The 288,358-nt window shown below is 41.1% G+C and overlaps 3 protein-coding genes, 1 long non-coding RNA gene and 3 pseudogenes across 11 annotated transcripts; 5 read left to right on the top strand and 2 right to left on the bottom strand.

Annotated features, from left to right (window-relative positions):
• Positions 1 to 2,103: 2,103 nt before the first annotated feature.
• Positions 2,104 to 67,779, bottom strand: MTMR12 (myotubularin related protein 12). 2 transcript variants are annotated; one of them, XM_042952551.1, is made up of 17 exons: positions 67,247 to 67,779; positions 42,685 to 42,745; positions 39,945 to 40,087; positions 38,548 to 38,620; positions 37,447 to 37,577; positions 36,091 to 36,184; positions 32,551 to 32,680; positions 26,167 to 26,242; positions 18,117 to 18,226; positions 17,262 to 17,386; positions 15,557 to 15,635; positions 14,054 to 14,124; positions 11,425 to 11,597; positions 8,953 to 9,117; positions 7,878 to 8,039; positions 6,885 to 6,983; positions 2,104 to 5,007 (listed from the first exon to the last, which is right to left on the bottom strand). In XM_042952551.1, exons 1-17 carry the CDS (start codon positions 67,325 to 67,327, stop codon positions 4,438 to 4,440), a joined length of 2,343 nt encoding a protein of 780 aa, XP_042808485.1. In that variant the 5' UTR covers positions 67,328 to 67,779; the 3' UTR covers positions 2,104 to 4,437. The 2 variants fall into 2 exon arrangements, with proteins under 2 accessions (XP_042808485.1, XP_042808492.1); XM_042952558.1 differs by lacking the exon at positions 6,885 to 6,983.
• LOC122202295 lies at positions 16,271 to 16,353 on the top strand (annotated as a pseudogene).
• Positions 67,780 to 88,991: 21,212 nt separating the features above from the next.
• On the bottom strand, positions 88,992 to 172,254 carry ZFR (zinc finger RNA binding protein). Of its 3 annotated transcripts, XM_042952525.1 has the most exons (21): positions 172,104 to 172,253; positions 171,706 to 171,805; positions 153,614 to 153,637; positions 151,866 to 152,148; positions 150,101 to 150,245; positions 147,917 to 148,135; positions 140,237 to 140,484; positions 137,297 to 137,488; positions 136,491 to 136,782; positions 134,446 to 134,639; positions 132,926 to 133,045; positions 131,728 to 131,873; positions 126,669 to 126,831; positions 125,141 to 125,346; positions 124,258 to 124,408; positions 122,103 to 122,244; positions 116,713 to 116,810; positions 115,755 to 115,850; positions 95,705 to 95,816; positions 95,500 to 95,597; positions 88,992 to 90,503 (listed from the first exon to the last, which is right to left on the bottom strand). In XM_042952525.1, exons 1-21 carry the CDS (start codon positions 172,138 to 172,140, stop codon positions 90,324 to 90,326), a joined length of 3,246 nt encoding a protein of 1,081 aa, XP_042808459.1. In that variant the 5' UTR covers positions 172,141 to 172,253; the 3' UTR covers positions 88,992 to 90,323. The 3 variants fall into 3 exon arrangements, with proteins under 3 accessions (XP_042808459.1, XP_042808466.1, XP_042808473.1); XM_042952532.1 differs by lacking the exon at positions 153,614 to 153,637; XM_042952539.1 differs by lacking the exons at positions 88,992 to 90,503; positions 95,500 to 95,597; positions 95,705 to 95,816; positions 116,713 to 116,810 and having other exon boundaries at positions 115,770 to 115,850; positions 172,104 to 172,254.
• Positions 101,286 to 101,837, top strand: LOC122227420 (annotated as a pseudogene).
• LOC122227802 lies at positions 110,134 to 110,919 on the top strand (annotated as a pseudogene).
• On the top strand, positions 170,914 to 201,131 carry LOC122227810. Of its 2 annotated transcripts, XR_006206223.1 has the most exons (6): positions 170,914 to 171,058; positions 171,139 to 171,263; positions 181,274 to 181,362; positions 198,192 to 198,318; positions 198,479 to 198,591; positions 201,005 to 201,131. It is a non-coding gene; the product is annotated as an uncharacterized LOC122227810 (long non-coding RNA). The 2 variants fall into 2 exon arrangements; XR_006206226.1 differs by lacking the exon at positions 181,274 to 181,362.
• Positions 201,132 to 263,383: 62,252 nt separating this feature from the next.
• SUB1 (SUB1 regulator of transcription) lies at positions 263,384 to 275,717 on the top strand. 4 transcript variants are annotated; one of them, XM_042952485.1, is made up of 5 exons: positions 263,384 to 263,489; positions 265,942 to 266,014; positions 268,353 to 268,475; positions 273,345 to 273,453; positions 275,385 to 275,717. In XM_042952485.1, exons 2-5 carry the CDS (start codon positions 265,943 to 265,945, stop codon positions 275,462 to 275,464), a joined length of 384 nt encoding a protein of 127 aa, XP_042808419.1. In that variant the 5' UTR covers positions 263,384 to 263,489; position 265,942; the 3' UTR covers positions 275,465 to 275,717. The 4 variants fall into 4 exon arrangements, with proteins under 4 accessions (XP_042808419.1, XP_042808429.1, XP_042808438.1 ...); XM_042952495.1 differs by lacking the exon at positions 263,384 to 263,489 and adding an exon at positions 263,556 to 263,691; XM_042952504.1 differs by lacking the exon at positions 263,384 to 263,489 and adding an exon at positions 263,980 to 263,998.
• The last annotated feature ends 12,641 nt before the right edge of the window (positions 275,718 to 288,358 follow it).

The following is a 288,358-nucleotide window of genomic DNA, read 5'->3' as shown; positions in this document are numbered from 1 at the left end:
TGCAAGGCCAGGTCCTGGGGGCAGTCTGAGGGATAAAATGTACTCCGTCTGCATTCCTTTCTGACCCAAGAATGGCACATGCTGTACCCTTTCGGGGCTGGGGGAGAAAGAAGCACCACATTCGCCTGGCCCCAAACCTCAGGGAAATGGTAATTTGCAAAGCCCTCCATGCTGGATTTGGGAGGGGGTGGGGGGGGGGGGGAAGCAAGACACACAGCCTTTTATAAAAGTAATACTCAAATCTAAATTTAAAAAAAGTTCATTGCTTTACAAAAACTGGACTAGCTAGCAAAACCGGAAAGTTTTTCTTAACAGAAGGCCAAAAAAGCTTACTGTGTGTATTTCCATATGATTATACACTTCATATCCCTTAATTGCTAGAGGCAGACGATGTAATAGGATTCAAAAGAAAAAAAAAGAACCTGGGCCTGAACCACAAAATAGGCTGACATGTCTGTGTTTTTAAAGACACAAAAGCATCACTCCAACAAATTGTTTTCCTCTTCAATCTATAAATGATATTTAAAATATTATCCATGGCTGGTTATCAACATACACATCCCTCCTCACATTGGAATCCATAGCACAAACAGGTCTTCCCTCACCCACCTCCATCCTAATATTCTTTAAAAAAAATTTTTTTTAATGTCTATTTATTTTTGAGAGACAGAGAAAGACAGAGCACGAACTGGGGAGGGGCAGAGAGAGGGACACACAGAGTCCAAAGCAGGCTCCAGGCTCTGAGCTGTCAGCACAGAACCCGATGTGGGGCTCGAACCCACAAGCCGTGAGATCATGACCTGAGCTGAAGTCGGGTGCCTACCCAGGCGCCCCTCCATCCTATTCTTAAGGGCAGTATGTTGTGTTGGGGAGGCTGTGGGAAAGGCCTATGCGGAAGGCCATGGTCACTACAGACCAACCCTGCAATGGGCTGTTGAGGGGGAGGTTCCTGTCCCAGCCCCAATCTGTCCTGTCGCAAGGCCAGCTTCATAAATGCTCTGGAGCCCCAGTGGGGCCTAAGCAAAGCACGCACAGCTGAGGAAACTTGACCTCTGTTGAGCAACTTTGCAACCATAGGAAGGGTTTTGAAAACAGGCTCCCTCTGCCCCCAGGTCCCCGCCTGGCACAGGAGCCAGGAGTCTGTTCTCAACAGAAGCCCCACCCAATGCTGTTTCATGTTAGATGGGATATGCCCCACTCTTTACCTGTTCCTCCCAAACCCCCCAATGCCCTCACCTGGAAATCAAGGAACAAGCAAAATCAGGAGAGAGATTGCCAAGTCCACCAAAAGTTCAAGAGCTGTTAAAGAAATGTGGGAAACAGGACTAGAATCCACTCACCTATAGGGTCATAACTACTACTTGGGAATTTAATTGTTACAGAAGAACCATGAAAAGAATGTGGCAGCAATGGGGGCTTATTAAGTTCCAGGGATGTCTCAGAGCTGGCTTGGTAACAAAGAGACAGGCCTGGCTGAACATAATAGCAGAGGAGGGGGACATCTTCTCTGGTCCCCAAAAGGGAGAGGGATACAGGCAGGAAAGGTCAAGGAAATGGAACTCTCCCAACAAAGACAAGTGATAGGTCTCAATCTAGTAAGTGTTAAACTGAACAAATTAGAAAAAATCCTACCATCACACACTATCTCATTTCTCCTCTCTGGAAGGCAAAACAAAGCTTCTTCTTATTCATGGTTAAACTGAATGAACTCAGACCTCTTTCAGCAATAAAACAGACGTCTCATATATCCCCGCAAAAGCAAAGCGGCAGCAATATTTAATTTCACATGTTTGCAAAAACCCTTTTCCTTTATTTGCCATGCAGGGCTCTTGCCTTATTTTATTTTTTCTTCATATCAATCATCACCACCTGAAATTTTACTTTTTTTGTTTTAGTAAACTCTATACCCAACGTGGGGCTCAAACTCACGGCTCCAAGATCAAGAGTCACATGCTCTACTGACTGAACCAGCCATGTGCTCCTAAAATTTTAAATATTTATTTGGTCATTGTTTCCCACCACTACCAACCAATCAACCAACTCAACCCAACACACACTGAAAGTAATTGTTCCATGTTATATCAACCACATCGAACGCAGCACTGCTTGTAAATTGTGCTTTAATTTCTGCAATCAGGTATGATGCAGTGAGATACAAGTATAAACTTTCATACATCCAGAAAATAAAAAGCACATTTATACAGATATAGCCCAACAGCTTATTCCCTTAAAAAAAAAAAAAAAAGTTTTTAATGTAATTAAAGCTAATTTATCTTCAGTGTAAAAACTTGGAGGTATAAACAAACTCAGGATATTATATACAGTAAATTAATGTACATTTCCAAACTTGCACAGTGCAGCATTTTAAACAAAGTAAATGGTCTCATTTCAGTTTTTACTGTTAAGCATAATCCATATCTCAATCTTGAATAAAAATGTCACAATATATAAACGCACTAAGAATTCTGTACACAAATACAAGTTTATAGAAATCTGATTTCAAATATAAATACATAAATTGTCATGACCTCACGTTACAACAGCTTATTTTTCTATTGTAATTTTTTAAAAAATCATAGAAAAATACTTCAATGCACATTCAACTGCTATGACAAGGGCCATGACCTTGTGCCTTTAAACCATACTTTGTGAAGTGTAAAGCATCACACCGGGCATTTTTGGAATGAAAATTACTAAGATTCTAAGATTGAAGAGGCTACTGTATAAATATTCATGTTATAATATGGTAACAAAAATAGCTCCATAGTGTATCTGGGAGGCAACGGGGCAGAGAAGTGGAGGTTAGTGCTAGTTTAAGAAGGCCCACAGAACGTATGTTAAGGTAGCTCATAGACTAGTGTATTTGCAAAATCCCTACTGCAAGCCTAACACTGAACTCACTAGTGAGACTTAAGGCAACCAAGACCGGACATGTGTTTGGACCCCAATGCACGAATCCTGCCCTCTCCTCAACCTCTGTCATTTTAACAGACCAACATGGCTCATGTGCCAACATGAAGAGGGGAGAAGAGCAAAGCAATTTCTTGTACAAACAGAAAGACAATATTCAGTGCAAACTGAGAAACTTCTTTATCAACAGTTTCAAAATTTCTTATTGCCCTTAAAGAACTGAAGTTTTTCTAAACATGTAACATTCAAATTGGGATCTATCCTGGATAGCAAATGTATATCAAAGGCAAACATTCTATTTGAAACATTCTAACATTAGTTCCCCCCTCCCCCACCTTCCTTTTGTGGGATTTAACAGGGTTCTACTGAGAATGAAAAAACTGGTCCTTACAAAGTGTACTTTCCTGCATTACAAAATATATACCATTTAGACAGCAGATTCAAGAAGGTCACCAGGCATAGTCAAGTTTCTTCTATGGCTTTTTAAATCATTGAGGTACTATATGATAACCATCGCTTCTCATATTTATGCTCAGTTGCTTCCCTATGAAAGCCACGTTCAAAAATGATCCTGCTCATGTCTGGGAGGGCTGCTGCGGAGGTCACAAGCGTTCCCAAGCCTCAGCACACTGTCAGAAAAAGGCAAAGCCATTACTTTCAAACACTGAGAGGCTCCAGAAGCATGGAAGCTCCTTCAGGCAAACCAAAGGGATTCCCCCAGTTTAACCAACAGATTCAGCAGCAAGATTCTGGACTACATGCCCCGTGGCGGGGAGCATGGAGGGACGGCAGTGAGGGGTGCCCAGTGGGCAGAGAGAGACCCGGAGCTGTCAGCACACAAAAGGGCGGTGTGGCTGCTTGGCTAGCCCACCAACCCCACACAAAGTGACACAGTCTATGCTGGACGGGGGATGGTTGGAAATGTCAGGATGGGTGCTATGGGTGGAATTTCCCCAGCTTTTCTCAGGCAAGAGGACAGAGAAAGGAAAAATACTATGGCTTAAAGGAATGCCATAATCCTAATACCTCTAAGTGAGTCTTTCGATTTGCCATATACACATCACATAAAGCTGCACTTTCTCCAAGCTAAGATGGGTAGACTGGATAAATTCCCAATGACTGGATAAATTATCTTGGCACAAAAAAGATTTGAAGAAAGCATTGAGTCCAAGAGTGTCTGACCAAAGCCCTTTCTAGTAGTAAACCAGCCACTGCAGGTTCTATATAATACTTATGCACAATGGCCACAGTTCTTTTACAGGTCAAGTAGTAACTCCTTCCAATTAATAATACCAGAGATATGATTTTAACTGCATAGTCTTCAGGAGCAAGAAAAAAACCCACGAGAACCAGCTCTTTTCCTGAAGGTCCCGGCTTCCTCCTACACAGCCCTGGACTAATGCCTGAGGCCTCCCACTCCCCCCACCTCCACAGCAGTAAAGCATGAGCCGCTAATCTGGAGATCAAACATGGTAGACGCCTGCCTCAACCTTCAACGTTCCTCTTTCACATCACTGAGCGGATGAGTCACACATCCCCTAGGTCCACAAACTCGTCTTCTCGTTTGGCCAGATCTTCTTCATCACCCAGAGCTTTCCAGCCGCTGGTGGGCAAGACCGGCTTAGAGGGATGTCGCTGCAGCAGAGCGAAAGGAAACAGGGCCGACAGGCGGGCAGAGCCCCTCAGCAACAAGGGGGCCTCTGCCAGGAGCGCTCCCTGGCCATGGGGTCTCGCGTCGATTTTCTCTTGTAAGCGCTCTACTTCCTCCATCATTTCCAAGAGTTTGCTCACGGTGGCCGCTCTGCCACCGCCCAGGATTTGGGCTTCTGGAATCCAACGCAAGTAGCGCTGAGCCCACACTTTGATTTCGGGCCCCTCAATGTGCGGCAACAACAGACCGTGGTAGTCAGTGGGTTTGCTGTGCCAGCTGTCATAGAACTCTCGCAAGTTGTCATGTAGCTCATCGGAAGAGTTAATTAATTTGCTAATTCTCTTGCCCAGAAGGTTTTTAATTAAATGATCGGTTTCTTCCCTGAAAAATCCTCTTTTGGGAGATGATTTAGATTGGGTGAGTGGCAAAGAAAGTTGTCGTTGATGCTTTGAGAGAAAACACACAAAAAAACCTCTGGTTAGCCTGAGAGCAGTTATGATCATGAGAAATCAGAACTGCCATGAGACTGGAAAGCCATTAAAAAGCAGTAACACAGTGGGGGGGGGGGGGGGTTCTTATTTGTTCCATGATGCAAATGTTGGATGCACATCGTGTTCATAAACAAATGGGTGAAAGCAGGCACGCAGGGCGCTGTGACAGAGAGGGAAGCTGTCTACCCCCCTTCCCCTGGCACAGGAGCACTAAGGCACTTTTGAAGAACAAGCTTAAGTCGAGACAGCCTGCGGATCCAGGGCAGTCTGGATGTCAGGCCTATTCAGTTTTTGAAGAGTGCAAAGTGCTTCTTCTTTGATAATGAAATTCTGAACACCTGAGAGGAAGCAGCAGCCAACTACCTGAAGATCCTATCACTCAAATGAACTGCATTTGTAGGTTATCAGGCAGCCAGTGGGAGTTTAAGCCTATGTCATAAAGATTCTTTTGGACAGAGAGACAGGTGGGAGCAAAAGGAATTTGAGAAGTGGCTAAACTGGCCAGATGTTCTTGCCTGACGCGCTGCACCGAGTAAAAAATGTGAGAGCATGTACATTACTTCCCTCCTGAGTAATTCTACCTGCAGCCAAAGCAAGGTGATCGACACCGAGAAGTGCCAGGGAGGGGCCGTGAAGGTGGGGAAAGATGTCAAGAGGTTACAAAGAACCCCAGAGCCCCACAGAGAGGTCAGCAATGTGGGGAGATGCTGTTTCTCCCCAGCTCTTTTGCTCCTGAGGTGTGAGTCTGAAATAAGAACAGACAAGTTTTCTGGGCAGGCTAGCCCTATGACTCTCTAACATACTCCTGCCAGTGGTTCTTCTTTGTGAAAAAGAGCATTCTTTATTATGGAATACAGAATAATAATAAACATATGAGAAAAAAGCAAAACCATCCACAATGCCACAACTCAGAGCTGACCAGGATTTCTGACCTTCCAGCGGGGGGTGGGAGAGTGGCCTGGCCTCTCCTCCCCAAGGATCAAGGCCAGTCCGTCCACACAGGGGACTGCTGACTGCAGGCGGAAGCTAACAGCCACTGAGTGTTTACTGCCTGCCAGGTTTTGTGCTCAGTGCTTTACGTGCATGGACTTAGCCGATCTCCACAGTCACCGTTATTGTCCTGTTTCACAAATGAGGAGACTAAAGCACAGAGGTTAAGCAATCCACAAAGACCCCGGCTAGAAAGTGCTAAAGGTGGTCTTACAAAAATCAGTCTGGCTCCAGAGACTGCGCTCTAACAGAGCTCCACTGGTCTCGAGAGCCCTTTCTCTCAACCTCTAAGTGAACAGAGGGCTCAAGAAGGGCATGCTGGGAGGGAAGCCTGGTCAAGGCTGAGGCTGAGAGTGCACACGGGAGCAGGCCCTGCAGCCTCATGTAGGCTGTTCACAAGCAGTGCTTCATGGTGGTCCGCCACAGCCTCTTAGTTTCTACAGAACTTCTCCAAGGCCGTCTGCCCACTCAACAAGGGGCCCTAAGCCCTACGTGTGGTGTCCTAACCCAAAAGCTTCAAAGTTCCTTGTGGCCCCAACCCCAGCTCTGCTTTAGCTTTGGCTCAAACCTCCTGCACCAGTCAGCTCCTAGAGCCTAGGCCATCTGCTCCTAACTACAAGGAAAAGGGATGTATGTACAAGGAAAACTGGATGTAAGTACAGAAGTGAAATCCAGTCTTGAAAAGGGGAACGTCACTTTCCTCCCATGCACAATAAGGGATCAGGCCCTGGCCGTCTCTGAGGTCCCCTGCCCCTCTGGCCCGGGGCAGTTCTGGGATCCTGAACAGGTGACAAGTGTGCATGCAGCCACCAGGGGGCACAGCACACCAAGGAAAAACTGACCTCTGGCCAAGCTGTTCCGGAGCTCAGGGCAGTTCTGGTCCAGCTGGCAGGAAAGAGACTAAACCAGGAGGAGAAACGTCCACCCCGGCCCTGAGGCCCCTTGAAAGAGTAAAGCAACAGTTCTAAGTTGTTCAGCAGCTGGCATCTTCTGCAAGTGCGGGCTTTGGCTCACCTGGCCCCCAAGCCTCTTAGAATGGAGCACCTCCCACACAGACTGGCCAGGCTCCCTGGAGGGCAGGTGGGATCAGAAGTAGGGCAGTGGAGAAGGCAGAGACACACAATGACTTGGGATTCACCACTACCACTTTCCCCTTCGTTGGGTCTGGTGGGGGGAAATTCCAGGCCAGGAGAAAGAGCTAGGAAATGCCACAGAAATCATTTGTCATCTAGGGAACTTTGGGATTTTATTAACTACAATCAAGAACATATATCTGAAGGGATATCCATATTATTTGACACTTGTGATTCACAGCACGGGTCAGCAAATGACAGCCCACGGCCAAATCTGGCCTGCTGCCTATTTTTATAAATCCTGGAACACAGCCGTGCCTATTTGCTTATGTGCTGTCTGTCTGTGGCTACTTCTGCACATCAATACAGTGAGGAGACTGGACAGCCCTTAACAGAAAAAGCTGTAGCTACACCTCATCAGGAAAGGTCTTGCTATTGAAGACATGAACCAGTACAGACTGAGCAAATCCCACAATCAATGCACCTTTTACTCTGCTAACCACACTCAGGTAGAGGGTTCACACAATCCCATGCAGTACAACTGTCTTGGCAGTAACATCCCCGGTGACATTCAGCAAATGGTCATGTCTCATCGGGGCAAAGGCTGATTTGCTGAAAGCAAATGATTCTCATGGGCCCTGACAGTTGGCCTGCCACAAATCTTGACTCTTCAGACTGTTTACAGAATCCATATGTCACTTTTTCCTGCCATACCCGGGGATCCTGGGCAGATGAAAGGGGTTAGACACGTGGACATCTTACTTTGAAACGCATTCCTTTCCGCTGGCCTTTGTCCAGTTTTGGCTTTTCCACATAAAGAGGGTTTTTGAGCAACATCTGGGCTTTGGGTTCAAACTGTACAGACCAATCCCACACGGTGAGCAGATTCAAAGGCTTGCTTTGTGTATCCTGGCTTTCCCTGCCCTGCCAAAACAAGCACAGGTCATGACGGCTTCCAGGGAGGGCTGAGGAGAGCAAACACACAATGCCGAGGGGCACCGGAAAGGGCGCTCCTGCCCCGAGACCAAACACTCACGGCTTCCTCGTTTTTAAAGGCTGCGGCCTTCAGTGGTCGTTCATTTAAGACTTTGGGTGGGAAGGGAGAGGGAAAAAGGTCACCTTATTTTCCAGCAGGCCACATGTCAGCCGCTGACGGGCACTTTGACACCAACTCTGTCACTATTTGTCACATTTTATATTTAGGAAACTGAGGCTCAGAAAACTGAAGTGAACTGCCTGAGGCTCACGAAGCTGGTGAGTGACCGGCTGGGATCTGAAACCGGGGCCGGGGGACTGGAAGCCCAGGCTCCGTGCCTCCGCTTCACCGAGTAATTGGCTAACGCTGCTCCTGGAGGCCCAGCTCAAGCAAACCCGGGGCCGAGAGGAAGCCGGTCAGAGGCCCTAAGCTTGGTTAGAGAGCAAAACCCCCAGGAGCAAGGCCCTAGGAGAGACTTAAAAGAGTGTAAGATGGAAAGTAAAAGCTTCCCTGCTTTGCCTTGCCTCCATTCTCTCCAGAGTAACTCCAGGCACCAGGCAAACGGAAGAGAATGCTGACCAGCTTTATCAAGGACAGCTTTTAATTCTGCTTAATTCCTCAGCTCCAACACTTGCTCCCAACGTGGACTTGGGCCAGTTCCCCATCCTCTCAGTGCCTTGGCTCCTCAGGAATAAGAATATACCCCCCACAGGATGCTGTGACAATTACCAATACCCAGAAAGCGCTCAAAACAGGGCCCAGTATATAGTGTTCTATAAATATTTTTATCATCAAAACTATTGCAATAAACTCATGAATCAGGGCTTCTTTAAGACACAGGTTCCTAAGAGGGACTCTTACCACGTTATCTTTCTGATGAGGCGAATTGAAGAAGAAGGTGCTAAAAATAGGTATGTACAGGCTATCTGACAACACAGTCAGGTAAGTCTCCGTGAAATCAAATGCTGGGGGGTGCTGGTGCACCAGCTGCCAGACACAATCTAAGAAAAGCAGGAACACAGGAACCTATGTGAAAACAAGACACGCATTACTGAGCAGGCACTACAAGGCCAAGGCCAGCTGTCCTGAGTTCAGGGGCAGCCATCTCAATGGCCATGGAAACCACTTCTGAGCACTGTATTCCCTGGGAAACACAGCCGACTCCATCCCACTCCACGCAATGAATATGCTCAATTAAAGTCACATGCCTAACCTTTTGGGATGAGCACTGGGTGTTATATGGAAACCAATCTGACAATAAATTTCATATATTGAAATAAATAAATAAATAAATAAAGTCACATGCCTGTAGACTCATTTCAGTATTTGGCAGTACCGATCTGTACGAAAGACATTTTAGGGCGAAATATGTAAAACCTCATTACTGACCAAACACTGACACACGAGCGTTTGCAACTGATTTTGATGACAGGGAACACTCTGAACCCCAATTAAGTGAAATTGTTATCACCTCCTGAAAGAATTCCATTCTTCACATTAGTAAATCATATTACCAAAAAACTATACTCCATCATGTTGAATTTTGTCAATATTCCCTTCTTCACCCCCACAAGGAGGATGCAGAAGAGAAAGAGGATGGGAAAGACAGCAGAAGCAGCAAAGGTGAGTTTCTAACCTTTTTTTCCACAAGCGTACAGATTTTTTTTTTAACAGATAGCCTCCTTTACTAGCTTCCTGGAGGCAAGCCCTTTATTGGTAGAGATGGTTTTCTAGGGTGCTTCGTCATTCACGAAGTGTTTATCCTTCTGAGTCATCAGCGAAGGTGTCAGGTGGGTAAGACAAGCCATGTCACAGTCTCTCCCTTATGGAGGCTGTCGAGGCCTCACGGAGCTCAGAAGAGAGACAGAAGTTGAGAGGCGCCCGGATGGCTCAGTCAGTTAAGCGTCTGACTCTTGATTTTGACTCAGGCCACGATCTCACGGTTTGTGAAATCAAGCCCCCCATCAGGCTCTGCACTGACAGCATGGAGCCTGTTTGGGATTCGCTCTCTCTGCCCCTTCCCTGCTTGCTCACTCACTCACTCTCTCAAAAATAAATAGATAAGTAAATAATTCTTTTAAAATGGCCACATTTAGAAGGAAAAAAAAACCCAACAACATCAATATGTCATTGTGGAGATGCGAAGAAATGCTGATATAGCAACTTTATTTCATACTTCATTTTCTGCTCAGTATATCATTAAACAGAGTGGAAAGTATCTGAACCCTACTATATAGTTATGAAAATGGGCTCAGAAAGTTTGGATGACTTCTCCAAAGGATGATTGAAAGCAGATCAGACTGTATCTGCTCTTGGACTCATTCTCCCTCCCCAGACATGGTCCTTGACAGTCCTATCTTCTCAAGATATCCAAAACATACTCTTCCCCACATAGTATCTGCTCTCTGCCCATCATGTTATTTGAGTCCCATCAACCTTGCAAAGTTCCTCAGAAAGGCAAAGTCCATTCCAAGGCTGAAAATGGTGATTTCCATTCAGCTTGATGGGACACAGATGAGCAGAGACCAGGCCTGAAAGAAACCTCACAGCCTAGCAAGAGAAGCCGCAGTCTTCCAGAAATGTGCCAAGACCCTGAGGGCAGGAGCCATGGCTCTCTATTCCCACGGCATGCTGCACCATGCTGCTTCCCATCACAGACAGACACGTTCATTACCTGAAGTAAGAACAACCACAAGCCATGCTCCTAGAACACGGAGCTTTGTAGGTGACTTCATTAAAGAAAGTTCACCTGTCTTCATTTTCTCTTCAGCAATCATTAACAATGCGGCCAAAGAAGAATGCATAGCTGCAGCTGAGACTAGACCACGACGTGGGGGCCAGCTAAACTACAACGCAATTCACACAGCCAGATGCAGAAGAGGTCATGTGCACAGCAGGCTATGTCACCGGTAAGGTCCTGGTGAGGGATGGTGTTAACATAACCTCATGCTTTATTTGAAAAGGCTTATGTACAAGGGAAAATTTACTTTGTGTTATTATGTGGAATATTCATTTTTTTGCAAGCACTAACTTAGCAGAAATTGTAGGAGTCTCTCTGAATTTTTAAGTTTTATAAATCAGTATTATTCCCATCATGAAATACATATTCCCATCATGAAATACACAATTTAGAAGAAAAGGCACTGAGCCACTTACTAATACCCTTTTCCTCTGGGAAGGATTTCAGTACTGTTTAAAGCATTTGGAGTCATCCAACAGTGAACTGAACATGGCCTTCCTAACAAGCCCAACAGCATGCACTTCACAAGCACCAACCCGACACCTGAAGACAGGTTATTAGAGACTGGGCGCTTCTCCGACGAGGACACTCACCTCCTCTTTGTCACTCTGACGTAGATGGTTGCAGCGATCCAGGAAAGAGTGCCCGCCCATGATCCACTCCTTTTGGACAAGGCTCTGGAAACCAATCCTGGTTCTACAGTGGGGGTCCATCATCACTTGCACCAGAGAGGAAACGAGGCAGCAGAGGTCGGAAGCATTCTCCTCTAGGAGGGGCCCAGCGGCAGTGCAAAGAGGCAGGAGAGTATGGAGTATTAAAAAGCCACAAAGAGTGCTCACCCTTGCACAGTTTTGGTGGGGTTCCCAAAACCAAAGTGTGCCTGCTAATGACAGTCAAGGTCTACTTCCCTGAAGGCGAGGGCCCATGGGGAAAACAGGTAGTGTTCAGATTGACAGACAAACTGCTTCCAGCCAGTCCCGTACAGGTTCCGGCATATGCTGGCACTAAGCACGGATCTGCTGACTGACTGAATAAAACGCAGCACGTCAAATCCACTGTCAGCGTACCGGCATCCCGGCGTGCCGCATAATGAGGGCAGAGCCATACACGTGGTGGCGACCCGCTAGCCTTCACAGACCAAGTTCAAAACTCTTCCAATTGCCGTGTCAAAGTCTCCATCACTGGACTCACTGTTCCAGGGCTCAGCTGCTCCTCAGACTCCCCTCAGAGCTCCTCTCCTCCACTCCCTCTGCTTGGACTCCCTTATTCCCATCTCCATAGCTCTTTCCTTCTCTGAGAGCACAGAGGTGCCCGCTTCTCCTCGCCTAGCCTGGCAGAGAAACTCCCCTCGGTCTATGTCCACGTGCCCACCACCCCCAGAGTGCACCGGACAAAACCTGTGTGATGAAAACACCATTCATACGTGTGTTCGGCATTCGTGACTCCCGGCAAATAAAAGCATACATTTCTGTCCATGCATTTGCCTTAGAGTTTTCAGATCCTAAAAGTTAGGGTCTGCATCCCCGTGGTTTCCTCTTTGCAGAAAGAAGTGCAACTCAAGCTGCTATTTAAAAATGTCCAGGAGGATGGCGGTGCTAGTATCGGTGAAACTAGAGAAACTTACAAATTCTAAGGAGGGGGATGTGTCTACCGTTAAAACTCTTTCATTTTGACCCTGGAACCATGAGGCACTAAGGTCTAGGCTTACGCTTGTGGTTCTTTTTCTCCTCCAGGGAGACAAGTCTAAACTATGGGAACACGTGGATTCAAAAGAAACAGAGTTTTGTGTTTGGAGTGTTATCAGCTTATTTCAAGTTTCTTTCTTTTTCTTTTTTTTTTAATTTTCTTAACGTTTTATTTGTTTTTGAGAAAGAGACAGAGTGTGAGTGGGGGAGGGGCAGAGAGAGGGGGAGACACAGAATCTGAAGCAGACTCCAGGCTCTGAGCTGTCAGCACAGAGCCCAATGCGGGGCTCAAACTCGTGAACCGTGAGATCATGACCTGAGCTGAAGTCGGACATTTAACTGACTGAGCCACCCAGGCGCCCTGAAATAAGTTTCATAATTTTAAGGGAATCATCCTTCTTGCATCTGACGGGTGTTAACAGTAAACCTGTGAGTAACAGGAAGAAGGACCAGAAAATGAGATTTCAGAGGAGACAACTCAGTCATTCTTCTGGACCGAGTGACTTCTCACATCTCAGCCAAAGATTCAGATGTTGTTTTATGCAACTGTGACTACTGCAGCCTGGCCTGAGGACTTCTGCCTCTCAGATTCTGATCTTTATTCGTCCTCCTCTATACCACTTAGTTCCTCAGTATTCTGTTCTGCCATTGGTGATTAGGTCTTTTTCAATAACATGCTCAGGCCAACTCTCATTAGGCTGTAAACTTCTAGAAGGCAGAAGTATAGAGCTCTGCACATGGTAGGTGCTCAGTCAATATCGTAAAATCCAAGTCAGCGAGCCAGCATCAGGTGGTACAGAAGCCCCAGGCAGACACATGTGCAGCCCGCCCACAGAGGCTAAATTTCAGCAGTCATGGAACACGTCAGAGCCATGGTAAAAGCTTGAGGGCATGAAAGCATGAGATGATCTACTGAACCGAAGTGCAGGGCTATGAGAAGTTGAAAATATTCTAAATAGCAAACATCGTATTTTAGCTCAGGTCTAACCAACTCTAGCAATCTTTAAATAAAAGCGGTTTGCACCTGTTTTTACACATTCTGAATGCTTATGTCCTGTCCACATGTTTAGCAAGTTAAGCCCACTGAAGCAAAGGAAATCGTGACCCACAAACTTTCTATAGCGACTGCACAAGGTTGTCTGTCAAACACAAAGATATAAAAAGAACAATTAAACCATTCATGGATTTCTTTATATAAAAAGGATTATCAAAAGATTTTAACTGTAACCAAGTGGAGTTAATATAAAACAAAACCCAAAGCAGTAGGAAATGTGAACTTTGGTGAAGATACCAAACAATTCCTTCTTGGGCTGCAAGTAAGTCTGCCAAGTTCTAAATGAAGGGTTTATTTTTAAACTGTAACACTGAAATCAAATGCAAAGAATTCTAAGGTCAGGGTAGAAAAGAATGGGAAGGATTTCTACACTTAGCTCGCTCCTTTTGTAAGATAATTCCAATTACATAAAGCTATATATGCAGAAATTGAGTCTCGAGTGAAGGGAAACAAAAACCACTCTTTGTGCTTTAAATGTATTACCTAAAAGAAGAACGTTCACGTTTTGTGCTTCTAGACATTCTGTGATCTCTATTGCTTTTTTCAGGCAACGTCTACATTGGAAAGAGACAAGAAAAAGGGGCATTAGTTTCTGAGGTTGGCATCAAAACCATGAGAAATTTAGACAGAGGAAACTGAAGATTGAGACAGTCTCATTTGTTTTTTCACTTGAAATCCTCCAGAAAAGAAGTTACCATTTACCCTATTCACATACTGCAAGACACTCATCTGCCAATTAGAGACTGAAAATTTTCAGAAGGGAATCCCAAAATTGATGTCAAAACCTTCCTAGGTGATTTCTAAACTACAGTCTCCTATTAAGAACTCATGCCTGAGTCTGGCCGGAGAGTCCTAGTAAGACCCACAAATGCCCACGTTGGAAACTGTGCTACACGCCCACATGGTCTAATTCAAGGTCACCTGTCTAATGTGTCAGTGTGGCTGAAACAGTCCAACAAGGTCCAGAAATCCCTTCTGTCTCTCTCTGTACACACTATTCCTGATCTTCAGCATTGACTTTCCTTTGCTTGTAACTAAGGGCTTCACATATGCTGTTCCCTGCCTGCAGGGGCGCCCTTCCTGGACGGTGCTTCATTTGGTGAGGGATGTTCAACCTTCTCTGCCCCCCCCCACATGAAGAAGGGTGCTTTTCCTGGTGACGTTGATCACTGTCGGCAACTACACATTCCAACTATGGGCCATGCAGCAGGCTCTCTGGAATGGATGCGTTAACAAGTGTTTGGGGGGCTGAGGCTCCTTGCCACAAACCTTGCTGGCAGAACCGAGAGATGCGGTGCCAGTTGGAGGGAGGAGTTCTTCTCCTTCCTCACAAGTGTCCTAGGGGTGGGACTCTTCTCACACCCTGATCATTGCTCTTCTGTGCCTCCCTTTGCCCTCTCCTCTCTTTAACAGCAACAGAGAGGAGCTATTCAAACTATGAAGTAGGCAAGGGAATATAGGAATTCTGTCTCTGGGAATCTCAACCTAATTCCCAAACCCAAAATGCCTAATTGAAATTAATCATGAAATTATGAAAAACCGACATTACTCATTCTAAAATAAGTAATATACACAGGAGAAACGTAATTCAAAAAGGTATTCAGTAAAAAGTCAGCATCACCCCCCTTCTTCCTGTTCCCTTCTTGGAGGCCAGCACTGCTGCCTCAGTTACTCAGTTAGACTTATGGGTTGCCACCCCCCTGTTCTGCAGTCTTTCCATGCCTAGTCTATATATAGTCTAGAGAGATCTCTTTGTGAGCAAGTAGCATGTCGATAAATTCAGATCAAATGTGCACAGAAATAATAAACAAATGTAAAATCCAGCTGAGCTGTCAATAGAATATGTGATCTAAGAACATCTAACTGTGATGTTTAACACATTTAAATGTTTAACATTTAAAACAGTTCCATTGTTTGTCAATTTGTTTTACTACTTTGAATTAGAGAACTATAAAATTCATGAGCAAAATGATGGCTTTAAAATACCTGATTATGTCAAGCCAGCTGCTACTTTCCAACAGAGAAAACCATTTTATATCTGTGTCCCAAAATTCCGTACTATTATCTGAAAAAAGAAAAAAGAGCAAGGAAGTCAGGTCACTGTTCTCTTACATGTCTGCCACCAAAAATCTGTGCTACTCAAGTGTGCTGTTCAGACAGTCTTGGACTTGAACTGCAGCATCCAAGCACAGATCTCCATTCTTAAGAAAGGACACTTCCAGACTTCAGCTGAAATGGTGTTTGAACTGTAAGCCTCTGGAAGGGGGTGGCAGTCAAAAATGGATTTTTTAGATTTTTACTGTTCAAATAAAAAGTGCTCCACAATATTTATGTAAAGCCATGGTTGACCTTGTGATTCAACAAGGAGAGTAACATGTTTTAGGCAGAAACAGTCGACACCCAGGCTACAGTATTCTAGCACTGGAAGATAACGGCATACCTCCTGATGCCAGGGAGCCCAAAGGGGGAGACTTGGCTTCTGCTGGAATCCTAAATACACAAGCACATTTTCCTTGCATACTCCTACACCACACACCCCGCCCCCACACCTTTGGTACAGAGAGACCTGCGCTGCATGGACATCTAATACAGGTCCAAGCTGCAAACTCAAATCAACGACAAGGCAGATACTTCTCTGCAAGTCCTGGGTGATGAGACGGAAAGTGGTAGAATCACAGTCCTGCACCAACTAGTGCAGTGAAGACTATACTTTCAAGGATCATTTCTATAGTTTATTACTAGAGAAGTTTCTCTGAATGTGCAGAGTACCCAAAATTTAAGATCTGCAGAAACAAAAAAACCCCAAAAAACTAGGGCAGTGTATCACTCTCCACCAGGTCCCTGCTTTTTATAAATCTAGTTAGAGGTGGACACTGCTGTTTACCTGGGCATCATATTCATCTTTATCTCAAATGCCTCCATAATCAGTGTATATAATGGAAACTCAATAAATGTCAGCTGAATGAATGAATGAATCCTAAGTCATTAGAATTTGCTAGGCTAGAAAGTCCAAGTTAGGAAAAACTGTGACAAATCTCAGATGGTAATACAGATTCACTGAAGAATGAGAATTAATAAACAACTGGGCTGGTTAAGTAGGATTCAGGTCCTAAGCTGTTCATAGTGGGCAGCCCAGGCAGAGAAGTGGGGGGTGGCCGGGATGGGCATATTTCATTTCCTACTTTGTACATTTCTGCTTAATCAGAAGAAAAAAAGATATTTTCACTTGGGGTGGGGGGGCGGGTGGGAGGCGGTCCATTCAATAAGCCACTAAGGAAAACAAAACCAATCATCCACTTTATCAATCACCGTGAGCGAGCCAGCGAATAGAGGTGTTGCATGGCTCCACAACTTTTAAAGAGAGAAGCCCCTGTGTACACCACTGGGCGACACTGTGCTGAGGAAGGAGAGAAGAGGAGCAATGGAGGGGTGGGCCTGTGTTCCCTGTTGTCAGAAGGGGCAGCGGGGTAAAAGCCTGGAAGAAAATGGAGGGGGAGGGGGGCGCGTGCGGTGAACGTGGCAATGACAGCGGCTCCTCAGCTACCAGCCCCTCTGCTCTATGACATCAACCCTCATGGTCATGAGCCTCGGGTACATACAGAGACCAGGGAGAAGGTACCAGCTGTCACCTGATCCACACGGCATGTCTTTCCCTATTTGACAGAGAGCTTTTGTTCTGCATTTTTCTCACCTATCAGAAACAGCTGTTTGAATTTAGAGTAGGCAGTCTGGATGTCCTGCAGGGACAGGAAGTTGCTTGACAGGTCTTCAGTTTTAACAATTTCATAGGGTGGCCTGTGGATGGTCTTATAGATTCTAGGTATCAAAAAGTAACAGGAGATTAAAAGAGCAGAAGTGAATTAGAAACAGCTTATTTTTCCCGAGCACTTAGACGTGGCAAGATCTGTGTGTGTAGGTATCCTCCCATTTGATCCTTGCCAATAAACTAGCTACCACAGGACCGCTGCTCCCAGTCATCGGAGGTGGAAATGGAAGCACGTGGAACATGTATCAAAGGACAGTGACATAGGCCATGACCTGGATTTGACCACTGTCAATACCATAGCCATCATGCCCTCCCCCCTAAATACCTCAGTGTGCATCTTTAAAAACAATACAGTTGACATTCTTTTTTTTTTTTTTTTAAGTTTTATTTATTTAAGTTATCTCCACACCCAACATCGGGCTTGAACTCTACCCCGCGATCAAAAGTTGCAAGCTCCTCTGAGCTAGCCAGGTGCCCCTGCAGTTGACATTCTTAACGATTATGTTATACCGACTCCTTTCAAAATTATGTATTTTTAAGTTTTTTGTTCTTTAGTAATCTCTACACCCAATGTGGGGCTCGAACTCATGAGCCCAAGATCAAGAGTTGCATCCTCTACTGACTGAGCCAGCCAGGCGCCCCTCCTTTCAAAGGGATTAAAAATGATCCCTCTCTATGGTATTCCTGAGCACTAAGCTATCAGCAGGTAAACAGGAATGAAGCTTCTTTGGAAAACAAGAACTCGAGCTAACCAGTCACGAAATGTAGAACAGTACTGACCCATCCAAGAAGCTCTTTTGCATTTGTGAAAGGCCATCATCCTGTTCTTTTTTGGGCAGTGCTGACATTTTCAAAAGGGCACATCCATTGTGGCAGGACCAACACCATAACTGCAAAGGGGAAGAAAGGTTTTTCAGTCATAATCCAGATACACAATCCAGCGGGAGAAAGGTAAGCTGAGCATTTAAATTTACTCAGGGAAATGTATAACTTGGGTAGGAAATGGCTGAATATTTTCAACTTTGTTAAGCCAAAGACTAGTTACTTACAATGAAAAACAATGATTTAGTCTTAAAACAAAAACAAAAAAGACCCCCAGGTCTAGACAGTTACACTCAGACCTACTTATGGTCTGACCGGGCTTGAGTGCCGGGAGCCTAGATGACTGCATCACCATCACTAGGCTAGTCACCGTGGTGAACCTGCTCTGCCAGGGACTTTATGTCAACTAACTCATGTGATTCTCAGTCACACTCTCAGACTGCAGTGATTTCCTTCTTTCCCCTCTTAAACACTGAGGTTTTCTTTTCTTTTCTTTTTAATGTTTATTTTTGAAAGACAGGGAGACAGAGAATCTGAAGCAGGCTCCACACTGTGTATGCAGTGCCCGATGTGGGGCTTGAACCCACGAACCATGAGATCATGATCTGAGCCAAAATCAAGCGTTGGACGCTTAACCAACTGAGCCACCCAGGTGCCCCGACAGGGGTGATTTCTAATTCCATTAACAGCAAGGAACTGAGGCTTGGAGAGACCAAATAACTTGCTCAAGTTGCATTGAAAGCTGCAGCAGTGTGTCTAAATGCTGTGCTCTACCTGGATGGCAAGAAGGAGGCAGCTCCTGTCAGTAGAGAAAGTTCACACCAGACAGAACGGGAAGCTGGCTACTCAACAAAGGATACCAGACCGGTACATGCAAGGCGCTGCATTAGGTGAAGAGGATGTGAAGAGGGCGAGGATAGTGTGTCTACTCCAAGGAGCTTATACTCTCAAAAGGGAAATGCATTCACAAACATAATAAAAGGTAGAACGTGGTAAATAAGAGAAGAGAATTACAAGGAACCACAAAGGGAAGGCAAAAGAGGAAGAAATCACACGAATGACTGTAAGTGACAGGTTCAGGTGTTCAGGCACTTTTCTGGCTACAGTGGGAGAGTTTGTTTGCTGTTTTGCAGGAACAAAAGGAAATGAGAACTGATCTCGGGGCAAAGTAATCTGCCAGTGGAGCCTGGAACGGAGGACAGGGCAAGCCTGGTTAGGGCAGGTGAGCACTGTGTGGACTCTGTGCCCCATCAAGGCCTGGTTAAGGGCTGAGAATGGCTAGAGCACAGCCACTGCTCTGCTGACCAAGTCATCAGCCTTAGCTCAAAGATAAAACCTAGGGGAAGATGCTTTTTATAATTCTGCCATCCAGCACTGATACCTTTTTGCTATTCATCTGCAATGAATGGTATAAGCCATCCACTGGACAGGCTAGAAGTCTGGGCTGTGAGGTTCAAGATGAGCACACGATCCAGGCGATAACTCTGCACCACACTTAGAAAGCCAGGAGGAACTGGCTTGGGGTTACAGGGGAAGATGATGGAATGGGTGTTGGATGTATTAGGTGTCCAGTGCCAACAGGATACCCATGTGCAGCTATCCAGGAGGCACATTAGATGAGGGTTATGAGTTTAGGAGGGGAAGGCAGGATTGGGGCTCCGGACATGGGAGGTAGCAGCCAGCTGATAACGAGCTCACCCAGGGAGTGAGGGCAGAGGAACATAGGACCGCTCTAGGAAATGCCAAAAAGCAATGCCTCCCCTTTCAGGGCCAGGCCGTACTTTGACTCTTTAAGGTTCCTAATAAGGTGGACGTGTTAGGACACTAAGACAAATCAAAGGGCCCTCTGCTGTCTTCTCCCAATGTCATACTAAGCAACGTACAGAAACCACCACACAGTTTCTAGCTCTCAGCCAAAGGTGGCAGTAATTTGAATGCCCAGGCAATCATGCCCCTAGTTGCTGCAGCTCACTTGGATTAAAGGAGAGACACTCTTAGCCACGACTAGGTGACAGGTTCTAAGAAATTAAGGGTCCGTAATCCTTTTTATCTCTTCTCTTGGGATAGAAAGGGTTAACTCTTGGTGACATTCAACCATAATTCATGTTCTCTTTGGGGCACAACCATACCTGTCTCATCTCTTCTGGGGTAATTCCCTAACTATTCTCTACTTGAAAAAATAAATAGGAATGCCCGAGTGGATCAGTCAGTTAAGTGTCTGACTTTGCCTCAGGTCATGATCTCACAGTTCTTGAGTTCGAGCCCTGTGTTGGGCTCTGTGCTGACAGCTCAGAGCCTGGAGCCTGTTTCAGATTCTGTGTCTCCCTCTCTCTCTGCCCCTCACCTGTTCATAATCTGTCTGTCTGTCTCTCTCTCAAAAATAAACAAATATTTTTAAAAAAAATTTTTAGGAGCGCCTGGGTGGCTCAGTCAGTTGGGCAGCAGACTTTGGTTCAGGTCATGATCTCACAGCTCGTGAGTTCGAGCCCCGCGTCAGGCTCTGTGCTGACATCTCAGAGCCTGGAGCTGCTTTGGATTCTGTGTCCCCTCTCTCTCTGCCTCTCTCCAGCTCACGCTCTGTCTCTCTCTCTCTCAAAATAAACATTAAAAAAATTATTTTTAATTTTTTTAATACTCTGAAAATAGATAATAAAATAAAAGCAAAAGCACTAGGTATTGCTTTTAAAAATAAACAGGAAACAAGCAAAATTTTTAATTTTTTTAAGTTTATATATTTTGAGAAAGAGAGAGAGCAGGGGAGGGGCAGAGAAAGAGACAGAATCCCAAGCAGGCTCCTGACTGTCAATGCAGAGCCTGACATAGGGCTGGAACCCTTGAACTATGAGATCATGACCTGAGCCGAAATCAAGGGTTGGATGCTTATCCAGCTGAGCCACCCATACACCCAGAAACAAGCAAAATTCTTAGTCAAAGACATACTTCTCATAAGAATTTAACAAAAGTATGTCTTCTCCTATTGTAATATGTATGATTTCTGTCTGGGTTCTTAGTATAAAAGTCTTGACAACAGACAAGAATCACTCCTTGTTAATCCTGTTTACTTTTATTATTTAAAAAAATATTATTTTTATTTTTAGAGAGGGAGAGAGTGAGGGGACAGAGGGGGAGGGAGGGAAGGGGAGAAAGAGAGTGCGCGCAAGAGTGTGCAGGAGAGCAAGAGAGCGAGAGAATCCTAAGAAGGTTCCACACTCAGTGTGTGGAACCCAATGTAGGGCTCAATTCCACGACCTTAGGATCATGACCTGAGCCAAAATCAACAATCGGACACTCAACCGACTAAGCCACCCAAGTGCCCCTATTCTATTTAACTTTGAAGAAGGAGAGGGGGAGATTATTCATTATTTGGTACATCTTAAGGTATCTCTCTTAGTAGAGCCAAAGACAGAGCTTTAGGGGATCATCTACAACTGGACACCAGTGTAAGAAAGAAGAAACTATTAAGGAAGTCAGAGGACCAAGAAGGCACAGTGTGTCCAAAGCAAGACAGGAATTTAGAAGCAAAAAAAGAGAACATAATTAGGGTCACATCTGCAGCGATGGGGACGAGAGGTGGCGATACACAAGGCATAGTGACTTCGGGAAGGTCCTTCAGCAGAGTAGGGGGTAAAAGTCACCACGCAAGAAGAAACAAGTAGAGAGACAAGTAGGGGCAGTTAGTACACAGTCTTTTATTTTTTAACGTTCATTTATTTATTCTGAGAGAGAGAGATGGAGATAGTGTGAGTGGGGAGGGGCAGATAAGAAAGAGAATCCCAAGAAGGCTCCTCGTTGCTAGCGCAGAGTCCAACATGGGGCTCAATCCCACGGAACTGTGAGATCATGATCTGAGCCAATCAAGAGTCAGATGCTTAACCAACTGAGAAACCTAGGTCAGTAGAGTCTTGAAATATGTTTGTCGGAAGGAGAACAAGACAACAACTTAGCTCTTCAGGAGGGGCTTCTTCAGGTTAGGGAAAGCTTGAACATGCCTTCAGGTAGAGCAGAACCATGGAAAGATCCACGTGGAAGGCGGAAGACTGATGGAAGCAGGCTCCAGACAAAACAAGGGCAGATGAGATCAAGAGCCAGGCAGATGTTTAGTTAGATTCAGGATAAGGAAACAGGAACACAGAAAAAAACAACAGGAGGTGAAGGAGGAAGCTGAGGGAGGAGGTCTTGTCGCTGATTGTCCAAGATCCCACAGAAGTGGGGGAAATGTTGTCTCTCAGTACAAAAGTTAAGACTGGAATTACAGGGGGGGTTGCCTGGGTGGCTAAGTCGTTTGAACAGTCCAACTCTTGATAGTGGCTCGGGTCATGGGTCTCATGGTCAGGGGATTGAGACCCACGTCAGGCTCTGTACCGAGTGTGGAGCCTGCTTGGGACTCTCTCTCTCTGCCCCTCTTGGACTTGGGCTTTCTCTCTCTCAAAATAAATAAACTTAAAAAAAAAGAAGAAGAATGGAATTACAGGGGCACCTGGCAGGCTCAGTTGGAAGAGCATGTGACTCTGTGACTCTGGATCTCAGGGTCATGAGCTTGAGTCCCACACTGGGAGTAGAGATTACTAAAGTAAATAAAACTTTAAAAAAAAAAAAAAAAAAAAAAGAATGGAATTTACAAACTTAAAAAGAATGCAAAGATGGTTTACACCAGCCCCAGGGAAGAATGATACAGGATCCAAAAGGAGTTAAATAACAGACTGCTGAGCCAGAACAAAGGCCCAACAGAGGCAAGGTAACATGGCTTTCGCACATCCCATTAAGGAACACTCTGCTGTTTGGTTTGAATCATCTTTAGCAATGTTCACTAGCCTCGCGGCCAGAAAATATAAATACTCAGGGGCTGGAGAACAGCAGAGGGTAGAGGACGCCAAAGTCGCTATTAGAGCAAGGATGTGACTGAATTTACAAACGATGTAGGTCTTCACTGAAAATAAGTGAAGGCAAGAAAAAAACAGATTAGCTGAAAAGTCAGGGTAAAAAAGCATGGAGATACGCAAATGTTCTGGAACTAGAAAGCAGTAATGGTTGTACAACATTGTGAATACATAAATGCCATTAATGGCAAATTTTACGTTATGTGTACCAAGAGCTCTGTGTTCCCTGGGTAAATGTGGAAATTCCATTACGTACAAAATGTTTCTGCTGTCCGTTCATGCAAACTCCACTAACAACTTCCAGGACATATCATTAAGGCAGATCTGAAAAAGTGAGAACACTTTCCTACTGTTTCTATCAAAGTTATGTTGCTGGCTCCCCACTCAGGTCTTAGCAGAACACTTCCTACTCCTCAGCCTGAAGGCCTGGCTAGAACACAGTATCAAAATTTCATACAATGCCAGGTGGAAAAGCAGCCTGTTTGCACAGGTGCGGACAATTCGTATTTGTTTCTTCCCACAGAGCTCACCTTCTTTCCCTAGATCCATCTCTGAAAGGCTGAGAAATGAAGACATTCATTTTCATCCTTCTACAACAGCAATTCTTAAAATGTTGAGATGGAGGCATGGTGGGGGGTGGGGGGGTGGGGGCAGGGTCCCAAGACCCTTTCAGGTGTTCTGAGAATAAATATTAAGAGGTAACTGTGTCCTTTTCACAGTGTTGACATTCGCACCTATGGCAAAGCCCTGGTGGGCAAAAGTGCTGGTGTCTTAGCACCAACCAAGGCACCACCACCAGATGCCATTGGTCACCACTGTATTCTTTGCTGCCACACACTCACAGGAAAAAAAATTCTCCTTCACTTGAGAATGTCCTTAATGAAGGACTAAAAATTATTAAAGTTATTAATCTTGACCATTATGGACAATTTAATAGTAATACGCTTTCTATTCCGTGCGATGGAGTGTGAAGTAAGCACTGAGATGGTGTTGGTCACAAGAAAGAGCACGTGTGTGCCTGAGCTGAGAGGCGAACTAGCTGCTCTTTCCATGGAATTGAAAGAATGAGTGAGGAAAAAAACCAAAAAACCAAAACCCATACAGAATGAGTGCGAGTCAAACAACGGGTGTTTAGACTTTGGAATCTGGCAGATGCATCCTCAAAAAAAAAATGAAGTGACCCTGCCACTTCAAGGAAAACAACTGACAGATTGTTGCAAATAAAAAATGAACTTTCAAGCAAAAATCACATTGTGTAAAACTAACCTCTGACTCCAGCTGGACAGCTTCCCAAAATATACAGACTTCTGACAAGACAAAGACAATGCTAATGAATGTGATTTCTTAAAATTTTAGAGAGAGAGAGAGCATGAGATCGAGCACAAGTGGGGGAGAGGGACAGAGGGAAAATCCCAAGGATTCTCCTTCTCTCCCCCTCTCTCTGCCCCTCCCCTGTGTGCGCTCTCTCTCAAAATAAATAAACTTAAAAAAAAAAAAAGTTGGACATTCAACTGACTGAGCTCCCAGGCACTTCTGATTTTTATATTATATAAGGAAATAAGTTAATATTTGGATGATCTGTATAGCCCAGTGAACCAACATTTTCCAAATGACCACTATATAACGTCATAAAATCATTCATGTTTTAAGATCTATGACAAGTACAAGACAGACCCATGGGTTTTAATTTAGCAGAGAATGAAAAATTCATTATATTTTCAGATTCCTTATTGCAATTAACCTTTATGAAACTACCAATCATTTTTTTTTTTTTTTTTGGTGTACCATCAAAGAACAATATTCTCAGTTATCTGAAAAGGTTAATAAATATTCCTCCCTTCCCCAAATACGGATCTGTGTGAGGCTGGATTTTCATGTACTTCAACCAAACGCTACCATACTAGAACACACTGAATGAAAGGGGCAGATAGAAGAATCCGGTGGTCTTCTATTTTTAAGAATGTAAAACATTGTTATCCTATGTTTTTGTTTTGAACAATAGTTATTTTTCACAAAAATATGTCACTTACATTAAAATGTAGTAAGTTTATTGCTAAAATAAGCAGTAAGTTTTTAGTTTTTCATATGGCAAATATGAAACAATATAATCCACATAAACAAAAACTCCTTGAAATCCTCAATAATGTTTTAGAGTGTTGAGCGCTAAGACCAGAAAGTGTGAAAACCACAGCTCTCAATCAAAGGTTGCAAACTGGTGGGACATGAGCCAACTCTAGCCCAAAGACCAGAGTTTTTTAAACATCTAAATCAGTTGCATACATTTAGAAACTGGGAAAACTCACAACTCACATAAAAATCCCTATCTCTGGCTTCTCCTGAGAAATCAGATATCTGGCAAGACAAGGCCCATATTCCCACACAGCACAAATTGGCTGGCACAGAGAAGCAGACTCCCCTTAACTCAGGCGGATGGTATCTGGTTCACTGCAAGGGCCAAGCTCATTACCTACCTGCCTGCATGGGCTTCTGAGCACGTGACCTCTGATTAAACATCTCAACTCCCATACAGGAATGACCTTTTTGGTGAACGAGCCATGTGCACAGCACAGCATTTATTTATAATTCTCATTCCTTACTAAATTCCCTGAAGGCTTGGCAACTCCCACCACCAATTAGAAACTGGAGTAACTGCCAAAGTATTGCTTTCTTTGATCAGTGACACATTAAATATGGCTCCCATCCCAGTCTATTCTGTGAAAAGTAAGTTAGTTCTCCATGTGGCCTCTGGGAGAAAACATGGCCACGCCCACTCAAAAATTAATAGTGGGGCCCAAAAGAATCTTAAACCTTATTCCCTTAGGGTGGTCAGCTAGCTCAGCCTCAAAATGATTTCAGGTGTTAAATCAGGCTGGCTCTCAACACTAGACAGATACATAATCCTCTTAAATCTCTAAGATGTTTCTGCTAAAAACTCTACTGCATCTGTGAAAGCTTTAGAGCTCTGTCCTAGGGAGCCTCAAGTCTGAGAGAAAAACTTTTTTAGTGACTCCCTGAGATATTTATGGATCAGTTTTGAACGGAGGACCAAAGCCAACGGCTTTAAATAGAATAATTTGTCAGAATGGGTTGATGAGCAACCCACGGCTATTAGGGTTTCTAGATGTACTTACTGGTATGCCGTGACCCTGAAAGCGTGACAAATCCTCTTCGGGAAGAGGGGTGGGGACAACAAAGTATGCTGGCAATCTAGAAGAAAGAGATGTCACCAGTTTTAGTACTAGAGTAATTCACTAAATATGAAAGCTCAACTTTAATGAACTGAGGAAGCAAAAGCAGAGTGGCAGGACATGAACCTTATTTTCCTGTTAAGAAGAGCAAATGCACATGAATTATCTCTGGCCAAGTCAGTTGGGACTCTGGGTTCAAATCCTAGCTCTGCCTCGGATTCTGTGTGACCCTAAGTAAGCTACCCCACCTCTCTGGGTCTGTTTCCTCATCCATGAAATGAGGGGACTGGAATCTGTGATATCTAAAAATATATGAATTCCAAAATTGGCAGTGATCTTTCTCATCATATAGTGGCAATTGAGCATCCATGTTGTTTCAGTCAGACTAATATGAAAACCAGTAATTAAGATGACTGCTGCCTAGGGGCACCTGGGTGGCTTGGTCAGTCAAGCATCTGACTCTCGGTTTCAGCTCAGATCATGATCTCATGGTCTGTGGGTTCAACCTGTGTTGGGCTCCGCACCGACAGCATGGAACCTGACTGGGGTTCTCTCTCTCTCTCCCTTTCTCTCTGCCCCTCCCCGTTTGTGGTCTCTCTCTGAAAATAAATGAACTTAAAAAAAAAAAAGATGACTGCTGCCGAGACATTTTATCAAGCACTCTGACAACAACAAACAAATAAGTGTTTACTGTATGCCAGACTCTAATTAGGTAACACAAATTATTCATTTAATCCTCCTGACAACTCTTATGAGGTATGTACTACTATTATTCCATTTCACAGATAAAGAAATTGAGACAGCGCCACCAAGGTCCTTCACAGGTTATACAACTAGTAAGCATTAGGAGAGCTACGCCCTGAACCCAACCAGTATGACTTCAGTTTCTGCATGAGAAATTTTAGGTTCTAAAAATAACCTGTTAAGTGGTAGGATGTGGGAAAGTTAGGTTTCAGAGTTGCAAAGATCAGAGCTATACAGGGACACCACCTCTTCCTCTAGTTAACAGATGCAGGTTTCTATTAATAAGAAACCTGTGTAAGTTGCATCACTGTGAGCTACAAACACCTTTCAGTCAAAGAGCTTAACAAAGAAGTTTAACTGTGGTGTAACTATAATGGAAAATAATCAGATGCCACTTGTATGCACACTGCACATTTTATAGGGACTTTCTAAGTTGAAGAGATCAGAATTTTAATGTGATCAAGTCATTAAATCTAATCAATCCATTGGGGGGCACTATTTTAAACACCAACCGAATCTAGATTATAAGAAACAATCAAATAGCCTGGTTTCTTCAAATAAATTGCAAGAAAACAAATAATGGGGGCACCTGGGTAGCTCCCCATTGGGTGTCTGACTTCGGCTCAGGTCATAATCTCACGGCTCATGAGTTCAAGTCCCTTGTTGGGCTCTGTGCTGACAGCTCAGAGCCTGGAGCCTGCTTCGGATTCTGTCTCCCTCTCTCTCTCCCTGTCCCTCCCACGCTCACACTCTCTCTCTCCTTCAAAAATAAACAAACACTGAAAAGCAAGAAAACAAATAATGGTGGGAGAATCTATAGATTAAGACACTTAAGACACCTATCAATCAACAGCAAGAGATCAATCTCATTGAGTCTTGATTAATGATAAAACATAAAAAGATGAAAAATTGTTTTAAAAGTTTATAAAACAATGGGGACATTCTGAATACTGACTGGCTATTGAATGGTATTGATGGTTTTAATGTTAAATTTGAAAGGGGTGACAACGGTTTTATGATTATATTTATAAAAAGAATCCTTAATTATTAGAGATGTATACCAAAATATTCATGAATGAAATGTGGTAAGGTCTGGGATTTATTCCAAAATGACTCAAGGGGAAAATAAATAAATAAATAGATAGATAGATAAATAAATAAATGATTCAGGGGAAACAGAGAAAATAGGATTAGGCACGAGTTAAAAATTGCTGGGGCACCTGCATGGCTCAGTTGGTTAGGCGTCCAACTCTTGATTTCAGCTCAGGTCATGATCTCACAGGTGGGTTCAAGCCCCACACTGGGCTCTGTGCTGGCAGGTGCGCCCTCCCTGACTCACACTCTGTCTCTCTCAAAATAAAAAACTTAAAAAAAGAGAATTGTTGAAGGTGGGTGATGAATGAAAGGGAATTCATCATATTCTCTTTTCTTTTATACTGCTTGAAATTTTCCACTTAAAAAAATCTTAAAGGTGTTTAAAAAGAAAAAAGTGCCCATTATATTATAATATAAAATCAGGTTTAGAAACTACTGGTCAAGGAGAAGATACTTCAAACCATCAAAACTGTTAAGAATTATTTGGCTTTTGAAGTCTGCAGTGTCCAGAATATTTTATTAGATGTGTGCTTAAGGGGGTGGGTGGTAAGGTGTTCCTTGTTCAGGTGTTATCACTGAAGTAAAAGAAATACATACATACATAAATACCTCTTCACAAATCAACGAATCAGGCTGCCCATTAAAATCACATGGGAAAATTAAAAACCTCCTTATGTCCAGGCTCCACCCCAGAACTATGAAATATCAGAAACCTGAAGAAGAAAATCCAAAGCTGAAAAGCCCTCCTGGTATAGAAACAGGATGATGGTTATTGCTCTAGAAGACCCTACCGCTCCAGGTATGCAGCGGCATCACCTGGACAGCAGACTCTCAAGCCCAACCTCACACCTAGTGGATCAGAATCTGCACGTTAACGAGCTCCCAGGTGATTTAGCTGCGCAAACTGGGAGCAGCACTGCCCTGGATGGCAGCTTATACACAGACCACTGTTTCTCAGCCTGCAGAGGGGAGCCACCTGTGTGGTGGGTTCAGCCCCCAAGTCTCAGCTCCCTCCCCAGCTTAGGCCACAATATTTTTATTTTTTAGTTTATTTTTATTTATTTATTTTTATTTATTTATTTTTGAGAGAGAGAGAGAGAGAGCACACACGTGCACGTGAGCAGGGTGGGTGGGGCAGAGAGAGAATCCCAAGCAGTGGCACTGGCAGCACAGAGCCCAATTCAGGGCACAAATCCACAAACCGACTCAGGGCTCAAATCCATAAACCGCAAGATCACGACCTGAACCAAAATCAAGAGTCCAATGTTCAACGGACTGAGCCACCCAGGCACTCCTGGGCCACATAGTTTTAAAAAATTTGCATGTCTTCCCCTACAAGTGAGGCTATTTTACAATGTTGGTTAGCCAGTTAATTTTCTCTTATAAATAGTCTTTCACCAAAGGGGGAAAAATGTCAGATCCAGTGGCTACAGAAAGGAGGGCGCACAGAGATGGACAGCTGTGCACAAGCGAGGGGAGTTCAAGATGTTCTCTCCTGTCCCAGTGAACTACAAGGAAGTTCTAAGGAGTCTCTGCTGTGAGGCTCCCAATGTCCACAAACAGTTAATCTTCCCTCCTTGGAGAGCAGTCATTTTAGTCATTAGGACAAGTTTCAAGTAAACAGCCTTTCCCAATACAGGACGACTTTATTATTCAAGGAAATATTCAAAATAAATATTCAAGGAAAGTTGTCCAATCCACTCGGGCACAGCCTTACTTAGGGTGAGGAAACCCTCAGAGTGACAACATCGGGGCAGCAATATCTTCCTGAGGCAGCACTGGTTTATACGTTCCACTGTGTTACATGCACCCTGCAGGGTAACGGGCCTTCTGATACCTTGACAGGAGGCAGGATGAGAGAAAGGCTTTTCAGAAGGAAGACTGGTAAAGAGCCAGCTGTGACCTTGGGAGATGAAGCAGAAACTCAGTTTCTTATTCTTATCCAAACTGGTTGGAGTGCCCTCTCACTACTGAAGGAAGGACTTCCATTAATTTACTCATTCTATTTATTGAGTGCCTCTCAAAACCAGGCACTGTACTAGGGACTGAGGATACAGTGATGAACAAAAACAGTGCCCCTGAATCTCTCCAGAGCTGCCAGGTTGCAGAAGCAAACATTTCCAAACAGTGACACAGATAAAAATAAACTCACAATTGTAGGAAGTGTTGTGAAGAGAGGCATACAGTAAGTGCAATGAAAGCTCTCCCAGAGACCTGGCCTAGCCCTGGGAAGGCTCCCTATGAAAGTAACACCTGGGCTAATATCTGACACACAAGCTGGAAGGAACTACCCTCCTGCAGCTGAAAGACAAAGGAGCACCCCCAACAGGAGACCACTCAGGCAAGGTCTATGGCAGGGGGTCAGAGTGGCCAGGGGACTGGACAGAAGGCCGTCGGGCAGAAGTCAAACACGAAGCGTCTTGTAAATACAGGCAATGAACACTGGGGAGACCAGCAGGCTGCACCACCTTGGTCCGGGTGAGAAACAAAGCACAACTTGCCCCGTCTCTTCCCCTTGGGACAGAAAAGGGTAGAGGACAGTATGCGTGGCTGGGGCAGCCCAAGGTGGGGTGTGTTGGCACCAGGTGCTCTAAGCACTAAAATCTTGCTAAAGCTTCATTTTCCCTGCTAACCACTCATTAAAGGCTTTCTCCCCACCTGCCTTCCCTACCAAGTATATTTTTGGTGCGCTGAGAACTACACAAATCCTAATGAATTTAATCAGTCCGTGGCAGGATTTTTAAAAACATTTCTGAGAACGGGGATGCCTTCTATCAGTGTCAACATCACATTACACGCTACCACCTTCTGGGTGCAGGGGTTTCTAAGTTCTTTCTGAGGGAGAGCTAGCCTTCCCTTTCCAAGCTTTGTGACTAGGAAAGAGCGGAGGAGGAGGGTGGGAATGGGGAGGTGACACTTGCTCTGCAGGTCCCTCCCCACTGTCACTCCAGGTTGTGCTGTGTCAGGAGAGCTAACTTGATAGATATTTGAGATTGATCAAAATCAAAACTGATGTGAAGAGGCCCATCAGAACCATAAACACAAAATGCTCTACAAAAATACAAATCTTATGAAACTATTAGCAGCGTGCTGGGGAATATGTCCCAAAATGATAAGATTCAAGTTTCTAAAAGAGGATTATGCAGAGTCATCCTTTAAAAATGTAGGTCAGATCACATCACGCCTCTGCTCAAACTCCTCCTCACCGCATGATAAATTCTGAAAGCCTCCTACCGTAACCATCCAACCACCCCTCTGCGCCCTGACCTCACCCCTACTCCTCTGTCCCCTGATGACTGCTCCCCAGCCCCTGGGCTCCTTGCTGTTCCTCACAGAAGCCGGACTAGATTCCACCTCAGGGTCTTTGACTTTGCACTGTCCCCTGTGCCTGACCAACCTCCGCACCAACACCCCCCAGCACTCCCTAGTCCGTTGCTGATTTAATTTTCTCCACAGTACTTACTACCTTTTAATACACGCTATTCACTCATTTGTTCTCTCATAGTTTGCCTCCTGCCAGAATGAAAGTTCCAGGAGGGCAGGAATTCTTAGTGCTGTATCTCCAGTAGCTAGGTCACTACCTGGCATGACAGTAGCCACTCAAAGATTTTTACTGAATAAAGTGCCCAAGAAAAGTAAAGCAAATACACAATATAAATTCAAAAATGCCTCTAATCGTTTTACACTTGGACTACAGATAAAATGGAAAAAAAGACACACACAAAAAGACACAAATTCATTTCTGAATGTTTTAAGGGACACCTTAAGGTTTTCTTAAGCATGGTTTCAATGTGGGAAAATGTGGAAACCTCACATCCTGCTGATGGGAGTGTAAAATGGTACAGTCACCGTGGAAAACAGTCTGGCAGGTCCTCAAACAGTTAAACAGAGTTACTACATGAGCCAGCAATTCTACTTCTAGGCGTATATATAAATATATATACACAAAAGACCTGGAAACCTCTGTGCACATAAAACCTTGTATACAAATGTTCATAGCAGCATTATTCAAAACAGCCAAAAAGGGAACACAACCCAATGTCTATAAACTGATGAATGAATAAAATGTGGTACATCCATACCATGGAATCTTATTCAACAATAAAAATGAAATTCTGATACATGCAACAACATGGACGAGCCTTGACAACATCACGGTAAGTGAAAGAAGCCAAGCATAAAGACCACTTTATGATATGATTCCATTTACATGAAATCTCCAGAATAAGCAAACTATAAAGACAGAAAGTGGACCAGAGGTTACCTAGGGCTAGGGGTGTTGAGGGCACATGGGGGGCAACTACTAAGGGGCATGAGGTTTCTTTTAGGGCTGACGAAAATGTTCTAAAATGGACTGTGGTGATGGTTTCACGCTCTGTGAACAGATCTCAAAATACTGTGTACTTCAAATATGTGAACTGTATGGCATGTGAATTCAATCTCAATAAAGCTGTTTAAAAAAAAAAAGGCAGAGCACTGAATGCTTACCTTTCACAGACTTTATACCCTTCATTGACACTCACTGCTTTGTACTTGACACTGCCTTTGGTCCGCTCCAATTCCCAACACCAGTCCTTAAGTGTGTCAAACATCACCGTATGGTTCCTGGGATCGGTGGCTAACAAAACAAATTTGAAAAGACAAAATCTTGTCGTGAAGTACAAGTATTTTAATGATGTGAAAGTAGATCTCTAAGCCCCAATTTTGCCCACTAAGCCCATTTTTATCCAAGCACAGTAAATTCACTGCTTAATCCTAACCTGGTTCCTTTTTTTTGTCATTAACCCAAAATTATGACCAAGGGCCTGTCTCCTCATACTAGACGTGTTCCTGCTCCACTCCTTGCAAAAGTAATTTGTAGCTCCATTTTCAGTCATCTGACCATGAGATAATTTACATAACATAAAAGATCCTGTGAAGCACTAGAAGACAGGTTTGGCACAAATGCTAAAATAATAAAATATTTTTAGCCCTACCAACATGTGCATAAGATGGCAAACTCATTTGAATAGCATGTCAGATGCCTGAATGTAAATCTTCCCTCAGTTTGAAGATGACCGCCAGCAAGAGGATTTTCCAGTGTGACACCTGGTTACTAAAGGCCATCACCAGATCACACAGCCACAGTGAGGGTTGGGGCTTATAAAGGACAGCACCCTGGTGATGGAGAATTCTGCCCCTCACCCTGCCCTGCTACTCCCTGCTAGGAGGAAATGTCCAGGAGCGTTACTCTTGCAACCCGACAGATGTGTCCGTGGCCCTCTCCCAAGCCATAGACTGCAGGGTGGCACGCACCAAAACAGTCTCAGGTATTTATGCAAATCAGTTACTTCAAGCCCTTTGTTGCACATCAAAACATACACACACACACAAACAAAACCCAAGACTTTTGGGAAAAACAGTGTTTGATAAAACTCCCCCATGCTTTTTTTTTTTTTAAAGAGACAAAGAGAATGTGAACAGGGGAGGGGCAGAGAGAGAGGGAGACAGAATCCCAACCAGACTCCCCAAGGTCAGGGCGCAGAGGCCAACGCAGGGCTCTAACTCATGAACCGAACTGTGAGAACATGACTTGAGCCAAAATCCAGAGTCAGATGCTTAACCGGCTGAGCCACACAGGCTCCCCTCCCCCATGATCCTTTTAATCAAATCATATCATAGTACAAAAGATAATAGGAATAATGACAAAAACAGTGATTACACTTATATAGCCCTTAGTACGTGCCAGGTGCCGTTCTGAGAATATTATATCTTATTAACTCAATCTTCATAATCCTACAGCGTATGCAATATTAATCTTCCATTTTATAGATGTGGCACAGAAAGGTCAAGAAACTTGCCTAAGGTCACAGAGCTAAGCAATGACAGAACCAGAATTAAAACCCAGGCAGCTATAAGGGATTTCCATAAAGTAATAAATGCAAAAAAAAAAAAAAAAAAATTCCCCATGAACACAAATAATAATACTCCAATTCAAAAACAGATAATATTCTTAGCAACACCAGTAAGTCCTTCCCTAAAATGCTATGTCTTCAGTATTCAGGACCTTTCAGCCAAATCACATTCATGAATTATCAAGCCAGGAAATAACTAAAGATGTTCAGATTGCAAAGCACCCATCTCTACACACCCCTACTCAATGCAAAAGCTAATTGGTCAATTAGCATCTATCAGTTATAACATTTACTTCTCAAAAAATGGGGGTGGGAAGGAGGATAAGAAAAAGATGGAATTAAAATAGAATAAAAGATGCCACATATCCTCGGCCTTCTGGCACACACAAAAAAGGCACCACACGGTGAAGAAACTGCCAGAGTCGATCAAACGAAGGGCTTTGGAATACAGATCAACCTAGTGTTGGTGAGCCAAGAAACTGTCCTATGTAGAGTCTGGACCAAGAATCAGGATATAAGGAAAAAGCAGAATTCCTAAAAATAGAGTATGATTTTTCAAATACAAACTCAATAAGTGTTTATAAAAATTACAGTAACCAACAAGTAAGTCATATTTTGTGTATCTCATATTGCAACAAGCTATTATAAGCCAGTTACCCAGCACTTATATGTACAGCTCCAGTGAAAAGATCTGTCATTCACAAAGATGAACTTATGAAATTAAGGAACTAATTTTATGTTCAGTCTAACAGTAGAGCTGAGCATTATCTTAAGTTAGTGTGTAATCAAGTCTCTAAACATAATCCACCCCAAATAATATGCAGTTACACTTTCAATTAACCCTCTTTAACTTACTGCACCTTATATGCCACACATTTAACAATTTATAATCTTCACGACACTTCATCAGAGGCATGAATGCTGCTGTTTTGAAAATGAGAAAACAGATGCCCCAAGAGTTTAGTGTCATCCCCAGGATCACACAGCTACTGAGCAGCTGGGCAAGGATTTGAATTCAGGTGGGACAGACACCAAAATTCGCAGCTCTTCTACTAGGTCACCATAGTTCCCAAAAGGCAACCTGCTCTTTCAGATATCTACATCTCTGCACGTGCTAATCCCTCTGCCTAAAATACGCCTCCTCGCCCACCAGACACTCCCATACCTCCACTATCTGCTCAGGCACCCCCTGTGCCCTGTGTCCCTGGCAGGCCCTTCCACCAGAGGACACAGCTCTCCGCTGCCTCTGCTTGACTTGATGCTCAGAGGATGGGGATTTAGTTGTATTCACATCCATCCCCACAGTCCTGACCCACAGCAAGCGTTCAAAAAATGCCGACCAAATGAGCAGTTCAACTTTGTACTCCAGCATGCCACTTCTCTGACGAAAAGCATGTAACACCCAGAGTCACTTGACATCAATGTGACCTTACGGGTGATGGGCAGAGTGAGTGCACGGACCGAGGAGAGAGATGGAGGGAAGGTACAGACAGACATCTGAGGAAACACTGAACAGTGCTGGGCATTATTGATAGCTCAGATGACTGAAGTTTCTTAGTAAAGGACTGTTCCCTGAACTGAAGGGCAAACACTTGGGATTTTAAGTTCTGTAAGCACACTTGTTTTCTGATGTGCTCCCTTATGTACAACTATTCCATTTCCCCCAAAATATCTGCTACAGAGCACGTTCTGGTTGCTTAAAGCCTTTCTAGAATGCAAAACATTCTCTTGAGTGTTATGAAATGAGATCGAGTACATTAAAGTGAAAAAAAAAAGAACCCAGGAACAAACAGGATTATTTTAAACTTACCTGAATTTTGCTTCTCTATAGTCTCACATTCCCAGTTATAATACGTTGATTTTACCTTTCGTAAGAAATAATCAAGCCAATAATCCCTCACAAAAAGCAAATAAACCTAAAAGATAAATTACAGCAACAAAGATTGCAGGAAAAAAGAAAAAAGTTTTTTTCTTTTCTTTTCTTTTTTTTAATAAGAATCTTGAATGAATCACCGAAGCAAGAGGCAACCAGTTGCTAGGAGAGAGGAAAAAGCTCATGGATGGGTTTTCTCCTGCTAGTTTCTGTAGGAATTGAAAGGGTCTGCCTGCAAATTACAGCCCAGAAGACACTCACCTGCGTGGTTTTGTGCAGCAGCAGCATAGGAAAACAGAAACAATCGCTTCAGCAGTTTGGGAGCCTGGGTGTGATGGATTATGCCACTGACAATCTAGAAAAGAACCAAACAATGGGTACAGTCATGCTTTTGGCAGATAAACACTGAGTCTAGGTTTTTAGTCATGCTAATAGGCTCCTCTGGGCAGCACACAAACACAAACTCTTGTTGAGGTCTCTATGATCTTATCTTTTGGAATAATGCCAAATAAATGGAATGTTAACAATTTTGTCAGGTTTTCTAAGAGCTTTGAATTTCTAGGGATATTTTTAAAAACCGTCTAATTTCTCAAAATCAAGGTGCTACAGAAGCTTAAGTGCCATATTCAGATATTCTAAAAATCTGACACATCAGAGACAGAGGGCTATATCAAACAATAACCAAGACATTTAGCTATTCTGATCGACTTGTGGCCTTTACAACCTTCTTCTAGAAGATCAGAAAAAGAAATCAATCCATTGTGCTTTTTGTTTGAAGTTGCAAACTAAAGTATATTTGGATAGATGACTAAAATCATCATTCAAAATGAAGTTTCTGGCTTCTCTGGGACTTTTCCCTGTCTGCACCACTCATTTCCTGCTCAGAATAGATACCAGAGTCATGCTTATTGTTCTAACTGAACTCTCACACTCCCTAAAAGAAAACCAAGGATTTACTTGTAAGTGTGCACAACTCAACCGTAACCAGAAACAACAGGTGAGCTGCGTCCCCCTACCAGGTCTCCCCTGACGTATTTACCATTACAGTGGCAAGTTTGAGACCTTTGATACCTCAGTAAGACAAATCTTGGAAGTTACAGTGACCCCTGTAACCAGTTCATACAGTTATATATTTCAATTTGCTGCAGCAACCAGATTAAGTTTCTTAATGTCCAAAATCACAGGCCTCATTTGGTAACTCAGCTTTGCCCGTCCGACCCTATACCACTTCCTCCCTCCCGCATACTTCTACTACCTCCCAGGTACGAACTCATCCACTCCAGGAGCTGGGGGTCTCTGCTACTACTTTTTGGAAAGACTGTCAGGTGTGGGAGAAGAAGGTTGCCTCCTGACCCTGGTTTCCTACCTCCCACTCTTCAGTTTCCAGGAATCAAAACATTACGAACTGAAGAATTAAAGGTAAATGGGTGCCATCATAATAGACATGTTTTCCCCAATTCTCTCTCAATTCTAATCAAAGCATATGGGATTATAACCAATTTCACTTTGCAGACAGGCATGTTCCCCCCTCCACCATCATATAATATAAGCCAAAAATAAGAGTTAGTGGTAAAACCTGATGGGAAAGAAAACCTAAAAATACATGCAACTAGTTACCCTTTTGACTTCCTCTTCTTTTGTGTACCTCAGACAGAAGTGGAATACTCGGAGGTCTTTGCAGTGGATGATGAGTTTCTCGGGGTATTTCTTCAGTTGTCCAAAGAGAGTTTTTTTTTTCTCATCAAACACTACACATCAACGATGAAATCAGGAAGGGAAATCATGTTAGAAGGCAAAAAGTCAATGCTAAGGAAACAAGAAAGACTATTAGGACCTCTCAAAAGTAAGAGGAAAGGTACTGTCTTCTAAGTAATTGTGAGCAAGGGCCCGGCTCTGAGAATGTGCAAGGCTCTTCGTTCCTCTGCACGAGACCAAAATGAACTGGCCACTATCGGCAAAACTGACTCCAAAAGCTAACATTACACAAAATGAAAGGGAGTCACTAGGGACATGCTTTCAGGACACTCAACTCCTGGGTTTATGGCAGGGGCCCCTCCCTGTCCCGGAGTTCGGACCAGGCTGCACCTACTGGTGTTGGGATCTAAACAGCTACTGAATGATTTCTGAAAAAGCCCTGACTGAAAAAATAGAGAAGTGAAGCACAGAGAAGCTTGACCCTTAGCAGAAAAGACATGGAGTACAAATCTTTCTCAGATTAGACTTTACAGTAAAACCTACACAGCTAACATGGACAGCCACAAGTGTGATCTAGCATATAGTGGCCCTGTCTGGGCACCTGGGTGGCTCAGCCGGTCAAGCATCCAACTCCTGATTTTGGCTCAGGTAGTGATCTCACGATTGTGAGATGGAGCCCCATGTCAGGCTCCACCCTGGGGGTGGAACCTGCTTAGGATTCTCTCTCCCTCTCTCTCTGCCCCTCCCGGCTCATGCATGCATGTTCTCTCTCACTCTCAAAATAAACAAACACTTAATGGCACTGTGGAGTCTCAGAATAGGTTCCAAGTTCAAGTCCAAGCTCCCCCAGCTAAGTGACCCCAAACAAGCCACTATACATCTCAATTTTATCATCTATAGAACTGATTTAAACAAAATAAGTATGTAAAGAAATGTTAGTAAACTGTAAAGAACCATAAAAATATTGTCATTATCAGCTATACTTTCAAAGGCTGGCAACACCCCAGGGGAAAAGATACTTACCTCCATAAATCTGATCAACACAGTGGAGTGTTATGTCATTTTCTCCTATAACCTTATTCTTAAATTGGGTTTCCTAAAAGATTCAAAAGGAAACAACTGTGACTCTTTTCTGTGCCCTATTAAACATTTAAAGGCAGAACAAATCACTGATTTCCAACTGCACATTAAAAAAACCAGAGAGGGGATGGAAGAATGGGTGAGGGTGGTCCAAAGGTACTAACTTCCAGTTATGAGATAAATCGTGGGATGTAATGCACAGCATGATGATTATAGTTAATAATACTGTATTATATATTTGAAAGTTGCTAAGAGAGTAATTTTAAAAGTTCTCATCACAAGTAAAACAAATTGGTAACTATAGGAAATGACAGATGTTAACTAAACCTACTTTGGTGATCATTGTGCAATATATACGTATATTGATATACATCTATCAAATCATTCTGTTATACTCCTTAAACTAATGCAATGTTATTATTTATAGCTCAATAAAACTGAGGAAAAATAGAGTGTACACTCTAAAAAACAAACAGGGAGATGGAGGCACATTCCCCGAGTAAGAGATGACGAAGTGTGCAAGGAAAGCTGGTAAGCACCTTGTTTTCAAAGCCAGGCACAACATGCCATTCCTGGGCTGCTCCCAGGCTAACCGGCCGTGCCACACACAATCACTCTGGGAGGTTAGAGTCCTCACAAATGCAAACAGGTGAGTGACAGAGCTACGGGAAGCCAGGTTTAGGAAGCAAACGCTGGGAGATTCAAGTATCTGTGAATGCTGTCTTTATTTGCACAGGACGAGGAGCCAAGCCACTAGAGCAGACAGCAGCACAGAAGCCCACACTCTAAGACAGCCAGGGTGGGCTGGGACAGCTGGGTTTGCATCAACGTACAGCGCTCTCCGAGTGGCGTGGGCAGGCCTCTCCTTCACTCCACTGCCCATTCTCCAGGTCTTACAAGGGCACTGCTACTCAGGGCAAAGGAAACCCGAATTCAAGTGCTGCAAGCATCAGTTTCATAATCGAACTCAGTTCTTGAATTTGAGGGACAGCTTAGTACAGAGAAAACACGGGGAACTAGTATTAGGGGAGATTAGTGATTCCAATGAGTGATACATACTGTGCTGAAATACAGAAGAAAATAAGAAAAAGTTGATGGTGTCAACCTATGAAGTCAGATGCAAGCCAGCGTGACCTGGGGCACTTAGAATGGCCCTACAACTGAAAAGAGGTTCCAAAGGACAGACGGCATTCTGGTGTTGAGGACCTCTGTCATTGGTGTTTCATGTGTGTTGTGAGGGTGGCGAGCATGGTGGGGAATTGAGGAACTGGGAAAAAAGGACAATGGGGCCACAATTTTATTGCTCCCCACAAACTGAACCAAACGCAGCTCATACATACATCATTATCCAATGCAGAGTCATCATCGCCCAAGAAAGCAATCTTGAAGTCTGTGCAGACAAGTTTCCCATAGATCCCACGCTGACAGGAATCTTCCTGGACATACTTCAGCACCGTGCTGGCTTCACAAAGCAGCTGTTCACCTGATCAAAACCAAACAAGCCCTCCTCAGAGTCCTCAGGGAACATACAGTATGCAAACAGTAAAAGCCTCCCCAGCTCCATTCCCGGGAAAGACAAACACACACTACACCACAGCCCTTCAGAACTCTACGCTTTCCAGCACAGCGGGAGCGGCAAACCTTAGGTGTGGAGATGAAGCAGAGCAGGGACCACTCATAAGTGAACGCAAAATGGCTGATATACCTTCACACAGGGCATTTCTCTACCTTTTCACTGTGAACCAGGAAAGTGTCCAATAGGTGAAAATGATCTCAGCTACACTTGCAAGTGCAGACCTCAGTGTTCCTATTACTTGGGCCCAAGCAGGTAGGTGTGGTACAGAAATGAATGAAAATGAATGAATGAAAATGACCCTAAATGAATGAAATCAGAAAGGCTCTGGAACGTAGAGCTCAAGCCCACTTTGCGGTGAGAGTGGGCCATCTCTCACTCTGCAATCGCTGAAAGATGGCGGGTGCCTCCCTGGCCAAAGGGCTCGCAGGTGGCTTCCTCAGACACAGAGGTGCAGCTTGATCACATTCATTCTGGCTCCACAGAGAAGGATGGGAGGAAAAGGGAGGTCAGAGGTTTGTGAGAAAAAAATTGTTTCCTCTCTTTCTTAGTTGAGAGTATTTCCTCTCAGTGTGTTGCCTTTCCTGCTCTATCTGCATGCACCCCGCCTGCATGAGAAGCTGTATTTCCTGCAGATAGAGAGTTCTTCTCTTTACAGTCAGAAAGATTAGGATTTAGGGATAGGTAAGCATTCTCTGCTCCATGGAAGAGAAGTTCATGAGGGCTGGACATGTGGGTGAGAGCAGGAAAAGGAGAAGGATATGGAAGAAATAAAAAATCAAGTGCAAATATTTTAGAACAAAAAAAAAAAAAGGCATTTTCTTTCCCTTCAACAGACAACCATCTCAGACCCTCAGAATCTCCCTCTGGATATTCTCCTCAATGACTTTAAATTTACTTTTTGGCTCAAAATTCACTTGGTCTAACTTGCAACATGAAAATAAAGAAGGCTTTCAGACACTCAGACAATCAAGGGACACATATTATATTTTTCCACCTCCCAAGGGGTTAATTCCTAAGGAAATACAAAAAGATGGCTCAGTCACTAGGTCGGCCTCTACTGAGACCACAGAGCTTGAAGAAAACAATGAAGCTGGGGCCTCGTTATGGTTTAAAACAGTCCCAGAAAAAGCGCCTCAGCTGGTTCAAGGTGGAAAATATATGAGCAAAGCTTCCTGTGCTTTTTCAACTCCTAGTGTGAAACAGCTTTTAAGTGTGAGTGTGTCCCCGAGACCAGGCAGGCTGTGTCAGTCAGTGGCCGCGCACTGGAGACGAGACATGGGCACCAGAGCAGCTAACACAACACCCAGCGATGTGCTAGTCTGTCAGCAAGGCACATGCTGTGCCACAGCCACCAGCTTGTGTGTGCAGATAAAGTCTCGAATCATGGGAGGTGGGAGCTGGAAAAGATCATGGTCTGGTCTAAGAAATGGAGGCTGTGCATCTAGAAGAGACCTGAGGTACTCCAGGGGATGGGCGAATGCATGTAGCACTGAGCTAAAAATGAAAGTTAATATCAGAATCTATAACCCAAGAAAAGGAAGGAAAATGTGGTATATGGATTAAGGTTTAGGCCATTATTGTAAAAAAATAAACAAAAAAACATACAAACCTTTGAAATTTAGACACTTTTTTTTTTAAGTTTCAGGACCCCAATATATTTACCAAATAAGGTGGATCAGTCAGAAACTTGTGTGTAATCATATCCTCCCAATAAACTGGAATAAGGTAAACAGTACCAGAATGAGGCCTCTACTGTTTGGGGGGAAATATACCTAAAAACAAAAACTCACAAAAAAAAGGCTACTGGGATTAGAAAAAAGAAAATGGAAGAACTTAATGCACAATTCCCAGGACAGCCCCACATATGGAAGGGGACAGACCACCAAGTAGTTTCCGTTTCTGAATTCAGAAATGATTAAAGCTTGACTGAAAGTATAGAGTCACTCTCTTCCATCTCAAAAATATCCAACCAATCCAGACTCCTCAGTGATGACCTCAGAGCAAAACCCTGGCAGTCCCAAGGTTAGTAAACCACAGCCTGCCTGGCACTTATGCTCAGATGCAGAAGACCACAGGTGAGGCCACCCACCAACGCTGCTGCGGGGGGTCTGGGCAGCCGTGCTAGTCTAGGGCAGCTGCATGGGGAAGTGGGATGTAGGGCTCTGGAGAGGACCAGAATTTTCCTGACTGAAGACCAGAATCCTGGATGTGTCCAAGTACAGTGACGCAAAAAAGGCTTATTTGCTTGTGAAGGAGGTGAATTTGCCAGGTTGATTTTCATCAACTTGCGGGGAGGGGGAAACAAAAATTCTTGGCAGAGGTTATAATACTCAGACCTAATATGTAGTGATTGAACTAAAGACCTTGATATTTTTGTCCAACTCATTCCTGTTATATGCCTTCTGGATGAAAACAAAGGAGTTTATATATAGCAATACTAGGGATGACATAATTTATCACTGGCTTTGAGTGGCACATGAGGTCTGATGCTAAACGACCATTACCTGGCAACAAGTGAAGAGTGACTTCCTTCTCTGTTACTTCCTTCTCGTTTGTGTGAATTTCCTAAAAGAGAAGAGCAAAGGGTAATATTTTTCTTTAAGGGCTCAAAATGGGTAACATAAAGCCATGTTTTCGAATACACACTAAATGTCACATACCCTCAGGAGTTTTTTGACAAGCTAGTTACTTTTTAAAAATGTATTTTTAACAAAAAGACAGAAAATTCCAGCAAATTAGTCCAGTGCACTAACCTATTTGGGATTGACAACTATTAGTTGCCCCCAGTGGAGGGGCAGGGATGAGCACTCCCTACCTAAAGGAACAACTGTTACACAGAAAGTAAGGCAGCTCAAACACAGAGTCAGAGAGGGAATGGAAGACATTTCACAACATGGCTCCTCTCTTCCTCCAGTGAGAATCAAGGATCGAAAACAAAAGATGACTGTGTGTTCTTGAGAAATAATAGATATATGTAAAGGGTTTGAAGAACAGGAAAATATGAATGTATCAAGTCAGTACTCGACCCACCTACTCTGTAGCATACCAAGACCCAGTAAAGGCAGATGGGAACATTCTAAATTACCTAAAACCACGGCACCTAGGTGGCTCAGTCGGTTAAGCATCTGACTCTTGATTTCAGTTGTCATGATCCCGAAGTTTTGTGAGTTTGAGCCCCATTGTCAGGCTCTGCACTGACCCTGCAGAGCCTGCTTGGGTCTCTCTCTCTCTCTTTTTCTCTCCCTACCTGCCCCCCCACCCGCCCCCGTCTACACACACACACACACACCTCCCCGGCTCATGCTCTCTCTCAAAATGAATAAACTTAAAAAATAAATAGATTGATAATAACCTATAAATAATAAATTATTTTTTTAACTTTTTAATTTTTTTTAATGTTTATTTTTGAGACAGAGAGAGACAGAGCATGAGTGGGGGAGAGGCAGAGAGAGAGCGAGACACAGAATCAGAAGCAGGCTCCAGGCTCTGAACTGTCAGCACAGAGCCAGATGCGGAACTCAAACCTACGAAAGGTGAGATCATGACCCGAGCCGAAGTCGGATGCTCAACCGACTGAGCCACCCAGGTGCCCCTTTAAACTTTTCTTAAACATTTATTTTTGAGACAGACAGCACAAGCTGGGGATGGGCAGAGAGAGAGGGAGACACAGAATCTGAAGCAGACTCCAGGCTCTGAGCTGTCAGCACAGAGCCCAACACGGAGCTTCAATTCACAGATCACGAGATCATGACCTGAGCAGAAGTCGGATGCTCAACCGACTGAGCCACCCAGGCGCTCCAGTTATTTATTTATTAATAAATAATAAAATAAACAAATAACCTAAAACCACAAGGCACTGCCATGGGATATAATCACTTCTGATAAGGAATCAAAGCCAGGTTTTATGTCACTGTTTCTCAATGAAAATATCTTCAAATGCCTTCATGTTGGGTTCACTGTTTATTGGGTATTCAAACATAATTAGCAATCCTTAATGAGTTAATGGAACAAAGCAACAGTCATAAGTGGCTGTTAACATAACAAGAGAGGCCTGGTGAGTCTCCTAAAGCAATCTACCACACCATCTATTAAGTATTCTTGCCAAAATATCTAACTTCAATCAGCTTGACTTTCTATGTCAATCTACCAATTTATAAGAAACACTGGGACAGGAGAAACATGTTAAATGACACCATGGGGATGCAACAAGTCAAATCTTAACTGTGGAAAATTCTATAAGACACAACCAACTTTGTCAACAAAGAAAACTGGAATTTGTTTTGTTTTTTGGCATAAGGCTCTGGGTGGTAGGAGTTTTCTAAAATTGTTAATTCAGGTTGAAATAAGCATTACAAGAAACTTGGGAACAGCCGAGGCAGGAAGAAGCAAGACAGCCTATCTTAAGGCAGAAGAAGAAAGTCAGAGCTGTTTCAGAGAAAGAGCGGTTTCAGAAAATACACCACTCTGAGTGTGATGTATTTTAGAGATGCCCACAGTTTACATCCCAGAAGATGCTAATAAATCAAGTCCTTCTGAGGCAGTGCTTCTTAGATGTGGGGAGTGTTCCATCACCTGTGGATCTTGTTACCTCTTTAAGTGCTCAGGCCTCACCACGAGTGTAAAAAATCAGAGTGCAGGGGATGCAACTGGGCCTTTGGTTGTGCAAAAAGCTCCCCAGATGATTCTGATGCATTGCTCTATGTTGTGCAAGAGGGACTATATTGCATATGTAAATGCTACGAGTGTTTTGGTAATTTAGAAATTCTCATAGAGTTTTCATCGTCTGTTATTGGCACAGAACTAAATGAAAGCACTATTATTTTTGACAGGTCTATCATCTTTCTCTGAGGACAGAGCAAAACGATTCATTAAATTCAATCACCTGTTAGAAAACTAGTGATCATCTTGACTAGTGCCTGGAATTCAGTTCAAACACTGCAGCCAGCTTGGAGAGGGCTACCCTATTGTTTTGTCTCCAAAAGTAGCATCTTCCAATGATAAAGAATTTACACTACTTAAAACTACCTACATCAATTCCTGAAATGGTCGAATTCTTTCTTTACATTCCATAAACAAAACAATCAGGAGACACCTTTTAGGATTCTGTCCTGCCGAAAACTCACTTTCCCTAAACAACTGTTCTCTGCTCCCCCAACTTCCTGGGGTGAACCCACCTCCTCCCCATCAAATGCCTGGGGAAATGGAAGTGCTAATCATTTTATGTCAACTGCACACATTGACTATAACGATAATAACCAACATTTATTAAGCTTCTATTATGTGCCAGGTAAGTGCTCTTCATTAGTATCTCATTAATCCTCATACAGAGGTATGAGCACTAGTATTATCTCCATTTAAAGATGAAACTGTGGCTTAAAGAGGTTCAGGAAATTTCCTTTTATAGGAAGTAAGTCACTAAGCAAGGATACAGCCCAACCCCCAACAAGCTCCAGAGCCTACATTCTTCACTGCTGAGTACTGCTTCTAACAAACATGGTCTCCAGTTTCCTCCTACAAAAGGGAGAACAGCTGTAATATCCACTGCCTACAGTAGGAAACTAGTCTCCTATTACAAAACTGATTTGGACAAATTAGAAAAACTCCCTTAAGAGAACTGCACTTCACCGTACAGGACATACAGGACAAAAGCATGTGAAAGCTAAAGTCAGCTAACACTCCTGAGAATCTGCTGAGAAGCTGAAAAGCAGCCTGCTTGTTTTCATTCCATTAATTCTCAAAAAGTAAATTCTCTAGTTTTTTACCAAGTTCATATTTAAGGTGCCCATCTTCTCAAATGTGTGATCGACCCAGGGCACCTCAGGAAAGGCAAAAATGGGTCCTGCCAGAAGATCGCTGATCTTGAAAAGAACAGGGGTGTGTGGAGGGCGATCCCACAACCAAGCTCTCATCAGGCCGGAATGCTTATATATACCAAAATGCTTCACATCAACCCTTCACTGTTTGTGAGGGCCTGGAGTCAAAAACTGAAGTTGTTATTCTCAGCTTAATTTCATCCAGCCAGAAGGGCAAATTCCAAGAGCCAACATCCCTAAAGGTTCCAAAACACAATTTCTCTCAATCGCATTTGGCACCAAAATGCTAAAAAGACAAAACACAGACATTTTATTTCCTCAAAGTCGCTCCATGCTCTAAAACGGACATTTAATACACTTGTTTTCTCCGCTAAAACAGAAAATCTGAAGGGGAAAATGTATTTGCACCCACATATTAGGTGGGAATGAAATTTACCTTTTTTTACAGCAGAAAGCTGTATTATTAATACAGCATTGTACAAATAATTTTTGTTTTCCCTCTTGTTTCTCCAAACTTCTCTCAGTGCCTGCACTACAATAAGGATACAGATGTGGCCACAGTTCAAACCCTGCTCTGCTATCTATAGACGTGACCTTGGGCATAACATTTAACCTGAGTTTTGGTTTGTTCCAATGTAAATGGAAACAATACTACCTAATATGAGGCCTGAAGAAAAATGTGTACCAACACCTGGCACACATGTTCAGTAAATGAGAGCTGTAATTGTTGGACATAGCAGTATCTGTGCTTCTTGATTTCCTTTTCTTTCGTTCTCTCGTCCTTTCCTTTAAGGAATAAACAAAGAATTCAAATACATGAGAGGGGCAATTATTCAAGATTCTGTCACAGGTAAGAATAATTTCTACTTCTCTCTCAGTCCTTTTTCCTACATTAAACTACACTGAATCTACTCAGGAGGCCTCTCAATTCTTTTTTTTATGGATCAGAAACTCCTGCAATTAGCAGGAGTGTTGCAATTAGCAACACCCAAGTTGGTCCTAATTCTGTAAGACAAAGGATACAGGAATATGTGAAGCAAAGGAAAAAGAAATGGCATTTTTCTATTAATAGGATTTGTTTTCTAAAAGCCCACAATGACGGGGGCACCTGGATGGCTTGGCTGATTAAGTGTCTGACTTAGGCTCAGGTCATGATCTCTCGGTTTATGGGTTCGAGCCCCACTGGGCTCTGCTGACAGTGTAGAATCTGCTTGGGATTCTCTCTCTCTCTCTCTCTCTCTCTCTCTGCCTGTCCTCGACTCACACTTTCTCTCTCTCTCAAAAATAAATAAATAAAATAAAAAATAAAAGCCCATAATGACTTAGGTCTGGTCATTTTGTGTCTTATCTTCTACAACATGAAGTACTTTGAACCCATTGCAAGACAAAGAGAGAAAACTAATGGCTTCCTTAAAAGAATACCACATCCAAGGAATGGACCGCCCAGGCATACTGTACAAAAAGTAAAACTTTCTCGACTGTTGATTCTATTGAAAGTAGACTAAACTGCTGAACTTGAGAATAAAAACCTATAGAAACACTTGAGCAGTGGAATTTAAGGAGGCACACTGTAGACAAACATCACTAATATCTAATCCTTCTTTGGTTCATACTTCAAAATAATTATAAATATACATTATCCAATTCTTACAAATAATTCAGGAAAAAATAAGTACCACAATCACTACCATCAAATACCCATTCCCAAATCAAAACACACACACACCAGTCCTAAGAGGAGAAATAGCCTAGAGGACTCCAATAAATCAGGGTATACAAAGAGAATCAGAAAAAAACAAAACAAAACAAACAAAAACAAAAACAAAACCCTCCCAGGGTGCCTGGCTGGCAGAGTCCAAAAAGCATGTGACTTTTGATCTTGGGATTGTGGGTTCAAACCCCAGGTTCAGTGCACAAATTACTAAAAAAATAATCGTTTAAAAAAAAAAAAAACCTTCTTTCAAAAAATTGAATTTTTCTTTTAATTTGGGAACCTATCTCTTTGGGTGGTAGGGAGGCATCAGGAAAGACAGAATGGATTCTCATTGGCTACATCCTATAGTTCCTTCACTCCTGTATTTTACAATAGTTTTCTGAACTCCACAGAAAAAGACTGACAAATATGGAGATTCTATCTCAATGTTTTTGAGAAAGAGAAAAGAGTGATAACATCCGTTGCTTGTTGATTCTGGGAGAATGAACACAGTCGAATGGAAGAGAGGAGAAGCAGTTATCAACAAGGGTACAAGGAGCACCCATGTCTGTATATGGATCTTAAAGTGGGTTGGTTATAGGACAGGATGAAATTCCCACATGTACATCCTACTCCTGCTCATGCTGCACCCTGAGTGTGTATAAGGTGTTGTCTTCATGGGAGAATTTATTAGATGAGTGATTAAAGGCTGTCCAACTTGATCTTTAGAATTGGGTAAGTAACTACAATTTCTTCCCTCTCAACATTACAAATTACTACACATCATGACTCACGGGTCGCTTGTGGACTGTAGAAATCATAGGGGCACCTGGGTGGCTCAGTTGAGCGTCCAACTTCAGCTTAGGTCATAACCTTGCTGTTTGTGGGTTCAAGCCTCACGTCGGGCTCTGTGCTGACAGTTCAAAGCCTGGAGCCTGCTTTGGATTCTGTGTCTCCCTCTCTCTGCCCCTCCCCCAGTCATATTCTCTCTCTCTCTCTCTCTCACTCTCTCTCTCAAAAATAAATAATAAACATTAAAAAAGAGAGAGAAATCATAAATGTCCAATCTGTAAATGCCAAAGTGGATACTTCAAAGACCAGCCCTGAGAGGTGAATAATGACAAATATTTCTTGGGTTGTATGCATCAGGCATTGTTAAAGGGTTTTATACTTATTAACTCATGTAATCCTCATAGCAAGCCCTTGAAGTGGTGTTATTATAGCCACTATTATCTCCATTTTGTAGATGAAGACACCCAACTAGTACATGTGGAGGTGGAAGTCAAACCCAGTAGCTGGCTCAGTCTGTGTCCTTATAGGACATGCCGCCCTTACATGGAATGAAGGAAAACCAGGACAAAATAATCAGTGAATGTATCTGCCAGACCCACCTGAAACCAAGTTAAATCAAGATTCATACAGAGTTCCCAAGGAAAACCTGAGAGAGTGCTGTAGAGAGGCAGAAGGAAGCTGAAGGGAAAAAACAAACACCAAAAAACATGTGCCCCACAGGAGTAATGGCTGGCTGCAAGGGAAAGAACTCTGGGGCTTCTTCAACCCCAGCTGAGTTACCTCTTGTAACTTACTCCACTGGGTCTGCTTAAGGCCGAAGCCTCTATCACCCCAACAAACCCTCCAGGGTTCAATGGGAATCTTCTGATTCATGACACTCCAACCACAATTAATACTGCTGTATACTGCCTGGACAATTCTGTGCTTCCCTTCAAGAGCATGTAATCTAGAGGTCAACCTAAGAGTCCCCCTTTACACCTCCTTCTCCATCACCCTCAATATCCAATCTATCACCAAATTCCATCAATATTACCCGTTAAAAATGTTTCTAGAATTCATGTTCCTCTCTTATCTCCACCGGCATCACCTAATTCAAGCTACCACCTCCCATTTGGACCACACGCTTTGCAGCTGGTCTACCCACACCTGTCCACTTTCTGATCCATTCTCCACCCTAAAGCAGCAGTGTTCCTTTCAGCACACAGTCTGCTTTGCATTATTGGCAGGATGAAGACAATGACTTGATATGGGCCTGTGCAGCCTGGCCCCTACCTACCTGTCCAATCTGGTTTCCTCAGTCTGCACATTGGCCACACTGGCCTTTCAACCTCCCATACCTGCCATGCTCATTCTCATCCTGAGTTGTTTCCACAGGATGCTCCTTCTATAAAATGCTTCTCCTCTACTTCTCCGCCCTATGAAGTTTGTGTATCCATCAGATCTCATGACAAGGGCCATTTCTATTACCAGGTTCTCACAGCCCTATGTATCTCTCTCCCTCCTAGCCCTTGTCACAGTTGCAATTTCACATTTGTTCTATGTAATTATTTAAGTCTGTCTCCCCAACAATCTAAACTCTGAGGGTAAGTCCTTATCTGTTTTTATGCTCACCATATATCCCCAGAATCCAATACAGGCCCTGCACATGGTACGTGTTCAAAAGATTTTGTTAATTTCATGAGCAATGACTAAGTAGTGAGATGTTTTAAAGAGGTTTTAAAACCACTTGAGCAGGGACCAGAGAAACATATGGCTTAAGATATGATAACTAGGCTTGAGCCATTACTATAGATGGCATCACTAAATGCTCTAATCATATGGTAAAATGCTGGAGAAAAGAGTGTGTTCCACTGAACACAGTCATGCATGTGGTATTCATCCAGAAAGACCAGAAATTGTGAAGCCTGTCCAGTAAGAACTGTAGGAGCACGACAGCCGTGGATGGGGCTGGCGTCATCCCAGGATCCGACAGCCAATCCAACCAGCCTCTAGTGACAGCTGCCCGTGTGCTTACTTACATCGCCATCTGGTTTCAGAGAGGGGCCTGGACTCCATTTTAACTCTTTACTACTTCTATCCCACCATCCTTCAACTCTTGACACTCCCTGCCCAGCTGCCTAAGAGCAAACAGTGACAATTGTACTTCCAAAGCTATGAAACATGGGATAAAAGTCCTAGCTGACCCCAATTAAGTATCTTGGTTCAATGGGTAGGAAAAAAAGGTAGAAAAGTATGGTTCTTTAATAATTAACGAGAATTGGTTCTCCTAGTTACACTGACAGACTTTTCTTGAACTCCGCAAGACTCCTGAAAACCAACTCATTTGAAAATGATGTAAATTTTCAGGGCACCTGGGTGGCTCAGTAGATTGAGCGTCCGACTTCCTGCCCAGGTCATGATCTCACGGTTCACGAGCTGGAGTCCCACACTGGGCCCTCTGCTGACAGTGCAGGGCCTGCTTCAGATCCTCTGTCCCCCTCTCTCTCTTCCCTTCCCCTGCTCATGCTCTCTCCCTCAAAAATAAATAAACATTAAAAAAAGAAAATGATGCAAATTTTCAACAAACGTAGCAGTTACAAATGGACCAAATGATTTGTGTGGCACCTCTTGCGACTCCATCTGAGTGTGGACATTTTGTGCCATTACGGTGCAAAAGAATGGCAAAGACTGCTGTCAGCAGTCACAGCATGCCCACAGTTTCCAAACTAGGGTATCCCAGTGGCCTGAGTTCAGTCACAACAGTGGCTGAACATAAATGGGGAACAGTTCTACCACAGTGGTAGGATGGGAGTTGGGGTTTGTAGTCACTAATTCCTTATTTCAACATTTACCCCAATGTTTTGGCTACTGTTTGTTTTAAATTAAAAAGAGAACAAGGGCATGAATAACAAGTCTTCCTGTTTCTGCACGGTTTACCCCACAGATCAAAAGGAGCCGCGGGAGTACCACCCACCCCTAGGACCTGCCAGTGCCCCCACATCATCTAAAAAGCCCACCCCACGCTGAGCCAGAAGCGCTCCTCTCCTGGCAATCTGTGACAACTGCCACCCATTCTTCCGCAAGCTGATGGCCCAAAGGAGACACACCTACCGGAACCTGGATCATCCACGTGGCCTGGCACTAAAACGTTGTCAATGGCATCTCTTCTCAGAACTCTGTTTCTGAGAAGGAGTGGCCCAAAGCACAGGGCTCCAATGAGCCCGAGGAGCGAAACTAGTGAGTCAACACTCAAGCTGAATGTCTGGTTACTCAGAGCTGCGGGGTGACCCATCTCTAATACATACCAATTCATTTCAACAAACAGCTCCCGAACATCCAAAATACCTAATGCTGAGAATAAAAACATAAATAAGAATTGACTTCTGCTCTCACTAAATCCAGACAAATAAAAAGTCATAATTGGAACAGTGGGTGAACAATGCAATAAATACTGGAAGCCTACAAAAGATTACATATCAAGACTGCATCATCTCATGTAATCCTCACAACTCTGTTAACAGCCATTACTGTTCCCATTTTACTGATGAGGAAAACAAGGCCGACCTAGGTTGAGTGAAGTGAGACTTGAGCCTCAGTTTACCTGACCAGAATCATATTCTTCACTATAATATAACCTGCCTCTGCCTGCTGGCCACATCCTTCTCCAGGGCACCGTCTTATCCCTGCCTTTTCACACCCTCTTTCACCGATGAACTATCACTTCTCGCGCACCTGCTGTACTCCAGCACAGCAAACCCAGGAGAGAACAGAACACACTGCCTCTGCCTCCCCACCCAGAGCACACAGGAGTCGACCACAGTACACGCGTAACAAAGATGTGTGCGAAGTGCTGCTCTCGGGGACGGACAGGCCATGATGGGAACACAGCAGGAACACCAAACCGCACTCACACAGGGTCAGAGAAGATTGCTCCCCTCAGGAAGTGTCATTTATACTGAGACCTGAAAATAAGCAGAAATTAGTTCCAGGCCAAACCACCACTCTCTGTCTGCTCCTCTGCAAGGCTCCTTTCCAGGCGGGGTCCTCCTCCCTCTTCACAAGACCCGTGTTCCCTGCACAAGCTCTCCCACTCACGTCACTTCCAGCAATATAGCGGATGACCCCCAAAGGGCTCTTCACTCCAGATCTCTATTCAAAAGCTCCAGGCCTACATACCTGAACAGCCTCCTGCCCACCTGCACTGGAATGTTCCTAACATCCTCCAAATTCACATTTTAAAACCAGTTCATCACTCTGCTGCCCACCACCAAACCTGTTCATCCTCCTCTGGGCTCTGACTCAATGATCGGCCCCATCAACAGACACCCAAAAGTCATTCATTTCTCTCTTTTTTTTTTAATTTTTTAAAATGTTTATTTACTGGGGCACCTGGGTGGCTCAGCTGGCTAAGTGTCCTACTTGGGCTCAGGTCACAATCTCACTGTACGTGGGTTCAAGCCCCACATCAGGCTCTGTGCTGACAGCTCACAGCCTGGATTCTACTTCAGATTCTGTGTCTCCCTCTCTCTCTGCCCCTCCCCAGCTTGCACGCGTGTGCGCACTCTCTCAAAAATAAATAAACCATTAAAAAGTTATTTTTATTTATATTTTTACTTTTTAATTTATTTATTTATATATAAATATATTTAATATATTTATTTATTTTTATTTTTAATTTTTATTTATTCGGGGGAGGGGCATAAAGAGAGAGGGAGAGAGACAATCCCAAGCAGGCTCTACACTATCAGTGCAGACACAGAGCTCGATCTCACAAACCATGAGATCATGACCTGAGCCAAAATCAAGAGCTGGACACTTAACTGACTGAGCCACCCAGATGTCCCTCTTTTTTTAAAGTTTTCATTTAAATTCCGGTTAGTTAGCATATAGTGTAGTATCAGTTTCAGGTATACAATGTAGTGACTCAACACTTCCATACATTACCCAGTGTTCATCACAACAAATGCACTCCTTTTTCCTCACCACCTATTTAACCCATCCCCCCCACCTCCCTTGACCCAGCAGTCATTCTTTACTACTCCCTGCCCCTCATGACCTGTCTGCTCTGCTTTATTAATAGCTCCAGAATCCATCCACATCTGTCCATCCCTTTGCTGCTTTTACTTTCAGCCACCATCACCTCTCACTTTGCATGCTCCCGTGACCACAGCCACACTGTCACCATCTAGCTCCCAGTGAAGCCACTGGACCCATCAGTCAATTCAACCGTCCACACAATTCAAGACCTCCGCCAAGATCTCTCCGATCGCCCCTCCCTCCTGTATTGCAACAATCTCTTACCTTGTCAGCCTCCCCAACTGATGACACAAAATGGGGGAGGAGGCTGTACCTGTATGTATTTTCTAGCCTCAGATAGTAAATTGTCAAGAAAAGTCTACTAAAAGAATGCATAAACAGAAACATACAAAGAGACAAGGAATTCTTCTTCCTGGTAATATTCTTTAACTATCCTAAGCATAGTTCTTGACAGATTTTTTTAAATTACTACCTAAGTATGATCAGTACTGAAGTATATGATTAGTGCCAAGTCTTACCAACTTTTGTCACACTTCTTTCTGAAACACATTCTAGTCCCATCAATAGGACAGGGGCATATGCAAAGCCAGACTTTAAATATGAAGCTCTATCACTAAAGATACAGCCTAGAAGCTAAATGAATGTACCTACTGTCCAATTCTAGGGAGCTGGAACTCTAGGCAGGATTTGTTCCTGGAGCTGGTTCCCAGACTGCTAGTTCCCTGCTCCTGGCCAGAGGGCTTCACTCGCTTTAGAGCCAGCCTGCTAGCAGGCTCAGTCCCCTCTGAAAGCATGCCCAGGTAACAGCTCTGCTAACCACAGCTCCACTCTATACCCTTTATACACTCTCTGGCATACAAGCAACAATTACTCTGACAAGAAAACAGTATCTGAAGCCAGGAAAGCAGACATGCAGTAAGAGGTGAACTGACAATCTCTGTCTGGGCTCAAAGTAACAGACCACAGACTAAGCCGGTTCAGGTATCTGGTCTTTAAGGACTCTGCTATTTACTCACCATGCAGATCAGGTCTCAGCCTTTAATAAGTGTTCATTTCATAGGGTTGTTGGGAACTTTCAATAACATTTCAGACTAAGCATCTATTATCCACAAAAATATGTGTCTAACTTAAACACATAAATATATAATTTGCTGAAGGTTTCACTACGTCCACTTCCACATGTCCCATGTCATTATCTTGATAATGATCCTGTAAGGTATTCTCATCCCTGCTTTACAGATAAGGCCAATGAAGCTCCAAGAGGTTAAATCGTGTGCCTGGACTCATACAGCTAAACAGGTGATGAAGCCAGAACTTGTTCACAGGAGTTCCAACACCTGGCTTAGTACTTTTGATTTTTACTTTGTTTTTGTAAAAGTTGTACTAGGATACAAATTCAGGGGCGTCTGGCTGGCTCGGTTGGTAGATCATATGACTCTTGACCTTGGGGTTGTGAGTTGAAGCCCCACATTGGGCACAGAGTTTGCTTAAAAAAAAAAAAAAGGGCAAATGCATACACCATACAAATCACCTACTTAAAATGCATAATTCAGTGGTGTTTAGTATATTCAGTTATCCGACTATCACAACAATCAATTTTAGGATATTTTCATCACACCTAAAAGAAACATGGTACCCATTAGCATTCATCCCCCCTATTCTCCCTGACACCACCCTAACACCACTCTGAGCCCTAGGTAACTACGAATCTTAAACTTTTTTCCTATTACAAAATAATAGCATCAAGCGTCCTTTCAACTGTAACAAGTGTTCAGGACAGGGAAACAGGAGACAACCTGTAACAGTGCATTACCCTAACAGCTAAGCAATACTTACTCATGTGCCCATTCTAAATCCTTGCATTCACATTTAGACTGCTTTTTCCCCTTATCTCGATTTTTTTTCTTAAAGGAAGAAAAGTAACTGCTCACTAAGACCCAAATTAAGTCCCTCACTCTGGTTTGACAGCTCATCACTTATTGAATGACAGTAAAAGCATTACTCATTCATGCTTCTTGACAACAATCACTCTAACAGATGACTGTTGGGGTATAGAGACCAAGAACAGAGTCAGGAACCACACTAACGGTCTACCACAGTTCTCACCTCACCACCCCAATCACTCTCCCGGAGAAATAAAAAAGAGGCTCAGAACGATGCTCCCACCAGCTCCCCTGAGGCCCCCTCGTGGGATGGCCACAGTCCTCTCTGAAGCCACGCTGACCTCCAGGAGGCCACATTCTGTGGCACTGCAGGCCAAGGAGCTTACAGCTCTGTTGGAGAAAGATCTGCAGACACAAAGCAATTACACACAAGGAGTAGAGAATAAATGATCGACTGTAGCAACAAAGAACCCAGAGCTACAGACGGCCTGTACCATGGGCAAAAAGAAAGGGAGAATGCCAATTAGGAAAGACCGGCGAACACAGAGAGGCTGAAATGGCTCTGGCCTTCAGTGTTCCCTGGCCAGCAGCCTTTCCCACTACACTCCTTGCTCACTTTTCTCTATTTGGGTTTCCCCTATGACTTCATTTGAAATAGCAGTTCTCAATAGGGGTTGAAGGAAAAAATAATAATTAACAGAAAAAAAAAAATGTGGATACTTACAGCAGGTGCCCCCCCCCACATACACCCTTCCCTGACCCTAAAGCCCATTCAAATCTCTAAACCAGGACTTGGTACAGTGTATTTATTTTGAAAAAGCTCCCCCAAAGAACCATGCTGTTTAAAAAAAAAAAATAAGGGGGGGAGGGGCACCTGGGTGGCTCAGTCAGTTAAGTATCCAACTATTGGTTTCAGCTCAGGTCATGATCTAACGGTTTGTGAGTTCGAGCCCCACATCGGGCTCCATGCTGACAGTGTAAAGCTTGCTTCAGATTCTCTCCCCCTCTCTCTCTACTCCTCCCCTGCTCACACTCTCTCTCTCTCAAATAACTTAACAAAATTTTTGTTTTAATTTCCTTGGGCAAAATAGGTTCAAAAGCACTTGCCTAGGCCAACTCTATGAATCAGGAAATGACAGCCAAAGAGGTCAAGGGGGCTCCCTCAAAATCACACAGAAAAAAATGAACAGAGTCCTGGCCTCCCAAATGCAAACTAACACTCTCTCAACAAACCAGAAGAAGGCAGGAATCTGCAGTGAGTCTGGAAAGGGTGTTAAGATTTGGGAAAGCGGCAGGCACACAGGAGGACTCTTAAATGGGAAAATGACACACGCAGGCTGCACCCAGCAGGAACCTGGCTATGCTGTGCAGGGTGACTCGGGTAGAGGGAGAGACCAGGTAAGCATCTATGGTCTGTGGTTCCAAGCACAGCAAAGAGGGCGGAATGAATGGAAGTGAAGACAAACCAGCAAAGAGGGCACCCCCCAAGGGAACCCTGGAAACTGTGATGGCCAGGAGTATAACTGGCTGGCTGGGGAGAGAAGGGGCCACTGGCAGGCTAATTTAAAAGGAAGATAGCCACGCTGGATCAGACAGAAGGCCCAGGACATAAAACACTGCCCAAACCTCAGGTCCTCCTGCATGCCTTCAAGACAAGGAAAAACACTGTGACAGAAGGACAGAGAAGGAATCCATGAAAGAGCTTACTGAAAAAGAAAGCTATGCAGGAAGGGAAGCCCTCTGGATGGAGAGGAAAGGCGTCCTTTGTGGGCACCTGCAAAAGGGACAGCACCCCCCCACTCTGGTGACCAGCCTCTGAGAGTGCAAGGGAAGAACAATGCTAGAAGGGAACATAAGAAATGTCACCACTATCGGGACCTGCACTTGTGGCCCAAAGAATGAACACATGCACGCGTGCACACACGTGCACACACACACACACACCCCTGCAGCTTCTGGGGTGAAAGGTAATAGCTACTACAACAATTAACATTTAATAAGGCTTTGCTGCACATTGGGTACTGTGTTAACTTCGATGGACTGCCTCACTTAAGACTAACAACAATCTTATGAGCTAGACACAACTATTTTTATTCCCATTTCAGAGGTCAGGAAACCGAGGCTCAGAGAAGTTAAATACCCAGACCAAATCCACAAGGCAAGTAGCAGAGCTCTAATTCCAAAGCTGTGCTCTTAACCACATTACACTAAAAGTTAAAGAGGGTAGCACTGGAATGTATACAAGTGCTGGAGAAAGGTAGCAGGTGGCAGTTACAGGGCTGTCAGAATCTCAGAGTCGAAGCTAACTGACGTGACTAACAACAGCTGCAAACACACATGGCATTGCCTTCTGTGCACCAACCTCCTGCCCCACTCCCAGGACTGCTACACAAATACTAGGTCAGCTGAATAGCTGGCAAGGAGCTAAAAGCCTTGGAACAGGAGCTTTTCCGTGGTCTTGGACCAAGGGGAACCAGAAGCAAACGAGAAGGTGCCTACAGGCTCACAAAGGGCCAGACTGACTTCATGGTAAAGCAGTATTCGCAGAAAGCAGAATAACAAGCCTTCGTGTCCTAGCAGCACCCCTCGGATTCTACTTTTCAGGATTTAGCCCACTTCACCCCCCACCACGCCTTACATAAGGTATGAGACAGATGCTTCGACCACCTGGGCCCAACATGCCCATGAGCCTTTCGAGCTGTCCTTGTTGCCTGCCCACTACATCATCCCCCTCCTCCCCACACCAGCACCCACCCTCACACTGCCCTTTCCAAGTCCTACGCTGCCTTCACATGAGGCCGAAAGCTGCCGCAGCCTTCTGTGCTCCAAAAGCATTCTGTGCACGCCTCCTTCATGAACAGGCAGCACCTACTTCTGTGCATTAGAGCCATCTGTTGACTTGCTGTCTCTCTAACAGAATGTGAACCCCCTGAGAGCACAGACTGTTTTTATGCATTCCTAATTCTAACACAGTGCAAATGGGAGGTACACAATCAACAATTCTCCCAATTCAAGTGACTATCAATAATAACAGCATCTAGGGGTGCCTGGACGGCTCAGTCGGGTAAGCGTCTGACTTCAGCTCAGGTCATGATCTCACAGTTCGTGAGCTCAAGTCCCGTGTCAGGCTCTGTGCTGACAGCTCAGAGCCTGGAGCCTGCCTCAGATTCTGTGTCTCCCTCTCGCTCTGTCCCTTCCTTGCTCACACTCTGTCTCTCTCTCTCTCTCTCTCTCTCAAAAATAAGCAAAAAAAAAAATTTTTTTTTTAAATAATAGCATCTTAGCAGTCATGTCATGTACACGTGGTTATTTCTTATCACATTCAAAGTCAGCCTGCAGGGAAGATGGTCATTCAATGTTACAGTTGAGGAAAAAAATCTGAAAGGTGAAACCACACTGGGAAGTGGATCTCAAGGGATTAAAGCAAAACAGGAACTCGATTGTATGTCTAGAGAAAAGGTAGTAACACAGTGAGATTTTTTATCCAAAAATCTGGGCTCATTCCCTTCAAGGTATTCTTGGGAATTTTAAAACTCTCTTAGCAAGAAAAGCAACACACCCAGCAGCTCAGGACCACTGTCTCAAACAGGGGTTGGCAATCTGTCATAAGGGAAGGGTAGACAGGTGTCTGGCTGGCTCAGTTGGAACAGCATGTGACTCTTGGTCTCAGGGTCGTGAGTTTGAGCCCCATTTGGGGTGTGGAGATTACTTAAAAATAAAATCTTTAAAAAAATAAAATTAAATTAAAAAAAGGAAAGGCAGACTTCAAAATATTTCACCAAGGTGTCCAGGACTTCCATTCACAAGCCCTGCTTTTCTTGTGGCTGCAACCCTTCCCTTTCCCAAAAGCAAATGACTGAGGACTTAGATGCCACCTCTGAAGGGCTTCCCCCACTGAAGTCTATAGGGAATAATGAAGGACAGGGGCACAGGAGGTAAAAGTGATGATTATACTATTTTAGGAAAAGTATTTACCCATGAAAGCAAAACAGCACAGGCTTGCAATTGCCTTTTAAATAAACAGTTATTACTTCCAGGGGTAATCTGATTTTACTTACTCATATCTTAAGTAAACCATTGAACAGATGTGATACATGGACAAAATTTGGCCTATGATAGAGTCATTAGAAATGAAGGACAAAGGGGGCACCTGGCTGGCTCAGTCAATAGAGCATGCGACTCCTGATCTCAGGGTTGTGAGTTCAAGCCTCATGTTGGAGGCAGAGATTACTTAAAGGAAGAAAAAAAAAAAAAAAAAAAAAAGCAAAGAAAAGAAAAAAGAAAAAAAAAAAAAAAAAGAAATGAGGGAAGAGGGAAAAATACATCTCCAGCACAAAACTAGCAAAATGTCAAAGGCCAAATGTTAATAATGAAAAAAGTCAACGAGTAAGTGTTCTCATTAGGTTGGAATTTTAAATATAATTAAATCATTCTCAAATATATAAAGGAACAAAGAAAAGAGGAAAAGAAACTTTCAGAGATAGTGAAAAACACTCTAAGAAAGAGTTACCACACAGTGAATTTTCTGGGCATGATACCATGGCAACAACCACAACAACTAAATACTCCACTTTCATTAATACCTTAGCTGGGAAAGATTTCTGTATTCTAAGATTAATGATGAAGCACTTTCTGAAACCATCCAAATGGTCCTGACCAACAACTTAGTGACAGCAACAATAGCCCACATCTACTAAAGGTTAACCATGTGCCAAGTACTCTAAGGACTTGCATAATCACACTTAATATTCATAAATGTTCATATATACCTATCAGAGATTATTATGATTTCCATCGTCCAGGTAGAAATACAACCAAGGCTTAGAGGATGGCCTCACTCACAGCCAAAATAAGCGGTTGTTTGCCCTCCTTAGAGTTGTGACCCTGGAGGCATGCAGAGGGGACTGAGGACAGAAGTGGCCCTGTGGCCCTTCTAGCTCTTGAGCAGCTTCACTCTGCTCCATTTGTACTTCCCCTCTTCATCCTCCCAAAACAACAAAAGATTAGAGGTTGCAAGAATTATTCCAGCTCCGGGCGTCTGGAGGGCTCAGTTGGTTAAGCATCTGACTCTTGACCTTGGCTGGGGTCATGAACTCATGGCTCCTGAGCTCACTGCACTAACAGCATGGACCCTGCTTGGAATTCTTTCTCCCTCTCTGTCCCACCCCACTCGTGCTCTTTCAAAATAAACAAACAAACTTGGGGTGCCTCGGTGGCACAGTTGGTTAAGTGTCTGACTCAGCTCAGGTCATGATCTCAAGGTTCCCGAGTTTGAGCTCCATATAGGGCTCTCTGCTGTCAGCATGGAACCTACTTCTAATCCTCTGTCCTCCCCATCTCTGTCCTTCCCCCACATGTACTCAGAGTCTCTCTCTCTCTCTCTCTCAAAAATAAACATTAAAATAAATAAACTTTAAAAATTTTTTTTAAAAACTATTCCATACAAAATTTTTAAAAAGAATTATTCCAGCTCAATCCTACCTCCCAACCTCTCTCAAGCGGTTTATTTTAAATGATTCATTAAACTGCAAACCCACCGATCTTCTTGTTGTCTCCCCAAAACACATCAGAAGCCACAAGCATAACTCATGGAAAACTAAGGGTAGTTTCCTGCTGGTAAAACAACTCAAAGTGCACACTCTCCTGTCACAGATCAGCAGTACCATCTTCAAACATGACAACCACATGCAGGTTATACATTTTTACATATATTATGACTGGGAACAAAGCAAGAACATACTAACAACTGGAAATAACTGCTTTGGTTAAGATAGCATAATTAATGGTAATTTTACTTTTCTAACTTCGGAAGTCTGCAACTTTGTTACATTCTTCTTTCTTTTTTTTAATATTGTCTTTATAAAAATAGGTATACATCTTTTAAAGTGATTTAAAAAATCCAATTCTAAGAACACCGTCATGCAGGATGGTTTAATGTGAAATTATTCCAAGAATGTCAAACATCTTGTTGAAGATGCTCAGAGAAAAATCTAGAACTTTAAATTTCTAGTATGGGTTGCCCTCAGCCTAAGATTTCGATGGTAGCCATCACATTTGGTGATGGTAGCCAACATTTTGATGGTTTCACCATCACAGAGGAAAGCAGGGTGCAGGAGAGCATCGGGTTCTGAGACAGAGGCTGTCAGTGTGGCAGCTGTTCGATCAAGCTGCAGGAAGTGTTGCCGGACGTAGCCTCATGACATCTTCTGATGCTCCATCTGCAGAAGTTGAATGGTATTGGAAAGGATCCAGGGAGATGCCGCAGGAAGCACATGCAGGAGAGAAAAAGCGGAAGCTTTGGAGAGATCATCAGACTATAAAAGCCACAGCTAAGAAAGTGGTCATTTTAGGAAGAACTTTTGATGTCCTTTATATCACTGTCAATGACCTCTAAGCTCAAGTAGAAAATTCTGCAGTCATCAAAAAATTAGTTTGGAATGGAAAAAAGTTAAGAGTCTTTAAAAAAGAAAAGTGAATGGATCTAGATTTGCTTTTAAAGGTATATCTTTAAGTTTATTTCTTTTGAGAGAGAGAGAGTGTGTACATACACAAGCCGGGGAGGGGCAGAGAAAGAGGGAGAGAGGGAATGCCAAGCAAGCTCCATGCTGTCACCCCAGAGCCTGACTCTGGGATTCAATCCAAGGAACCGTGAGATCCTGACCTGAGCTGAAATCAAGAGTCAGACGCTTAAACAACTGAGCCACTCAGGCACCCCTAAAGGTATTTTTTATTGCTGGGACTGAGCAAGGAAGTCTGATTTAGGATAAGCCAATCTCTTCTAGCCACGGATCCACCCAACTCATCAAAGTCAGTAGTCCAGCACAGTAGTGTTCCACCAAAAATAATCTCAATCATTTCATCTGTTTTGTATCCCCAACCTCTAGAACAATGCCTCGTCAACCTCTAGAACAATGCCTCCTACTTGCAGGTGCTTTAAGTAAGTATCAGCTGAATGAATCTCCAAGGGGCCCTTGTATCCACTCACAGTCACCTAGTGGAGAAGCTAACAAAAGCCAAGAACAAAACTGCTACTAGAGAACACGAATGAGAAAGCATTTTAGCATGTGAATGCCGATCAGGACTACAGGCATGTTCACTAATAATACTCCCTGCATTCATAAATGTAAGTACGGAAGAACAGCCTTGGAGTCAGACTGCGTGAGTTTAAATCTTGGCACCACCCCTTGCCAGCTATGGCCGTGAGCAAGGTACTAATTTCACTGGTTCTCTCCACATCTAAACACACAAAACGGAGGGAATAGTATCCACTGCATAAGATAGTTGAAAGGATGAAATGAGAGAAGCACAGTTCCTGGGACACAGAAGTGCCTAAAAAATATTGGTAATTATTCATTTTATTATTCTGATATATACCCCCCCGCCCAGCCATTATCTCTTGGAAAAACACTAGATCATAGATAGGTTCACTTCTCTCCATGAAAAGATATGGCGGTAAGTGAAGATTAGGCAATCAAATGCATTCTTTTCCCTAAAGGGTTAAATGAGAAGATAAAATTGGCTCTTAAGTCTGGATTTTTTTTTTTTTTTTTGACCCTTCTTCAAGCTTTGTTTCTTTTCTTGCTTTTTCTTCCCATGTCTATGTATTCCCTAAGCTCCTGGGGGCCTGGCTTAGCCATGGGCACCACTGGCTCCAGGAGACAGTTCTCTCTGGTCTGAAATACTTCTGTGGTGTGGACAGGACATTTAACCTTGCGAGGCCACACTTCCACATTGTGTTACAGAAGAAGAGTACAGTGGTGGAGATTATCTTTAAATTCTCTCCCAAATCTAAAAATCCACAAATGGGGGGCACCTGGCTGGCTCAGTTGGTAGAGCATGCGACTCTTGATCTGAGGATTGTGAGTTACAAGTAAGTAACTGATAACTTATTAGCGTATTCAAGTCAAACACTGACTTAAATTCTACTAGAAAGTCCATTTAAATCATACTTGGAAAATCATACAAATATGGACACAAGCACCACAGACTCTAAAAGCTGGATTCTTCCTGGTCTTAGTTTCAGAGAACAACGCAGGAGCACCCTGAAGCTTTTATTCAACTCCCTTATCACAATGAACCAGGCTCTTGCTAAATCAGAACTTTCCCTTAGGACCATCTAATGGTCCTCTTTCTACAGCTTCTTCCTGGCACAGACAATAAGCATTTCTAATCGCTATAAATTACCAAACCAGTGCTTACAATTTCAAGGTAACTGACCAGAGAACTGGCAGTCCTGAACAATCAGAACTGATACTCAGCACCAGAGAAGGTGATGAAGTAGAAATCCATTAAAAATCACTCTGCCTTTTTTTTTTTTTTTTTTTTTTGGCTCTTTGTACTACCTAACATCTCCCCATCACAGTATTTCTGTTGTGGAAAACGGGTCTAATTTTTTTTTTTTTAAGTTTATTTATTTTTGAGAGAGAGGGGACAGAGTGCAAGCAGGGGAGGGGCAGAGAGAGAGGGAGACAGAGAATCCGATGCAGGCTCCAGCCTGTCAGCACAGAGCCCGATGTAGGGCTCGAACCCACAAACTGCAGATCATGACCTAAGCCAAAGTTGGACACTTAACCAACTGAGTCACCCAAGCATCCCTATTGGGTCTAATTGAAAATGACATTATAGGTTAACAACTGACGTGGAAAGACATTTACAATATAGATCTCTGGTGAAAAGGCAGATTACAAAATAGTATGATTAGCAATATTAATCCCACTTTGGAAAAGACATATGCAGACACCTACACACATATCTGACAGGGTACACTCCAAGTTGTTTATAACTTTCCTTTAAAAAATTCTTTGTCGGGGCGCCTGGGTGGCTCAGTCGGTTGGGCGTCTGACTCCGGCTCAGGTCATGATCTCGTGGTCCGTGAGTTCAAGCCCCGTGTGGGGCTCTGTGCTGACAGCTCAGAGCCTGGAGCCTGTTTCAGATTCTGTGTCTCCCTCTCTCTCTGACCTTCCCCCATTTATGCTCTGTCTCTCTCTGTCTCAAAAATGAATAAACATTAAAAAAAAATTTTTTTTTAAATAAATAAAAAATTCTTTGTCTATCTTTTATTATTTTTCTATAATGAACTACAGCTTCTCCTTTATTTACCAAGAAAAGCGGATCTGGCTCCCAAACCATAACCAAATGCCTCCTTGAAGGGGAGATCAGCACCCCGGGATCCCCTGTACAGAGGCACAATTTCCTTTGCACCGTCTGTCTGGGACTAAGCTGGGGCAGTGATGCTGAGATGTTTCTAGGTACCAGCCATCAGGTACCACCAAGAATGATCCAGTCCTCTCTCTCCTATTCACCTCAATTTCCAGAACCACTGGCTTCCCACTTACAAGCTTTACTGATTTATAACTCTCCGGGCAGAGTTTACAAAACATGACCAAAGGTCCTAAACTACAGTTCAAGATTTTAACATTCACGTTCACTGACTTAGAATCAATGACAGAAGAACCCAAGTTAACTCTGGCAGAGGGCCACGTTGAAACTAACTACTATCCTTCATTTTAGGCTGTTCAATGTCAATCTTAGCACAAAAAAAAAAACATATAAGCCATCATGTTTAAAAGCATCATCTTCAAATACTTTATCCAGTTAAGTACTTCTGTTTTTTGCACAAAGTGCTGACTCTTGACAGACTCTTTAGCATACTGAGAAAGTCACTCTTGAACCTTCCAAGATCTAATCAGCCAAGAACAAGTTCATTACCAGGCACAGGTATCATTACATCATAAGGTGTGAAGATTGTTCTGGCAGCTCAGTGACCTACCAGCAAAAAGATGCCTAAGAAACCTGCAAATTCCCAGCTAAAAAAAGCAAACTGCATACAAAGAAATGTGATAGGAAGACATACACCAAAGCAGTAAAGATGAGGGCAATATGAAGGAAAGCAGTAGAAAAAGAATGGCAGTCCAGAAAAGTGTTGTGAGGGACGACTCCTACTGAGTGAACCAACAGAAGGTTACCAGGTTCAGTACTTTCAGAGGTACATAAGCTATGCCTCAAAGCTGCTCACATGAATTTCCAATAATAGGATATCTAGCAAAAGCTATACACTTAAAAAACAAATTGGTTTCTCACTCCCTCATACCTTTATCTTTTAAAAACCATAAGCAATTTAGGTCAGAGCCCTTCCCTCTATTAAAAAAATTTTTTTAGAGACAGATTACAACAAAGAAACATAGTATCTACACAGCATTATTTTATGGCAAGAAAACAAAACTGCCAACTAGAAGGATCTGAAAAATGTGACCATTTGGGGGCTGAACCACTCCCCTTCCCTAATTATCCCTCAAAGGAAATATATCAGGCACTGTGGGCAAAGAGGGAAAACATGTCTAACTACAACATGTGCACTTGGTGGATGAAAAATCTGAACATTCTTGAACTCTGGCCACATTTCAGACTTTCCATGTGTAGTTCAATCTCACTGAAGAGGAAAGGTTAAAGATCAAATCAATCATAAAAGACACAAAGAGAAACTGACATTACTTACTCATGATAGGAGGGAAACCTATTGAAAATTCAAGATGACCCTGACTCCTTCATCAAGCATCAAAGAAGGAAGTGGTTTTTATTTTCAATTAGGATTAAAAATAAGACCCATTTCAAGAGTATTCTCCATTTGGAGGAAACACACACATTGTGAATTTGAAGACGCATATGCAAAGGCTTCAGGCCCCAGGTGGTTTTGTGGAAGCAGTCCTTGATCAAGAAAGACCTCTCATCCACAGCCCACCTGCCTGTGCTTTACAGGGGTAGGAAGACAGCTGAAGACCAGGGGTTTGATAGTGCTCGTGCACATGCTGATTAAAGTGCTGGGCAGAGGAGTAGGAAAAACCTTCAGAAATCCAAAATGAGAACACATCTCATTAGGCATTTGGATTGGGAACTCAAGAAGTCCTCAGCATGGGCAACAAGCTGTAACCTCTCTAACCTGGTTTCCTAGGACTCTTCCCCCTCACCTACTAGGCTTCCTCAGGGCTGACTTCCTTGATGAGCCTCCAACACTCCAGACCATTCCCTCTACTAGCACTACTCTTCCCTCAGACCCCAACATCGTTCAAGTCTGCTCAAATGCCACTGTGACATGGAGGAAAATGGTGCCTTTTCTTTTTCCCATGATACTTTTCACCTTCTAATATAACCATATAATTTACTTATATTTATTCTATTTGTTGTTTACTCTGATCTCCATCAAATACGCTCCAGGAGAGCGGAGATCTGTTTTGTTCAGAATAGTGTAGGAGGTCAAAAAATATTTTATGAATGAATGAACTTAAGAGTAAAACTCCAGGAGAAAAGCAAGTGGAGGTGAGATGAAAGGGGGAAGAAATGACAGAGGGGAATTCACAAGGGAAAGAACTGTGCTGCTTGCAGATGGGAGGCGGGAGGCAGTGCACGGTATCCCGCCGGCGGCATCAAACAGCCCTCTTACAAGCAGGCAGCTCTGAAGACTCAACTGAGAAATTCCAAGGGCAGACCCACCCAGACGGCGGGCTCGGGGTAGGTCCCCACGGGAGCCCGGAGCGTCCAGCCCTTCCCCTCCCGCGCGGTGCCCAGAACCCCAGCTCCTCGCCAAGGTAGGCAGGGGGGTCCCGGGCCGCAGCACCTTCCCGGCTCAGGCCCCTTCACCTGGTCGCCAGCGACCGGGCCCTGCGCTCCGGCACCTGCCGGCCCGCGCCGGAGGTCCCCACCTCAGCCCGCGACAGATCTCAGCGAGCCCCCGAGGGCCTCACCCCGCCCGGCTCTCCTCCCGCACCCGCACAGGAAGCGCCCGCGGCCCTCCCCCGCAGCGGGGAGGGGGCTCCCGGCGCCCCTAGCCCCGGCAGCTCCAGCCTGACGCCCCGCCCGCGCGGCGCCCCCTCACCTCTGGGCGCACGTACGACACGAAGGAGGGCTTGGGCGCCTTGGTGCCGCCGCCACCGCCGACTACCCCTTTCCCCAGCATACCGCCGCCCTAGGAAGCAGCGACGCGCGGGAGCAGAGGCGGCCGCTCGGGCTCCGGGAGCGGCGGCGGCCACCAGCACTGGCGGCTGGGGCTCCGCCCATCCCCAGGGCCGCTGCGGCCCCGGCGACGCCCGCATCCGGCTCCGCCGCTGACACCGCTCGCCCCGCCCACTCCGCGCGCGAGCACAGGGAGTCGGGAACCCGCAGCCGGAGACCACGCCCCCTCCGCTCGCGGCGGGCGGGTCTGTCGGGAGCAGATTCGCCTTCAGAGATAGGCTCCACTCCGGCAGAACCCGCCTCATGCGTTCTGTGATTGGCCAGAAGGCACTACCGGCCGGAGCCCCACGCCAAGCTACTTCTTGAATGAACCTGGAGAGATGTTTCCTCAGACCAATCCAGAGAGCGTTCTCTCCGGACTCCCCGGCGATTGGATAGCAAGAATGTCGCTGTCGTCCAATGATCCTACGGTCACTAAGTTGAGAGCAGTTGTTCTTTGCCTTCGTTCTCTTCTTGCTTACGGTCTTGGTGTAAAACTTCCAAAAGTGTGGTGTATCGAAATCCCCCGTATGAGTTCCAGATACACATCGATGACGTCCAGGCTTATTACTTTGAATGTAGACAAAGATGAGACAATTCAAGTGTTAACAGGCACTTAGGAATAGGTTTGAATGTTTCATCATAAAAGGCCTTGTCAACCTCATTTTTCCACTTGTTTTTGTTTGTGTCTCTTTTTTTAATATTCATTTATTTTTGAGAGAGAGAGAGAGTGTGAGTGGGAGAGAGGCACAGAGAGAGGGAGACAGAGGATCCCAAGCAGGCTCTGGGCTGACAGCAGAGAGCCCCATATGGGGGCTCAAACTCACAAACCATGAGATCATGGCCTGAGCCCAAGTCCACCGCTTAACCGACTGAGTCACCCAGGCGCCCCTGTTTCTTTTTGTTTCTAACAATACAAAAGCCCTTAAGAGACTTATTTTATCCACTCTCCCAAGTTATCGATAAAATCCTCATTTTTAGTGCAAATTGCAAAGGAAATCCATTTTCATTTCACATTTGGTGCTAAGCATTATGCTAGACACAAGTGAATAAAACAGGGCCCCGCTGTCAAGAAATTTAGTATGAAAAGCTAGTAAATATTGGCAGTTAATTTTTTCAGTGCCAGGCACTGTGACTAATGCTTTTTGCCCTCTTCATCTCCATAAGCATGCTTCCCAAAGCCACTCCAAATAAACCAAAAATCTAAGTGAAAGCGAATGTGCTTAGTTTTGCAAACATATTTTCAGGACAAGTCCTGCAGCCTCATTTCCAGCTAGACTGCCATTATTAAGCCTAACAACTATAGCGGCCCTGGGGCCACAGATGAATAGCATTATCCTGGTTTTCAGGTGAGAAACTAGATGCAAGTAATTTGCCCACATCTCACAACTAGTCACTGACAGAGCTAGGATTCGAAACCAGCTTTGTATGATTCCAAAGCCCGAATGTTTAACATTGTAATTACACAAATTAGGAAGGAGCATGATGAAAGCCGTCAATTCTATTTGGGAAGGCCACGTCAGGCTTCATAAAGATACTCTGTAGAGAGGTGTTGAGGAATGAAGTTATTTGTCCAGACTAAAACATCACTTAAACTTCACAACAATTTTTACTTTCAAAGTGAAATGACAGTCTGAGCAAATTTTTACTTTCTTGCTTTTCAGAGGAGTTTGGATTTCCACAGTCTTCCACTATAGCATATTTAGCTTGGGCACCTGTGGCCAGGGCTGGCTTCTTGGACATCCAACTAGTGCAGTCACATAAGGCTGGCCCTTAGAGGTAGGATCCACACCCAATGTGGGGTTCAAACTCACAACCCTGAGATCGAGAGTCACATGTTCCACTGACTGAGCCAGCCAGGTGCCCCATTAAGAACCCATGCTTTCCTACAATTATATCTGTACTTGTGCATGTGGGTGTCTGCACACGTGCCTTCTGGTGTGTATGACCATGTGTGTACATAAGTGTACAGCCACCTGCATCTATCTGTGTGAATATGGGGAATGTGTACCACATGTGTGCCCAGAGCTGTGTGCTACGGAGAATGCTGGAGACTAACTCCCCTTTCTCTTCAGTTCTCTGTTCCAATGATAACCATTCACTTTCAGCAGAGCCCAAGTTAAAACCAGCTCTAGATCCAACTGTTCTGCTCTGACCTGGACCTCAATCTTGGGGGCAGCATCTCCCATTGCTTCCAGATATCACGACTGAAGTGCCCAGAAGTTTCTGGGCCTACCACACAGCCCAATCTCCCTCCTCTCCATCATGTAGCCTGTCTCCTTCCTGATGGGCCCTCCCAAGCCCTCTATCCCACCTCACAGTGCTCCCTGAGAGCAGCCAAGGCAGCCATGAGAGCAAGGACCCATGTTCCCCATGTCAGGATGGCATCTCCATGACGGAGGGGCCTGAAGCCCTTGTGGGCGGACCTCCCCTGAGCCTGTCTGAAGGGCCAGCCCTTAGTGCATTCAGGCTGCCCCTGGGCAGGGATGCCACCCCTGCTTTTCTGCAGGATGTGCCCTGTCCCGTCACCCTGACATTAGACTCGCCCCTGTGTGCCCAGCAAAGGCCTTTCTGCAGAAAAAACGAAAATAAACAAACAAATGAAAAAACAAAACATGTTTTCTTTAAGGAGCAGTAAGGGAATAAAGATGGAGAATAAACTAACATCTGTTTCCATCTTGCTCTTAAGGTTCTCCAGCTATGAGCATATTTTTACTTAATCTTTAGGGTGTGGGTCAGATCTCCTTGGGAGAGTCTCTCTCAGCTGATTGAAAAATTCCTGTCATGCTGAGGTCAAATAATTCTCCATCTATTAATAAACACAGATGGAAGCCCTTAGACCTTGAAATAGTTTAATTTACACACAATAGTTTAAAGTCACTCTTTTCTCCTAATACTGCCCTAAGCTTTCTCGGAGAATTATAAATAGGAACAAATCTTAGCTCACATGAAAACAAGTGCCAGACCAAAGGCAGTGCTTCCCACAGACAAGTGAAACTGACAGCATGTTCCAAAATGGAGAGAAAACGGTTTCCTTTGGTAAATAGTTAAGCCTCGCCACATTTGCATTTCCTCCTCTTTGGAGTCACTTGAAGCAGCCTATTTGTGTGTGTTATTCATCTTTATCTGGTGCCAGGCATGTAGTAGGAACTCTACCAATATTTGCACCTGAGTGAGTGAAATATTATCAGATGAAAAGCATCCCGGGCAGCAATTGATTACTAAGTGGAGGAAGCAAGAGTTTGAACTTTGGCATCCAGATTAGAACCTCCACTTTTAAATCACTTAGATACTAGGCCAAATTTAAACTAGGGTTTGAATTTAAAATAAATAAATAATGTATGTATGTGTGTGTATATATATATATAATGTATATGTATATATATGATATGTTATATATGATGTACTACATGTAATGTGTTTTACATGCAATATATGGTATGCATATGACACGTAATATACATATGATTATATATGTAATATATGTTATATATGATATATTACATGTAATATACTATATTAACATATGTTACATATATCATATGTAATATATATATATATTCAAAGACTGAGATGCACATGTCATTTAATGGCCACTTGCCAAATTTCAACTTTAGCAAATGGTCTGGATCTGAAGACTTACCCTCTTCTTTCACGGGAAAAAGAAAATTCTTTAGCCTCTTGCTGTAGCCAGGGCTCTTTCAATCTTCTTCTGAGGATGGTGAGTAATGGACCTGGATTAAGAAGCATTTGGGGGCACCTGGGTGGCTCAGGCGGTTGGGCATCTGACTTTGAGTCAGGTCATGATCTCGTAGTCTGTGAGTTCGAGCCCCACATCGGGCTCTCCGCTGACAGCTCAGAGCCTGGAGTCTGCTTCGGATTCTGTCTCCATCTCTCTCTGTCCCTCCCCTGCTCTCACTGTGTCTCTCTCTCAAAAATAAAATAAAATCATAAAAAAAATTTTTTTAAAAGAAGGAAGCATTTGCAATTGTTCTCTGGGGGTACCTGGGTGGCTCTGTTGGTTAAGCATCCGACTTCGGCTCAGGTCATGATTTCATAGTTTGTGAGTTCGAGCCCCACATCAGACTCTGTGCTGACAGCTCAGAGCCTGGAGCCTGCTTTGGATTCTGTGTCTCCCTCTCTCTCTGCCCCTCCCCGGCTTGCACTCTGTCTGTCTGTCTCTCTCTCTCTCATAAATGAATAAACATTTAAAAAAAGAAGGTTTTTTTAATATTTGGATTGTTCTCAATCTTGTGGTACTACAATATGACAGCCTGCTGGGCAGACTCAGAATTGTAAACAAAGACTTTTCTGGTAATTTTTCCCCCTATAAAACATACAACTTAAGATGGTCACATGTTAGGGGTTCTTGATGAGCCTACTCTATGATCTATATTCTATCTTCTTCAAAACACAAGTTAATGGCCTGATTCGTTTTTCATTAAATAAAGATTTACTGATGGTTCACTGTGACTTGTCTCCCAGACTCTCCCAATAAGACTAGAAGTTCTCTAGAGATAGACTCCTTTATAACTAGCTAATAACCATGAATCGGATGCCACAATATTAAGTGAGCCCTCAGTGAAGATAGGAAACAGAGATTCTCGTCCATTACTGGTGGGGGCGGGGAGGATGGGGTAATTGATGGGGCAAGAGGGAGGGCAACTTTGCAATATCCATCAAAAACTGTATCAATAATTTCACTTCTGAAAGATCCTACAGATACACTCATACATGTGTGAAATGCCATGTATCCAAGCCTACTCACTGTAGCAACTTTAAAACAACAGAAGTTTGGAAAAGTCTAAATGTTCATCAGTAGGGATTGTTTGAATAAATTATGGTACAGCCATAGAGCGGGATACTATGCAACTGTAATAAAGAATGAGAAAATTTTTAGGTAGAGGCTGTGAAGTTTAGTGGTTAAAAAGCTAATATTCTGGAGTTAGGCTGCTTGGGTTCAAGTCCTGGCTCCAACAATTATTATGTGTGTGACTTTTAACTAGCCATTTACCTTCTTAGTCTCAATTTTCTCACCTATAAAATGAGAGTTACTGGGGGCACCTGGCTGGCTAATCAGAAGAGCATGCAATTCTTGATCTCTGGGTCAGAAGTTTGAGCCCCATGTTGGGTTTAGAGATGACTAAGTAAACAAACAAACTTTTAAAAATATTTAAAATGAGGGTTATGAGGATTCTAATAGCATCTACTTCATATGATTGTTGTGAGGATTAAATAAGTTAATGAATATAAAGTGTTTAGAATGTTGGTACATAAGGTGTGAGGGACACAGCACAGTCAGTGATTAAAGCGGGATGCACAACAGCAGGCAGAGTAGGCTACCATTTGTGTAAAACAGAGTGGAAATAAAGACTAGATCCTTATATTTTCATAGAACACCTTTGGATAGATACAAAGGGAAATATGACACTAGTTGCTTTTAGAGGGGGAACTAGGTGTTTGGAAGAAAGATAGAAAGAAAAGTTTCACTGTACTTTCTTTTATACCTCTGGATTTTAAACTATCAGAATTATTACCTAGCTCAACAACAAATTAATTTAAAATTACACACACACAGAAACAGTTATCTCCCATAGACTTTTTTTAATTGAGATGAAAGTCAGATAACATAAAATTAGCCATTTTATTTTGTTATGTTTATTTATTTATTTTGAGAGAGAGAGAGAGCAAGCACAAGCAGGGGAGGGGCAGGGAGAGAAACACAGAATCCTAAGCAGGCTCCAGGCTCTGACCTGAGCTGAAGTCGGACGCTTAACTGACTGAGCCACCCAGGCGCCCCAAAATTAGCTATTTTAAAGCGAACAATAGGGGCGCCTGGGTGGCTCAGTTGGTTGGGCGTCTGACTTCAGCTCAGGTCATAGTCGGAGTTCAAGCCCTGAGTTGGGCTCTGTGCTGACAGCTCAGAGCGTGGAGCCTGCTTCGGATTCTGTGTCTCCCTCTCTTTCTGCTCCTTCCCCTCTCGTGCATGCTCTGTCTCTCAAAAATGAATAAACGTTAAAAAAAATTATAAATAAATAAATAATAAATAAATAAATAAAGTGAACAATTAAAATACATACGTTGGATTTTAATTTAAAAGCAAGAGACTTGGGGCACTTGGGTAGCTCAGTCGGTTAAGCATCCGACTCTTGATTTCAGTTCAGGTCACGATCTCCCGGTTCATGAGATTGAGCCCCAAGTAGGGCTCTGCACTGACAGTGAGCCTGATTGGGATTCTCTCTGTCTCTCTCTCTGTCTTTCTCTCTGTCTGTCTGTCTCTCTCTATCTTTCTGCCTCTCCCCCAGGTGCACGCACATACCCTATCTCTCTCAAAATAAATAAATAAACTTACAAAAAATAAAAGCAAGAGCTTTTTATAAGGCATTGCCATTTTCTGTCTCCATGGTAGTTCCCAAATCGATCCATCCATCATGGTCTGACCTCAATGTTACCACCTCTTTGACATCTTCCTTGGAGACTGTCGGAACCAGGGTAGAGCTCTTCTGAATCCCTAAGCAACCAGGATCTGTATGCTGCATTGGTCCATGAACTTGAATATGTCTTGGAATCACTGCAAAAGGGCCTCACCTTTGTCTTCTTTCTTACAGCTATGCCTGGAGCTTCTCACGGTCATAGGAGACCCTCCTGTGCTTCTAGATAGTTCCTAAAGCACTATCCTTGGTGCTTTGAAGAGATTATCAGATTGATGGAAAGTCTTCAGAACCTGCTGGAGTCACTGACATTCCTGAACCCTGGAAGCCTCTGGGACAAGGAAACTGTGCCCTCTACAGGACTATCTAAAAAGTGGTGAATGGAAGGTACAGGTTTCCCCCACTATCCAAAAGTTTGTGTTACACTACTCCGCCTTTACGAAAGACCCACATTAGTACCTGTTTTTGCAAACGAAAATAAAAAAATAACCAAAGACAATTTTTTCTTTTACAGATGGTAATTGCTTCTTTGCTTATGCCATTTAGGCTTAGAATAGGTTTCATAGACAAAACAGATAACACATGGGACAGGAGGGGTTGGGGGGAAGAGGAGAGAAACAAACCACAAGAGACTCTTAAAGGTGGAGAACACAGTGAGGGTTGCTAGAGGGAGGTGTGTGGGGATGGGCTAGATGGGTGAAGGGTATTAAGGAGGACACTCATTATGATGAGCACTGGGTATCGTATGTAAGTGACAAATCACTGAATTTTACTCCTTTTTTTTTTTTTTTTTTCCAACGTTTTTTATTTATTTTTGGGACAGAGAGAGACAGAGCATGAACGGGGGAGGGGCAGAGAGAGAGGGAGACACAGAGTCGGAAACAGGCTCCAGGCTCCGAGCCATCAGCCCAGAGCCTGACGCGGGGCTCGAACTCACGGACCGCGAGATCGTGACCTGGCTGAAGTCGGACGCTTAACCGACTGCGCCACCCAGGCGCCCCATTTTACTCCTTTTTTTAATGTTTATTTATTTTGAGGGCAGGGGAGAGAATGAAAGAGAGAGAGAGAGAGAGAGAGAGAATTCCAAGCAGACTCCTCAATGTCAGCGCAGAGCTCTGGAATTTATAAACCATGAGATCATGACCTGAGCTGAAATCAAGGGTGTGACACTTAATTGACTAAGCCACCGAGGCTTCCCTGAATTCTACTCCTGAAACCAATGTTGCACTGTATGTTAACTAAGTAGAATTTAAATTTTAAAAATTATAATAAAAAAGAATAGGCTTCATAGGAATGCTTCACTTCCTGTATTTTCAGCACGGGCTGGGGAATCCCCTCAGCTCCGCAGGCGATCAAGAAAGATGATAAAGGAGGAGGAGGCTGGGCCCATTCCTTCTCTGTCCTCTGGGCACACAAGCGTCCTCTGGCGCCCTCTGTGCACACAGGCACAGGCAGAAAGAGGAGAAAGCCTGCTTGAGTCAGCGGCTAGGCCACCCCCTTCATTTTGAGGAATGGGGGGTGGGGGGGTGGGGATGTCTCAAGGCGGACAGAAGTAAAATGACTGGCCAGAGATCACGCTGATCAGGGCCACCCTGAGACTTATTTCTGTAACACAATCTTCTTTCCGAACGTGAGTTCTAGGCCAGAGAGAGGGGTCTAACGCAGGCAAGTAATTCTGGTTACTTCTGAGCTTTATCTTTGTCACTTCAAGTCTTCTAAGCCATTCGCAATCCATTTCCCAGCTCCCTTCTACTCTCTGGGTTGAATTAAAGGCTGTAAGGTACACAAATCCCCAGCCAGGCCTGGGGCGGGGCAGGGGCAGGGGCCAGGACAGGTTGTTGGCCTCCCTGCCTCTGTCCCATTGCTGGTGCTGCGTGTTCCTGGGCAGGGAAGCTGCTGGGTTCAGAGGGTGCAGACTCGGCCTGCGATCTCTCCGTCCTGCCCCTGTGCAGCTGGCTGACATGGCGTGTCCCCGTTTCCTCTGTGAGGCACTCAGTCCTCTTTCCTAATTACTTTCTATGTCTCACTTGAGGGCCACTGAATACTGTGGATCATTTCCAAAGCCCTTGGGAGACACAGAAGCGTCAAGGGGCTTTGCAAGGTCTCCAGCACCTGGAAAGGCCACCACAATTTCAACCACGCTCTGCCTGGAGGCAGGGGAGGAAAGACTGTCAGCAGGGCTACCACATACTCCAAGTCCCCTCTGGGGGTGCCAGGCTCAGGCTCACACCCCCACGCTCCCTCTTCCCCTCTCTCAGCTTTCCTAAGTGATGGGGTAACTGGGGAGCAGGGTTAGTGCACAGACACCACCTGCTTCTCACTCTGCTCTTTCTCTCCCAGGTTAGCTCTCTGCCCAGCTCAGAGCCCCAGGTAGGGGCGGGGGGCACGGGCATGGGGTGGGGGGTGGGGGGCAGGAGGAAGCAGCAGGCAGAAAAAAACTGCTATTTTGGTTGGCTTTCCATTTCAGATTTCTCTTGACTCGTCCCAGGATGATAGAAGTCAAGATCTGGCATCTGATTCAGAGATGATCTCCAGGAGAGGAATGAGAAAAGTTTGTTGATGTCTCAAATTATTATTATTTTAAAACATTTTTAATGTTTATTTATTTTTGAAAGAGAGAGACAGAGTGGTGGGGGGGGGGGAGGGGCAGAGAGAGAAGGAGATACAGAATGAAGCAGGCTCCAGACTCTGAGCTGTTAGCACAGAGCCTGATTCGGGGCTGGAACCCATGGAATGTGAGATCATGACCTAAGCTGACGTCGGACGCTTAACTGACCGAGTCACCCAGGTTCCCTGATATCTCAAATTATTAAAATTGACACAACTTCATGCTTCACATGTCATACAATCATGTGGAGAATGTGTATCACAAAATAAAAATAATGTATTATTCCTCCAAATTTTAATTGAAATCAAAACATTATGTTCATTTGTTAAATTCAATTTTTTTTTTTAAGAGAGAGAGAGAGCATGAGCAGGGGAAAAGGACAGATGGAGACAGAGAATATCAAGCGGGCTTGACATTCAGCATGGAGCCCGACACAGGGCTCGGCCCCACAATCCGGGGATCATGAACTGAGCCGAAATCAAGAGAGGGGCGCTCAACCGACTGAGCCACTAGGGCACCCCCAAGCACCACGTTTAGATCTTAGAAGTCCTGGTACTCCAGAGGTGGTTGGGAAAAATTGAGGGACCTGACACCCAGGGTGTTTATTCTCTAATTTGCAGGAAGACGGCACTGAAAGAATTTTCTCTTCCTTTCCAGTTTTGTTCAGGGCTGCACCTGGTTTGAAACTGGAAGAAGTGGGGGTGGGCACCTCTTCTCCACGGAGGAGGGCCACCGGTGTTTGCAGCCTAATCATCTTAGAGGGCAGAAGGAAGCTGTTGGTGTCACAGGGGCCAGGAGAACCTTTTCAAATACAAACGAGCTGCCCCTCCCTCCCTGCCGGGGTATGTGATCTTTGTTGAAAGTGCAGTCAAGCCTGTTTTGAGCTTGGCTGACCCATTCCTGCTCACTGAAAACCTGAAAGGCTCATTGTTCAGGTGGTTGTAAAAGAACATAGAGGTTGTGAAAGGCCTACTGTTTTATATCTGAAATAGTTATCTGTCCCAAAGTGAAAATGTAATCAAAATTGTTTTTTAAATATCCTTTTTTGTCCGAAGGCAAAAAAAAAAAAAAAAAAAAAAGAATGCAAGGGATAGAAATGACTGCAAAGAAACATCTCAATATTTTTTACAGTCATTTTTCTGCTTGAGCACTGTTAATGGGTGGCCATTTCCCCACTTCCCTATTTCCCTGCAGGACACTGGGGTCTATTCACCATTCATTCACCTGGTCTCTGGAACAGAGTCTCGGGGCAGCCAAGCAAAGCACCAGGCAAGACAATTTCAGCCTTTGCAAATATCTTACACAGGTTTAAGAAATCCAAAAAGAAATTCTGTGGCTCAGCTGAAACTGGGGGCCCAGAGAGGTGGTGGGGGGGAGGAAGGGGGAATCAGTGCGTTCTCCCACATCATGTGAGACAACATCAGCTGAAGAGAAAATACTAAGAGAAACTTAATCTGAAACCACACAAGATTAGAGAAATAAGCAATTCATTTTTTCCTTTTATTTCTTTACTTCTTTATTTCCTTTTTAAGTAACCTCTACACCCAGCTTGGGGTTCAGATGCACAACCCCAAGATCAAGAATCACAGGCTCCCCTGATTGAGCCAGCCAGGCACACCCCTTCCCCCGCTGAACCCTCGCACCGATCCAGATTCATTTTTATTTTTTCTTTTTTATTTTTTAAGTTTATTGATTTATTTCGAGAGAGACAGTGACAGCGTGAGTAGGGGAAGGGCAGAGAGAGAGAGGGAGGGAGGGAGGGAGAGAGAGAGAATCCCAAGCAGGCGCCACACCATCAGCGCACAGCCCCATGCGGGGCTCGAATTCACCAAACTGTAAGATCATGACCTGAGCCCCAGAGTCAGACGCTTAACCAACTGAGTCACCCAGGCGCCCCCGGATTCATTTTAGAAGGCTTCTCTACTCTACTTTTTTCCTGGGCTCCTTGTGTGCCAGGGCCACACCCTCCCCATCCCCAAAGGAAAGGCTCTGTAAGAAAAGGAGCACCCACATTGGCCTATAAGGCTGACCTCAGAGGGGACAGGATGTGTGTGCACCAAGGGCAGAGGCAAGAGCTGGGGATTTGCCCTGGCATCACACTGCTGGTTCCAGTACAGGCAGTGGTGGGAGATGGCACTGGAAGGACAGGCTGGAGCTGTAGTTTAGGGGGCCCTGTATGCTAGGCTAAGGATTTTGTAATTTATCCTTAGGTATGTGGAGCTAGTGAAGACTTTTTACACCATTTTTTTTTCTTTTTAAAGAATGATGTGGTAATTATTTAAGAATTATTAGGTGATCACTTATTATTATGTAATAAAATGTATTATATAAACATAGAAACAAGAAAATCTCATAATCAGGTAGAAATAAAAGTCCCAAACTGAACAAACCATAATCATACTACACAAGAGGTAACCACTGTAAAGATTTGGAGAAAGAACGGTCTTTATATACACTTATCTATTAAAATAAAAAGGGATAATACTTTGCACATGGCTTTGTGATCTGATTTTTTTCATTAAACATTATAAAGTAAATTTATTCGTGTATTATTATTATGCATAGTTCTTTTCTTTTCTTTTCTTTTCTTTTTAAGTTTATTTATTTTGAGAGAGAGAAAGGGAGCTCGAGAAGGGGAGGGCCAGAGGGAGGAGATAGAGAATCCCAAGCAGGCTCTGCACTGTCAGCACAGAGTCTGACACAGGGCTTGATCCCACAAACTATGAGACCACGACCTGAGTCAAAATCAAGACTTGGTTAACCGACTGAGCCATCCAGGTGCCCCTGCATAGTTATTTTCAACTTTTTTCCTGAACTAAGATTCCTGAGGGAGCTAACACCAAGTCATGAGTAACAGGTTGAACAAGCAGTGATTTTTGAGAGGCACTCCTCTTTAGAATCATTGGTCTATGATACCATTTAGATGGTTGAGCTGTATTTCAATAAAATACTCGCGGACATTTTCATTGTTTTTAATCTTACACATTTGCTAAGAATGTTTCAGTCAATATATTTGAACTCACAGTTTGTAAACTTACTAATTAGATTTAATTCTTTAAGATAAATTCTTTGAAGTTCAGCTGTTTATTTGCATTTAAAAAAAAAAAGAGACAATTTAGATGTCAACTGAATGAGTGACCCTTGCCTTTGCCTTTGCAATTTTTGGTATTACTAGCTCAGACATTAATATTTTCAATCTTTATAATCTTTGTAAATCTGGCTGACAAAAAGTCTATGACCTTTTAAAAATAATTTGCATGTATTTTCTCAGTAGTAAGGTTGAAATTTTGTTTTTATATGGTTTTCATTTTTTTTTTTTTGAGAATTGTCCACTCATGTATATTGTTCATTTACACTTTCAAACAGAAATTTATCTTATTATTTATTACCAAAGTATTCCATGTTGTCAAATCATTTGCATCTCTTAAAAAAGTCATTGAGGATCTTGTAACCCAGAGATAACCAGTGCTAACAGTTTTGAGTTAGAACTTTTTCTATGATGTGTATACATATGTAGATGCTTGTATGGCAATAGTGGACTCTTACACAGATACTTGTTTTACACGTATTATTTGTGAATATCTCGGTATGCCAGTGAGTACATAGCTACAACATTATATGCAATTGTTCACTACATGCATGTTCCATTTGTTTAATTCTTGACCATTTAGGTAACAAATCTTTATGCCTGTGTCCAATTCTTTTCTTAGTGGAATCAGATACAAATGATTTGAATATCTTTATTAATACCAACTGTTATATTATGGTGTAATGGCTTCCCCAGTTATTTGACTTTATTTTTATTATTTTTTTTAACATTTTTAAAGTTTTATTTATTTCTGAAAGAGAATGCACATAAGCTGAGGAGGGATAGAGAGAGAGGGAGACACAGAATCCAAAGCAGGCTCCAGGCTCTGAGCTGTCAGCACAGAGCCCGATGTGGGGCTCAAACCCACGAACCGTAAGATCATGGCATGAGCCAAAGTCAGACACTCAACTGACTGAGCCACCCAGGTGCCCCTTGACTTTAAATTTTATTCTGGGATATGGTAGTTTCATATTTTTAGTGGTAAAATTCGTATGTTAATTGATTTTCATTTATTGAGCCCACTTTACATTCCTAAGATAAACTCCACTTGGTTGTAGTATATTATTCTTCACATATATTGCTGGATATGATTTGATAAATCTCTCATTAAGGGTTCTTCAATCTAATTTCATCAGGTACATTGGTCTGAACTTTTTTTTTAAAGTAAGTTCTATACCCAATGTGGGGCTTGAACTCATAACCCTGAGATCCAGAGTCACGTGCTCTACCAACTGAGCCAGCCAGCCAGTCCTGAGCTTTCTTTGAACTGTGTTTATTTGGTTTTGATATCATGGTAATGTTGGCCTCATAAAATAAGTTGAGGTTGGGCACCAGAAAAAATCGTTGTGAAGTTATTCATAGATAACTTTATGGGGTCACTTACCCTAGCTTCTCCTTCTCCCCAATCTGCCCAGTATGTTCTCGTTACCCAGGACTCCCCCTTTCAATCCTCTGGCCAGGAAAAGTCCCAGCTGGGGCTTTAGTTACTGCTGCCTGTCGCACACTTCCATGGCTCTATTCAAGTTCATGGCTAAGCAGTGATTTTACCTCTGGAAGGGGGAAATGTGGTCAACTGTTAAGTTTGATGATACATCAGTTCTTGTCTTCTCCAATCTGCCTGCCATTAGTTGTTTCAGAGTCCTCAAACTGCTGCTTTATGTATTTTAGCCACATTTTATAATTGCATTCAGAGGGACAGACAGGGATGAGGGTGCTTACTTCATTTTACTGGGAACTGGCACTCATAAATTTGGTTTCCAGGGGCACCTGGGTGGCTCAATCAGTTGAGTATCCATCTTTGGCTCAGGTCATCATTTCACAGTTCATGAGGTTCGTCAGTTCAAGCCCTGAATTGAGCTCACTGTTATCAGTGCAGAGCCCACTTCAGATTCTCTGTCCACTGGTCTCTCTGCCCCTTCCCCACTTCCTTTCTCTCTCAAAAATAAACATTAAAAATATCTAAATGTGGTTTCAATTAATAATTTAGGTGCAGCTGCCTTTCCACTTTACTGTAGACTAAGCCCTCTCCTTTTCATCTCCTTTGTTGTACACTAAATTTCACAAAAAGAAAAAATTTAGAAACTCATACAATTTTTTTAAATTTTCATTCAGTTTTGAGAGACAGAGACAGAGTGTGAACGGGGGAGGGGCAGAGAGAAAGGGAGACACAGAATCTGAAGGAGGCTCCAAGCTGTCAGCTCAGAACCCGACACGGGGCTCGAACTCATGAACGGTGAGATCATGACCTGAGCTGAAGTTGGATGCTCAACCAACTGAGCCACCCAGGTGCCCCTAAAAACTCATACAATTAAGAATTTTGTCATCTAGAAAATCTTATTTTCCTTTGAGCCCATCTTTGCTCCTCATCAACTCCCACTGATTCTTCTCTTTCATTAAGTCCAACCAAAGAGCAGACAGGAAGACAGACAGGCTGCTCCAACATTACCATGAGATTTCCGGAAGATTTTGGTCTCTGCTTTGAAATAAAGGATTCCCTGAATATGCAGTTTGCATAAATTTTAGGCCTCCTTCCTGACATTTCTCTTGAAACAATCAATGAAGGAAGTGCATTGAGTGTTTCTTTATGACAGTCCTTAAGATTTTATTTATTTTTAAAAGTAATCTCTACAGCCAACATGGGGCTTGAACTCACAACCCTGAGATCAAGTTACATGTTCCACCGATTGAGCCAACCAGGCGCCCCTATGACTGTCCTTTATACTAAGTGTGAGGGACATCAAGTATCCTAGTGTTTAAGAAGAGAAACATGTGATCACAGAATTGAAGAATTTGGGAACTGAAAGTAATTTTTGAGATTATGCCTCAGTTTAAGAGATGTGTTTGCACACTAAATTTAGGAGAGTCCATAGGTAAAATGGCTGGGGTCTCTAATGTCATAAAATCAAATGCACACAAGGCCAGCCTGGCAGACAAAATAGGGAATGGTATAGGCTGTGATAAACTTTCCAGAGAAGACGGTCTTAAATTTATCCACCAGAGGGAACAGCCATTCATCTCAGCTTCAGTTAATTGTTACCACAGAGGAACACATGCCCTCTGTCATCAAATCTTCCATTTTTTCAAGAGAAGTCAAATTGGGATTTCCTGTGAAATTTTTCTTTTCTTTTTTTTTAAGTTTATTTATTTATTTTGGGAGAGAGAGAGAGAAAGAGCACCAGCAGGGGAGGGGCAGAGAGAGAATCACAAGCAGGCTCTGTACTGCCAGCACAGAGTCAGAGGTGGGGCTTGAACTCAAGAATTGTGTTCTTGAATTGTGTTCAATCATGACCTGAGCTGAAATCCAGGCAGATGCTTAACTGACTGAGCCACCCAAGTGCCCCTGTGAAATTGTTCTTTAACATTGGCTGTTTAAAAAAATTTTTGGGGGGCGCCTGGGTGGCTCAGGTCATGATCTCACAGTCTGTGAGTTCGAGCCCCACGTCAGGCTCTGTGCTGACAGCTCAGAGCCTGGAGCCCGTTTCGGATTGTGTCTCCCTCTCTCTCTGCCCCTCCCCTGTTCATGCTCTGTCTCTGTCTCAAAAATAAATAAATGTTAAAAAGCGTGCCCCTCAGGCACTCAAAGAGATCCGGAAATTTGCTATGCAGGAGATGGGAACCCCAGATGTGCACATTGACACCAGGCTCAACAAAGCTGTCTTGGCCAAAGGAATAAGGAATGTTCCGTACTGTATCCGTGTGTGGTTGTCCAGAAAAAGTAATGAGGATGAGGATTCACCAAACAAGCTCTATACGTTGGTTACCTATGTACCTGTCACCACTTTCAAAAATCTACAGACTGTTAATGTGGATGAGAATTGCTGATTGTCAAATAAAGGTATAAAACTGCAGAAAAAAAAATTAATGTTTATTTTATTTTAGAGACAGAGGCACAGAATAAGCAGGGGAAGGGTAGAGAGAGAGGGAGACACAGAATCCGAAGCAGGATCCAGGCTCTGAGCTGTCAGCACAGAACCTGATGCAGGGCTCAAACCCACAAACTGTGAGATCATGACCTGAGCTGAAGTCGGACACTCAACCTACTGAGCCACGCAGGCGCCCTTTGGCTGTTTTTAACAGTTTGGGCCAAATAAGACATAGCTATATCCTGGATATAGTACATAAGATATGACTTCTGGCTCAGGTAAAGGTTAAAATGCAGAGCAATGGAGATGGCATTCCCTTTTCCTATTATTAACAACTGACCTTTGAAAAAGAAGTAGTGTTGTGAATTCTTTAGAATCTGAAGAGTGGAAAAGGGCTGATGGGTAGGCCTTTGGAGTAGACCAAAATTTGGGATACTTAAAATCCATGTCTTAAGCATTAAAATTGTACAGAAAGAGGCTTAGCTGCAGGATACATCTATGGGAAGTACATGGCATAAAGGTTAAATGCTCAGGCTTTGAAGTCAAAGAACTCTCCAAATATGTAGCTTTCTGATGATCTGACCCAATTCAAGAAACTCTATCATTCAAGTGACCTTTTATTACAGAAACAGCAAGTTACTTAATCTCAAACCCTAGTTTACTCATGTGTAGTAAATACAATGTTGTGAGGATGAATACATACTGTTCAGTACATTGATGTAGAGTTGCTTGAAGGTATCTTGAGTAGCAGTGACATAATCAAACAGATGCTTTAGGAGGAATAATCTGGGGGTTGTAGGCTGAATAGACTGGAGTTTGGAAAAAGGCAGGATTTGGAAATAATTTTAACAAAGGGAGTATCTAAATCCTGAAAGGTTGATGAGATCATCAATAGCATGTACACATGCAGAAGATGTTGATGACAGAACCATGGAAAGTGCCACCTAGAAGCAGCAGCACAAAAGGAATGTTCAGAGAGGTAGGAGGAAATAAAACCAACCAACCAGGAATTTCAATGCCATGGAAAACAAGGGAAAATTTAACAAGGTACAGAGCAAAACCAGCCTCCACTTTGCCGAAATCTTATTCATGCCTGCATTTTGGCTGCCATGAAATAATTACCAACTTTGAGACAATGGCTATTTGAATTCTATTCAAATGATCTTTACTAGGCACATGGACTAACAGTATAAAGGCATACCTCATTTTATTGTGCTTTGCTTTATTTCTGCCCTTCACAGATATTGAGGCTTTTTTTATTTTTAAAGATTTTTTCTTTTTTTTTTTTAGGGGCGCTTGGATGGCTCGGTCGGTTAAGCGTCTGATTCTTGACTTCAGCTCAGGTCCTGATCTCACGGTTCATGAGCCAGAGCCCGCATTGGGCTCTGTGCTGACAGTGCAGAGCCTGCTTGGGATTCTCTCTCCCTCTCTCTCTGCCCCTCCCCCACTCATGTGCTCCCTCAAGCATGCTCTCTCTCAAAATAAATAAATTTGTAATTTTTTTAATGTTTATTTTTGACAGAGAGTGCGAGTACACACGAGCAGGGGAGGGGCAGGGAGAGAGGGGGACAGAGGATCCAAAGTGGGCTCTGCACCGACAGCATAGAGCCTGAGGCGAGGCTCAAAACATGAACCATGAGATCATGTCTTGAGCTGAGGTCCTACACTTAACTGAGAGCCAGACAGGTGCCCTGATACTGTGTGGTTTTTGTTTTTGTTTTTTTACAAATTGATGGTTTGTGGCAACTGTGCATCAAGCAAGTCTCTCAGTGCCATTTTTCTCACAGCACTTGCTCACATAGTGTCTCTGTATCATATTTGCTAATTCTCAAAATATTTCAAACTTTTTCATTATTATTATAATTGTTATGGTGATCTGTCATCAGTGATTATGACTCACTGAAAGCATGGATGATGGTTAGCATTTTTTGCTTTAAAAATTGTTTTCTTAAAATTTTAATTTTTTTATTTTTTAGAGTTAAGGTATGTACATTTTTTTTTTTTTTTTTTAAAGTTTATGTATTTATTTTGAGAGAGTACACACGCTCACCTCTCTCTCGACGCCAGGCTGGAACTCACAAACTGTGAGATGATGACCTCAGCCGAAATCAAGAGTCAGACGCTTAACTGACTCAACTGAGCCGCCCAAATGCCCCTGTACAATGTTTACTAAAGACACAATGGTATTGCACATTTAATAGATGAACATAACTTCTATCTATATATAGGGAAACCAAAAAATTCATTTGACTCACTTTATTGTGATATTTACTATGTTATGGTGGTGTGGAACTGAACCTCCAAGTATCTGAGGTATTCCTGGTAACAAACAGCATCTTAAACTTTGAAAAGATCTGGTTAGCTTATATACTTTCATACTTAATGCCAGAACCTTTAACCAAAATGTTAGGCAGGTGGTTATATTTGAACACAGGCACCAACTTCTTTCCACGGACATTCATCTATTTTATTGTTGCAGTTAACATTTTCAAAAACTATGCTTTCTATAGATATTCATATTTGAAGATACTTCTAATCCTTTCTCTCCCCCACATCTCTTGTTCCTCCTGTGCTGTGGTTCTAACTGTAGAGTTTAGTTTCAAATTTTCACTACCTTGGTCACTCCAAGTTATCACTCAACAACAAATGCTCAGACAGGCACCTGGCTGGCTCAGACAGTACAGCAAATGACTCTTGATCTCAAGGTTGTGAGTTCAAGCCCCACATTGGGCTAAAGCTCAGTTAACAACAACAACATCAACAAGAAGCAGCCCAGAACTGAACACCAAACTGAACATTGGTGTGAACCAATGCTAAGGATATGTTTCTCTCTCTTTGGATATCAGATAAAGGACACAGGGAGTTCCTTTCAGGTTAGAAGTTCCAATGCTATCTCACCAAAGTTAGCTGTTATTGGTAATGTAGGTTTAAACTTCCCTCCAAACCCCTACCTTAAGCATTAACATTTTTAAGATTTTTATTTTTTTTGAGAGAAGAGGGCAGAGGGAGAGAGAGAATCTCAAGCAAACTTCATGCTCAGTGTGGAGCCCAACACCGGGCTTGATCTCATGACTGTGAGATGAGATCATAACCTGAGCCAATATCAAGAGTCAAATACTTACCAGACTGAGCCATCCAGTCATATATATTGCCATATATAATGTGTGGCTGATAAAAAAAAAAAAAAATACTTAGAATACAAAATTTAAGATACAGTTTTGTAGGGATGCCTCAATGGCTTAGGCAGTAGAGCATGTGACTCTTGATCTCAGGGTTATGAGTTTAAGCCCCATGCTGGGCATAGAACTTATTTAAACAAATGTATACACATACACACACAAAATAGCTTTTGAACTCTAGAGTAAATGATGGTCACTGCTATAACGCACATTTATTCAAGAATGACCAATGTACCACTCAATCAGAACCACCTATACTTAAAGAAAAAAAATTCTAATTTGAATGATCTTACAGTGCTTGTTAAAAATGCAATTTCCCTACGTGTACTGATATGGAATAATCTCTAGGACTCAGATATTTAAAGGAAAGGAAGGCAGGTGCAGAATAAGCCCAGTATGCAGCCATTTGTAAAAAAGCAAAGAGGTGTACACGTTCATGCCACGTGCACAGACCATGTGTGGAAGGACATACAATGGATAACACTGACTGCCTCTGGGAAAGGGCAACACAAGAGGCAGACCTTTTAAGCCATATATTCCTTTACACCTTTAAAATTTTAAACGTGTATGTAAACCATCCATTCAAGTAAATACCTAAAAGAAAGCCATCTTAAAATGTACAGCCTTGGGGTGCCTGGGTGGCTCAGTTGGTTAAGTGTCAGGTTCTTGACTTCAGCTCAGGTCATGATCTCACAGTTCCTAGGTTTGAGCCCTACATTGGGTCTGCGCTGAGCAAGAAAACATGGAGCCTGCGTGGAATTCTCTCTCTGAAAGAGGAGAGGAGAGAGAGGGGGAGAGGGAGTGGGGGAGGGGGGAGGGGAGGGGAGGGGAGGGGAGGGGAGGGGAGGGGAGGGGAGGGGAGGGGAGGGGAGGGGAGGGGAGAGAAGAGAAGAGAAGGGAGAGGAGAGAGAAGAGCACATTCCTAATTAGGCTTATTCTGGCCTTCCTCAATCTTTTTAGAATATTCTCCAGACAACTCTCATGGAATAGTCAAATTTGAGACCAATGCTATGAACATTATCTTTCTAGGACACTATAAAATTTGCCCTTTATTGGGAAAAATCTTTATTCATGTTTTTGTTAACAAGCAGGAAAAAATTACTTAAAATATTCTTGACTTACCAGAGATCTGGGGGTGCCTGGGTGTCTCAGTCGGTTGAGCATCTGACTTTGGCTCAGGTCATGATCTCACCATTCAGGAGTTTGAGCCCTGCATCAGGCTCTGTGCTGACAGCTTGGAGCCTGGAGCTTGCTTCAGATTCTGTGTTTCCCTCTCTCCTGGTCCCTCCCCCAATCGCTCTCTTTCTCTCAAAAAATGAATAAACATTGAAAAAAACAATAAAAACAATAAAAACTAGAGATCTTTTGCTATGCTGTTCATGCAGTTCTGCATTTTCAATTCTAACTTATCCAAAGAAACAGAAGAAATAGTAGTGGTGAAGAAAAAGAAAATTCTAATTTGGAGTGTATCATTTAAATGGAGGTAGGTGAGAGGAATCAATTTGTTTTATTATGGTCATCATTAAATTACTGTAACAAAGTAACAGGGAAAGCCAGCCTGAGATGCAGAGAATAACTAATAATTAGTTACCAAAACAACTGATTCCAAAATGTATTATCAGGGTGATAACCAATGCCTCTTTTAACTAAAGTTTATAGTTTTCTTTAAAAAATTGTCAAAGCAGAAGATATTAACAAATCCAAGTTATTTCACACAAGATGGTTAATGTGGGTCTAGGCACAACTATGAAACCATTACATCATGCAAAAAATAAGTGGTACTGAAACATTTATTTTCATAAAAAATTTAAACAGCGCTAACTATAGCTCCTACTGAAACCTGACTCAATTTCAATCCTGTCACATAAGTGGATCTGTGATCTTTTGTTAGTTAGCCACTCTGGGCTTCAGTGTTCTCATCTGAAAAATAAGAAATACAGCACTGTCACTTATTCTTATCGTTATGATAGGTTAAAACGGTAAATGACCAAGCATGGTATGTTGTGTCATTAGTGCATGACCAAATGTCAGTTCTTGCCTTCTCTCTTAAGAGAACTGTGAAAAACAAAATTCCAAAATTTTACTGGGCAACTAATTATTCAAAAGAGTAAAAGAAGACCCAGAAATATTAAAAAAAAAAAAAAAAAAGGCTTGCCAATGTTACATAGTATATGTGACAAAATTGGTAAAAAAGCCCAAGTTTCTTGTTCTAGTTCTCTGGTAGTCGTCTCCTACAGTTTCCTGGTTCTCTAAGGGTCCAGGGAAAGATTCTGACCAAATTAAGAAGTTAAGCCAATAGACTACTGAATTATAAATTTTTCTGAAATTATGTGTTCAGGTAGCATAACAAGATGTAAGTACCTAAAAAACTTGAATATGGTTTTACTGAAGCATAAATCATTTCAAAGAAAAAGTAGTTTATGAGTCAATTCTAACATATAATACATTTAAGTCATTATATGAATTTAAGTTTTTATTTGTGTATTTCACTGTAGTGCTGTGACAACAAAATGACATCTGTGTACCAGAGCATACATACATCAACAGTAAGATGTAACTTCTCATTACACCACTGCTAGAATATTTAGCTTTTTGTAGGACACATAAGCATGTAAGATGGCCACACCAAATAATTTTCTGGTTTTTCTCCTTAGATAACCTTAATTTTTTATCAGTAATACTTTATCAACCTCACTGTTAAGAGAACTGTAAATTATGTGGGTGATGGGCAGGGGGAGGAATCATTCAACTGTGTTACACTGTAATAGTTTGCTAGAGTAATCTCACACACACCAATAAGGAACTGTCATCATAATTAAGGGCTAGTTACTGTTGTTAGTTGCACAATGATAAAGTTCTTTTGAAAATATTGGTTAGCCCACTTATATATGAAAAATGCCCTTTCCACTTATGCAGAAGAAAAAAATATTCAGAAAGTTATTTTTGGCCTTGCTATGTCAAAAAGTCAACTGTACAAAGATCTACGTGTCAAACCTAAAATTATAATTTTAAAAGTCTATTAAAAACAAAAATGTCATGCATTTTTATTATCAATTATGCAGAGGCTTTAAAACTGTTGCAAGACCATATAGTATATATTAGCTTTTATACTGCTAATGCACAACTAACAGCAAACTTGATTAGATTAACAGAAATCTGTCTTAATTACACCTTTATATATCACACTAGGGACAAATGCCACAAGATCTGCAGAAACATTCAGTTCTGAGCACTTAAATGGCAGGATAACTTTTTGTGTTGAAATCCGTCACATACAGAATAAAACAAAAAGAAAAAATTCTGCAGTTCCACGTTACAAAAAAACGTACTGCTGTAAAATATTAAGAAGGGCAAAGGATATCATCTGTAACACAAAGTAACATCTAGTGTCAAAGAGCAAACAAAACTAAATAAAAATATCAAAATACACATAGCAACTGAAGCACAAATACTGCATTAAATACAGTAAAGATTTAATAGACTAGTTAATAAAAGACACAAAAATAGGGGGAGCTAGGGCAACCAGTAAATAAAACCAAAATAATGGGGAAAAAATCTGAACCACTGTTTTTCCCCTAGTTGGAGCACAATTTTTTTTTTTTTGGGTGTCTTTCCATTCAATATAATACCTAACACTGTACATTAAGATATTAATGTCACAGAAAAACTTGGTTCTTCCATGAAATTCTTTAAATTCTTGATAAACTTTTCAAAGTAGACATTATTATGAATGAAAAACAACCAACAAATGGGCACCTGTTGTTTTTAACACTGCAGATTTACAGAAACTTTTTAAAAGTTATCATAATCTTTTTTGTCTTTTTTCCCCTCAGCTTCAAATCCATCGACTCCATCGCTATCCCTTCTTCGTTTCCTGTTGTTGTGGATGTTAAAACGTTGGCTCATCTGGGGTAATGGATCCATGCCTAGAACTTTGTGTATCTGGCGGAATGCAAGGAGTCTCAATGCAAACTGCAACAAAAAGAGCCAAAATTCAGAGTTAATTTTAAAGACAAAAATATTCATTCTTAACTAGGTTTAGGTCTCCATGTAACAATATAAAAAAGCATATTTGGTGAAATAACTTCAATAATATTAGTTTCACAACTGAAATACTGTGAAATACTGTTCTTGTTTTATATGTTCAGACTTTTCTGTATACATGCTATTTTGCTTTTTAAAACCTAAATTAAAAAATAAATCTTAAAAAAAATTCTGTATTATGTTCATTTGAAAAAATCTTGAGGGGCACCCTGGGTGGCTCAGTCAGGTGAGCACCTAACTTCAGCTTAGTTCATGACCTCAGGGTTTATGAGTTCAAACCCCATGTCAGGCTCTGGGCTGACACCTCGAGGCCTGGAACCTGCTTCAGATTCTGTGTCTCCCTCCCTCTCTGCCTCTCCCCTGATTGTACCCTGTCTCTCTCTCTCTCTCAAAAATAAACAAACATTAAAAAAATTTTTTAAAGCCTTGAAACAATATACAGCAAAACAAAGTGTCTCTTACTCATGCAGTAAATCCCTGTTTGGTTTATAGTCATGTATTTTCCCATTTTTTCTGTGGATGACCATGTGTATAGGCTGCACATATATACATATACACACTTCCTCAGGTTTACAAAAAGGCCATTTCTTTAACTTGTTACTTCACGAACTAAAAATAAAAATTTCACTACATGGTTATGTACACACAGGCATACATATGTTAGGCATCAATGTCACAAGATTTCACAAAACAATCTATTCCTCAAATTTCTAAATAAACTAATTCAAGAAGATGTAATCATCTGATTATATGGCAAATTTTACTATATGGTTATAACCTTCAATGTAACTGTTTAGACTACTTCTTTAAAATGTTTATTTATTTTTGAGGTTGGGGAGGGAGAGAAGGAGGGAGACAGAGGATCTGAAGATGGCTCTGTGCTGACAGCAGAGAGTTTGATGCAGGGCTCAAACTCACAAACTATGAGATCATGACCTGAACTGAAGTCAGACACTTAACTGACAGTAAGCCACCCAGGCGTCTTTAGACTATTTTTTTAATTTTACATTTAGTTATTTATTTTTGAGAGAGACGGAGACAGAGAGACAGAGACAGAGACAGAGACAGAGACAGAGGGAGAGGGAGAGGGAGAGGGAGAGGGAGAGGGAGAGAGAGAGAGAGAGAGAGAGAGAACGAACACACATGATCAGGGAAGGGGCAGAGAGAGAGGGAGACAGAGAATCTCAAGCAGATTCTGCACTGTCAGTGCAGAACCTGACGACTTTGGACCTTAAACTCACTACCGTGAGATCATGAGCTGAGCTGAAACCAAGAGTGGGAAGCTTAACTGACGGAGTCACCCAGGCACCCCAGACTATTTTTTTGAGATATAATTAACATATCCTAAGAATCACGTTTCTAAAATGTACAGTGTTTTTTAGTACACTTAACAAAGTTGTTCAACCATAACCACAAATTTCAGAACATTTTCACACACAACTTCCCCTCCCCGCCCCCCCCGCCCCCCCCGGCAAAACTATGACTCAATGGCAGTCATTCCTCAAACCCTTCACCCTTAGGTAGTGACAACCACTAATCCGCTTTTCTATGTCTACAAGATTTGAAGACTGTGGACATTTCATATAAATGGACTCCTACATTATATAGCTTTGTGTCTGACTTCTTTCACTTAATAAGGTTTTTAAGGTTAATCCATGTTATAGCATGTATCAGTACTTCATTCCTTTAAATGACTAAATAATATTCCACTGTACAGAATATATACTGTATTTGTTTATTCATTTACCAGTTGATGGGCATTTGGGATGTCTCCACTTTTTAGCAATTATGCATAATGCTGCTACGAACATTCCTGTACAAGTTTTTGTGTGGACATGTTTTCAGTTCTCTTGGGAATATACCTTGGAGTCTGTTTTCCAAATGGCTGCTATTGAGAATATTTTTAATACCTGTTGATTTTCTTCAGCTGAGATACAGTTGTTGGCTATAGTCATCTGTGTGAGAATTTACTATTCTAAAACTTTCCCCGATTATACAATTTCAGTTCCTTAGAACTTTGTGCCACATTATATTGGCTTTTGAAATCCTAAAAGTCCCCAAATCATCTGTGTTAATAAGGACTTGATAAGGTATTCTATTTAGTTTGTAATTCTGGATTTTCACCAGTAGTGGGTGCTTCTCTATCTCCTTTAAGCTATAAGGCAACTTTCTGAAGCCAGAACTAGGAATATTTACCATAACAGAATACAAATTCTCTGAGAGAGACTTATGAAAGATAAACAGAGTAATTTTTTTCTGTATTAACAGAAAATATCCAAAGATACCTGGTATACAATAATGAATATTAATACATTTCTACCATAGGGCGCCCAGGTGGCTCAGTCGATTAAGAGTCTGACTCTTGGTTTTGGCTCCAGTCATGGTTCTTGAGTTTGAGCCCTGCATCAGGCTCTGTGCTGTCAGTGTGGAGCCTGCTTGGGATTCTCTCTCTCCCTCAATCACTCTGTCCCTCCCCTGCTCACGTGCACAACTGTGCACGCTCTCTTTCAAAAAATAAACTTTAGGGGCGCCTGGGTGGCTCAGTCAGTTAAGTGTTGGACTCTTGGTTCTGCCTCAGGTCATGATCTCGCGGTTCGTGAGTTCGAGCCCTGTGTCGGGCTCTGTGCCGACATCTCAGAGCCTGGAGCCTGCTTCATATTCTGTGTCTCCTTCTCTCTCTGCCCCTCCCCTGCTCATGCTCTGTCTCTCTCTGTCTCAAAAATAAATAAAAATATTATATAAAAAAAAAAACTGTTAACTGATAATAGCTAACATTTATTATGATCCTTCCATATATCAGATACAGTTAATAGTTATACACATTAACTCATTTAATCCTCCCCCAAATCCTGCTTGAGACAGATACTGCTTTGGTCTTTGTTTTATAGATAAGATGGAAGAGCTTATATTCAAACCTAGACAGTCTTGACTCCAGAGACTACATTTTTAATTAACTACATTAGACAGCCTTTCCAGTGGCAGGGGAGGCTAAATTATAGGAATAACTACCAAAAACCACACAGCACACCACTTCTTAAATCCAGAGGACATAAAACAGTTCCTATACTGATCATGATATATAACCTAATATTCAGATTTAATAGGACACTGAAAATACAGAGGTATTTTTATATTTATATAATATACTTACTTAGACATATAAATTATAGTTAAAATAATGCAGTTAAGATTATATTAGTGAAATCTAGTTTAAATTATATCTCCTCCAAGGGCTTACTAAAGAAGCACAAAAAAATACTATACATCCCAAAGAAGACATCCTATTGACTGACACATGAAAAGATACTCAACATCACTCATCATCAGGGAAATACAAATCAAAACCACAATAAGATAGCACCTCACACCTGTCAGAATGGCTAAAATTAACAACACAAGAAACAACAGGTGTTGGTGAGGATGTGGAGAAAGGGGAACCCTCTTAACTGTTGGTGGGAATGCAAACTGGTGCAGCCACTCTGAAAAACTATAGAGGTTCCCCAAAACTTAAAAAAAATAGAACTACCTTACAACTCAGCAATTGTACTACTAAGTATTTACAGAAAGGATACAACAACCAAAAAACAATTCGAAGGGGTACAGGCACCCTGATGTTTACAGCATCATTATTAACCAAAAGCCAAACTATGGAGAAAGCCCAAATGTCCACTGACTGATGAATACCCACACATGCACATTATGTATATATAAACACTACACACACACACACACACACACACACACACACACACACACACACAGAGCAATTAAAGAGAATGAAATCTTTGGGGACCCTGGGTGGCTCAGTCAGTCAAGCATCCGACACTTGTTTCAGCTCAGGTCATCTCACGGTTGCTGAGTTCGAACCTCAACTGGATGTGTGGAGCCTGCTTCGGATCCTGGCGCGCGTGCACGCTCTCGCTCTCGCTCTCTCTCTCTCTGCCCCTCCCCTGCTCCTATGTGTGCGCTTTCTCTTTCTCTCTCTCTCTTAAACATTAAGGAAAAAGTTCTAAAGTATAAAAAAAAGAATGAAACCTTGCCATTTGCAACGTGGATGGAGCTAGAGTCAGTCAGAGAAAGATAAATACCATATGATTTCATTTATATGTGGAATTTAAGAAACGAAGAAGATGAACATATGGGAGGAAAAAAAAAAGAGAGGAAAACGAAACATAAAAAGACAAAGACAGACAACAAACTGAACGTTGATGGAGGAAGGTGGGTGGTAGATGGTGATGGGTATTAGGAAGGCACTTATGATGAGCACTGGGTGTCATATGTCAGTAATGAATCACTGAATTCTATTCCTGAAACCAACATTTTACTGTATAGTAACTAACTGGAATTTATCTGTGTGTGTTTATTTACTTATTTTTTAAATTTGAGAGAGAGAGAGAGAGAGAGCAAGCGAGCAGGGGACGGGGGCAGAGAGAGAGAGAGAGAGATACTCTTAAGCAGACTCTACACTCAGCATTAATACTGCCATGGGGCTCAATACCATGACTCTGGGATCATACCTGAGCTGAAATGAAGAGAAGAGCTGGGTACTAAAATGACTGAGCCACCCAGACGCCCCAACTAATTAGAATTTAAAAACTTGAAAAGAAAAAAAAATACTATACAATGATTTCTAAAGGACAATTACAAAAAAGATAAAACTTTGGGGCACCTGGGTGGCACAGTCAGTTAAACATCTGACTCTGGTTTCCGCTCAGGTCATGATCTTATGGTTAGTTCAAACCCCGCATAGGGCTCAGCACTAACAGTGCGAAGCCTGCTTGGGATTTTCCCTCTCTGTCCCTCCTTCTCTCTCAAAAATAAAAATAAAATGAACATTAAAACACACACACACACACACACACACCACAAAAAACCTTAAGGGCAGTGCCCCAACAAAACTTTGGGATTAGGAATACACTGGTACCTGTGCACTGGAAGTGATGTCTTCACGCTGTTGGTCAGTCATTGTTGCCAAGGTATCAAATGGATCCTTCTCACAAGGATCCAGAAGTCCAGGACTACCTACAATCACCATAGAGAAAAAAAGGCATTAGCATTATCCATTTGTAAAAGAAAGAGTTATTATTCAACTATCAAATGCACAAACATTAAAAATGAGCCAAAACTACCTTTAAGAATAATCCCTGAAGAAATGCACTCAAAAACTCTTCTCAGTGCATCTCCAGGGCTCTGAGGACTAGAAGCACTACTGATCGCCTTCTCGACTAGTAACTCCATAGCCTAAAAATAAAAAAATAAAAACTGTGTTTAATAACTTACAGACCAAAGGAATTACTCAGTTTCAAACATCAGAATGAAAAACTACTTATTAAGTTGCTGTTAAAAGTTTTAAATACTGAAAACGTTACATAGAACAAATCACAAAACCAGAAAATTAAATATAAAAACAATCAAAATGAAATAAAACAAGTAATGAAAACAAAACTCATGAGGCAATATATAATTTACACTTTATCTATTTATTTTTTTTATTTTTGAGACAGGGAGAGACAGAGCATGAACAAGGGAGGGTCAGAGAGAGGGAGACACTGAATCTGAAACAGGCTCCAGGCTCTGAGCTGTCAGCACAGAGCCCGACGCGGGGCTCAAACTCACGGACCGCAAGATCATGACCTGAGCCGAAGTCGGCCGCTTAACCGACTGAGCCACCCAGGCGCCCCTACACTTTAAAAAGATATTATAATTTATGCTTAATGAAGAAAAATGCAAAATAAATTAATAGAGTTTGGTTTGTTTTTAGTTTTAATTATTGCTGGTCTTTCCTATTAAAATGACAGTCCTTAAAATTCTTTAGATATTTAGGGCTCACATGTTTGTTCCTTAATACCTACAGTTAGAGTAGATCAATATCCCAAGTAAAGAAGACTTTTTTTCTTTAAAAACAATGTAGATTATCTAAATTTTCATTTAATGCACAACTGCACTTATATTATCCCTAAGGAAAATACAAATTATGCCTTCACTATAAATAAATTACATCTGAGAGACTCAAAATCTAAACCAATGAATAAAAGACAAAAGTAAAAGTATAGATTTAGAAAGAAACCAATTCAGAATATGTTTTGAATGGTCTATTAGAAAATTTGCTTTAATTTAGATTTTAAAACTTGAGATATAATACACATAAGATCCATTCTTTTAAAGAGTATAATTCAGTGGTTTTCAGTATACTTACAAAGTTGTTCAACCGTTATCACTATCTAATTCCAGAATACTGCATCACCTCCACCCAACCCCCCCAAAAAACCTCCATATCCACCAGCTATCATTATCCATTTTCCCTTTCCTCCAACCCCTGGCAACCAGTAAACCACTTTTTATTTCTACAGATTTGTCTTTCTGGACATTTCACGCAAATGGAACAAATATAAAATATGGCCTTTTGCATTTTGTGATAGTTTTTACTGAAATTTAAAAAGTATGACCACCAATACAATATTCAAAGAAACTAAACAGATTGAAACTACAATAAAATCCTTAAAATGATAACGAAGCTGGGGCACCTGGGTGGCTCAGTTGGTTGAACATCTGGCTCTTGATTTTGGCTCAGGGCATGATCTCAAGCTTCCTGAGATCAAGCCTGTGCTGGACTCTATGCTGACAGCATGAAGCCTGCTTGAGATTCTCTCTCTCCACCCCTCTCCCACTTGCTCTCTCTCAAAACAAATAAACATTAAAAAAATGATAATGAATGAATTACTGGGACCTCATCAAAATAAAAAGCTTCTGCACAGCGAAGGAGACAATCAGAAAAACTAAAAGGCAACTGACAGAATGGGAGAAGATATTTGCAAACGACATAGCAGATAAAGGGTTAGTATCCAAAATCTATAAAGAACTTATCAAACTCAACACCCAAAAAACAAATAATCCAGTGAAGAAATGGGCAAAAGACATGAATAGACACTTCTCCAAAGAAGACATCTGGATGGCCAACTGACACATGAAAAAATGCTCAACATCACTCAGCATCAGGGAAATACAAATCAAAACCACAATGAGATACCACCTCACACCTGTCAGAATGGCTAACATTAACAACTCAGGCAACAACTGATGTTGGCTAGGATGCAGATAAAGAGGATCTCTTTTGCATTGTTGGTGGCAATGCAAGCTGGTGCAGCCACTCTGGAAAACAGTATGGAGGTTCCTCAAAAAACTGAAAACAGAACTACCCTACAACCCAGCAATTGCACTACCAGGTATGTATCCAAGGGATACAGGTGTGCTGTTTCGAAGGGACACGTGCACCCCAATGTTTATAGCAGCACTATCAACAATAGCCAAAGTATGGAAAGAGCCCAACTGTCCATCGATGGATGAATGGATAAAGGAGATGTGGTATATATATATACAATGAAGTATTACTCGGCAATTAAAAAGAATAAAGTCTTGCCATTTGCAACTACGTGGATGGAACTAGAGGGTATTATGCTAAGCAAAATTTGTCAGTCAGAGAAGGACAAATATCATATGCCTTCACTCATATGAGGACTTTAAGATACAAAACATATGAACATAAGGGAAGGGAAGCAAAAATAATATAAAAACAGGGAGGGGGACAAAACAGAAGAGACTCTTAAATATGGAGAACATACAGAGGGTTGCTGGAGGGGTTCTGGGAGGGGGGATGGGCTAAATGGGCAAGGGGCACTAAGGAATCTACTCCTGAAATCATTGTTGCACTATATGCTAACTAATTTGGATGTAAATTAAAAAAAAAATTAATAAAAAAAAGAAAAAAAAAATCAAAACAAAACAAAAATGATAATGAAGCTGAAAATACCTTAGTCAGAATCTATTTTTGTGTACCTAAAATGCTTATGAAGTTATATAATCTGAGATTTACCCTATCAACCTATTCACCCTAAGGCCATTAGTCAGATTGTTTTTTTTTTATATAATGTTTTTATTTATTTTTGAGAGAGACAGAGTGCAAGGACGGGAAGGGCAGAGAGAGAGAGAGAGAGAGAGAGAGAGAGACACAGAATGTGAAGCAAGCTCCAGGGTCTGAGCTATCAGCACAGAGCCCAAGAACTCGTGAACAGTGAGATCAGGACCTGAGCAGAGTCGGATGCTTAACTGACTGAGCCACCCAGGCGCCGCATTAGTCAGATTTTTTAAAAAATTTAAAAAATGTTTTTATTTTATTTTTGAGAGACAGAGACACAGTGAGAGCAGGGGAGGGGCAGAGAGAGATGGAGACAGAATCTGAAGCAGGCTCCAGCCTCTGAGCTGTCAGTGCAGAGCCCGACGTGGGGCTTGAACTCAGACTGCAAGATCATGACCTGAGCTGAAGTCAGATGCCCAACCAACTGAGCCACCCAGGTGCCCCTGCATTAGTCAGATCTTTAAATAGCAATAACTAAAAAGTCTGGACATGTGGAGAAGTAGCCCCAAACAAATTAGGAATAAATTATAAGAGAGTTGGAAATTTAAAGAGACACTACACAATTAACAGGTACAAAAATAATAGCCGGCAGCATGAGACACTGATTAACAAAAATGAAAATAATGAATGTTCATATGATAAATGCAAATCACAATGAAAAAAATTAAGATGGTTCAGTTTACTCAGAAGAATGCAGGAAGATGTTCAAGACATTTTGTTTAAAGATTGTCCGTTAGAAATTTTTAGAATTTTAGGGGTGCCTGGGTGGCATGGCTCAGTCAGTTAAGAGTCTGACTTCAGCTCAGGCATGATCTCACGGTTTGGGAGTTCAAGCCCTACATCGGGCTCTGAGCTGAGAGCAAGGAGCCTGCTTGGGATTCTTTCTCTCCCTCTCTCTGTCCCTCCCCCACTTGCTCTCTATTCTCTCTCAAAATAAATAAAAATAAACCTAAAAAATTTTTGAGAATTCTAAGGAATCAGCTTCAGTTACTCAGACAACTCTATGAATGTGTAATAAATGGCTCTCCTTTTTTAGACAAATCAAGTACTATTTTAAGATGTTCAACAGACTGTGAAATCATTGAAGAGAAGATCAATGTCATTTATTTTGAACTCCTGTGCCTAGCTTAAGTAGCCAACATGTAGAAATTACTCAATAAATGTTTAGGAAACAAAATGCTTTTGAAAATAATGTGAGAACAGTCCTAGTCATAAGAGAAATTAAAGGTGGTAATTATCAAAATTCCTGATGCTGTGCTCAAAATACAACACTGAGTTACAAAATATGCAGCTTTCACAAATATAGGTGACCCTTGAATAACATGCGTTTGACCGGTGTGGGTTCACCAATACATGGATTTTGTAAAAATAAATATATTAGACGGGTACCAGGCTGGCTCAGGCAGTAAAGCATGCTCTTGATCTCACTCTTGATCTCAGGGTTGTGAGTTTGAGTCCTACATTAGGTGTGGAGATCACTTAAAAATAAAAATCTTTAATAAATAAGTAGGACAATATTTTGGACATTTGTTATAATTTGAAAAGACAGATGAGGGGTACCTCAGTGGCTTGGTCAGTTGAGCATCTGACTCTTGTTATCGGCTCGGGTCATGATCTCATGGTCATGGGATTGAGCCCTGTGTTGGGTTCCACGCTGGGTGGGGAGCCTGCCTGGGAATCTCTGTCCCTTCCCCGCTCACTCTCTCAAAATAAATAACATCAACATTAACGACAACAACAAGATGAATGTAGCCTTGATATATCAAAAGAATTTAAGAAAAGTTAGGCATTACTATAAGAACAAAGGATGTAATACATACAACATACAAAATGTGTTAATGGACTGTGTTATTTGTGAAGCTTCCTATGAAGAGCAGGCTATTAGTAGTTAAGTTTTTGGGCAGTCAAAAGTTGTACACGAATTTTTAACTGTGTGGGGATTGGTGCCCCTAACCCCTATGTTGTTCAAGGGTCAACTGTACCTCACACTTTTAATAAGTACTTTTAGAAAATGTTAAGAGAAAAAAAGTATTAAATAATCAGCTGTAGTCTTGGTATGTCAAGACACAGGGTGTGTTTCAAGTAATTCAAAGTTTTATCAAAATCTACTTATTAACCTTGAAAAGTGAGGATTTATGATTTATACTTGCAAATAAAGGTATAGACTAAATAAAAACCAAGAAGGAAATAAATTACTTGTGGAAAACCAAAGTCAATATATAAATACCTACAATAAAACTAGGTCAACGATCTGCCTTCTGAGATCATTTGCTATGAAGCAAGCAATTTAAAAATATTAATTTTCTACAGAACATGGTTATTTTCTAAGCAAATGTCTATAGTTGGGAAAGCAACAAAAATAGTATGCACGTGGTTTATAAACTCTGAAATGTATGCATTTGAAAGTAAAAAGTAAACATCAAAGATGAACAGAATCAAGAGAAATAATATTTAGATTATAAAGAATCTTGGTAGCTGAAGCTATGTAGAGAGAAAAGCTCTCCATATTAAATGATTTGAGATCTACAATTTTAATATTTGCTTTAAAAGCCACTTGTGGGGGGAGGGGCTCCTGGGCGGCTTAGTCAGTTAAGTGTCTGACTCTTGATTTCAAGTCAGGCCATGATCTCATGACTCATGAGTTCAAGCCCCGCATCAGGCTCTGTGCTGATAGTGCAAAGCCTACATGGGATTCCCTCTCTCTGCCTCTCCCCTGCTTGCTTGTTCTCTCCCTCTCTCAAAATAAATAAACAAACTTTTACACACATACACTCATGGGTTCCTTTCTGGCATTCAAGATGTTGAAGTGAGGATGTGGTGGGTCCTTCAGTGTGAAATTCTGGATTTCCCTAGGTCTTCTAGTAGGAGCCATGATCAACTGTGCTGACAACACAGGAACTAAAAAACTGTGTATCATCTCTGTGAAGGGGATCAAGCAATGACTGAACAGACTTTTTACTGCTGTTGTGGGTGACATGGTGATGGCCACAGTGAAGAAAGGCAAACCAGAGTTCAGAAAGAAGGTACAACCAGCAGTGGTAATTTGTCAATGAAGGTCATACCAGAGAAAAGATGGTGTGTTTTTCTATTTTGAAGATAGCAGAAGGGTCACAGTAAACAATAAAGGTGAAATGATAGGTTCTGCTATCACAGGAGGAGCTGCCAAAGAGAGTGCAGACTTGTGGCCCAGGATTTCATCCAATGCTGGCAGTACTGCATGTTTCTTTGGTGTATTGTTTAAAAAAAAAAAAATTATTTGCCCCCTAACCCAAACCACTTATGAAGCCTATTCTTCCTTCTCATCTCTAGTTGTACTAATTAGGCTTACAATGTGGCAAGCACCATGCTAAGCACTTTATTTTTTATGCTAAGTACTTTATTTTTATTTTTCTAAATGTTTATTTAAAAAGAATTTTTTTAAGTTTGTTTATTTTTGAGAGGGTGAGACAGAGCACAAGCGGGGGAGGGGCAGAGAGAGAAGGAGACACAGAATCTGAAGCAGGCTCCAGGCAAGTGTTCAGCACAGAGCCCCACATGGGGCTTGAACCCACAAACTGTGAGATCATGACCTGAGACGAAGTCGGTCACTTAACCAACTGAGCCACCATACGCCCATATTTATTTTTGTGAGAGCGAGCGAGAGAGAGAGAGAGAGATCGTGCATGCAAGTAGGGGAGGGGCAGAGGGAGAGGGAGACACAGAATGTGAAGCAGGCTCTAGGCTTTGAGCTGTTAGCACAGAGCCAGATGCGGAACTTGAACCTACCAAAGGTGAGATCATGACCTGAGCCGAAGTTGGATGCTTAACCGACTGAACCACACAGGTGTCCCACGTGCTAATAAGCACTTTAAATGCATAATTTAATTTAATCCTCATAACTAGATGCTACTATACCTGAATTTTAAAGACTGGGGGGAAAATCTTAAAGAGGTTAAATAACTTGTCCAAGGTTATGCAGCTAAACTGTAAAAATTAGGTTGAGATTTAAACCCAGGTCTGATTTAAAATGTTTTTGTTTTTAAAAACCACAACTATATTGCAATGTATATCCTTTATCAATGGGTGATCCAGACCAGTTAACTAGTTTCCTTGGATATTAGTTTCTTTCTTTTCTTTTCTTTTTAAAGATTTAATTAATTAAGCAGGCTTCATACCTAGTGTGGAGCCCAATATGGGGCTTGAACTCAGAACCCTGGGATCAAGACTTGAGATCAATAGTCAGATACCCAACCAACTGAGCCACCTAGACCTCCCTAAAAGATTTTACGTAGTCTCTACACCCAATGTGGGGTCCAAACTCACAACTCTAAGATCAAGAGTCGCACATTCCACTGACCGAGCCAGCCAGGTGTGCCACTGACTTAAAAAAACATCTTCTGAGACTGTGAGAACGCAGATACTTTCATTTGGTGGCAAAGTAAACGGGTAAACCCTTTTTTAGCATACAACTGACAAGCTCAAAGATTTACAATAGGGCTATTATATTTAATGTAAGCACAATCTAACACTAGGAAGTCTGGTTATATAACAGAAATAATAGTAGTTATAACTCTTTATTAAAACTAATGCTTATTGAGTGCTTATTATAAACTAAGCACTATTCTAAGCTCTTATGTACATTAACCAATGTAAATTCCCACAATCACCTTTTAGGGGCAGATAGGACTATTATTCCCATTTGACAGATGAAGACGTTAGTAATAATAAAATAGGATTTTATGAATATCATTTACAACAAGCAACTATATACACAAAATCCATTTCTATATTCTAGTTGACACAGGTTAATATTGATACATGCATGACAGATTTTCATTCCCACGTCCATTTGCAGGATATTGTATTTTTGTATTACATTTATGCAGTAACACCTCATTTCAGACTCAACAATTCTTGGTAAAAATTGTCATGTCTTGTGAGAATAATTTTTTTACAGCTTTTGGTGATTAGGGGGTACATGTGTAGATGGTTTAAGTAGATGGTTTTTGTTGGGGGGTAGCTAAGTGCTACATTATTATTTTTAAACTAAAGTGAATGAGACAATACCCTTCAAGTGTAACTTGCTGATTCTTTTACAAGCTAAGACAATGTTATTTCTTCGCCCTGAATGTCAGTGTCCTATCATTTAAAAACTCTTCACTGGTTCTAAAAGTTACAGGCAGGGGGCACCTGGCTGGCTCAGTCAGTAGAGGATGTGACTCTTGATTTTAGGATGGCGAGTTTGATCAAACCCCATGTCGGGTGTAGAGATTACTTAAAAAGAAAAAAGTGATAGGAACTCTCTTACTACAAGCCACCACCACTAAAACCTAAATTACTTATATTCTTGGGAAAAAACATAACAAAATATGTAGAAAGAAATAATCACATATTTCAACAGTTATTTGAGCACAAAGCAGAAGAATTACGGCAGTTCCCTCAGCCTCTTTGAGAACTGTCCTTTAACATTTGGCAGATCATTCTTTTAAAAAGTGAGGTAGGGGCACCTGGGTAGCTCAGTCGGTTAAGCATCAGACTTTGCCTTGGGTCATGATCTCATGGTTTGTGAGTTTGAGCCCCTCGTCAGGCTCTGTGCTGACAGCTCAGAGCCTGGAACCCGCTTCATATTCTGTGTCTCCCTCTCTCTGTCCCACCCCCGTTTGTGTGCTCTGTTTCTCAAAAATGAATAAACGTTTAAAAAAAAATGTTTTTTTTTTAAATAGAAGAAAGAAGTGAGGTAAAATTCAGGGCACCTGGGTGATTCCGTCAGTTAAGCGTCTAACTCTTGATCTTGGTTCCAGTCAATCTCATGGTTCATGAGTTTGAGCCTCGTGTTAGGCTCTGTGCCAACAGCACAGGGCCTGCTTGGGATTCTCTCTCTCCCTCTCTGCCCCTCACCCACTTGCTCTCAAAAATAAATACATACAAGTTTTTAAAAAGTAAGGTAAAAGTCACATAATATAAAATCAAGTACTTTAAAGTGAATAATTCACTATGTTGTGCAACTAACACCTCTAATTCAAAACATTGCCATAATTTCAGAGTAAAACTTCTTATCCATTAAGTAGTTTCTCCCATTTCCTCTTTCCCCCCATGTCTCTGGAAGCCCATCAATTTGCATTCTGTCTGTATGTATTTGTTTATTCTGGATATTTCACACAAATGTAATCACATAATGTGACCTTTTGTGTCTAAGGCTTCCTTCACTTAACACAGTATTTTGGAGGTTCATGTATGTTGTGACAGGTTATTCTTTTTGTAAAATATTCCTTAAGTTCATATATACTATTCAGAAATATAATATATAATAAACATTAAAAAAATAATCATATGCCCTTTGTAAATTATACCATAGTATACCATTATAGAGGTATACCATTCTAAAGGAGGTTCAGATACCACATAGCAACTCTGATGCCAGGCCAACCTGACAACAGCTCTGCCTTTTCTTTACTTCATCACCATGGGTTTAGGACAAAAGAACTACTCTGAAGGCAAAGTACCATTTCAGTACTCACTGTAGTGGTAAATGAAAGCCTAAAAGCAGGCACTGTTACTTAAAGATTTATTCAAATAATCTGAATGCTAAATAAAACTAAAGATAATAAAGTTCATAAAAAATTTCAAATTTCTTTTATGAAATCCAGAAAAGTTGCTCTTTGCTTAAGGTGACAGCACAAACCCAAACTTCACCATCTCTGGCCCAAAACATGATTAAGGAATATGTTACAACACATACCACCCAAGCAAAAATGTAACAGCTTCAACCAAAAACAGAGGAAAAGGTCAGTGAAAGAACTTTCCAAGAAATTGCAGGCCTTGGGCAACTCTCCATGTAGCTCCCAACTTGGTTCTCTAGACAGAAGATGGGGGTGGGGGTGGCAGTTGAGTGAGAAAAGTCCAAAAAATTTTAGCAATAAAATTCATATTGAAGCATTACAAGTCATATTGAAGGTAATTCCAGAAGAAATTTTCCTAAATGTAAAAACCCCTTTTCCTTCTACCTCCCCTTCCATCTTAACAGAGAAAGGAAAAGAGTAGAATTCACCATCCTGAAGACTCTTGCAGAAGGGAGGAAGGAAAGAACAAGAAGAATCCTAATTATCCACATCTAATTATCCCTAAATAGACATTTGGCTAACATGTAGATAAAAAACAAAAAAAAAAGATCTTTCAAAGGAGTAAGGGTAGGAAAAATGTATTACCAAGGATGGCTGTAAACTCTCAAGTGTCCCAAAGTGGCATCACATACCCTGTTGGTTCAGGGAAATGGAAGTAGTTTCTACAAGGAGAAGGTAAATAGGCTTGGAGCGGGGGGGGGGGGGGGTGGGGGGGGGGGGGGGGGCAGGGGTGGGGAAGAGAGCAGATTCTGCATAGGCGAAAAAGCTCTAGGTGTCCACCCTGGGTTTGAACACTAAAGCCTGAAATGTGTCAATGGAATCTACCTCACACAATAGCACAGCACATTCAACCAAGATATAGTAGAGGGCACAGCCTATGTCTGCAATAAGGCTGGATACAGCAAACCCGTATGTCTTTCCAATAAACAATCCTCAAAGCAGAACTCACAGGAGAAGAAAAAGAAAGGGATTTTAAAAGGCACAGATTCAAAGACAATTCTTGTTTGGATATCTCAGCACAAAAACAATTTTGTAATCGAACTGACAACCAAGGAGAAGAAAAAACAAAAACAAACTAGACATGACATCTCTATATTTGGGTGGAATGTACCATGAAAAACAGAGATGAAAAATCTATTCTCAGAACTGAGTGATGTTGATGTGTCAATACAGGTTCACTGCTTGTAACTAATGTACCCCTCTGGTGAGGAATATTGACAGGGAGGGAGTGAACATGTGAGAGCAGAAGATCCAAAAACTACTCTAAAAAATTAATGTCTATTAAAAAAAATTTTTTTTAAACCTGCTGTGGAAGTGCCTGGTTGGCTCAGTCAGTTCAGTGTCCGATCTCACACTATGTGGGTTTGAGTCCTGCATCAACTCTGTGCTGACAGTGTGGGGCCTGCTTGGGATTCTCTGTCTTCTTTTCTCTCTCTGCCCCTGCCTGCTCTTTCTCTCAAAAATAAATAAACTTAACAACAAAAAAACCTGTTCTGAAAGAATCTCTCTGCTAACATTCTGAGTTGTAAGAGAGAACCTGATCAGCAAAAAGCCAATAAAATTAAGAACTCAAAGTTGAGATGAAAAGCAAGATTAGAGCTAATAAAGCACACTGAAACATAAAATAACATTATTACAGAATAAATGAATTATAAATAGTAAAGAAAAATACAACATAACTGAAAACCAAGGTACTGCTGAAGAGACAATCATAGGGATACAAGAGGAAAGAGAACAAGACTTAAGATAATTACGAAGATAAAAGATATGCAAGACAAAGGCAATCCAACGTAAGGAAACCTGGTTTCCCTAAAATAGAAAATCCTATTAATCAGAGGGGAGCCTGGATGGCTCAGTTAGTTAAGTGTCTGACTCATCATTTCAGCTCAGGTCACAATCTCAGGGTTCGAGAGTTTGAGTCCTGGTCAGGCTCTGTGCTGACAGCAAGGAGCCTGCTTCTCTTCCTGGCCTGCTCCCTCTTAAAAGAAATAAACTTTAAAAAAAATTAAAAAAAAAAAAAAAATTAGACATAATGGAAGATTATTTCTCCCCTAACTGAAAGAAAAACCAAATCTCCAGGACAAAAGGACACAAAGATTAAAAAAAAAAAAAAAAATGCTGATATTAAACAATAGATTCCAAGACATAATTTGGTTAAGGTAATGATATGGAAGAATAAAGAAACAATTCTTTCAATAGCCTGTAAAAAAAAACGTCAGGGCAAAAAAATTAGGCTGAATTTAGATTTACCAATACACAATGCTGGAAAATAGTGGAGCAAAACTAAAAATGGAGAGAGGAAAAACTGTGACCTAACAATGAATTTCTCATTAAAGTAATGGCGATTGGCAGAGATTCTCAAATGTGAGAAATTTTTTAAAACTTACACACCTTTTGATAAAAACTATTTGATGATAAAATGCAGTCAATTAGGAAATGAAAAGGCAAAGCCCCAGTAAAAAGACCTAGTGGTTGGCACTGAACCATTAAAATATAGAACATTAAACAATCATACAGAATATGGCTACAGAAGGTAAATGTAGTTATTTTTACACTTTTAAAATTTAAAACGCGTAACTGTGTAAATTGACCTGTTTTCTAAATGGAATCAGTATATATTAAGATAAGTTAATCAAGAAACAGGTGTAAATACATTAAAGAAATAAATGGAATGAACAAAAGAAATAACAAACCCAAGAAGGATGGGGTAAGGGGAGGATGTATAAGTGATCATTTTCTCACTTTTATAGGTGAGAGGTTGGCAGATATTATCTAAAACTGTTAAAAGAGATAGATGAATAAGAATAGTATATAAAATAGAAGGGCAACAATTAATAGTCAAAAAGAAAAAAATTCACACATAAAAAGGACAAGAAAAGGAAAAAATAAGAATTATGGTAAAGCACAGAAGAAAACAAAGGAAACACGAAATACACTCCTACCAGACAAATGCCAACGAAAAGAAAACTAGAGTTTCAATATTAATCAATGAACAAGGCTTATTAACTCTCGGCAGAAAGTGTTAAAACGGGGGGCCCTTTATAATGGGAAAGGGTTCATATTCACAATGACAAAACTATATTAAGTGTTTATGTCCAAAATTATTACTGCAACAAAACAGTAAAGCACAAACTATAGGAAACAGAAACACAATAGAAATAGCGGATTTTAATTCTTTCATCAATCCATGGATAAACAAAGTAGACAAAATATATGTAAGGAAACTATATAGAAAGATGATTGAACTAAGGAGTGAATGTTGTTTGCTGTAACTTTTTAAATTTTTTTTTTTTAACGTTTATTTATTTTTTTGAGACAGAGAGAGACAGAGCATGAACAGGGGAGGGCCAGAGAGAGGGAGACACAGAATCTGAAACAGGCTCCAGGCTCTGAGCTATCAGCACAGAGCCTGCACGCGGGGCTCGAACTCACGGACCACGAGATCATGACCTGAGCCGAAGTCGGCCGCTTAACAGACTGAGCCACCCAGGCGCCCCGCTGTAACTTTTTAAAAAATATTGATTTATTTTGAGAGGGAGGGATAGAGAGAGAGGAGAACAGGGGGAGAGGCAGAGAAAAGAGAATTCCAAGCAGGCTCCATGCTGTCAGCACAGAGCTGGGCGCAGGGCTCAATCTCATGAACTGTGAAATCATGACCTGAGCCGAAATCAAGAGTTGGCCCCTTAACTGGCTGAGCCACCCAGGCGCCCCAATATCTTACTGAAAACACCTCTTTAACGTGCCCATATAGATAATAAAAATGGTATATATCAGACTGCAAAGCAAAACTTTAAATTCCAAAAACTGTAAATAGAATACCTTTATCAGATTACAATGCTATAAAAACTAGAGCTTATTTACAGAAATAAAAGCAACCCTCCTTCAATCACAACGAATTCAAAAATTCCCTCAAAACTACTTTTTGCTTAAAGACAATGTGAAGACAAATTTCAGATTACATAGAAAATAAAAAGAAAATATTACATATATAGCCAAAATCTGTGTTAAAACCTCTACATAATTAAAGAGTGAATGAGAGTGGGGGGATGGGTGAAATAGGTGATAGGGATTAAGGAGTGTACCTGTCTTGATGAGCACTGGGTGATGTACAGAATTGTTAAATCACTCCATTGTACACCTGAAACTAATATTACACTGTATGTTAACTATACTGGAATTAGAATTAAAGAGAGTGAATGAAACAAGTACCCATCTCAAAAAGTTTGTAAAAGAACAATAAAATAACCCCCCACCCAAAAAATATAAAGAGATGAAATTAGAAATAAATAGGAAAATGGTAGATCTGGCAAATAAACCCAAGGAGCTGATTCTTTGGGGACAGGAAAAAATAATATGAAAAGTAAACCACTGCCTAAATAAGACATTTTTAAATGTCAAAATACTGACATTCTGGTGTGTTATAAACAATCAAAAAATTGGTGTACTTTTGTTATATGTACACGATTTCAAAGATCAGCCATCAGGTGAAATAGCCTCAAGGGCACCCGGGTGGAGAGGACTGAAGTTAAAGGAAGCAGAAAGCAAAATGATGTATAGGGCATATATTTTTATACACTAAAAACCTGAGGGGCACCTGGGTGGCTCACTTGGTTGGGATTTCGACATCAATTTAGGCCATAATCTCGCAGTTCATAAATTCGAGCCTTGCACTGGGCTCTGCACTGACAGCTCAGAGCCTAGAGCCTGCTTCGGATTCTGTGTTTCCCTTTCTCTTTGCCCCTCCCCTGCTCCCTCTCTGTCTCAAACTAAATAAGTAACCATTTTGGGGGCGCCTAGGTAGCTCAGTCGGTTAAGCTTCCCACTTCTGCTCAGGTCATGATCTCAGGGTTTGTGAGTTCAAGCCCCCCACTGCGCTCTGTGCTGACAGCTCACAGCCTGGAGCCTGCTTCGGATTCTGTTTCCCTCTCTCTCTACCCCTCCCCTGCTCTCTCTTTCTCTCAACAATAATAAACATTAAAAAAATATGAAGTTAGGTAATGCTTAATACAATTTTATATTAAAATATATTAAGAATTTTGTGAATTCTGACCACATATAAATACTGAAACACTCATTCATTTTGCTCTTATATGCTAACTATGATTGTTGGCTAGTGTAATCAATCAAAAGGAGAATTACAAAGAAACAAAATAATAAAGATGCTGCAAGTACTTAAACCCTGAGACAGCAAAATTCTATCATGTAAAAATCTGAATATCTAGCTGAATTGGTCAATTTTTCTAGGAAAATGGAAGTTGCCAAAATGAAGCTCAGGAGAGAGAAAAATTAGACTAATTAATCAACAGAAAAAATTGAGAAAATGCTACCCCATTTCTTGAAAGACACTGGAGGTGGCTGCTGCTCTTTGAGCTTCACAATGTCACCCAAGGTCAAGAAGAAAGATGGCAGAAAGTTGGCCAAAAAAGACAAAGATTCAATGAACGAATCGGGCCCAAAAAGAAGTGGCCCAAAGGCAAAATTTGGGACAAGCTCAATAGATAACCTGGTTTTGTTTGACAAAGCAGCATATGACACTCTGTAAGGAAGTTCCCAACCATAAGGTTATAACTCCAGCTGTTGTCTCAGACTGAAGATTTGAGTTTTCTTGGCCAGGGAAGCCCTTTAGGAGCTGGTTAGTAAAGAACTTACTAACTGGTTTCAAAGCACAGAGCTCAAGTAATTTACACCAGAAACACCAAGGGTGGAGATGTCTCAGCTGCTGGTGAACATGCATGAAGAGATCTCACCAAATGCACATTTTGGAAAATAAAAATTTATTAAATTAAAAAGAGAGAGACATTGGAGAACAGTATCATCAAATGACAGTAGTAGTTTGATCCTATTAAAACTGTTTCAGAGTTCAGAGAAAGAATAAAAGGTTCCAGATTGTTTTTATACCATTAGTGCATTATTTATTCTAAATCTGAAAACAAGGATAAAAATAAAACTAGAAAAAAATTTTATCACCAAAAAAAATCCTAAACAGACCGTCAGCAAACAGAATTTAATAGTTCATTAATAGTCTCATATATATGAGAATCACCCCTGGAACGCAAAGCTAGCTCAATTGAGATAATTTATTTGTATTATATACAATATTGAACAGACTGAAAGGAAAAAAACTATACATTTAGGTCAATAAACCCTGAAAAATTATCTGGTAAAGTTCAATTTCCATTCCTCCTTCTTTTTATTTTTTACTTTTTGTTTTTAAGTAGGCTTCATGCCCAGTGGGGAGCCCAATGTGAGGCCTGAACTAACAACCCAGAACTGAGATCAAGAGTCAGACGCTTAACCTACTGAGCCACCCAGGTGCCCCTCTTTACTTTTTTTTTTTCATCTAAGTTCCATGCCCAATGTGGGGCTTGAACTTATAACCCCAAGATCAATAGGTGCATGCTCTACAATAAAAGGCTAATCATCATGTTAATTAGTACATTTCACACCTAGAAGCACTTTTTTCCTTTTTCCCAGAAGCATTTTCAATGCATGTATGAACATAGCATGCATGTAAAGTATTATTATATTCCCTATTTATTCTACAAGTATCAATTAAATTAGAAAAGAGAAAGAAGGCAAAATATCATTTATAGTTATGTTTCTAAGATTAGAAAACCCAAGAATATCATATGAAAAAAAATATTACAAATAAAGGAATGCAGTCAAGTGGCAGGTTGCAAAATTAATACTGAAAGTTAATAGCTTTTATATACACAGCAACCGGAAAATAAAATGTGAAGGGGGAAGGAAAAAAAAAAACCCTGAAAGATTAAATATGTAGGTACAAACAAACAACCCAAACCAAAATTTAACATGCATACAACCTATTCAAATCTGAGCAGGTATGTAAAATTAACTTCAGCAAGCAGGATATCACATACTCTTGGCCAAGAAGAGTCAGTATTATAAAAGTGATATTCCCCAAACTAATTTATTAATTCAGTGAAGTACTACTTAAAAAACATGAGAACTTTGGAGAAACTGAACAAAGCTGTAGTAAAGTTCATTTGGAAAAACAAGCATATAAGAAAAGCCAGAGAAATTCTTCTGTGCAAGACGATGTTTACAATGAGGGGCAGAAATAAAATGGGGGCAGAGAATAGCCTGGGTGCTCAGTCCCTTGAGTGTCTGATTTCAGCTCAGGTTATGATCTCATGGTTTGTGGGTTAGAGCCTATAGGGATCACCGCTGTCAGCACAGAGCCTGCTTTGGATCCTCTGCACCCCCCTTTCCTGCTCATGTTCTCTCTCATAAACAGGTAAACATTAAAAAAAAATTTTTTTAAACATACTCTGAAGCTTTCATAGTTAAGAGTTTAGTACTATAGAAGAAAACAAAACAGGGGCGCCTGGGTGGCTCAGTCAGTTAAGCGTCCGACTTCAGCTCAGGTCACGATCTCGCGGTCCGTGAGTTCGAGCCCCGCGTCGGACTCTGGGCTGATGGCTCAGAGCCTGGAGCCTGCTTCTGATTCTGTGTCTCCCTCTCTCTCTGCCCCTCCCCCCGTTCATGCTCTGTCTCTGTCTCAAAAATAAATAAACGTTAAAAAAAAAAAATTAAAAAAAAAGAAGAAAACAAAACAGTCAGACTGAGTGATAAAAGACTGCCAAAATGGACCCACAAAAAAAGGAACTCTGGTTTAGGACAGGGTTTCTCAACCTCAGTACTACTGATAAAGAAAAATGTCTCCTGGAGGGCAAAACTGCCCCTGCATGAGAACCACTGGTTTATGAATAATGGTGGTATTTCAAACTGGGGGTTGGGATAACAGATTTCACTGTTAAATTGTTAAATCGTACTGGAATAATTGGCAATTGGTCTGAAAAAATATTTAGCTAAAACCACTTATGATTTTAAATGATTATTTATTTAAAATTATTTTTAATTGTGTTAAGTCATATATGTATATTTTGTCCTGGTAAAATTAAACATTACAGATCTCTATTATAATCATCCCTTTCTCTTACTCCTCAGAGATAAGTGCTTTAATTTTAAGTTGATATATAGCTTTCTCAAAGCTTTTGTTATGTATTAAAAAAATATGTAATACACACTTGTGGAAAACATAATTTTTTAAAAGTTTATTTGAGAGAGCAAGCATGAGTGGGGGAGGGACAGAGAGAATCCCAAGCAGGTTCTACACCTGCCAATGGGAGCCCGATGGGGGCTCAAACCCATGAACCATGAGAACAGACCTGAGCTGAAATCGAGCTGGATGCTCAACCGACTGAGCCACCAGGTGCCCCAAAATATAATTTGATTGTGGGGAGGACGGCGGGAGGCTTCAGAGGAAAGCATGTGTGAACTTTTTTTTAAGTTTATTTATTTCGAGGGGAGCCTGGGTGGCTCAGTCGGTTGAGCATCCGACTTCGGTTCAGGTCATGATCTTGCAGTTTGCTTAGGTTTCTGTGTTTCCCTCTCTTTGCCCCTGCCGTGCACATGCTCTAGCTCTCAAAAATAAACGTTAAAAAAAAAAATTAAAGTTTATTTATTTTGATGGGGGGGGAGAGGCAGAGAGCGAGAAAGAAAGAGAATCTCAAGCAGGCTCCACCCTGTCAGCGTGTAGCCCGACCTTGGGCTTGATCTCCACCTTGGGCTTGACTTCGAGAACTGTGAGATCATGACCTAAGATAAAATCAAGAGTCTGATGCTTAACTGACTGAGTTACCTAGATGCCCTATAATATATAACCTAAAATACAAGAGGATTTTATAAATAGAATAAACAAAACCCAGAAGTCATAAAAGATCAATGGATTAGAATTTACAAAAATTTTAAAACTCTGATACAGCAAAAATGATCATATAGTTAAAAAATAGATAAAAAACGGGAAAAAATAATTTTTGTTACAGATAAGGGCTATTTTCTTATTTAAAAAAGAGTTGATATAAATTATTTAGAAAATGTTGAGTAACAATGGAACTGCAAATTAAGAAAAAAATAATTACAAGTGCCAGCAATCACTCAACTCAAAGAAATGTAATAACCACATGCGAAGTAACCAGTTGAGCTGAAGCTGACCCTAAAAAACGTAAATAAAAAATGAGACACCATTTTGTATTTATTATATTGTTAAGAAATGTGATGATATCCCAGAGTTAGTGAGGGTGTGAAGGAAATGATCAATCCAACAGTTTTTGGATGTTTTCAATGATCCAACTTTCTGATAAATGATTAGCACATGTTCTTTGACCTTGGAATTCTAGCCCTAACAATTTATCACATGAACATAGTACTCAACAAAAGCTTGATAGCATTATAATGAAGATTTAATGGGAAAACACTGCAAACAACCAAAATGTCTATCAAATGCATGCAGGTTAAATAAAATTTGGCATATCCATACAAAGGGAACACCGTGTAGTCAATGCAGAGAATAAGGTAGATTTGACTGTGACCTTCTCAAAGAGTTTCAAGATGCATTTTGTTAAGAAAAATCCGAATAATGTAAATAGCATAAACACCCCTGTTTTAAAAAAATTACAGAAGTAAAGTAACCCAGGGGCACCTGGGTCAGTTGAACATCTGACTCTTGATCTTGGCTCAGGTCATGATTTCACGGTTCATGGGATCAGGCCCCACGTTGGGCTCTGCACTGTTGGTGCGGACCCTGCTTAGGATTCCCCCTCTCCCTCTCCCTTTCTGCCCCTCCCCCCACATGCGCATGCACTCTCTCTCTCTCTCTCTCTCTCTCTCAAAATAAATAAATAAACTTTAAAAAAATCTTAAAAAAAAAAAAAAAAAGGTTCGGGCGCCTGGGTGGCTCAGTTGATTGGGCATCCTACTTTGGCTCAGGTCATGATCTGGCAGTTTGTGAGCCCACATCGGGCTCTGTGCTGACAGCTTGGAGCCTGGAGCCTGTTTCAGATTCTGTTGTCTCCCTCTCTCTCTCTCTCTGCTTCTCCTCCACTCACACTCTGTCTCTCTCCCTCTCTCAAAAATAAATAAACATTAAAAAAATTAAAAAAAAAAAAAAAAGAAGAAGTAAAGTAACCTGGCTATTTAATTCTCACTAACCAACTCTGGAATCAATAGGTCCAGTCATATTTTTGGATGAACCCCTCTCTATCTGAATTCTTGCTACTGAGGAACCAAAAAAGCTCCAACATCAAAGGGATACTAGTACTACATATATAAAAACAGGAATATATATGATGCATACGCATGCATTTTTTTTCCTGGAAGAACCCACAACAAAGTGTTAGACTTTCACTTTTTGGTGCCTTTCTGCATTATTTGAATTTCCTAACTCTACACATTTTTGAAAAGCCTAGATTTCTGAATTCTTAAAATTTTAAATTTTTGCACATTATTTTAAAACAACTGTCAACAGAACACGGCATAGGGAGATAAATACCTTATTTTTAAACTTTGTACCTTTATGTAAGTAAAAGCCAATTAATAATTGCTGTTATTTTAAAAAATAAACATTGTGAGAAGGGCAAAAGGGGGGGGGGGGCGATACAAAAAGAAACATCAAGTCCAATTCTTCAAATAGTAAAATCTCAGAAAATTAGATATTCTATGACCCCTAGGATTTCTCACTAGAGAAGGAAAGAAATATTTAGCAAGTGAACATAAAGTTGATGACTAAATATAAAAGATTATAAAAACTGCAGAAATATTTCCTAAATGTTTATTTTTCACACCATGAAGTTACATAGTACTCACCCAGCTTGGAAAATCAGACCAAGTTGGAACTCGCTGACAGAGGTCCCGGAGAATACGTATGATAATCACACAGGACTGCAGACCATTAGCTCTAGCCTTAAGAGCAACACAAAAACCAGGTGAATTAATCTGAGAAATATTGAAAATATCCCTTGATGAAAAAAAGTTAAAATACCACTGTTCAATGGAAGCTCAGGTAAAAATAAAACAAAAATAATCACACTTAAAATTGGATTCAATGAGCTGCCATTTACAGCAGTATTTTATGCCAGGGTTAGTATTTAAGAGCTGGTATTTTAGGTCAAAGTAAACAGATTATACAAGAATAATATTTCTTGATCCCCTGTGAACCTTGACCTGTGTCATTTAAAACAGTAAACTTAAAAAAAATCTGCCTACATTAGAAATAAAAGAAAAAGTAAAGAGCTAAAAAGTTTGTCTAGGGACTGAAAGGTTAAGGAAATCTGTTTGGTTTCCCTTCTGTGCCTTTGCATGACTGCAAAGTCACTAAACCAAACAGTTTCTTCCTCACCTTTCACTCCCTACACTTATTAACTTAGAGAAAGAGGGGGGAAAATCTTAAAACTATACACAAAGCTTTAAACACATATTCCATTATTTAAAGCAAAAGTTAATCTGCAGCCTTATGGAATATAATATATTTACACAAACATGTGATGTTCCTAAACAAGTAAACTTTAAATATAGCTACTAAAAATTAAAATAAAAAAACCCAAACTACAAAACACCCCCAAAACCTAAGGTTATTGTCAAATTAATAGTAACTGCAATATGCAGATCTTCATACCCAGCTTTCTATGTTAACATATTTTCTGAGATTTAATTTAAAATAGTATTGCTTGGGCAATCTTTTGAAATGTTTAAGCACAGTTAAACATGTTGTACTGAACTACTCTCTCATAAGGCTACAAGAAAAAAGTAAAATGATGTTCCGAACCTGGAACCACTTAGCGTGGCGTAGAGCAGCCAGAGCGTCAAGGCATTTTTGCCTGTCCAAGACGTCCGGTGGGTCTTTCACCATACCCGAGGTTACATCTAAAATGGATTGAATTGGCAAAATGCAGTGAGGAATGGGTGTTTGACCAGGTGAGCAAGACACTTCCTTATAGTAGCATCAGCGTCACATGAGCCATTTGAGAGTTTACCGGCACATTAATGTACCCAGAGAATTATTTTCAACAAATTTACATAATCCAATGTGAAGATCAAAAGGAGAATTTAAACTCTTATAATAAATAATTTCTCCAAATATAAACCCTACCCACCAAAATAAAAAGGGAGGATTACTGGACACAGCGCACCAGCACAAAGACAAGACAAGAGGGAACACAAAAATCCACCTTAATAAATGAAGAGTGTATGATAAACTATGAAGTTTGTTCAGTATTCTAAATGGTCATGTCATTCTGGGGCTCATATAGCAAAGAACTAATAATAAAGATGGATTTATCAATATAGTAATAATCAGAGAAAAATGAAGAGTCAAAGATAAGCATTTCTAAGAGATCAATACTTTCTCTCCTGCAAGGAAAATTTTAGCTTCAAAGGAATATGAAATGCTCTTTTAAAAGGTTACCATAAAATATTCCAAAGAATAAATGTAGAGGAACAATGGGTAAAGTGGAAAAGGGCGATAGGAACCAGCATGATTAAACAGAATACGTACAGAAAGGAAGAGATGCAGTAAAGTAAGCAGAATGCTTTGATGATAAACAATACGTATGGTCTAAAATGATAATAACTGGTTTTAATTAGATTATTGTATTAAAACATAAATGAGCTATCTAAAAACTTGAGGAGAAAACTAGAGACAAGAAGGTAATTTTATATTCATGATAGCTGCAGGGCCAGCTATGTATCCATCTATACATATCTGTAAAGTGTGTATAAAAATAACAGCATATCTGCTAATCAAACTAGCCAAAATAGCAACCAAGTCAATCTAATTCATAGCTCTTGGGTAATTTTAATAGTATAAATATTTCCTAAATACAGTATAATCATATACCAGGAAAGTAGTCTCTTGAATTTAACAGTCTTCTGGCTAAGTGCATCAGATGTATGCAGTACTTAAGATATAATTTAGGGGCACGTGGGTGGCTCAGTTGGTTGAGCGTCTGACTTCGGCTCAGGTCATGATCTTGGGGTTCATGGGTTTGAGCCCCGCGTCGGGCTCTGTGCCGACAACTCAAAGCCTGAAGCCTGCTTTAGATTCTGTGTCTCCCTTGTCACTGCCCCTCCCCCGCGCTCGCTCGCTCTCTCTCTCTCTCTCTCTCTCTCAAAAAATAAACAATAAAAAAAAATTTTTTTTAAGATATAATTTAATAAATCATTGAAGGTACCAAAGGAATATGAGGGTCAAAAGAAATATATGATAAAAGAAGTTAAAGTTGGTTTTAAGAGTACAGGGCCACTTTAGGTAAGTTATTTAATTGTATATTTTGTATGAGCATTCAGTTATCTTAAAAGACACTTGTCCTGGGTTGCCTGGGTGGCTAAGTCGGTTAAGCATCCAACTCTCGATTTCAGCTCAGGTCATGATCTCATGGCTTGATTTGTGTCGGGCTCTGCACTGACAACACGCAGTCTGTTTGGGATTCTCTCTGCCCTTCCCCCACTCTCTCCCTCATAAATAAACATAAAAAAAAAAGACACTTGCTCTTATTCTGAATAGGTTACACATAAAAAACCTTATTTTAGAAATGGTATCGAAGTCTCTCCACTGCATGGGCTTTCTGTTCTTAATTCTTGCTCTTCAAATAATCAGATGATACAGATTTTTTTAGAAGACATGTTAGAAGGGCGATTTACAGATAATCCAAGAACACTACGCCACACTACGCCACATTCTGAGAATTAACACTAAAAGAGGAATCTGAGTGCTAAAAAGAAACTGTCAAGACAAAATATTAGTGTTAAAAAAAAAAACAGTGAACGGGGTGGGGCACCTGGGTGGCTCAGTTGGTTAAATGTCTTAGACTTTGGCTTAGATCATGATCTTGCAGTTAGTGAGTTCGAGCCCTGTGTCGGGCTCTGTGCTGACAGCTGAGAGTCTGTAGCCTGCTTTGGATTCTGTGTCTCCTCTCTCTGCCCCTCCCCTACGTGCACTCAGTCTCTCTCTCAAAAATAAGCAAACATTAAAAAATGTTTTAATATTTAAAAAAAACAGTAAATAATCCTAAAACCTGTAAGACCTATTACTAAAGTCAGAAACATACTGACCATTAGAAATGGGGCTATTCTGAGATAAGGAAAAGGGACACAGGAAAGCACAGCTAACTAAAGAAAAAGAAAGAAAAAAAGAAACAAGAAACCACTCCTCAAAGCAAGATTACAGAACTGCTGAAGGATCCTCTTTCCATGTCCCCTTATTTACATTATTTGTTAAAGCTAGAATGCAAATAGGTGACAATGTGCAATCTCTTTCTAAAAAGTTTCTGAATTTCTAAACGTTATTTTTACAATTTTACAATAATTTCCTCCAAAATGTAAGAAAATTTCTCTTTTAGCACACATTCATAACTTTGAAAATTTTAATGACAATTTCAAAGATGCCAAGACACCTATTGCAATTTAAAAACAAATTAAGAGCTGTAAGTAGGAAGTTTCTGTTAAATTTAGAGTGTGGATTTTTGCACCCATTTTATATTTCAAGTGGATTAACCCCTTAGGTATTGTGTACTAAAAACAAAACAAAACAAAAAATCATACTTGTTGCTTAATACCCAGTTAACAAAACTCAGTTAATTTAAAAAAAAAAAAAAGGCAAATTCTTACCCTACATAAATGTATTTCATAAATTTTAAGGGGTTAATCACCAGTTAGAAGACATGCTGTGTCCACACTACTTTATGATTAAAAGTTAATGGGAATGTATTAATTTAAATTAACATGGTTATATAAAATATATAATCCACCCACAACCATTTAAAAACTAGTGTGAACACTGCTCAATTCTAAATAGACAAAGACAAAACAAACAAAACAGCCACACAAAGGACAATAAATGCCAGACTCTGCATCCAAAAATCCCTCCTTAATCAAATGGCAGGTGTGACACTGAGCTTTTGAAAACCTTGGTCAAAAATCCTTCCGATGTCTTGGCAGCAACCCCTGACAGGAATCAATCCCCTCTGCTAGAAGGCTTTGGACCGGGCCTGATAAGCTACAGGTGGAAAAAAACACACACAATACTTGTCTTGCTGCAGAAAAGACTCTGTAGCAAGGGTTAGAGCATTTCGAACATTTCAAGCTTCAAGTCAATTAACTGTTAACTTAATGTTTAACTGCCAAACACAGTACCATAAAATAGATCTGTCATGCGTTTAACAGTTATTTGGGCAATTTAATAATTTCTTTTAAGTAATTTAAAGATAATTTTTGGTATTAACCAGGACTGTTAAAGAGGCTACCACACTGCGCAAGTCTTGAGATTTATAATTGCTCTTCCGGCAAAGCCTTCCTTACCCTCTGGACTAACTCCCCAAAGCAAGCTATAGGCTTTACGTGATTTTAAGACACAGAGCATTGGGAGCTGCAGTGAGAGAGAATACATACCGTTATTCTGCAGCAAGAAAGAAGCAATCTTCATAATGAAGCTAAAGACATAGTTTACTGCAGTTATCTGCAGCAAGGAACACTCTATCAATGTTTCTACAGTTTTTGCACATCCAACTTTTCAGCTCAGTGTCTTGAAGTAAAATCTTCCAATTTTGGACTGATCATTTCTCTCACCAAAGTATTTATGAAATCCAGAACAGTAATTCTAACTCAAGTCTGGGTCAGACAAAAATATAATTTTGTTTCCTTTAGAAGGGATAGGTTATCAACGACTACCACAAATGCGATATGAACTTTAGACTTTTGCAACATAATAAAATGACTTGATATTGCACAAATTTAACTACAGTTAAATATAATTAGATAAAATGTGCTCTGAAATAGTTAAATGGTTATATGAATATAATTTCATCCTAAATATAGCAACTTTTATTTATATCATATTAGATTTTTTCCCCCAAATCCTAAGGGTCATATGTTGCATATGAATTGACCAGATTGACTCAGGAACTGTTTTTCTAGCAATATCCACAGCTAGACCTTGAGTGGAAACTCATGTTCATAGAAAAGATCCTTTTCACAAAACCCATTTGTTTTTAAGACGCAAAGCTTTTACAACATACAAGCCCTGATATGGTATACATATGAAGTATATGAGACATGTCTCCCAATGACTACATTTTAAATAAAGTGTTCTCTTCCTGGGTTGTGGAAAGCCCAGTGCCTTAAAAAAATTGTTTTGCTGTAAAAAAAAAAAAAAACAAATTTAAAGGGACTACAACTAAGAGCCTAATCATGCTATTTTAGACAAGTTAATTTTAATATTCAATATATAGTATTTTCTCTTCTCCTTTATCACAAAGAAATATTAGTGTAGACTAACTCCATACTCAACAAGTTAAGATGTACAAAAACAACATGAAAGGAAACAAAGTAAATTTTATCTGACCCATAAAACAACAGAACCAACATAAGGCAGACACTGACCATGCTTTTTGGCTTAAAAGCTTTCGAAGCTTTGAAAATGTTATAGAACAGTCCCTAAAGCAACATTGCTGGCACCAGCAGGATTTCATATTCTACAATTGTAAAGTAAGTTTAAAAACCCTGAATTGTACTAGAACTTACTAACTACACCTACACCATTTATTTTTCAATATATCTAGTATAATAATATTGGGATCAAACGCCCAAATCTATGTGCATTAGGATGCTCTGCATTTATTAAAACTCTCCAAACCAAAGAGCAACCTCAGAGAACTAGAAGTATTTACCTGAGGACAAGCCAAATCCATGATTACACTTATAACAATGCCTCTTAAAGTATAAGCATTACAAGTATTAAACCAATTTTATTTATGAAACTCTCTTGTCTTTTTTGTAAGACAAGGCAAGAACAAGAACTTCTTAATAGAAGTTAAATTTGTGGCCCCTTACTACCAACATTTCTTTAATTTTTTTCATGTGTCCACTGTGTCAGCAAGAATAATTTTGAACTTTTTTTTTCCAGAAATCTGAGGTTAGCAAGAAAAGAAAAAAATTATAAAATCAACAATATCATGAATGTTTTATGTAAAAGTACATTACTAAAAACATTTACTTTCTGGGAAGTGATCTTAAGCAAAACTGGTTGCTATAAATCAAATCTATCAAATTCATATTTAATGCCAGCATGTTGCCTTCTAGGGCTTAATGCCATCTTAAAAGAGTAGATAAATGAAAAAAAAAAAGTTAATAGAAAAGTAGAATGCTTAATGGCTTTCCAACCTCCTTCCCTCATGTTCTCCTCTCGAATAATTGGAGATGTCAGGGTGATAGTGACTTGCATTTTGGGTTCCACACATGAATTCAAAATTATTGCCGCTTCAGACACAGCACATTTTATGTCATACTTCTCAGGACTTATAACCTATGTAATGAAAAGTACAAACAAATTAGTTGGACATTTTACATTATCAGACAAAGCAATTTCATTATGGATCTTTCATTTTCTCGCTACCTCAAGCATTTTACTTTAAAAAATTTTATTTTTAAGTAATCGTTACACCCAACATGGGCCTTGAACTTATAACCCCAAGTTCAAGAGTTGCATGCTCTACTGACTGAGCCAGCCAGCTGCCCCTCCCTACCTCAAGCATTTTATAAGTTGATAATATACTTACTTCCTCCAAGAAGCCTTGCAATAATGCAAATATCATTAGTTTCTTACTACACTTTCCTTTTAGAATTACCATTATCTGTATCATGAGTTATGTGGATATGTCCCTCTTAGATTATGAATTCTTGGGTAACAGAAACACTGCCGTATTTATTATTGTACCTTCCAAATAGCACCTGGGTAGCTAAGTACTTGTACATTTGCAGAATTTGACTGAAACTTAAATAGATATTTGAACCTAACAGAAGCATAATTCAACCTTTCCCATTGTAAATTGTGAAATCAACAGATCTGTATTTCATCAGAGAGCAAAAAAGTCTTTATTAACATTCACAAAACCAGGAATCACTGCAATTTGGAAGATATTTAATAAGCCCCAGTTTACATTAATGAATGAAGACTACAGAAATTATACTGTTTATAACACAGTATCTAAATTCAAATTCTAGCTGTTACTTTACTAGTGATGTGAACATGGGCAAATTATTTAACTCCTCTGTTTCTGTAAAATGGGGACTGTAATTTTACCTAACCTATAGAACCGTTGGAGGACAAAATGAATTAACTACATAAAGCACTTAAAACAGTGCCTAGTACATACTAAGTATTATATAAATGTCAACTGACAATGATGATGATGATGAATTAATTCTGTTTCTTTTGTTTATCCACTTGTATAAAGTACAGACTGATTTGGAAAGAGTATTCTGCTTTTAGCCTAAGTGCTTGATTATTTCCCTAGGATATATTTCCTGTGTTGTAGTTTTACTAAGCATCACAATTAATATCAAGATGTTTCTTGCAAGTTACATAATTCTTTCAAGGTCCTCAAACCTTTTCCTCTCCCCCCATTGTGCACCCCACTGCCCTTGCAGCCTCAACAGTGGGATAAGAAGTAGATGCACAATGCTAATTCTGCTGGTTCCTAATACTTAAAAGTATTAGTTGCTTTGCTGTGGTCAGGCAGTATTTATTCTGACTCACTGCTGTAGAATACATATTATCAATGAAATGTCAATCCTTGGATTTAGAATGCCTAATTAAATTGCAAGGTTTTGAAATAAATTTTATACATTGAATTATTCAAGGATATTTATTTTAAATCTTAATCTGAGATTCTGACAAACTAATGTATAAAACTTGAAACAAAAAAAGTTTGCTTTTGTAAGACCAGAAGGGGGTATGCTACTAATTGTGCATTGCCGTAACTTAGTGGACACAGACAGGAGAAGTAATTCCTACCATCATAAACACAGAAAACCAAAACAAACAACAACAAAAAAATACACCAAACACAATAAAATGGAGGAAATTCAAACTGGAAAGGCTATTTCTTATTATATTTTATTAAAAACATGCATTCAGTTAAATAGGCAAAAGATTCATGAATTTTCAAAACTTAAGCTTGCAATACAGGGTCTTTATTTAAAAAAGAAAGAAAAACCATTTTCTGTCCTATAACAACTGCCTTCTCTCCTATGCTTCAAATCTTGGAAAAAGAACAGGAAGAAGACATGTGCTAAAATTTAACATTTTTAAATAAATTAGCAGGATGGCTTCATGTCAAATACAAGCACTATAAAACCTAAAAAGACAAAGTAGAAAATAGTTCTGCCAGTTTGCACAACCAAGCAAAAAACTCAATATGGAAAGTCAAGCCAATAATTTAAAGGCTGGCTTAGGTTTAGGCTAAAGCACAGTTAGTCCTGCCAAAAACTTCTGAACTAGACAAGGGGTAAAAATGAACATTTCCATAATACTTACAGCAAGCTGTTTGGGTAGGTTTTCTGCAATACGGCTTAATAATGTCTTTGAAGGTTTCTCAGAGCACAGCAAAACAAGGTTGACATTTCTATCTCCTCGGAGAAGTAATCCTTTTGCCAATACTCCCACTCGCAAAACTCCTTTTAAAGCTCTGCAGTGAAATCAAATTATATTATGACATTTCTCTTCTCAACCAGAGCCATCATAATATCTACACAATAGTAAATCAAATATTTTTTACACTATTAAAAGTTTCATCAACTACAGTATAAAGATGGATTCAATATTATTAAGAAGTATACTTCATTTAGATAAGAAATATGGGTAAATAAATGAAGAGCTAAGTTCTCACAGGGACAATTTCAAAGAACATTAACATTTCTGTCTCACTTTATAAATTAGAGTCATGTTTAATATAAAAATATTTCCAAATGGTAAAAGGAAAATGAGAGGTTATTGAGAGGTTATATGCAAAACTGATATGAAAGATATTCCTAAAGCTTAAGCTTCTTTATGCTTTATGGTCAATGCATTAAGGAAAAAAGTTGCTCAAACAAAGAGTGAAAATGGGACAGATGCAACACATAAAAACTGAAGAGCAGCTGAATCCAATTACCAAGGCTGCTTTGAAAACAGACTCAAAATAGTTTTATATAAATTTCAATAAAATGAGTAAAATCACAAGGTTGGAGATTCTAAGGAACTGTGCATTTCTCATTTTAGCAAACAGCAGCTGAATACATTAAATATCTGACCAAGCAAGATAAGACATGTACATTCACACCAGGGAGTTTTTCAGTCTTTGTAACTTTTTATTTCAGGTGTAAGAAGCCCATGTAAAGAAAAACAAAAATATGCAAAGTAAATAACTCTGAAAACACACCTGTCTTTACCTCCCTCTTTTTTATCATCTCCCTCTTTGTTCTTACTCTTCTCATGTTCAGACAAACTGTCTGAAACAAGTTTTAAAGCACGTTCAGTGATAGAAACAATTTTCTGAACTGCTTGTAATTCTTCTTCAGTTGGATAAATGGTTGCGTGTTTTGTCATTACATAACGGTCATCAGATGAGTCAGGACGACGTAAAGGCTAGAGAAAAAAAAGTTACTTCATTTAAAAACGATGTTTCCTGGGCAAAAATAAACTATTTTTCAACTCTACATGTTTTTAGTATCTTTTTAATAAGAAAAGACAATGATGCCAAGTGTCTATTTAAAATTATCTTCTCTTTTTCCATTTCAGTAAAAACAAAAATGCAAACTATGGAAAGTTATACTATCAAGAGTATGTATCTCTGTATGTATATATGCTTTGCCTAAACACCAGATCTAAGGTTATGAAAATATTTTTTACTCAATTTTAAAGACCAGTGGTTGTGACACTTTTTTTTTTTTTTTTTGGCTTTGATAAAACAGGTCTTACAAATGCTTGTTCTGTGTAAAGACAAATGAGAAAGAGAATCGGTTAAATAAAGAGGAGGAATTTGCTGTGCTCTCCGGACAACAGAACAAAACAAAATCCTCTTGTTTTTTGTAATCTAAACTTCTATGAAATGTTCTTCATAACCCAGGTGTCTCTTCTTTTACAGCTTCCATGGAACACAAACTCTCAAGATGCATATCTTTCCTATAGTTTCCCTAATACATCAAGTGTCATGCTCATGTGGAACCATTTACCTACCCCTTATCCTGTACTCAATTCAGAAGTAGTAGTAGGTTTTAGATGGTCAGGATTCAAAGAAGGAAAAAAAAGATTCTTAACAACTGGTAATGGGAAGGTAATAATTTTGAAGGCCAAGTAGCTGCCTTCAAAATTGGTTGCTCTTGCTGATCTCGAGAAAAACAAAGGATAGAAAATCTCTAATGTTAAAGAACAGTTGATAAAACAAGTTCAGGGTGCCTAGGTGGCTCAGTTGTTTAATGTCTGACTCTTGATTTTGGCTCAGGTCATGATCTCATGGTTTGTACGATCGAACCCTGTGTTGGGCTCTGTGCTGACATTATGGAGCCTACTTGGGATTCCCTCCCTCCCTCCCTCCCTCCCTCCCTCTCTCTCTCTCTCTCTCTCTCTGTCCCTAGCTTGCATGGTGTGCTCATTCGCTCTCTGTCAAAATAAACCTTAAAAAAGAAAAAGAAAAAAAACAAGCTCTTCTCCTGTGTAGCTTATACTGAAAGTAAGAAAGACTCATGGAAACTCTATCAACTCCTTATATATAAAGCATGAGCTGGGAACCTGTTATAAAAAAAAAAAAAAAAAAAAAAAAAAAGGAGGGAAAATTCTGTATCAGATGAAAAACTTACATTGAGATTATGAGACTATTAAATCTAAGCATTAGCCCCCCAAACTGTTATCCTGTAATACTGAACCAATCTTACACGTTCACCCCCTATGTAGACAAAGTGGATACTCACTGCAGGCCCCTGTGGCTGAGGAGGCATGCCTGGTCGGACTCCCAGAAGGCCTAACGGGCCTGGGGGACCGTGAGGATAGCCTCCATCAGGCATTCGGCGGCGATCATCCCAATGGTGTTGTTCTTCCTCCATTCTTCTCCAGTACATGTCCTCTTCGTAACGTCTGAAAATACAGAATAATGCTACAAGCCTGAGAGAAATACACCCCAATAACTTACATCAATAATGACAAAAAGCACAATTAAAAAAAACCTTCCCAAATCAGCCTACCTAATGCCTTTTTTCCACTACTGTATCTAATGTCCTTCATTTGCTTTCATCTATAAGTAAGGAGGCAAATATAAGTGAAGAGGTGAGAAAACAAAGAGAAAAGCAACACAAAATTTCATAGCCTGATGTCAAAGTTGAGGGAGCAAACACCAGAAACCTCAGAGTTCCTTCCAATCTCTCCCTCTTTAAGGGGAAGATGGTAAACTTAAATGCCTACCTCAAATGGCCAGACCAGTAACATGTGTGAAAGACTGGAAGCACACATTCAAGAATTTTCTCTCTCCTATTTTCTCCTTAGAATCTCTTTTATTAATGTTTATTTATTTATTTATTTTTAAGAGAGAGAGAGAGAGAGAGAGAGCACGAATGGGAGAGGGACGGAGAGAGAGGGAAACACAGAATCTGAAGCAGCCTCCAGGCTCTGAGCTGTCAGCATGGAGACCAATGCGAGGCTCGAACTCAAGAACTGTGAGATCATGACCTCAGCCGAAGTCGGATGCTTACCTACTGAGCCACCCAGGCGCCCCTGGAGAGAATCTCCTAAGACTATTTTTAATCTCCCCATTTATGATACAGGCAGAGACAAAGACATCTGTACACTATGAGGAAAAACAACAGTGCAAGACAGTGATAAATGGCAACTCACATTCTGTCTCATTTTGGGGGATATATTAACAGTGGAGAGGACTACGGTAAAGTAGAAAGCACATGTTCTGGCTAGACAGAACAGCTGCCACCCAGCCTCTATTAATTATTGCTATAAGGGAATAAAGATTGCAATCCCCAAATCATCAAGATTTTATTAACAGCTTTCAGTATCTTTAATGTTGGTTCAGATTAAAAATACCATGTATACCAAATAAAACACCCATGGGCTGAACTTGGGACTGCAGGCAGCTAGTGTATAACCTCTGCTTTAATGGTCCTCTTCAGAATCTAACTTCTTTTTTATTATCTCACTTTCTCCCAGTTCTCTCTTCACTTTTAGCTTCATACTATGATATCAATAACTCCCAAGGGAAATCATGTCTCTAAAGTAAATTTTGAGAGGCAACTGGGTGGCTCAGTTGGTTAAGCAACCAACTCTGGCTCAGGTCATGATCTCACAGTTTTGTGAGTTTGAGTCCCACATTGGACTCTATGCTTGTCAGCGCACAGCCTCTATTCTTCTTACTCTCTACCTCTCCCCAGTTCTCTCTCACAAAAATAAACAAACATTAAAAAAAAAAAAAAAAGAAAATTCTGATAGCAATAAGGTTTTGGTAGATAAATTTATTTAATATAAAACATTAAGAAAGAAGTATGCTTCTCAAGTAGCTCTGAAAAAATTACCAATTTCCTCAGGTGGGGAATAAGCTGTGCTTTTTAGGTCATCTGACTTAGAAGTATAGAAACATACTTCTCTATTATTTAGGTCTTGGAAGAAAAATGAATCACAACAAGCTGAAGGCTCTGGAAAACCACGTACATACCAATTTTGAATAGTTTTTTGTTATTGCTGAAGAGAAACATTTAAGTTATATAAGGGCAGGGATTTTTTATCCACTGTTTACCAATCCATACTCAGTGCCTAACACACTATGTGCAATTTCCTAGCATATCGTAGGTGCTTAATAAATATTTATACGCAAAGGAGGAAAAGCTGCGTAATCTAAGTACAAAGAATTTCTTTTTTTTTTTTTTTTAACGTTTATTTTTATTTTTGAGACAGAGAGAGACAGAGCATGAATGGGGGAGGGTCAGAGAGAGGGAGACACAGAATCCGAAACAGGCTCCAGGCTCCGAGCTGTCAGCACAGAGCCCGACACGGGGCTTGAACTCACGGACCATGAGATCATGACCTGAGCCGAAGTCGGCCGCTCAACCGACTGAGCCACCCAGGCGCCCCACAAAGAATTTCTAATACATTACAAAGGCAGATTATTCATTAAAAAATGAGAATGATATATTTAAATATATTTAAAAGCCTGGGTGGCTCAGTTGGTTAAGCCTCTGACTTAAGCTCAGGTCATGATCTCACAGTTCATGGAGTTCGAGCCCCCGGTCGGGCTCTATGCTGACAGCTCAGAGCCTGGAGCCTACTTCGGATTCAGAGTCTCCCTCTCTCTCTGCCCCTTCCCTGCTCGCACATGCTCACGCTCTCTCTCTCAAAAAATAAACATTAAAAAAAAACAACAACACTTTTTTAAAATAAAAACTAAAAACACATAACAGCAAAAACTAAAGGTCACATGCTAATAATAGGCTATTACAATATAGTAATCTATAGAAATCAACAACAGGTAAATAAAAAAATAAAAAGTGAATAGGTAATTACCACAGAAAAAATACAAGTCCTCGAACAGGAAATAAAATTCAATTTGTGGGGTGCCTGGGTGGCTCAGTTGGTTAAGAGTCCGACTTCAGCTCAGGTCATGATCTCAAGGTTCATGAATTCGGGCCCCACTGTCGGGCTCTGTGCTGACAGGAGTCTGTTTTGGATTCTGTTTCCCTCTCTCTCTGCCTCTACCCCGGCCCCGCTTGTGCTCAGTCTCTCACTCTCTCAAAAATTAACAAACATTAAAAAAAAATTTTTTTAATTCAATTTGTGAAATAACAAGTGTTGGCAAGGATGTAGAGAAAGGATGTAGAGAAAAGGAAATCCCTGTATACTGTTGGTGGGAATGTAAATTGGTATAGCCACTGTGGAAAAGGTATGCAGGTTCCTCAAAAAGTTAAAACAGAAATACCTTATGATCCAATAATGCCACTACTTGGTATCTACCCAAAGAAAATAAAAACACTAATTTGAAAAGATAATGCATCCCTATGCTTATTGCAGCATTATTTTTAACAGCCAAGATATGGAATCAACCTACGTGTCCACTGATACACAAATAGGTAAGGGAGGTTTGGCACACACATGCAAAATATTATGCAGCCATAAAAAAGGATAAGATAGTGCTATTGCAACATGGATGGATCTAGAAGGTATTATACTAAGTGAAAAGTCAGACTGAAAAAGACAAAATACCCTACGATTTCACTCATGTGGAATCTAAATAAAGACAAATGAAAAAACAAACAAAAAGCTAATTCAGACGTATAAATATAGAGAACTGATTTTTGCCAGAGGGGAAGGGAATGGGGAAATAGGCAAAATGGGTATAGGGAAGTGGGAGATACAGGCTTCCAGTTATGAAATGAGTTAAGTCACAGGAATAAAAGGCATAGCTTAAACCACTGGAATTATACTACTCAGTATAGGCAAAAGGTACAGGTCTCCTTCAAACAAGTATTTCTGTTTCTGGGATTTTATTATTAGCAACCAATCATGTTTTATGCAATAATACAACCTCAAAGATTGTCAATGTAATGATTAAAGACACAATGGAAACAATGTAAATATCTAACAACATGAGAAAAGTTATAAAGAAAATTACACATCTATATGAGAATACTATGCTGCCCCGAAAATAAAGATATAGCTTCATTTTTTAAAAAGTTGACATATAAATGAAAAAAGTAGGTTATAAAAGTGATACATTGTGGTTCTGTTCCTGTTTTCCGAAATTGTATTTTAAAACTTGTACACAAAAACTCCTAGCAACAGTATTCATGATAGCCCCAAAGCAGAAACAACACAAATGTCTATCAATTGATAAATGTTACACCTCCATATAATGGAATATTATTCAGCCATGAAAGGAACAAAGTACTGACACATGCTATAACATGGATGAACCTTAAAAACATTGTGCTAACCAAAAGTAGGCAGAAAAAACAGTCCACATATCGTATGATTCCATTTATATGAAATCTCCAGAGTAAGTCTATAGACAAAGTATATTGTGGTTGCCTGGGGGTAAAGGCTGGAATTCCGGGGAAAATAGGGAGTGACTGCTAATGGGTTTTGTGGTTTCTTTTGGGGGTGATAAAAATGTCCTAAAATTGATTGTGGTGATGGTTGCACAACTCTGTGAACATTACTTAAAAAACACTGAATTGTACTATTTAATTTTTTCGAGTAAGCTCTACACCCAATGTGCGGCTTGACCTCATGACCCCAAAATCAAGAGTCACATGCTCTACTAACTAACTGAGCCAGCCAGGCGCCCCTGAACTGCATTATTTAAAGATATGTCAGTTATACTAATAAAACCAAACATTTATATATCTCCAGAAGATGAATTTTCTCCTTTCTCCTTCCCTGTAGCCTCTAAAGCTTTTTAAATAGAAATTTCTTTGAAACAAACAAACCCACACTTTATTTATGTCTAGAATCTACCAAATCTTATACTCAGGATATTTTTATTATGTAACCAAATGTTGTTTTGTTTTAAACAGAGGCCATTTACTTATAATATTAAATATAATAATTAAACTTATAATATTACTTATAATATTAAACTACTTTGGGGCACCTGGTTGGCTCAATCAGTAAAGCATGTGACTCTTGATTATGGGGTTGTGAGTTTAAATTCCATGCTGGGTGTAGAGTTTATTTTAAAAAAGAAATCTATAAATATATATATATAATATTAAACTATTTCTTCACATATTTAATATATATAAGGTACCACTTACCACATAATTCCTAATACCAAGGCCACGGTCAAATACTAGAATAGTCAATAAGTTAATTTTAATGCATTTCTTTCCTAGACCTAGGATCTTCCTGAAAAGTGAAAATTAAAAGTGCATTAAACAAATCTGGATTGCTTTGAATGGGAGTCACATACTCAGAATAGCTGTTTTTTAGAAAGGCTGAACCACTCACTATCATGTTACTAGAAGTTAAAGATATTACCTCATTTCCATTCTCCAACGTTCTTCTTCTTCTCGTCTTCGCCAATACTCCTCTTTCTGCATTTGCTTCCTCATTTTCTCTTCTTGAATCTTCCTGGCTCGAATACTGGGCTTTACTTCTACTTGTAAATCTGGATTTACTTTTTTCTGTTAAAAAAGACATTTAAAAAATTAGCAGCCCCTCTAACAATCTACACATATTATTGAATCATACAATCATACATATTCTTTCATCATAGAGGCTTTCAGTTTCAAATTTCCTATTATAAGAGTAAGATCAGTAAATAAGTTGTATTAAAGATTCAGAATACATTAATAAACATTCGTTTTCCCCTTCCACACCCCCAAATTCTTACTTGTCCAAACTTATTACGACATACTTCTTATATAAAAAGTACATAACTTAGTGCTAACCAACTGAAGAAATCTTTAGGGAACTAATGGCTATTTAATTTTCCCTTACTTGTTTGTGAGTAGATGATTCTAAACGTTTGAGTGTTGGGGTTAGAAAAACAACTATTTTAATTTTCACCACCTCTGTGTTTAGAAGGGAAAACATGAATCTAGTGCATCAGTCTAGCCTAATTAAAAACTTTAGGGGGCGCCTCGGTGGCTCAATCAGTTGAACATCTGACTTTGACTCAGGTCATGATCTCACAGTTCGGTTGATGAGTTCGAGCCTGCATCATGCTTGCTACTGTCAGCTTGGAGCCCGCTTTGGATCCTCTGATCCCTTCTCTGTCTGCCCCTCACCTACCTATGCTCTCTCTCAAAAATAAATAAAAATATTAAGCAAAACTTTAAATAGATGATTTGTATTTAACTTAACACTTAACAAGTTTTCAATGCAGAATTTCTCATCTCAAAATTCATCTTAATGAGAATTCTACCAAGACAGAGAAGGTAAATGAAGACCTGATACTTCTTTCAAAACACTTTATGTGAAGCAATTATCTGTATTTACATATTACTGGATCCAAGCAACGTTACAAGTCACTCAAAGTGATGAAATATGGTTATACTGTTCTTACCTAAGTATAACAAACTAATCAGTAAAAACAAACATCTGAATCTGAGACATGACATGCTGTTAAAATCGAAGTTCACAAACTGTGTGCATTATGTTTAGATGCTTTGTTTTCCACATAGAATGTTCCAAGCTGTGTTTAAAAAAAAAAAAAAGTTGAAATCTTACTCACTTTATATTGAAGTCTGTGTCTTCGCCCTTTTAAGTGCATCTCCTTAGCATTGGGATCATTAAAACTGCACTCACATAATTTACAATGGAATCGGATTACTTTTCCTTCATCATTTCGTACCTTGACACAGGGAGAAAAAAAAAACAACAAAAACCCAAGAATCATAACAGGTATGCTACAGTTGAAGATTTCATTCACGAACCTTCACAGATTCTGTGATAAGAAAATGTTGTAAACAATTAAGAGTTTGAAGTAGGGGAAAAATAAGAGACAACGTCTATAATTTTTTGAAAGGATAACCTATAGAAATGAATTGTTAAAATTCTTAACTGTAAGATGCAAGATGTGTTAGCATGTATTTGCTTTTGATATTAACTTTAATTTCAGCACTTTTATCCATGTGCAAACATTTAGATTTAAATGCAATTGGCTAGGGGTGCCTGGGTGGCTCAGTCAGTTAAGCGTCCAACTCTGATTTCAGCTCAGGTCATGCTCACAGTTGTGAGTGAGATCAAGCCCTGCCTTGGGCTCTGCACTGGGCATGGAGTCTGATTATGACTCCCTCCCTTCCTCCCCCACTTGCACTTTCTCTCTCTCATGAAAATAATGAGTAAATTTAAAAAAGGAAAAAAGTGTCATTGGATAATATTTCTCTAAGGTGTCCTGGCATGTATATTTCTTTAGATAACCAAATCTTACTCTCTTAAGATCTGTACTTTTAAAATTGTGATCTACTTATAAACTACACATTCCAGTTTTCTATCTGGTGAACAAAGAAGACAACAGAATACATAATTTTTTTTGATGGGAGAAAAAAAAATGAACAAATATTTACCAAAAACCTACAACATGCTAGGCACTATTCTAGGTACTTTATTTAATCTTCACAACTTTGGAAATATCCAAGTTTTACTGATGTGGACACTGAAGCTCAGAGAACTTACATATGTTCTACAACACAGTGAAAGTAAAGAGTAGTGACCACTCTATGTTGGGCCTTTTGCTAACAGCAAATATTTATTAGACCCTCTGACTTTCCCTCTTTCCTCAATTTCCTGAGTTTAGCTATAAAACCGGAAGCTTTCTTACCAGCTTGAGAAACCAAATAAACACGCTCTGTTAAATCAGCACCTTTAATTTTACACGTGAAACTACGTGACTGTTCAAAAAGAAATACTGGCTCTCTCTGTCAATATCTTCACTGCTCACAATTTTTTTTTTTTACTCTTATTTGCAGGACACTTGGAAGGATACAAGAATGCCTACCAAACAAATGGAACGTTACCTTCTATCACAGTGATGGTGTTGGAAGGGAAAGAGAGAAGTTAAAAAAATCATGGTATCACTTAGGCAAGCTTCAAGGGCATGTTTTTTAAAAACCTTTAACAACAATACCTACCATATTATATTCCTTAATCAGTAACCTAAATCTAATTTTAGACTTAAAGCATGCCTGCAACAAAGTGACACACTTCTCTCCTATATCTAATCTCACAGGAACGGTATTCTCAAATCAATACCTCTTCCACATAGTCATGCCCTACTGGCTGCACATCGCTCTGCAAAGCAGCAAGAGATGCAGGTGTGACTGGTTCTGACACGGTGTCCGGCTTTACTTCTGGAATCTGTACAGAGGTGACAGGAGTGCTTTTAACACATTCAGTTCCTTTTAAGTCTTCTGTTTTATTTCCTGTTGATTGCAACTTATTCCCACCTGGAAGAACATAAAAGAATTACAGTAATTTTAACTTTCTTTTTGTGTAAATGTATAATCTGATACAGGAAAAATTTCAGATAAAGTTCTTATTTTTTCTACCGATAGTCAAACTCCTGGTGACATCCATCAGAATTTTGAAGAACATATAAACCATTTGGCCTTTTTATCCTATTAATGAAATAAATACACGTCTGGATTTTGCCCTTCTCCACCACCCAAGGATCCTCTCCATCCCCACCAGGACTCTACTAACATCAAGTACCTAAAAGCGAACAGCAAGTACCTAAAAAGGTAGGGTCTAAACCTAATTCACGTTTGTAACCCCAGTTCCCTCCCAACTGGGTAATGCCCTAAGTTCTGGTGATATAAGAGTAAGACTGTGTAGCTGCCTTTGAGGTGCCAACAATTTAAGAGAAGATACAAATAATTACAATACAATGTGGTAACTGCTATAGTAAGTAGAAATACATTATGGGAATGCTTAAAAAAAAAAAGCCACTCCCCTCTAACATGATTCAGTTAGGAAAGGCTTCACCAAGGGTGTGTCCCTTGAGCTGGGCTTTGAAAGAAGAGTAACAAGCATGAACTTGGCCAGGTAGAAAGAAGAGAATGATGTTTAAATAGAACACCACGTACAACAACACAAAGTTTAAAAGACTATGGTAAACTCAAGGAAGACATCAGCATCAATTACTAGACAGACAGCGGTGATGACCTATGAGGCAGGGGTCAGATTGTGAAGACTGTGGGATGACATAAATAAGGAATATAACTTTTTCTGATATGCCAGAAGGTCAGTGAAAATTTTTAAGCAGGAAACTAACACAACTTGACACATATTTTAACAAAATAACTTTGACAAGCATTGGAGACTGGACGCAATCAGAGACAAAGCTCTGAAGAATAGACTTTGAAGGCCTAAAAACAAGGCAGTAGCTATGAAGAAAAACTGACATTTTTTGTAGAGATACTGTGGTGACAGAAATAAAAGAACTATGTACACAACTGAAGGAGGCAATAAACAAGCGGAAATAACGTGAGTGAAGTTTTCCATGTGAAAAAAGCAGCAAACTGAACAGATTATTTCATGGTATTCTTGTGACAGAATGAGACACTGGTTGGCCATAGAGAGCCACACAGATAATGACCAGGTAATTCCTACAAATAGCTCTAAAAGGTGGGAGTTTTGAGTTTGCCCAAAAGATTTCAAAGTTCCTGTACAATGGAGTGAATGAGACAACTTGAGAACACTGGGTGACTAGAGAGGAGAGCCAGAATCACAATCTTAGGAGCACCGCCATTTAATGAACTTGAAGGCAGGAGAACCGATAGAGACACCTGAGAAAGAGGTGGGTGGACATAGGAGAGACTTTAACGCTCTAAGATATAGCAGTCAACTGAGCAAATATTACACAGGTCAACAAGTTGAGACTGAAAACTAGCCACTAGATTTGGCAATTAGGTCTTTAGTGACTTCTGAAAGTGGTTTTAGAAGAATAGAGTGGAAACACTAAAACAGACTAAGGACTAGAAAAAAAGCATAGAAGTAGAGAAAGTAAGAATTAGGTTGCAGCTTGAGAAGATTATAGTAATAAGACAATATATATATTTTTTTAAGACTACAGAAGACACAGGGAAACCTGTATGACTATAAGGAAGAAACCATTAGAAGATTGAGGATTGCTTAAAAATTCAAGAGAAAAGAACAGGTATGTGATTAAAGAAGGTCCCAGAGAAGAAAGGAGGAGATGGATACAAGAGCGTAAAGCAGATGGGTTAGTTCTGGAATGGAGAAGAAACATCACTTTGACAGAGTTAGGAGGAACACAGAGAATCTTCAGTACTTGCCAACAAAGTTTATTTTGGGTGTAGAGGTTTTCTTGGCAGCCATATTTGTAGGCACTGCTGATACTTTAGTGTTGGATGTGCTATTAAGAGACGAGTTTCCTGTAGTTGTAAGACCTTTCACTGAAGAAGTTGCAATTGATGAAGTATTCACAGTACAATTGCTTGCTGCAATGCTTGAGGGAGAGGCAGTTGGTTTTGAAGCAGACACAGCTGTTGAAGAAGTAGCTTGGCTAACAACGTTTGGTTCTGTTGAAGGAATGGGTTTACCAAGTTTTGTGTGTAATTTAACCACCTACAAAATAAAAGCACATTTATTTGTCAGGAAACTCAAAAAGTGTAGATTTTTGAGTTTGTCTAAAAGATTTTATACAATGAAAATCTGAACTATATTTTCGTATTTTTATACACAAAACTCATCACTTTCAAAACAATCTCTGTGATGCAGATTTCGATACATATTCCATCTAGCACTAGGTGAGGAAACCAAGGCAGAGGAAGATGAAATCAACTTGGCTACATGCACACCAACCTAGATTTAAGTATGACAAGAGGAGGCAAATAATCATACAACAAATTTCCAATTGGCAGAATAAATGATCGAGTTCAATTTAAAGAAAAAAGGTCTACAGTCTTTCTCTCGTTAAGCAATGAGTATCTGATATTACTTTTATATATATTAACATATAAACAAGGCATGTAATCCACTCAGTTTTTAAGTTTTGAAGTCACCTATACTTAAACCCTCCATTGAAAAAGTAAAAGAAAAGAGAGTAAGACATAAGGGTGTGTGGGGAAAAAACACCTACTTTCTGATGCTTAGCACCACGAATGTGGGCAGCATATGCATCTGCTCCTGTACAAGACACATCGCAGAGCTCACAACGTAGCTGATTTTGAGTCCCACGAGTAGAGTTGTTGCTGCTGCTGGTATTTTGTGAGGCTTTCAATGCGGCTTCTTTTTTTTTATGTTTCTGTCCTTCTAAATGTTCTTTATAAGTCTGTTTCAAACAAAAAGGATAAATTTTGCTTTGCTAATTTTCTATCTATAACCATTTAAAATATTCAATTCTCAAATCTCTAATACTCATTTAAGAATGAGTACTAAACAACTGTAAAAGCAATTACAGCATGTGGGATTCCGTATCTATTTATCTATCTGTATTTATCTGTGGTTCTCTGCACTTTGTTTACCAAGAATACATTTATCTAACACTGATTTACAAAGGCCTTTCATACTTAGCCACATTATCAATAGAAGGTACATCACTTTCAGTTTTAAGAATCTGCATCTTTTACTGCTTATGTATAATCATGGACAGAGTGATCGTTCCACAAATTATTTTCATTATAGAATTAAGATGGGGGGGCTGTATCTACATCATGAAAAAAAAATTATGGAACGGTAACAAGACTCTTTACAAACAGGTATGTCTATTTATAAAACTGACTTTTCTACTTAGAATGCATTTTCACATAGAATCCATGCCATCCCGAACAAAAGCCTATTTAAAATAGGTAACAGCCAAAATTGTATATATTTGCAAGGAAAAAGTTATTGTAATTCTAACCAACAAAATAGTGAAATTGTGTATAAAAAATTGTCTGGAATCAGATGATCAAAGAAGGCAGATTTGTGAAGAAGGCAGAAGTGAAGAGGCTACTAAGGACTACTGTTTGCTTTGTCTTGAGTGGGGCCAAAAGTTCCTCTTTCATGTTTTATTTTTAAAATTGTTTTTAAGACAGATGTATAAGTAGCAAAAAATTGTATTTTCATCATAGAATCACAGAGGTGGATGGGACTTTAAAGATAACCTAAAACAGTGATTTTCTAGTTTTTAAAAAAGAGAATCCTTTCTCCAAGTGAAATCTTATACAGAAGTAGAGAAAGTTGTTCTGTTTTTGAAACAGAAGAGGGAGACCTAAGACCCAGCCAAATGATTCTTCTCGTTATCTGCAGTGGCCTGAACTGGCTCCATGAAGCACTCTGAGGCTCAATTATTTAGGGCACGTCCTTATCACAGAAGTGAGGAAACAAAAGCCCAAAGAAGTAAAGGCCTTCAACTTGCCCAAAGCCACACAATGGTGGAGCCAGGACTGGGAACCATGGCCCCTTAAATCTGAACCCACTTATTCTCCCTCCTTATGTCTACACCTAGACTCTAACTTACAATATCAGTGATATTTTTCCCTAAGGCTCATCAGCCCCTTAAGGCACTGCCCTCTGACCTGCTTGGCCTGTTCTTTCAGAACAATCTAGACAATGGTCAGCCTTATATATACTCATTAAAATGCTGCTTTTCACCTGTCATCCTACAGCTATGTTCTATCCTTTTATATGTACATCACATATTCAAAACATCTCTTAGGCCACTCATAGCATCATCTCCTCTAAACAGCCATCGTGGAGTAGGATATCCTCCTTCCATGTTTAATCCTGGGCCAACACCAACATTCCCACCTGTTCCCTCTCCCCTAGCCATGTAATCACAATGAAACTGTTTCCTATCACACTCAAAATAGAGAGAAAAAAGGTTTTACATAACTAGTCACATATATTAAATATTCCACAATTATTTCCTAATTTGGTGTAACACAGGAAATACTGACAATTTAAAATAATCTTAAAAAATAGGTATTTAAAAGTAGAACTTATCTAGTATTAACAAGAATGTACACAGGTGGGGCAGGAGTGGAAAACAATGTAACTGAAAGAAACTACTACAGAGTCAAAGTTTGTTCCTTTCCAATAAGCCTTTTATCTGCCAAACTGCTTATCAAAATTTTATATAAAAACACACTCTTAAATATTAACAAGTTATGTTGGGATAAGAGTTGAACATACTAGATTTTATAAACACTCATGCCTAAATCACACATTTTAAACTGCAGCAATCAGGAAAAAAACAAAATGGGGGTTGGGGGGGGCATAAAGATTTTACTTTATGCTTTACTATACTTTACTTTATGCTTTACTTTATGCTTCTTTAGTTGATATTTCTGAAAAAGACACTTCCCCACATCTTTCTTGTTTCCAAAGTTCCTATTCCCTCATGGAAGATATTATATAGCAATAGTAATATTCTACAAAGCATATACAAAAATCAGTCTTATTAGAAATGTTACCCTGCAAACTACAGATTAGAAAAAAATTTATTTTAAGAATTTTTAAAATTCAGAAAGACAATTTTCTTCTGCTATTTATATGCTCCAAAAAAGTAGCACACTTGACAAAGTCCTCTCATCTTTAATGCAAGTATGTAAAGCTGAATTCTCTCTATGGTCATCCTTTTTCAGGTGTAAAATTCTATCCATACACTCAAAATGGACCTCAAAGAAAAGCTAAGGAAATCAAGAGCCAACTGTGTTAAGCAAGCTGTGGATGCTAAAAGAGAAATAAAAATTCAATCTTACCCCCAACCCCAATTAATCTGAGTGTAAGGCTTCTAAGTTAAATTTAAGTTTTACTTTAAAGAGCAAAGTATCTTTACGGAAAAAAGTACAATTTGCCCATTTTTCATTAACATTCATAATCATTTTTAAAATTTCTTCTTACTAGAATTCTTATGTGTCAGTACAAATACTTCCTTGAAAATGACTGTTTAGGAAAATACGTATGTGTTAGCTAAAAGCTAACAGGAAAGAAAATGTAAACCTTCTCTGTAAGCATAAGAGTTAGAATATCAACCATACTTAACTATCAAAAATACCCATTGAAGACTCATGGTAAAACATACAACGTTAAGTACCTGTGGTCCAGCACAGCTGATCTTACAAACATCACAATAGTGAATCTGGGGTGGTTTGGGAGGCTGTTTTGGTTTCAGTTGTTTATTTTGGAATGGTGCTTTTTTAGTAAAGGTGGTCCCTGTCCAGGCAGCTGTTGCAGCAGCAGCTGCTGCTGCGGCCGCCGCCTGCTTCTGTTGCTGCTGCTGCTGTTGGTAGTAGGAGGATGCAGCTGAATACACTGCTGCTTCATAACCTGAATAAGACGTACCTTACAAATAAAATCAAACAAAGATTATGTTAAATAATTACAAAAGGCCAAGTTAAATGTCATGAATTTAAATTCAATAAATTCCGCCAATATAGGTAGGTTTACGTGTGCATATTTACAAATATGTATCTCACAAAACCTGGAAAAATCTTTATCTTCCTTTTATAGAAGTCAATCAAGTTTTTAACTCAACACATGCCAGGCGTTACAGAGGCATAGAAAAAGTTTAAGATTTGGTTTTTGCCTTCAAAAACATATAGTTCAGTTGGTGGGCTACAACAGAGTGATAAAGTTACATGGTCACGGAATCTGTTAATATTTCTCCCAAAAGAATTCCTCTGAATACAATTTGGGAAGGGTTGAATTTGAGGAAGAGTCTGAACTAAGATACTAATAGGAAAAAAAGAAACTCATGAAAGTAAGATTTTTATATACTTGATGGCTAAGAGAATAGAAGAAATAAAAGAACAGAAAACACACCAAGATTTTGAAACCCACTGATTGACTGATGGGCTGTGCAACTGATAAAACCAAGTGGCTGACAGAAGCTGGTTTGGAGAAGTAAGGTGAATAAACCCTAGCAGAAGTTTGTGATATGGAACCAGAGTTTAGATGAATATACAGGACAACAGACGGAAGATTTTGGACTTAAGGACCAAATACACTGTTTTTCATCCTCCAAAAGAGACAAAAGCACTATATTTTCTGGTTGAACGTATGGATTCTATCCATGTCCATTGTTCAAAGTCTAATGAATAAGCACACGAAGCTTGTTACTGACATAAACATAATACATATACACGTTGTTTATGTTCAGTGATTTATAGACCTAAAAATCTATAAAAGTTTTAAATTTGACAAAGCTGCTGTATAAAATGACCTCAAAACTAGAAAACTTACCCCCTTTCTAAACTAAGATCTCTGGAAATTTGGTGGACTCCCTATTTACCCCATTACAGTAAGACTTCTTTTTTCTCTGAAGTGGAAATGAGTGGAAAAAGAGTCATGTAAGGCTCAAGAAAAAGATTCCTGGTTGCCAGGATGGCACAGAAGAACTACTTGAGGAAAACTGAACTTTTGATGTCTCAAATGCAGACTGCTTTATTGAAGAAAAAAAAAAAAATAAGACTTTTGACCCACTAGCTCCAAGGCATCTACATGCAGGGAAGAAAACATTAATTAGAAAGGTGAGGATTTTAAGATGCATGGGAAATCAGAATCATGGCATCTGAAACTGGAAATATCTAGAAAAGAGACCAAATAACTTGCATGAAAAGGCTTCCTAGAGTTTTATTGTCAGGTTATTAAATTACATAAATGCTTCTAAAGATAGAAAGTGTAGTAGGGGTGCCTGGGTGGCTTTAGTCAGTTGAGCATCTGACTTCGGCTCAGGTCATGATCTCACAGCTTGTGAGTTCGAGCCCCCTGTCGGGCTCTGTGCTGACAGCTTGGAGCCTGGAGCCTTCTTCGGATTCTGTGTCTCCCTCTCTCTCTCTGCCCCTAACCCACTCACATTCTGTCTCTGTCAAAAATAAGTGAACATTAAAAAAAAAAGAAAGAAAGAAAGTGTAGTAAGAGAAGAAAACATCTAAAAATAAAAGTAGGGAGAAGTAGGTAGGTATATCAATACTAAGAATATGATCAGATAAAAAAAACAATTAGAAAACAACTGATGTAGGGGCGCATGGGCAGTTTCGTCAGTTAAGTGTGTGACTCTTGATTTCGGTTCAGGTCATGATCTCATAGTTCATGAGATCGAGCCCCGCGCCGGGCTTTGTGCTGACAGCTTGGAGCCTACTTGGGTCGGTCGCTCTCTCTCTCTCTCTCTCTCTCTCTCTCTCTCAAACATGCTCTCTCTCAGCTAACATGCTCTCTCTCTCTCTCCCTCAAACATTTTTTAAAAAGAAAGAAAAAAGAGAACTGATGTAAATGACCAAGGGAAAACCTATATAGATCAATAAACTCTTTTCTGGTCAGTTTTACCAATGTCCTTTGTTATTTAAAAATGGGATAGAAGAGGGGCACCTGGGTGGCTCAGTCGGTTAAGTGTCTGACATCAGCTCAGGTCATGATCTCACAGTTGGTGAGTTTGAGACTCACGTCGGGCTCTGTACTAACAGCTCAGAATCTGGAACCTACTTCAGATTCTGTATCTCACCCTCTCTCTACCCCTCCCCAGCTTGCTCTCTATCTCTCTCTCAAAAAATAAATAAAAAATAAAAGAATTTTTTAGGAATGTGATAGAAAAATATAATTAAGTTCACAGCCAAGTATCTTCAAAATAATAGTTTAAATATCACTCTTAAAATCCATTAAATTGTCTAGTTAAAGCTACCTTTAGATTAAAACTGGCTAGGACCATGATTTTTGTATGAATCTTTATAATAGATATTTTCTAAATAACTAGCTGTTATATACAGAAACTGTAAAAATGCCACTTAAATGTAACCTCATGAATTATGTATCATAAAGTAAAAAACAGGGTAACAGCAACAGCATACTACAATGCTGGATGACCAGGACTTGCAGTTTTTTGCTTTTTTTTTTTTTTAATTGAGAATCCACAGTATGACAGGCAGTTTTCCAGACACAGTGAAGTCTCAAAACAGGTGTGTTAAGGCAAGTATCTCCTTATTTGACGGATGAGAAAACTGAGGCTAAGAGATTGTGAAATACTTTAAACACTGAGTTATCTAAACCACAAAAATAACCAGGTTAAGCTTACTATTTACAAAATAATCTCCATCTGTACACATGTAGTCTAAAACTAATATAAGGCAAGCTTAACTATAGCTTACTACTTAATCTCCTATGAACACTTGCAAACAATCGTACATTTCTTGTAAAAGCACTGTAGAAAAACAAATATAAGGCTGCATCTTTAAGTAAAAGCTCAATTTTTGAGGGCTAAGACAGTTTCAATTAAAAAGTACTCTTATTTAAAATGCTTATCAAGGGGTGCCTGGGTGGCTCAGTCGGTTAAGCCTCCGACTTCAGCTCAGGTCACGATCTCACAGTCTGTGAGTTCGAGCCCCGCATCGGGCTCTGTGCTGACAGCTCAGAGCCTGGATCCTGCTTCAGATTCTGTGTCTCCCTCTCTCTCTGCCTCTCCCCTGCTCATGCTCTGTCCCTCTCTGTCTCAAAAGTAAATAAAAACATTTAAAAAAATTAAAAAAAAATAAATAAATAAAATAAAATGCTTATCAATTAGTAAGTTAAATAAGCTGAAATTTTAAGTGTAAGATATCACAAACAAAAACATACCACTTCAGTAGAAAACTCAGCATGCTACAAGTCACCATTTAGTACATACCAATATTCTAGAACTCATCTTAATGACACCAAAAAAATAGCTAACCTAAATTGTAGCTGATATAAAACTGCATATACAGAACTTAGACACCCTAATAATGACTCTTCTGGATGACAATTTCACACTGTGTATTATTGCATTTTTTTCAAGTGCATACCCTTCGACACAACAGGAATTTCTAGGAATTTATCTTAGGAAAACAACGGACAACTACACAAATCTTTTCATACAAGGATTATTTAACTCAATGTCGTTCTTAGCTTTTCCCTAATACGAAACCAAGCATCCCAAGACACAAACTCTAAAATCTATATAGTACATCCATACAACAAAATATCATGCACCCCTTAAAAACTACGTACTTCTAAACGTAGATTTTGATTTCTAAATACTATATCAGAAATCACAGCTCCTTTGTGAAATAGCTGATTGTGAGACTCGGGCAGGAAATGCTTTAAGTGTATGTATCAGCAATATCTTACTGTGCCAAAAACGAAATAGGGGCTCAAAGAATAACGATGCCAAGTCCAAAAGGCTCAGGAGCTAGTTTGAAATGGATCCCATTGGCCAAATTTGGGAAAATGTGTGCCTCAAAAAGAAAAAAGAGAATAATGGATTATACTACAATGAATAAAAAAGAATGAGTCCACAGTAATACTAAAAAAGAAGGAATAGGGGACTCTTCCTTAGAGAAGAGTGCTAAGAATCAATGTAAAAGGATTTTACATCCACCATCATTGACCTTGATTCAGTTAAGAGATTTTCAAAGGATCTAACACCATAGAGTGAAGAGTAGTTGGGTAATAGGCCCATAGATTACTCGGTTACTTACAAAGTGAAAAAGGTATCCTTAAAATGGAGAGATCTGATAGTCATTATACCTGGCTGGCATCACCAACACAGAATTTATAACATTACTTATGTGCTCTTGATATGATGAGACACAAAAGTTCACTTAGGTAGTTTTATTGACTAAAAAGCTGTCATAATCTAAGCATAAAGAAAGAAAAATCCAGATTGTGGGATATTCTATAGGACAACTGGCCTGAACTCTTCAAAAATGTCAAGGTTATGAGAGACAAGATAAAAATAGGAGATTATTCTACATTAAAGAAAACTGAAACTAACAAGGTATAACAACCAAGTACAATCCATGCTCCTTGATTAGAATCTGAATTTAAAACGAAGCACATGGGTGCCTGGGTGGCTCAGTTGGTTAAATGTCCAACTTCGGTTCAGGTCATGATCTCATGACTTCTGAGTTTGAGACCTGCGTCAGACTCTGTGCTGACAGTTCAGAGCCAGGAGCTTGCTTCGGATACGGTGTCTCCCTCTCTCCCTCCCCCTCCCCACCCAAATAAATAAACATTAAAACATTAATGTTAATTAAAACATTAAAGAAAAAAAGAAAGAAAGAATAACTTAAAAAAAAAAAATGGGGAGCCTGGGTGGCTCAGTCAGTTAAGCACCTGACTCTTGGTTTCGGCTCAAGTCATGATCTCCTAGTTCTTGAGCTGGAAACCTGCATCAGGCTCTGGCTAACACCACATAACCTGCTTGGGATCCTCTGTCTCCTTCTCTCTGCCCCTCCCCTGCTTGTGCACATTCTCTCAAAATAAACAAACATTAAATAAATAAATAGATAAGTAAATAAAGCAATAAAACAAAGTGCAAACACACCAAACACCTAGAAAGCCCAGCCATAAAAGACACTTGAGGACAATTAAAGAAATTAGATAATATCCATATTCAATTTCATTTTATGATATTTGCATTTGGTTATGTAAAAGAATGCCCTTATTCTTAGGAAATACATGCTGAAAAATTCTAGGCAAAGCACCAGGTCATCTGCAACTTGTAAATATGCTGCTGAACCATTTGAAAATGTGTTTTGATAAAGCAAATATGATAAAATATGAATTGATAAATCTAGTTAAATGGTATATAGTACACTTGTACTATTTTTTCAACTTTTCTGCAAAATTAAAATTTTCTAAAATAAAAAGTTGGGGAAAAACAAATCAAAAGGATGATATATTTTAATTTAATGACATGAAAGAACATTCACAATGAGAAAAAAGCCAATTAACAAAATAATATGCATTAGACAAATTCCTTTTTATAAAAAAAAGGTATATACTGTATATGTATATTCCCATGAAGAAAAGACAGACATGCACCAAAATGTTAATGGCAGGAAGTATCTAGGAGTAGATGTCCAATGATTTAATTTTTTCTCCTTTTTTATCTATAGTTTCTAGTTTTAAATGTATTTACATGTATTATTCATGTAATATAGCAGTAAATAAAAACAATTAACTTCATCCTGTGTAAGATTTTTTCAAGCAACTGAGATAATGGAAGAGAGAAAAGAGAGGGAGGAGAACATGTAAGAGAGAAGCAACAATAGGAAAGAATACTATTGTACTCCTGATTTTGCTGAAGTTAATGTGGACATTTTAAAAATATGTGCCCAGGGGCACCTGGGTGGCTGGGTCAATTAAGTGTCCAACTCATGATTTCAGCTCAGGTCATGATCTCACAGTTTTGAGAGTGAGCCCTGCATTGGTCTCTGTGCTAGGCATGGAGCCTGCTTAAGATTCTCTCCACCCCCCCACTGCCCCTCCCCCACCACACACACACACCTTCTCTCTCAAAAAGAGAAAAACAAAACTTTAAAATGTGTCTAGTCAGATTCCACTGAAATAATTCCATACGCAGTTATAACTTATTAATCAGAGATAAAGAGAGGCAGAAAAGTTGTATCTTGGCAATCCTAGGAATCACAGACCTAGGAATAATAACATTTCCTCACTCCTAATTCATTTCTGCATGGTTGCCACAGTTAACTTAAAACCTGCTCCTACTGCTCCTGTTCTTAAGATTTCCTCTTTGGCACCCTTTTGGCCCATAAGACTATAACAGAGCCTACAAGGCTTTTCACAATGACATTTCTAGCCTCATATCTTGAGATTTACCTCGTGTATCCTGTATTCCAGCCAGAAAAAAAAGGTTTTCCTAAATACTCCATGTCTGCCTAACTCACCATTATATCCCTAGCACCCAGCATAAGCATTTAATTTTGCATAGGGTAAGAGATTAAAAAAAAAAAACAAAAAAACAAAAAACTCTGAAAAAAAATTTTTTTTTTTAAATTCTGTAGTTAGTCTTCTAACACCAAGCTACAACAAAGTATCAAGAAGAACTAAAATTGCCCATATTGCTTTAAATCCTCCATGGAACAAGATGGGGGGTATTAAGAAATAAACTGCAGAACAAAACAAACCATACAGTAATGCAAGGTTACAGATCTAAAAGCAACATGTCATTTTTTTCCCCCAATACAAAAAGGTGGTTTTATTAAAGCACGGGGACAGGACCTGTGGGCAGAAAGAGCTGCCACAACATATGATTTTAATCACTGAAACAATGCAAAGTACCTCAGCTAGAAATGAGAAAAGCAGTGGACATAAATAAGATTTTAGTGATTATATTTCTCTCACTATAATGATTACTTAAGGAAACACATACTTTCCTTAATAAGATAATAAAAAAAATTTATGATTATTTAAGGAAAATAAAGCTACTCTGTCCTTCTAAGAGACATGTGTTACAGAACAATCTTATGGATGTTTACAAAAGCTACCTAATATTTTCAAGATTACTTATTCCTGATAATAAAGATAAAGAAACAGCTCCCTGACACAGCTGAAATAAATACAATTTGTCAGTGGTAGTCCCTGAATGTCAACCTTAAGTTTTCAAATTCATTTGGAAAAGTCAGGAAAAAAAAAAATAACCACGTAAAATACTAGGTGTTATTTTCTCTAACTGCAATGCTAGGCCCAGGACTCATGACTACCTTTCAAATGCCCAAAGAGCATTTTACATTGTTAAAATCTCCTAGCTTAAAAAAAATAAAAATAAAAAAAGAAACAAACAGTAACACTACCACCAACAAAAATACAACCTAGGGTACGGTCTATTTGTTACATTATGCACATATAACAACAACTATCAATTAATTCAATTCTGGCTACTGGGAGGAAGATCATTCCATAAAACAAGGTAGCTTCTAGTAACTTGTTTACTCATTTAAACACAGCTTATCCATCTTACCAGAATAAGTAACTGCCGTGGTACTGTAAGTAGCACTCTGGGTATAAGATGGCACCACAGTAGCTGCAGCTGCTACTGGCTGTACGGTGGAAGATACAGGATAAATGGAGAAAGTAGTGGTAGCTGGACTTGGTGTGGCTGGTTTTATGGCTGTCACTTGTCGAGTCTGCTGGGCTTGTGTATACTGAGTTGCACCTTGGCTATAACCTGCTTTGGGGGCTAAAATGGGAAAGAGACATCAGAAAATTAGAAGGGTGTACCTTGATATTTTTTCTAATTTTCAAGGATATTGATAAACTAAGTATAAACATCAACTGTAAATTTGATGCTAGCAGCTTTTTCTTAGCACAAGGGTTGAAATTCTTACTACCAATTAAATAACACATCTATATAAATTCATCTAATATCCCATTCTCAGATGCTTTCTATATATTTCCAAAATGGCATTCTGTCCAAATTTACAACTAACTGAATAGCAGTACTACTTAAATAACGTTTTTAGAAAAGGTGTGTGTGTGTGTGTGTGTGTGTGTGTGTGTGTGTGTGTATTTAGGCTAGTCAGTCTAATTTGAGCATTATGCTTAATATTAGGAATAGCGAGCCTCAAATACGTATTTCAATTCACAATAAAAATTTCATTGTTTAATTACGTCAACTTGTTCAAATATACTTAATCACATTTTTATTAATTCATCCATAGTGAACTTCAGTCTAATTTCAACTCATAAGGTAACACTGACTTAAATCTTCAAATGTCCAATGGCTTGAGTGCAATTGTTCTCAAATGGCTAATATTCAGGTTTCTGCTGCCTTTGACCATGTTCAAAATATTTATTTTGCTTTAAGAATCTTAGGAACTTTATGTTTTAAGGTTTTTTTAAACCGCATGCTTTAGGAATCTTAGGAACCTTATTATTAAGCCCTAAATTAATAATTAATCATTTATTAACAACCATTAAGGCATACAAGTCTAATTCCTGATAAAGGCCCAAATATCAGAGGGCCAGTACCTTATGCTTAGTTTAGTAAAGGCACCTTAAATAAACAGCAGTTCAGTTTATAAAACTGTTATCTACATGTAGTATGAAACTTGATCCACACAACACACAGATCAGGACATTTTACAAAAGGAAATTAATGTCCAAGAGCTAAATGACTTACAAGTCACATAGTCAATATCAGACCCAAGACTAAACCAAGGCTCTTCTGACTCTTAAATACAATCTAACTTTGATAATTAACTAGGAAGTTCACTACAGATCAGTGTACTCACAAATCATTAGAGAACAAACTATAAGAAAAATCAGTCATAACTATAAAAATATTTGTATACCACTTTTAAGAGACTCATAAAAATCTGAGAACTAGAAGTACCCTAGAGAGATCTGGATCAACTACCTCACTTACTAATAGAACAGAGACGAAAAGAGGTAAAAATCACTACCCACATTAGTGGTAAAGTCAGTACTAGAGGCTAGTCCTACTTTTTCCTAATCCAAGGTTCTACCCACACTCTCACAGTCCTTCAAAAACAATTAAAATAAATGAACTGTTTAGTTTTCTGAACTCAGCTGTTTTTAAAACTTTTCAATTCAATCTCTATTAAAAAAATCCATCTTCAGGGTGCCTGGGTGACTCAGTTAAGTGTCCGACTCTCCATTTCAGCTCAGGCCATGAGGTCACAGTTCTTGAGATCTAGCCCTGTGTGGGGCTCTGCACTGACAGCACAGAGGCTGCTTGGGATTCTCTCTCTCCCTCCCTCTCTGCTGTTCCCCCCAGTTGCACTCTCTCTCTCAAAATAAATTTAAAAACTTAAAAAGGTGGGGGGGGCCTCAAAGGGTCTCCACTGGTTACACAAAGGCAGGCAGCAATATGTTCTGAGCATCTCTAGTGAAGATAAGAATGTGGCCAGAAATTATCACCATAACTCCTTTTGTATAGCTTATTTCACAGCAGGAAGAGAACTGTAAGAAAAGGGCATGATTAGGATTTGTCCCCATGGCCTTCTCTCTTTGGTACTCAAAGGCATTACAACAGCAGAACAGAGAACAAGGCTAAAACCTGCTTCTTTTTAAGTAATGTAACACAATGAGCTTAGATGAACTCAAAAGGGTACCTTCATTAAACACAGTGAACAATTTATTTTAGTAGTTTTCAATGAAACTGTATGCTAATAAAACCCACCTGTCTGATAGTAGGTTTCAGCAACAGAAGGCTGAGGCTGGGCAGCAGCTGCTACGGCAGCAGCCGTTGCTGTTGGCTGTTGGTAGTACTGCTTACTATCATAAGCTACAGCAGGAGCGGTGGATCTTACATACGAGTACGAGTCCTAAAGAAAGGCAACAAAAGAAAGTCTTCCTGTAAGTGAAGTGGCAGGGAAAAAACCCAACTCTACTATATAAAAGTGTAATAAAGGAAAACAACTAACTACAGGCCTATGTATAAGAATCAAATTCAAAACAAAGGGCAATCATTTTGGACTTCAAATAAGGTCAAAACCATTTCAAGCAGCATGTTTAACTTTCACATCAGAAAAAAATCACTGAAGCATTTAAAAATAATGCCTATCTTTAAAAATGGATCTCATAGTAAAGACCTCCTGTGTGTTCTAAGCTTTGACTGCTCTGGCTTTCTTTTCATTCTTTATCACTATTAACAACATGATGAGTAGCAGCTTCTGGGTGGAGAGGAAAGGGGAACTCAGGTTCCAGGAAGAAAGAACACTGTATATAAGTCTCCAAAGCAGTGAAGATCAAGGTGAGCTGGGTGAACTCTGGCACTGCATAAAGTGAGGAGGGGGGATATGCAGGTGGAAAGGCTGAAAAAATAGGCAAGGCCCAGAAAATGATGGGTTGCATACACCCTATTAAAAACAATGGATTTATTATATTGTGTCTCTGGACATAATAAAAACAATCACACATGGCAAAAGGATTTCTGAGTTTAGTAACTTGCCCAATAGTAACAGAAAATACTAATGTTATGATTCACATGTCAATTCATTACTGAACAAAATAAATTTATATACTTTAGAAGGAATATAGGAAAACTAGGCAAAGTCCAGAAGGATCTGAGTTTAAAAACAGATCCTAGGGGAGCTGGGGTGGCTTAGTCAGTTAAGCATTCAACTCAATTTTGGCTCAGGACATGATCTTGCATGAGTCTGAGCCCTGTGTAAGTCTCTGTGCTGACCCTGCTTGGGATTCTCTCTCTCTGTCCCTCCCCCACCCCCTCCCTCAAAACAAACATTTAAATCAATCAATCAATTAATAAATAAATAAATACAGATCCTAAAAGCAAACAAACAGAAAATGGGTTACTAAAACATGAGGACCAAATTTAGTAAGTAGTAATTTAGTGTCATAACAAACATAGTACTACTATAAAAGGGAATTAGATCTTTGGGTCCCCAAAAGACTGAACCAAAAGCAACTAAATGAATAAGAGCAGTCATCAATTTGTTACATAACAAGAAAGAATACCTTGAGTGGAAGAATGTACAGGCAACAGTTTTCTGTCCTTGTTAAATTTCAAGAGAACACTATGTAACTTGTTTGGCCTATATAGCTTAGGCTCATGGTTCTCAAAAGAGGAGACACAGCTTGTGTTCCAAATGGATGAATAATGCCATAATACAAACAAGGAGCATCTTCACTATGTCTTCATTTTTCTGAAAACCTTGGTTAATATTTAACCAGTAATTAATGGAAAATATTTTTAATTAAAGCAGACACAGATACAAAATGGAGTTGAATGGACTCAGAGGAATTACTAACATAAAACTCACTGCAAGGATGCCCCTAAATTACCTATGAACACACACTCACTTCATCATTACAGGTAGATTTCCGAAGACCCAAGTTTGAAAGCACTGGCTTGGACATTGTATCACACACTATGGCCATTGAAACATGTATGTCAAGACTACTGGAACCAGTAGTTTTCTTACCTGGTAGTTCTGTGTAGTAGCTGGGGGTGGTGGTGGTGGTGCTTCTTGTTGTCTCTGGGTATAACCGTAGTCAGTTGCTGTATGTGCAGTGGGGTAGCCTCCATAAGCAGCAGCTGTTGCAGCAGCTGCAACAGCTACTGGAGCAGGCCTGGCAACTGCAACCGTGGCGGCCGCTGGTGCATAGGCAGCAGTAACTGTGTGAGCAGCTACTGGAGCCTGATGGACAGTGTAGCTAGCAACTGTAGTTGGATGAGAGTAGGCTACACCCGAAGCTGGCTGCTGGCTATATTGTGGAGTAGAAGAATAAAGATAATACAATTTAGTTGTAAAATCTAAGCATTTAATAAAATACAAAGCACATTTTCAAGAAATTTAATCACGGGCTACAAAACACCAAGTATTTGAACTCAATAAACCTCCTAGTCAATACCATATTTGTTACTGTTGTATAGTTTTTATTCCTTAATTTTAAAACATTGGACAGTCACACATACTACACTTAAGATCATGGACCATATCACAAAGCAGGGATGACAAACTGGGATAAAAAGCAGTACTAGGAAGAAAAGAAAAACTGATGAAACTAGGAATTTTAAAAAATATTTGTAAAGTTCTTTACTCTTGTTCTATAGTTAAAAAAACTCTACAAAGAAATCATGTTAAAAATATTGAGTTCTAACTCCAATTACAGAAAACATTTAAAGGAGAAACTATTACTTATTTGACATAAGAAATACTTCTGATACCCTAGGGCAGTACTTATCAACTGGAGGAGATTGTGCCCTCCAGGAACATTTGGCTGTGTCTGGAGATAATTTCTGATGGTCAAATTGCAGAGGAGGTGGTGGTGATTGATGTGTGCTACTGGCATCTAGTGGGTAGAGACCATTGATGCTGTTACTTATCCTACAATAAACAGGACAACTACCCACAACAAAGAATTATCCAAAGAATGTCAATAGTGCTGAGGTTGAGAAATCTTGCTCTAGGGCACAAAACCTACAATGGACTATCTATGATTTTAGATAAATTACCCAAGTTACAGGCAGCATTTCGTTACATACATTTATTTTCCTCTTAAAAATGTAGCACATGTTGCAAAAGAAGACCTAAGTCAGATGCTTTTCAATCATAACCATTTAAAACATAAAGAGGCAAAAACATTTTTCAAAACTGTAGATCAAATAAATTTCCAGCTAAAGTTCTCAGAAAAATGTTTAATTTTTAAATTGAGAGTCTATGTCATATAAAACCAAGGCTTACAGATGTTAGCACATGAAAGTGTATTTGTTATTCTAATACACTTAGAATTACACTTAAGTTTTATTATCAAGGCAGAAATGCCTTCTAAAAAAAGGAAAGCCCCAAGTTATTTTAGCTGACAGGTTTTAGATGACCGTAAGTTTTAATATGAGCCAACAAGTTAAGAATAGCTAAGAAAAAAAAATACCCGACGTAAGCTGAAGCTGCACTAACAGAGTGTCTGATTCACGGGTTATAGTACAGGATATTCTTCACTGGTGTGCACAATACCATACAAATATGGCATACAATTAAAATTTGGGGCCATCACATTTTAACCATATTAGGGAAAACACTAATAATTATAATGTATTCAAAGGGAATCAATATGAAACTTATAAGTATGGGTATTATTTCACATAAAAAGTAGAGGACCTGGGAACATTCAGTCTAGAAGAGATGACTGGGGAAGATATGAGAGCTGCCTTCTAATAGAAGAGACTTACTCCATGCTGCTCCAGAGAACAGAACTAGAACCAATGGATGGAAGGGTGGCAGATTTCAGCCCAATATGAAAAAGAAAAAAAAACAAAAACTTAGAACAAAGTCCAAAGAAACTCTTATAATTTATATTTGGAAGAGGTTTTCCACATTTTGATATTAAAAATAGCTAATAATTTCTACATATATGACAACTGAAAGACAGGAAAAGGGAAATTTAAATAGTGGAAAATTGGTTTGGGATTGACATTTTCTATGGATAATTCCACAGCCTTAAGAAAAAAATGCCAATAACATATTATACTTCTTCAAAATTCCTAGAACTGAGAAAAAGAATTATATTTAAAATATAAATACACCAGTTCTGTGAAACTTATATTTAACATTTACTGATAAAATTTCACACATTCAGACTACACTGCATAAAAGGGGTTTGTTTATATAAAAATTTAGATAGTCTTGGACTCCTATACAGTTTCCATTCACCCCACGCTATTTATCAAAATATTTGTTCACACTTCTTGATCCCCAAAACTTGTCCTACAGGACAAAAAAGAGAGTGGGAATAGAATAGGAACATTAAGTCAATTTGACTTATACTGCCTCTGATCCTTAAAAGACCCTGTGACTAAGAAAGGGAGGACAATATGCTCTGGTTTAAGCCCACTGTCCCCTCATAATTATTAACAGTACTCTCTCACACCCATGTGTCTTGGCTTGAACAATAAATCTTATAATCACCCTTCCCAGTAACCATATAAAAAGTATGTCAATACCTTTAGCAATTATCATAAAGTACATGCCTAGGGCTGCCTAACCCAAATGCTCTTAGCCAGATACCTACCCATCATCTGGGCTGAAACTATATCCTCTACCAAAAGCATCATGATGAACGATGATCTAGTCCCAATTCCCAGGGGTTTAAGGGCTAGGGCAGCTGTCTGCTGTTCAAAATAAAGATTCTCTGGTTATCTTAAACCCATCTGGGAAATTCTTTTTCAACTTGAAATATCCTTAGAAAAACTGCCTTTAGTGTGATGTATATGACCAGCCTGGACCATACCAATTCAATTAAATATCTACTGGCTAAGTCTAAGTAAGTAAATTTTTAAAAATTCAAGTTCAAATTAGTTTGAACAAAATTAGTCTTAGGTCGAAATATTTTAAACCAAGGATTGTGCCTACTTTGGAGTGTTAGAATAAAAGATCTTAAATTATATCCCTACATAAAATTTAAGGCTTAATGGTCATTAATTTTTTAAAATAAAACTGGACAAGTAATTAAGAACCCAAGTCTTGTAATAAAAATTTATTTGTGAAATGAGAAGACTTTCATTTTCATTCAGAAGAAGCTTCCATTTAGATAATATCCTTTGTGAATAAATTAAGTCTAATAAACTTCAGTTAGTTTTAAACCAGGACAAACTAAATAATTAACCACAAAACAAACATAAAAATATGTGTAAGCAAGGTTATGAAATACTTGAAGAATCAGACATAAAATGGAAAGGTATTTCTCTTGGGGGTTGAAAAATAAAATATTTAGGGAATTATTAATATTAAAGAGTAATGGCACTTTTTATATTCTTGGACTTAAACTGGAGGTTAATGGCCAGCTTTCTCCCCTTCCTTACCAGAAAGTGAAACCAACCAGAGACCTTACCACAACAGACAGCTAACCAAAATCACCAGACAGTTGGAAGAAAGCCTACTATAAACTGCAAAAGAAACAGGATTGATCCAAAGAAAATGAATATCTCAAGGCAACAAACAAGAATTTAAAAAACTCTGATTTATCCATAAAATAAAAACTTTACACTCTGGTAGAAGATAAAGTTGAGGGATACAGACAAGATCAGAATATGAAAACTAGAAAAGAGAAGATAATCTAGGAAGTCCAATATCCAATTGGAAAGAATTCTGAAAAGAAAAGAAAAAAGCAAATGAAAGAAATTAAGAAATAGTATTTCCCATTCTGGAAGGGGAGCATATATTTTCAAATTTAAAGGGACTACAGAGTGCAAAATTGAATGAAAGAACTACATCTAGAGACATATAACATTTTACAACACTTCAAGGTTTAAAAAAAAAAAAAAAAATCTTTCAAGTCTCCAGAAAGAAAAAAAATAAGTCAGCTGTATACAAATAAATGAAAATCAGACTTTTACTGATAACACTAGTGGCTAGAAGACAGCAGACTGTCTTAAAAATTCAAGGAAAGATGATTATTAATACAGAGTTCTGTACCCAGCTAAACCATCAAGACAGAATTATTCTTTTTGACATTCGAGAACTGAAAGAGTTTACTACCTATACACCACCCACCCCCCTCCGAAGTAACTAACATGAGGATGTACTTCAATAAAAAATAAACCAAGAAAAAAAAAAATGAGATCCTATAAACAGTGGATCCAAATCCAGGAGAGAGGAGAGGCCAGGTCAGCAGCTGTGCAGCAGACCGACACAGGCAATGAGCTTAGACTGTAAGTAAAAACAGTATAGAGGCCTCCAGGAGAGAAATGTCCAGGAAAACAGGATTGGACAAAGGACAGTATACCAGGAGCCTGGAAAAATCTTAAGATACAATCAAGGCACCAAAAAGATGGGGGGGGGGGGGGGGGTGGGGGGGGGGTGGTAATGAAAGGCTTCAGCAAATATGAAATTGCTCAAGAAAGGCATGATCCTGGTAAAAGACACCACAGTTAAGCAATCGGTAGGATGTAAAAAACAAACATCCATTTGAACTTGAACCTAGGAAGATTGTTCTATTAAGTGGCACAGGGTTGTAAAAATGGAACAAACATATTAGAAATGATAATCGTACACCACCACCACTTGGCTCCACAGTAAGTACTACTATTTACAATCATAAAAGAATAAAAGTTTTTGCATTAAAGTTTCAGAATCAACCTAAATTACAGAAGACAAACTACGATTACAGAATATAACATAAATGTTAATCACAAGTACAACCACAGCTAAGTTGGGGGATGGGGTGGGGAAAGAGGGAAAGTAAAGCACCAGAGTTCCAAGATTCTTTTCTTAAAATAGAGAGTACTGAGAAACTGACTACCTTTGATGGAAATGGAGTGTTGAAGTAAGAGAAATAGGCATATCAATGAATTTGGAAGGAGAAATGAGAAGCATGAGAGAGTATGTACTAACTCCTGACTGTAGGAAGTCAAAATATAATGCATAAAAAGTTGATAAATTAAGATACAGAGAAGCATATGATTTCATGATATGCAGGTTAGAAATAAAACCAGAATGCACTAAAAGTAAGGGTCTCTACAAAGTGGAACTGGGAAGAAGGGAGAAGGAAAATAAGGGAATTTTTTCATTAAAAGCCCTTCTATACTATTTTATTTTTGATTACAGTATTATTACTCTAGGGGGGAGCATGAAAGTATTGGAATAGAATTCTCAAACTGGCAACTTGAATAACCAACGAACCACCCACCACAAATTTAAGATACTCCTAATTTCTACATTTCTGGCCTAACCTATACCCAACCCTGAGCCCATTTTTAGCATTTGCAAGTTCCATTAGTATGAGTTGGCTATTATACTAAAGTTATAGTCACTAATGACATTAAAACAACTATGTGTACCAATGACTTGTCCATATAAGTGGCATCTGGTAACAGGGAAAACATTTCTATACCTCTTTTTTTTTTTTTTAAGTTTATTTATTTAAGTAATCTCTACACCCCACATGGGACTCAAACTCACAACCCTGAAATCAAAAGTCGTATGCTCTTCAGATTGAGCCTGCCATGCTACTCTCTATACTATACTATACTCTCTATACTCTATATACCGACTGAGCCACCCAGGTGTCCCAATAAATATTTTTTTTTAAAATTCTAAGACAGTAAATATAACCCAAATAAACAAAAGCTCTTTGGGGTCTTCAATACTTGTAACTGCTTGAGGGGTCCCAAAACTGTACGCTTCAAGAACCACCATTTTATCATAGAGCATTAACTTAGAGTCTATAATGGTATTCATCATTCATTTCCCCACTCTTTAAATTATACCTTTAAACAAAAACATTTCCTTCTATTCTGTAACAGGGAAACAGTTCTCCAGGAAAATGAGCAGTGCACATGGTCAGAGCCCTATATCTGCTGCCTACAGCTGCAATAACCCTATCCAGGGCTCCAAATCTCCCACTTTGCCTACTGTGCTGCTCAACAAACATCATTTTCTGTGTTAGCAGACATGAAAGGCATTGGGAAGCAATGGCCTAGAACTCTGGGACTCCCACGAGAACCAGCACAGAAGGTGAATTAGGAAAAAATCCATTACCCCCACTTCTTTTAAAGATTTTTAAAAAATGTTTATTTTGAGGCATACATGGGTGGAGGGACAGAGAGAAGGAGAGAGAGAAACCCAACAAGCAGGCCCTGCCCTGTCACCACAGAGGCCACACGTCAGGGCTCTTGGGGCTGGTTCCTACAAACCATGAGATCACAACCTCAGCAGAAATCAAGAGTTGGACACCCAACCAACAAAGCCACCCAGGGACCCCCATTTCCCCTTTTAAGGGAAAATTGTAAAAGAAACTTTACTATCTCAGCCTTGGCTCTGGGGAAAGGGGAAAGAAGTCTCCCCTGACAATTAATCACAAGCCAGCCTTCCCCTAGTTTGGGCTCTGGAATGCACATTCTCTAACTAGGAACACTCCAAGCTAAGAAGTTCGTTGAATGTATCTCTGGGCTGATAGTGCTTCCAGATGCCACAAAACACATTTTCCTCTCTAAATGCTACAATGTTCCAAGAAACAGGAGCTCTCAATAAAAACACAACAAAACCCACAAAGAAACAAGTTACTATGAGCAAAGAGTTTGCAGAATAAAAAAAAAAATTTGAAAAGACTAGAAGTATTAGAATTACTGGATACAAAATATAAAATAAGTACACTAAAAAAAGTAAAAGAGACTATCAAAACTAAGACCAAGGACCAAGAAATTGATCAAACACAACCAGATGAATTTTTAAAAGAACAAAACTTCCAGAAACAAAATACACTATATATAAAAATTATAATCAGGAATTTAGAAAGGCATTACATAACTGATTAGACATGGCTGACAAAAAAAAATTAAACTTAAAATTGTCTCCAAAATTACTTAGAATGGACAGAGACAATGAGGTGAAAAATATTAGACGTTAAAAAATCAGGAGGAAAGAACAAAAAGTGGTAAGTTACATCTAAGTAGAGTTGCAAATGGAGAAAAAGGAAACACACCTAAAATGAATGTCTGAGATTTCCTAAAATTAATAAAAAAATAACAATCCTGAGATTCAAAAGCCCCAACAAAGAGAAGCACTGAGGGAAAACAATTTGCCTACAGAGCCTAAGTGGTGACTTCTCAATAATGAGAAACATGAGATTAAAAACACACACAACACACACACAAAATGTTACCAGTAGACCCATATTTAAGGACATTTTTAAAGATTTCCTTTAGGAAAAATGAAAATGATCTCAGAATGAATAAACTTATGTTTAAAAAGTGGTAAATATAGGGTGCCTGGGTGGCTCGGTCAGTTAAGCAACCAACTTGTGGTTTCAGCTCAGGTCATGATCTCATGATTCTTCAGTTCAAACCCCACATTGGGCTCCATACTGACAGTGCCGAGCCTGGTTGGGATTCTCTCTCTCTACCCCTCCCTGCTCGTGTTCTCCTTCTCTCTCTCTCTCTCAAAATATATAAACTTAAAAAAAAAAAAGTGATAGAGGTGCCTGGGCTATTCAGTTAGTTAAGCTGCGACTTCAGCTCAAGTCATGATCTCTCTGTGAGTTCGAGCCCCTCATCGGGCTCTGTGCTGAAAGTTCAGAGCCTGGAGCCTGCTTCGGATTCTGTGTCTCCCTTTCTCTCTGCCCCTCCCCCTACTCGCACTCCCTCTCTCTCTCTCTCTCAAAAATAAACATTAAAAAAATTTTTTTTAAATGGTAAATATGAAAGCAAGTATAATCACTAATATGGGGCACCTGGGTGGCTCAGTTGGTTGAGCCTCTGACTCTTGATTTTGGCTCAAGGTCATGATCTCATGGATCATGGGTTCAAGCCCTCCACCCCCCTCTGCCCCTCCCCGACTTGTGCACGCTCTCTCTCAAAATAAATAAATAACTTAAAAAAAAATCACTGACTATATAATTTTGTTCAACAATGACTAGTTGTGGGGTTAAAAAAATCTAAAATATTGTATAATAATGGCACAAAATCAGGAGAGGATTAAGATTAAAGCATTTTATAGGGAAGCAAAAATAACAAAAACAGGGAGGGGCACAAAACAGAAGAGACTCTTAAATATGGAGAACAGAAGGTTGCTGGAGGGGTTGTGGGAAGGGGGATGGACTAAATGGGTAAGGGGCTTAAGGAATCTACTCTTGAAATCATTGTTGCACCATGTGCTAACTTGGATGTAAGTTATAAAAAATAAATTATAGAAAGTTTTTTAAAAAAAAGGCAAAAAAGAAAAAAAAATAAAGCATTTTAAGTCCTTACATTGTTTAGGAGAGTAAAGATAATGATTAACTTTGGACAGTGTGAAATATCCATATTAAATTTCTAGAGCAACCACTGTAAAACAGAAACAATGTTTAATACCTGATGTTGTAAAAGGAATGAGAAAAAGTCTCAATCAAGAAAATGCAGACTGCTTCTGTCACTCACATTATTAAAGGTGTTTTTTTTTTTCTCCTCTGGAAAACATACTCTGTGTGTGTGCATTATTTTTAATTTTGGATAAAATGTCAAATTGATTGATAGACAAAATGTTTTTTTCTTTTTCATGGCATTCAAAATACAATTTGATCTTTTCATGAGTCCAAATTTAATGCTCAACATTGTTGGACTTCTCTAAATTTTCCAGGTCAAATTATGGCATTTTATGTATCTACCAAAGCACTGAGAGATTTTTCTTTTTCTTTTTTTTCTAATGTTTTAATTTATTTTTGAGAGAGAGAGAGAGTGCAAGCGGGAGAGGGACAGAGAGAGAGGGAGACACAGAATGTGAAGCAGGCTCCAGGCTCTAAGCTGTCAGCACCGAGCCCAACATGGGGCTCGAACTCACAAACTGTGAGATCATAACCTGAGCTGAAACCAAGACCTGGACACTTAACTGACTGAGCCACCCAGGTGCCCCTGGCACTTTTTATATTTTTGAAGTCATTTAACAAATTATTTACAGAAGATTAAGGGATAATAAAAACCTATTAGAAACCCAAATTTTTATTCTGTATGTTCTTGGTTTTAAAACAAACCACGTTCCCTGAGCCTAACTGCTCATCAACTTTTATGCACAAACCACAACATTTCTATCTCGTAAATGTGGAATCCAGATTTCAAATGTATCTCCAATGAGTTCTAATTTATTACTTCTGGCTCTTCTTCCTGCACCTGAACTGTCAAAATACAATGCTTAAAAAGTTTTTTAGAACATTTGATGGCTCCTTTTTTTTTTTTTTTTTTTTTTTTTGAGAGACAGTCATCTTCTTTGCTCCATACAAACATTTTCAATTTTAAGTCTGGAATGATCAATCTAATCAATCTTTTCCTTTCTACATCATCAACTTCCTTCCGATTATCTTTGAATACATATGTACCTTCAGTATCTGTCCACTGATGAATCCTATCCAGTAAATTGTGATGCATAAACATTACAAAAAGATGAAAGAATTCTGCCACATACACTTCTAGCAAATTGAGATGTTGAAGATCTTGTCACAGAATATTATGTAAGAAGTCCTTCCTACTGACTGATTAGATGAGAATACCATATTTACTTTTTTTTTTGAGAGAGACAGGAGAGGAGAGAGAGCAGGGGAGGGGCAGAGAGACAGAGAGAGAGAGAGAGAGAGAGAGAGAGAGAGAGAAAGAGAGAGACCCAAGCAGGCTCTTCACTCTCGGTGCAGAGGCCAATGAGGGGCTCAAACTCACCAACCATGAGATCATGACCTGAGAGGAAATCAAGAGTCATATACTTAACCGACTGAGCCATGCAGGTGCCCTTACCATACTTACCTTTTAATCCTTAGAAAAACTTGATTTTTCACTCACTGATTCCTGACTTAAAAAAAAATGTCATCTAGGATATTGTATCTAAAGATTCTTAGTCTGAGATTTTGCTTTTACAATCAATGTCACTATCATTAGTCTACAGTGATCCTGTTTTTTGGCATTCATGCTATTTATCTAATAATTGTCAAATATTTTCCTGTTAATTTTCTTTTCTTTGCCAATATGCACAAAGTATGAACAGCTTGGAATCCTCAACTGTGCTGAAGGACAAAACTAAAAGCCAACTCTAATGGTAGTGTCTCTTTCTTTCATATTTCTTCAAAGATGCAAAGATGAGGACAATGCAATCAATGTCCTCCAGTTATTTCACTATTGTACTACCCTTCTAGGTGATTCCAACATTTCTCCATTTTTCTATCGTATTAATCTTTCTTAGTGTAGTTGGGAATAAGTGACAAGAGGAAATAATTCCTAGGATGATGAAACAGCAAAATGTTTCAAGACATAGAAAAGTAAAATCACTAAAATCCCATCTGGTAAATCTTAAGACTTATAAAAAGGACCCAATGGATCCATACAGTAATTGCAAGATAAAATGAATTTTACTCCACTTTTAAAAATTAAGCAGATTTTCTTTGAAGACCTCTAAAAAGGAACAAGTCATGAAATGTCAATCCTTTTAACTGTTTATAAATAGAACTGCTCAAAAAAGAAATTCACCAACTATTAGGTACAATAAAAGCTGATGGATACTATAAGGTAATTAAACCAAAGTGCCTTGTAACTTTCCAAACTCAAGAAAAAATATTCTTCCTTACTTCACAAACACATTAACATTTCTTCAGTTAAAGATATGAATATTCACAGTAAGTAAAATGAAAAACAAAACAAAACTAGGGTGCCTTGATGGCTCAGTCAGTTAAGTGACTGACTCCTCTGATTTCAGCTCAGGTCATCTCCTCACAGTTCGTGGGTTCAAGCCCCATGTGGGGCTCTGCGCTGACAGTGTGAAGCCTGCTTGGGATTCTCTGTCTCCCTTTCTCTGCCCCTTCCCTACTCGCTCTCTCTCAAACATTAAAAACAAAAAACACACAAACTAAAAATAGGCTCCTGATACTTCAGATCAATTTTTTATTGTCAAGTGTTTTACAAACTTACCAGGAGTATTTTCAGTAGTTTTTTGATTTCATAAATGTAGATAAGGAATTATAAATGTGTACAATAAGATACTGAAGTCCTTAATAAAGCTAGGATAACCAGATATTCTCAAAGTAATAGACAGCCAGTGAAGATTTTAAGCAGAAGAGTGGTGTGACTGAATTTACATTTTATGATGAGTATTCTGTTTACAATAAAAAAAAAATGGTTTGGGATGTGTAGGACTGGGAGAGTGAGAGAAGCTATAAAGCCATCTTCATAAATAACAGCACTTCGCCCTCATCTCGATGATTATTGTTTAAAAGGTTTTTGTGTTGTTTCCTATCAAAAAAGTATTAGATTTCTTCAAATCTTTTTAAGAACATTCTTTCCCATTTAAAACTGATTACCATATCAATGTTAATGCATTTTATACAGCATATATTTTCCCAGAAATAAAAAATATATTAAAATTTTTATTTTCACTTAATTGATCTTCCCAATACTTTAAGCCCCTTTGATCTCTAGGGCCCTCAAGAACTTATTTGAATACTAAATTAGACCATAAAACTTTTTCAGTTTGTTTTTGTTTTTGAGCCCCCAGGACCAAGGTCCAAGGTGCGTGGACAGAAATGCAGGTTTCTAGCAAGGACTCAGGACACAGGGAGTGAAGTTACCCCATCCACCCTGCAGTGAGGCTGAGAAGCTGGGAGAAGGCCTTCCCCCCTCCAGGAACTCTGTGCATGCCCTACTTATTTCTTTCTCTGGCCTTACCTTAAACACAGATGTTTCCCAAGTTTGTAACCATGGCTTTATTTTTTCTATTTTTCTCTCATTCGTTCAAAATTTTTTACTAAATGACGTAAGCCAGCCATTGTACTTTCTCTGGTTTCACCCATGCTCAACAACTAAACGGGGCATCACTACCATATGAATGATATCCAGATTTACACTACCAACCCTTATCCCTTTCTTAAGCTCCATTCCAAATGTCTACTGAATATAATAGCTAACACTGATGGGGATGTAATATATGCCAGGGACTGTTCCCAGCATTTTGCAAATACTATGTCATTGAATTATCAAAACAACACAATGGAGAATGTAGAAGCCTCCCAGGATGCTGATAATGTTGTTTTTGTTTTTAATCTGGATGCTGTTTACACAGGTAAAGTTTAGCATATGACAGTTCATCATGCTATACTGTGCAGTTTTTCTATATGTTGTACTTCAACATAGAACTTTCTAAAACTCTCAATCCTCTGAAGAAAGGAACAGTATTTTCTCCAGTTTAAAGATGAAGCTTAAATATCAAGAGACTGCCCATGGTCACACGGCAAGTAGTACAGGGAACCAGGATTCACCTCAGGTAGTCTGACTTCAAAGTCATTCCACTCTCAATCATATCAAGCATCATACATTGCCTTCCTGGCTCAACACATTTCCTTTGTCTAAAATGATCTTCCCTCAATTTTCAGAATGAAAGACCATGGAAGTGCATCTCAAACTCCATAGTGAGAATCCTCCAATTCCCCATTTTAGTATTTCATTTAAACTCAAGTATGATCATTATCATGGCATGGTTATTTGCAGGTATATTTGCCCTCCCACAGGACATCCCACAAAAGCATAAACTCCTTGAGTACAGAGACTGCACATATATATTGTAGATATTCATTAAATATTACATGTTACTCCCTAAAAATGTATTTTAATATACATATTATATAGGAAATATTTTTTAAAGCCCAATGTAATCTTTATTTTATTAGTATGTCCTCTACAAGCCTGAATTAAAGAGCTGCACTGCACATAGCTTTCACACAGCACTAAGAAATACTATACTCTGAACAGTGACCCTAATTCTGAGGAAGGAGTGCCAAGGACAATTTATGGCCAAGCATAGTGGGTGCACTGCACACCTTCAATCATTTAGCTAAGTAATTCTAACATACTTTGTCAATTACCACACTTATAAGCCCAAGGCCTGTCTTCTAATTAACATGATGGTGTACTTCTGAAAACTAATTTGGCTGATTTAACGAATATGTCTATTTAAACAGCTATACATTACAATCCAACTGCTCATAAGCATAATTCTATCTCTGGGATCTCTATTTTATTCCAGTTATCTATTTGTCTATCCCTGTAACTGATTAATATGACATTCTCCTGTTTAATACAGTTTGGGTATGTGATAATACAAGACCTTCCTTGTCATATCTTACAAGACTGTTATGACTACTTTTGGACAAACACTATCTTCATTACCAACATTAGAATCTCTTTATCAAGTTAACCCCCGTCCCTCAAGACTGTTGATTTTTATTGGAATTGCATTATATAGATTACATAGAAGAAAGTTGATAACTTGATGGTATTTTTTCACTCCACGGACCCAGTCCATCCTCATTTATTTATGTATTCTTTTATGGCCTTTATATCCTAATGTATTTTTTTCCTTAAGTGTTTTGTAGATCTCATTAGTTCTATTTCTACTTAATAGGTTTTGTGGCTATATAAAAAAAGATTTATTTTGAAATTTAATAATCTAACACAATATTGGTGAAACAGAAAGTTACCAATTCCTGCCTGATTATAGATTCAGAAAATTTGCTAAGTACTTACTATTTCTCTTATTTTTGTCTGTTGGCTGCAAATAAAATAATCATGTTGCTTGCAAATAAAAAATTTCCGGGGTGCCTGGGTGGCTTGGTTAAGTGTCTGATTCTTGATTTCTGCTCAGGTCATGATCTCAAGGTTGGTCATGAAATTGTGCCCCTGGTCAGTCTTAGCATGGAGCCTGCTTGGGATCTTTCTCTCTCTCTCTCTGCCTCTCCCCTGCTCATTCTCTCTCAAAATAAATAAACTTAAAAAAAATCTCCTTCCTTCCCCATTAAAATGACACGGTGGCAGGGGAGTGGGGGAGTGGGAAGCACCTGGGTGGTTCAGTAGGTTGAGCATCTGACTCTTGATTTTGGCTCAGGTCGTGATCTCACATTTGGAGAGACTCCCACTGACAGCACAGAACTTGCCTGGGATTCTCTCCCTTGCGCGCGCACTCTCTCTCTCTCTCTGTCCCTCCCCTCCCCTCAAGTGTCCTCGCTCTTAAACATTTAAAAATAAGTAAAATAAAAAAAACAAAATGACACAAATTGAGGCCCATCAATTGATACTCAATTACCTACTTTTAAAACATTTTACCTTGAGATTATGAAACTCTATACATTAAATATATGAAAGACATCAACTAATGAATTCCTTTAAAACCCTTATAGTATTATTCAAATATCTACACTTCATAGAAAACTAACATTGGTAAAATGCCTACTGAAAATCAGGACCAGTGTAGAAAGTTTTTATATTTAATCTTCACCTCAAGGTAAGTCAGGTGAGGGAACAGTCTCAGAAAGATGAAGTGATTTGGCCAAATGACTGATGGGATAGAGCTGAGATTCAAATCTGAAGTCTCACAAGCTCCAAATTCATGCTCTTCCCATTAGAGTATACTGTAAAGCAGTTTACAAAAGCACAGTCAAGCATACACCTTAAACATTCTCTACAGGAATATTCTGGCTCACACTACCCTTAAGGCTACTAATAACATAGGCAAGAAATATCATCAATGTAACAGTAGTAATCCTTTTGGAAAGAAAATTTTCATTATTTCAAACTCATTCAAGCATTATGAATCCTAAGATCTCTGATTCAACAATGAAAGAGCTGATATAATTAGCAGTTGCAGAATTTTTTTTATAGAGCCAGTAAATTTCCATCACCATGATTGGTTTCAAAAACCTGTTCACCTGGTTTTTCACGTTCTCGGTTAGGGATTACTCCTTTTTTACCCTACTAATGTTACTCTCATTCTTTCCTCAAGAGAGTATTCTTAACACTATATTCAAAATAAACTAAAAAGGAAAGAAAAAAAAAAAATTCACCAGCTATCAACCTACCCAAGTTATCTTAGTGATGTGAGGAGATACTTAACCTTTAGGAACAGATATACTAAACAGATCTTAAGAATCACTGATGAGATGCCTTCTTTTGAATTAGCAGATGCTGAATTTAAACTAATGTCCAGATGATAGTCAAAATCCACTTAAACATTTATCCTTAAATGACATTTGCTAAGATTCTAAGAATATGGGGGTAAAGTATTTTATATTTTTATACAATCTCTACCCAAAAGCCTTTAAATTCAATAAATACTAGATATAAAAAGGGTAAAAAAGAAAGTTACCAAATGATTTTTTCAAATAGCTAACTTTAAATTATTCAATGATACATTATGAATTATATATAGGACAAAGAAAATTAGTTTAAGCAAAAGCTAAAGATTTAGGTTATCCAGGTAACAAACAGCTTGATTAGATAGAAAGAGGACAAGGAACTTGTATGTCCAAGGCTTGTCTAAATAATAAAGGGAGGGGCGCCTAAGTGGCTCAGTCAGTCAAGCTCTGATTTTGGCTCAGGTTTGTGAGCTCCAGCCCCCTGCAGGGCTCTGTGCTGACAGCTCAGAGCCTGAAGCCTGCTTCAGATTCTAGGTCTCCCACTCTCTGCCCCTCCCCTGTTCATGCTTGCTCTCTCTCTCTCAAAAATAAACATTAAAATAAAAAAAAAATTATAAATAAATAAGGGAAATTGGCTATTTAAAACTCTCAAAGAAATGTTTATGTCCTATTAATAGTAAAATATAATGGGATTATATTACTATTTTATTATATATATAATACACATAATATATATTATTTTACATTTTTTTTTTTAATTTTTTTTTTCAACGTTTTTTATTTATTTTTGGGACAGAGAGAGACAGAGCATGAACGGGGGAGGGGCAGAGAGAGAGGGAGACACAGAATCGGAAACAGGCTCCAGGCTCCGAGCCATCAGCCCAGAGCCTGACGCGGGGCTCGAACTCACGGACCGCGAGATCGTGACCTGGCTGAAGTCGGACGCTTAACCGACTGCGCCACCCAGGCGCCCCTTATTTTACATGTTTATTACATATACATGTATCTGTATATGCCACAACCCCTTTCAAAAAGTAAAAACTATGAGAACTTCTCTATCACTGCCAATGAATGAATTAAAAAATTGATTTTGAGCCTATGTAACTATCAGAAAACTTTTTTTTCTATTGAGAACTATCTTGCCCCACATTCTTTGCTACACTAAGTCTTCATAACTGTTGAAATACTTTTTTCCAAGATTGCAAAATTAAATTTATCTGAAAGTTTTTCTTCTCAAACAAAAAAGGTTAGCTCTACTAAAGTAGGTTACCTACCCAACCAAGTCCCCCCCTTTCTGCCATGAAGCCATCCTATTTTTTCACCATACTTCTTATCTGCTTCATCCTGTGCCCCACAAATTAATACTACCAGAAACACATACATATAAACATATAAATTAATACTTAAAAGTATTTTGATTTCTTCATTTCTAAGGAGGAAAAAAGGCCAAAAAAATGAAAAGATTTTATCTGCAACAGTGGCTAATAGGCATAGGTTTATTTACTTGCCTTAAAAAAATACAAAAAGAAAAACAGTAGCTGATGGAACATGTAGCACAAGGACTGAGTGCTTATCATGAAAATATTTAATATGCATTATACAAATAAAAAACTTAGTTTATTTAGAAGTTAGCAGTGAGAAGTAGAATTTACAGCCTTACACAGACAGCTATAACCAAGAAAACTAAGAACTAGAATGAAATGTAGACTTAGGTTACTTTTTTACTTGTATTCAATGAGTTATTTGTATTTGACTCAACACATTATCCACAAGTAAATGCTTAAAATTTCCAAGTTTGCATCCTTTAAATTAAAATAAAAAACAAAAACTAACAACAAAAACTTGCAAAGTAAGCCCTTGGTCTTCCATGTCTACAAGTTACATTATAGTGATTTCTAGACAGGAAGAAAAATAAGCATCAGCACTGCATTTTTTGTATATGCTTTTATTATTAATGCTATTTATCTTCCTTGAGCTGCAGGATTAGCATTATTGGGCCTGATTTCTTTCCATAAAAGCAACCAATTTGCCATGTACTATATCTATATACAAGGACAGAACATATTAACAATTAGTTTTGCTGGCAGATGCATAAATAAGTATAGTTAAAAGACTAGTATTTCCTTATTAGACATATAGATAAAATTTAGTAATTTGGATGGTTGTTACAGTTTACTGAAACTTGAGATTCAAAGCCAATAGAAAAATTAGGTACAGAAATTCTGTACTACTTTTCTATACTGGGATAAAACACATACAACTATTTTATAAAAAAAATGATTAAGTGGGGCGCCTGGGTGGCTCAGTAGGGTTAGGCATCCAACCCTTGATTTCGGCTCAAGTCATGATCTCATAGATGGTGGGATAGAGCCCTACATCGGAACTCTGTGCTGACAGTGCAGAGCCTGCTTGGGATTCTCTCTCCCCTCTCTCCCTGCCCCTCCTTTCCCCCACCTCTCAAAATATAAATGAACTTAAAAAAAAAAAAAAAAAAAAAAAGGTTAAGCATCTTTAAGTTAGCATTTCCTCTCCCATTTTTTTTTTAAACATTTTATTTATTTTTGGGAGACAGAGACAGAGTGTGAGTGGGGGAAGGGCAGAGAGAGAGGGGGAGACCCAGAATCTGAAGCAGGTTCCAGGCTCTGAGCTGTCAGCAGAGACCAATGCGGGGCTTGAACCCATGAACTGTGAGATCATTACTTGAGCCAAAGTGGGATGCTTCACAGACTGAGCCACCTAGGCGCCCCTCCTCCCCCATTTCTATCTGTAGGTCTGGACTAGAAAACAATGATTTCAAAACTGCCAAAGAACCCATTCTATTTTCAGCAAATAATCCCAAAATCTATCACTCTGCCCATAGTAACAACAAAAATACTGTGTGAAACAAGTAAAATTTCTAATGGTTAAATACAGCTTTGTCTAGAACACATAGTACTTGGTAGCACAGGATTTATGGCACAGATGCTGATTAGCTAGCTTGTTTTCCAGGAAAAGAAATGGTTTTTTTCCCCTCTCTCCATGAAAATTATTAGCTCTAAAAGATTTTGATCAAAGTAACTGATGCTTTGTTAGTAGCAAAGAATTTGTTAGTGTTTGAAAAGCCCCAAGATCTTGCCCCCAATATTTTCTGGAATGTCTCAAGATAAAACAGATTTGTAAAAATTGCCACATGCGTTTAAGAAATTCAACGATTACAGGGGCACCTGAGTGGCTCAGTCGGTTAAGTGTCCGACTTTGGTTCAAGTCATTATCTCAGGGCTTGTGAGTTCAAGTGCCGGGATTCCGGCTCTGCGCTGACAGCTCTGAGCCTGCAGCCTGCTTTGGATTCTGTCTCCATCTCCCTCTGCCCCTACCCACCTCCGGCATACTCTCTCAAATATAAACAAACATTAAAAAAAAAAAAAAAAAGGAATTCAACAATTATAAAAATTTAATACCAATTTTTTAAATAAAATGTACATTTACACATTTTAACATCTCTTAAAACCAATGGGGTCTTAAGCACTGTATACTTTAATTGGCAACAACTTTCTCTGGTGATATATAAAATAAAGCATACATAAGCGGTATCTTAGAATTCCATGAAATATAACAACCTTTTCAGAGTTACAGGCTTTTACTCAAGAAGACAGCCGAACATCTCATTTTACAGATGAGGAAAATGAAAGCCCAAACAAGTGATGCCCCCAACGACTAAAATCAAGAGGAAAAAAGACATGGAAGCCAGGTCTTCTGATTCCCAGTGATGCCCTTTGCATTACACAACCTAACACCTGAAGTTAAGGAGATAAAAAAATTCCCTGGGTTTAACCAAATAGTTAACACACATATCTAATATATCTCTTTCTATAAAAAGCTGGTCGCTTAGGAGCCCTGTAGGTTTATGGCCTGAATCTGAACACAATGTCTCAGACTGACTCAAAAGCAACAACGACCACAAAAAAAAAAAAAAAAAAAAAAAAAAAAAAAATCTAGCGCGTTTTTCTCTTTTGATAAGATGTATAATGAACTACTGACACTTCAGAAATTAGAGCTTCCCTTAAGGTACAGATTTCATTGGATGCATCACAATGTCAGTACAATCTCACTCGAACTCCCCCCCCCCCCAACCCGCCCCCATACTCGAGGAAAAAGACCCGCCAAGGGGAATTATTACCACCTCCCACCCCCCGGCCTAAACTCAATAGCTAGAATAAGGCCATGGATTCATTTATCAGTACTAGAAACTTCGCACATCTTTACCAGTCTACCAACTACAAATTCACAGGTGGTTGGTATGTTTACATCTCTCCCTAGAGGAAAAACTAAAGGAACCCAATGTAGTTGACACCCGCGGTTTGTTTGCAGGTTTCGAGAGGAGGGACAGGAGGAGCCGAAGGAGAAGGTACCCGAGAAAACGACACGTTATCTGGCTCAAGGGGCCTCGGCACTGGGCGAAGACTGGCGCACGGGAGGCGTCGCGGAACAGGCCGGTGGGCAGTGCGACTCGGCGCTCCCCTGCGCCCACCCGCTCCATTCCCCCAGTGGGAGGGGGTTCAGAGGGGGGAACTGGACAGGCGGGGCGGAGACTGGGGGGGAGATCCGAGCCCCGGCCTCGCTTCCCTCCCTCAGCCGGCCGGGCGGGGGTGGCGGCTGGGCTCCGAGGCCGCGGGAGGCCATTTTAGCTGCGGGGCCGCCGAAAGCCCCGGCGGCCCTCCACGTCCCAACACCTCGGCGGTCTCTCGCTCCCGCCCCCCCCGGGGGGGGCCCCTCCCCGTCGCGGGCCAGCGGGGCGGGAGAGGCCGCCGGGCCGGGCCCGTCTCGGGCCGGGACTCGGGGGCGCCGGGCGGGGGCCGGCGCGGGGGCGTTGTGTCGGCGGGATGTGGGCGGAAGAGCGAGCAGGGGGAAAGAAGGGAGAGGGCGGGGAGCCGTTACCTATACTGGGCCGCAGCCGCCGCCGCCGCCGCCCCGCTGTGGGTGAATCCAAAGTAGTTGCCGGTCGCCATTTTGGCATCTTCCCCCAGCCGGCTGGGCACTGCGGCGGGCACGGAGAGTCGGGTCCCATGGCGGGAGGAGAGGCGCAGAGGGGCAGAGACGCCGAGGGAGGGAAAGGGAGAGAGAGAGGCGCTGTGAGAAGCCGCCCTCGCCGGGCCGGGGCCAGGGCCGCGGCCGCGCCGCCTCCCCCTCCCGCCTCGCACTCCCTCACTCACTCGCACGCCCCGGTGGCGGCCGCCGCCTCCTCCCTGGAGCCAGCCCCAACCCCCGCGCCTCCCCGCGGCCCCGGGCCGGGGAAGGGGCCGGGCAGGGACCTCGGCGGGGCACATTATACTCACCATAGGTGAAAGAAACTACAGGGCATATGGGAATCATGGGCTCGGGCTGCTGCTGCTGAACTCTGAACTCTCACCCACTGCCTCCCTCCTCTGCCCCGCTCCTCCTCAGCGGAGAACAGACCGCCGCCTCCCGCCGCACTGCGCAGGCGCCCCCGCGCTCGGCACCCTGGGAGGTGTAGTCCCGGTCGCCTTAGCGGCTCTGGCCGGCGCGTGCCAGGGCCTTGGCCGAGGCGGGCGGGGGAAGCTGACGGGCGAAGGCGGGCCTGGTCTCCGCCAAAGTGATGGTGACTGCGAAACGCAACAGGGGCGATAGAGGAGCGTGCGAGCAGCGCCTCGCCCCAACGTGGGGGGGGGGGGGGGGGAATCAGGGAGAGACTGGAAAGAGTGACGCCTGTTAGTCTTCTCTTACTTTTCACTCTCACTTTTGCGTGTATGCAGTATTCTTTACCTTTCAGTCCTTCTCGCTTTTGCACTTTTAATTAGAATTTGAGCTGGACTAATTTGGATGCTTCCTTAATTCTCTCATTCCTGCTTCTGATTCCTAGCTTCCTAGGGGAGGCAATGCCTGGGGAGGAGAGAAAAATTGCTGTTGTGTTGAGCTGTAAGCACACCCCCAAACACCCCTTCGGAACACCGTCTCCGCCCATCTACACCCACTTCTTGAGTCCTTCAACTTATGTTGAGCCCCGCCCCCACCTCAAAGTGTCAGGCTAGGTCCTGGAGATGTATCAGTGAGGAAAGTGAAGACCCTTTCGCACATAGAATTTACCTTCTGGGGAGGGAGGTGGAGAGTGTCAGACAATCGCAAATCGTGTGGTGGATGGTGATTGCGGCTTTAAGAATAAAGTCGGATAAAAAAGGAGGGAGGTGTTATTTTATGTAGGGTGTGGATAGAGCGACCACTTGGGTAGAGCCTTGAAGGAAATGAGGGAAGAGCCCGGTAAATACCTGAAGGACAGCAAATGGAGGGTCCTAAAGCCAAGTGCGCAAGAGCAGCAAGGAAGTTAGTCCGACTGGAGTTGAGTGATAAGGATACAGGATCTTCTGAAAGGTCCTTGGTAGGGATGCCAGGTCTTTCATGGTAAGGACAGAATACTCTCTCCCGTGCAAGCATCTCTTTCTTCCTCTGCTTTCTCACTGTTTTCTCTTTGCTTTCCCAGTTCATTTCCAACCATTCTCTTTCCTCTTACAGTCCCTCCTTCTTGCCTCCCATTAATGCATAAGTGCTCCATTTCACCTCTTGCTCATCTTCTCCATGCCCGTGCCCCAGACCCTTTGCTACTGGCCTCTCTTCAATGTTTATTATTTATTAAAATCATTTATTTAAAAAATAACGATTTTTTAAAGTTAAAAAAATTTTTTTTAACATTTATTTATTATTGAGAGACAGAGAGACACTGAGGACGAGCAAGGAAGGGGCAGAGAGAGGGGGAGACACAGAATGTGAAGCAGGCTCCAGGCTCTGAGCTGTCAGCACAAGGCCCGATACGGGGCTCAAACTCACAAACTGGGATCATGACCTGAGCCGAAGTCGTTCGCTCAACCAACCGAGCCACCCAAGTGCCTCCCATTTTTAAAAGTTTATTTAAGTCATCTCTACAGCCCAATGAGGGGCTCAATCTCACAACCTAGAGATCAAAAGTCACATGCTCCTCCATCTGAGCCAGGCAGGTGCCCCTCCTCAGTGTTTAATATGAGCACTAAAAAGAAATGCAGGGGTGCCTGGGTGGCTCAGTCAGTTGAGTGTCGACTCGATTTCAGCTCAGGTCACAATAAGGGGATCAAGCCCCAAATCCAGCTCCACAGTGGGCGTGAAGCCTGCTTGGGATTTTCTTTCTCCCTCTCCCTCTGCCCCTTACTTGCTTGTGCTTTCTGTCTCTCTCTCTGTCTCTCTCAAATAATAATAATAATAATAATAATAAACAATAATTTTTTGAAAAGAGAAATGCAAAGGGTGAATCAGAACTCATCATGAAGTTTAGGGCTTTATCCCACCTTCCTATGCCAGAGCAGAAACAATACCTCAGTTCCTATTTGTGCCAACCTGGCTCCCCCACACCACCTACAAAGGTGCAAGTTCTAAGAACCTGTCTGATTTATCCTATTACTCATTTCAAAAAAGAGAAAATGTAGAACATTGGGGGTAAAAAATCAATGTCATTGTTTTTTTTTTTTTTAATTTTTTTTAACGTTTATTTATTTTTGAGACAGAGAGAGACTGAGCATGAACGGGGGAGGGTCAGAGAGAGGGAGACACAGAATCTGAAACAGGCTCCAGGCTCTGAGCTGTCAGCACAGAGCCCGACGTGGGGCTTGAACTCACAGACCGAGAGATCATGACCTGAGCCAAAGTCGGCCGCTTAACCGACTGAGCCACCCAGGCGCCCCAATGTCATTGTTTTTGACAATACTGGTGTTTCCCTAGGCAGAAGTTCTTTGCAGTCCAAGTGTGTTGCTAGGAAAAAAAATATCTCCTACACATAGGGTATTAGAACTGCATTTTCAACGTAATTTGTCTTGAACTTCATGGAGCAATAAAGCTTTTAAGGCACTATCACTGCTTTGATAAACTTGCACTATTAGTTCCTAGGCTACTTGAATAAAACTGGAGGAGAAAAGACAGGTGTTAATCACCTAAGATTATTTTTAGGCCAATTTTATGCTTGGCAGGCCTTTAGGGGATGGAAGAGGGCTGCTGGCACACCCCAATGAGCAAGCAAGTAACTAGAAAGAGGAAGGCGTGCCTCTTGTCTTTGGTAACTGTTCCTAGAGTTCAGAGTAGGTGTGGCAGTAGTGAAAATTATTTACCACAGTGTACTCCTTAAAGAGGGAATCTGTAGGAAGGGCTCCACCAACTAGCATGGATTTATTTAAGGAAGGAATTTTGGGGGAGGCGCCTGGGCAGCTCAGTTGGTTAAGCATCCGACTTTGGCTCAGGTCATCTCAGGATTTGTGAGTTCAGGCCTCACATTGGGGTCTTTGCTAACAGCGCAAAACCTGCTTAGAATTCTCTTTCTCTTTCTGCCCCTCCCCTGCTCCTGCTCCCCCCCCCCCGCCCCGCCCTGCCTTTCATAATAAATAAATAAGCCTTTAAAAAAAATAAAAAAGGAAGGGGTTTTGGGATGTTTGGGATGGACTTGGAATCAAGAAGCAATGGGTCCTGGGGCACCTGGGTGGCTCAGTTGGTTAAGCATCCGACTTCAGCTCAGGTCATGATCTCATGGTTTGTGAATTTGAGCACCACATCAGGCTCTGTGCTGACAGCTCAGAGCCTGGAGCCTGCTGCAGATTCTGTGTCTCCCTCTCTCTCTGCCCCTACCCTGCTCACGCTCTGTCTCTCTCTCTCCAAACTGAATAAACGGTAAAAAAAAAAAAAAAAAAAAAAAGAAGCAATGGGTCCTTTTCCTGGGCTTTAAGTAGTGGAATGACCTGAACACATTATTGAACCTTTCTGAACCTCTGTGACAGGAATAATACTAATGTCTCCCAGGACTGTGGTGGGGGTTAAATAAGGTAGCATTTCTATAGAACAACTCCAAGCACAGGGTATTTATGTAAAAAGAAGTAGGCTGGATGATTGTGAATCTTTTTAAAATCTTCCTTCCAAAAAGTGAATGCACTGCCCAAGTCACTCACCTAAAACCAAAAAGTAGGTGGCTCTGCCTTAGAGGGTTTATGTCCCAGAGTGTACCCAGTCCAGCCAACAGAGCAATATGCAGTCCTCTGGGCCAGGTGGGAGACTTGACAGGAGGAAGTCACTTATAACATCTGTCATGCTTCATGTCCAGAAATGCTTGGCATTGGAATACAAAAAATTACACTTACCAGTCATTCTCCACACTTTCACTCCAGTGACGTGTTCAAAATGCAAATCTGATCAAACACTTCTGCGCTTCCCCTCACTCTTAGGACAAAGCAAAACTTTCACTTGGCTTACCCTGTGCAGTCAGGCCTACCAGCCAATTTCAGCTTCTTCCTCCTTCTCTTCATTCCAGCTACCTTGGCCTCCCATCTACCATGCTATTACCACAGGGCTTTGCATGTTCTATCTGACTAGAATGTTCTTCCTTCCTCTCCTTACCTAGTTAATCCTCATGCTTCAAAATCTCCACTCAGTCAATCCCTCCTCAGCCTTCCCTGCCCCCTCCCCCCCATCAGACTCTTATCATGCTCTCAGAGCACCAGGCATCTCTCCTTAAGGTGCCTTTGTGACAGCTGCAATCTTACACTTACTGCGTGATTGTTTGACTGACATTATGTCTCCCATCAAACTACAGCTTGATGAAGGCAGGGCGCCAATATTGGGTGCCTGGTGATGGGCACTCAGTAAGTCCTTATTTAATAAATGAACCAGGCAGTGAACAGCTTAATCTTTGATGATTCAGAAGACAGTTTCAGGAAACTGTAATGCCTCGGGGTCATCATTAAGAACCTCAATTAACATCTGAGGGCAAATGAGGAAACATTAATTGGCATACCGATTAACCACAAGGTGGAGCTAGCCTGAAAAGGCCTGCCCCTAATCTCACCCCAAATATCTGTAGTCACCTTTAGTCACACCTTTGAGTCAGGCCCGGTTTCCTGAAAGGTCTTGTTAAAATACAAATGTGTTAGGGACATCTGGGTGGCTCAGTCAGTTAAGCGTCTGACTTCGGCTCAGGTCATGATCTCACAGTTTGTGAGTTCCAACCTTGCATCAGGCTCTGTGCTGACAGCTCAGAGCCTGGAGCTGGCTTCGGATTCTATATCTCCCTCCCCCCATCATACCCAGTCTCTCTCTCTCTCTCTCTCACTCTCACTCTCTCTCAAAAATAAACATTAAAATACAAATGTGTCAGCCAGAGAGGATGACATATGAGCTACTCTATAAACCAAGAGAGTATGGCATGGTGAATGAGGGCTTGGTCTGAAGCTGGACCCATATGGCTTCAAATCTCAGCTGTCACTAACTGTTGTGTGACTTCAACCACAATCTCTCTGTGCTTCATTTTTCTCCTAAGTAAAAAGAGGTTATAAAAGTAGTGTCTACAGCAGGGTTTTGTTGGCAGGGCTTTAACAACTTCCCAGAGGTAAAGGTCCTAGATCAATGCTGGGTTCTTTGCAAGTGCTATGAGTATTGGCTGGTCCTTCTAACTACCACCCATTCTTTTTTTTTTTTTTTTTTTTTTTTTTTTAAGTTTATTTATTTTGTGAGAGGGAGAGAGAGAGAATCCCAAGCAGGATTCTGTCAGTGGGGCACAAACTCACAAACCTTGAGATCATGACCTGAGCTGAAATCACAAGTCCAATGCTTAACCGACTGAGCCACCCAGGTGCCACTAGCCACCACCCACCCAGTTTTATCACAATCAGAGATAAAGCCAAAGGATGAGGTCATTCTTTTTGTAGTGGAAGGGGGAAGATGGAGTCCACAAGGGCATAGAATGGGCGGGACCTGGATAGGGAAAGGGGCATAGAGGGTCATAGGGAGGAATGCACGGAGAGGCAAGGGACAAACTTGCTGTTGCATCGTTGTTTCCTTGAGAACCCAGAGAAGGAGCAAGAAGGCCAGGAAGCTCACTTGGAACCTGTGATACTTTCTCAAGATAACTACAGTCATTGCATTTGGGGTTAATAAAGAAAGAATGGGAAATGAAGCTCTAGCTCTGGGCGTGACTCGAACAGGCTGAGGCTCCAGGCATTCTGGGACCTTCCCAACACAGACAGGTGGTGGTGGGACAGGAGAGAATGTGGAGAGCAACAGAGTCAGTCTGGGGAGCTGACCCAACTATCAGACTGGCTCTTAAGGGCCAAGTGGGGTAGGACAGTGTTGATTCAAAGGGAAAGCTCTGATTTAAAAAAAACAAAAAATTGTTTTAATGTTTGTTTTTCAGAGAGACAGTGAGAGACAGAGAGAGAGAGAGACAGAGAGAGAGGCAGAGAGAGAAGGAGACACAGAATCCAAAGCAGGCTTCAGGCTCTGAGCTGTCAGCACAGAGCCGGACATGGGGCTCGAACTCACGAACCGCGAAATCATGACCTGAGCCGAAGTCAACCGACTGAGTCACCCAGGCACCCCGAGAAAGCTCTGATTTTAATCAAGAAAACCGTAACTGAGAGATGCACTCCAGGTGGTGGATATGACAGTGACACATCAGGAAGTGTTCCCCTCTAAATTCTTCCATATTCTCTCCTCCTCTCCCTCCTATCTCCTTCTCTTCCTTCCCCTCTAGTCTCTTTCCTTCCCTCTGAGGAATAACTGTGTGGTCTAGGAGATGTCAGACACTAGGGTAATCCACAGAGATGGAATGCATCCTTGATAAACACAGTGACACCTACTGGTGCAAAAGGGGGTTTAGTGCAATGATGATGTATTTAATCTCAGTAAGAGAGTTTATGATACAGTGGTTTCTTCTAGGGCTAAATTTTGTGGGTTCAAATCCTACCTGCACCACATACTAGTTGTGTAGACCTAGGACAAGTTATATAACCTCGCTGAGCCTCAGTTTCTTCAGTTCGGGTGGTTGTTGTGGACATTAAAGGAAATACACATAAAGTTCTTGGAACATTGCTTGGCACATAGCAAGTTCTCAATACGATCCCTCAATACAAACCACAAAGACTGAATAGATATTAGCAATGTCTTTGGGAATAAAGGATCTCTTGGCATAGGTAATCTCTAATCTCTTTCACCCTGTTATACTATTTTTTTAATTAAAATTTTTTAAAAATTAATTTATTAATGTATTCTGAGAGAGAGAAAGCATGGGGAAGAGGGGCAGAGACAGAGAGAGAAAGGGAGAGAGGATCCCAAGCAGGCTCTGTGCTTGAGCCTGATGTGGGGCTCGATCCCACAAACTCTGAGATTATGACCTGAGCCAAAACCAAGAGTCTGATGCCCAACTGACTGAGCCACCCAGGCACCCCTCAACTAAATTTTTAAATTAAAATATAATTCACCTACCATAAGACTCATGCTTTCAAAGTGTTCAATTCAGTGGTTTTTAGTATATACATAAAATTGTGCAACTCTCACTGCTGTATAATTTCAGGACATTTTCCATGACTGCATTAATAAGTCCTGAACCCATTAGCAGTCATTCACTATGTCCTATTCCTCCGAGGTCCTGGCAACCACTAACCTACTTTCTGTCTTTATGGATCTGTCTACACTAGACATTTAATGTAAATGCAATCATACAGGGGCACCTGGGTAGCTCAGTCGGTTAAGTGGCCAACTTCCACTCAGGTCATAATCTCATGGTTCATGGGTTTGAGACCCATGTCGATCGCTGTCTGAGCTGTCAGCACAGAACCCAGAATCTGCTTCAGATTCTGTGTCTCCCTTGCTCTCTGCCCCTCCCCCACTCATTCTTTGTCTATCTGTCTCTCTCTCTCTCAAAAAATGAATGAACATTAAAAAAATTAAATGCAATCATACAATATGTAGCTTTTTGTATCTGGCTTCTTTCACTTAGTCTAATGTTTTCAAGTTTCTTTTATGTTGTAGCATGTTTTGGTACTTCATTCCTTTTTATGATTGAATAATATTCTACCATTTGAATATATCTCATCTTGTTTATCATTCATAAATTGATGGACATTTGGGTTGTTTCCACTATTTGGCTCTTAAGAATAATGGTACTAAAAATCTCTTTGACCTTGGCCGCAGCAACTTCTTACTCAACACATCTCAGGAGGCAAGGGAAACAAAGGCAAAAATGAACTATTGGGACCTCATCAAAATAAAAAGCTTCTGCGCAGCAAAGGAAACAAACAGCAAAACTAAAAAGCAACCAATGGAGTGGGAGAGGGTATCTGCAAATGACATATCAGATAAAAGATTAGTATCCAAAATCTATAAAGAACTTTTCAAACTCAACACCCAAAAAACAAATAATCCAGTGAAGAAATGGGCAAAAGACATGAATAGACACTTCTCCAAAGAAGACATCCAGATGGCCAACTAACACATGAAAAAATGCTCAACATCACTCACCATCAGGGAAATACAAATCAAACCACAATGAGATACCACCTCACACCTGTCAGAATGGCTAACATTAACAACTCAGGCAACAACTGATGTTGGCTAGGATGCAGAGAAAGAGGATCTCTTTTGCATTGCTGGTGGGATTGCAAGCTGGTGCAGCCACTCTGGAAAACAGTATGGAGGTTCCTCAAAAAACTAAAAACAGAACTACCCTACGACCCAGAAATTGCACTACTAGGTATTTATCCAAGGGATACAGGTATGCTGTTTCGAAGGGGCACATGCACCCCAATGTTTATAGCAGCACTATCTACAATAGCCAAAGTATGGAAAGAGTCCAAATGTCCATCGATGGATGAATGGATACAGAAGATGTGGTATATATAAACGATGGAGTATTACTCGGCAATCAGAAAGAATGAAATCTTGCCATTTGCAACTATATGGATGGAACTGGAGGGTATTATGCTAAGTGAAATTAGTCAGTCAGAAAGACAAATATCATTTGACTTCACTTATATGAGGACTTTAAGAGACAAAACAGATGAACATAAGGGAAGGGAAGCAAAAATAAAAACAGGAAAGGAGACAAAACATAAGAGACTCTTAAATATGGAAAACAAACAGAGGGTTGCTGGAGGGGTTGTGGGAGGGGGGATGGGATAAATGGGTAAGGGGCATTAAGGAATCTACTCCTGAAATCATTGTTGCACTATAAGCTAACTAACTTGGATGTAAATTTTAAAAATTTACCATTTTTTAAGAAAACTCAGAAACTATGAAAAAATATTAAAGAAAATAATGCTGCTATGAACATTTGTGGTGGCTAATTTTATGTGATGAGTTGACTGAGCTGAAGAATGCCTAGATAGCTGGTAAAACATTATTTCTGAGTGTGTCTGTGAGGGTGTCTTTGGAAGAGATTAGCACATGAATCAGTAGGCTGAGTAAAGATGCCCTCACCTGTATGAGTGGGCATCATCCAATCTGCCAAGGCCCAGAATACATCAAAAAAGGCAGAGATCTGGAGAATTTGCTCTCTCTGCCTGAGCTGAGACATTCATCTTCTCTTGTCCTCCAACTTGGAGTTTCCGGTTCTTGGGCCTTTCAAATCCAACAGGGACTTAACACAAATGACATATCAGATAAAAGATTAGTATCAAAAATATATAGAGAACATATTGGTTCTCATTCTCAGGCCTTTCAACTTGGACTTTCATCACCAGCTTTCCGGGTTCTCTAGCCTGCAGATAGCTGATCAAGGGACTTCGTGGCCTCCATAACAGTGTGAGTCAATTCTTATAACAGATATCCTTTTATATATATCACTATATATCCTATTGGTTCTGTTTTTCTGGAAAGCCCTGACTAATGCAAAATTTTGCATCGACATGTTTTCATTTCTCCTGAGTGGAATTGCTGGTATAAACTTTAAAAAAACTTTCCAAATATCTCAAATTCTCTTCCTCTGCATAGTCACTGCCCTAGTTTGTCTCTTGCTAAGGCTACTTCAACAGCCTACCAATTGGTCTTTCTAAGGATCCCCATTCTCTACATAATTATCAAAGGACCTAAGTTTGAAAAACTAGTAGTAATAATAGAAAAAACAGCTATGTACATTACAATAATTCATTCTTTAATAAAATATGAGGTAGAGACTATTATGTTTATCCCATTTAGAGATGATGAAGCTGAGTTCGCAAAGCTAGTAAGTGGCAGAGAAGGATTTAAATCTAACACCAACCTGACTCCAGAATGCCTAATTTCTATGACATACCACCTTCCTGAAACACCTCTGACCAGCATGTAACTACCCTGCTGAAAACCTTATGAAGATTCCTGTTGCCTAAAGTAAAAATCCTGGCCAGTTATTGTACCTGGCTATATCTCATTTATAAACTCCTAGAGCATTTATGTTGTCAACTGTCCAATTATTCTATTCTGAAGCATCCCATACTTTACATTTCCTAACATACATTAGATTTGTTATTTCTTGTTCAATGTCTTTCTTTCCCCCAGAAAAGGATGTAGTAAGCTTCACTGAGTCAGGAGCTATGTTTTATCCACTTTAAAATTCCCAGTGCCTAGGAAAATGGCAAGAACATGATAGACACATCCCACATATTTGTGGAGTGAATGAGAGTAGTTCTGTGTTCTTCATCTCTTGAGGGCAATGGTTTTACGATGTATTTTTGGTATCTCCGTCTACCCTCCTCCAGCTACCACCTGGCACAATCCTAAGCACACAAGAAAATTCCAACCTGTTTTAGTCCTCCAGGTTCCTTGACACGTGAACATGGGTTATCTGTTGCCAAGTCTCAACACTCAACACCTGTGTTGTAAGGGTTTCTTTGTGTCAGTAACACATTTTGAGGTATCTGAAGAACATGCAGAACTCAAGGCAGCCACAAAGAATAGCTATTTAGGGGCTTGGAGAAGAGTCTAAGCCATGCTGTGATCATTTAGAGATTGTTATCAAATTAATGAGAGATGCTGAAGGGTGTATTGTGACAGAAACTAAATTTTAATTTTGTTTTTTTAAAATTTTATTTATTTATTCTGAGAGAGAAGTGTGCGTGTGCACAAGCAGGGGAGAGGCAGAGAGAGAAGGGGGGGTGTAGAGAGAGAGGCAGAAAGAGAGAGAGATAATCCCAAGTAGTCTCCATTAGAGTCTGATGTGGGGCTTGAACCCATGAACCATGAAATTATAAACTGAGCTGAAATCAAGAGCCAAATGCTTAACCAACTGAGCCACCCAGGCTCTCCTAATTTTGTTTAATTTAAATACCCATATATGGCTAGTGGCTACCATATTGGATAGTACAGTACTAGAATCAGATGACCTAGGTTCAAATCCTGGCTCCACTACTTACTGACTATATGATTGACTGATTTACTCAACCTCCTTGTGCCCTGCTCTCCTCATCTATAAAATGGGGACAATAATAACAGTACTAATGTCATAAATTTGGTGTGAGGATTAAGTAACTAAGTATATACTTTAAGCTAGCACTGGGGTGGCTAGGGAAAGAGGCTGACTGACATCCAAAAATGGGTCATCTGGTCCACCTGATTAATTGAGTGCCTTCTCTGCTGGGAATACCCTCTCATGGGCATTAACATGGTGTATTAGTTTCCTATTGCTGCTATAACAAATTACCACAAACTTCTTGACCTGAAACTACACATTTTATCTTACAATTCTTTAGTTCAGAAATCTCACTGGGCTAAAGTGAAAGTGTCATTAGGGCTGCATGCCCTTAGAAGGCTCTAGAGGAGAATCCATTCCCTTGCCTTTTCCAGCTTCTAGAGGTTACCTGTATTACTTGGCTCATGACCCCTTCCTCATGTTCAAAGCCAGCAGCAGGGCATCTTCAAATCTCCCTCTGACTTGGACATGCCTGTATTCCTCTCACAAGGACCCTTGCAGTTATATTAGGTCCACCTGGGAAATCCAGGATAATCTTATCTCAAAATCCTTAACATAATAGTATTTGTAAATTCCTTTGGCCATGTAAGGGAAAATGGATATGGGGACCATGATTCTGCCTACCACACATGGGATATGGACATTACACATTCAGTGACCATTCTGAAAGGTCCATCCATGTAACCTCTCCCCTGGATTATCTTGTCACCATTTCCTTGGCCTGTTCTTTCTGAAGTCTCTGATCAGCTGGCCAACCTACTAGCCAGTGCTCGTTAATAAATACAGGTCCATGCTCAGTCTATCTTTATTTACACACGAAGTAGACAATAAGGTGGACACTCTAAATCTTGCCCTCTGGGAAGATTTTCCTTTATCATTATATGTCAGGGTCACCCTGAGTCGGGCAGTAGGACAATCATCCAATTCCAGCTGGAACCAATATGGCATACAGATTGATCAATGATTCTTCCAAATTTGCCTCTTTCATTAACTGATCACAGGGAATTCCCCGAGAAGCTACAGGGATGCCTGGAGGAAGAGAGTGCAAAGTAATAGGAGCAGGTAACAGGGGATTCTGGACACTGGTTGTGATAGTGTGTTTGTGCCTTCTGGATTGCTCCAGCCCGGTTATATATATATATATATATATATATATATATATATATATATATATGTATATATACATATACGTGTATATATATATACATATATATATACATGTATATATATATACGTGTATATGTATACGTATATATATGTGTATATATACACACGCATATATATGTGTGTGTGTGTGTGTGTGTGTATACACATATATATGTACCACTTCTATTTTGGAATGCTGCTGTGTACATGTTAAAGTTTGGTAGATAAGATAATAACTCAGTTTGGGGCACCTAGGTGGCTCAGTCAGTTAAGCAACCGACTTCGGTTCAGATCATGGTCTCATTGTGAGTCTGAGTCCCGCATCGGGCTCTGTGCTGACAGTGCAGACCCTGCTTGAGATTCTCACTCTTCCCCTCTTCCCCTGTCCCTCTCCCCTCTCAAAATAAATAAATAAACTTTAAAAAAAAAGATAATACCCAGTTCATGTTGAACAGTTCTCATAGGCACCTGGTGTCTCACAGTCCGGTCCCTCCTAGGGCCCAGAAGCCTCTCCAGGCTAGAAGTAAATTTTTAGTAAACTTCAATTATTTCACTGTTCTAATCTGCTATAGATTATAAGAGCGGTAAAGAAAAAAAAACTCTGCCAATAATAATTGTAATACAACATTGATTGTAATTGTTATATATGCGTTCCAAATTCAGAGATATTAAAATGTGAAAAAAAAACAACAACCCACAAACCATGCACCTTACAGTCAGTAAAATAAGATACCACCCAATCCATTCTTCCATTGTATACACAAGGAAATGGGTCTAGAGAGGTAAGTGACTTGCGCAAGATCATAACTCCTTTGCCACAGTGGCACATCCAGACACACCTGACTTCTACTCCAAAGCCAGTTTCATTTCAACTTAGAGATTTATTATATTAACGATTTAAATGAAAAATAGCAACCCCAACTTTGCAAAATAAACTTATATTAAGTGTCCTTATTCTCCCTTATGTCAGAAATACCAGGAAAAGTAGAGGCTGGATCTCTCAGGACTGTGCCTCTTACACTCTGCCCTTTGTGTCTATCCTTGCATAATCACAGGCTGCTTCTAGAGGGACTTTGGGGAAGGGGCCTGGAAGGCCAGAATTTCTAAGAAGCAAAAGAGACTATTTGCCTTTTTGTGGTGGTTGGAAAAAAAAAAAAGTTTTCCTTGTATAATGAATGACTTTTTAATTAAAAATCTAGTTCTAAGTTCATCTGCATCCATCTTGGAAGTACAGTCATTTGTACTCTGGCTCCCCCACTCCAACGTACCTTGCTTGGGTCTGCTTCGTAGCTGTCACACTGCTCCTTCCTCTCCCGTTCCTCTGCCCACTCCACACTCCACCTGTGTGGTCAGCCCTGCCTTACTGCTGCAGCCCAGCTATGCTGGGGGCCAGGAGCATCTGAAAGGCCCCTTCTCTGCTGGGAAGGCCTTGGAGTTGTTATCTTCCCGCTGAGACACAGTGAGAGCCCCAGAGTCTCATAGCCTCTAGGCTTGGCTGTGACTCTTCTGCACTTGCCAGCAAGGACCTGAAGCAGCAGTTGGCTTCCTGGACTCCCAGAGAGGACTCCAAGCCTAAGTAGTCACACTCCCACCTTTCTGGTTTCTCCCAGCCACACCTCAAAGCCCCACCGTCAAGGTTCTATGTAAGGTAGGGATAGAAGAATACATTTAAATGTCTAAATACCTGAGTGTGGGCCAAGTGGATCTGTGTTAACTCTATTGGAAATGCCACTGCTTCAACCCCTCAGGAAACTGGCAGTATCTATTAAAGCTCAACAAGCACATATGCCCTGCCCAGCGATACTGCTCCTAGGCATGCCTGCGGAAATGTATATTTACAAGTTTACTAAAAGATATGTTCAAGAATATTCATAGGAGGGGGCACCTGGCTGGCTCAGTTGGTTTAGTGTCCTACTTTGGCTTAGGTCCTGATCTCACAGTTCATGAGTTCGAGCCCCACATTGGGCTCACTGCTGTCAGTGCAGAGCCGGCTTTGGATCCTCTATCTGCCTTTCTCTCTGCCCCTCCCCCACTCTCTCAAAAATAAATAAAAACATTTAAAAAAAAGAATATTCACGGAAGCAACTACTTACATTGTTTAAAGTTGGATACTGTCCAAATATTCATCGATAGTCAAATGGGTAAAATAAATTCTATTACATTCATACAATAGAATATTATCTTAAGAATGAATGAATGATACATGCAACAGCATAGATGGCACTCACAAATATAACACTGAGGGGGAAAAAAAGCCAGACATAAATAAGTACAGGTTATATATCATTTTCATGAAATTTTCTCCCGCCCCCAGTTTTATTGAGATGTAATTGACATAATATGTAAGTTTAAGGTGTACAATGTGATGATTTGACACACATATATATTGTGAAACGGTTACCACAACAAAGTTAGTTAACACATCCATCACCTCACATAATTATAATTTTTTATGTGAAGTTTTAACCAAAAACACTCAAAGTTAATCCCTGGTGTTTTAAGTCAGGATAGTGGGTAGGAAGTGACTAGGAGAGAATATTAGGGCAAAGTCTATGGAGCTGGTAATATTAGAGTCCATCAGAGGTGATGGGTAATTTATAAAACTTTAATTTATAGATGTATAAGTTCTGTAATACTTGGGTAATTTATAAAAATTCATCAAGTGGTCCACTCATGATTTGTGCATTTTTCTGTATGTGTGTTTACTTCAATATAAAATTTCCATTAAAAAAAAGTCACCACAGATCAGTAGTTCTCCACTTTATCAAACCCAAACACCCCCTTTTCATAACAAGGGTTTTGTGACATTCTCTGTATCTCCTGAAATTAAAATTGTACATACTACATGTATAATTAATTTTTTTCCTTTTAAAATAAAAAATTTTTTTAATTTTTTTTGTTTAACGTTTTATTTATTTTTGAGACAGAGAAAGACAGAGCATGAGCAGGGGAGGGGCAGAGAGAGAGGGAGACACAGAATCCGAAGCAGGCTCCAGGCTCTGAGCCATCAGCCCAGAGCCCGACGCGGGGCTCGAACTCACGGACTGCGAGATCGTGACCTGAGCTGAAGTCGGACGCCTAACCGACTGAGCCACCCAGGCGCCCCAAAATTTTAATTTTATAATTTAAAAAATCTATAATGCATTAGTTGAAGTATAAAGAAAAAAGGAGAGGGGGAAACTTTAAAGTAGAATATACTGTGTATGATAAAATACAATGTGTAATTAATAGACTGTGTATTTCAATGTATAAATGTTTGGTCATGACTACTCTGGAAGACATTAAGTGAGTACATCAGGTTCCTGCACCCAGTGTGAAAATCTCTAGGAATGCAGCAGTTGCAGGTTCAGATGGCATCAGGTAATATAATTGGCTAATTACTCGGGCACTGGTGATGTGCTTTTCTGAAATGGTAAAAAACTCTGTGCTAGAGTTTTAAATAGAACACAATACAACCATCCTTCTATTTACACAATAATGACATCTCTTTCAAATCTAGAGCATGTTAAAACTATGCAAAAATATTTTGTATTTGTCAAAGCCAACTTAGATTATAGGCTTAAATCATTACAAACTTGCTTTACACGTACATGAACGTCCAACTTGATATAAAGTCATGCAGGAGGTAAGACAATCCACTGGGGTCCAGGACTGCCCTGTGTATTGCAGGGTGTCTAACATCTGTGGCCCCTGACCATTATATGCTAGTGGTGTCATTGCAATAACCACAGTTTTCCAATATTCCCCCAGGAAACAGCAATACTTTGGTCAAGAATCATCTGTGCATCAATGTAATTTGTTGGGCATAGCAATTTGAATAAGCTCTCTCAGGTCTTCAGAGCTTCTCCACTCACTGCACTGTAGACCTGTCTCAAATTAGCCTCCCTGAAATCTTAATGAAGATTTGGGTTGTTTTGTGGTTGGTGCCTGAGGTTGAGGGTCTATCAGAGGAGATTGGTAATGTTCTTGGACAAACAAGTGAACATTATGCCTGCAATTTCAAGCTATGTCCCTACCTCTGCCCTGAGAGCCCCGCTTTGTTTTGTTTTTATGTTTATGTATTTATTTTTTAGAGAGAGAGAGATAGAGAGCAAGTGGGGGAGGAGCAGAGAGAGAGAGGCAGACAGAATCCCAAGCAGTCTGCACACTGTCAGTGCAGAGCCTGATGTTGGGCTTGAACTCACGAGCCATGAGATCATGACCTAAGCTGAAACCAGGAATTGGTGGCTTAACCAATTGAGTTACCCAGGTGCCACCTGCCTACTTTGTTTTCATAAATAAGACTCCAGATGTTCCAGAAAAGAGGGCCCCATTAATTTGTCAGTGTGTATGATCAAGAGTTGCACAAATCCATGCAGGACATTCTTGCAGTGAATGCTGGAGACCTTCTACCTCATCTTCTGCCATGGAATATAACTAACATTTGAAAGATTATTATATGCCAGGCTATACACCAACCCTGTGCAAAGCACTTTACAGACATTATCTCATTTTATTCTTTTAACAGCCCAATGAGGTAGGTACTATTATTATTCCCAGGTTTTGATGGAGAAGGAAACTAAGACACAGAGAGGTTAAATAACATTCCCAGGGTCACACAGTTAATAAGCTTAAAAGCCAGGATTTGAACCCAGGCATCTTATTCCAAATTTATACCTCTTAATGATTATGGCGTCTTGCTCCATAATCCAAAAGGAGAACACCGTTTTGCCAAAAACCTGTATCACAGGCATAGAGACATGATGCAGTCTTCCGTTGGCTAAATGGCTGTTGGAATTCAGCCTGCCTGGGGAGAAGTCTGGTAGCCGCCAGTATTAGTGAGATTACATTCAGCTTCAAATAACACGAAGCTGACCAGTAAGTATGAACAATAAGGACATTTATTGCTTACTTAACACAAAGTCTCAGGATTGGTTAAATGGCTTAGTATCATTAAACACCCTTGGCTTCACCATCATCAGGGTGAAAGCCCATTAGCTTTTCTTCCTCATATATGTTTTCTCCTGGTCACAAGATGGCGGCTGATGTTCCAACTCTGCCAGAGGAAACAAGGGGCAGAGGAAAAAGGATTTTTTTTTTTAATGGTTTTTTATCTGTAGCCAATTTTCTTTCCCATCTCATTGACCATAATTGATTGATGTGCCTACCCCTAAACCCATTATTGAAAACGGGGAATAGTAGCACAATGATTGTCTTACACAAATAATTGTTGATCCCCTGGGCTTCTTTTTCCAGAGGTTTCCACCCATTACAAAATAAGGTTCTGTTAGGAAAGAAAGAGAATGGCTGTTGTATTAGTCTGCGAGGGCTACCATAACAATACTGTAGACTGGGTGGCTTAAGCAACAGCAAATTGGAGGCCATAAAGTCCAATGTCAAGGTGCAGCAGGGTTCAGTTTCTGTTAAGTGTTTTCTTCTTGTTTGGAAACAGGCATGCTGTGCTCTCACATGCTTTCCCTTTCCTAGGCATGTGTGATGGGAGAGAGGGGCAGAGAGAGAGAGAAAGAGAGCAACTTTTCCAAAGTCTCTTCTTGTAAAGGCATTGATTCCATCATGAGGGCACCACTCTCGTGACCTCTTCTAACCCTAATTACTTCCCAAAGGCTTCATCTTCAAATATTATCACATTGGGGGTTAAGTCTTCAACATATGAATGGGAAGGCATTGGGTGTGTGGGGGACACAAACATTCTATTCATAACAGCTGCCAAGTAGGCTATAAATAGTGTCTGCCATTCCTTCTCTGTGGGATGATTAGGTGGTCCCAGCTTGGTAGTAGCCTGGGGAATATGTCGGTTGCAGGAGATACCAAAGATGTGATTATGGTACTCTCAGCCATAGTGAAATCATGTTTCTCTAGCCAGTCAGGCCTGACATTCTCTCACATTCTCCTTCATGGACCTCCAGAGCTTGGGACTCCTAGTGAATGGGCTGTACGCACAGACAATGTCCTTGATTATCTTAGCCATCATAGGATAGGCTGAGTGTGGGTGGCCTTGCTTCTGCCATAAAAAGACCTGCTGTATCCCAAAAAGTCTACAACTTATGACCATGTACAGTAGCCTATTGGAAATTTCCTGAGTTCCCTGTGCATGCATTCTTTGTTCACCAATGCCTACTGTCTCCATCACAAACAACTTCACAGTTATCTATGTTGCCCAATTCCTAGGCAAGTCCTAGGGATGGGTATTTCTAGTCCCCTGAATAAAGAAAGTAAATGTGATAGATTAGAATTTCACCAATAGTAATCTACATACTTTTTCACTTGATATCTTCAAATGTTTTCATTTCCACCACCTTCACCCCAGATAGCTGGACCTCAGTCATTCACTTCTCTGGGGGTATAAAAATTAAGGATCTTTGATCACAAGCAGTAGAAACAAACTCTGGCTGATGAAATCCACAGGGAACTTTGGAAGAGGTTATAGAAAGCTCACATGCATAGCAGGAAACATGGAGGATCAGGCTCGGAACTGGATGGAAACAAACTCAGCTCTGGAAGGTGAAGAAGCAGGAAGTGCGGGAATAGTCTGGACAGACACCATTGTCTCATGAAGGAAATCCAACCATTTTCAATTCAGTTCTAGGCAGAACGTTTGAACTAAAGGCAGGATCAATTTCAGCTGGATTGCAAATTTAAATGTGAAAGGAAAAGTCAATAAAGCCTTTAGAGGAAAACAGGGGAGAGCCCTTTTGGGCCAGAGAGGGCAGGGTGTCACATACACTCCTGACTTGTCTAGGGGACAACTCTTACTCCAGCCCAGGAATGGGAGGTAGAGGCAGAGCCCTGAGGCTTAAAGGGGCATGCTTGTGGCTTAGGGGTTTGAGAAGTTCAAGCACAGCAGATGCTAGGCCTGTGGCAGCCTGATGGATTCCAGATCCCTTCCGTGGTGGCTTGGGTATTCCCAGTACCCTTCCATTCTCGGTCAGGGTCAGCTCAGCCTGCTGGAAAAAGGCCTCAAGGCCCACAGCTGAGCAGTGACAGGGACAGATACCATGCATCTCTTCTCCCATTGCAGGTGCTCAGTTAGCTGGGGGCGAGGGATGGAAAACCAGCTTAGCAAGTGCAGAAATCCAGCATTCCTAGGGAAGCTCTCTGAGTGAGTGCAGCACACAGCTCTGGATAGAAAAGGCAGACATTCAGGGCCACGGGATACTTCAGCAGCGGAATAGAGCAGTGGTGGCAGAGACCACATGTTTTGCATATGTTTTAATAAAAAATAACTTACTGTTGAGTTAAGCCTGTTCTAAGCACTACACATGTGCTGTATTGTCTTTAAATTTTTTTTCTTTTTCTTTTCTTTTCTTTTTTTAATTTACACCCAAGTTAGTTAGCATATAGTGCAACAATGATTTCAGGAGTAGATTCCTTAATGCCCCTTACCCATTTAGCCCATACTCCCTAAATTTTTTTTTAATGTTTATTTATTTTTCAGAGAGAGAGACAGAGTGAGAGCAGGGGAAGGGGCAGAGAGACAGGAGAACATGTGTCATCTTTTTAATACTGTCATGTAAGTTGCTAGTACTCTCCCCACTTTACAGATGAGGAAACTGAGGCTCAGGAAGAGGTCACGCTTGCCTCAGATCACACTCTGTGTCACCTTGACTTGGTTGTAGGGTGCACAGACATTTGGCCAGACCTTATTCCGGATATGCTGTGAGGGTGTTTTTGGATGAGGTTAACATCTTTGAATCAGCCGACTGAGGAAAGCAGTCTACTGACTGAGTGACAAGGCAGAGCTGGGATTTACATGTCAACAATATGGCTGCATAGATACTTAACCACTGTACCCAATTTTGCCTCTCATGTAAGCCAAGCAGATAAGCACAGACACAAAGCAAACTCTTGAGCAAGGACTGGCAACCAGAATGCACCAGAAGTCAAGGAGACACAGATACAGGTGCATTCTAAGGATGAGAACCAGAGAGCCAAAAGAAGTGGAAAGCAGGAGAGTCACAGAGCCAAGGTGTGAGTGTGTGTCTATGCTGAGGTACAGCTCTGGACAGCCCTCATTTACCTTGTAGCTCCCTTTTGGAGGGTTCCCAAATGTATCTCTTTCTTTCTTCCTTTTTTTTTGTTAAGTTTGCTTTATTTATTTTGAGAGAAAGAGAGAGAGCACGCGTGTGCATGTGAGCACGAGGGAGGGGCAGAGGGAGACAGGAGAGAATCCCAAGCAGGCTCCGTGTACAGAGCCTGACTCGGGGCTCCATTTCACAGTTCGTGAGATCATGACCTGAGCAGAAATCGAGAGTCGGACGCTTAACCGACGGAGCCACCCGGGCGCCCCGCAAATGCATTTCTTAACGTGTATGTGACCCTTCTGACACCCGGTTGATAATGAGAATCTTGGGTTCCTTCAGAATTCCACAGTGGAACTTGCCCAGCAAATCCTACTGCTTTGAGCCTTTTTGCATACACATTGGACTTCTTTAATACCTGCCTCTTTATCTTGTTAAGAGTAGACAATGATTCTTGTTTGCCTGTGGGACAGTGTACTTATTCCTTACCCTGGCCTCCAAAACTCTGCATAACTCAACAATCCCAAATCTTAGCTGCAGTCTGCCCAACCTCCCCTCTGAACCCCACGTAACATATTCATATTCCAGACACTTCCACTTTGCTTTCCTGGCATACTATCTCCCCTTGTCTTTAACCATTTAAATGCCACCCAGCCTTCAAGGTTAGCTCAAATTCCATTCTTTCTGCTTAGTCTTCTGTATTGGGTTTTCTTTTTTTTTTTTTTAAATTTTTTTTCAACATTTTTTTATTTATTTTTGGGACAGAGAGAGACAGAGCATGAACGGGGGAGGGGCAGAGAGAGAGGGAGACACAGAATCGGAAACAGGCTCCAGGCTCCGAGCCATCAGCCCAGAGCCTGACGCGGGGCTCGAACTCACGGACCGCGAGATCGTGACCTGGCTGAAGTCGGACGCTTAACCGACTGCGCCACCCAGGCGCCCCAGTATTGGGTTTTCCAGAGGAACAGAACCAATAGGAGATATGTATGTATATCATATATGGATGATATATGACATATATACTTATTATAAGGAATTGGCTCATGCAATTATGGAGGATAAGAAGTCTCAAGATCTTCAGCTGGCAAGTTGGAGGGCCAGGAGAGGTGATGTGTAATTCCAGACAAAGTCCAAAGGCCTAAGAACCAGAAGAAAAGCCCAGAGGCTCAAAAACCAATGTTTCAGTTTGAGTCCAAAGGCTGGAAAAAGACCAGTCCCAGCTCAAGCAATCAGGCAAGAGAAATTCCTTTTTACCTGAAAGAGGGTCAGTGTATTTTGTTCTATTGTTGATTCGATGAAGGGCATCTACATGCGGGGGGAGGGGGGCAATCTGCTTTACCCAGTCTACTGATTCAAATGCTAATCTTATCCAAAAACACCGCACAGACTTACCCGGAATAAGCTTAGACCAAAAGTCTGGGCACCCCATGACCCAGTCAAGTTGACACATAAAATTAACCATCACTACTTCTTCATTTTTGAATTGGAACTATATACTCCAAGTCCCAAATTGTTACCTGTGGTTACTCCTGAAAGGTGTGATTCCAGGACGGGAAGGGAGAACTTCCATCTATTCTCTACTCTTCAAAAGGATGGTGGAACTTTGAGTAAATGGTGCTTTTCTATATTTTTTGGTGCTTTTTCAAAATATTTATATTAAAAAATGTTGTATTAAAAATAATGATCCAATTCCAACTACCAGTTATAGAAAATGCAGAGGACAAAGGAACATGTTTAATAAACCATGTGATACAATAAGCAAAATCCATGACTATTGGAAACTATTCAGCATAAACAACCTAGTTTCTTCAACAGATAAATTGGAAGTGTTATAAAAAGAAGTAGAAGAAAATCCTATGATTAAAAGAGATTTTTAAAAACATAGCAACCATTTGCAATGTGTGGACATTATTTGGATCCCATTTAAAAAAAAAAAGAAGAAGAAAAAGAAGAAAAAAAAATTCAAAAAGTGAAAAAAGAAAAATCCATAGTATTTATGAGACAATTGGAAATTTAAGCACTGGTGGGACATTTGACATTATTAAGACACTTTTTAAAAGTGTAATGGTTGTGTTGTGGTTATGTTTTAAGAGCTTATCTTTTAGGGGCACCTGGGTGGCTCAGTCGGTTAAGCATCAGACTCTGCTCAAGTCATGATTTTGTGTGGTTCGTGGGTTCGAGCCCCAGGTCGGGCTCTGTGCTGACAGCTCAGAGCCTGGAGCCTTCTTCAGATTCTGTGTCTTGCTCTCTCTCTCTCTGCCATCCCCCTGCTTGCGCTCTGTCTCTCTCTCTGTCTCAAAAATAAGTGAAGATTAAAAACATTTTTTAATAAAATAAATCAATAAAAGCTTAACTTTTATTTACTTAATTAAATTTTATGTATTTATTTTGAGAAAGAGAAGGAGACTGTGAATGGTGCGGGGAACGGAGAGAGAATCTGAGGGAGAGAGAGAATCTCAAGCAGCCTCTGTACTGGCAGCACGGAGCCTGATGCAGGGCTTGGACTGACAAACCAGGAGATCATGACCTGAGCCGAAATCAAGAGTCAGATGCTTAACCAACTGAGCCACCCAGGGGCCCCTAAAAACTTACCTTAAAAAAATTTTTTTTAATATTTATTTATTTTTAAGAGAGAGAGAGAGACTAAGATAGAGCACGAGCAGGGGAGGGGCAGATAGAGAGGGAGACACAGAATCCAAAGCAGGCTCCAGGCTCTGAGCTGTCAGCACAGAGCCTGACCTGGGGCTCGAACCCACGAACCACACGAGATCATGACTTGAGCTGAGTCTGATGCTTAACCGACTGAGCCACCCAGGTGCCCCTAAAAACTATCTTTTAAAGAAACGTACTCAAAATTTTAAGGATGAAATAATTTTATGTCTGAGATTTACTTCAAAATAATTTGGCAAGAGAGAAAGTGGATGAAGATGTGGATGGGGCCGGATTGTCATGGGTTGATAATTTTGGGGATTAAGTGATACAGAGAGGGCTCATTATACTATTTGATCTACTTTTGTGTGAGTTGGAAATTCTCCACAAATAAAAATATTTTAAAAATTATAATATGTCCAGCAAAATTTCATTGTAGGTAATAATTTCTACCCTATCAACTATAAAAGACTTATTTAAAAACTCGGAGGTTCACTCAAAAGATAGTTGAAAATTTCAAATGCTAAGAAATTTTCATCTCCATTTTCCTCCTCCCACACAACATAATTGTCATTCTGGTCACAGAACCAAACTCGTACCACGTATGACACAAAGTAAATTATCAGCTCACCTCTGGTTTCTGGCTGCAACTCAGTCCTGAGTTGGTTTTGCTCCTTCAGGTTCCCAGCTGAAACCTCAGTTGAGACTCTCCCTGCTATAGAGACAGGGGCCAGACACCAGGACTTATGCAAAACCTGGAAGGGTCACCAAGATGATTAAGACAAGGCCCCTGCCCTTGAGAACATGAATCCACCATTACATCCAAATGGAGAACTATCTACATTTTTTAGGACGTCTTCCAGATTGTGAGACTCCAGATACATCAGACTCTCCTCAACTACCTTCTCTTACTACATTTTCTCCCTCAAGAGTTCACCCTGCTTCACAGCTTCACACTCATCTAAAAGGTGATGATTCCCGGGTTCACACCTCCAGCCGAGGCCTCTCTCCTCATTGCCAACTGAAATATTCAGCTGTTTTCGTGAACATTCTCATCTCAATAAAGAAAGGGATTCTTCAGCTACCGTGCATCAGGGCTTGAGTTGTTTCCTCAAGACACACCCCACCACACCCTGCCCTTCCCAAGAAGTCCTCCCTGATGCTTCTCTTTTCTTTACTCTCCACATCCAGTTGCTTACTAAGTCCTATGGACCCTACCTTGAAATATTCCTCAAATCTGAGTCCTGCTCATCATTGTACCACTACCACTTGGTCCAAGCCACTAATGTCTCTCATCTGGGCTACTGCAGTAAGCTTCCAACTTGTCTTTTGTATTGGTGAAGATTAGGTTTTAAAGATATTAATCAGATTATAAGTCACCTCCCTATTTCCCTCTCAAGTCTCTCTAGTGGCTTCCTCTTCTACTTGTAATAAAGTTCAAATTCCTCACATGGCTGACAATCTCCTCTAGGACCTGAACCCCTGTCTACCCTCTGTTTCCCGCTCCTCTTGGCTCATTCTCCTCTAGCCACTGGCTTTTATGATGTTCTTTGAATGTTTGCTCAAACCTCAGGTCCTAGTATTTGCTCTTCTCATTCTAGATGGTTCTTTCTTAAAACTTTATGGCTTGTTCCCTCCCTTGATTCCAGTGCCTACCTAGATGTTAGGTTCTCAGAGATGCTTTCTCTCTGCCCTATGTGAAAGAGCCCTAACTCTTCTTATCATTTACCCTCCTTCTTTTGTATAGCACTTATCACCACTTAAAATGATATGTTTATGTGTTTATTTCTTTGTTTTCTATTTCCTTCCCCTCCTCCTCCCAGGAGTATAAGATTCACAGGGGCAAGGACTTTATGCCTTTCACTGTTCTATCTCTAGGGCTTAACTCAGTAGGTGAATAAGTATTTGTTGAGCGAATGAATGAATGAATCTTCCAAGATTAATCTGATACAGACTTATCTTCTCTAAGAATGGGAAAATGAAAATGTCAGCCCGGGGGCACCTGGGTGAATCAGTCAGTTAAACCTATGATTCTTTCTTTTTTTTTTTAATGTTTATTTATTTTTGAGAGAGAGAGAGATAGAGACAGAGAGAGACAGAGAGAGACAGAGCATGAACAGGGGAGGGGCAGAGAGAGAGGGAAACAAAATGTGAAGCAGGCTTCAGGCTCTGGGCCATCAGCACAAAGCCCAATGCAGGGCTTAAACCCACAAACAGTGAAATCATGACCTGAACTGAAATCAGATGCTTAACTGACTGAGCCACCCAGGCGCTCCTAAGCCTCCAACTCTTGATTTCAGCTCAGGTCATGATCTCACAGTTGTGAGATCTAGTTCCGTGTCAGGCTATGTGATGACAGCTCAGAGGCTGCTTGGGATTCTCTCTCTCCCTGTCTCTCTGTCCCTCCCCTGATGAAGTGCTCTCTCTCTCTCTCTCTCTCTCTCTGTCTGTCTCAAAATAAATAAACTTAAGATAAAGAAAAGAAAAGAAAAGAAAAGAAAAGAAAAAAGGAAATACCAGTCTGTTATTCTGCTTCGAATGTCAGAGAGCAGGCGTGTGCTATGGAGTTCATGTGAATTTCCACATGTGTTACCAGGGATTGTTCTCTCACAAGAGCCTGGTGCCTGGTACATGGGGACTGACACCCCAGGGCTGTACCACATTCAATCAGAGATCATTAACTTTGCCTTAACCTTCCTGATGGTATTCTGAGAGGAAAGCAGCCCACCCCAACAGGAGCACTCCTACTTGCCCTGGGACACTGTTGAGGTTGCTGAGGAGAGAGGGTTTGAAGGCAGCCCAGAGTCTCAAATGATCTTTAGGTCCAGCTATCTTGCAACTATCTCCTGGGGCGAGGAGTCTTGTGCTAAAAAGAAAAAATTAGTTAAGCTTCAGAGCTGCAGAGAGCAGCGTAGGGTGGCTCTATTTTGTGACCTTGTACAATTTAACCCAGGTTGGAAGAAAGTAAGCGTTTCACTTCAGTGGGAGCTGAGCGGAGTTGTACCTTACCTGTGACCACAGAGACATGGGAGATGTTACAGGGGGTGGTGGGGACACCAGCCATGGTGGGGAGAGTGAAGACCCATGCAGCAAGAGTCACAGCATGTGTCTGGTGAGTAAGGACTATTGGAATGACACACCAGCTGCATGGTAAACACCAGGGATGTGCCCAACAAGGGGCTGGATTGAATTACGTTGAAGACCCTTCGATTTTTAAGACAGGTAATACATTATATATTTTAGAGCAATTCTACTTCTAAAAAGTAGGGGCTGGATCAGTCAGGTTTTATTGCAATGGTTTTGCATAAACAAATAAACTCAAATTTCAGAGGCTTATATCAACATCAACACCACATTTATGTTTCTCACTATAGGTCCCAATATAGGCTTCAGGCTGAGTCTGGTTCAAGTTAACTCCCCATGTCTCTTAAGCCGGGATCAGCAACTTCTCACAGCAGATGGCTGAGGTCCAAGAAGCCAAACCAAGTCAAGCCAGACCTTGTAAGCACATTTAAAGCCTCTGCATAGGTGATGTTCATTAACATTCTGTTGACAAACAAACTAGAGTCAAGCCTGACATCAGTGGGGCATGAAAAGGTACTGCACTGGGAGACCCTATAAGGTCTTGAGGCAAAGGCTGTGGATGTTTCCTTTTTTGCAGGGAGGAAGTGAAGGAGCAGTAACCCAATCTCCTACAGGGCCCATCAAGGCTGTTTGGAGGCACAAGTGAGTTACCATGGAAACATCTTGAATGAGAAGCTTAAAATCTCAAAGGTAGGGGCACGCAGCCAGAATCGTTCCTTTGTTACTGTTACTTTGATACATATTCCTTGATTTTTACCCTCTAGGCTAAAATTCGAGCCTCCTTGATTTTTGCCCCCAGGCTAAAATATGAGCCTGTGGAAGCTCAAATTACAGGGCCAGGCATTTCTGTCTCTGGCAGGAAGCACCAAGGCTGAGAACTTGAGCACGTAGAGTTTGCAAATTGTAATGTAAAGGGGGCTGTGTGCTCAGGCAGTGAATGTAGCAACTAGGCCTGGCATGGAAAAATAAAGCTCCTAGGTCTTTTTCAGGTTTGTTTAAAATTGCAGGTAAGATCTTCCTTGCTCTGCATTTATGAGGTTGGTTCCACCGTGGCTTCTTTTCATATCTAAGAATTACAGCAACACTCAGTGTACCCACATAGTATGTGAATCAAGGTCCCATGCAGCTGATAATTCCATGTGATGGAAACTTGCCCCTTCAAGTGCTAAAACAGTGTTTATTTCGACCACTTTAAAAAAATAGATATTGTTTTAAAATATGTAATTTGTTAACTGTTTTGAAAACCAAAAGGGCAGGATGCCTGGGTGGCTCAGTTGGTTAAGCGTCCAACTTTGGCTCAGGTCATGATCTCGTGGTTCATGGGTTCAAGCCCCACGTCGGGCTCTATGCTGACAGCTCAGAGCCTGGAGCCTGCTTCGGATTCTGTCTCCTTCTCTCTCTCTGCCCCTCCCCCCACTTCTCTCTCTATCTTTCTCAAAAATAAACATTAAAAAAATTTTTTTTTAATTCAAAAGGGCCTAAACATAATCCAGTCTTTTCTTTCTTTCTTCTTCTTTTTTTTTCTTTTTTTAAAAGTAGGCTTCTCACCTAGTGTGGAGCCCAATGCAGGGCTTGAATTCACAACCCTGAGGTCAAGACTTGAGTTGAGATCAGGAGTCAGAAACTCAACTGATGAGTCACCCAGGTGACCTTCTTCAGTCTTTTCTTCAAGACTTGGGATATTTATCTATTATTGTGCAAAACAACAAAGCTTCCTCTCTTTTGTTTACCTGTGTTCTTTGTGTTCAGCTTTCACTTCCTTTTGCCATCATTTGACTTGTTTTCTAAAATAAAGTCCTTGATTTATTTTCTTGCTTCCAATCTGTAATAGACAAGGAAGCCAGTTATCCAGCTCTGTTAGAATCACGTCAGGACCTGTGCAAGCAGGGGAAGACAGTAATTGATAAAGATGGCATTTTATTTATTTATTTATTTTTAAGACATTGAAGCATATACTTTATTATTTTAGAGAGAGAGAGCGAGCACACGTGCATGGTGGGGAGGGACAGAGAAAGGGAGAGAGAGAATCCCAAGCAGCCTCTGCGATGTCAGCACAGAACCTGATGCGGGGCTCAAACTTACCACCATAAGATCAAGACCTGAGCCAAAATCAAGAGTCAGACGCTTAACCAACTAAGCCACCCAGGCGTCCTGATAAAGATGGCATTTTAAATCAGTGGGGGAACAAATGGAAAATTAGCTATTCGGTAAAAAACTAAATAAAATGATTTCCTTACCTCCATTGCAAGTTCCTGATGGATTTTTACATTTATTTCAAAAGCAAAATCATAAAAGTATTTGAATAAAATGGGGAAGAAAGAAATACGGAAGGATCTTGACATAGTAAAACTTACTTAATCAACAAAATAATGCAGAAACAATGAAGTTTTTTAAAAAAGTAAATTATGACAACCTGCTAAAAATAAAATTTCTGTACCACCAAAGCTACACAACTTACAAAGCTAGAAAGAGTAATTGTCACAAATATAAAAGGCAAAATATTAGCATCCAAAATGTACAAAGAATGCCAAATGAATAAGGAAAAGATAACCTAAGAGAAGTATGGGCAAAGGAAATGAACAGATAATTCTGTGAAGAGGAAATACAAATGTCCAGCAAACATAAAAAGATGCTCATTCTCTAGGTGTCTGGGTGACTCAGTCAGCTGAGTGTCCAACTTTGGCTCAGGTCATGATCTCATAGTTTGTGAGTTTGAGCCCTGCGTTGGGCTCTGTGCTGACAGCTGAGACCCTGGAGCCTGCTTCAGACTCTGTGTCTCCCTCTCTCTCTGCCCCTTCCCTGCTTGTTCTCTCTCTCTCTCAAAAATAAATAAACATGAAAAAAATCTTTTAAAAATGATTCTCATTCTCCCCAGTGATAGAATCATATATTGTAAACCAAAACAAAGATATCTTTTTTACCTATCATATTGGCAAAAATTTAAAAGGTCAGTTAGAACCAACATTGATGAAGATGTGGGGAAACAGGTGTTTACACATTCTGGCTTAAATGTAAACCATGTATAGCCTTTTTGGAAAGCAAATTCTCAGTATTTATTAAATTTTTTAATGTTTATACATTCAACCTAGACATTCACTTCCAGGTAGCTTACCTGAGGAAACTTACATGTGTGCACGGTGAAACATACAGGATCTTCTCTGACACTCGTTTGTTGTGTGAAAGCCTAGAAAGAATCTAAATATCCATCAATGGAGGAAGTGTTAAATAAACTCTGGTAAGCCCATACTATATGTTAGGGGAAACTTCATTTCTCTTCTGGTCTCCTATTTCCAATGAGAGGGGATTTAATTAGAGTAACATCCCTGTCCCTTTATTCACACCTCTCTATGGGAAGGAGAGATGTCTATAATTAATGAATTTGGAAGAAAGACTGGACGTGCTCAGCCAAGTCCTTCCCTTTTTCTCTTTTTTGATGACCTTCAGGAACACTGCATTTTGACCTGTCACTGTGTGATAGTTTCTAGTCCTCTAGGACTAGTGACTGAATGATGAAGCCTATCTCTTTCCACCCCGTCTTTTCACCCCGTCTAATTACAGGCTGAACTGCTTGTAGCCAAAGATTTGAATCCATGTGCTCAGGACTATAAAAAGAGCAGACACTGTGGTCTACTATTTTTCAGTTGGTTCTGTTTTGGGGTGGGAATAAAGAACTATAAATAGTAGCCTCCTAAAAACCCAGAAACTTGGAACCTTGGGCAATAGATGAGGACTGGCCTTACGAACAGAAAAAACACATGGAGACACTATACCCCTGGCATAGCCAGGGCTGCTGGCATTAGGCTTTGTTGCCATTATAGGAAGGACAGGGCCAGGGTTCTTTTGTCCTTGACTGATACAGTTGAAATGTGGCCATTTTATTTTTAATTTTTTAATTTTTTTTTTTCACTTTGAGAGAGAGAAAGCACAGGAAAGAGAGAAAATCCCACACAAGCTCTGTGCCGTCAGCGCGGAGCCTGACGTGGGGCTTGAACTCATGAACCGTGAGATCATGACCTGAGCCGAAATCGAGTAGTGTCTGACTGAGCCACCCAGGCACCCCATAATCTGTCTTTTATTACAAGGGTCTTAGCTAAGAGCTCAGAAGGGTAGTGGGACTTTTTTTTTTTTTTCAATACCTACCCCGGGATGGAATTGTTTGATTCAGGAAGATATTAGAATTTGTTTGCTGTTGTTTGTTTGAAAATGAATGTGTTCAGAAAGCCCAGAATTCGCTAATTGAATGTCTCTTTCTCCCAAACCCTACAAGATGAATTACAGATGACTGTGTCAGAAAAAAAAATTTTTCTGGGCCAGAAAGCAAAAGGATGGTGGGGATGAAGGCACTCAGGCGCAGTGAACAATGTCAGCCACGTAGGAGTTAGAGAAGACAGTCAGTGGACTTAAGTAACTGGCTAAATGCTTACAATCTTCCTGGCGGAGGATGGGAGCTACAAGTGGATATGGAACCCCAAGGCTTAAACCACTACTGCAGGAAAAGTCCTGGCAGAATAAAGTAACTCAAGACCTGAAATTCAAATACAGGACCTCAAAAATATAAAAAGCTGAGAAAACCTAGGGTTTGAGGAAGAACAGATAGCAGAGGTTTGGGCCCTTTGCAGGCCCCTGGGGGTGGGAGGCAGTGCTTCAGGTCAGAATCTACAAAACTGGGGAAAACAGGCCCTTAGAACCCCAGAGAAGATTGGTGCTGAACAATTGGAACAGCTTTCCTGGGGCATTTCTGCTGAATCTCAGCCCTGCATAGACCTGAGCATCCACAGCAAGAGAAGCATAGGACGACTAAAAATGTCTGTTCAGGACATGGTGTGAAGGCTTTGTCACCAGACAGAGCACGGAGTGGCCAGGAACCCAGGGGGAGATATGAACTAAGAGGTTTGAAATCAGTTGGATCAGTGGCTAAGAAAGGAACCTCAAATAAAACGTGGTGACTTTGCAGGAAGGTAGGAATATCTCAAATGCATCCTCCAAAGGAGACGTTTTTCTTCTATGTATATTAAATGCATGGTTCTCTAATTCACCTCTTGATTTATTATTATTATTAATATTTGGATATAGTTTGTTTTTGGGCTATGGTCTCCAGATAGCTGACATGGATGATTTGCCTTCCGATAGAGCTGGAAACAAAGATTTTTCCACCTAGTCTGCTTCTTTCAGATCCCATGGCCTTGGTCTTTGGTAATCATAAGTTTCTAGATCAAGCTCTGTATACTTACAGACAGCGTGGGGGATTGAGAATTGCTTGAGTTCCCAAAATGTGGTAGGTATGTGACTGGTGCTGACAGGCTTGTGAATCCTATTTACTCTTTGGATTCATTAAAAGAGAAGTACATTAGAGTCCTACCATTGAATGGATTCAATGTATGAGGGTTTAAGAGAACTGTACTCATGGGGCTCCAGGGTGGCTCAGTCAGTTAAGCATCAGACTTCAGCTCAGAAGAGTGTGCAAAGTGGGAGAGAGGCCGAGGGGGTGAAGGAAAGACAGAGGATTTGAAGCAAGCTCTGTGCTGACAGCAGAGAGCCCAATTCAGGGCTCGAACTCACGAACCACGAGATCATGATCTGAGCTGAAATTGAGAGTTGGACACGTGACCAACTGAGCCACCCAAGCACCCCAATATTGTATTTTTTTTACTGTGGCAAAATATACATAATATAAAATAAATGTTCCTCTTTTTTTTAAACTATTTTTAACTGTACAGCTTAGTAGCATTAAGTACATGCACATTGCTGTGCAACCATGACCACCATGCATCTCCAGAACTTTTCCATCTTCCTAAATTGAAACTCCATAACCATAAAACAATAACTCCCCATTCTCCCCCTGCCCCCAGCCTGTGGCAAATATCATTCAACTTTCTGTCTCTATGAATTTGATTATCCCGGGAAATCTCATGTTAAGTGGAATCATACAGCATCCGTCTTTCCATGACTGGCTTCTTTCACTTAGCATTGAAGGGTAACAGAATATGCCACCCCAAAATATGCTGCTTTAGTATATTGATCATTTTTAGGGTTAGGCACTTGAAAAACAGCAAATGCAGGGAGAGGCTTTCCCTGATGTCCCCTTATCCTCCTAAAGACCAGTCATCCAAAGGAACGCAATTGTCATCGATCCCTTCCTCTGGCGTTTCAATGAGCAGAGAGGACTGACTCTTATCACTGGTGAGGAGATTAGAAAGTTGACAGCACCCCCAGACAAACTCTGTCACAAACTATCATACTTCCTGCCTATTCTTCTAAGAGCCCATTCATCTTTCCTAAAAAATCATTTACTCTCTCCTTTTTTTTTTTTTAACGTTTATTTATTTTTGAGACAGAGAGAGACAGAGCATGAATGGGAGTGGGTCAGAGAGAGGGAGACACAGAATCTGAAACAGGCTCCAGGCTCTGAGCTGTCAGCACAGAGCCCGACGCGGGGCTCGAACTCACGGACCACGAGATCATGACCTGAGCCAAAGTTGGCCGCTTAGCCGACTGAGCCAACTAAGCCACCCAGGCACCCCTCATTTACTCTCTCCTAAGAGACCTATATCTTCCCTCCCCTTTCCCTAGTAAGATGGTATTTAATTTAGAATTCTAATGCCATCTTGGACAGTTATTCATTTTTCTTTGATTATCTCCCATATATATATTACATACTAATAAACTTTTTGCTTTTCTTGTGTTAAACTGCCTTTTATTACAGGAGTTTCAGCAAAGAACTCAGAAGAGTAGAGGGAAAATTATTTTTTCTCCTCTACAGCATAATGTCTTCAAGTTTCAGCCATATTGTAGCAATGCTGAATAATATTCTATTGTATATATATGCAAGTTTTGTGTATCCATTCATCTGTCAGTGGACATTAGGGTTGTTTCCACCTTTTGGCCATTATGAATAATGCTGCTGTAAATTTGTGTGTGTAAATATCTGTTTGAGTTTCTGCTTTCAATTCTTTTGGGTGTATACCCAAAAATGAAATGGCTGAAACATATGGTAATTCTATTTTTAATTTTTTGAGGAGCCCCATGCTGTTTTCCACAGTGGCTACACCAGTTTCTATTCCCACCAGCAATGTGAAAGTGTTTCATTTTTCCACATCCTCTGTGATTTTGATTTGTATTTTCCTAATGATTTGTAATGTTGAACATCTTTTCATGTGTTTATCAGCCTTTTATATATCTTCTTTGGAGAAATTTATTCAAGTCTAGGGTTCTCCAGAGAAACAACCAATAGTATATATATATATGTAGTATATATATATATATATATATCCTATATATAGACAGAGTTTTATTATAGGAATTCGCTCATGCTGTTATGGAGGTCAGGAAGTTTCATGATCTGCCTGCCATCTGCAAGCTGGAGAATGAGGAAAGTCAGGAGTACAATCGGAGTCTAAAGGTGTGAGAACCAGGTGAGCTGGTGAGCTCTTAGTCCAACGCTGACGGCCTGAGAATGAGGAGCTTTGATGTCTGATGGCAGAAGAAGATAGATATCCTAGGTCAAAAAGAGAAAGAGAAAATTCTTCCTTCCTTCTGAGAAGGAAAGCCAGCAAAAACAGATAGAGAGCCAGCCAGATGTCCTGAGAAGGAAATCTGGCGAGAGCAGATACAAAAGGGGACCAGCCAGATGTCCGAGGCCTGATACTCCCCTTGCATGCTTTTGGCTTCTGCATTCTTGCTTGCTCCCTGCATCCACCAGCTGCCTGCGTAGCACAATCCATAAGAGCCCCCTCCCCCTACTTTTTCTTCCTTGAGCCCCTGCAATCCCACCCATAAAAGGAGACCACCGCCAGTGCTTGGGCTCAGCCTTTGGAAATAAACATCGGTGTGAAATAAACAGTCTTTCCTTAATTCCCCAAGTGGTGTTGCTTGTCTCTTCCTGGGCACCGAGTATTTTCTGTAACACTCCACCTTTTTGTTCTATTCAGGCCCTCAAAGAATTGGATGATGTCACCTTGCATGGGTAAGGTCTGAGCTTCCTTACTTTGTCTACTGATTCAAATGCTAATCGCTTCCAAAGAAACCCTCACAGACACACCCAAAAATAATGTTTTACCAACTATGTGGGTATCCCTTAGCCCAGTCAAATTGAACTATAACATTAACCGTTGCAAAGTCCTTTGCCCAATTTTAACTGGGTTGTCTGTTTTTGTTGTTGAGTTCTAGGGGGTGCTTTGTATATTCTGAATATTAATTTCTTTTCAGATATATGATTTACAAAAATTTTCTTGCATTCTATGGAATGCCTTTTCATTCTATTGATAGTGTCCTTTGATACACAAACTGTTTTAATTTTGATGAAATCTAATTCATCTATTTTCGTTTTTGTTGCTGCCTGTGTTGTGGTGTCATATCCAAGAAATTATTGCCAAATCTAATGTCGTAAAGCTTTTCCCTATGTTTTCTGCTAAAAGTGTAATAGTTTTAGTTATATACTCAAAAATTTTTAATGTTTAGTTTTGAGAGAGAGAGAGAGAGAGTGGGGAAGGAGAAGAGAGAGAGGGAGACAGAATCTGAAGAAGGTTCTAGGCTCTGAGCTGTCAGCACAGAGCTGGACGTGGGGCTCCAACCCACGAACCGTGAGATCACGACCTGAGCCAAAGTCGGATACTTAACCGACTAAGCAACCCAGGCACTTCAAGAGTGGTTATAGTTTTAGCTCTTACATTGAGGTCTTTGATCCATTTTGAGTTAATTTTTGTATATGGTGTTAGGTAGAAGTGCAATTTCATTCCTTTGCATGTGGATATTGTGAGAAATAAGCCCACTGACCCAATCAAAGGAGGGACGCAGAGACTCGCAGCACAGTGAATCGAGGCTTTAATCAATGTTCTTGCAAGACTAGGTATCTGATGGACAGGCACACCTGGGGAAATCACAGCAGGCAGTTTATCTCCTAGCATGCATGTCCTTCCCCTGGTTCCTCATTGGCTGAGTACTAAGAAGTTACAGCCCTCCCCCCAAACCCCCAACATCACCTATGCCCATGTAAGGTAAGGCAAAATAGTCTGACTGCAACAAATGTACATTGTCGGAGGTAACGCAGAAACTTTCGGTTCCTCCTCCCCTTATTCTATGGCGCATGCTCATTGCAAAGCCCATGAAAACAAACTCAGGAAAATAAGCCCGCGAACCCAGAGACAGGAAGAACCAGGAAGTGAAGTGTCTAAAGGTTAGATTAGGTTAGGTTGGGACTCCATTGGGGGGTGTGGGATGGTGTGGGGGCGTGGTTTGTACATAATTCCAGTAGGTTGTAGACCTACTGTTAACTGGACAGTACAGCTTCTATTTCGTACTTCTGAAAATGAATTATTTATCTCCCTTACTTCTCACAGATATCCAGTTTTCCCAGCGCCACTTGTTGGAACAATGCTCTTTCCCCTTTGACAGGTTTTGACATCCTTGTTGAAAATCATTTGGCCACATATTTGAGGCATATTTCTGCATGCTGTAATCTATTCATTGGTCTGTATGTCATCTTTATGTCAATACCACAGTGTTTTGATTACTGTAGCTTTGTAGTAAGTTTAAAAAAAAACCAGCTTTGGGGTGCCTGGGTGGCCCAGTTGGTTAAGCATTCGACTCCTGGTTTTGGCTCAGGTTATGATCTCATGGTTCATGAGTTTGAGCCCAACATCGGGCTCTGTGCTGAAGTGCGGAATTTGCTTAGGATTCTCTCTCTCTGCCCCTTCCCTGTTCTCTCTGTCTCTCTCATTCAAAATAAATAAATAACCTTAAAAATAATATTTTAATAAAAAAATAAGAAAATCCAGCTTTAATAAGGTTTATAATTGACACATAAAATTTAGATATTTAAGGGTACATCATGGTGATTTGATGTATATATATATTGTGAAATGATTCTCCCCATGTAGCTAATTAACATATCCATCACCTCACATGTTTTCTTTTATTGGTGAGAACATTTAAGTTTTACTCTCTTGGCAAATTTCAGTTATACAATACAGTGTTATCAGCTATAGTCACCTGTTTTACATTAGATCCTCAGAACTTATTCATCTTATAGCTGAAAGTTTGGGCCCTTTTACCAACCTCTCCCTATTTCCCCATTCCTTAGCCCTAGCAACCACATTTCTATTCTCTATTTATGTTTGACTTTTTTTTTTTTTTTTTTTTTTAATATTCCACACATAAGTGGTATCATGCAGCATTTGTCTTTCTCTGTCAGGTTTATTTCACTTACTATAATGCCTTCAGGGTCCATCCATGTTGTCACAAGATTTCCTTCTTTCTCATGACTGAATAACATTATATGTGTGCGTGTATATGGGTGTGTGTGTAGATAGATAGATCGATAGATAGATCTCCATGCATCTGTTGATGGATACATCAGTTGTTCCCCATCTGGCTATTATGAATAATTCTGCAATGAACTTGAGAGTGCAGCTATCTCTTCAATATCCCATTTTCATTTTCTTTGGGTATATACCCAGAAGTGGCATTGCTGGATCATATGGTAGTTCTATTTTTAATTTTTGAGAAACTTTCATACTATTTTCCATGGTGACTGTACCAATTTACATTCCCACCAAAGATGCACAAGGATTCCTTTCTCTCCGCATCCTCGTCAACACTTGTTATTTCTTGTCTTTCTGATGATAGCTATTCTGACTGGTGTGAGGTGATATCTCGTTGTGGTTTCAATCTGCATTTTCCTGATAATTTGAGGTTGAGCACCTTTTTCATGTGTCTGTTGGCCATTTGTATGTCTTCTTTGGAAAAATGTCTATTCAGTTCCTCTGCCCATTTTTAAACTGGATTTGTTGTTGTTGTTATTCTTTATCCATTTTGGATATTATTTTTACAAGTTTATTAATTTTTAGAGAGAGAGTGTGTGTGTACAACTGGGGGAGAGGCAGGGAGAGAGGGTGAGACAGAATCCCAAGCAGACTTCCCCCTTCAGCACAAAGCCCGATACAGGACCTGAACCCATGAACCGTGAGACCATGACCTGAGCTGAAATCAGGAGTTGGATGTCTAACTGACTGACCTACCCAGGCACCACACCTAGATATGAATTTTTATCTCAATATATATGTTGCAATAATTTTGTCCCATTACGTAAGTTACCTTTTAATTTTGTTGATGGTTTCATTTTCCGCGCAGAAGTTTTTTAGTTTGATGTAGTTCTACTTGTTTACTTTTGCTTTTGTTGCCTTTGATTTCCATGTCAAATCCAAAACATCTTTGCCAAAAACGACATCAAGGAGCTTACTGCCTACTGTTTTCTTCTAGTTTTATGGTTGCAGGTCTTACATTCCAGCCTTAATCCATTTCGAGCTGATTTTTATGAATGGTATAAGATAGTGGTCCAGTTTCATTCTTTTGTACTTGGCTGTCCAGTTTTCCCAACACCATTTACTAAAGAGGCCGTCCTTTCCCTGGTATATACTCTTGGCTCCTTGGTTGTAAATTAACTGACCATACGTATGTGGGTTTTTTTTTTTCTGGCCTTTCTATTCTATTCAATTGATCTATGTGTCTGTTTTTATGCCAATACCATACTGTTTTGATTACTATGTTTATTTTTTTTATTACTATGGCTTTGTAATATAGTTTGAAAACAGGGAGAGTGATGCCTCTAGCTCTGTTCTTCTTTCTCAAGATTGTTTTGGCTATTCAGGGTCTTTTGTGATTCCACACAAATTTTCAGATTGTTCTATTTCTGTGAAAAATGCCATTGGAATTTTGATAGGAATTGCATTGATCTGTAGACCACTTTGGGTAGTATAGACATTTCAACAATATTAATTATTCTAATCCATGAGCATGGAATACCTATTTATCTGTGTCTTCTTCAATTTCTTTCATCAGTGTCTTATAGTTTTCAATGTACAGGTCTTTCACCTTCTAGATTAAATTTATTCTTAGGTATTTTATTCTTTTCAATGAAATTGTTTTTTTTTTTTAATTTATTTTTTGTTTTTTAAAATTTACATCCAAATTAGTTAGCATATAGTGCAACAATGATTTCAGGAGTAGATTCCTTAGTGCCCCTTACCCATTTAGCCCATCCCTCCCTCCCACAACCCCTCTAGTAACCCTCAGTTTGTTCTCCATATTTATGAGTCTCTTCTGTTTTGTCCCCCTCCCTGTTTTTATATTCTTTTTGTTTCCCTTCCCTTATGTTCATCTGTTTTGTCTCTTAAAGTCCTCATATGAGTGCAAGCATATGATTTTTGTCTTTCTCTGACTAATTTCACTTAGCATATTACCCTCCAGTTCCATCCACGTAGTTGGAAATGGCAAGATTTCATTCTTTTTGATTGCTGAGTAATACTCCATTGTATATATATACCACATCTTCTTTATCCATTCATCCATCGATGGACATTTGGGCTGTTTCGATACTTCAGCTATTGTTGATAGTGCTGCTATAAACATGGGGGCGCATGTGTCCCTTTGAAACAGCATAAGTGTATCCCGTGGATAAATACCTAATAGTGCAATTGCTGGGTCGTAGGATAGTTCTATTTTTAGTTTTATTTTTAGTTTTTTGAGGAGCCTCCATATTGTTTTCCAGAGTGGCTGCACCAGCTTGCATTCCCATCTTTTCAATGAAATTGTAAATGAGATTGTGTTTTAATTTCTCATTCTGATAGTTCATTATCAATATATAGAAATGCAACAGATTTTTGTATATTGATTTTGTATCCTGCCACTTTACAGAATTTATTAGTTAAAACAGTTTTTTTTTGTTTTTTTTTGGTGGAGTCTTTAGGGTTTTCTACACATACCATGTCATCTGCAAATAATGACAATTGTACTTCTTCCTCTCCAATTTAGATGCCTTTTATTCCTTTCACTTGCCTAATTACTCTGGCATGGACTTTAAATACTACATTGAATAATTTAAATACTATGTTGAATAAAAATGGTGAAAGCATGCATCTTTGTCTTGATCTTCAAAAAATATATTTAGTCTTTCACTGTTTAGTATGATGTTAGCTATGGGTTTTTAATATATGACCTTTATTATGTTAGATATTGCATTTTCAAAAGGAATATCTTTTTGCTGTATAACCTTTGGTAAGTTACATTGGACAATGCGATTAGGCATGTTTTTGATGGAAAGCAAAATATGGAGCATATTTTGTTTAGATAACATTAAGGTCTAAGAGTTGATTTAATAAATGGACTGTCCTAACCCATATTAGAATCTTCTGAGGCTAAAATGCAAACTGTTCACAAGACAGATCTAAAAAAAACTAGTGATTGGTATTGAGGGAATGGATTCATGAAGGCAGAAACCAGGAACATTCTGATAAATGCTTGTTCTCTTCTACAGGGAAAAAGAGGGAGTCAACCATGTCCCCGTACATTTTAGGCTAAAAGGGTTACAAGAAAAGCTGGAAAATGATTGGGGGAATCTCCATTTCCCTGGCCTCCATTAGATTCTAGATTATACTCCTGTCTTCCTTCCTATCCCTCATCCACTCATTCCTTTGAGAAGAGGACTGGTTTGCCCAATCGATGAGTTGAGTAGGAAGGGGTGGGCACCTTACCTCCCTGTCCTTTTACTGCCACTTTCCAAGGTGTCTGCCTGGGGGGCATTCTAGCCTCTGCCCTGCTCTGTAGTAAGCTCTGAAGCCTGAGGGCATGTGGTTATCCACGGATGCCTGTGACCCTTCAGGTAAGTCTATAATCATTCAGGGGTGAAATGCTAGTCCTTCTAGATGTACCCTTAAGCCATGTTTTCTAATCAACATGTTAACAACACAGACAGTTTGATCTCTGCCAGCTTTTGATTTGTATCTGTTTGTCTCCAGTGCCTTCTTTCTCCATTGATCACAGACTTAGGTGAGAAAGAAAGGAGTATTCTTTTGGCTTTCTAAACTCCCAATACTATGGAATACTATACAGCAGTTAAATGGCTCCACATTTTTATAAAAATGGAAAGATGCATTGATAAAACAAGGCTTTTTTTACTAGTTTTTTTTTTTTTAATTTTTAGTGTTTATTTCTTTTTGAGAGAGAGAAAGAGAGAGAGAGCACGAGCAGCAGAGGGGCAGAGAGAGAGAGAGGGAGACACAGAATTGGAAGCAGGCTCCAGGCTCTGAGGTGTCACCACAGAGCTCGATGCAGGGCTCAAAATCACAAACCATGAGATCATGACATGAGCCGAAGTTGGAAGTTCAACCGACTGAGCCACCCTGGTGCCCCAAAAGATTTTATTTTTAAGTAATCCCTACACCCAGTATGGGATTTAAACCCACAATCCCAAGATGAAGAGTCACATGCTCTTCTGACTAAGCCAGCCAGGAGCCCCTAAACATTTTTATTTGTAAGTAATCTCTACACGCAATGCAGGGCTCAAACTCACAACCCCGAGATCAAGAGTTGCATGCTCCACTAACTAACTGAACCAGCTGGGTGCCCTATAAAAGAATCTTATTGTTAATTTAAAAAAACAAGTTGTAAAAAAAGATAGGTACAATAAGACCCTATTTATTTATTTATTTATTTATTTGAAAAAGCTCCACAGGCTCACAAATCTCTATTACTCTATGTACGCCTATACGTGTAAATACCTATGGAAAGTTATAGACGGACATACTCCTAACTAATAACAGTGACTTCTGTATGGATACTTGATTTTTTTTTTGAGACAGAGTGTCAATTAGGGAGGGGCAGAGAGAGAAGAAGAGGGAGAATCTCAAGCAGGCTCCACACTGTCAGCACAGAGCCTGACACGGGGCTTGATCCCACAAACCGAGAGACCATGACCTGAGCTGAAATCAAGAGTTGGGCGCTTAACCTACTGAGCCACCCAGGCACCCTGATTTTTTTTTTTTTTTTTTTTTTTAGTAATAGACTATATCTGTGTAATTTATAGTTAAAAATAAAAAAAAATCTGGCATGTGTGTAAAGTGTCTGGCTAACAGCCAGCTTGTTTTGAAAGTTCAAAGGCTTTTTCCTATTACTTTCTGGTTAGGAGTTGTGAGATTTCCCTAATTAGGGTGGTGGGGATGGTGTGGACCTATGGGCCAGATGGAGCCTAGGGGCCACAGGGTGAATGCAAGCTCGGTCCCTGAGAGCAGACTCTGGGGGTCCAGGTACCACAAAGGACTGGGGAAGCTTGGTGGGCAGGTTTGGATTTGAAGCGGGTGCTGGTGGAGACAAAGGCCCACGCTGAAATTGGGACTTGATTTTTATCGAGCACTTTCTGTGACATACACTTGCAGGTTGGCCTGGAGTTGGGCTAGGCAAGAGCTGTGCATTAAAGGCTTGTTAAGTGTCTGCCTTTGTGAAGTATCAAAGTACCCAAATATTTCAGGTGTGTGCAGTAAATTGTGTGACTACTACCAGAGCTTATATCCTGACATATAGAACAGTCCTGGTGTGTCTTTGAAGATGACTCTGTACCTGCAGATCTGTCCCTGAAAAAGCTCTGTGTGGGTGTTGAGTGGCGAAATGCAAGAGTATAAAATTTGATTTTCTCCTCTCTGCTAAGGTAAATTGTAGTTTACCTTTTAACCACCAGGGGGCGAACGCGTGTCGGCCAGAGATCTGGTTTTGGGCTGGGCGGGAGCCAAGGGGGATAATTACCTCCAGGTGTGGGGGACTCTGCAGCCTCTTCCCTGAGGCCATAGAAATTAACCCTTCAATTGTCCAAATGGTTTATTTCTTTTTGACCATTGGTTCTGCCCTATGGTTGTTGGCTCTAAACCAGGTTTAGAAAGACACTGTTTAACAAGTTTCATTTAACTCTCGATTATCCCAGTGTTCATTTGAGAACTCTTCCAGCTGATTGCTTCTTTCTAATGTGTTTACCCTTAGGCGCTCTGCAAATATGGCAAAAATTAAATGGGAGAGGAGAGGACCCTTTGTCCTCATTTTTGTCATCAAAGACTAAATCACACACACAAAAAGACCCTTTCCCTGTAAACAGAAAGAAAAGAGAAAAATGGCACAAAATTCCAAGAAGCAACATTCCATCTTTTGTTTATTTGTCTGTTTTGTTTGTTTAGTTTTAAGGTTGTGAGCAGATGGCCTAGCTACATCAATAACACATGAAGTCAGAGCTTACGAGGAAAGAGTTAGCTGGAGATTCTGGAGGGCAGGCTGTGCTAATAGCTCAACCCATCTCCCTGGGGCACTATTTTTCTAAGTATAGTCTGCCTCATGCATTTGAACCACCTGGGGAAGGAGGTTTATAAAAATGCAGCTTTCTGGGCTGCATCCCAACCTACTGAATCAGAATCTAGATCTTGGAATCTGTCTTTTAAATGAGTTGCCTAGTTGATTTCCTATGAATATACATTACTTTTGAGATATGAGGTAGGCCTCCTGGGATGAAGTAAGAGGGGAAATGTGGCAGCAGGGATATTTCTGTGTCTGGTTTCCAGAACCTTACCCTGAGGTAAAGGCCACATTCCCCAGGAAGCTGCCCTGTGGAAAACAAAGTGGGGGAAGCTGAGTCTGAAGATGGACAGGAAAGGCTGTAAGGCTGTAGGAGATAGACTGGTGTGTCATTGGGAGCCTTCTGGCAGGAGACTGGGGATTATTGGACACCCCAGGAAGTTGCCCGAAAGCATCTCTGAGGACTCCTTGTTCTGCGCCTCTCAGAAGCCCCCAGTAATCTCAAGCACAGTATCCAACTATAATATTGGTATCATCTGCAGTGCACCTGAGAGAAGTTCCTCTTGCCCCCAGATATCTCCCTCACTTGAGGAAATCTCACTTAATCACACTTCTGTAATCTCACCAAGGATAGCTTCATTTGTGCGGGATTTGTGTTTTGTTTTTAAATCTTTTCAAATGCAAATCCTCTTGGGGAAATGAAGCTTCTATTGACAGGTTGGAGGGAATTTTCTCATTACTTCTCGTTGCACACTTGTGACCTCCCACACCGAGAAGAAAAAGAAACATTTTTTATTGAATGGAGAGGAAGAGGTAATTTTAGAGCTGAGGGAATTTGAATGAAGGAGGGCAGAATGGGAATAGAACACTGATTCCAGGGACACTCTAAGCAGGGACTTCAAGAGCTGTTTCTGGTCTTGCAGGGCTTCAAACCCTAGGATAATTCTGGCCAGAAGAAATAAGAAATAGTGAGTACTTGTAGCAGGAGTGAAATCTTGGTCTGCAAACTCCAGAATGGAAGCTATAGAACTTTCATCTGTTTGGCCTCCCTATACCTGCCTATCGACTAGGTGATGTTATGATAACAAGCAGCCTCCAAATCTTACCACAATGGAGGCTTATTTCTTGTTTATGTTACCTGTCTGCTGTGGGTCGGCAGAGGGACTCCGCTTGCTATTGTCACTTAGGGATCCAAGGTGAAGGACTCACCTCCACCATTACCTCCCCAGTGTCTAGCACATATTACACAGTCACAGAAAATAAAAGGAATGGATGAATGAATATATGAACAAACAAATAAATAAGATGGAAATTTCTCATTGGGGTCTCAGGCATTTGATTCAGCCTTCAAGGTGTTTGATACACTGAACACTCTTAAATCAATGCTTGCAGAACTGGGAAGGAGTTAAACTGATGAGTCTTACCAACAAGAACAGAAGAAAAGAAGCTGAGGAAACATTTTATTCATGGAACCATACAGGAAGAGAGGGGAGACAAACATAATCGCATTTATATTTCTTTAAAAATTTTAATGTATTGGGGTGCCTGGGTGGCTCAGTCGGTTGAGCATCCGACTTTGGCTCAGGTCATGATCTCATGAGTTTGGGCCCCACATCGGGCTCTGTGCTGACAGCTCAGAGGCTGGAGCCTGCTTCAGATTCTGACTCTGCCCCTTCCGACACGCGCTCTGTCTCTCTCTGCCTCTCAAAAATAAAGAAAACTAATAAAAAAATTTTTTTTAAAAAACAAACAAAAAAAATTTAATGTATTTAACAAAGTAATATAAGCACATTTTTTTTTTTTAATTTAAATTCTACAATGTTCTACTCTTGTGTACCAGGAATATACTCTGATACCCAGAGGCAGATTCTTGGGTTCAGTTTTTAGGTAATTACCTCTGTGTGTCTGTTATGCTCACACTGCTGTTTCTTGGTTCATCAATGTTAGACATTATCTCTTGACTTCCTGTTGTGAACGATAAGGATCTAGCGTGCTCACACCCCTCTCCCAGTAGATGTACGTTGTCATTTTCAGTTCTTCTTGTGGTTACTCTTTTAAGTGATGGACATACATGTCTCTTTCTTGTTCCAATGACTTTAGGCATTATCTCTGTGACTTTATTAAAAGTCAAAAAAGATTGCCTTTCCCTTAAACTCTTCTCTCCATGCTCTACTTCCCAATTTCCAACGTCTATCATTTTGTTTTCACATTGTCAAAACTGGTAAAAGTTTACATTCTGTTTTGTAACCATAATTTGTTGCTCCAAACTTTGTCCACCTTGACTCTTCAAAAAAAAATTTTTTTTAATGTTTATTTATTTTTGAGAGAGAGACACACACACTGAGTGTGAGTGGGGGAGGGGCAAAGAGAGAGGGAGATACAGAATCCAAAGTAGGTTCCAGGCTCTGAGCTGTCAGCACAGAGCCTTACATGGGGCCTGAACCCACGAACTGAGAGATCATGACCTGAGCTGAAGTCAAACGGAACCACCCAGGTACCCCCATCTAGCTTGATTCTAAAAGGTCAAAGTCTCCAGGAGAGGAGAAGAATGAGGAGAGAGATTTGAGAGGTTCCTGAGACAAAGCCTGACCCAAAATGGCCTCTTAGATGGGATAAGAGGCTTTATTCAAGGCCTCCAGAAGTGAGTGGGAGCTGAGTTATTACCTGTCATTACCTGTGCTCAGGGGCTAAGGCAGCTGTGCTTTGAGAACTTCTCAAGTTAGCCCACATCTCACCCAATGTCATGACAACTGGTGATTCCTGTCCATCCCTAAACCTTAGCTCAGCCCCTATTTGTCTTACCATTGGCTAATCCTCAAAATATAACATCCTGAGACGTCAATAAACTCCCCGAAAGGAGCTTTGAAACTCATCACGGGTTGGGGGGCCTGGGGTGGCTCCATTGGTTAAGCATCTGACTCTTGATTTCAGCTCAGGTTATGATCTCACTGTTTGTGAGTTCCAGACCCATATCCGGCTCTCTGCTGACAGTGCAGAATCTGCTTGGTTCTCTCTCTCTCTCTCTCTCCCTTCTCTCTACCCCTCCCCAACTCACACACACACTCTCTCTCTCAAAATAAATAAGTAACTAAAAAAAAAAAAAAAAATTCAAACAAACCCAAAAAAAACCTCATCAGGGGCAATCCTCTACAACTGATTCTGAAATCTGAGGTGGTGCAAAGCTCCCCAGCTTAAAACTCCCCATCCAGCCACCCTGGGGCCAGAGCAGTAGGTATGTGTCACCCTTCCTGCAGACTTTTAACATTTTTTTTTAAGTTTATTTATTTATTTTGAGAGAGAGAGAGCAAGGGCAATGGGAGGGGCAGAGAGAGGAGAGAGAGAATCCTAAGCAGGCTTCACGCTGTCAGTGCAGAGCTCAGTGCAGGGATCGATCTCATAAACCGTGAGATCATGACCCGAGCGAAAGTCAAGAGTTGGGTGGTCAACTGACTCAGCCACCCAGGCGCCCCTCCTACAGACATTTAGTAGACTCCTCGTTTTCCTCCTCACTTCTCCATCTGCCTCTGTCATACCCACAGTATGTTGTGAGGCAATTCTTCTGGTGTTTCTACACATTTTATGACAGCCTTTTGTCGGGACAACCTTTTCCAGATTGTTTGCATGGCAATCATACTTGGAAGCCAGCAATGTCATTCTCTGGGTCAGAAGACAGTCTTGTTTCCTGACCAGTATAATAAAGATACTGTCTTCCTCTAGGGCCTGGGAAGGGGGGGAAGTTTTGCTAGCAGTTCCCTTATAAGATTGGGGGTTTCCTCAGCTGCAGTATGACCTCTGTGTGGGCAGTATTCACCCAGATGGCTCCATATCATCCCCCTGAGGGCTGTGGGGGGGGGCAGGTGGATCTGGTGGAAAGTTTTGGGGCTCCTGCTGCCTGCCATGCTGGGAGTAATAAACTGTATCTGCTCGGGCTGGTTGTTTCCTTACTGCCTATGACAGCATGGAAAGTCAGCAGACGTGGCAGCTGCATGGTCATGCTGTTTAGGGACAGCCTGACAGTTTGACACAGACCCTCAGAAGGGCTTCGGGCTTCTCCCTGAGAGTTAGACCTTCCCTGTATATTCAAGGCAGTGGCTTCCTACATTCACACGCCTGCCTCTGAACTCCCTCAGCTGCAAGGCCTCTCCTCTGTTCTCTTTACTGTCATTCGAATGAGGTGTCAGGTGTGGTCAGCGATAGATTATTAATGTGTGGGCTCTGATTACCTACTGGGACCAGAAGCTCCATTTGCAATTCAACCTAGACTGAAAAAATAATACAGAGAGATCTTTTTGAGATGTTCCGTAGCCTTGTATCCTACAACATTCAACTAGTAAATTGCAAAGCATAATGCACCATAAAAAGTGATATTTTTGCTGATTCCAAAATCTCTTTTTTGCATGCCTCCTCAGATTTTCACCGTAAGGATCAGCAGAACTTTTTAAAGAACAGACGCTGAACGCTATTTTTTAGTAGCATGAGAAGGTGAGACAGGGGAGACATGGTGCCCTCCACTGCAAATCTTAGGGGCTGCCTCTGTGGGTTATTTTACAGAACACCATTCACACATTCCTGTATGTGGGGGCTGGAGGAACCTATAGTTACCAGACTCCTGCACAGCTAGGGCTCCTCAGACCCCTCATCCCGTGAGACTTCGAGGTGGAAATGAGGCTCCGGCTGAGGGCCGGGAGGCTGTATTTTCTGGAAAGGGCCACCGTGGAGGTTTTGATTCTGCTGGAACAACTGTGGCGGGGTCTCTATTGTTTAATATCTGATGTCGTGGGCATGGTTACTGCTAAGTTATACAGCATCTTCGGATCACCTAGAAAAAGACACCTAATGTGGCCTAAAGCACTTCAATTCCAACCATAAAAAAGATTGTCATTAGGACACACTGATGCATTAGAACAACACATCATCTGCTGGAAATTGAAATATGTAACCTAAGATGTCTACCATGTGAGTAGCACTCCCTGGGATTACAAAGAGAATCCTGCTAAGAGACACTAAGCGGCCTGCAGTGGCAATAGTGAAGTTATTGTTAGTTTGCTAGGATGCTTCCCTAATCCAAGGCTGGTTCCCTCCACAGTCTTCTCAGAAATGCATAAGTCTACCTGATAGCTTTAATTAATCCCTTTCTGCATGAACTAACTAGAGGGAGTTCTTGTCAGCCACTCACAACTCTGATCACTACAGACAGAAAACACAGAGAAGGTAGCAGCAGTGAGGAGGAGAGGAGGAAAACGAAATGAGTCTTTGGGGTCTGTAGAGAAGAAAATAGGTGGGAAGAGAGATGTGATCTTCCTCTTCGCTGCTGGGAAGACAGAGTGAGTTCCTTTGGAAAGGACCTGTCATGTACATATTTGGGGGAGGGTTATCGGTTCAATTAAGGAGAAGAAATATACTTATATGAAAAATGAATGTACTAGATATTTTTATTTTTTTAAGTTTATATTTTGAGAGAGAGAGAGAGAGAGAGCATGAGCGGGGGAGGGAGAGAGAGAGAGGGAGAGAGAGAATCCAAAGCAGGATCTGCTCTAGCACAGAGCCTGACTCCAGCTTCGATCCCACCAACCATGAGCTGAAAATCAAGAGTGAAACGCATAACCTGCAGAGCCACGCAGGCGCCCCTGTGCTAGATATTTTTAAATCAGCAAAACATCCCTTTTCATGATGCTTTGCAATGTACTCGCTGAATGATCTTGAGGAAAATAAACATGAGATCCTATTGGTTACCCCTGTGTTGGAAAGGAAGTAGCTGTCTGATCCACGCCACAAATTGATACGCTGATGAAGCCCAGACCCCAAGTCTGGAAGGATGTCCATTAGAGGGTTCACCAGGCCAGGGTGGGGGGTGCTGGAGATCCAGGGGGTGGCCTCTGTCCTATTTCATCAGCTTCCTGCCTGGTTTTCCTCACTGGGGTGGAAAATCTCAGCTCAGAACTGTGTGAGCAAGATCGCCTCTTTCTCCTTTGCTGTCCCCCTTTTAGTTCTCTTCTTTCTGGTAAAAGCTAGGTGGGGGGAGGGAGGGCCAGGTCCTCGATTTTGTCATCAATGTAAAGACTGTATCTCCACCTCTAGCTGCATTTCTCCTTGCAGATGGAAAATACAGAGGCCCCTCAAGGCACAGAGAGGTCTTGCCTTCATTTTCTACCTCCTTGGATTTCTTATCTCTTCTGTCCCCCCCCCCCCCCCCCCCCCCCCCCCCCCCCCGCACTGTGGCTCTTCCTTTCTTACACCTTTTGTCCTCTTCCTCGGTTTGCATTCATTCCTTCTGCTTCATCTGGTTCTTTTCTGGATGGATCCAGGGCTTTGGGCCAGGAAGGTGCTAGAAAAGAGGGCAAGAGAGGCCTCTGGGAGGGACTGCCTTTGGGGAATGGCAGAGGGAGGTATCCAAACCTTTGACACCTTCCAGTTTAACAAATCTTTAGGTTAGTAGGTTAAGAAGCATGGCTGCCTCCTTTGTTATTCTAATCTATTTTGTATTCAACCCAGGAGAAGAAGGGTGCAGGAGGAAAAAAAAAAACCGTTTTCTGCCACATATAAAATATTGCAGATGTTAACTGATGATTACAAAGACAGTAAAGCAGGCCAACAAACTGTTGGAGGGAGGGGGTTTGCTGAACTGACTGTTCAGGACAGATGCTCTGGAGGATTGAATTACAGAGAGTGAGGCTGTGGGTGCCATCCATCCCCCAGCCCTGCTCAGTAGGGCTGGGAGCTATTTCCAGCCTGTGGGAATGAGAGAGCCTGCACTACGTATCTTTAGGAAGCACTTGATTTTATTTCTTGTTTTGGAAAATGATACCCACCTCTGCATGCACGTGGGTTCCTTTTTTGTGAAGTGTTACTCGGAGACTCAAAATAAGGAACAGTGATAGACTGGGCATGTGTGGGTTTTGGTTCTTCTGCAGCCATTCCCCCTCCTCTGGTAACAGCCCTATGGTTTTGTGGGGGGACACCGTGTCTTCCTCACTCTCCAGTTTATATAATCAGTGAGACCAAACCCCACCCACCCCAGCGCCCCTATTCCAGCTGGCACTTTACATCGACCTAAGCAATTTGTCACGGTGAACGCACTGGGGTGTCCATGTGACTTAAGCTGGGGTGATGAGAATCAGCCCCAGGATTTTGCTGTCACATTGTGACAGTGGGGCTTGCCTTCTGCTATGGGTGCTAAATGGATGGGATATAAGTCTGGAGTGGCTCCTGGCCTTTTTTTGTGAAAGCTTGCTGGAGAACGAAGCCCAGTGCAAGGCATCCAGTTGTGCGACGAAGAGAGAAGGTTCCCCAAAACCTTATCTGAGTGTTTGCATCCAGCTGCAGCTGAAACTGATAACGCCCCAGGACTGTTAGCTATTTGTGCCCGTAAGTCTTCCCTCCTCCCTTTTATTTTCGCCATTTTGCATTTGAGTTTCTGTCACTTGCAACCGAAAGGGTCCCACCTGGTACAACTGGGTCCAGAAAGCCCAGCAGGTTTGTTAGAGTTACTGTGCTGGGCCCAACAGAGCGGGCGCTGCTATGCCTTTGCCTCTGATGCTGCTCTTGCAGGATGAAGCTCGCAGGCTTCTTTCCAGGTCATGTTTGACTCGGAGTACATACACAGCTGCCTCTGAGAAAGATTGCCAGCCAGGAGTCGCAGCCAGGCCTCAGCTAAACAGCCCACATGTTCAGTTCTGTGCTAGTGTACCCAGGGCTCTCCAAGGACACCCAGCAACAAAAACGAATGCACATAAAGGTCTGACAGGAGTTCAGAAAGCTGATGTTCCACTCGCACCCATGTGAGAAAAAAAAAATGGTTCTCAGACCCCCTGCGAGAGACAGCTCTTGGCTCACTGACAGGAGCTGCTGTGAAAATGTTCCTTGAATGGAAGGCAGAAGCTGTTAAGGGTATGGAAGATTGGAAAGGAGAGGCCACTTTGATATTTACTTGTTTGTCTAGCGAACATTGATTGAGTGACTTGTATTGTGCTAGGGACAGAAACACTAATAAAAGACAAAGTTCATGCTCTCGGGAAGCGTGCAGGTAGGTCAGGGAATCAGGCAAGAAAATTGATGGATAAATGTAATTAGCGATACCTCAAATGAAAATAATAGAAAGTGATGCCCATCCAACATCGTCCATCCATTCTTCCTTAGTTCATAGAATCCTGATTTTATCCCAAGAGGCAAGATGTTCAACCCTCCCCAGGCTCAGGATGAACCATGATAGACCTAAGCCAGTGATTCTCAAATTTTAGTATGCATCTGAATCACCCTCGGAGGGCTTTTAAAACCCAGAATCCCAAGCCTCCCCTGAGCTTCTGATTCAGTAGATCAAGGTGAGGCCCAAGAACTTGTATTTCTAACAAATTCCAGGTGATGCTGCTGCAGCTGGCCTGAGTTCTGCTAATCTAAATCAAGAATGGTCCACTGGTTCTACCATCCTGGTGTTTGGGTTAGGGATGGATGCATGACCAACTCTAGCCAATGAAGCGAAAGGGAAAGCCTATGGAGGACCTCCAGGAAGAATGCTCACTTCCAGGGAAAAAGGGAGTTGAAAAGAGGCCTGCCCTTTCATCCAACTTTGAGTGGAGTTATGGAGGACATATTGTTTGGAGCTTCCGTTGGCATGTTCTGACTTTGTGGATGTGGCTGGGAGACTTGGAAAAATGCTAACCCAGAGCCCTGACATTGATAAGGAGCTGAGCACACTCTGGAGCCACCCACCTTCAGACTCTGCTGGGTGAAATAATTAAATGCTGTTATTCCCATTTTCATTTAGAGCTGGAAATATCCCAACTGATTCTGAGGGCCACTGATCTGAGACTGAGTGGGATGGAGTATCAGGAGAGGCTTCCAAGAGGAGGTGACTCACTCTTGTTTCCCAGCTCTTCAGGAAGAATGTTTCCCATTTGTGCTTTGGCAAAACGACAAATGATGACACTTTATAGACTCGCTATTTTATAGAGCAACTTTTGAACTGGCTAAATGAGGAGGGTTAAATTTATGAATACCAAGGGTTTATTTCATATAAAAAAAAACTTTATGGGAACAGAGAATGAGGAAAGCATTAAATCTACCTGTGGTAAAGTCAAGGAACAACTTGCGTAGGAGGGGACATTTGGGCCAGGCCACCTACAGCTGGTGTCGGGTGGAGGGGAAGTGTAGTGCCAGAGCCTAGTGTATAGGATGTACCCGTGTGTTTCTAGGGCTTAACTGATCTCGAGAACACACCATCCAGAGGAAATGGCTCAGGCACTAGTCCAAAGACACGACAGAACTTGGTGTCTCTGGGTAAGAGCGCATACTCTGGGGGCGCCTGGGTGGCTTGGTTGGTTAATCGTCCGACTTCGGCTCAGGTCATGATCTCACGGTCTGTGAGTTCGAGCCCCGTGTCGGGCTCTCTGCTGACAGCTCAGAGCCTGGAGCCTGTTTCAGATTCTGTGTCTCCCTCTCTCTCTGCTTCTCCCCTGTTCATGCTCTGTCTCTCTCTGTCTCAAAAATAAATAAACGTTAAAAAAAAAATTAAAAAAAAAAAAGAACGCCCACTCTGATATGGTGACCTATAGGCAGTGTGGGTTGGACTGTGCCATGATATGAAAAGAATTGGAGAGCATTGAATTAGATTAAATTAGAAAGCAAAAATCAAGTTAAGCATCAGTTAAGTCAACCAAACCAAACTGAAACAACCCAAAACCTATCCCAACCCTCAAAGGCTTCTGAAACCCAACCCCTTCCTGCCTCAGGCAGCTCTGTACTTCCTGAGCCTTAAGGAGGCAGTCCCTCCCTCAGAAGGGGAATTTGTTTCCGCCCTACGTGATTTTACAATGCCAGTTAACTAAAATCTAAATACAACCTGGCGTGCTGAACTGAGCAGGGTGTGAAATGAGACAGGAAATCATAGAAAATGATCATTTGTATGGCACGCTGGGTTAAACACATGAGATTGCTTACAGCTGGTGTGACCAGCTCAGGGGCTCCATTCACCTGGCCCCAGCCAACTGCCACAGGAGGGGACCAGTAACCCAGATAGGTTACACACATCTGTAACCCACTGCTTATTTACTTTAAAAAGTCCTGATGATGTATCTGAGAATGGATTTGAAGCCGCTTAAACAAGGATGATGGGATGCAGTTTTAGTTTGGGCTGAATAGGGGTGCGGTCACATGCCAGGGTGGGCAGGAGAGTTTGGCTTTTCTCCTCCTTAACAATGAAAATCGCTTTTGAAATGATGTAAAGTAATACTCCTTAAAACAATTCAGAAAAGTCAGGCATCTGTAAATCAGGTTTCACCCCTGGTCCCAGGAAATCTGCACCTTAGACTCACTGCCTGGGGAGGGTGGCTAATTCCTTTTGATCCTTAAATAACAGCTTTATTGAGATATAATGCACATATAAAATTCACCTTTTTCAAATGTACAATTCAGTGGTTTCAGCATATTCACAAGATTATGGGAACCTCCCTTCTGACTGAGAGGGCTGCCTGAGGGTATGATGGGACCCAGTGGAAAGAATCTACCCCCTAATATCTAAGGCGGGGTGGGGTGGGGGGTAGGAGGGGGAGGCGGGTAGGATAGTGAGGAAGGGCAGAGAACTTCCAGAGCAGTCCACTAGAAGTAACCGGGAGAGAAGCATCATCTGGATCACTTAATATGTTCAGAGAAACTGCCAGCCTGGAGTGGTCAGAAGTCACAGAAAGCAGGAGTGGGGGGTGGAGGGTGGAGGGTGGGGAGGGGCTGGCAGAGGGAAAAGACAAGGATGCACCAGGACACTCTTTAAGCTGAGGGAAGAAAGATGCTTCAAGTTTACATAAAGCTAGGGGTTCTGATTATTACATCCAACAAGACATTCATTTCTAAAATTAGATATTTCTTGTAGCCAAAAGCAATCAGAAAATGTTTTTCTTTTTTCACAGTAAGTGATAAAAAACGGGGTTTGCCTGGGTTTCATCCCGGACAAACAATTAGCAAGAATCAGCCTCATAAGCTATATGGTTCCTGTTGTTCAACATAGAAGTTACCCTAATAAATAACTTCAGGGAATAATAAGTGTTATAAAGGGATAATAATAGTTCAGGTGAGAGACGATGAAGATAAGAAATAAGGTATTTCAGCCAAATGGAGAAAATTGCTTTCTTTTTTAAAAATTTTTATTTTTTATTGTTTATTTATTTTTGAGAGAGAGAGAGAGAGAGCATGAGCAGGGGAAGGGCAGAGAGAGAGAGAGGCAGACACAGAATCTGAAACAGGCTCCAGGCTCTGAGCTGTTAGCACAGAACCTGACACGGGGCCTGAACTCAGTAACCATGAGACCATGACCTGAGCTGAAGTCAGACTCTTAACTAACTGAGCCACCTAGATACCCCAGGGACTCTAAGCTTTCTAATTTAAGGGATTAGGTGGATGACAGTCCCAACACCTGAATGAGGAACACAAAGGGAGGAGTAGAATTTGATGGGGGAGAGGAAGGCCAAAGAGTTTTGTTTTGGATTGAGTTTGAGGTATATGTGCCCCAGGTATATGTGAGGTATATGTGCCCCAGGAAGGCCCAGGAAACAGTTGGAAATACAGTCTGGAGCTCAGGTGACAATTCAGATGGTATGGATTTTGGAGTTTTCAGGACATGGAGAGCAGGGGACACAAAGCTAGATAAAATCCTGCAGAGAAGAAGAGCATGGGGGAGAAAAGGCTTGAGAAAGAACCAACATTTATGGTTAGCAGAAGGTAACAAAGCAACTGCAAAGGAGCAGGTAGAAAGTGCTAAAGGGAGAGAGAGGCACCTGACTGGCTCAGTTGGTAGAAAATGTGACTCTTGATCTTGGCGTTGTGGGTTCAATCCCCACATTGAGTGAGAGATTACTTAAAAATAAAATCCTTGAAGAAAAAAAATAAAGGAAAAGAGAACATGGTAACCATACCCCTAACATAGGGAGATGAGGGAGGATGTCTGAGCCATAAAACCACTCCTTTCAATAGTGCAAACAGATTGAATTTTGGTGATGGCTGGCCTAGTGATGTGTTATTCTTCAGAGTACATCAGCTAACACTCTTGACCCAGTGATAAGATGTGATATTTGAGCAGTGGATGAACTTGCAGAATTCTACCTGCTCATTTGCCTGGTGATTCCTTAAAATTAGTGACTTGACCCTACAAGATAATTGGATAGAGTTGGGTTTTGGATGAAAGTCCAGAATGAAGTCAACTGTTTGATTTCTGGATGATTTATCAGATCCAAAATGCCTTAACATGGGGTAAGAGGCCCTTCCTGCTGTGACCACTGGTTACTTTTCAACCTTATTTCTCACCATTCCCCTCTGTTTATCTTCCCCTTGAGGCAATCCACTTACTTGAATGTGCCAAATGCTCCCTCACCCCTCATGCTTTTACCAGTCTTCTCTCAGCTTGGAATACTGGTCTCCAGCCTAAAACCCTTGGTCAACTTCCATTTAGTCTTGGAATAAAATTCAAACATGATTATGCATGACCACATCCTTGCCTATTGATGAAGAAAAACCAACCCCATAAGGAAGCTTCATGTTACCTAAACTGCCAACTGGAGGAAAGTTGAAACCTTATGAAAGTCCCGATCTTTAAGTTTTTAACAGACACTGTGTTCCATCAGATAGGTAATGCTTTCCATCATCTTTTACTGTAGCCAGCTTTTGAATTTCCTAACTTACAATCATATTTTCCCCTCCTCTGTGGAATAGCATGACATCCTTCTCCACCACCTCAGTTTCATGAACCTTCCCCTTCTTTCCCTGAATGTCATGAAATCTCTCCTCCCCTGAGTGTCACAGGACATTTCTCAGCCAGGTTCTTCAGTGTACCCATGTTAAAAGAAACCTGTCACACCATTTCTGTTGTTTTCTTTCCCCAAATCTAAAACTTCAGTCTAATACTGAGAAACCATCAGACAAACCCAGACTCAGAAACATTCTACAAAATACCCGGCACTCTTCAGGAGTGTCAAGGTTAAGAGAAATAAGGGAAGACCAAGGAACTGTCACAGACTGGAGGAGACTAAGGAGACATGACAAGTGATGGATATTGGATCCTGGATTAGGTCCTGGGACAGAAAAAATAGTTGAGTGGTAAAACTGGAGAAATCCAAATAAACTGCAATTAATTACACTGCACCGATGTTAATTTCTTATTTTTTTGAGGAAGTGCCATGGTATGTAAGATGTTAACATTAAGAAAGCTAAAAGAATACCTATATGTAATTTGACACATGAAAATAACTAAGGTGTGGGGGTCACTCACCTTTTGATTGGAGAACACTCCCCTTCTTCCTTCATTAGTTCTTAGTAAATGACGAATCCTGACATAAAATTCTAAGTTCTACACTACTTCTCTGATCTTATCTCATGCCACCTTTCCTTTGATCCATTTCACTCTGGCCTGGACCTTCTACTTCCAGGGACACCAGCCTCCATTGCAGGGTCCTTGTGCTTGTGATTTATTGCATTTCTCGGTTCTTTCCCCTGCTTCTTTGCAAGGCTGGCTTCTCTCCTTCAAATCTCAAGCCTAATGTCATGTTTCAGCTTAATGTCCTTCAAGGTCAAGGAGAGACCTTTCTTGACCACCTCTCCCATCAATCTGTCACACCACCTTTTGTATTTTTCTTCATTGCCATCATCACACTCTGTAAAGTATTGATTTATTTACAAAGTTTTGCACCTCCAGAATGTTTGCTCCATGAAAGCAGAGACCTTGTCTATCTTGTTCTCTGTTCTATTGCCTGCCCTTAACACAGTGCTTCGCCTGCAATAATTGTTCAACAAGTATTTGTTAAGTGGATGCCAAAGGATAATTTTCCAAGGGTTGAAAATATGATATTCACCAAACATATAGTGGGCATGTGTCAAGTATTTACTTCACCCATTTAATGACAGAACCAGCAAGATAATAAAGCTGGTCTAGGGAGAGTTCTGGGAACAGAGACAGGAGGCATGTTGAGATAAGTTAGTTTGGTTAGAGGCACATCTGGTTAACGTCCTAAAGGGCAATAAACTGTAATCTTTGGGGTTGTCTTTTCTCCTGAATCATTTGCATTTCTTTTTTTAAAGTTATTTATTTTTTAATTTGCATCCAAGTTAGTTAGCTTATAGTGCAACAATGATTTCAGGAGTAGATCCCTTGATGCTCCTTACACAGTTAGCCCATTCCCCTCTCCCGCAACCCCTCCAGCAACCCTCTGTTCTCTATATTTAAGAGTCTCTTATGTTTTGTCCCCCTCCCTGTTTTTATATTATTTTTGCTTCCCTTCCCTTATGTTCATATGTTTTGTATCTTAAAGTCCTCATATGAGTGAAGTCATAGGATATTTGTCTTTCTCTAACTAATTTTGCTTAGCATAATACCTTCTAGTTCCATCCATGTAGTTGCAAATGGCAAGACTTCATTCTTTTTGATTGCTGAGTAATACTTCACTGTATAAAAATGCCACATCTATCCATTCATCTGTCAGTGAACGTTTGGGCTGTTTCCATACTTTGGCTATTATAGATAGTGCTGCTATAAACATTGGGGTGCATGTGTCCTTTTGAAACAGCATACTTGTATCCCTTGGATAAATGCCTAGTAGTGCAATTGCTGGGTCATAGAGTAGTTCTATTTTTAATATTTTGAGGAAACTCCATCCTGTTTTCCAGAGTGGCTGCACAAGCTTGCATTCCCACCAGCAGTGCAGAAGAGATCCTCTTTCTCTGCATCCTTGCCAATATCTGTTGTTGCCTGAGTTGTTAATGTTAGCCATTCTGACAGGTGTGAGGTGGCATCTCATTGTGGCTTCGATTTGTATTTTCCTGATGATGAATCATTTGCATTTCTAATGGACAAAACCCTACAAATGAACAGGTAACTTCACAGAATCTGGACCCTAATGATAATAATTAATAAGTCAAACAAAGTTACATTCTTTAGAGGAATAATGCTTGGGTAGGTCTGCTGAGCAAAGCTCCAGCATGACATCAAAAGGACATGTAATTATTTGCCTTAATTCTAAGTATTGGACAATTAAAAAAAAAAAACACACAGAATGAATGAACAAACTGAAACTTTCCAGTTGAAAGGGGTAGGGCTCCATGCGTTAGGGAGCTAGACAGCAGCTATCTGCTTTATCTCGTCTTCCACAAAAGCCATCAGCATTTGATTTCACATCTTCTTCAGGAGTCAGTCAGTGTCTTGCCTTCTCTATGAAGTCTGCCTAGCATTTTCTCTCACCCCTGGTCAGGCAAACTGAAGTATTCATCCTTGTTATTGAGACAGTGATTGTTTTCAAGACCCTAGATTTGTTTCCTGCAAAGCCCTGGTTTATGCCAAGATGCCCTATTCCTGCTGTATCCCTTGCTTCCCAGGCCATATTTTTGTTTTGTGGGTATACGTGAGATGTCCCCTGGCAATCCCCAGAAATAATTGAAGCAGTGTAGAGAGGAGACTGTGAGGGTGAGAACCCCATCCCTGCAGTCAGCAAGTGAGGCCAAGGGGTCAGGACAAAATAAGCAGAAATATTAAGGAGGACCTCATTTGTATTCTGGCTGGTGAAGTCAGGGGCCTACTGGTCAGACAAGTATCAAAGATGCTCCTTCATTGTTCTTTCCATCCCATGAGATGCTCTTCCGCATCAAGTCTGGAGGCCAGCCTTGCACAGGTATCTTTCTCTAGTTTTAGAATTTACCTTATTTGCGGTGGGGGTGGGGAGAACAATCTCTGGGACCAAAGTCCTGAGCATCAAACCAAGGACTATTCCAAAAAGAAATCATTTCAAGGCCAATAATGACTCAACCCAAGCTGAAAACAGTCCCCTTTGTACATCAGAAGGGACCTTTAGGCAAGTGGCATCTTGCCAGGGAATTGACTCAAAACAAATCTGTGGCAGCCCAGAGGTGTTGGAGGGGGGTTTCAGAAACAGTCAGCACCGGGAGGAAGGTGCAACAGTTTACAGGAATTGCCTCACTCACACTCTGATGTTCATCCTCCGCAGACCACTGCTCTTCTCTGCGGCTTCAAAACAGCACGCAGGAATCAGAGATGGTTACATCAGGAGATCAGGAGACCCTGGAGACATTCGACTCAATCTCTTTCCTTGTGCAGGTGAAGATACCATGGCACAGAAAAATTAAAGGGTTTGCCCAGAGCCACACAGTGGAGAACTGTGAGCTAACCCTGGCTCTCTTGTTTCTTAGTTCAAGTATTGCCAATCCTTGGTAGCTTATATATTAGCTAGACAGAAGGTGTGGCAAACACATGGGTTTGCTTTCCTACTGATGTATCTCTATTCCTGGTGCAGAGCGCAGGCATCAATCAACAAACAGTAGGAAGAGAGATGTGGCCCCAGCGTATGGGAGCAGCATGTGACAGTGTCAGCACAGACATAATTCAAAGCAGTGCTATGGCAACCAGTATTCACTTTGGCCCCAGATAGCACCGCAAGCTTCCTAGTATAGTCAAAAATGGCTTCTCACTTGCTGAGCAAGAGTGTTCCAGCCTCTGTTTCCCCTGTAGTGAGTGACTCTAAAATATCCAAAGCACTGACTAGTCTAGCTTCTTTACCGAAGGTTGGGTTCAGGTGGGGAGTGGTGTGTGTTCCAACAAGAGAAATAAACTCCACAGACGTGGGAATCCCCGAGAATTACTATGTCTAGCAGTATGGTTTTACTTCCTCGTAGAGTAATGCATTGTTTCAAAGTGTTTTCCCTGAACACTGATGTTCCAATGAAGTACCTTGGGTGGTGAGCGGAAGGTCAGGGGGAGGGGCACCACCACGGCTATCTTTCATATATATATCAGGTTCTGCTGCTACCAAAACAACAACGATGATGGCGACGACGACGACAGTAAGCCATGGCAGTAGACCGGGAGAGATCTGGACTGAGTTAAGTGTCATTAGTAGAATTGATTTTTAGGCCATCATACTGACATGATGAGGCTTCCTTGATTTTAACTTGAATGCTCATGTAACAGGCAACACAGAACTCAAACAGACCATCTGTTTTCCCATAATATGTGCTTTCCCTTCCTTTTCCTGGGTTTCCAACTGGGTACCTTGGAATATAGACTTGCGGCTTCCCTGACACGGAGGCACAGGACTGTGACACTGCTGATGCCACTGAGTACAAGTGTGGCTTCCCTGACTGTGCCCTCTCCTTGGGCCTTCTCATTTTCCCTTCAGCTGGTTGTAGTGTGACAAACCCTGCGGGCTGGAAGATGATGGCACACAGGAATGGTACAGCAGTAAGGTACACTTTTTTGATAATTCAAGAATATTGCTACTTATTTTATAAGTACCGAAAACAAATAAGGTAGGAAGTATTCAAGCTGCTAGATACCTGAAACCTGGTTCTGAATGAAGCTCTTGAACCTGAACTGCCTTACCAGCCCCCTATTATTTTAAAATAATTCTTTTGTGGGTGGTTCAGTTGGTGAAGCATCCCACTTGGGTTCATGTCATGATCTCACAGTTTGTGAGTTTGAGACCCACGTTGGGCTCTCTGCTGTCAGTGCAGAGCTCTCTTTGGATCCTCTGTCTCCCCCTCTCTCTCTGCCCCTCCTCTGCTGGGCTATCTTTCTCAAAAATAAATAAACATTAAAACAAAACAAGAATGCTTTCTGTATTAACAGCTAAATCAACATTCTGTAGTACCCCCACCAAAACTGCCATTGGTCATGCTAAAATTGTTATTTAGGACACTTTGGGGTACAAGTTAACAACAAGCTTTACTCATAACAGCTTTAAAACACAGGCATTAAAAAATGACGTCACTTGAGAAGAAATCCAGAGGTAAGGAGATCCCAGGGCTGGTTCATCATTAGGTTGTTGTCGATGACAAATTGCTGCTATGACAAATTATCACAAAATTGACGGCCAAAAACAAAACAACGCAGACTTATTCCCTTACAGTTCTGGAGGCCAGGAGTCTGAAATCAGTTTCACTGGACTAGTGTCAGTTGGCAGAGCTGATATTTTTCTGGAAGCTCTAGGGAAGAATCTATTTCCTTGCCTTCCTTAGCTTCTGAAGGCCGCCCACATTGCTTGGCCCATGGCCCTTCCTTGAGATGCTACAACATCACATCTCCTGTAGCCAAACCTCCCTCTGCCTCCCCCTGCCACCCCCTTGTGGTGACAGGGCCCACCCAGAGAACTCAGGATAATCTGAGATTTGAGGATCCTTCGCTTAATCACACCCGCAAAGTCCCTTTTGTTATATAAAGTAAGATCGGCAGGTTCCAGCGATTAGAACATAGATATCTTCAAGGTTGTTATTTGGCCTACCACAGTTGTTAAGCACAGAGGCTCTTTCTGTTTCCCTGCCCTGCCGTTCTCAATGTTTTTGGTGACATCTCCCTTCAGGAATTTTAATTAATCATCAATCAATTAATTAATCCATTATAAAATTCCAGTATAATTGACATACAATGTTATATTAGTTTCAGGTGTACAATACAGTGATTCAACTCTCCCTTCGTGGTTTCAAAATCACATTGTGGAGTGCCTGGGTGGCTCAGTCGGTTGAGTGGCTGACTCTTCATATCAGCTTAGGTCTTGATCTCAGAGTTGTGAGTTTAAGCCCTGTGTTGAGCTCCACGCTGGGTGTGGAACTTACTTAAAAAAAAAAATAAGATAAAAAGATAAAATCCCTTTGGGGCTCCAAGCATCACATCCTCATGAGGCCTTGTCTATGGCAAGAAGGGAGGAGTGCTCCCAGCATGCCTCTTTGGTTATCAAGGAGGACCTGCTTTCCCAAAGAAGCCACGGCAAGTCCCAGGAGTCAGGACTGGGTCGCCTGCCTGTGCTCCAGCAGCAAACAAGGCTGGGAATGTGCTGGTCTCTGCAGCATGGCGTGGGTACTGCTGCCAAGGGGGAGAACAGCTGCTAGAGAGGCAGCACCTCACTCTTGAAGGTCTTGCTGTTGATTCCACAGATATGAGCACCAGGCAGACTTTAAGGCACACGTGACGAGAAGATAATCATGACAGATAAACTGTCAACCCACTGATGGAAGCAACGATGTTTAAGGGGTGTGTGTGTGTGTGTGTGTGTGTGTGTATGTGTAAAGCATCAAACATAATGTTTAACAACTACGGTCATGAAACATACGCTCTTTAAGGATAATGTGTGATAATGAAGCTGTCTTTCATTCATTTAACTGATACCTGAATCACCTTTTCTGGGCCAAACTTCTCCATCAAGGGCTGAAGTTACGAATATGAATAAAGAGGGTCTCTGGCATCAAAGAGATCCCGGATAATCATGGAAGAGATGATCTACTGAGGACATAGTGTTGCTCTGAGGGAGTCATGTGATACTGCGGTGAAACACGGTGACGCTTTCTGAAACCCAGTGGCTGTCAAGTTCTATGGGAGCAAGAAATGAACTAGCAGGAGCCAGAACTGGCTGATGGCCTCTCACTTTCCCATTTCACAATTTCTTCCCTCCACACCGTCTCTCTTTCTCCTCTCTGCTCTCATGACTGAAGTTGAACACCCTACAACCGATGGACTCCTCCGCAGTTGGCTGTCACTGTGGTCACACCTTACACGGATGCTACAGCCATGTAGGAAGGTTGTGAGTGCGGGAGGCCTCCATAGGTACCTCTCGGAGATGGAAGATGACAAAAAGAGTGAGGAAAGGGGGAGCAGGGAGAGGAGGTGTTTGTAATTTGAGTCACTTATGTTAGCTGTCTGTACCCACTTTTAGACAGCTTGTTCCACTTCTTTGAGCCTGGAAAAGAGTGAATAAAAGTCTTGCTGGGTTTGGAGGAGGGGGGAGCCGCCCACTGCTCTCCCCAGGGAGGGCTGAAGCAGTCTGCCATGCAGAGGCTCACCGCAGGTGCGGAGATGTGGGGCTGGCGCAGGGCCAGACCCTGTTGTGTTTTGGATTAAGTAGGAAAAGTTCCTGCCCAGAAATAACAAAGCTGAAGGATGTGTGTGGGATTTTCTTCTTGTGCTCAGTGTGTTTCTACCTCCATCCTGGTCTCACTTCAGGAAGGGGAAGTTGGGGTGCTATTGCCCCTGGCAGGCCACTGTTAGTCCTGGAACCCCTTCAACAGTGTTCCACTTCCATAAACAATTACAGGGCAAATGCTCGAAGTATGAATTAGTCTTTCCAGGGTAGACACTTCAGGTCGCAGAGACCCTGAATCTTTAGGAAAGCTGAACTTCATCACTGGGGAAGGGAGGGGGTGGGGATGGGGCCCCTATCTTAGCTGTGATTAAGCTGGCATTTTCCCCAAACGCTAACATATTTTTCATCTTGACTTCAAATTAAAAATGTCGGTAAGAATACTCGGGTAGTAGATGAGAAGGCTCATTTTGTTTACATAGGGAAACAGTGCCCCAGCTGTCTGCGGCTTCAGGAGGGCCCCAGGCCGCCCTAGGCCTGAGGCTGGCCTCACCTGAACAGGCATTCACTGGGTTCATGCTCCCTTCCCCCAGGAGAAAAGGTGAAGCAACGTTTTGAAAAGTTGGCTTCTCCCTGCCCTAGGGAAAGTGGGTCCAAAGGAGAACGGCTGCTTCTTTGTTGCTGTGGAGACTCTCCGGTTTTGAAGCGTCAGGGAGGCCTTTCCTGCTGGTCCACTAGAGGCAATTTTGGGGAGGATAAAGAAAATGAAAAAGGAGTAAATAAAATAGGATGTTTGAGGGGGAAAACTGGAGGAGAAGCATTGGAAGTGGCGTTGACAAGGGCTGCTGCCCGGGGGGTGCCATGAGACGGGCCCCCAGAAGGGGGTCGCTGGGAGTCTGTTCTTGAGGTGAAGTCCTACCAGCTTTTCCATGTAGTCTGAGGAATTTTCTCTCCACATTCCGGCTTTCTTTATTTCTGATAACACCTGAATTCCAAGTGCTGCGTCCGTCAGGGCTTTACTCTCGGTACCTGGGGCATTTGTTTGAGTTTAAACCTGCATCTGCAGGGCTTACGGACACCAGAGTGTGGCAATGGGGGCAGTGGAGGCCATTTGATCTTCCGGTCATCTGTGCACATAGGTGTCTGCCGAGACGCCCTCCAACTCCCCAATTCATGCGGTTTGCACCTACAATACTCCTTGAAGGAACCCACATGGTTCCTTCGAGTACCAGGGCCTTTTCTTTTTTTTTTTAATTTTTTTTTTTTTTTTTTTAATTTTTTTTTTTCAACGTTTTTTATTTATTTTTGGGACAGAGAGAGACAGAGCATGAACGGGGGAGGGGCAGAGAGAAAGGGAGACATAGAATCGGAAACAGGCTCCAGGCTCCGAGCCATCAGCCCAGAGCCTGACGCGGGGCTCGAACTCACTGACCGCGAGATCGTGACCTGGCTGAAGTCGGACGCTTAACCGACTGCGCCACCCAGGCGCCCCTTTAATTTTTTTTTTTATTATTTTTTTTAATGTTTATTTATTTTTGAGACAGAGAGAGACAGAGCATGAACAGGGGAGGGGCAGAGAGAGAGGGAGACACAGAATCTGAAACAGGCTCCAGGCTCTGAGCAGTCAGCACAGAGCCTGACGCGGGGCTTGAACTCACGGACCGCGAGATCCTGACCTGAGCCGAAGTCGGACGCTTAACCGACCGAGCCACCCAGGCGCCCCACCAGGGCCTTTTCTATGCTATTCCACGCTTAGTCTTTGTTGTTGTTGTTTTTAATGTTTATTTTTGAGAGAGATAGAGTGCAAGTGGGGGAGGGTGAGAGAGAGAGAGAGGGAAACACAGAATCTGAAACAGGCTCCAGGCTCTGAGCCTTCAGCACAGAGCCCGATGTAGGTCTCGAACCCAAGAACCACGAGGTCATGACCTGGGCCAAAGTTGGGGGCTTAGCTGACTGACCCACCTAGGTGCCCCTTCCACACTTAGTCTTGAGGGCAACAGAGTCCCTCTGAGACATGAACTTCTCTGCAGCAATTAAGGCACAGAGCCGCAGGCCCTGGGCCTCAGTGACATCTGTCCATCTGTCCATCCCTCTTCACCCAGCACAAAGCAAATTTTCTGGAGCGGAAAAGTGCCCCCCTCCAATCTCACTTCCAAACATCTGGCTCTGCTTGACTTCTCTCAGTATCACTGTAAGCTTTAGACTTCTGGAAGCCACAGTCAAGAAGAAGTCTGTCTGCCTGTCTTTCTCATTCTCTTTTGCTTTTGTCCTTCCAAATGGCAATGGGCATGAAATAGGCTATCTGCTGGAAATGAGCAAAAGAGAAAAATATATGGAAAAGATTAGTTAAGGCTTCAAAATATTATTCTGTACACACATAGTTTGGAACCTCATATCATCCACCTGGAACTAAACCAGTGTGTACACCTGGAACCAGAACCACCTGTGTGCTCCCTAAAACTATAGAATCCTGTGCCCCATGCAAAGTCTGCTGATCGGAAGACTTCCAGGCAATTCTTGTGTGCACTAAGGCTTGAGAATGACCTAGTCCCAGCCTCAATCCAATCATCTATGGAGTTCAACATTGAGTTGTACCTGTTTCCAAGCCAGTTCTGAATACTTTCCTGTGTGTATGTTCAAATCACACAGGGATCTTGTTAAGTTGCCTGGTGGGACCTGAGATTCTACATTTCCTTTTTTAAAAATTAAATTAAATTAAATTTTATTTTAATGTTTATTTATTTTTGAGAGAGAGAGAGAGACAGAGTGCGAGCAAGGGAGGGGCAGAGAGAGAGGGAGACACAGAATCTGAGGCAGACTCCAAGCTCTGAGCTGTCAACACAGAGCTGGACACGGGGCTCAAACTCACAAACTGAAAGGTCATGACCTTTACTGAAGTCGGGCGTTTAACCCACTGAGTCACCCAGGTGCCCCTGAGATTCTATGTTTCTAACAGAGGCTGTTGCTGGTTGGAGGACCACATTTTGGGGGGCAGCATCTGGAGAGTCTATATTGCCATCCGTTGCAGGCCTGTGAGTTTGTGACTAGCGGTCATCTAGACTCACTCTGCTTCACTGTTCCCCTCTTCCCTCCCTTTACTAACTCTACCCTTCCCCACTCCACCCTCCCCTTCCCCACCCCAGGCCCACCACATCCCCACAGCCCCCTGCCCGCCCGGCCAGTCTTCCTCACTCTGTGGGCCTCCTCTGACTGTAGGTAAGTAACTGAACATCTCTAGAGAATCTTTAAGTTTGCTAATATGACAAAGCCCTTTCTTTTTTTTTAAATTTAATTTATTTTTTATTTTTATTTTTATTTCATTTGAGAGAGAGAGAGTGAGTGAGGGAGAGGAGCAGAGAGAGAGAAAAAGAGAGATAATCTTTTTTTTATGCTAAAGAATTTTATTATTTTTTTTCAATATATGAAATTTATTGTCAAATTGGTTTCCATACAACACCCAGTGCTCATCCCAAAAGGTGCCCTCCAAAGAGAGACAATCTTAAGCAAACTCCACCATCAGTGAGGAGCCCAACTTGGGGTTCGATCTCACAACCCTGGGATCATGACCTGAGCTTAAATCAAGAGTCAGATGCTCAACCCACTGAGCCACCCAGGTGCCCCAACAAAGCCCTTTCTGTGAGAAAAGGGGAAGTAAAATTTAAGCAGGCAAATAAAGGTGAGTAAGGAGTTCTCTTTTCTCCTTAAGTCCCTCCTCAGTGGGAAAGACATTATAACTGCTGACACTAGCTTTGACTTTGAAAGAAGAACTGATTCTGAGTCTGTGGGAACTCCTGCCCTTTCTGATGGGCTGAGGATAAAGAGGAACCCTAAACTCTCTTGCATGGCATGTGCTATCCCTCAAGTCGTGGGGAGTGGAGGGAAGAGTTATAGAATATAAGAAGTGGTGAGATTTTTTTCTTCAGCCATAGAGAACTTTTGATGTTCAAACTAGCACGGCTTCAATCTCTGTTACTTAATAAGAGAGTAGGCCTAAGGTAGAGCTACAGGGAAAGACTGACCTGTGGTGCTCTCCAGGCATGGAGAATTGTTGATCACATGGAAAGGTCTAAGGTTGGAGTGAAGCCAGCAATGGTCAGTGGATTGTAATGCCAATGGATCCAGAAAGAGACTCCTGACAATATGCTCTGGCCCAGAGTGAGATCCCCTAGGCCTGGGAGGGTAACCATGGAAGTCATTGGCCCTGTGGCCAAAGACAATTTCTCATGGCAGCGGCACCCAGGCAAGGGTCTGTGGAAAACTCCATCATGCCACTTAGGGAAATTTAATAACAATGAATGCTAACCCCAGAGAGGCTGATTCAGCAAGGCCTCCAACTATATTTCTAAATACACTCTTTAGGCAATTTTATACATACAGCCAGGTTTAGAAACCAATACCTTAGTACATGATTTGCCAACTTTTTAGCAGAAATATTCATTCATTAGATACTTATTGAACAACTGTTATATGTCATTTATTGTTCTAAGCCCTGGGCAAGCAGAGGTGAATGAGACTGGTGATATATTTATAGCACTTCAAAATATGGAACAGATAAAAATGAGGAGTGGATTTTTCAGGAATTTTAAATATTCATTGTTTGGCAGAAAGTACTGGTTTTTGCTGAAGCCCTGAAGCACCATCAGATGCTGTGATATATAGTTTGAGAACCTCTGCCTTGGAGGCCTGGGAAACAGTTTGGAACAATAAAACTAGAACCGGCATTCAGTTTCCAGATCCATTAGGTGGGGACACATTACAGTCTTACTGTGAGTTACAAAAGTTCCAAACACAAAGCATGGTGTATGGTGCTTGGTGTGCAGCTGGCCCTGGCTGCATTTTCTTTCTCTTTCTCTTCTCTTTGCTCAAGGGGCAGGCTACCTAAGCAAGAGGAGGAGGAAACATCTGGAAGTGTGCTGCCAGAGGGACCTGTGGATCAGGCAGGTTATGAGGAGCACAAAGTGCAGAGGCCGAGGAAAGGCCCTACCCCGACTGTAACAAGGAGCAGCCAGAGATGCAGAATGGTACAGCTGCTGTGGGCAACAGTCTGGGAGTGCCTCAAGCAAGTTAAACCGAGTATCACCCTATGACCCATCAGGTCCCCTCCTAGTTGTATATCCACGAGAGAAGAAGACACATGTCCACCCAAAGACATGTAACCATGGTTCACCATAGCATTATCCATGAGAGCCAAAAAGTAGAAACAACCCAAATGTCTATCAAGTGATGAATGGATAAACAAAATTGGATATATCCATACAGTGGAATATTATTCAGCCATAAAAAGGAATGAAACACACACACACACACACACACACACACACACACACAGTAATGAAACACTGCTAACATGCAACAGCATGATAAGCTTGAAATCAATAGAGAGTGAAAGGTCGCAGAAGACCACATATTGTAGGGTTCCATTTACATGTTTAGAATAAGAAAATTGATAGAAACAGAAACTAGATTAGTGATGGCCAGGGACTGGTGGAGAGAGTAGGGGGTGATTGCTGATGGGCAAGGGGTTTCTGTTGGGGTGATAACAATGTTCTGAAACCAGATAGTGGCAGTGGCTACACAATCTTGTGAATATACTGAAACCCACTGAGTTGTATACTTTCAAAAGGTGAATTTTATGATATGTAAATTATATCTCAATCTAAAAATTTTTAAAAATTTTTTCAATGTTCATTTATTTTTGAGAGACAGAGAAAGACAGAGCATGAGTGGGGGAGGGGCAGAGAGAGAGGGAGACACAGATTCTGAAGCAGGCTTCAGCCTCTGAGCTGTCGCACAGAGCCTGATGTGGGGCTCGAACTCATGAACCATGAGATTATGACCTGAGCTGAAGTCAGATGCTTAACCGACTGAGCCACCCAGGTGCCCTGCAATCTAAAAATTTTTTTAAGAAAGAAGCAACCACAGATGATAAAGCCAGCCCTGTGTTGTGTGTCTAAGAACTAAGAAAATGCCCAGACCCTATTGTGCCTTAGCTGGAACCCATAAGACGCTGCAGAAGGGGACCCAGGGTTCAGATGACAAATCTGGTCAGGCCCAAGATTGCCTTTCTTTGCTGGGTTTGATGAGTTTATCAGTATCTCAGACAAGAGGGACTGGTGATTAACAAAACTATGCCTATTATAATAATTATCTTTTCTAGTCCTACGTTGATTTTTTTATACATTTTTATACTCAAGTCATAGGAATGGTTTATTAATTTTCTTTTTTTAATGTTTATTTATTTTGGGATAGAGAGGGAGGGAGGGAGTGCATGGGAGGAGGGACAGAGAGAGAGGGAGAGAGAGAATCCCAAGCAGGCTCTGCACTGTCAGCATGGAGCCCCACACAGGGCTCAATCTCACAAACCATGAGATCATGACCTGAACTGAAATCAACAGTCGGACACTTAAGTAACTAAACCACCCAGGCACCCCAATTTGTCAATTTTCAAATACTTATTTCAGTTTGCTATTTTTCAAAGACCCACTTCCAGAAGCCCATTTGGATTGTCAGAAATTCAGTGACAGGTCTTGGTGTAACTCTTCATTTAAGCCGATTAGACAACAGGTACACGGGTCTTGGTCGAGTAAATCTCCTTGATCTTGGGTGGTTGAGGAAAGTATTTTCAGGAGAAACAGTTTGGAATTTACATGCTCTATGGAAATGCCTTAAGGGGACAGAAGGTGTTTTTAAGCATGAAAAGTTTGGATCGTTGATGGGAGTGAAGGCCTGCCAGTGAATCGTAATTCCACTTTCTGGCGCATCACTGCCTTTGGGTTTTCTTCCTTGACTGGTTCTGACAATGTGCCATTTTACAGAATGTGTCACTGTTGCTTCCGAGCCGCTACATACGCTCTCCTGCACATCTGGGATTGCTGTGTCAGGTTCGCAAAACCAATTGACAAAAAAAATCTTTTGAAGTTTGCCTTTAGCATTTTGCAAGGAGGTTGCTCACCGGCTGTTGGTTTATGTTCTCTAGTGACTGTTTTGCACATTATCAATGAGTAGCATGCAATTACATCATTATAATGGCAAGTATAAATGGAATTCTCAGTAGGGCGTTTCTGAAGAATAGATGTACTCTTTCTAGTCCCAGTGCTCTAAAGAGACTCCGTAGTTAGACTAACCAGTGGCTTCAGAGAGATGAGAGCCCTGTGGTCAATTGCCAAAGCTTAGGGCTTCTAGCAACCCTCAGGCTATTAGCCAAAAAATATCAAAGGACTGAGGTTTGCCAATAAGACCCATCTGAACCTCTTACTGCCTGTATTTCTGACCCAAATTATTAATGACAAACCTCCCTTCTCCTGGAATTGACACTGAATTAAAATAATCCCAATGATTTGGATATAATTAGAATCTCATTTGTTCGTGCATTTTTTTAAACAACAGCTTTACTGAGATATAACTTACATATCATAAAAGTCACTTTTGTTTCTAGAAGTAGGACTAGTGAATTCAGATTGAAGGAACTATATTTCAGTTTGACATAGGAAGAGGTTTTTTTTAATGTTTATTAATTTGAGAGACACAGAGAGAGTATGATGAGCAGGGAGGGAGAGAGAGAGAGAGAGAGAGAGAGAGAGAGAATCCTAAGTAGGCTCCATGCTGTCAGTGCAGAACCTGATTTCAGGCTCAATCTCACGAACTGTGAGATCATGACCTGAGCCCAAACCAAGAGACAGATGCTTAACTGACTGAGCCACCCAGGTGCTCCTAATTTTTTTTTTTTGAATTTTAGAGAGAAAGCAGGGGTGGGGGGGCAGGGAGAGAATCTCAAGCAGGCTGCACACTCAGCATGGAGCCTGATGCAAGACTTGAACCCATGACCCTGGGATCATGACCTGAGCCAAAATCAAGAGTTGGACGCTCAACTGACTGAGCCACACAGACATCCCTAGAATTTCCTTCCTTTTATTTAAATTATTTTTTACAGTTTATTTATTTATTTTGAGAAAGAGAGAGAGAGGCAAGGAGGGACAGAAAGAGGGAGAGAGAGAATCCCAAAGTCTCCACACTGTCAGCACATAGCCCAATATTGAGGCTCGAACTCACAAACTGTGAGATCATGACCTGAGCCAAAATCAAAAGTCCGATGTTTAACTGACTGACCCACCTAGGCACCCTGGATTTCCTTCTCTTTAAAGACTGAATAGTATTTCTGTGTGTGAGTGTGTGTATGTGTGTAATATACCAATCATGTTTTGTTTATAATTCTTCTGAGTTGATGGACACTTGGGTTGCTTCCATCTTTTTGGCTATGGTGGATAATGTTGTTATGAACATGGATCCCTGCTTTCAATTCTTTGGGCTAAATACTCAGAAATGGAATTGCTGGATCATATGGTAGTTCTATTTTTAATTTACTGAGGAATCACCATACTGTTTTCTATAGCGGCTGCACCATTTTACATTCCTGCCAACAGTCTACAAAGGTTCTAATTTCTCCTACATGTCTCCAACACTTGTTATTTTCTGTTATTATTATTTTTTTGACAGTAGCCATCTGCAGGGGTGTGAGGTAGCATTCATTCATTCTTCATGCTAGGTGGGTGGGAAGAGGGAAAAATATAAGCAAGATCATAGACATAACCCTTGTTTCAGTCTTAAAATTCATTTAGGGAGGTGAGATCATAATTTTAAAGTCAGCATTTTCAAAGCAATTACTATGTTCCAGACACTGTGCTCAGTGTTTCTCTTAATTCAGTCCTTTCAGCAGCCCTGTGAGGAAGGTAGGATTGCCACCATCTTGGAGGGTGTGAACTTGGCATGTCCCAGTGATTTGCCATTTGTCTCCAGGTCAGAGTTGAAAGGCTAGATGAGCCACCTGCCACTCTGAAGCCTGCGCTCTCTGTACAAACCAGAGAATGAGCTTAACCTGATCCTGTTAGCCCAGTCTTGCAGGGCTGGAGAAACTGGTATGGCCTACAGAGGTAAGGACAGGTGGTGCTAGGCTCACATTGGAAATGTTAGTCATCTGCTGTAATACACTTTTACCCCATTGTCTAGAACTAGAACATAATTTGTTTGTAAATGGAAGGGATAGAGAATCCACCTAGAGATGCCCTCTATCCTCTCCATTGCTATTTTTACAGAGAAAGGAAAAGGGCCCCCAGGTCTCTACCTTAACCAATGTCATATAGATAGATGCAGGGAGGGGTGGGAGACCAGGATCTGAATGCTGACCTAGTGACAAGTCTGATTCTTGTTCATTCTGGGATCATATTGTTGTTTAATGTCTTCACTGAATATCTATATCTTTACCTATGTATCTCTATCTCTATATCTTTATCTCTATCTATATAAATGGATAGCCATCTATATCTCCACTGAATCTCTCTCTCTCTCTCTCTCTCTTTCTCTCTCTCTCTCTCACTCCAGGTTCCCCACATGGCCACTGAAGTAATTTTTGGTCTAGACCTGCCTGAAGAGTCTAGCGAACCCTCCCAACTTTGAGCTAGTGACAAAGGCCAGCAAGCCCTCATAGAGGCAAAGGAAATTGGGAGCTCCACCAGCAGTTATAGCTTTAGAGCAGGCTTGAAAAAGATGAGAGTGGGGAAGGCACATGGAAGGCAGCACATACCATTTGTCCGTGGGTTCTTCAATCTGGACCGTTGCAGGGGGCTCCCTAGAGGCAGTTCCTGTACCTCAGCTCTGATTCAAGTCCTACTGAATCCAGTTCTTTTCCACTAGGTAGGGTTTTAGGACTACAGTGATGGGCAGTTTTATGTGTTAACCTGGCTAGGCTATGGCTATGTTAAACACCAGTCTAGATGTTGCTGTGAAGGCATTTTCAGATGTGATTAATATTAAATAAGTAGACTTTGAGTAAAGCAGATTACCCTCCATAATGTGGGTGGGGCTCATGCAATCAGTTGAAAGCCTTAAGAGCAAAGCCAGAAGTTCCCCAGGGCAGAGGGAGTTCTGCCTGTCATCTGCCTTTGCATTTGAGACTGCAACATCAGCTCTTACCTGGGTGTCCAGCCCACCTGGCAGAGTTCGGACTTTCCAGCCCCCACAATCATGTGAGCCAGTTCCTTAAAATCTCTGTCTTTCTCTACACACACACACACACACACACACACACACACACATCCTATTTGTTGTGTTTCCTTTGGAGAATCCTGACTAATACAGCTAACCTAATGTCCAAAGATATACGGCCTTTGTGCTCCATATAATTTGGTGTTAGGGTGGAATTTGCAGCTGGTGGGGGTGGCTCAGCTCTCAGGCCCCATCTCACTGGGGACAAGGCTACGGGAAAAGCCAACAGGAGGCATGGAAGGAAATACAATGCATACTGACAGCACAGTTTACGCAGTAGCCTTACAGTATACAGAATCCTTACAGCAGCTTGCTTTGAAATAATCTTTTAAAAAAACCTTGTTCTTTTCCCCCCCATTATAGCTTTTTGTCTAATCATCTTTCTGATGCTGTTTGTTTTCCCACTCTTGTGGGGAATCTGCAAGATAGCGGCCCTCGTCCCCAGGCTTATTCATGGTGGGGGACAGTCAAGGCAGAAATGGTCCATCTCTGTCCTATAGCAGAGCTCATCGCCCAGCCAGCAGTACAGGAGACAGCAAGGGAGGCACATTACAGATGCTCAGAGGCCGGCTTGAAGCGATTGAAATGGAAGTTCTGGGAGGAGAGAGCTACAGAGGCAGCCGCAGGCAGAACAGGAGGGGAGGGGATGGGCCTGAAGGGGAAGAGAAGGAGAGCCTGGGAAGCCTGGCCTCCTTTCAGCAATATCCTTACCTTGAGAGCCATGAGACAGAGCGCAGGAGCTGCAGGGAGGGGATGGTCCCCACTGGCAATTTCTCTCCAGGCGCCCTGCACATCCTCTCCGGTGACAGAGGTAGCTAAGGACCTCTTATTCCCGTGACCATCATGGATGCCAGACATACAAGAAATGACACCAATCACTTTACTGTGTCCCGAGAGTTGAAGCTATACCCACACCACCCATTTTACTCCTACCTGTGGTACTGAGAGAAAGCTAACTCCTGTAGCCGAGTTGCTATGCCAAATGGAATAAGACATATATTGTCTATTTGCTTATCTATAGATATAAATATATATATAAATCCCCTGCATTATAAATTTAAAAAGGTTATGAGTTGTAGCTGTTGGCATCATTTTCAGACAAAAAGGATAGGATGAGGGAATGTTTGCAAGTGAGTTTTTGTGGACGGACACGTGTGTGGTGTTTAGAAGTCTCTGTGAGGTGTAGTGCAGGGCCCCTTACTTCCTCCTCCTACACTAAGTCAGGGTTCCTGTATAATATGTAAATTATATAGTTGTAATATACTTTTGGGCATCATTAAAAGTTTTTTTAATGTTTATTTATTTATTTTTGAGAGAGAGAGAGAGAGAGAGAGAGAGAGAGAATGTGTGAGCGTGGCAGAGAGAGAGAGCCAGAGATGCAGAATCCGAAGCAGGCTCCAGGCTCAGAGCTGTCAGCACAGAGCCTGATGCAAGGCTCAAACTCACCAGGGGTGAGATCATGACCTGAGCCGAAGTCGGACGCTTAACCGACTGAGCCACCCAGGCACCCCTACTTTGGGTTATCATTTTGGGATGACTAGAATTATGAGTGTTCTGTAACACGTCATCTTTCCTCTTATTCAGAATTCACAGGAATGTCCTAGATAGGAAAGTCACTTTGATGAAGTCAACTGAGACACCGACAGTTCTCACAAGCCACAATTCTCAAATGGGGACCACTTTGCCCCGTGGGGGATATTTGGCAATGTTTGGAGATGTTTTTTGGTTGTCATGACTGGGAGGGGTGCCATTGGCATCTAGTAGAGGCCAGGGATGCTGCTAACCATTTTACAACGCACCGGAGAGCCCCACAAGGAAGAATTATTCAACCCCATGTACGATAGTGTCAGAGTTGAGTCTCTGTCCAAGAACAAGTCAGCAATCCTTCCAATTGGCCCCTCTTCCCAATCTTTGTGGGCAACAGGAAACCAAAGTGTCATTATCAACATCCCTGGCTTCTGTCTTTCTGGACCCCTTTCTCCTTGATGTGGGACAGCCTCCTCAGGAGACGCTACATGTTTTTTTTTTTAAAGCAATGAAAGGAAATACTCGCATTTAGACTTGGATATCTTCAACCCTTATTTCTTCTTCAGCTTTCTTTGTTGTACCACCAAGTCAACACGTGAGGTGTGCAGGGGCAGTCAGGAAGAGAACTGCCACACGGGGGTGTTAGAGCCCGGCCCACTGCATACCTCCCTTGGTTTCTAGGCAGACTTGCTCGAGGCCTGCAGGCCCCAGGGCAGGAAGGGATCCAGCAAGCTGTGGCCTCCTTTACATTTAAAAAAATGTTTATTTTATTTTTGAGAGAGAGAGAGAGAGAGAGAGAATGTGCATGAGTGGGGATGGGTGGGGGAGGGGCAGAAAGAGAGGGGGACAGAGCATCCGAAGCAGGCTCTGCGCTGACAGCTGAGAGCCCGATGCAGGGCCCGAACTCACAAACCGTGAGATTATGACCTCATGGCCAAAGTGACCTGAACCAAAGTCAGATGCTTGACTGAGCCACCCAGGTGCCCCATCCTTTTACATTTTTAAGGGACTTGAACTTTGAGGAAAGTTAACCTAAAGCAAATGTCAGGAGACATTCAGCTTTTGTTTGAGGGCTCCCCTGGGTGAAGGAATGCCTTGCTTCAGCACAATTGTCTAGACTCAGAAATTAGAGTGTCTGCAAGGCGCCATGACAGGGGGAAGGTTCGTGAAGTATACAGCTTAAAATGTCTTTCTTGACATTGTTTGGGTGCACCCCTCAAGGCCTAAGCAAGCCTTGCTTATCTAGAAGCTCCCCAGGCCCGGGATTAGGGTGGTAGGAAGCGAGGTGCAGAGGGCACAGACTCCACAGAGGTGCTTCCTTTTGGGGTCCTGTGAGTGCGGGGGCAGCACAGCACCAGCCTGAGTGGGGCCCGGCTCCTGCTCTTGCCTCACCTTCGTCCTGGCCTGAGGTCCCCCCACCTTCAGAGGGGCCAGAGCTGCCCGTGCCAGTGGAAAGGGTGCGGCAGGATCCAAAGTGCTTGTGAACAGACATCCTCAGGGGCCTGAGTGATCTTGAATCTTCTTTCGTCCAGCCTTGGAGATAAGCCCTAACAAGGTGTCTTGGTCTCAAACTCTTCCTTCCAGCTCTGACCCAGTCTATTCTTGGTCCAGATTATTTTACTTGGTTCCCTAAAATGTCTGTGTTGTCTTCTCATTTCCAAATCACTTATGCTCCTCTTTCTGACTATCCAAGCAGTATCTCTCTGTTGACTTTCTCAGTGTGCTCTCTTTTTATTTTATTTTAGAGAGAGAGGAAGCACGAGCAGGGAGGGGGGCAGAGGGAGAAAGAGAGAGAGAATCTCAAGCAGGCTCCACGCTCAGCATGGAGCCTGATGCGGGGCTCGATCCCACAACCCTGGGATCATAATCTGAGCCGAAATCAAGAGTTGGACACCCAACTGACTGAGTGACCCAGGCACCCCTCTCAGTGTGCTCTCTTAAATTTTTTTTTAAGCCAAAAAATAATTGTTGTTGAAGTATAGTTGACGTACAACGTTATATTAGTTTTGGGTGTACAATGTGGTGATTCAACAATTCTCTCCATTAATTGTGTTCACCATGATTATGTGCCATCACCCTCTGTCACCATACGTTATCACAATATTATTGACAATATTCCCTATGCTGCATTTTCATCTCCATGACTTATTTATTTTATTACTAGAAGCTTGTACCTCTTAATCCCCTTTATCTACTTTACCTACCCACCCTTCCTATGGCAACATTACTTTGTTCTCTATATTGAAGAGTCTGTTTGCTTTTTTGTTTTTGCATTTGTTTTGTTTTTTTTTTTTCTAGAGTCCACATATTAATTTTGCTTTTTTCAAGCTTATTTATTTATTTTGAGAGAGACAAAGACAGCACAAGTGGGGGAGGGGCAGAGAGCAAGGGAGACAGAGAATCCCAAGCAGACTCAGCACTGTCAGTGTGGAGCCCCATGTGGACTCGAACTCATGAAACCGTGAGATCATAAACTGAGCTGAAACCTAGAGTCGGACACTTGACTGAGTGAGACACCTAGGTGCCCCTAATTTTGCTCTTTATTTAAGGCATTTGCAAATGCTGTCATCCTTTTTTTCCCTTGCACTTATTAATTTATAACTTACTATTTGTGGCAGGCTGAATAATGGCCACTAAAGATATCCATGACCTAATTCCTGGAACCTGTGAATGTACCTCACAAGGCAAGAAGCACTTGGCTATTATGATTGGGTTAGGGATCTTGCGATGAGAAGGGTTTCCGATTATCTGGATGGGCTGCAAATGTGATCGCAGGGGTCCTTACAAGACAGAGGCAGAGGGAGATTTGACTATCGCAGGAGATATGATATCTCAGGGACTCGAGGAGAGGGCCACCGGCTAAAGACTGTGGGTGGCCTTTCGAAGCTGGAGGCAAGGATGGTCAGGAAACATACTCTCCTTCAGAACCTCCAAAAGGAAAGAGCCCTGCCAACACCTTGGACTTAAGCTCAGAGAGTGATTTCAGACTTTGGCCTCCAGAAGTGTAAGAGAACAAACCTGTGATGTTAAGTTGCCTAGTCTGTTGTTATTTGTTATAGCAGCAGTAGGAAATGAGTATGCTGTCCTTGTGATCTGGTAAATAGCACACATGCTTTCCTAGACTATATATCCATGAAGGAGTCAGCATGGTTTGGGATTAAGAGTAATGATTCTGGGGCAATCAAACCTGGGTTCAAATTCTGGCTGACCCTTGTAGTGGGCATCTGCCAATGTTTTGTCCACTCAGGCTTTTGAACATCCTTGCTGCATGAGGCAGACTATGTGACCTAATGTTCATTTTCCACTTGCCATTACTAACAGAGCTCTGATTTTATATAGGGGGGTAAATGTGACCATCTTAAAAGTAATCACATTTCACAGTCTCCTTTGAAGTGAGAGTAGCCACTGACCGTTCTTGCCAAGTGATCATGTCTGGGAGGGGCTTCAGAGGAAGCTCTTTAAAAGGGGAGTGATTTTGACTGGCATGTACCTTCATCCTTGGACTTACCCTTTTTTCCCAGAAGGCCACACGTTGAGGATGGTGGAGTGGAAAGGTATAAATATCTGGGGTTGTAATGGAGTCACCGAGACAGCGTTCCAGCCCTGGTCTGGTCTGCACACTTCCAGGCTTCTTACTTTGCGGGAAGAATAAGCCCTTTATTTGGGTAAGCCACTGTGTTTTGTTTGTTTGCTTTTGTTTTAAATACTTCTTTGGGGGAGGGGGCGCCACACTTCTCATTTAAGAGAAACATGGTTACAGTCTAGAGGTCCTTTTTTTATACTTATCATGCCATGAATTCACAGGGACTGGGTTCCAGCAGCTGCCTTCTGTTAGTTCTCACAAAGTGTGCTTCTTGGGTGGGGCAGGCTGGCGCTTCGGCTGAACCCCAGTATCTTTCTCTTTGGCTTCCTTCTTTTCCTGGTCATTTTCCTTCACATGCTTCAACAAGCTATCTCTGCTCACAGAGTGCTTAATATACTCACTACGTACATGAATTCTCTTGGCAAACATCCTGCCTTTGCTTGTTTATAACAGTGCCAACTGCATGCTGGGTACCACTGTAGACTCTTCCAGTTTTGCCACGATTTGCGGGGCGTTTCTTTCTGAACAGCGCCCATTCCCTTGATGTCCACAATATAACCTTTCTCATAGATTTGCATATATGTGGCCAAAGGAACAAATCTATGTTTTCCAAAAGGCCTAGAGAACAGATAGCCGGAGTCCTCCCTCTTTCCTTCTTGTTGGTCATCTTGGTGCGTTACTGGAAGATGGCATATCTGGCTGAAAGGCCAAGCCACTTGTTTTTCTTTTCTTTTCCTTTTTTTTTAAAGTTTATTTATTGATTTTAAGAGAGAGAGAGAGAGTGAGAGAGTGCACAAGTGGGAGAGGAACACAAAGAGAGGGAGAGAATCCCAAGCAGGCTCAGCATTGTCTGCACAGAGCCCAATGCAGGGCTCAAACTCATGAACTGTGAGATCACGACCCAAGCTGAAATCAAGAAGTAGACACTTAACCGACTGAGTCACCCAGGCTCCCTATAAGCCACTGGTTTTTTTTATGCCCTCTGTTACATTAACCCTATGATTTGTTATTTATTCCACTCTGTGGAACTTAGCCATTTCTTTCTTTGATTCTAGTATTCTAGTCCATTGTACATGTATCTATAACCAGGCTCTAAACTTCCTAAAGAAGACAAATGACAAGCGGGTAGGAACACGGGCTCTGGAGTTCCATAGACCTGGTATATTTGTTAGAATAAGTGGTGCCCCTGGTAAAACAGACAAAACTCAAATTCTTTGTGGTTTCATGCAATAGAAGCTTATCTCTTGTTCACATGAAGCCCTTTCTGGTGTGCATTGTCGTTCAGTGAACTAGGCTCTTACCACCTCATAGTTCTTGACTGCCTATCTCCCTGGAGTGGTTTTCCCACGTGCACAGTTAAGCACTTGGACAGATATAGCTACTCATTAGATTGAGCTGGAAGAAACTGACAACATTTGAACAAAAAATAGCCTACAAAATGGCAGTTTCACATGATTTTGCCTAATTTTACATGTATGATTTTAAGCAAGGGACTCTCTAAATCCATTTCCTCAGCTGTAAAATGCGGTACCAACACTTTTTCCCTCTAGGGAGGTTATAAAGATTAAATAAGAGGGTGAAAGCAGATAACTTAGTAAAGGGTCTGACACACAGTAGGTGGCTCAAAGGGATAGCTACTTTTTTATGTAGTGCTTACCTCAGGATCTCTGGAACATACTAACCACTCTTGAATTATCTGAAAAAAATTTTGAGATACAATTCACATACCAAAGAATTCACCCCTTTAAAGTGTACAGTTCGGTGTTTTTATTTTCACCACCCTAAAAAGAACCCTCATAACCAATTAGCAGTCACTTTAACTATCTTTTAACTACCACTGTAGCCCTGGAATCAATGATCTTTTCTCTTTAATATTATTTTATTATTTATTGATTTATTTACTTAAAAGTTTTTTTTTAATGTTTATTAATTTTTGAGAGTCAGAGAGAGACAGAGACAGAGTGCAAACAGAGGAGGGGCAGAGAGAGAGGGAGACACAGAATCCGAGGCAGGCTCCAGGCTCTGAGCTGTCAGGACAGAGCCCGACGTGGGGCTCAGACTAGTGAACCTTGAGATCATGACCTGAGTCAAAGTCGGACGCTTAACCGACTGAGCCACCCAGGACCCTCTATTTATTTATTTATTTATGTATGTATGTATGTATTCACTTATTTATTTATTTTAATGGAAATATCGTGGACACACAATGCTACGTTAGTTTCGGGTGTACAACCGTGACTCCACATGTCTACATGTTCTGCTCTGCTCATCACAAGTGTAGCTACCATCTGTCACCATACAACGCTATTACAATACCATCGACTATATTCCCTATGCTGTGACTTTTATCCCCGTGACTCCATTCATTTTATAACTGGAATCAATTATCCTTTTTCTTTATTTTTTTAATTTAATTTTATTTTTTTATCCTTTTTCTTTAAATATATTTTTAAAAATTTTTAAGTAGTCTCTACACCCAGCATGGGACTTGAACCCACAACCCCAAGATCAAGAGTCAAATACTCCACTGACTGAGCTAGTGAGGAGCCCCTGGAATCAATTATCTTTTGAAAGAATAATCTTTGTTGAGAATACCTTGCTGATAGCACTTGCTTATAGGACTCACTCCGTATTTGTTTATTTTATTGGCATGGTCTGTAGAGTTAAAGAAACATTCCTTGTTTATTTAACAACTGGTAACCTAATTTAATGTGCACGTGCATGTGTGTGTTAAGTGTATACAATCACAGACATCCTACACTGACGCTTAGTGTAAATCAGAGTATCCCCACACCAGAATAACAAAAAAGACGAAAACAACAACAATAATAACGTTGGTAACAGTCCTGGCTGTATGTTTAGAAAGACATAAGAAGCTGTCGTGGGGCTGTGAGGATCTCTACCTCCACGTCTGGGAGAGAATTCATGAGGGAGACTGGAAGGGCGAGTCTCCACATTTTTCTCACTCGAAATGACCTTCTTACTTGTGGCAGTCACTGCAGCTCCTGGAGCCTCAAGGGAAGAAATGGAATCAGTGTTTAGGAGGGTGCCTTGAAAGCTCAATTGTATTTAATCTTTTGTTTCAGAGCATTCTATAAATAGCACCATTTGGGGCACACACAAGGAAGGGCAAGTCAAAGTGAAAATAGCCTAGTTCTTCTTCGTAGCTAAGAATGCCCACTTTCCACACCTGTCAGATTGGACAGGATGCGTCACTGGGGCAGTTTGCCTGATTCTGTTCAGAGTCGCAGCTGTAGAGGCAGATGCAGTTTTGCCTGCTTTACATTCTTGAAGAAAGGTCATCCTGGAAAACGACCCACTTTAGTATTTATGTTACTCTGCATGGTTGATGGTTTCAATGGTTAATCACTGGACTATATTTATTTTGGAGACGGTTCGTTGCTCTTGTTTCGAAACAGGCCAGTTCTCCTTTGCACCTGCTGTGGCTACAAGGGCATTGTTCCGGCTTGGGTCCTTCCTTAAAAGTAGAAGGTGCTTCAACTCAGAAGGAGCAAGAAGTACTGTGCCACTGCACTGCAATCAAAATAGGTCCATTATTTTAATTTCTATGCCTAGGAGTGAACAGATAGATGTGAGAAAGAAAGCTTTAAATGTGAAATGTGACCAATCCAGTGGCAAAACATTTGAAAATTGAATAATCCAAATAAAACTCGTAGACCAAACAAAGCAACAAAAGTGAAAATAAAAACAGCCCCTGGTAGGTCCAGCCAGCTTGTTCCACAGTTGTCTGGAATCACATGGAATATTTAGTTTGACTGCTGACAGAGCAGGACCCTGAGAGCCAGAGAGGTGACATGACTTGCCCTAGCCCTATTCTGGTCGATATCACTACTGGTCTCTGGACCTGGCTCCTTAGCATTCTTTCTGTTGCTCTATACAACCCTCCAAGTATCAATTCTCTGAGTGACAAAAACAGGGAGTTTGGGCATCTGTAACTCTCACCATGAATTCAGCCAGATCAACACTTCTAATTAGCTTATGGAGTCTGGAGCATTCCTGAGTAGGTTTAGGATATCAGGTGGCAACAAAAACCACCCTTGATAGCATGGAGTATGGGTTATGCTTGATATCTGGGATGCAGGCGATTGAGATCAAATCCAGCCCCTTTACTCACCAGCTGCATGATGTTGGTGCTTTTGTGTCCTGAGATTGCCTTAACAAATAACTAAAACTGGCTGGCTTAAAACAACAGAAATTTATTCTCTCACAGTTCTGGAGGCTAGAAGTCCAAAATGAAGGTGTCAGTGGAAACTTGCTACTTCTGTTGGTTTCGGGGAACGATATCTCCTTGACTTTTCCTAGCTTCTTTGACTTCCAGCAATCACTGGTGTCTGTTGGCTTGTAGACTTTTCATTCTAGTCTCTGCCAAGGTCATCACAAGGCTTTCTTCTCCATATCGCTGTATCCAAATCTCTTTCTCCTTTCTCTTATAAAGACAGCAGTTATTGGGGTGCCTGCATGGCTCGGTCAGTTAAGCATCCAACTTCCGCTCAGGTCATGATCTTAAGGTTTGTGAGTTCAAGCCCCATGTAGGGTTCTGTACTGACAGCATGGAGCCTGGAGCCTGCTTCAGATTCTGTGTCTCCCTCTCTCTCTGCCCCTTCCCCACCCCCACCCCCCACTCCCTCTCTCAAAAATAAAGAAACATTATAAAAAATATTTGGGGAGAAATCAATTACCAATGACTTTTAACCATTTGAATTTTAAATCATTTCAATTATTCATTCATGTTTTTCATTAAAAATAATTAAGGATGATGGTGCTGATTTCTTTACCTTGCTATGTCCTTCTGTGTATAGGTCCCTGTTTTCTTTACTTGGTTCTATGTCCCAATCTGATATAGTTATATGTTCTTCTACATGGATTTCCAAATTCAGCATTGTCATATTAAGGGATATGAAGACAACAATATCCTAGGTGCTACCGTGAAAGGACAAAACTATTTAATGCTTGTAGTCTAGGTCTGACAACCTAGCAGAAGTCACTGAGGGACAAGGATGTCCACATAAGGTGTTACTAAAAAGCAGATCTTTTAAAAAACAGAGATACCAGAATCTATACACCTGTCTTTGTTCCTTAATCGTAGTTAAATTTTTGAAGCTCAAAGTAAGAAGCTGATCGCTTTTAAATAACACGCATTTATTAAAGATACAGTGATGTGAAAAGACTACAGTTCTGAATGAGATAAAGTGGCATTGTCATGTTGACCCTGGTCTGTGGGTTTCTGGGATAGTCCAGAGTCAAATATCCTACGTAGCTACCCTGAACGCCAGTATTCTGAAATATTGCCACATTGGATTATTGAGTTTCTCAATGTAGATGACACTCAGCCCTGTGGTCTCTGGTTAAGTGGCTTTGTAAGGTTGGCAGATGGGAGTTCCCATCTCAGCAGAGACCATCACGGTATTTGATTGTCTGCTCAATCACTATGCCTAACCTGTTGGCCGATATAGCTCATGCTGTGTTTATGGACAGTCTCCCCAGGGGTGTGATGGTCAGTCAGCCAGGTAACCCTTAGCATTGGGCCTCAGATAAAGAGGAGAAGGCTTGGATTGGATTTTCATATTGGTTTCATTGACTATCACAGGCACAGCAACATAGGATGCTTGTTTAATATGGAGCACTCCAAAAAAGTTTAACTAAGCAATACAATACCTAAATGGAGTATCCTCCATGGTCTGTTTGGGGGGCTATGTACTTGTTCAAACAGTGCTACCACATTTACAGTCTACATCCTTCTTTGTTTTGAATTGTCACCAGAGCCATTTAGTGATCCATATATCATTTTATGAATGTATTTGTGACTCATATAAACATGGCTCTGATAATTTTTTTGCTCTTTCCAAACAGAAATTGATCTCAAAAGCTAAATATTTCCTGTTACCAGGGACATATAAAAGACCAGACAGCTACTCTCAAAACGGAGTTCTGAAAGTTAACTTTGACCAATGTCAGAGTCATTGTGGTAATTATATAGCTCCTTAGAAGACTACTTCTGAAGGGGAAAACATTCATTTGATTGTAAGTTATGGCATATTTACTAGGAACTAATTACACTATTTTATAGAACATTAAATAAGTCAGGTATAGAGAATAAGAGGAGTTATGCCATTCACCTAGTAAAGATGGTTTGTATTCTTTGGGATTACGAAATGCATTCTTTTATAAGAGGTGACATGGCATTTCTAATGAAAGTTTGACCTAAGAATAGCTCTGCTACCAAGTTCAGAAAAGTCACCCTAGGGGAAAAATGCTTAGCAGTTTGTATTTAAATAGCCTCCTTATATATATTCCTGTTACTCATTGCATATGACCTTACCTATAATTCATATTTATTTATAATTACTTGAGTGAGAAGAAGTATTAAACTTTAGGAACTATAAATTATTAACTTTTTAATGTTCTACTATGAAAGTTAATTTCAGCAGATAAATAGGAAAAAAAGCTTGTAGCAGCTTGTTTGCTAGAAAATTTTAACCCTGTGCTTTCAGGAGCAAACACAGTCCTTCCTTTCTCCCCGCATGCAAGTCAGTTTGTCCACTTTGGCCTCCAGCTGTCCACAGAGGAATTTTGCTCTTGCTTTTGATTGCCGTTGGCTATTTTATCTGGTTTATGCGTCACTGAAGCCAGGCCCATATAACACTAGGTGAATATTCTTGCTGGTTCCTTCCTTCTCTGTCTCCAGACTTAACTTTCCAGACTCTCAGTGGGGTAGGAAAGGGAGAAAGGAAACTCCTTTTGCCATCTTCCTCAAAGCTTTTGAAGCATGACTCCTTTGCCTTAGCTTTCTCTCACTTCACTGCATCGAGGGATGTAGCTCTCACCCTGTGAAGACAGACACACTTCCTGTGTCTCCTCTCATGGAGAGGGTGTGCCACCGGCTCACATTGCACCCTCACCCTTCCCACCTCTCCAGCATCACTGCACTGAAGGGTGCCCAGGGCTTACTTTCACTTGTTTTCTCACCTGCACATATGATCCAGATGGCCCCATCCTAGGTGTTCCCAAGACCTCGAGATGTCCAAAGCTACCAATACTTTAATAGTCAAATGGAATGTTTGTTGCTACCATTTCATTTGCTGCAGGATCTCCAGTAGGCTCCCTAAGTGTCCAAAAATCTTCTGGAGGGAACTGTGTTCTAATCATTCTGTGGTGTGGTCTGCTTCCCTGTTTTAGCCTCAATGCTCTTGACCAGAGGCTGCTGACCTCCCTCTGTGCCCACCCCATCCCTGGCACATAGCATGGCTCTTCTTCCTTTATTTCTCGTTCCCTCTTCTTTGTGTGTTACAGGTACAGCTCTTGTGCTACAAACTCAGGCTCAGGAGAAATGTGACTTTCTGGATTTTTCTATGATTGCATTTACTGATCACCATTCATTCCATCTAGTGGCAAACACTTTATCTTAGCCAATTTCAGGTTAAACTCATGATTTCTTCCCTTCTCAATTGTGGGCAGGGGTGGGGTGAGCTTCTATGGTGTCAGAGCCTCAAGGGTGGTGGCAGAGTCCAGCCTGTTTCCCTCTACCTACTCAGGCAGATCTTCAGTTAAGAGCTGATCTTGTCTGGTTCTTGTCTTTGGTGCTTTGTCACCCAGGCATTTGTTGAGATGTCCTTTGTTCTGTCCACTCTGTTCAGATCATGGCTGGTGAGATCTCCTTGCCCTGACTGCAAGGCCCCTCAGATCTGCGGGGTGTCAGCACCACATCTGTGCTACTCTGGACAAGAGAGGAAGACATTCTGCTATGTGCTGTAGCAACTTGGAGAGGCCTGGAGTGCAGTGAGGCTGCCTTAAGCCTGCCATCCTCGGCATGCAGACTTCTCTGCCTATACCTTGTGGGGCGCAGAGGACCTCCAGGAGCCCAACTGGCTAACAAGTCACTAGGTTTGCTTTGCTTCTCAAACTCTCTGGGGATCTTCCCCCAGGGCTGGTCTTGGGGACAGGGGACTGAGCTACCTTCTCAAAGACACTGAAGAGAACTTTTATCTCATTTCTTTCTTACTCTCCCTTTCCGTAGTCTGGACAACATCTCCAGGGCCTTTGGGTAGGGACAGAAATAATAGGATTTAATTAATTACATATTGTTTTAAATCTATAATTTATGCCTGGAATCCTAAGATTTTATTTTATCTTTTTTTTTAAGTTTATTTATTTAGAGAGAGCGAGAGCCAGCGAGCAGTGGAGGAGCAGAGAGAGAGGAGAGACAGTGGATCACAAGTAATCTCCATGCTGTCAGTGCAGAGCTCTACGTGGTTCGGATCATGACCTGGGCAGAAACCCAGAGTCGGGCGCTTAACCATCTGAGCCATCCAGGCCCCTTCGGGATCCTAAGATTTTAAGTCAAAAGCCAAGAATCGGAGCCCTGTGCTCTGCTTTGACATCCTTCTCCTTTGGAAGGCTGTGGCCCTGAAAGTGGGAAGTCGGGGAAAGGATAAGGGACAGAGAGTGGGAAGTGCTGGGAACCGGAGCTGCCCTGGGTAATATTTCAAAATGATACCCTGTGGCCTGAACAACTTTTTCTCAAGTTTTGGAAGAAATGAGTAATGGAGGTATTCACAGTGCAGTACGTGGCAGGGAACCCTTGAAGAATCCTCCGCACCCCCACCCCTCAAGGGTACTAGGAATTTCTCCCTAACTGTCTGTCTCTTCCTCAAGCTCTGGTCTTCCCGAGCAACTGAACTGTTTCCCGCACGCTTTCTCTTTTCATGTCTGCTCCCCAAACCATCTCTGTTTCTGGTCTACCTATAGATACTCCAAATTCAGCTCATTTTTTATCATCTGCTTCTTCTGGAGCAAGGCCTGGAGTAGGGGATGGGGTCCATTAGTGTCCAAAGATTCCTTCTAGGGATTTCCCTAGATTTCCCTATGAAAGGAGCAATCCCTGACCCCATCCTGTACAAAGGTTTGTGAATTCGCCTGCCTCCTATTATTTGAAAGCAACAGCATTCCTCTTTTGTTGTAAATTAAAAAAACAAAAACAAAAACAAACCACAATGTCCTCTTTCACTTAAATGTAGTCATTTATTTTTGTTAATTTTTTGAATTATATTTACTTAAAAAAAAAGTGGAGATCACTTATTTTCAAGGATTTGCTAACAGTTTCACCAAGTATCACAAACCCAAGAAAACGAAGCCAACAACATTTGTATGCAAAGATTCACCTTTCCCTGCTTCTAAAAATTCATACTTCCTTAACAGTTCTCCTCTCAAAGCTCAGAGAATGGAAACCCAAACCCACTGCAGGCAGACCGCCCAGTTCCCTCTGCGACACAGAAACTGAATGAAAACTTATGTTAAAGGAGGAAAGGATGGAGATGAGAGGATGCTGTGTTTACTTATTGGTGCTTGGTTTACCTAGAATAGTAAACAAGATTTTGAAGGAGACCAAAATATGTCATACCAAGAGGTGCCTCGAAATTGACGCCAAAATTATTTTGAGCTAAGGGCACTTAAAAAAAAAAACAGTGGGTGCAAGAAAGACACTCTGAATATCCCCCTTTTCTTCCTAAAAACAGGAGATAAAACCCCCAGATGGAACCCCCATATGGAAGACGTCTTTCCTAAACCAGAAGGAAAGTAATGTTTCTTATTGTCAAGACCGAAAGTTGAGACTAAGGGAATTCTATACACATAGACCATGTTCAAATAATTCCTATCTTTCTTTAGACTCCCCACATAACTGAGTTACTTATCTGTAATCACCTCTAGTTCAACCTAATATAAAGGCGTGTAGGTTTTGCAATTTCTGGGAATCTTCATTTCCTTATGAGGGCTGCTGTGCTACACAAAACTTACGTTAAATAAATCTGTATGCTTTCCTCCTCTTTATCTGTCTTATGTCAACTTAATGCTCAGCCTCAGGGAAGACCCTAAGAGGGGGAAGGTAAATTCTTGCATCTGCTTCAGTTTCATTAGGTAGGTATGTGTGACAGAGAGGGAACAAGTGAGCAGGGGGCCCGAACCAGTGGGCTGTGTCTGTGTTTATCTGCATGGCTACTTTTATTTCATCATGATTTAGAGTTCCACGAAATACATATTTTTAAGGAATTAACTTGTATTTTTTTCTGCATTTAATTATTTATTTATTTGTTTATTTTCAGAATGGTTTGGTCTGGTCTTTACCAGTCTTTTTTTTTTTTTAAGTTTATTTATTTTTGAGAGAGAGAGAGAGAGAGAGAGAGACAGAGAGACAGAGAGAGAAGAAACAAATGAGTGGGGGAGAGGCAGAAAGAGAGGAGACAGAGAATACCAAGTAGGCTCCCCCCACCCCCATGTGGGGCTGGAACTCAGGAACCTAACCATGAGATCATGACCTGAGCTGAAGTCAAGGGTCTGAGGAGGCTTAACCTACTGAGCCACCCAGGTGCCCCTGCATTTAATCTTTTAAAAGTCAAATAGTCCTAGAAGGGAAAGGGTCTGGGGAAGGATGTTTCACATGAACAGACTTAGAAGCAGTCTTCTGAATTCTGCTTGTTCCTCAAGCCCTTCACACATGCCATCCTCCCTCCCATTTCTCCAGAGAAGACGGAACTCCCTTCTCCTGTGAGATGGGGTGGATGGGAACCACTGATCTCATCGTTCCACATACAGTCCCAACCATTCCCTGATTTCCTCACTCCCATTTCCTGTACCCCTCATCCTTCTGTGGCATCTCAGACCTGTAATTCTGAGCTTCTATAGAATTCTGCATTTATTTTGCCAACTCCCTTACCATTCTTCTACCCACCCACTGTTCCTCATATTTTGGGAATCTGCACCACATATGTTCTCTGCTATGGCGGCCATGAGAATGCACGTCTCTGTTCTCCTACTTATAAGGGAGTGAATTGATTCAGAGCCTGATGGTCTCTGCTGAGTACTGTTTTTTTTTTTTTTTTTTTTTTAAACAGGTGTTGTTCTGCTGGGTCGCAGTCTCCTCTCTCTCCTGGATACTGTGTCCTCTCTTATTGCACATTGAGGCCTAGGAATTTATTTTTGGTGGTCACCATGAGCCCACACAATTCCACAGTGGTGCCATAATCAGTGGCAAAGAAGGGAGGTCAGCTCTCTTCCCTTTGCATTTAATGCAGGCAAATGGTCTGAAAGCAGAGTTGCTTGGACCCAGTGGGTTTAAGTTTAGAAAAGATCTTTCTTCTCCTTATTGCTCCTAGTGGTCTCTCTATTGGATGCAGATGTGTGCACAGAGAGCTCAGCTGGGGCCAAGTCCATATGATAGTGATTTTGATGTTCTAGAAATTTGTCCCTTTTTTTTTTTTTTAAGTTTATTTATCTTGAGAGGTGGGGAAGGGGCAGAGAGAGAGGGAGAGACAGAGAATCCTAAGCAGGCTCTGCACCGTCAACATGGAGCCCGATGTGGGGTTTGAACCCATGAATTCTGAGATCATGACTTAAGCTGAAGTTGGATGCTTAACCTACTGAGCCACCCAGGTGCCCTGGGGAAATTTATCACTTCTTGTGTCAGCAATCAAAAAAGCCTCCTCTACAGTGTTTTCCAGACTCTAGCTCTTCCTTCTTTCTTCAGCCCTGTCTTCATTTTACCCTGGACGTTCTGAAAACATTTTAACTGCCATGGCTCAAAAATCTTCCACATTTCATTGTCTTCATTTTCACATGGGGTAATCCAAACTCCTTCAACTTCATTTAGGATCCTTTGCCATCTGGCTTCATCCTACTTTTCTGGAAGAATTGCCTACTCTTCCTCTGTGCCAACTCTACTCCGATAGGATTGACACTCATAGCTTCTCAATGTGCTCAGAGCGTTCCTTTCTTCCCCCTCCACATGGTCTCTCTCATCCCCCCAGGTCAAGTCTGAGGCTGTCATTCTCTTCAAAGCATCCCCAGTTTATTCTAATCCAGAGGTCCAGCTATCTGTGGAATTTTCTAGTATTTGTAGCGGTAGCTGTCATTTCACAATTACCCAGGGCCTTGCACTATTTCATGTAGATCGATACCCCAAAAAACAAACCCCTGGCTAACATGGATCCATTTCTCTGGGCGTGGACACTGCTGGAGGAAGCTGTGGGATTCCTTGGTGCTGATCCGTAATGATGAGTGAGGAGGAGAAGGCAGAGGTGCTGTCTTGGATCTTGGAGAAAGGCCAGAACTGGGCCCCTGCAGCTCTGCAGAGCCAGCACTTTCTAGGACTCGAGCAGCCCTGGCACTGCCCCTGGGGAGCTGCTGTGTGGGCCACACGTGTGGTAGCCCCTGGTCTCTGATGGATTTCTACATTGAGAGAACTTTTTGATCTTTAAAAACAATTTTTTTAATGTTTATTTATTTTTGAGAGAGAGAGAGCAAGCGGGGGAGAGGCAGAGACTCCAGGTTCCAAGCTGTCAGCAGAGCCCAATGCCGGGCGGATGGTGAAATCATGACCTGAGCTAATGCCTACCCGCATAACCTACTGAGCCACCCAGGCACCTGAGAACTTTTTGATATTCAGACTCACCTTAGAGCCTCTGCTCTGTTTGAAACTCCCAGCACCAACATTTTAGCCCAGCTGCCCCTTTTCTTTCAGGTTCCTGTCCAAATAGTCCCATTTCATCCTTATCATATCTAAATTAATCTCACCCAATATCCTCTATGGCATCATCCTGTTTTTCTTCTAGTTTTCATAGTACTTATCTAAAATTATCATCTGTATTTCATTTTTTGCTTGTTTATTGTCTGCTTCATGTATTTACACAGGCCCTATCAATCCTATTTATTCCTGAATTCCTGGCGAATTCCTGGCAAATTCTCTTTGAGTAAAGAGAGTTGTAACTCTTTTTATCTTGGAGGAGGAGGAGGGGAGGTTGTGAGTCAGATGACTACAAACAGTGCCCTGAACTCTATCCATCCTCAGCTGACACCAGAGTTCCAGGGAGAGCCACGTCCATGGCTTTCAGGGCCTGGGCAGCCCAGTGATCCTCTAGTTACCCCAGTATATGAGCTCAGTACAACCAGATACCCTGACAATGCTCTAGGGCACTGTTGGCCACAGGGAAACTTTGGTCAGCTGGCCATAGTGCTGGTGGGGGAGCTCCCCAAACTTCCTCTAGGTGTGCAAACTCTAGGCTAGCAAGAGATCATGCTGGAACAGTAGTTATTGAGTACCTTTCATTTTTTTTTACAATTTAAATATTTCTTACTTTTTCAACTTTCTCATTGAAGTGTATCTTATATACTGTGAAATTTTACATCTATGTACACCTGTGTAACTGCCACCCAGACCAAGATATATTCAGCATCCTAGCAGATTCCTTTATACTTGCTCCCAAGTGATATCCCCCAACGGTTACTGACCTAGATCCCCATAGATTATTTTTGCCTTTTTTGGAACATCATGTAAAAGGAATTGTACAGTAAGTGTTTCATTTTTTAAAAAGTGGTCATCTAGCCTGACACTGCATGATTAGGAGAGGGGTAAGAACTCTTGCACTCTCTCAGTCGACAGCAATGTGAGTCAGACAGTGCAGGGTTTGAATCATGACTCACTCCCTATATAACCTCTAGCAGCTTATTCAACCTTGTTGCCCCTGGGTTTCTTCATTATAAAATTGAGAGAATAATTATTCCTACTTTGGAAAGTTGAGATGAGTAATATATGCAAAGTGCCTCATGCAGTGGCTGACACATAGTGGGTGCTTGATAAATGTGTGTTGGACAAATAAAACTTTATATATATATTCTTTTTTTTAAAGTTTATTTTTGACAGAGAGAGAGAGAGAGAGAGAGCGCACTTGAGCAAGGGAGGAGCAGAGAGAGAGGAGACACAGAATCCCAAGCAGGCTCCACACTATCAGTGCTGAGCCCAATGGGGGCTGGAACTCATCAACTGTGAGATCATGACCTGATCTGAAATCATGAGTCAGGCTCTTAACCAACTGAGCCACCCAGGCACCCCTATATATATTCTTGGCTATAGCAGGCATTTATTAACTGTAAATCTATTGGCCATGTTCCTGCTTGTAATATGGATTTCTCCTGTCTTCCGTGAACTACCTCCAAGACTTCAGTTTAAGGATAAGTGTGGCCAAGGACTTCTGTAAAGATTTCTTGCACTTTCCAGAATTAAATGTGTGACACTTTGGTTTCCTTCCTTTGGATTTTACCAGCGAAAAACTGCGGAAGGTAGGGGGGGTGGGGTAAGGACCGTTTGTGGGAAAATGGGCTTATTCAGTATGGACACTTCACTTTAGTACAAGAAACACTTATGGAATTAAGGGCAAAGTTCGATGGTTGTCATTCGTGTTTTATTCGTGCCCTCATTCACACTCACAGGTCAGGCTCAATCTCCGCTGCATTTCACTTTCAAGGCACTGGCTCAGCACGAGGACGGTCCCTTTAAGGCCCTGGAAAGGGTCTCGCTGTTGGTTTCGGCGAGGAAGCCACGCCCCATCACGTGTACGCAGTCCCAGAGGGGCGGGGCCGGCAGCTCCTCGCTTTCGTCACTTCCGGTTCTCTGTCAGTTGCAAGCGAGCGAGCAGAGGGCTGTTCGGCTGCAAGAGCGGAGCGTGAGTGTTGGGGGCCCCGCCCCCACCCTTCGAGTCCCTGCCCGGCCGATCCCCACCCTCCCGGCGGGGCCGCGAGCCGTTTGCGGCCTCTACACCGCTCGCCGGCGACGGCCGCGGGAAATGGCGGCGCTGCCAGACCTCCCCTTTCCCCGCCTTGGCCTCCCTGGACCTCCTCCTTCGCCGACCCTGCGCCCCATGCGCTGTAGGCCATTCCGCGCCAGAAGCTGGCTCCCGGGAATGGCTCGGGCGCGGCGAGAGCTGCGGCCCCGGGCGGCGGGGTGCGGCCGGGCGGGGGGCGGGGAGCTTTGGGGAGGGGGCCGGGGCGCCCCCGGGACAATGCAGCGGCGGCCCGGGCCACAGCGGGGGCGCGTGCGGAGCCTGCTTTTCCTCAAGGCTTTGCTGGGGCTCTCACCGTGACTCCCAGGGTGGGGGGGGGGCTGTCTAGGGGAGGGAGAGAGCGGACCCCGTCGGAGGAGGGCTGCGGGGGAAGGACGACTGGTATGCTGGGGGTAGGTAATGCTTCGAGAGAAGAAAATGGCGCTTGGTGCAAGTCCCTCCTCTTCCCATACGGTCTCCTCCGCACTTCGCCGCCTCCCACGCCCCCTCCGACCAACCTGTCTCCCCCCGCCCCAGCCGTTGCCAGCCCCAGGGTTCCAGCAGTTTCCTGGTGTCGCGCAACCCCCTTTCCCCGTGTTGGTGCTCATCACCCTCGTGTAGTACCGAATTCGTGTGCCTTTTAGTCTACGTTTATTTTCACCTCGTCTTTTCTAGTCCTCCACGCCATCATCAGAGAATGAAGATTCGTTTTTTCAGTTGCGTTTTGTATATATTCTACACTAGCATTTTAATACCACCTGCCTGAATTACTAGCCTGCCTTTTTTTTACGTAAAAATATATTTTGTCAAAAGTTCAAAGTGGCCTTAGTTACCATTATCTTGTTTTTTTGTTGAATGGGCTTCTAATTTGGATTAATTACGAGGTCATTCTTTGAAATGATCTTAGCCCTCCCCCTCCCCCCCCCCCGCAGCTTTTATTAATAGACCGTATAGTTATGCTTGATTATTTCAAAGTGAAAAAATAGGTTATGTTCAATTTAATTACCTTTAAAAAAATGTTTCTTGTCATTATTAGCTGCTAGCATAAAAAAAAACTTAAATTGATTTTGGAGTTTAGGATGTAAAATGGAGGCAGTAACAGGATTAGTACATAAAACATGGTTCAGAACCTTGTTGGTTCCACCTGAGTTTCCTCTTCTCATCAGGAAATTACCAGTTGGGTTTGTTTGAGCTTTTTGAAATTAGTGGCTAGAATTGGAATGGATGGCCCACTTCTTTTACCTTGACCTCCTATTGTGGAATACATTCAATGTCAGTGTAGAGACAGGTTTAGTCTAGAGAGCTTGATTATGATATTTTGAGGAGGAAATGAGGTCTTTTTTCCTTTATTCAACATTTAACAGACTTTGTTGTATATATTGGGGCCTTTAGGTTATACAAAAATTAATAGGACCCATCCTTTTTGGATAGAAAGCAAAAGATTTTTTAATAAGTGGTTTACCACTTGGTTTTATAAAGTGCCTTGAAAAGAAGTACAGCATGCCTTGGAATTCCTTGAAATTTGGGCTTTAGCTTTTTTTTCTTTTCTTTCTTTTTTTTTTTAATCACTGCAAAAGTAGAGAAACAAGGCCCTCTGTCTGGCTGTGCTCAGTAAACCTCCACTTGAAAGCAAGGGATTGGCCTATGTATATACCTCTGGGGAACTAGGGCCATAGTAGGGATTTGAGAAAAGGTGTTGCCCCTCCCATAAGCAGATTCTTCAGAATTTAGTTATATTCCAGAGAAAAAAATCAGTGTAAAATGTAATGAATTGTAAAAATTACGTATAACTTTGTGAACTCTGAATAGGTGCTTGTTATTTTGAGGGCATGGTCAAAAAGCCAGAGAGCATGAAGGACATACACAAAATGTGAAAAAATAGGATTATACTGGCGAGTGAATTAGCTATTGACATCTGTATAGTGCAGCTCTTCTCCATGTTGGGTGGATAATTCTGTTAGATCTCATGAGTGAGAAATATAAAGCCGTATTGAGGATACTCCTACTTCCTGGTTTTAGCAGATTGCTGTCACCTGCCTTCTTGCAATTTATCCTACCCATAAACCTCTAACCTCTCTAAAATGCAGTATAAAAAGACCCAGTGGCTTTGAGAAAGAGGTGTAGGAGTATGAGAGGTGTGTGACATTTTACTTCTTTCTCCTTGCTGGGTTCTGGGTGTTATTTTCAACTCAGAATAGCATAGATTAAGAGTATAACTTCTAGCATTGTGCTTCGCGTCACAATTCCAGTACCACAAAATGATAGAACCATGGAACTTCTTAAATTTTTGCTTGGGAGAGATTAAGCTGGAGGTAATCGAATAATTTGTTAATTATATAATGTATTTGTCTTGCAGAATGCCTAAGTCAAAGGAACTTGTTTCTTCAAGCTCTTCCGGCAGTGATTCTGACAGTGAGGTTGACAAAAAGGTGACTATTAATGCAAGTCATTTCTGTGATACTTAATTCAGCAGTATTGCCCACATCCAGTTCTATAGGACAGCAAGGCATATCAGAATCGTAAAAAGAGAGCTTGGACGGGTGTTTCTGAAAGTGCAAATGGTTCTGGGACCACTTGACCAAAGTGCCTAGGGTACTTGTTCATGCACACTCCTGGCCCCTAAATCAGACTTGAGCAAGTGTTTGGACCTGAACAAGTCTCCCATTGAGGACTTCTAGGAACACTAACTCTGCAGAACCACCACTTTATTCCCTAGGGGGAATAGCATTAGAAATAGGCCAAAGCCGCTATTTGCTTTATTTGGAAATCTGCCTAATCTGTAGGTATTGTGTGTTGTAGTTGAACTAAATTACCTCAACTCTGAATGCAGGTGTCAATTTTGACAGTGTCCTTGGCCACTGATGTTTATCCAGCCCACTAGGATTACTTCAAATGTAGGCTTGGTACATGTTAAGTTAGAATGTTATTTACTCTGGTCTCCTCCTTTTAGTGAAATCAACACCCAGCAAAGCTAACGTGAAATAACCCATTTTGACAACAGGCTTTTTCTACATTAGTTGACACCTGTGCTGGAAGCTGTGCATTCTGCTTACCTGAGCAGCTCACATTGTAGTCCGAGCTTCCTTCCATGCAGAACTTTTTATTTCCTAGAAGCTTACATAATTATGTCTCTGAGTTTAGTTGACAGTGTTAGTTAAAAGAGCTTATGGGAGAATCTTGGAGAAGATGGATCTTTAGGGAAATAAAGAATATATCACGTAAAGGTTGAAATGAAGCCTCAAAGAGCATACATAGCTGTACTGCAGAAGGAAATATGTCTTAAATTCTTATTTGCATTTGGTATGGCATTTGATTATGTTCATTTAGCAAATTTTTATTGAGTGTTTATGTGCCGGGCATGTGCCAATCCCTGGGGAGTATCCAGACCCTGATACAAAGAATAATCACTTTCTGCTTATTGAGCTGAATTGATATTTGCCATTTGTCCCAAATAGTATTCTTAATCCTGTAAGCACTTAAATTAAATACATTCACTTTTGGGGCACCTGGGTGGCTCAGTTGAGTGTCCAACTTCGGCTCAGGTTGTGATCTCGCAGGGTTCGAGCCGTTGGTTGCGCTCTGTGCTGACCGCTTGGAGCCTGGAGCCTGCTTCAGATTCTGTGTCTCCATCTCTGCTCCTTCCCGCTCATGCGCTCTTAGAAATAAGCTTAAAAAAAATTAAATGAATTCACTTTTTCAGTTATATGCATACGTAACATTATATTTTATCTAGTTTCATCTAATTTAGTAAGACAACAAGTCAGTTTGTACTTTCCACTAAAAGGAACACGACTGCCCTCTGCTGTTTAGGTTGGGAACTCCACTAGTTTTCATAGGCGTTAGCTCATTTTAAGAACCAGGCTATATAAAAAGTTTTTACAATAATGCTGTTTAATTTAAAACGTTGTTTTGATTTTGAATAGTAGTCTAAGCACATTGCTGTCCACCTTTGGTGATTTTTTTTTCTGATGAGGAAGTTCTTGAATTGTTGACTTCTAATGCTCAGTACGAAATAGCTTTCTTAGGTTTGTGTACTCATAAATTTTTCTTTCTTTTTTTTAAAAGCTTATTTATTTGTTTATTTTGAGAGAGAGAGTGCGCACATATGTGCATGAGCAGGGGAGGGGCAGAGAGAGGGAGAGAGAGAATCCCGAGCAGTCTCCATGCTCAGCGTGGAACCCATCTCGGGGCTCGATCCCATGAAATGTGAGATCATGGCCTGAGCTGAAATCAAGAGTCAGATGCTTTAACTGACTGAGCTACCCAGGTGCTACATGTACTCATAATTTTCAAAGTCAATTTAAGTCCCTTTTGGAATAGGCAGCGCATGAATAACATATCCTAGATTGGAATAAGTTGGTTGTATTCTTACGAATTAATATATTTCCTTTGTAAAAAAAATTAGTAGCTGACTAACTTTAATAGACTCGTGGTTTCTAAAAGTTTATTCTCTTCCCAGAGAAATCTGATGTGCGTATCTGGTCTATCAAAGAGTTGTTTCTCTGGTTATTACCTCTTTGATGCCTGAAGTGACTTTTGGGCTCTTGGGAACACATTTTGAAGACACTGTGTTAGATATTAGGTTAATTCCATAGTTCTCTTGTCAAGTGAAACTTGCCTGTGTGTGTTTTTAGGATTCTTTTTTTAATGAATAAATGTAGTCCTCTGATCGTTTAAGTCCTAAGGAGTCAGGAAGTGTTTGAACCTGAAATGTGTTTTATTCTTATGTATGCAGATTTTAACCATTATTCTTGTTTTTCTTTCAAGTTAAAGCGGAAAAAGCAGGTTACTCCAGAAAAACCTGTAAAGAAGCAAAAGACCGGTGAGACTTCAAGAGCCCTGTCATCCTCTAAGCAGAGTAGCAGCAGCAGAGATGATAACATGTTTCAGGTAATTTCCTTAGATCCAGAGGAATTATTATCTGGCTTGATCTGATGAATGTTGAAAGTACTATAATCTGATCCTGCATAATAATTTTTAATGTTTCTTATAATCATCTTATATTCGTTGAAATGTAAGAGCAAGTTTGTAGAAATGAAAGTAATTTATATGCTGCTAGATTATTGTTAAAGTCTAGAAACTTGTGGTTTGGCTAAGTGTAAAACAGTGAATTTAAAATTATAGACATCCAGGGGCTCCTGGGTGGCTCAGTTGGTTAAGCGTCTGACTTCAGCTCAGGTCATGATCTCACAGTTCATGAGTTTGAGCCCCGCGTCTGTGCTGACAGCTCAGAGTCTGGAGCCTGCTTCAGATTTTCTCTCTCCCTCTCCCTCTCCCTCCCTCCCTCCCTCCCTCCCCCCCCCCCCCCCCAAAAAATAAACATTGAAAAAAAAAAGATTTTAAAGTTCTAGGCATTCAGAAACAGATTGAGAACTGCACATTTAGGAAGCAGTTTGAATGCAGGGCTTGATGTCATGAACCTGTGAGGTCATGACCCAAGCTGAAACCAAGAGTCGAACACTTAACCAACTGAGCCACCCAGGCATCCTTGAGTTGTTAATTTTAGCCATTCTGACCGGTGTGAGGTGGTATCTCATTGTGGTTTTGATTTGTATTTCCCTGATGATGAGTGATGTGGAGCATCTTTGCATGTGTCTGTTAACCATCTGGTTCTTCTTTGGAGAAATGTCTATTCGTGTCTTCTGCCCATTGCTTCACTGGATTATTTATTGTTTGGGTGTTGACTTTGATAAGTTCTTTACAGGTAAAATAGGTATATATTTTGAATTTACTGATGGCCTTGAAAGACAGTGCCAGGATTAAGGTTAGAATAGGAAAATAGAAGTTGGATATTTTTACTCACTTTTTGCCTAGTTATGTGTGTGGATGAAAATAGACACATGATGGTTATACTTACTACTGTATTGAATATGGAATATGCTAAAAGAGGTTTCAGGTGCACTGATCACACAGAAAATGGTAACTGAAATATGTTAATTATCTTGACTAGTAATCATTTCACTATGAATAGATCACATCTTCATGTGGTACACCTTAAATGTATACATTTTTTGTTAAAAAATATTAAAAATTTAGACAAAATGCAGATGGATTAGTTATAGGTTTTAGTCTTCTGATTTGCCTATAGCTTAGGGGAGCAGACTACTTTGATAGAAAACATAAGTCAGTATATGTAAGGAAGAATTATGAAAGGGCCCTCATTTCTTTAAGTTTGAATGCTGTTTTTTGTTTGTTTTTTTGAATGCCTCCTGTACATCAGGCCTTGCTAAGTTCTGGGTAAGCAGTAATGGTCCCAGTAGACATGGTCTCTGGTTTTGTGGAATTTATAGGGATAAATATTATACTAATAAACATACATATATATGTATATGTATGTATATAAGTTATGTTAAGGGCTGAGAAATAAAAGGGTAGGTTATTATGAGAGAGAAGGTGCTCTGGGAATCTCTCTCTAAAGAAGTGACATTTGAAGCTTAAGACATAAAGGAGGAGCCAGTCATGAAATATATGAGAGAGGGAATCCTTTCTAAAGTAGAGAGGCTTGTGCAAATATTCTGTGGCTGGAGCCTAGGAAACCTGGTTGAGAATGTAGATAGATCTGGTTGGTAACGAGGGTGAAGGACCAGGTCTTGCACTCTTTGAGTTTTATTCTAAGTGCTGTGGGAAGTTTCCTTAAGGGTCAGAATGAAATGTGGAATCTGCAAGAGAAGCATCCCGTCCTTTCATAGACCTTCTTGTAGAGAATGGACTTTCTTCTTGTGGAGAATGAAATGCTGCATTGGAATATTTTAACTTAATGTTTGCAATAGAGGTAAAAACTTTCGAGGATTTGGGCAACTATCTATCTTGGGCTTTCTCTGATCAGTTCTTGTTTACCGTTTGCCTGCCTTTGTCTGTTTAATGAAAACATCTGTAGCATTTTAATGGATTTTATCTTGTCTTTTGAAGAAACAGGATCCACATTTAGAGATTTTATTATGTTAGAGCAGTTTGGGGAAAACCACATCTATTTTTAGGGGGTGGTTATCTCATCAAAAAAAGTGGGTTCAGTTTTTAAAACCTCATTTGGAAAGCTTCCTGAGCCTCATAAAGCTGTAAGATTCCTCACTCTTTTGAAAGCGCCTCTTGGTTTCTCTAGGAGGAACTATATATTTTATTTTCAAAGTGACTTTTCACAGACCTTAGTAGTGACAGGCATTCTACAAGATAATCTTTAATTTTGTTGCTGTTATAGGTTTTTCTTTGAAATGGTAATTTGGCCATAGAAAAATATTTTGGTGATAATACTGAATTTTAATTGGCTTAAGAGCACAGTAGAGTACATTGGTTATATAAATAAAAAATGAGAACTTCATTTTTACTTACAATAATGGTTTGACAATTTTATTAATATTTTATTTGAAATTTTTTTTTTCCTAGAACTTTTATAGTTTTAACCCTCACGTTTAGGTCTGTGATCCATGTAGAATTAGTTTAGTTTTTCTGTGTATGGTGTGAGATAGAGGTTGAACTAATTTCTCCCCCCCATGGAGATATTCTTAGAGTTATTAAATCAGTATTGTAAGTCCCAGCGAACAGTTCCACTACGAGAATTATTCTGGCCTTATCTAATTTATCCAATAAAACAGTTTACTAAGAACCCAGTATGATAGGCACTAGGGGGTTTCAAGAAGACTGACTAAAAAATAAGCCATTAAAAGTGACCATAAGATCACTGGTGACTAATTTAGTGTAGGCAGTGGGAATTTAATTAGTAGAAACAGTATTCCTCTCCTTTCAAAATTTAGCAATAAATGGAAGAGGGAAACACGGAGAAAGTTTACAAAATGCAGGTTAGGGAAAATGTTTTCTAGAAGAGGGGAATGAGCATGTTAGGAAATGGTAGGTATGAAGCCAGTGAAATGGGAAAGAACGTGTATGAAAGAAACGGGATAGAAAAAGTAAAGAAAGTTAACTGATATGATGTGAGTGCAGAGAAGAAAGATTTGAAGGCACTTAACCCGTACCCAGTGCACTTCATTTCTCCATAAAGCATGGGGCATGCCCTGGAATTAGGGGTATACCAGCAGGACAAGAAACGTAACCTGAAAATGGAAAACTAAAGGAAAATGCACAAGACCTAGCTGAGACCAGAAAAAGCAGTCTAAAAGGACATAGGCAAGATGGAAGCCATTAATATGTACTGGGTCAGCACAGCTGTGATTCTACTCCAGTAATAACTTGTATCCCCGTGAAAAGGATTATTTAATAATCAAGGGGCCCTGGTTCGAAGGGAAAGGAGCATAACCGAACCCCAGATCTTTACATGTTGATGTAAGCACAAAAATCATAGCTGGTTTTTAGTCAGTAAGCCTGAAGAGTAGTTTCAGAATGAGTAAGAGATGGGCAGGTGTTAAAAGTTTTGATCAGAAAGTGTGACTTCTTAGTTTAAGTGCTAGATAGTATATTACAGCAGTGTAAGACATCCTGGAAAGTGCTTACAGACACTTTGAGTAAATTGTTTTCCTTTGTAGTTTGTTAAGCACAGTGTAAGGTTTTTGAAAAATAGTTTTCTGTGGGTAGTTTTAAGTTCTTACTTTGAGACTATGGGTGAAGTGTATTAAAGATGTTATTTGAAATGAATGTCTAAAAGGAAAAGCTTTCTCATGTTACTATTGACCGGATCTCTGGATTCTTAGAATGGTGTATTGCTGGTGGAGTCTATGGATTCCTACTGGTTGTAGTTTGTACTGCAAAACTTTGCTTTCTAATGATTTTTATTGTGGTAAAAAATCAAAAACACTTTACATAGAATTTGCTATTTTAACCATTTTTAAGCATACAGTAGTGTTAAGTATGTTTATATTATTGTGAAACAGATCTCCAGAACTTTTCATTTTGCAAAACTTAAATAACAACTCCCCTTTACCCCCTCCCCAGGCCCTGATAACCACCATTCTACTTTTTGTCTCTCTGAATCTGACTAGTCTAGGCATTTCTTATAAGTGGAATCATATAGTATGTATCTTTCTATGAGTGGTTTCTTTCACTTAGCATATGTCAGCAAGGTTCATCTGTGTTGTAGCATGTGACAGGATTTCTTGTTTGTTTGTTTGTTTATTTATTTATTTATTTATGAGAGTGTGAGCAGGGAAGGGCAGAGGGAGAGAAAATCTTTTTTTTTTTAATGTTTGTCTATTTATTTTGAGAGAGAGAGAGGGAGAGAGAATCCCAAGCAGGCTCCGTGCTGTCAGCGTGGAGCCTGATGTGGGGCTTGATCCCACAAACCACGAGATCATGATCTGAGTCGAAATCAAGAGTCAGACACTTAACTGACTGAGCCACCCAGGTGCCCCTAGGATTTCCTTTTTTTAAGGCTAATATTCCATTGTATGTATATAACACATTTTGTTTATGTCAACATTTAGGTTGCCTCCATCTTTGGGGTGCTGTGAGTAATGCTGCTGTGAACATGGGGGTACAAATAAATATCTTCTCAAGACCTTGCTTTTATTTCTTTTAGGTACACACCCAGAAGTGTGGCTCCTGGATCATTGCTAGATCATGTATTAGTTCTGTTTTTAATTTTTTTGAGGCATCTCCATACCATTTTCCATAGTGTTCCTCTGTTTTACTAATGATTCCTTTAATGTGAAAATGATTGGAAGGGTCAGATGTGCTTCATTTAATTCCGTCTTTTTAAGAAAGATTTTTTCAGTGACATTTCCTTTGGTTGTAGTTTCGATATTCAGAATAGTAGTAAATATAAATATGGACATCACTCTTGAATACCCTTCTATGTTTTTTTTTCTTTGGCAGATTGGGAAAATGAGGTATGTCAGTGTTCGAGACTTTAAAGGGAAAGTCCTAATTGATATTAGAGAATATTGGATGGATCCGGAAGGTGAAATGAAACCAGGAAGAAAAGGTGAGATTTAATTTCCCGAATTTGGTCCTGATATTAGGACTGAACTAAAAATTATCTAAGTAACGTATCTTACTTGAAATTGAAATAATGTTTGCAGTGCATTGGGAGGATCTTCATTCAGTTGAGTGTTCTGTAGTCTTTTTGGACATGACACTTCCTTCAGTCACCTGTCTTAAATAATTGTTGGAATAAAACCCAGAAGAAAGAATACCCCTAATATCATTTCATTTGGCTGCTAATTTGTTTGGCTATTTTTTTTTTTTTTTTAATGTTTGTTTATTTTTGAGTGGGGGAGGGGCAGAGAGAGAGGGAGACAGAGGATCCAAAATGGGATCCGTGCTGACAGCAGAGAGCCTGATGCGGGGCTCGAACTCTCAAACTGCAAGATCATGACCTGTGAAGTTGGATGCTTAATCGACTGAGCCGCCCATGTGCCCTTGCTTGGGTGTAACTTTAAAAAAAAAAAAAAAAGTTTATCTGAATTCTTAAGTAGTAGGCACTATCTGAGAAGTTGTAAAAATTGGAATGAAAAATTCTGGTTTATAGTGTTTCCTTTTGGTTCATCTTCTAAAGGATATTCTTTAACGGGGTGGGGGGGTGGGTGGGATCCTTTTACTGGGTCTTTGTCCTCTTTCCATTTATGCTGCATCCCATCCCAAGCATATCAGCATCATAGAAGCATACTGGATTTTTTCACCAGATTTATAGCTAGAGAACATTTATGGATTAGCATAAATTCCTATATTTTGGTAGTTAGCTGCTTTAGGTTGATCCTTAGCTAATAATAAAGGCCTCTTTATCTTCTACTCTGCCTGTTTGTCATTTTGAAGGTACTGCTTGTTTGCTTCATGTGGGTTTTGGGTTTACTAAACCTAACGTTTGTTTTCATACCCTTTAACATTTTCTTGTTCAGGTCGTTTTCTGCCTCATTCAGGTTTTTTCATTGTGGGCAATGCCACATTTCTTGTTTCTGCAAACATTTACTGAAATAATTTGATCAGCTTAAAGTCTTTCCAAGGTGTTGATGCATTATGTTCTTCTGCCTTCCTCACAATTTCATGGCCTCCCAGCAGTTTTCTGAAAAATACACTCATTCTTCCAATTCTAGTTTATTTCTCTATTTACATGGGTCAAGTATTAGAACATTGGAAGTTCCAAGTTCAAAATACTTTCTGTTCATAGTCTTACATCTTAAATAGAAAAGACATGTTATTAACTAACATTTTAAGTGTTCACTTATGTGTCATGTGATACACTTAGCTTTTTATTCAGATTAACTAATGTATTGGTTCTCAACACCCCTTTGAGGTGTAAATACCATTTTACTGGTGAGACCGAGACTCAGAGGTAATGACAGTTTTTTAAGGTGACATTAGTGATTGGGAGGCAGTGATAGAACCCTGACAGCATGATTGCAGAATGCATTTTTAATCAGTACGTACATTCTGAGAAGTCCTGTGTGGGTCACGTCCCAGGAATTTTTCCAAAGTGAAATGAAGGTTTCTGGAATAACTCAGCACAAAGTCATTCACCTTGAGTTCCTGTAAAAATTTGAGCAAATGTTGGAACCAACTGGATATAGAAATGGAGTGTCACATACGAAATCTGGACCTGGCCACTTAGCCTGCTAGTTTACAAACTAGCAAATTAGCTTGTGAGATGCATCTTCAAATCATTTGTTCTCACAGGGTATAGTAAGTATTGTGCAGGATACAGTGTTGGAAGTAAAACTAGATATAAGACTGGTCTTGGTTCAGGTAATTGTTATGAATATGTAATTAACAAATTAAGAGATTTGACTCTTGGTATGGTTCCATTGTGCCTTTCAAAGTGACAGCTGTTGATAAAGCAGTATTTTAGTTGTAAGTATGAAAATCATCAAGAAAGCATAAATAGAGTTTCAACTTTTAATTTTTAAAACTTTGTTTTAGGTATTTCTTTAAATCCTGAGCAATGGAGCCAGCTGAAGGAACAGATTTCTGACATTGATGATGCAGTAAGAAAACTGTAAAATCAGAGCCATATAAAACCTGTACTGTTCTAGTTGTTTTAATCTGTCTTTTTACATTGGCTTTTGTTTTCTAAACGTTGTTTTCCAAGCTATTGTATATTTGGATTGCAGAACAATTTGTAAGATGAATACATTTTTTTTTAATGTGCATTATTAAAAATGTTCTGAGTGAAGCTAATTGTCAACTTTATTAAGGAGGATTGCTTTGTGCCCGCCACCTAGTGTAAAATAAAATCAAGTAATACAATCTTAACTGTTGTGGCCTTTTTTGATCAAAGGAGTTGGTACTGTTTAAGGCCAAAAGTAACAGTTTATAGACCTGTTAATTTCAACTTGGCTTTTACATTCAAAAGGATTTGTATTGCATTGGATTTATAAACTCTGACTTGTGAAATCCATAGTTGATCTGTTTTCTTCCAGCCCAATGTCTAGACTTCTTGTATTTTTCCACCCCAGTGATACTTCACTTTCCCTTTTTTTATTACTTCATTTTCCTTTAGTAACTTGTCATGTTCAGTTTTCATTTCACTTTTTGCTCTTTTTCTTGAATATATTCTAATTTGGAAAGTCAGTGAAACTGTCAAAATGTTAGTTATCTCAATAAGGTACTTGTAATTAAAATATTATATGAGAGCTACAATCACTAATTCTACTGTATTAAATATTAGGAGATATAGTTTGATAAAAAACATGGCTTGTATGAAAACTGAACAAGTAAGTGTATGTCGTTACCTGTAGCGTTCTGTGTAGTTACCTTACTGCTTAGTCTGCAGAGAATAGTGACTTAGATGTCTGATTTGCTTTCACTTATTAAACATGTTCACCATGGGATGATGTCTATAAAATCAGATACTGTTATATTAGATTAGGATTTAATAAAAATTGTGAAAGCTTATTGGCCTAACATTTTATTTTGTAACATGGAGTGTATATATATAGCCAGAGATCTCACTGAGCTTTACTGTCATACTAATGTGGTCAGTTTTTGGAGGAAAGAGTAGATAGAGCATATTCTTACTGGCCTTTTCTTAGTAGGCTTGGTTCTTTTGCAGTTTTCTCTCTCGGATAGTAGTATTCTAGACTTAATGTTAAGTTTTAGCAGGTACTCTGAAGTGATTTTCCCTGAACCATAGTGATAAAGCAGATCCAGATTGAGGCACAAATTTCAGGGGCTTTGCAGCAATAAATAGGGCATGGTGTGCCTTAGGTAAAGAATGTAAAGGAGCTATAACTGAAATTGAAGAAGGTGGCAGTGAAGAGGAAGGAATTCTCTTCACGCTAAATGATAACACGTGATATTTTGATCACATTGATAGGACACAGTTCTAAATGGAATGGTAAAAGAAACGTTTAAAGACGTGAAAAATTCTTGTTAACAAATTACGTATTTTTGGTAGCTAATCTTAAATGGTTTACTGCCATATCAGAGAGTTGCACTATTATACCAACTTTGATTACCGCATCTAAAACATTTTATAGTAGAATTGTCAAGGACTTGATTTCAAAACCAGCTGCCAGGACACATACAGTTACTAAATTTTTTTTCTGGCAGCTGTTCTAAGTCTGTTTTTACATTTTTTAGATGATTTTTTAGTGTTTTTAGCAGTAGCCCTAATAGGTGCATAATTGGGGAAGTAAATCCTCTCTTCTGGTATTTTAGCATCCAAATAATAGGTACCAAAAGTGTTCAAAATGGTATTTTAGACAAATCATGCTTGATTGATAACTTCCCCTTATTTGGGAATATAAATGTGTTCTATTAACTTAATTGGGTGAATTTATAAAGTATTCCTAGATATGTATACAAGAAAGGGTAGTTAGAACACAGAGCTTTGATTTCGGTGTAGTTGAAGGAGTAATGGGTAGATTTCCTAGGTATGTATGAATTCAGGGTGCCATGTGCATTTTGAACCAATCTGCTGATACAGAGGTGGTGCTGAAATCTACTACCTAGGCATTTTGTAGCTGAATAGCATTAGGTCATTAAAACCTTCATGTAAGGAGAGTTTCCCTGGCAGAATTTGATAGGTTGACTGCTAAATTCATTTAAATCTACTACTGGATATGCAATACACAGACATTATTTGTCTTTTTTTGGGTGCAGGAAACGAGAACTGGGTTTAAAAGAAGAGAGCAATTAACTGTACTGAAAAGAGAAGATAGGGGACTGATGTTTTCTGTTTAAACTTCTCTTCCTGGTAAGGTTTCTTCCAGGAAGAAAGCTTGGCATTTTGAGACAGCAGTTTCTTACTTCGTGATGCCAGAATGGATTTAATTAATGCCAGATCCGAGTGTAGTTGTAGCAGGGTGTTTCTAATGGGGTTTTCCCTCTTTGTCTTTTAAAGTATGAGTGGCATTTGACCAATTTCCAATGCCCTTGGTGTTTTAAAGAAAACCACTAAAAAAGAAAAACTCTTAATAATTTGATTATTCTCTTTTGCTTCTTAAATGCTTTTGAAGAATACTCCTACCTCATTAGCCAGTCAAGTTGCTGTGGTGATGTACCTATTTCTACATAGGAAAAAAGACTTAGGAAAAAAAGTATGTTCATCCTGGCTTGGCTATTGAGGGGAAAAGAGAAAGAATTGGGTGTTACTTAGGTGTTCCTGACACTTAAAAGTCAGAAGAGCACTATAAAAGTTTGAAAATTTAAAAAAGCACTGGCTGATATTTTGGTGTCTCCTAAAATTCTTTGCTATTTACTTTTTATGGAAATTAATCCAGTGAAAAACTTGAAAGTTTTTTTTTCTTTTTTTAAGCGGTATTTTCCAGATAAAGACTAGGGGTAAACATTCACATAGTCACAAATATGTAATTTTGTAATTGTGGAATAACCTGTATGCTTTGTTTGGTACATCTTCCATGGAGAGTCAATGAATACAATACTCCATCTGTGAATATTTTAAATGTTGAAATAAAAATAAGAAATGTGCCCTATGTGTCATCCCAGTTTCACAGACCTAAAGATGAATGGCTTAGTTATTTGTTGAATGGATTTTGTTAACAAATAGAATGCCTTTCTGTGTGAATGCTTCTGGAATGTGAATTCACCTTAGCGTGTTAAATCTTCTGAGGACCTCTGGGATGGGACGGGATGGGCCAAGCAGGTTGGGGTGGAGTGGGCCTGTTTTTCCCATCTCTCTGATCCAGATGGGAAAATGCAAATACTGAGGTGTACACAGCCTCTCTCTCTCTCTTTCTCTCTCTCTCTCTTTTAAAGTTTATTTATTTTGAGAAAGTGCACAAATGGTGGGGAGGGTGAGAGAAGAGAGAGAAAATACCAAGTAGGCTCCAGGCTGTCCACACAGAGCCCAATGTGGGGATCTCATGAACTGTGAGATCAAGACCTGAGCCAAAATCAAGGGTCGGACCCAGGTGCTCCTCCCCGCCTTTTTTGTAACTTTATGAATGTTTTGCAGTCTAATTATTCCTTGGTATACTTAACTGTATTGCCTACTGGACTCCTTTGAGTACTTTAAACTTACACTTTTGTTTAGAAAGCATCTCCCCCCCTCTTTTTTAAAAAATACTTATTTTTGAGAGAGCAGGGGAAGGGCAGGGAGAGAGAGGGAGACAGAGAGAGGATCTGAAGTGGGCTCCTCGCTGATAGCAACGAGCCCAATGTGGGGCACAAACTCAAGAATGGCAAGATCATGATCTGAGCCAAAGTCAGATGCTTAACTGACTGAGCTAACCAGGTGCCCCTCTTTTTTCCTTCTTGATTAGTGCTTTTGCTTTGTTTTGTATTGAGATCTCGTTGTGTAGATTTCTGTCGAGGGGAACTTAAACAGTGATAGGAAGATCATGGAAGACTACTCATGACTCTTCTTGCTCCGCCTAATTGACTGTAAATTTGCTCTTTAGTAAAACATACTCCATCCAGTCAAGGAGAAATCAATAGTACTTGGAATTTATGCAGTTAGTCACTGACTGCAGTTTTGTAGCATAGCTCAAAGGGGAGTTAAGGGATTAAAAAATGGGTTTAAGGGGCACCTGGGTGGCTCAGTTGATTGAGCGTCTGACTCTTGGTTTTGGCTCAGGTTGTGATTCCAGGGTTCTGGGATCAAGCCCCACCTCAGGCTCCACACTAAGTGTGGAGTCTGCTTGAGATTCTCTCTTCCTCTGTCCCTCTCCCCAGCTCACATGCTCTCTCTTAAAAAAAAATCATATGGAATTATTTACTGTGTAACAGTTCATCCAAGACAGCCCATCTTAGTAGAAGATCTTGCTACACAGGACTTTTCTCCAACTCGCTTTACCTAAGTCGTTTACAGAGTTCAGACTGTCCCAGACCTGGTTTTACAGCCATTTCAGCCCTAGATTAACAATGGCCTATTGTTTCTAAGTAAAGGGATACACAACTCTTTCTCATTTTACTCTTGGGCTCTTGATTGAATTTAAATAGCTTATCTTTTTGGGTGACTTATTTTAGCTTGGAAAGGATTTTAGGCCACTTCCTTTCTTTCACTCTACTAGGAAAAACACGTGTTCTGAATCTCAGTTGGATGCTATATCTATACCAGGGTAACAAAAACACTGTGTGCAAAGTGCTTCTCCTACCACCCATGCTAGAATTTCACTAGAATTGTGCATGTAGTCGCTCATGTGTCTTGGAAAGCGATGTGAAGTTCCAGTTTGGCCCTCTTCTAAATAAGACAGCGTCTTCTAATAGCTCCTCCTCTAGCTCCCTCTCGCCGCCCTCCCCAAATACATAGTTGTTGGAAGAATGGCATATACATTACGTGTTCTGTGTGCCATTTAGCCCTTCGCCTAGAGGCCCATTCAGATTCTGCTGATTGTTGGAATAAGGTCTTCATAGAGAAAGCTTCCAACCCATTTCATAGTTGTGCCTTTAGTCTTCATTCTGACATGGCTCTTCAGGTTTTCCTTGACTTACAACCTTGACATTTCTGCAGATGTAATTTGTAGGTCACTGGTAGTGTTGATGGTGTTGACCAGGGCAGGGAAGACTGAGGCTGGGTGAATGGGGAGTGGAGACTCAGCAGCTTGGCTGTGAAGGGTAAGGAGAAATGAGAGGGTGGCTGTGGAAGGGTGTGGGGTCAAGGGAAGGCTGTGTGTGACTGAAACAGTGTGACATCTAGGTATGGCTGTGTTCAGTGCATGTTTAAGTTGACCTTTGTGGTTCTGGTGACTTCTTCCTAAGTGCTTTCCTGAACCATGAATCCTTTCAATAATTTTAAAGAAAAAAATATGTATGTACTCCATTTTGCTATGAATATGATTGTTTTGGTTCTTTTTTTTTTTTTTTTTTAACGTTTATTTTTTGAGAGACAGAGACAGAGCGTGAGTAGGGGAGGGGCAGAGAGAGGCAGCCAATGCAGGCTCCAGGCTCTGAAGTGACAGCACAGAGCCCGACATGGGGCTCAAACTCAGACCATGAGATCTTGACCTGAGCCGAAGTTGGATACTTAACCGACTGAGCCACCCAGGCGCCCCTGGTTCTCACTTTTCACTCCAGCTCAGCTGCTCAAGTTTGGAGCATGAACTTGTCCAGCAGTGCGTGCGGGCCACCGCGGTCATGCTTGGTGCATGGGCCTGTCATGGGCCTCCCTCATTTATTATTTTTGAGGCATGAGTTCTCTTTCCTCTCTTCACCATCATTGGCCTTGGAAGATAATAAAGGAGAAAGTACATTTTCATTTCTTCGTGCTTGAGTGATACAAAATGGTGAAAGGGTGGGAAGGTTTATAGTAGAAATCTGAAGATCTTGAGGAATTTGAGGGTTTCAGCCTGGATCCAGGGTCAAAAATCCTTCCTGGTGGTCAGGTTTGAAGACCAACCCTTTATATTATTAATTGGGAAGTAATTTCAGAAGCTTTATTTTCCTTAAAATTCTTTGCTTGGAAACCAAGGTCTTTTGGTATCCAAGCACTCACAAATCTGTTTTTGATCTAAGACTTGTTTTTTTCTGAATATGGGGGAAAATGCTTCTTGCCCATTCTAGAGTCATTAACTAGTAGGCAGAGAAAGCTTTCAGAAACAATTGAGAACATTTTCAATGCATTAGAGTCCTGGAACAGTGGTTCTTAAATTTTTAAATAGCAAGGAAACTTACTCACTGTGAAGAGATGTCAGAAGCAGTGCCCTCGGTGAGCCTCTTCCTTTAGAAAGCCGCCTCCCTCAGGCTGGTGTCTGAGGACTCTGAAAGAGATTTAAAAAATGCATTGAAGTCTGGGTTTGTAACCTTTCCAACCCTTGCAGTCTCCAGGGGGAGAAAAGAAACTAGAGTACTTACAATTCTTTCCTGGAAGAATTGAAGTATTGAAAAGAATTTGGGTTAGACTCCTATTTAGAAATATTTTATCTCAAGAAAGAAACACTGAGTTTACCTCCTAAGTTTATGTAAAACATCCCTTACAGTTAACTGTCCAGTGTAAAGATTAGTAACAACAACCACCCATTGAGTGCCATGGTGGAGAAGTGTGGTTAGTGGCGGGTATTTTATTTATTTTCGCATTTAATAGTGTCTGTACCATGAGAAGGTACTCTTGTTCCTTACTGTACAAGCGGAAGTTGAGGTTTCCAGAGAATAGTTGATTTGGTCAAAGCGACACAGTAAGTGGCAGAAGCAGAATTTGAATCCACATCTGGCTAACTCCTGAGACCAATTTACCTATGTTCCTGTGGTATAGACCATGGACAATGGCAGAATTCTTTTTTTGGTTCATTGATTTTGCAGTGAACTCTGTGACAGTAACTGTCGCCCTGATTTTCACCAGCATCATAAACTTGGATTAGTGTCTGACCCAGTGAATCTTGCTCATTTTCTTAAAACCACATTCCCAGCAGCAGCAGCAGGAAGGGCAGTTGTCCACACTTGCACCCCAGCACATAGTCACATGCTAGGATTAGATCGACTTTGCTGCACCCTTTAATCAAGGCTGAACTCCCAAAAAAGTCTGTGTTGGTTTGCGCTGGTTAGGTTTTGCCCCTGGCCAGAACTCCTAAAATAGAAGCAAGTGGAATTCTTTTTTTTTTTTTTTTTTTTTACAGTTTATTTATTTTGATGGGGGTAGAGGTAGAGAGAGGGAGGGAAAGAGAATCCCAAGCAGGCCCCTTGCTGAAAGCACAACACAGGGCTCAATCTCATGAATTGTAGAATCATGATTCTACAAAGTCAAGAGTCAGACATTTAACCCACTGAGCCACCCAGTCTTTTTTTTTTTTTTTTAAGATTTTATTTTTAAATGTTCATTTTTGAGAGGGAGAGAGAGAGAGCACGCACGTGGGGGAGGGATAGAGAGAGGGGGACAGAGGATCTGAAGTGGGCTCTGGGCTGACAGTAGTAGGCCTGATGAGGGTCTCGAACTCATGAACCTTGAGATCATGACCTGAGCCAAAGTTGGATGCTCAACTGACTGAGCCATCCAGGTGCCCCTTAAGATTTTATTTTTAAGTCATCTCTATACGTAACGTGGGGCTTGAACTCACAATCCCGAGGTCAAGAGTTGCACGCTCCATCAACTGAGCCAGCCGGGGGCCCTGTGTTGAATTATTCTTGAGTAATACGGACTACAATTTCCTTTTGGCCTGGTCTCTACTGCTTCCAGGCACCCTGGGCCTTGCGATAGTATAGGAAACAATTAGTAACGACAATACTGGGGAAAAGAAGGGGATTGCATGAGATTTGGCCTTACTCTTCCCTCCACCCAGTGTTTCAGTGGGCCTAGAGAAATTGGACCTCGAGGCTCTCTAGCTCACCGTAGGTGGGGTGTCTTCTGGTGCTCTGAGATCCACTCCGTACTCCGGCCCTGCAGGCTGGCCTGGGTGGACACAGAAACAGTGTTCCCTGCTCTCCAGCTCCTGGCTGGGTTTGGCCAGCACAGAGCCTCACTGGGAGACTGGAGAGAGGGAGAACAGAGGTCAGATAACTATTCCTTGGCTGCCCTCCTCCCTCCCAGGTCAGCGTGGGCCGGCGGTGCCCCTCAACCAAAGGTGACGTCTCAAGGGGACGTTTACCTAATTCTTTTGATTTCCGGTAGTTACCCCTTATCTTGTTCCTTTGGGCCTAATGTGTTAACTCTCCCTGTGGTTTTCTGATATTTGACTCACATTTGTAAATGGTCTCTCTTAAATCCTCCTCATGTGATGAGTGTGCCACCTGCTTCCTGTTGGCACTGTGCTACAGGAATAGGTACCAGAAATGGCCTCAGGAAATACCTTCTAAATTGTTGAGGAGGCACATCTATCTGGAGAGGACAGAGGGAATGTCAGTGTGGCGGCAATGAGACATGAGTGAATCGTGGTATATGGGGAGGCCACAACTGCTGAGTCAGCGTGGTAGTAGGAGGGCAGTATACCGTTGGAGGGCAAGACTGCCATAGACCAAAGGGCTGTGACACTTCATCATTAGAGCAAGTGGGACTATAAAGATCTTGCAGACCCCTTACTTATGACAGTCTCGAGAAGGTACACAGGGAAAGAAAAAGTAGAACAAAGACGCTTCGAGTGCTCCAGAGGCTCCATGGCAGCTGCGGAGGGGCCTCATCTGGGGTCACAGGGCAGTTGCGGGATGAGCCCAGGATTGGTTGTAAGGGCTCCACGGTTGTGGCACCCATTAGATGCTCAGTCTTGCTAGATCTCTTCAGGGTGCTTCCTGGTTGGGAAAGGAGATGGCATTTGAGCCTCCAAATTTCCCTGGACCTACTGCAGAAGCAGCCACACCACCCCCTACTGCCCCAGCTCCACGGCCAGAGCAAGATCCTGTTGTGGCCCTGTTAGAGCTGCAGGGCCTACTCCAGGAGGAGAGCCCATAGACCAACGAAGGAATTTTAAGACTTATCTAATCTAGTGAAGGGGCTTAGCATTTGTGGGAGGAGCTCCTAAGCATGTTAGACCAAAGGGGTCCTAGTTGGGAGTGGGTTCTCTGCCTCTCACATCCAGTAACTGCTAGAAGAGTGTTTGTGTTCCATCCCAGTGACCTCGGACTTGATCCACCCGCAAACATATTTTTATTTTGGGAATTTTCAAACCTATAGTAAAGCTGAAGGAATAGTAAAAAGAACATCCTTTTATCCTTCACCTATTATTTTGTAACATTCTTTCTTTTTTGCTGAACTCTTTGAAAGTAAATTGCAGATACATACGTAAATATGTTTGGATACAAACATATACATAATATACAAATCTTTTTGGGTGGACTGCCTGAAGTGAACTGTATATATCATATTATTTCAGCACTTCAGTATGCATTTCTTAGGAATAAAGGCAAGCTAAACACAAATAATGGTTTTAAAAGAAGAACAGCCATGTTTTCCAAAACAAAATGAGAAGAATCCCATTATTTTACCTATTACCATTCTCTTTAAGACAAGATAGCTGGATTCTCCTTCCTGCCTCTGCAGATAATTTGTGATATGTTGTTTGGGCGGAAGTATGAGAAGGAAGTTTAGCCTCACAGAAATGTGTAGTTGGAAAAAAGAGGAGTATTTTAATAGCTTCTCAGATACTGTAGATAATCTTTGATGACCATCCCAAAACATGGCAAGTGGTAGTTTCTTAAGGGTTAGTTGCACCATTGGCAACAACTCCAGTCAGTTGTTTTCCTTGAAGTGAGAGGCTCGGGTTCTTCATATTTGAGAAATGCCTGCCAGACCCACAAGTCTGAATAATCCTGTTCGGCAGTCATTCTTGCAAGTGAAAATGGTGCTCCATGGACGAAAGCATGGGTTTTAGTTCATAATCCAAACGGTCATGTTTATGCTTTTCCTTGAGACAGCTATTGAAATTCAATATGTGTCTCCTAAGAATAAAAACATTCTTCTACTAGCTTCTCTATTATCACAACTTAGAAAAATTCACCGGTTTTACCTAATGTTCAGTTTATATTTAAATTTCTCCAATTGTTCCCCCAAACGTTCTTTGTTTCTTTCCCTGATACAGTGTCTGGTCAAGGTTCGTGCCCTTGAATTGGTTATCGGTCTCTTTTAATCTAGAATAATTACATACTGTTTCTGTTTTCCATAACACTGACTTTTTAAAAAGAGTCCAACCTGGGGTGTCTGGATGGCTCACTCGGTTAAGCGTCCGACTTCGGCTCAGGTCATGATTTCGTGGATCGTGGGTCCGAGCCCCTCTTCGGGCTCTGGGCTGACAGCTCAGAGCCTGGACCCTGCTTTGGATTCTGTGTCTCCCTTTCTGTCCCTACCCCTCCCCTGCTTGTGCTTTCCCTCTTTCTCAAAAATAAATAAACATTAAAAAAAATTTTAAAGAGTCTTGTAACATGTCCCACTTTCTGGACTTGTTACTTCCTCATGGCTTAATTCAGGTGAAATGCCTTTTGCAAAAATACTACCTACATGAGGTTCTGTACTTATTACAACACACCCTAAGGCCCATCAGGCTGGGTTGCTTCACTGAAATCACTAGGTTAGTTAAGGTAATTGTCAGATCTTTCATTTTAAAGATACCTTCCCCAACACTTTTAATTCCTTGAAAACCATGTAGGTTTGGGGGACTTGGTGTGGAAGGGAAGACTGGTTCCAGTGAATTGGTGGGAGACTGCCCTTGGCCATCCTGGACGTATCATGATTGAACCAGTGGACTGTCACTGGAACCTGGGCTGTGGAGAGCTATGGAAACCAGGAGAGTTAGTGGTAACCATTTATACCCCCTTGACCAGCTGTCCTGGTGAGTGACAAACTGCAACAGCCCATAAAGAAAATACTGCCAATGTCTCAGACACTATAGCAATGTAGAGTTTGAACCCTGGTGCAGCCACAATGCTGGGAGGGCTTAAGGGGCACATGGAGTACAGTGGGAGGAGGTAGGTACAATGGACCAACAGAAGTCAGTATTGAACAGTGTTTTATGTAACTTAGTTTTCTTTTTTTTTTTTTTTTTTAATTTAAATTCAAGTGAGTTAATATATAGTGTAGTGTTGGTTTCAGGAGTAGAATTTAGTGATTCATCACTTACATATAACACCCAGTGCTCATACCAACGAGTGCCCTCCTTAGTACCCATCACTCACGTAGCCTACCCCCTCCCACCTCCTCTCCAGCAACCCTCAGTTTGTTCTCTATAGTTAAGAGTCTGTTATGGTTCGCCTCCCTCTCTATTTGTATCTTATTTTCCTTCCTTTCCTATGTTCATCTGTTTTGTTTCTTAATTCCACATATGAGTGAAATCATATATTTGTCTTTCTCTGACTTAGTTCGTTTAGCATAATACCAGGTCCATCCACGTTGTTGCAAATGGCAAGATTTCATTCTTTTTAATGGCTGAATAATATTCCATTGTGTATACACATCACATCTTTATTCATCAGTCAGTGGACATTTGGGCTGTCTTCATAGTGTGGTGATTGTTGATATGTCGCTGCTATAAACGTTGGTAATTTAGTTGTTTCTTGTCTCCCTTTTCGTTTAAAAATTTTTTTTTTAAATATTTACTTTTGAGAGTGAGAGAAAGAGACAGAGTGCAAGCTGGGGAGGGTCAGAGAGAGAGGGAGACAGAATCTGAAGCTGGCTCTAGGCTCTGGGCTGTCAGCCCAGAGACTGATGAGGGGCTTGAACTCATGAATGGCAAGATCATGACCTGAGCCAAAGTCGGATGCTTAACCAACTGAGCCACCCAGGCGCCTCTCTTTCTTTCTTTTTTAGTTTTAAGCTTTTATTTAAATTCCAGTTAGTTAGCATACAGTATAATATTAGTTTCAGGACTTTTCTCTGAAAGAAGTTAATAGGGATAACACCAATATTGGCTGAAGTTTTAGGTTTAGTTGGGAGTATGAGGAAAATCAAAGCAACTTGCATGACATGGTAGTTGATAGAACTTCATGCCTACCCTGTGATGGGGGCTTAATCTTCCCACCAGATGAAGGACCAGAGAGGATGATAAAGGCGAAAAGTCTTGAGTGGTTCTGTGTATGTGTGTGCATGTGCACACACACGTACTATATATATATTCCATCAATTCCTCCATTGTACCTTGGTCTGTGTCCTGGGAGGCTATATGTGTGGATCACAACAGGTCATCCTGTCTAGTTTCTGGTTGGGCTTAGTCCATCATGAAAAGGAGAGGGAGGTGGAATGGTTCACTTCAGGCTGGCTGTGTTTCTCATCACTGCTCTTCTCAAGGTGACTTTTTTTTTTTTTTAAATTAAAAACATTTTTTTTTGTGTATTTTTGAGAGAGAGACACAGAGAGAGAGAGACAGAACATGAGCAGGGGAGGGGCAGAGAGGGAGACACAGAATCCGAAGCAGGCTCGAGGCTCTGAGCTGTCAGCACAGATCTCAATGCGGGTCTCGAACCCATGAAGTGTGAGATCATGATCTGAGCCAGAAGCTCAACCTACTGAGCTCCCTAGGCATCCCTCTCAAGGTGACTTCTCTGTGAGTTTCTTCTTTTGGGTTCCAGTAACTGCTCTTTCCCCTCACATTTTGGCTGTGGATGGTAACAGTTCCCTCCATTGTTACCAGTTATAGTGTGGTGACCTTGCTGTCTTCCCCACTGGCTCAAGTCTTTTTACAGGGAAGGAATGTATTGAAAGCTAAGGGACTTGGCAATTTATAAAAGCGTTGGTGGGGCGCCTGGGTGGCTCAGTCGGTTGAGCGACCGACTTCGGCTCAGGTCATGATCTCACGGTTTGTGAGTTCGAGCCCTGCGTCGGGCTCTGTGCTGACAGCTCAGAGCCTGGAACCTGCTTCTGATTCTGTGTCTCCCTCTCTCTCTGTCCCTCCCCCACTCATGCTGTCTCTCTCTGTCTCAGAAATAAACATTAAAAAAAAAAACAAAAAACATTGGTGAGAAGCAGGTTGTTGTTATTACCCTTCCAGTGTGGCTGGAGAAATGGGTTGCTTTGGTGAACTTTGGCGTAGGTCATGGGTTATGGCCGGGCTCATCAGGGTTGGATTTCCATACATGTGAAT

Source organism: Panthera leo, chromosome A1 (assembly GCF_018350215.1).
Source record: "Panthera leo isolate Ple1 chromosome A1, P.leo_Ple1_pat1.1, whole genome shotgun sequence".
Classification (NCBI taxonomy): domain Eukaryota; kingdom Metazoa; phylum Chordata; class Mammalia; order Carnivora; family Felidae; genus Panthera; species Panthera leo.
This window is presented reverse-complemented; position numbering and strand designations above follow the sequence as displayed.

Coding starts and splice junctions, on each gene's coding strand:
- MTMR12 (XM_042952551.1), bottom strand. CDS start 67,327: ATGCTGGGGAAAGGGGTAGTCGGCGGTGGCGGCGGCACCAAGGCGCCC. Junction 8,040..8,952: donor CTCATCAGAAAGATAACGTG/GTAAGAGTCCCT, acceptor TTGTTTTGGCAG/GGCAGGGAAAGCCAGGATAC. Junction 6,984..7,877: donor GGAAAGGAATGCGTTTCAAA/GTAAGATGTCCA, acceptor TACTCTTTCAAG/GGGCCTCAGGGCCGGGGTGG.
- ZFR (XM_042952525.1), bottom strand. CDS start 172,140: ATGATTCCCATATGCCCTGTAGTTTCTTTCACCTATG. Junction 171,806..172,103: donor TGTAGTTTCTTTCACCTATG/GTGAGTATAATG, acceptor TGCCCGCCGCAG/TGCCCAGCCGGCTGGGGGAA. Junction 131,874..132,925: donor GACACAGACTTCAATATAAA/GTGAGTAAGATT, acceptor CTTTTTTAACAG/AAAAAAGTAAATCCAGATTT.
- SUB1 (XM_042952485.1), top strand. CDS start 265,943: ATGCCTAAGTCAAAGGAACTTGTTTCTTCAAGCTCTTCCGGCAGTGAT. Junction 266,015..268,352: donor ACAGTGAGGTTGACAAAAAG/GTGACTATTAAT, acceptor TTTTCTTTCAAG/TTAAAGCGGAAAAAGCAGGT. Junction 268,476..273,344: donor GAGATGATAACATGTTTCAG/GTAATTTCCTTA, acceptor TTTCTTTGGCAG/ATTGGGAAAATGAGGTATGT.